Below are 288,358 nucleotides of genomic sequence, written 5' to 3'. Positions count from 1 at the left end.
CTGCGCTCCACCCTCTCTGCAGCTATCGATCACGACCCCGATTGGGTCAGCGAACTCCCAGCAAAGTGCTCCGCCAGCACTTTAAGGTTTAGTAAAACCTTAGTCTATGGTCAATTTCGGACAGAGTGCTCCGCAGTACTCTGTATCTTCAGTCACCTATTGAGTGTGTTGGGTCAGTGACAGGTCAGCTAAACCAGACAAGTCGGACAATTTCCCTAGCTGAACCCAGGGTAGATATACTGTTTTGGGACGGTGTACCACCCCCCAATGTTGCAAAGTGTCAGAATCCCTCAATTTGGATTGGTCCTAAGGTAGGTTTTGGGTAACACACCAATCAGAATGGACTATTTGGAGGCCTAATTTACATCTCTGGGTACCGCCTAGCAAGATTGGGGTTCCCATGGGAAGCTGTACAGCAAACAGTAGCGCAACACACAATGTATCATATAAGGAGCAACTTTCTCCGTTCTCGTAGGGCAGAGGTGGCTTTCCCATGAGCATCTTGACTGTGGCTGCCAGCTGGCTGAGTTCCACTGTCCAATGTTGCCACCTTTCAGTGCACCACGAGTATGCGCAGAAGGGACCTTCAATATGGCTCCCAACCGGTTCGGACCCCCATTTCCCGCAGTACATGAAAAGTAAGCGAGAACAAATTAAAACATAGAAATAAATGAATGCATTACATGTCATAATTTTGTACTTCATTCTTATCACTATAAAAATATACTATGCAATTAGAAATTAGCAAAATATACACTGTCACAAGAGCAACTGCACGAAAAGCACCACGTTATTACCAAAGCTGCGTATTACGCATGCGCACCCTTTCCCACCAAACTTATAACTACGTCAGGTCACGTGAGTGTGACTGACGCATGCGCAGAAGCCATTTACCAAGCGGCGGCCATGTTTAGGAACACGGATTAGTTGTATTAGAAATACACGTACGCAAGCTTCCTCTACTTCGTTCGAATATAAAAATAAAAGATTAGTAAGACGTACAAATTTTATTAATTGATTACACATGGGCGAGGTTCATGACTCGAGCAAGTCGCGATGCGAAGCTTGCTCTATCAGAACCATAAACTCTGAATGTACCAGCACCACTCTTCAAACATTGAAGAACTCATATTAAATATACAGACCGTTCAAGAAGAGAAAAGAAACTGTACTGATTACCCGGGATTAAAAAAAAAGCAGAGGATCATGTAAAGGTAACAGAACCCCAAAAATGGTATAACAGTAGGAAACAACAGCTATTAGCCCACAACAATAGCCCTTAAAAGAGCATATAACGGAGTCCACAAAGGACTAAGCGGTATATCCGAGTGATGTCGAAACAAGGCTGGGTATTCAGAGAAACTATCTTATAGCATACAAATAGACTACGTAAGGAGTCCACATACAAAGCTATAAAATAGCAAACCACTACGCCACGTAGAGTAAAATGTATACCCAAAAAGGGGTATGAACTCGAGACTAAGCTCCTCATCAGAGTAAAATAATAGAACAAACTAACTACGCAGCTGCAAAGACAATTTCGGAGATTAAAATAGTCAAATCTGGAGTCAAACACTCTCATACTAAGAAATAAGTAGTGCTTAATACTTCAACACCACAAAGTGCAACAACAGCAGAGGCAGGATTTAAATCCTTAAACCTAAAGATCCATGAGCATGGCTATATAGAGGCGAAGCAAAAGGCCTGAAAAGGCCATACTACAAGTTGCCAGTCATGAGGTGTTGAATCGCTGAATCTGCATGGCTGTCAAATAAACAAACGCCATCAAAAGTCATAACTTGCATACTCTCCTGAACATTTTCGGGGAATTTCGACTCACACAACAAAGTATGTCTGCGAAGAGCAACTGACCGCACAATGGCTCTACCAATAGAATCTGTGGTGTCCATCGCCGATTTAATATTAAACTTTGCTATCTCATGGCCATCTTGCACTAGCTAAATGAACTCAACCCTGACCCCTTCAGGAAGGGAAGGAAACAGCTGGTGACAGAGTCACATAAAGCATATGAAGCCCTTCCTAGAACACAAGATGTGTTTAACGATCTCAAGACCGAACTAGCTGAAGCAAAGAAATTCCGGACACACAGATCCAAACACCTAGATTCTCTACTTGGTGGAAGTAGAGGATTCAGCAAAGCCATAGCAGCTTGCACGACGAACCCCTTAGCAGTAGGGTGTTGCGAAAGAAAAACAGGGTCGTCCGGAGCAGGACGATTGCGATGGAAATAGCTCGATCAACAAAGACCCGGACACTGACCTCGCCCAAGTTCCCAGAAGAATGAAGGATTCTCCATAGGGCCGTAAAGGTTCAACGCCTGTCGCACCTTGATGAAGCAGATCCAACAAGGGATCGGATGACAAAGTCACCAAAGGAAGCTGCAATTTCAAGACATCAGCCGCTTTCTTTACAACTTCAGCAAAAGTTGCACTACATCTGTCGCCATTCATGGCAGAGAAAGCACATCAGAATTCAGAGAGTGTTGCAGACTGCCATCCTCAACTAATGCAGCCCAAGAACCTTGAATAAGAGGCTGAACAAATGCATTCATGTGGTCAACATCACCTAAGCCACCTTGCAATGCTGGAGGAACAGCAACAGAATCATGTCCAACTCCGGAATGCAAAGAAGTTATGGAAACTGCAGTGGTAATGAGCAGCATCTCCAGCGGCGATCAACATCTGGGCGGCGTTGTATCATTATGCACCATGATTGGCCTCTCTGTTGTCGATCGATGTCGGATGGCATTGTATCCGCCTCCGGTGCTGACTGGCCATGGGGCAGCGATGTATCAGCATCCTGCACAACTTCATCTGATGCAGCTGGCGTCACAACTGGAAGCCGCACCAGTTTTTGCACTGACACCATGATGACCCCAGGCTGGTGCTGAGGGTGATCCCACCAGTGTGTTTCCAGTAGGAGTACCCCCGAAGGCCCTCCAAGGGGAGGCATTGACCCAAAAAAGGCATGCAGAGCTTGATAGTATGCACGCATTTGGTTCATAGTCGCCTCAGCTCCAGGATTAGCAGGGAGGCATGGGGTGAACATCAGTAATAAATGGGAGGAACCAGCAGAGACCACATCGTGACACAGTGAGGCCGAAGGCCGCAGCAACTTTGATCCCTTATGATGGGATTTTCATGACTTAAGTGAGCGACACTGATGGGAACGGCTCCTTGGACGGACCAGAGTGGGAACCTCAGAGCGGGAAGGAGACGAACGTCACCTGGACTCTAACTTGGAGGGTTGCGTCGTCAATAGCTTTATTCGCCTTTTCCCGCAAGGCCTTAGGCCTCAGCCGTTTACAGGCTTCGGACTCTTTGGAGTCGTGGTGCTCTGCTAGGCACCACATTCAGATGGAATGGGGATCCGTAGCCGACATTTGTTGAGTATAGGACTCACACGGCTTGAAACCGGAAGGCATAGGCACACTGTATCCTGATGCAAAAAGGTGTCGAAGTAGGCCAAAAAATAAAATGGATTGAGAAACTGCTTCTCTGGACCAACATTGCACACAGAGGTACTACTGAAAAGTTTCCGGATCCCGTCTGGCACCTGGGGAGAATTCAAAAGTTAAGGAATCTGCAGGTAGATGTCTCTATCAGTTGTGGGAATTTTTGGTGTATTTAAATCCTTCATCTTGGCGAGGCCGAGGCAGAACGTTTGCTGCACAGTTTTATTCAGGAAAATCAGTTGGGGTGGAACAAGGCATGCTCTATATAAAGACGTGTTCCATCTGAAGCAGCCAATCTTTTGACCCCCAAACATATTGTAAAGCAGTAGTGTCTCTCCAAAAGTCATACCCATGTGTAGACAACCGGGAAATAAAATTTTTAGAATAAATCAGTATTGAGTTAGTGAGAATTCATTTCTTTGCTGGAGAAGGTGTTAATGTATAATAATACGACTGAGTCTGCTGAATCATGACCAGAAAAATATACAAACTTCTGTAAAAATGTTTTTGAGCTACCCCGTGGCGGTGTAGGCTAGTGTTCCCATTGTATGCAATTAAAAACTCACCGAGGAGTACTTGCTTTATGTAAATAATGGTGACCATAATAATGAAAACAGAAAATTTCACCGTAAAATAGATGTAGCATCATACATTGCCTCACTATTGAAAACAGTATAATGCTGTAGGTCAGCAAGCATTTCATGTACTCTGCGAATGTACCAATCATCAGAGATAGTTACAGGGGTAATAACATTGCTCAAAGAAATACAGAATACATAAGGTATTTGCAAAATTTTAGTCAGTCCAAATATATCATATGATACCTTATCCCAAACAAAACCAGCGGGAACTGGAACAGCTGAAATGCTCACCAGGGAAAGGTCTCTTCGCATTTTGTGTGATGAAGAATGGGGTTTCAAATCCTCATTTACCAGTTCAACAGCAGAGCATTAAATTGCTTAACTCAACGCTCAGAAACACCCAGACCTGGCTGGCTGAAAACCATCTCAAACTGAACGCTCTAAAAACCGAATTCCTCATTATAGCACCACCCGCCGAAGTCCCCATAATGCAAGACTTGATCAAACATCTTACTGCACTCAATGTTCAACCAACCATTGTGGAGTCAACTAAATCACTGGGAATAACTCTTGACAGCAACCTCACGATGCAGAAACACATTAGCAACACCACAAAAGGAGCACACTTCCAGATAAACACACTGAGGAAGCTGAAACTGAGGTTCTGTAATTCTCGAGTCTGACTCCATTTTGTTCTGTGCCACTATTTTGTGTTGCCCTCACGTAGGCCTGTAAAGGTAGCCTGGCGAACAAAGTGATCTGGCCTTCTTAGTTCATGTATACATTAACTAGGTTTCTTTTTGACTCCGAAATGAACTGTAAGAAACTGACCTCTTCACCTGAAACTGACCTCGCAAAGCCAATTTCCCTGATCGATCTTTATTTGAGATTGCCAATCAATGTTCAGGACATCGTTAACTTTTTAGTTTCCTTGCACATGCTTTATCTTGTTCAGCATCTGTTACTGTTTCTTTTTTTATGTTTCTTCATTACATGGGTTATGCTTTCAATTATAGGTTTGTCCGGCTTGTGGAGATTGAATTTGGGACATTCCTAATAATTAGCTTTTGGGTTGGGATACTGAAAATTGAGTTTTTGCTATGTGATACTTTGTTTGAAAATGTATCTTATTGGTTAGAATTTTGTGCAGTGGGTGTACATTTATAATGTGAATATTGGGTATAAAAGGAGACGTCTCGCCTTAGTAAAATGAGCAGTCTCCTGAGAATTTACACCGTGATGTATTTCTAGGATCACTGTTACTAGCTGCAGCTAATAAACTTGGTCTCTGACGCCATCCAGAAGTATTCCGTGTCTTTGAATACCAAGACAGGTGAACTCGAAGATCTTAGGCGTGTCCCTGACGCTGCTGGGTTAAACCCCGGTTCTTCAACTGGCCCCCAACGTGGGGCGACTTCAGCGGTACTGGTCCAAGCCCGAAGATTGTGAGGAGCCCCGTGAGGAAAATCTGGAGGACGGCCGCCACTTCATTGACCCCTGCATGTCGACGTGGACCGAAGGTTTTTTTTCTGCGAGGCTTCCCCTTTCCGACGGCTGCGAAGGACTGCTGCCCTGACTGTCGCCCTGTCTTGGACCCTCTTGTGATGATTTGTAAGGCGAGACGTTAACGGTCTTCTGGTGGCGTGACAGACATTTTGGTTAAGTATAAGTGGGTCGCTCCCACGACTTTGTTTTGTTTCTTGGTTTTGATTCGGCCATTGCAATAGTCGAAGCCGAGGGGTTCGTATATTTACGAGTGTATCATTTTTGATAACCCCTTGAAGTTTGAAGCAAGACTAGTGAGCTAAAGATGCCTGGTTTTGGCAAAATTAGGAAATGGTTTTGTTGTAGTTGTAATAAGGATTCCCGATTGGAGGACTCGTGTCCGATACCTCCGGTTGGAACACCAACCTATGAGCTCTATTCAAAGCATGATGTGGGTCCCATTACCTTTAATGAAGTTTGGGTCCGTTATACAAGGAAAGATGGTGTTTTACGATGGCCCCAACATGGTAGTTTTGAGTCAGATGTTTTACATAACCTAGTAGTTGAGCTATTTAAGAAGAAAGCCCGGCCGGCGATGTTTGACTCTTTCCGCCTTTGGCGTAAGGAAGCCAAACAGCGAGAAATTAAGCAAGCTAAGAGAGATTGGAAGGAAAGGAATATGTCGGTAATGCAAGCTGCTAGGCAGTTTAAGGAAGATGAAGAAGATCGTGCGATTGAAGTGTCAGATAGACAACATTGCATGGCCATTGACAAATGTTACCCGGCTTTGCCACCTCCCCTTTCAGATGTGACTGAAGACCCTGAAAAGGATCCTTTGATGTCACATTTACTGAGATTACCACCCCCTTATGTGCAGGGTGCTACTGCACCTCCGTTATCTCCAGTTGTTGCACCCCTTATTGTCGTTCAACCCCCTGTTGGTGTTCCTCCACCTGTTGCTTCACAGGTGGTTCTTCCTTCCGCGGTGCAGCCCCCTCCAGGGCTTTGTCACCAGCCTTGCCTCAAACTCCTTTGCCTTACACTCCTTTATCATCGACTTCTCTTATTTCTGTCCCTACGTCTCTCTTGCCTCAAAACACTTTGTCTCCTGTCCTCATGTCAACTTCTTCTCCTTCTGCTCGGCAACGAATGACTGAGACTGTCACTATTCTTTTGTCTCCTTTCTTTGGGTCACTGAATATGACCCCTGTTTCTGAACGTAAGCAGAGACGTAGTCAGCTTCCTGGTCTCAAAGAGCGGGCAGTGTTAGATCTCCTTGCTCGTAGATGGGTTTTGAATGCCTCCAAGTACGGTCCACAAGTGGTTATGGATATCTTCCTACAGTGGGAGGCACCAAAACAAAGGTATGTTTTTGATGTCATGTGTTCCCTCCTTCGTCAGGAGTGGGAAGATAATGAGTTGGGTTCAATTCCACTGGAATTGATTAATGTTCAGTCTGAATTTGCTAAAGGAACGATAGTGGGTTCCGATGTTGAGGAAGCGGTAGAGACACCACTCACTTTTAGGTCTAAACTTCCACCTCAGCCATTGTTCGAACCTGACCCTTCTGTTAGGAGAAAAGTGAAGCAGTATCCTATGAGAGAGGTTCCCCCTGTATGGAGAGAGGCAGTTGTGGCTGATGCCACTCATGGTATTGCGGCTGCACCCGCTCATTTTCAGCGAGTGTGGGTGAATGTCCCTTGGAAGGGAGCTGAGGTCCTGGCTCTTAAGCAGACCTTGCCTGACCCCCGTAAAAATCCTGCCAGTTATTACAAGGAATTGTCTCAGACAGTTGATGCGTGTGTTATGAATTTAAATGACATAGATATGTTGATGGGTAATGTAGTTCCTCAACCCTTGTGGGCGAAGATCCGTCCCGAGGATCACGTGCCAGAGTTAGGAGATACGTGGGTTAATATTACTGCTGCAGAAGGTCGGCAGGTAGGAGGTGCCAAACCTGAACCCTTAGTTGCAGAACTACCTGGTAGAATTATTAATTTAATGAAAACTATGATGCCTCCTTTGCGGGTGAATTGGGACAAGTTAGCAGCATGCAAACAAAAGAAAGATGAGAGTGTGTCTGATTTCTTCACTAGGTTTGAGGAAACATTCATTGATCATAGTGGTCAGGACATGAGTACAGAAGGTGGTCAGAGGTTGTTTGTAGAGAAGTTTGTTTTTAATTTACTTCCTGAACTTTCTAATAAGTTAAAGGACTCTGAGAGTTCATGGGCTGTTTCTTCTTCGGCCCAGATATTGGCTACTGTACAATACTATGAGAATAGAGATAAAGATGAGAAGGATAAAGTAGAGAAGAAGACTAGAGAATTAAAAACAAAAGTTCTTTTGCAGCAGGCTTATCTGCCTCGCCCAAATCAGCGTCAGTTTCAGCAACCCCCACAGTTTCAGAAACTGTTGCAGAAGCCTGAGTCTTCTGCTTCGCGACTCCCGCTAGGCCCTAATCAGTGTGCTTTTTGTAAAGAGGAAGGTCACTTCAAGAATAGTTGCCCGATCTTGCTACAGCGTGCGAATGGTATGTCTGGTTTGAGAGGTCGTGGTGGTTACCAACAAGTACCTAGGGGTAGGGAACGTAGTACGTTTCCCCAGAATGAACGTTCCTTTTCCCCTCAGAATTCTATAAATTATTTTGACCAACAGAATGTTCCGCCCGTCCAGTCCACTCAGTACTACACTGATGATTATTATGTTGGAAGTGAGAGTGCTGGTTTTAATGATAGTTAGGACAGCCATGGACAAAGGGAGGGAGTAGTGTCAATTCCAGTAGACCAGAGTGGACCTTATGTTGAAGTGATTACATCAGGTGTGGCAGAACCTTTTCTTTTGAATACTGGTGCAGCAAAGAGTTCTATCATGCACTCTAAACTCCCTGGCGCACCCTTGTCTGGCTTGACTAATGTTTCGGTAGGATTTTCTGGCGCCCTAGTTCGTAACCCGGTTTCTTGTCCTTTGACCCTTTCTATTGGTCCTTGTGAATTGGAGGCTCCCTTTATTCTAACGACTGGCTGTGGCGAGAATTTGTTGGGTTTGGACTTGTTGAAAAGATTGCATGCGACATTACATTGTTCTCCTTTGGGAGTACATCTTACGGTGGGTAAGAAAGTGATTTCCCCGATGTATCTGTCTAAGGATCGCCTTCCACTGGAACTGCGTTCTCTCCCTGATACACTTTGGGCTACAGGTCCTAATGATGTTGGTCTTTTGCAGATTCCACCCTACATTGTTACCCTTAAGTCGAATGCTAAATTACCTCGCATTCCTCAGTACAAAATTTCCAGTGATGGCGAAAGAGCTCTTTTAGCGATTATCTATGATTTGGTTGAGAAAGGTGTGGTTGAAGAAGCGAGAGGCAATGTGTGTAATAGTCCTGTTCTACCTGTCCTTAAGCGTACTGACTACTCTCAGCCACCTGTGTATCGGTTTGTGATTGACCTTCAAGAGGTCAATAAGATTGTTGTGCCACAGTTTCCTGTTGTCCCAGACATTACTGCTTTATGGACTATGATCCCTGCCTCAGCTGCTTGGTTTTTTGTTATTGATCTGAAGAACGCTTTCTTCAGTATTCAGATTGATGAGGAAAGTAGGGATATTTTTGGCTTCTCTTTAGGAGGCCGCAGTTTCCGGTTTAAACGCGCTCCTCAAGGTTATTGTGAGAGTCCATCCATTTATAGTCAGGCTTTGAAAACTCAGCTTGATACTTTTGCATTGCCTTCTGGTGCTACTCTTATCCAGAGTGTTGATGATCTGTTGGTTGCTGCTGATGATGAAGAGATTTGTAAAGAGGTTACTCTTTCTTTGTTGCGACACCTGTCTGACCTTCATCATAAAGTGTCACCTTTGAAGTTGCAATATTGCTGACAAGAAGTGACCTACTTAGGTCATCTCTTGTCAAAGGAGGGAAGACGATTGACCCCAGAGCGTATTCAAGCGATTGCCCAAATGACTGCGCCATGCACACAGAGAGAGGTGCGTGCCTTCTTAGGTATCACCTTGTATTGTAGACAGTGGATTCCGAATTTTTCTTTGCTAGCGAAACCTTTGTTGGCACTTACTCTTAAGGACACACCACACCCTCTTCCTTGGTCTGACGAATGTCAGAAGAGTTTTTCTGAATTGCGTGATGCATTGTGTTCTGCTCCGGTGTTGGGTACCCCCGACTATAGTAAACCTTTTACACTTCATGTACACGAGAGAGAAGGTTGTGCGTTGTCAGTGTTGACGCAACAATTTGGATACAAGCAGCGCCCATGTGCGTATTTTTCAGCCACTTTAGATCCGGTAGCTAGGGCATTGCCTAGTTGTCTAAGAGCTACAGCGGCAGAGGCTGTTTCTATCCGACAGTCTGTGGTTTGGTATTGGATAATACATTGATTGTGATGGTCCCACATGCAGTGGATACCCTATTAAATAGAACAAAGACTCAACATCTTACCAGTGCACGTTTGTCAGGTTATGAGTTGACGCTTTTGGCTAGCCATGTGCACATCAAGCGGTGCAACACATTGAATCCAGCTACATTGTTGCCAATTTTTGTAGAGACAGATGTTCAGGAACAGCATGACTGTTTTCTCCGGACAGAGGAGAAAACGAAGGGTAGAGTTGATCTGAAAGATACTCCTCTTTCGAATCCTGATGGTACCCTATGGGTAGATGGTTCGTGCTTTAAGCTTCCGAATGGCGAGACGACTGCAGCATATGCTGTCACAACTTTGCACATGATTGTTGAAACAGCACGTATTGCACAGAATTCAGCGCAGGCAGCGGAGTTGATAGCATTGACTAGAGCGTGTGTGTTGTCAAAAAGAAAGAGAGTGAATGTTTTTACTGATAGCCAATATGCATTTGGCGTGGCTCACAGTTTTGGTCGTTTGTGGAAAGAGAGAGGATTTCTTACTTCCCATGGTACGAAAATTCAGCATGGACAATTAGTGAGTGAACTTCTTGAATCACTTACTTTGCTGACCCAAATTGCGATAGTAAAGTGTAGTGCGCATAAGAAGGTTACGGATGATGTGGGTCGAGGGAATGCGTTTGCAGATATAGTAGCGAGAGAAACAGCGAAAGATGTGACGAGTCGGATGTATGTTGCAGGTCCTGCCAGATGGGTTGTGGAAGGAGGAATGTGTAAAGATACAACAGAAAGTATGAAGATGATTCAGGCATAAGCTACTGAGAAAGAATTGAGTATGTGGAGAGAGAGTACGGGAATGCTGGATTCAACAGGCTGTTGGGTTGAGTTGTCAGAGCACCGGCGATGGTTGTTGCCGGATGCATATGTGCTTCCGGTGGTTACTATGGCTCATGGGCTGGCTCACATTAGTTCAAAAGGGATATGTAAGTTATTGGCTCTGGTATGGCAGAATGGTGGAATTCCTAAATGTGCTGAGAATTTGGTTAAAAATTGCATGATTTGCTTGATGCATAATCCTGGAAAGGGAACCCCAACTCCAGCGGGTCATTTTGCTCCTCCAACGTATCCGTTCGAGGTGCTGCAGATAGACTACATTCATATGCCTTTCCCAGATGGATAGAGGCCTACCCCTTAAAGGATAATACTGTCATGTATACAGCCAAGGTTTTGCTCAAAGAATTCTTTCCCAGATATGGTTTGCCGAGGATGGTATGGAGTGATAATGGAAGTGAATTTGTGGGTCAGATTATGAAGAAAGTATGTGCGGGTCTGGGTATCAAACAGAAATTTCACGCTGCGAATCATCCCCAGTCAGCAGGCCTGGTCGAATGCTATAATGGCACTCTGAAGCTGAAGTTGGCCAAGGTGCAAGCGAGCTCTGGTCTTACATGGCCCTAGGCCTTACCATTGGCACTTTTGTCCACGAGAATGACAGTACATTCTCGCGTGGGACTTAGCCCATACGAGATTGTTTTTGGACGCCCGGCGAATGTCTGGGGTGTGCCGAGGCCTAAGAAGTACAGTGATATCGAGTACCCTATGTTGGTTAACTACTTACATGATTTGACTGCTAAATTGCGTGTTCTTCACCAACAGGTCCATGACACTTTGCCTTCAGTTTCTGTAGACGCAGGCCACACGATTCAACCTGGCGACTGGATTCTAACCAGGAATTTCCAGAGGTCAAAGAACTTGGAACCAAGATGGACCGGTCCATACCAAGTCCTGTTATCAACTCGGACTGCTATTAAGGTGTTCGCCAAGAAAAACTGGGTACATGGTACCCATTGCAAGAAGATACCTTTGCCCTTAGCGTACGATAAGTGGGTCCGGTAAGGTGTTGCCGATTCCGAGAGTGAAAAGGTTCCAAGATTTGTACCTTTTAGCGATGCACATCTGGAATGGACTCAGTCAGAACGTGCGTATAATGAAGTCTTGCAAGAAGCTGTGCCGCCGTGTTTGAGATTTAATACTACGTATCCAGAGACACTTTTTCAGGATCAGACTGGGCCTGGTAAAGAACGCTACAACTTAAGGTCTAAAAAGGACAAATAAAATCAGATTTTTTGTGTGAATTACACTCTTTCAGACAAGAGACTATTTTTCTTTTTCTTTTTTGAGCCACCATCCGAGTTCAGCTGCAGGGTCGCTGTATTTTTCTTAAATGAAATGTGTTTACCCAATGACATCATAAGAACATATTAAGTGTAGAGGGTGGCAGGAATCCACTTGTATAGTGAGAGCGATTAGATTGCTTTTTTGATGATTTTAACTTAATCTCCTGACATTTGTACACTATTTTGATAAAATAAATACTTGACATTTTTGCACATACTTGGGTTCAGTGTTATATGACAGGAGAGTGTGGATGTATAAATGAGGTTTAGAAATTGGTCTGTAGGGAATAATTGGTTATACTATTGTGCACCCTGTCCCCTACATTGGTAAGGGTTCCTCTCAATATTTGGTAAGAATCTGAGAAAATAGCCATTCTGAACAATATTCAGAAACCAGGCATCTTTTGTGATTTTTAGCCACTCTGCCAGAAAGTGAGATGCTTCCCCCTACCGAAGTAGGTAACAAGAGGGGGGGAAGGGAAGATTCAAGGTTTGGTACTTGTCGTGGGCTTACCCCCTTGGTCGGGCTGTTGGGAAGAATGCCCTCTAGACTGCCATCACTGTTGGTATGGCCACTTCTTTTGTGGCTGCTGGTGACCCTGGTACCAATGAGAGGTTTGAACCCTCTGAGGGTAAAACCAGAGTTGTTAAGGCCTGCAGGAATGCAGTTGCTCTTTTGGTCTTTCTACGCCGACAGCGGTCAGGGTCTCCATCTCAGACTTCATGCAAGCCATCTCATTGTCTGTGTGGCTGACTAAGATGGTAGACCCCAAAAAAAGAAGATTTAAAATCCTTTGCTGGAACTATGACATAAGAGACATGAGGCGGAGCCAAGAATGCCACCTTAAGGCAATCTTATGACAGTAAGAATGTGCTGCTAACAAGGAGTAATCTGCTGAGGACTTGGTTTTACACCATAAGGCCTTCATTTACACTCTACAGGAAGTCTTCCCTTCTGTACCTGGGAAGATCATCCGTAAATTGCTTGATAAGAGTCCCAGAGTGCTCTATGATATCTACCCAGGAGGGCAGTAGCACCGACTGCTTTCATGGCAGTTGCGACTGTGTTACAAACCTTGTGACCCACAAAGTCCAATTTCTTGCTCTCCTTATCAGGAGGAACGGAAGAAGCAGGGGTAGTAGCATTATGCTTCTTGGTCGCCAAAATGACCAAAGAGTCAGGAGGTGGAAGCAATCGGAGGAAAAGAGGATCTTGCTCAGGAGGCCTTTATTTATTTTGTAGCCTTGAATTAGCTGTTTTGGTTGAGACTGGGGTCAGAAAGAGTTCCATTGCTGGCACCAATGGAAGCAGAGATCTTGCACATGACCGCTGGTGTAGTCTCTCAAACAAACAGATGTGGTAGGTGTAGGGACCGACATCTGAATATTACGTTCTGCCACACTTCTCACCAGAACCTCCTCGAAGGTGGTGATGCTGTCCAATGGAGAGATGCCAGGTGGTGAAGAATCAGATTATATCAGCGACTATCGTCCTGTTGATGTAGAATAGGACATTGTGTGTCTTGATCGACGCTTGAACATTGATCGATGGGTGCAATGGTGAGACCGCCTAGAAAAGGATGAATGACTTGAATGACGGCTGGGATGGCGTGACCGATGGCGCGCTCTGGAACGCAAACTAGCCCATGGCGGTGCTACAGGCGAGCATTGGCACTCAAAGAGTAGGTGCAGGAGGTGGAGGATTTGGTGGTGATATAGGAGGGGGTGGAGAGTCCGATAGGACTATTGGGGAAGATGGGTAGTAGGCCCTCAAGTATTCTGAATCAGGTGACTAATACATGTGCATCTTTTTTTCCCTCTTCTCTTGTGTCCTCGACGTTGAAGTGGATTTTGACATCGACCACCATCGACCTTCGACTGTGATCTCAGATATCTCAACGTCAATCTGCTCGATGTCGATCTGAAAGAGCCAGTTGACGGCGCATAAAGTCTACCTTGCCTCAACATCAACCTGTGTCTTTTCCTCGACTGCGAGCACGTAGGTGCCGTACCTGGTCTTGACATCAACTCCCTGGTCAGCCAGAAAAAATGTCATTTTATGGCTGGGCCCCCTCTTTTTGGACCTTCCACATTTCTCAGAGGCAGATGTAAGAACCCTGGGGAACAAGTATTAGGCAGAGCGCCATGGAGATCTTCTTAATACTCTGTAACTGATAAAACACAAGACTGAAATACACAATTTGATACTAAGCCTAGCCCTGGACTGCCTTTTCTTCCTTTTTTTTCCCTAAAAACCTTGATTTTTCATTTTGCAATAACAACACGGTGCGTGCATAGATGCGAGCAGACAGCCCACAGAGATTTGAGCACAAGACATAATTCAAATCATAGAAACAGAGGGGTCAGATCATTTCGGGTGCCAAAAATCGTATACCAAGGGACTTGACACAGTTGCATCATGAGCTCCCGCACTCCTCCACATCTGACCCATCATCACTCGCAACCGACACAAGTTGATCGCCCTCTACTACCTTAGTGGTTAAGAGGTCTCTGCAGAGTTCCCTACACGTTTCAAGATCTTCAGCTAATTTATCATCCTTTCTGCAAACTTTCATTTGGACCTCCTCCGCAAGCGACCACTCACGCATGTCCTGCAACCAAACCCCCACAGAGGGAGAGCGCTTACCCATCCATACTATGGCAATCCTTCATCTTGCTAGTACCAGGAGTAATTGTAAAAATGTATATGCCATCTTGCATTTCCTAGGCCTCAGGACTTGCCCTAGTAGGAAGAGTAGAGGGGTTACCTCCACCCGCAGGCCGGTTCCCACCCTTGCTAGCTCAACCACTCATGTCCAGAAATGGTGTACCTCTGGGCACCCCCAGGCTAAATGCAGAAAGTATGCCAGACCTGTGCGATCTGTTTGCCCATGTGCAGCAGGCCTGCAGGTGCACCCGCCCACTCCATCAGGGCTACAGGAAGACCACCCAGGTGTACTCGCCCTCTGTGCAGACGTTTTTCCCAGTTATCTCCCTCATCAAACCACCGAGCTGCATGTTGCAGGTGCACCATGAAGTAATAAAGATCCAGCCTGGATGCCTCTAGACCCCCTTCCTCATACCGCCTCGTTAAGACATGCTGGGCTACCCTACTGCGCCTGCCCACCCAGTATAATGAGAACAACACTGAGTTTAGCTGCCTAAAGAACGCCATGGGTACACTACACAATGAGTTCTGAAGTACACATAGGCAACGTGGCAGAACAACCATCTTGGCCACCGCGATTCTGTGCTGTGCTCTGTGCATGCCATGCCATAAGCGCTCTATATTCATGCGTGTATTGCGGTCAGGAATGAACCTGCACTGGTCCTCATGGAAATGGTGGGACATGTGCGGGGCCAGACGCCTCGCCAGTACCTTGCACAATATTTTGACAGAGTGTATCATAGTTAGCGGGTGGTACGCCACCGGGTCCCGATCATCTCCCCCCTGCTTCAACAGCATACACATTTACCCCTCCCACAGGGAAGGAGGAAAGAGTCCCAAGTCGAACACTTTGTTAAACATTTGCAATTAAGGGTGCACCAACTGATCTAGGTAGGCCTGGTGGAACTCAAACAGGAAGCCACCCAACCATGCCCCCCCCACAACCCCTCCCTGGTGCCTTAGCTCTTGGTATCTCCATCAGCGCCTCGAGTATCTCCCCGGGCGTTAGTCACGCTTCCAACTCCTTCCGGGCCGCCAGCAGTAGACAAAACAATTGCAGTCCCCCCAGGAACGGGATGTAACGGTCTGTCCGAAAAGTTAGGTCTGCAGAGTATACCTTTTGCAGATGCCATTGGAACACTTCTAGTATACCCAATCTGGAGTGTACTGTGTCTCCACTGAATTGCGCAGGAAGTGGTCACCGGGGGAGCCCCCTCTCTGCGCAGAATCCAGGCCAATAGGCGCCCAGACTTATAGCCTTCAGCATAGAGCTGCTGGCGGTAGCGAGTCGGCGTGTATTTGTCCAATCTGTCCCAGGTGTCGCTAATTTATTCACGCAGCGTGCGTTCTAGGGCATAGGTGGTAGGGAGCCCCTGAGGATCTGCCTGGATCCCCGCTAGTGCATCCTCCCTGTCCCTCAACTCTCACTGTAATTGACGCCGGACTCCACAGGTTAAGTCCCATACCCACTCACTCCCGTATCACTGCCTTCATCTCCTCCCACTCCATGCCTCTATTAGCTTTGGCATTCCAGTTAAAGGTCATATAGTCAGAGAGCGCCCATGAGAACGTCACTCTTCCCTCCTGATCCTCCAGGATCTCAGGGGGCATAGTGCCCACACAGTCATCCGGTCCCCCAACATAATACACATTTTTCTCATATAATGATTACACTGGACACATTGTTTATGGGTAAAGAACTGCTGCAGGTTTATTTTCATACAACAAGTATGCTGTTCGTGGGTTATCTTACGGGCTATCCAGGGCAGGCAGCCCCTCGCTGCCCCGCCCGCCTAATGAGCCAGCCAGCACGGTGGGTCGACGCCCGGACAGTGCAACACCTTTGTAGATCCTTATTTTATACTCCCGCCCCTTTCAGGGCGGAGCGGTATGGCACAACCCCGGTTGGTTCAGGCCCCCCAACCGCCCGAAGGACTAACGGGGCGCCGTCGCAGTTTTCCCGGAACCTCCTGCGGCTCCAGGTCTTTGGCTCAGGCACCCTTACTGTACCAGGCAGAGGTACCCTTACTGTACCAGTCTGCCGCAGAGGTACCCTTGATGGAGCATATTTCATCTGCAGTCATGCATTGTTTTATTTTTTGTGCTTCAGACAGGCTGCATTTAAATTGCCACGCACATTTTGGTGCAGGTTAAAAACATGGCACATGAAAAACATGAAAAGTGAGGCCTATTCACTTCAGACTGAAAATGCTTTTGCTGAATTAAATTAACATGTGTTTTTTTTGCAATGTAGAGAAAAAGTGGCCTTTTTACCTTTGAAGATTTTTAATAGAATGTGTTTCTCTCTTCCCAGCACATCCATGTAAACTAAATGTATTATTCCTGTCTTAATAGACTTTGACTTGTTGCACATTTTGATAAAGATTTTCAGTTAATAACACCTCTTTTTATAATGTGTGTGAATTAATAATGCACTTGGGACACATAATGGACTGATTTACATGAAATTAATATTATCTTTGTGTTTGTTTTATTTTTGGGGCCTACACAAAACATGGCTGCCTGTGAATCCATCAAGACTATGGCTTGAAATTTAATGAGAAGGGAGCATGCGCAGACTGTGGCAGCTTTCCTCATGACAAAAAGTCAAGGACAACCTGAATTCTTGTCATTCTGCCAATGTACCAGTTAGTTAAAAGTGTCCATCTACTGCGCTGAGAAGGAAGGAAAAGATGAATTAGATTGAAACATTTTTCCTAGTAAATGTTGCAATGTTTATAAATGTAGTTATTCATGTATGCTTCTTTTGTTAAGACTAGTGAAGTCAGGTTTTTAGAATGAGTCAGGGAAGTGTGACCTCATGCCTTTATGACTGACCAATCACGTAAGGTTCTCCTGAAAAATGTTACATCTTTGTGTACTCTGCCAATAATTATGGTTTAAATACTGTCCTCTCTGGATGGGAGCCACCACTTCTTCTTTTTTCTCAGCTCAGCTGGCTTCTATGGGTTAGGTACGAGAAACGTCTCGGGAGATTGCTGAAGGGCAGGTTTGCGTCCGAGGAGATTCAGGGGGAGGTTTTTTGCTTCCACGTCATATCTTGGCACTTCATGCCGCATTCCTTTGAGGTCTGGTGAAGGAGGGGCTGCTTTCCTCTTTAGACATAGACAGACAGAGAGTGCAGTGGATCAGGATAGATGCTAAACTTTAAGTTCACGTTTTGACTAATTAATTAGGTCTAAAAGATTTATTTGTCTTATGCATTTATTTCTCTTAATGGGAGATTTTTTGCCAACTATTTAATTATTGATTAGCTTTGCAAGACTATTTTTCTTAGAAACTCTTTAAGAATTGTGACTGAAATTTTGCGTCACATTTTCATAACTACATGTAATGCTTATATGCAGACTGTAATGTGTTCTGTATTATTGATATTTTTCCTGTTTTCCAAATTCTGTAACCTGATTGATATTTTACTAATGAATAAAGGGTCAGAGAAAAATTAACTTTTTGGCTAGAAAATAAAACCCTTTAAAATACTCAACAACTCTCTTTTTTGGCTTACAATAATAAATTGCATTTTTGACTGTTCATCTTTATTTAAATTTCTCCTGATGGTAATACATGGTGTGAAGGGCCCAACACCTTTTGAGCGGTAAAATAGAGGTAGCATGAGGGTTTTGCATTGAGAAACTACCAGAAGAAATTACCGCTCTCCATCAGTTTTTGGTAAGCAGAGGATGGTCATTATTGATTAGTTTGGTGATTAGTAATTTTTGATTTCACCATCAACTACTCAACTAATGGATCATTGACCTTAAGAGGGAAATAAAATAATTGCCCAAGTTAGATAAATGTCCAAGTCCTGATTCCTGACTCCAATGCTCAGAACCTGAAGACTGGCAAAGCAGTACTGGCAGGTGATGCAAGAAGAGGTGTGAGTATCAATAGGGTTGTGAAATGTTGTTAATATGCTAGCATGTTTTTTGAAGTGTTGAAAATAGTAAGGATTTTTTACTGTTGGTGATATTTTGCTCATTTTGAATTGATGGTGTTATTGATTATATTGGTAATTTCATAGGACATAATTTTTTGGTTATTGATTACATGTTTTAACTCTTCATGTTAAGTTAGTGTATTGTTCTATGTTGTCTGGAACACGCAGGTATGCACACCTGTGGAATCCCGGGAAGGAATAGCTGGTGGTAAATGGAAGCCACACTGCACTGAGGTTACTCGTCTGTTGGAATAACACTGAGAAGCTAAGGAGGGCTGGCAGTGTTAAATTAGGGACTATTTTCTGTGTGAGTGATTAATAGCAAAGAGTTCGCTGGTGAAACTTTGGTCTGATATCACCTAGAAAGGGTCACACCAAAGGAGTAGCAGGTTCTTCTGAGCTTGAATTGATAGCAAAAGGGTTCGCTGGTGAAACTTTGGCCTAAGATATATCCTGAAGGATAAGTCCAAAGGAGTAGCAGGTTCTTCTGAGCTTGATTGACAGCAAAAGGGCTCGCTGGTGAAACTTTGGACTAAGATATATCCTGAAGGATAAGTCCAAAGGAGTAGCAGGTTCTTCTGAGCTTGAGTGAAAGGTAAGCGGAAGGGATTTACCTGTAGTGTTTGAAGAGTAAACGGAAAGTCTTACTTTGTGAAGGGTAAGCGGAATGTGTTACTCGCAGTGAATATAAATCTATCCTTTATTTAGCACAACAGACAGAGTAGCGAATGTATTTATGTTGTTACTAACAGAGTTATTGATTAAGAGAAATATTGCAGTAAGATTTTGTGGAGGGTCAGTGGTAGGAGTAAAACTGACTGAAATTTAGATTGACAGCTTTGGAGAAAAGAAATTGCATTGAACTATTGCAAAAATGAAACTGTTTGAAGGTTTAAAGAAGCTGTTAGGAGGTAAAGTGAAAAATTCGTTTTTTATTGGTGATGCTCCTGAAGGAACCCCTGTGCATTTTATGTCTACCAGTTTGGGACAAAACACATGTATGTGGGTTCAACAATGGTGCAAGATTACCGAAAAAGAGGGTGCTTTGAGGTTTCCAAAAGATGGTACTTTTGAATTGCAAATTATTGACAAATTAAGGGAAGTGTTATGTGAAATAAAGACACCATCTAAAGCTGGACAATTTGAGGCCTTAAGCCTGTGGGAAAAAGCAGCAAGAGAGAAAGCAAGTGAGGATGAAAAGGTAAAGCACCATATACAGGAGAAGGGAATTAATGCTGAAAAAGAGCTTCAAATAAATAATAATTCAGGGGATGAAATAATGGATGCATTGTTAACTGAGTGTCCACCACTTTATGTGGTTCCCATGAAAAATACTGAAAATAGTGCACCAGTAAATACTACAGGGGCTACTGCTTCTGTTGAACAGAGAGAAATACAGACTGAGAAAACTGTGCAGACATTTTATATTGAACCATTACCTGTTGATTCAGTACTGACAGTGATACCTCCAGGTGTTACTGCTTTAAATGTGCCTGATTTAGTCCAAGAATTGCAAACTGCAGATGCACAGATAATGCCTAGAAAAATTATGACTGTCCCAATTAATATGGGCCCTACTGAAAAGGTGCAAAGGGCTGTAGAAGGAGTGATTTTGCCAGAGTTTATTTCAGAAACTCAGAATACACAGATTATTGAACAGAAATTACCCCAAGCACTGAAAGGCGAGGGAAAAATGGTATTTACAACATCTGCAGCCCAGGATAAAATGAATGTAATTGAAAATGGGATTTTTCAAACCTGCTTTGAGGAAGCAGCAGTGATTAAAAAGATAGAAAACATGGGGGAACATATTAACACAGGCCCTGAAAAAGAGAAACAGCTTAGTGTTTTAAATTCAACATGTGAACATGAAGAAATTAACTGTCCCTGCTGTTTAAATAATGAAAATGTGAACCAGTGTCAAGAAAAAGAATTAATTTCCCTGAGTAAGGAAACAGCTACATGTTCATTAATTACTCATAATGGACTGACAGATTTGGCTCAAAAATATAAAACTGATGTTTCAGGAAGTTTTCCATTTCAGAAAAGTTTCAGGGTACACATGGATGATGAAGCAAATGAGAAAATGTATTCTTCAGAAATGCAATTGCACCTTGCAGAAATAAAATATATTTTCAAATGCAATGGGTTTGAGAAATTAGGAGACAAATGGGCACGAAAACATGAGAAGAAAAAGAAACGACCAGACCTAGCAAGGAAACTGGATAAGGAAAAGAAGCCACCAGATTTAGTTGAGAAAAATAATAAACAGAATGAGGGAGAGGCTTTTGCTTACTCATTGAGAGAAAAGGTGGGGGAAATGTATGTGCATATGCCACAGAATAAAAGTGAACTTGCAGCATTTCTGAACACATTCCCACAATTGAGAGACAAATTTATGCTGTGGTACCCACAAGTTGATGGATTTGATGAATTTTTAAAAGAGTTGTGCATTCATTTGGAAATGTTCTTTTACATTGCCATGCAAACGGAATTGTGGTTTGAATCTAAAGTTGTGGAAAGGCCAAGTGAAGAGACAATGAAAAGGGTTTGCATGAATGCACCATCATTTTCTGTTGTTATGGAGGAAAATATAGCAGTGATTTATTTCCTACAGGGCAGAGTGCTAGCAAAGGATGTTGATTGGGTACAGATTAAAAGAACACAGGATGGAAGTAAAGGTGTTTTGGTTTGTGCAAATTCAGGTATGGATGTTGTACTGCTGGAAAATGTGTCCTTTTGCCATCTTTATAACAGATTTGAGCATTGGAAGAAGAAAACTAAATTTAAACATGATGCACAAAAACATGGAGAAATGCAGGTGCAAAATATGCCAGTTAAGCAAATGCAAATGTCAGTTCAGAAACAGGTACCTATGGCAGAAATTTTTCAAGCACAGATGGTCCCACAAAATATGGAAAATGCTAAAATTAATTTAAATGAGTTGCCCAGAGTAAATGTGAATTGTTTCCAGAGACAAAAACAGAACCCAGTCCAACAGGTTGCTCTTTTTGCAAATGAGAGTTTTAACACTCACAATTCTGAATTTACCAATTCCATTGTGAGGGCAGTGGAAAGTCCAGATTTAGTTGCAGGAGTTTTAAAGAAAGAAATTACAAACCAAGTATTAGAAAATTGTGCACCAAAATTAGGCCCATTTGAGGAAGATTGCAAAACTGTTGTCTGTGACTCAGGCCTAGCAGGAAAACAATTATTTTGCAAATTAAGCAGCACAGATTACTGTACACCAGATAATGCTATTTTTCAGATTCCTGATGAGGATGTACATTTTAAAATGGCCCATCAAGAGACAGTTGTAGCATTATTTTCAGAAAAGACAGTTGAAAAATTACCTTCTGCATTGGAAAAATATTAAATACAGAAATAAGGGAGTTCACAGAGAAGGATGCCAGGTTAATAACATGTGCAGAACATGTCTTATTAAATTTTGAACCAGATGACATGTATTCAGGAACACAATCAGTTGCAGGAATTTTACCAATAAAAGGATTTTTGATGGAATTGATTAGAAGTTTGTGTAACTTTCTGATCATAGGTTCACAGAAAATAAATGAAAAGAACAGAACAGTGCAGGAGATTAAAAGCATATTTTTTCCATGTTGTCCTGTGGTACCGAATCCAGCCAATATATTTTTTCACATTCCATGTGGTGAAGAATGGCTTATTTTTATTGATTTTTGCCAAGTTCATGTCACAGTGCCATTGCATGAGAATAGTCAGGAGTACTGTCAAAAAGAAGATGAATGTCTGGGACACAAAATTGGAAAGGGAGGTAGAAAGGTGTCACCAGAGAAGGTGGAAATAATTTCCAAGATGAATCCACCTCAAATTCAGAAAGAAGTCAGGACATTTTTGGGAATGGTTAGCTGCTGTAGAGAGTGGTTAATAAACAGTTCCCTAGTGGCTAAGCCTTTACTGAGGCTGACACACGCAGGTGTGTCTGATCCGCTTCCATTGGACAACAATTGCACAAAAGCATTCCTAGAGTTGAAAGAGAAAAAATGGCGCGCCCCAGCACTAGGCATGAAAGTTTATTTGAAAGAAAATACACTAATTTGCAGTGAGAGGGAGGGCTGCGCTCTCTCATTGCTTATTCAAAAAGATGAATGTTTTCAAAGGTCTGTGATGTATTGCCCAATGGCCTTTGACCCTAACTTCACAGAAATGTCAGCAAATGGATTGGATTGTGATGAAACTGAAAATGAGTGTCTAAATATCATGAAAATATGCATAAAGCCAAATTCAGACTTGAAGGATGAACATCTGAGTCAGCCCAACAATGTCCATTTTGTAGATGGCCCATGTTTGAAAGGTGACACATTAAAAGCAGCACATGCTGTGCTCCTTGTACATGATGTTGTCAAAGCTTTATGGCTTTTAGTAATTACCTCAGCCCAAAATTCGAAATTGATTGCCCTTACCATAACATGCAGTATATCTGCTCAATTGGGAGTCACTGTTGTCATGGGAGAGAGAAATGCTAATTCAGTTGCACAAAATTGTGTTCTGTTAGCATATACATTCTATGGAATCTTCACAGTTAAGTTTAAAGAGGCTCAAGAAAATGTTTTTGAAGCAGCACAACAGGGTTGTATCAGAACTGTTTTTGAGAAAAATGACAACTGCAAAGTGGCAAATGTGTTATTGCAAAGACTGATGCCCAGGTATAAATTGCCAGTTTCTCTGAAATCAGATCATAATGTGGTCTCAAAGATAATGAGTGCAGAACAACAGATTGGACAAGAAATGGATTGTAGCTATCTGCCTGAAGTGTCACGCATAATAAAGCAAAACAATGGCAGCACAGAGTTACCTTTTGCAAAAGACTGTTTTTCAGCATTACCAAAGTGGCTTGAAAATGCATATGCAAATGCACTTGTGGAAAACACTGAGGAGAACACTAGCCATTGCTGTGTAGGTCTGGCTGATGTACAGTGTGCAGTTTCTCACCAGATTGCAGCTGCTACACAAGATCTGCATAATGGATGGTGCAACGGTTTTGATCTGAGAGATGTTGTGGTGAAACATCTGAATCTGATCAAAGTGAAAATAAGAGTGAAAGGCCTTGGTTGAAAAAGTGCAAAGGATTGATGGTGCTCTGTCAGAATTTCTCAGCACCTAAGTAGTCCAATTTGCATGGAAAGTATGAGCCATACTGATGACAAGCTGATGACAATGAGTAAAGAAATGCTGAAACTGTCCTGTTGAATTCCTTTTTTATTATTTTAGTTACTTATTTTAAAGAGGACTAACTGTTCCAAGAAGCTACTTACAGATCTCTGCACTAAAACATTTGAGCTTGGCTATATATGATCTGATTACAGACCAAACTTGTGTTTGCCTTAGAAATAGAAGTAACATTCTTATATGCTCAGCTTTTGCAATAAAAAAAAAAAAAAAAAAAAGAATTGTCACTTATGAAATGAAATATGTGTGATGAATTATAAATCATTTTATTATGATTTGAATTATCAAGAGGGTGGATTGATGGAGCAGATTTCATCTGCAGTCATGCATTGTTTTATTTTTTGTGCTTCAGACAGGCTGCATTTAAATTGCCACGCACATTTTGGTGCAGGTTAAAAACATGGCACATGAAAAACATGAAAAGTGAGGCCTATTCACTTCAGACTGAAAATGCTTTTGCTGAATTAAATTAACATGTGTTTTTTTTGCAATGTAGAGAAAAAGTGGCCTTTTTACCTTTGAAGATTTTTAATAGAATGTGTTTCTCTCTTCCCAGAACATCCATGTAAACTAAATGTATTATTCCTGTCTTAATAGACTTTGACTTGTTGCACATTTTGATAAACATTTTCAGTTAATAACACCTCTTTTTATAATGTGTGTGAATTAATAATGCACTTGGGACACATAATGGACTGATTTACATGAAATTAATATTATCTTTGTGTTTGTTTTATTTTTGGGGCCTACACAAAACATGGCTGCCTGTGAATCCATCAAGACTATGGCTTGAAATTTAATGAGAAGGGAGCATGCGCAGACTGTGGCAGCTTTCCTCATGACAAAAAGTCAAGGACAACCTGAATTCTTGTCATTCTGCCAATGTACCAGTTAGTTAAAAGTGTCCATCTACTGCGCTGAGAAGGAAGGAAAAGATGAATTAGATTGAAACATTTTTCCTAGTAAATGTTGCAATGTTTATAAATGTAGTTATTCATGTATGCTTCTTTTGTTAAGACTAGTGAAGTCAGGTTTTTAGAATGAGTCAGGGAAGTGTGACCTCATGCCTTTATGACTGACCAATCACGTAAGGTTCTCCTGAAAAATGTTACATCTTTGTGTACTCTGCCAATAATTATGGTATAAATACTGTCCTCTCTGGATGGGAGCCACCACTTCTTCTTTTTTCTCAGCTCAGCTGGCTTCTATGGGTTAGGTACGAGAAACGTCTCGGGAGATTGCTGAAGGGCAGGTTTGCGTCCGAGGAGATTCAGGGGGAGGTTTTTTGCTTCCACGTCATATCTTGGCACTTCATGCCGCATTCCTTTGAGGTCTGGTGAAGGAGGGGCTGCTTTCCTCTTTAGACACAGACAGACAGAGAGTGCAGTGGATCAGGATAGATGCTAAACTTTACCACATCGGTGCTCGATGAGTTCCGCCCCTGTGCTGGAATATGCAAAAACCCATTATACATGACGAGCTGGGCTCGTCATGAGTGTGCTGGGAGGCTACTGCATGACGAGCCCAGCTCGTCATGAGCGTCGAAGGGGTTAAGTTCATGTTTTGACTAATTAATTAGGTCTAAAAGATTTATTTGTCTTATGCATTTATTTCTCTTAATGGGAGATTTTTTGCCAACTATTTAATTATTGATTAGCTTTGCAAGACTATTTTTCTTAGAAACTCTTTAAGAATTGTGACTGAAATTTTGCGCCACATTTTCATAACTACATGTAATGCTTATATGCAGACTGTAATGTGTTCTGTATTATTGATATTTTTCCTGTTTTCCAAATTCTGTAACCTGATTGATATTTTACTAATGAATAAAGGGTCAGAGAAAAATTAACTTTTTGGCTAGAAAATAAAACCCTTTAAAATACTCAACAACTCTCTTTTTTGGCTTACAATAATAAATTGCATTTTTGACTGTTCATCTTTATTTAAATTTCTCCTGATGGTAATACATGGTGTGAAGGGCCCAACACCTTTTGAGCGGTAAAATAGAGGTAGCATGAGGGTTTTGCATTGAGAAACTACCAGAAGAAATTACCGCTCTCCATCACCCTTACTGTACCCGTCTGCCTCCAGATCGCCCTGTAACTCCGCCACAGCTCTGGAGGAGGCTACCGTCGATGACAGAGCCCCTCACCTCAGAGTTCCCTACTTGCGTCCTGCAGCTTCAAGTGCCTCCTGTACATCAGGAGAAAAATATCCATCCTAACTATGGACAAGTGCACGGCATCTTTTTCGTAATAACCTTCAACTCTTGCCTGTAACAGTGCATGCCTAATGAACACCAAGCCTCTCCGTTCCATGCACCCCTGCATGGCCCTGTTGGCCCTCTGCGGGAATGCTCTACAGCAGCAAAGGACCGGGCCCCCCGCCACAGGAATATACTTTAGCCTTGGCAGGCATTCTGCTTTTTAATTTATGCCGCACCTGGTTGTCCATCACTGCGAGTATGTGCCAAAGAGCAAGGGGTCGCCAACTCAGCTCCCTCTGTGGTGAATCCCCCTGGGCCTACCGACTCACAGGATGTCTGGATTCTCCCGTGTCCCCTACCTGTCATATGGTGCCTGCCTTTAAGGACTGACTAAGTCCTGCTTACTCCGTCCCTAGCATACTCACGAATAGGGAGACGGGGAGGCTTCCCCTGTCCACACTGGCAGCCCCAGGGGCGGAATATAACCTGCCCTGCTGCTATCTATTATTGTAACACACTGAAGGTGCCACATGCTATATTACCTAGTCTTTCGTGCTTGGCACTTTGTAATCCCGGTTTCTTGTGACGGAAGCACTGGATGACCTTGGACAGTCCGCTTGGTGTGCCACAATAAACCTCAATTGTCATCGGGATCCAGAAAGCACTCCATTCCACCTGCGCGTACCTCATCTTGAGGATGACTTCACCCAGCTGTAAGGCCATAGAGCTACATCTTACCTATTAACTGGTTTTTGCCACCTGGCACTTATCCAGTTGCAGCACTGTGCTTAGTGAAGCGCGCAAGCCCTCGGGGCCCTCTGTCGCTGAATATACAGTATATGTTACCCATTCGCTCGTTGTTGCCACTTGGCACTTGTCCGGTTGCAGCATTGTGTGTTTAGTGAAGCGCGCAAGCCCCTATTCAGTTCAATGTGTGGTGGCCGCACCCAGCTTTCCCAGGCAGCTTGCTGGCAATGAGAGCTGTTGTTGGCCTTGATGGTATCTATGCGTGCGTCTCGTGCCTACCGCGAATTTTAAATTACATGAACTGGGTACCGGAAATAAATATGCACAGGTAATAGCTCCCACATGTGCGGGTGTAAACAACCAGCGGATGAACAGGATGAGTGTGGGGGGGGGGGGGGGGGGCTCCTCCTGCCAGTCAGCTGTAGTTTGAGGCGTAGGCTGACCTGTTTCTATGGGGCCTCAAGCAAGAGCTTGAAGAGCAATGGCGCTTATCGGGGATCTGGAACGTCCGACAAATGGAGGACCCCTAGTGCCCGAACTATGCCCCTACAGGCCAGTGTGTGTGTTCTATCGGGTACCTAAAGCTTTATTCTATCTCAAGCAAGGAATGGCCACCCGCTGCTCTCAAACACTCCAGATTAGCCTGGTCTTCCTGGCAAGTGGAGCAAGGCGAACTTATTACTTGGTGTAAGGTATCATTCCTTCCCCAACCTTGATTGACACTGTTGCTTCCTTGGTGTGGGTGATGCAGCCGGCCTACTTTACGCTAAGGGATCCTGCTCTGGGGACCCGTGGCTGCTTACCTGGCCGTCCTTTATGCCCAAGGATAACTCAGGCCACGCTTAATTCCAAATTGGTGGGACTGAACGGGCAGAGACCAGGAAAAAAGAGGCAGATCAGGAGGCGGCCAGGGCTTAAGTACCTGGCACGCCCCCAACAGGTGAGCCCTCCCACGGCAGTGTGTCATAGGTGACCCCGGGGAGGGGCTGCTGAGGCTCACCGGGCCTCCCCTCTTCACCCTGGAAGGGGGGGGGGCTCCGACTAGTGGCCACTAAGGTGGCTGCCCTGCTGATGTCCCTCTGCGTGGGACGCGGGCATCGGCATTCGCCAGCGGCGGGGGCACTGCACAGTGGCATTTCACTGTATTGTACAGCACACAGGGGAATGATCCAATAAATATCCAGCCAAGTGGGTCCCCTCAGTGGCCAGAAAGGCAGGCGTCTCTGTCACTAAGACCCGGTCGAGTCTGCTATGCGTGTTGTGTGTAGGTGAGAAGCATGTATAGAGCCTCTGAGTCAGGCGACATACCCACCAAGCGTCTTGCAGTCCTACTTCCCTCATCGTTGACTGCAATTGTTTTGCCATACGAGTCTACATTCCAGCTCGGGGGCGGAGGGGAGGGTATCTGTCCAGAGCGGGGTCAAGAACACAGTTAAAGTCCCCCAGCCATATGAGCGGCACACCCAGCTCTGCGGCTATGAGATCCTCTATTGTTTGGTAAAAGGCTGGTTCGTCTGTATTCAGGGCTTAAGTGTTTAAGATAGCGATGTCACGGCCATCTAGCCGGCCACGCAGGAGCACACAGCAGCCCCCCACGTCTGCTTCCATGTACTGGAGAGTTAACTGAGTTCCCGGGGCCACACAGATCAGAATGCCCATAGCATATGTAGAGTAGGAGGAGTGGAATACCTGGCCCAGCCACTTTTTAGCTACCTGTGCAGCCTCATTATCGTCCAGATGTGCTTCCTACTAACAGGCAAACGTAACATTGTGTCTTTTCAGGAAGGAGAGCACCTTATGTCGCTTTGTGCAAGTGAAGAGTCTCCTGACATTCCAACTAAGAAACCTAACCCCCAGGGTCATGGAAACGCTGCTCGTCTTTTACCCTGCTGAAACTGCAGTAACCGCTACCCTGCCCCCTCACCCACCGTGCACCCACATAGCTTACAACCAACATTAAATGGAAAACAAAAACTCCCCATCCCGGCCCACAGACAATTCATGCACATCACAGTCGAGATTGCCCACCCCATGCTCGTGCCAGGATGTACACAGCATTCCAATAGCCCATCAGGGGCAAGCACATAACAGGTTACCCCAGCTGCCTGCCTAGACACAGACCAGAAGATTCACAGCAAGCTTTAGTTCCTGCATATTCCCTCTGTATAGAAGTGTTTATTTGTACTATAGATATGTACCTATACATGTGTATTGCTTTGTATAAATGTGGAGAATACTTATGTTTAAAACTATTATATATAGATATTTATTAGTGCTACTCAACAAATGTACATATTACTGATCGTTACATTATTCGATATTTTTATTTACTGCATAACTAAGTACATCTTTTTATAATAACTATTTATCTACAATTGCTTCACTATTGATCTACAAAAACACACATATATATAAAAATAAATACAAATAATTTAAACTACAACACTTGATAGCCAGAGTTTATTTAATGCATCTTTAATCTACATATACTACCTTCCTCCATGATTCTATATACCTTTCATGTACTTATGGATCTATATCTTTATTACTTTTGGATATGTACATTTATTAATTTGACTGATTTATTACTTTTCTTCCAGTTCAGCATATCAAATACACTACCCTATTTTCACCCTATACCGCTCTCAATATATCCTCTAGCTAACTCTGACTCATCTCAAACCTCCTTCTACTACTCTTGCCAATTCACTAGCCTACTTCTCACCCTATACCTCTATCAATATATCCCTTACCTCCACTCTCTCATTCATCCCAAACCCGATACCACTACTACGATTCCCAAAATAACCCTATCGAGACTCTTCCCTACCCTACCCTTCCCCACCCCTCCTTGCATCATCTCATACCTCTTTTTACTAGTCTGATTCGCCAAAACTAGCCGTTCTAAACCCTCCCTATGACTCTTCCCCCCTCCACCTCCCTTTTACTCAACCCCCTCCACCTCCGTTTTACTCATCCCAAGCCTCCTCCTACTGCTATGAGTTCAAAATAAAATTCTAAATCCTTCCCTTCAATCCTTCAACTGTCCATTTCAATCCAAATAACAGACTAGCATGTCCACCACTCAAATTACTTTCATATTACACTATACTAATTCACCACTAACATTGTATGGGTTCCAGAGTAGTGCGCTCGCTGAAAAAAAGCACTTCAACCCCCCCCCCCCCCCCCCCACCCCCCATTCAGGGGTAGCAAGCGCTGTATAAATGTAAACCTTTTCCCCTTCTGTATCCATCGCAATCCAAATAACTGACTAACATATCCACCACTCAGATTACTTTCATATTTTCAGCATACTAATTCACCACTCACCCTTTCTGGGTTCTGAAGTAGCGTGCTACTCACCGAAAAGGCGCTTCAGCACCCCATCAAGCGTAGTAAGCTCTATGTAAATGCAATTACAATACAAGCTTGCAAAGGAAGGGTTAACTCATTTGGCCTATGCTGACGATTTGGTAATATTGCCACAAACACCTAAATGGCTTCCATATCTTTGAAACTGATTAAACAATTTTAACTCGGAGAATGGTTTACTCGCTGACCTATCAAAAATCAAAATCATAATATTTGGCAAGAAAATAAAGACTGAATCCTGAGAATTAGGTGATACCTCAATTTAAATAGTCAATTAATATGAAGGGGAGTGCAGCGGGAAGCTCCACCTTAAAATCCTTAATTTACTCAGAACTGAAAAGAACTTCATACAAAGACATGGATCTGAATACTGAATTATCAGCAAGGTCCTAGAAATCCTCTATCTACCTGATTTGGAGTCGTTAGCAAAGTTAAGTTGAGTGACTCATAAATGTATCTTTAAACGGTCTGTACTCAGCAGGCAGTGGGAGAATGACCTGGCAACGTTAAAGAAATACAAAGATATGGATCTAGTTACAGAAATCTTTGCTCTTTTGGATCAAGATTACATCAGAACGACTTTGTTAGGTCACCTTAATTTGGAATATTTAAGATTCAGACTGTTTTATATTCCTATTTATGAATCTGAGGGAACTTGGAATCGAGTGTTCAAATGAAAGACTGTGTGCAGGCTCTCGTGGATATAACATGGAAACCCTCCTGCATATACTGTATACTTGCCCAAAACATTTGTCTTTACGAAAACTAAATTTACTTCCGATTTTTAAAGATGAAAAAATAAGATGTACTCCTGCTGCTGTCAAGTACTGTTTAATACTTCAAGAACATTTTTTATTATAAAATTACTGAACCTTTTAGACCATGCTTATAAAAAATAGAGTCTTGCACCATCTATTCTTAACCATATTGCCTACCATATATTTATGACCCATATACCATATTTTATCTAGTTGTATAGCGTATATTTCGGATGATAGTAAAATATATTTTCTTTCTTGTTTGTTATTGTAATCCATGTGATTAATACAATAGCATTGATTAATATAATGTTTTACAGACTTCAACCATTTCAAATTAAGCCACACAGCTGCATGAACCGTTGGAAGTAATGTGTTTTGGATGTACAAGTATGATGGTTAATCTTCAAAAAAGGTGCTTTTAAAAAACTCCATTATAGAATATCAGAATGTGGGTTTATAGGCAGCTGGTATGTCAAATCAGAGAAAGCAGTCACCAAGGGTACAGGCTTAAGATGCTGGCTGTCACTGAGAAAGGAGTTGGTGTCTATCTTTTGGAAAGGGTATGGCAACCCTGACAATGAGCTGAAACAGTCTGGTGGGTTCGGAACTGTAATAGATCAGAGATCAATAGTGAAGAGGGAAGGTCATGTCAGACGTCGGTGAAGGAGCTGCCAATGCATTACAGTCTTACAAAAAGCCCCCCCATCTCTAATGGACTTCAGGAAGAAGGAAACCATACAAGGGAAGAGGTTTCACATTTTTTAAATACTAGAAAAGTTTCTTCTTAGTGTGACGAATAAGGATAAGTGGGTGTTGGGAGCAGATCAGTAGTGCAGATCAAAGCCAGAGTCCAACCTGTGCATACACTCTCCTCCTCAGGGATGCGGGCTTCTCCGACGATTAGATGAGCCACTGGTAGCTCTCCAGCTACCCATAAGTAGCTCTCCTGTGTGCAGTCCATCTTACCAAATTAGAAACGTTTGTCCGGTTGAATTATTATATGTATATCAAAATCGAAAAGTGGTTATTCAAGGCTAAATGTGTGTATTTTTATAATTCATACGCTGGTGTTTGGGGAGACTAATAGTAACTTGGTGCCAGGGGCATTGCTGCTATGGGTGTTATGTTTTACCAATCTAGTCATTCCACATTGACAAAGCATTTTTTTACATTACTGCTGGGAACCGTGCCTGATGTACACTGCAGGTAATCTCGCCTATGGGGGCCACTGATGTAAACTTGGTGTGGTCAGTATTAAAACTCTAATCATATTAGTAGTTTGGGATGATTTTGATTGAACATAGGTAGCTCTTACTACAAAAAAATGCTGGAAACTCCTGATAGAGCATGATATCTAACCTTATACTTCCTGTAGGAGGGACAAACAAAACTCTGCTTCATGCCCATGGATGGGCAGTGCGTGCATATGGACACACACATTAGAAGCCCCTCCAGTTGCGGCCACACACCATCACATGCAGTGGGCACTTGGATCTGTTTCACCTAGATTAGAGAGTTAGGCCCAAGGGCAGTTACCTGACAAAAAACTGAAAAAAAGTATTTGCGAGGCAAATAGGCCTCGCCTATGTGAAATCTGTTTACTTTGCAATGTTTTTTCAAGCCATGTTGTATAGCAGAGGAAAGTTTGAAAAGAAAGCGCTATGATGCAGCCAATGCGGACTGTCATCTACATTTTTTTTTACCTACAACCATGCTATGCTGCTGTACAATATGGCTTAAAAAGCGGAGGAGGTGGAGAACTTCTCAGGATCAAAAATGGAAGTTGGGCTTTGAAACCAGAAGCTGTGAATGCTCTTAGGCTTCCAGTTCCTTAAGGTCTTATGTGATCCCCAAGGATACACAGTGCTTGGTGACATCACAGGGAGGAGTCAAGGAGAACTGAGTACCAGAGAAGGTATGATGCACACTAGATAACATCTTCACAAGCAAGGGAAATAGTTATAAAAGCCCTAAAGAAAAATAAGCCTGTCCTTGCAACAGACTGTAACTGACCGCAGTAAACAAGCATTGGCAAAGCCAATAGGTCTCGGCTATGCAAGACCTATTGGCTTTGCCAATGTGTTTTACCCATGTTGTACACCAGTGTGGCTCAGTTCGGCATGACTAAACGTTAGTGGCGTAGAGGAGAGTGGACTGTCATGGTGGGGCGCAGAGTGGAGGGGCGCAGAGTGGAGGGGCGCAGAGTGGAGGGGCGCAGAGAGGAGGGGCGCAGAGAGGAGGGGCGCAGAGAGGAGGGGCACAAAGTGGAGGGGCGCAGAGAGGTGGGGCGCAGAGAGGTGGGGCGCAGAGAGGTGGGGCGCAGAGAGGTGGGGCGCAGAGAGGAGGGGCGCAGAGAGGAGGGGCGCAGAGAGGAGGGGCGCAGAGAGGAGGGGCGCAGAGAGGAGGGGCGCAGAGAGGAGGGGCATAGAGAGGAATCAAAGGGCATAGAGAAGAACAGTGTTGTGGAGCGGAACAGAGTGCCGTGGAGCGCAAACAGAGTGCCGTGGAGTGCAAACAGAGTGCAGTGGAGCGCAAACAGAGTGCCGTGGAGCGCAAACAGTGTGCCGTGGAGCGCAAACAGAGTGCTGTGGAGCGCAAACAGAGTGCCGTGGAGCGCAAACAGAGTGCCGTGGAGCGCAAACAGAGTGCCGTGGAGCGCAAACAGAGTGCCGTGGAGCGCAAACACAGTGCCGTGGAGCGCAACAGAGTGCCGTGGAGCGCAACAGAGTGTCACGGAGCGGAGTGGAACAGAGTGTCGCGAAGCAGAAGAGTGTCGCGGAGCGGAACAGAGTGCTGTGGAGCAGAAGAGAGTGCAGGGGAGCGAAACAGGATCGGGGAGTGGTGTAGATTGCAGTGACACAGAGTAGAGGGGTGTGGAGTAAAGCGTTGTGGAGTTGAGTAAAGTGTCATACAGTGGGGTAAGTGTTGTTCAGTGGGGCAAAGTGTTGTAGGTTGGAGTCGAACGAAGTGTCGGAGTGGAGTGGTAAAGTGTCCTGAAGTGTCAGAGTAAAGTGTTGTAGAGTGGAGTGAAGTGGTGTGAAGGGGAGTGGAGTGGAGTAGAGTACAGTAGAGTAAAATGGAGTGCATAGAGTGGACTGGTGTAGACAGGAGTAGGGAGTCTAGAGTGTAATAGAGTAGAATATTGTGGAGTAGAGTGAGATCAGGTGGAGAGTGATGAAGTGGAGTAGGTTAGAGTGGAGTGCTATAGAGTGGCGTGGAGTGGGATAGAGTGGCCTAGAGTGGGATAGAGTGCCTAGAGTGGCGAGCAGTAGAGTGGCACAGTGGAACACAGTTTTGTGAAGTGGCACAGAGTGGAGTACAGCATTGTGGAGTAGAGTAGTGTAGGCTGAGTGAGGTGTTGTGGAGTGACATGGAGTGGTGTAGGGTGGAGAGCGGTGCAGAATGAAGAAGACTAGAGCGGCACATGGTGGAGTGGAGCACAGTGTTGTAGAGTAGAATGGAGGGGCGTAGAGTGGAGTATGCATGGTGCGGTAGAGCACTTTCATTAGAGTCAACACATTTCAAAATAAAATGACTATTACATTTGCACAGACGTACAGTTTTACTGATAAAACTATACAGAATACAAAACGATGAGGGGAAAAGGCATCACCTAGTGTATTGATTTGCTTTGATCGTATTAACCTGTTTACTGCGGCGGCAATTCCGCCACGGTGCGGGCGTTCTATTGCACGGGCGGTACCGCGTCTGCCAACAGACGTGCGCAGCAGTACCTCAAGTGCTTAAGTGCTCACAACGGCCGTTGGCCGACAGGCGCACTTAAGGGGTTAAAATGTTTGTTTGCAGTACACTTCAGGATTACAATAAAATGTGCTTCATTTGTGCTTTCATAATTCTGATATATGCTAAAATAACTGCACAATGAATTTACAGACATTGACATTTTGGTGTGTGCTAGAAAAAAAAATCCTTTCCCTTCCCACCCCCAGATAGTCAGATAAATCTCACGTTGAAGTCAGAGAAAGAAAAGTAAACGCCAAGCTCACTCGGAAAACAGAGCCTGACATTTCACCTCTGTTTTGGAATGCACAGCAACTGTGACAAGATAAGAACAACATTTAAGGCACTGTTTACAGAAAGTGAGCACCGATGGAACAATATAGTGAACAAGCTATACTCCATGAAAGGGACGGAGACATGCTGGGCAGCCTAAAAGAAATAAAATCACCAAATAGAAAGCAATCATGGACGGAATGCATTCTTAGGTCAGCTTTCAGAATGTCCACAAGAAGTCTTGGACCTAAAAAAGAGTTACCCATGTTAATTTTCTATTCAGAACCCTTCCCAACTCCCCAAAAACAAAAAACTACAGAATGTTTTGTAATGAAGCGTAAGGCTGTATATACTCTAAAAGGAAGATCGGTAAACTGAGTAAAAACAAGCTGGGTACAAGTAAAGACCAAGTTACTTACCTTCCGTAACAATATATATCTGTAAGAGACATATATTAGTTATGGATTCCTTACCATAGAATTACCCTCAGGCATCAGACTGGATCTGGAGAATTTTTCTTCAGCAGTACCCCTGCACGTCATTAGGTGGCGTCAGTCGACTCTGCGTTCGTTGTTGGCGTTGTGATCGCCGGATTGACGTTGCGGAATCTACTTAGACGCCGCCCCTGTGTGCTGAGTTCTTTCTTTTTCCGCGCCAGCCAGCGCAGTTCTGGAAAGCGGTACCTCTAGTCACTTTTTGACTGTCTTTTTTCGACTTCATTCGACATCAGGTCAAGTAAAAGCTGTTGTTTACAGCGCTCAGAAAACAGGTGGAGTGAGTTATGATAAAACACTGTCCATTAAATCAAGATATAATTTCCAAAGAAAGCAATTCTTCTGTGCCTCCGAATTAAGCACAATAACAGCTTCCTTGGAATCACGGCAGGGCTCTTAAAATCATATTTTTTTTTACTAGACCTAAAGGTCTAGTAACTTGAAAAATCTACTCGACTGAACTGTAATGCACTTGACCCCTGTCTCTGAAAGCAGAACAAATGTGAAAGATTTAAAGGCAACTTTATTGTTCATTCACTTTTAAAGCTATTAAGATGCCTTTAAATCTTGACTTTGCTCTGCATTCAGAGACAGTGGTCAAAAGTCAATTTGTCTTACTACTCTCCAGAAAGGTCGAGTAGGCCCTAAAAATAGCTCGTCCTGATCAAATCTGGCTGCCATAAAGAGCAGGCGAGTGAATTTTTCGATCCCTGCAAGGGTCTGTTAGTTTCACAAAGGAAATGTGGCTAGATGCCACTGTGACCCGAAAAAACCCAGCTCTCAGCATCATTTATCAGCCTAATGCATCATGGGAGTTTTTAGTCATCCTTCATCAACTTAACAACTGGCCTAAGGGAGCAGATGTGACTGTCCGGCACTGATAATACACATCCAGTAACAATGCGTGGAACTGGTAGCCTAACTAACAGTTCTGGTAGCCTAATAGTCTTGCGGGAACGTCAGTGCATAACATGAATTTGTCGTATATGTCAAAAATAGATCTGTTTCAATCTTGAATAAAACTACTTCGGGGAAGGAGGAGATGGTTATTGCAACTACTTTGTAATACTGAAATATGATGTATTCAAATAGAGCCAATTCACACTACAAGCTATTCCAAACCCAGAATCAAACTTATTTGGATATCTGCTAATGTAACACAAACAATCCCCTGCAGGTAAGAGAGGTATACAGAGTTATGGACAGTGTGTGCAAAAAGATACTGCTGTGAAAGCTTCATTTATCTTGCTTCACTTGTCGGGGCCTTGAGGCAACCCAAATCAATGTATTTTACTGAATGTATTTTTAGAGCACCTACGTTGACCCTTGCGGAGGGGTAGTGGGTGGGATTAGACAGCACTGCAAATTGTTTAAAGGTACCCTCGTCAATGCTTGCTAATCACTAGAGGTGGGCGAGCCATTAAAAGCTCGAACCAGGCTCCGGCACAGCTTGCGGTCCAGTTGGATGGAACCTTGAGCCCACAAAGAACCAGGATGTGGCATTACGGCTAGAGCTACTGGCCAGGTTAGAGTTGGTGTCGGCTCTGCATCCTGTGTTTCTGGCCAAATCACTTAACCTACCCCACTATAAACAAAGAATGTGACCTTGCATGATGTAACGAACACTCATGTAAAGTGCTCCAATGCCTGTGGGTTGTAAACATGCTTTTTAAAAACTGCAGAAAAGTGCACAAATGGGTACAAATAAAACCTTAACATATGTAAAGACAAACAGATAGCCATTTCCTGGCTGATTTGTAAAAAGTGAAACCAGATTCCCAGCTTAACTTGTGTGACCACAGGCAGATATTTTTTAGCACCAACATTCCTTTTTTTCTTCATTATTGCATATGAAAGTACTTTCAAATGTGTGCTTTCAGAATACCAATTGTACAAAAAGGTATTGTGCTTGATTTAATTGACTAATATTGCGCTATAATAACATGGGTCACTTACAGTGTTTACATGAGAATTGTTTTGCCTGTTCGTAAACTAATTGGTTAATGCATAGATATTCGTTTTTAAGAACTACTTCTCGGTGCAGTGCCTTAAAGTGATTTTTGTCAAAGCTTCACATGTTAAGGAAATATTCTTTTTTGAAGTTTGAAGCAGCTTTATCAGATTTTACGTGATCTTTGTTGTGTGATGTACATAGGGTGACCAAATGGCATGGGGGCAAATTCAGGACGGTGAGTGTAAAAATTCAGGACAAAGGGTCAAAATTCAGGACAAAAATTCAGACAGAAGGTCAAAATTCAGGACAAAAATTTGCAACAAAATGTACGTTTTACAGACATCAGAGGAGGTCGCGCACTAGTATATAAGTAAATAGACAATCAACATAAGTACAAGTCAAAATAAGTTTATATTAGTTTGAGACACTTTTGTGTTAATGTGGACTCACCAGGAGTAGCAGCGGGGATACGACTAGGTGGAGAACCACGCTTCTCCAATTCCAAGCGGCATCTTTGGATTACATCTTGCGTTTTCCGCTTCGCTGGAAACGCTCGCAGCGGGTGGCTCCAGTGTTGGGCAGGGAGGCGAACTACAGCGCCCACAAGCCATCTGGGCAGAGAGACACCCTCCTGCCACGCCTCCCACAGGTGAAGAAAATCGGCCTCATCATCCCGCATCGCGTGACGCGCGCGGGACGAGCCGGGCGAAACCCGGGTCAAGGGCGGGCCCGTTTAAGCCCGTTCAAGACCGGACAAGGACGGGACGGGCAACCCCTCTAACATCGGTCCCAGCCACCCAAGGTTAGTGCACATAGTTGTGGTGTGATATATCCAGCAAGTTAAAAGTGTAAAGTAGCAACCCCTTTCTAAGTTAGTATGGCCACCTCACCGAACGCAGGTATTAATGGCAGGAAGTCCACTGGAGGTACATTACTGGGTTCATTGGATAACTTTCTTATCAGGGTATCAACAGCCTTGGCCAAGGATATTGAACTTACTGAAAACAGACTATCCCTGGACACTCCCTTTGATAAGAGATCTTCTCTGGGAAATCTAGCAAGGGCTAGATCGCCACTAAATGAACAGGCTGATTCCCTGGGTACGCTTCCTCCTTCAGGGGTGGAAGAGAGAAGTCTATCACCACAACCAGCGATTACGCTCGATTCTAGTGCAAAATCCCCTAGGGGCACGGCTATTCATAGTGTTCCAAGAAGAGTCCCCTCCCCCAACATTAAGACTCACTCAGCCTGTCATGCAAAATCTGGATCTGCCCAGCAGGAGGTGGGGGGGGGGGGGGGGGTGCAGCAAAAAGGAAACGCCCTGGGGCACCAATGCAAGCTGGGGGGAGAAAAGCGAAAATCGCCAAAAACGTTGCATCCATTGAGGACCCAGTGGTACGTCACTTAACAGCCCCACTCGAACTGTACCACCTGTCAAAGAAGGTCATAGTGGCCATCAAGTTCCTGTGGGGGAGGAAGCACACTTTGATTTGGGTCCATTGGGTCCATTGTTTTGGAAAAAACTGGAGGGCACTTTCAAGAGGTTATGTCATCCAATATATGATCGGCTGGACCCTATTGAAAATAGACTGGTATGTCTTGAACTTTCGCTTGCATCAGTTCAGAAGCAGGTGGGATCCCGGTCTAGTGCACTAATCGGCCAACAAAAATCTACTACAGTCCAAAATCCAATCGCACCTAGGAATGTTGGTGACGTAATGGGGGGGATAGTTCTACTCAGTCAGCCACCATGATGTCTACTGTTGTACTCCCGCATCCTACTTTGGCAGAGGCAGGAAGTACAGCTCTGGGCAATAGGATGCACCAGGTAGCTGCGAGTAGACCAGTTGCCACACAGCAAAGATTGTCTTCAATGCCTATCCCATGCAGTGTAGCCACCCTACCCAACACTGATCTCCCTCCTGAATCAGCCCCCTTTGTGGTAGTCTTGGTGGGGGTCCCCTCATTGGCTCTGGAGAAACGGGAGTCATATGCTGATCTTAAAAATAAGTGCACCTTCTGGCTAAATAAGTATCGTCCACTGCCGACTAATATACATGCCGAAATTTTGTTTGCCAGGAGGGTGAATTGGTTAGGAAGGAGCTGTAAGTCGGTGGCGGGGGACTGTGTCATTATTAACTTTAGAGACCAGAGGTGTGTTAATCACATCTGCAACTGGCCTCAAAATGACCGGTCCCCTGGGATACAAGCAGTCCCTCTATCATATTTTTATGGCCCCCCCCCGCTCCCATAGAGAGGGATACTTTTTCACTGGGAGAGGTACCTAATCATTGCCCCTTGGGGAACATAAGGCTGTTCAATAGATTTGAGGCTCTGTCGGGGCTATGGGAATGCGACTGATGGTATGTGTCCCAAAGCCCCATCTTGAATAGTATAGTCTCTGGAAATGGGGAAGATGTAGAAAGGAGAGCCGGGAAAGTGTCTGCCATGGGAAGTAGGCATGAAGGGAGTGGTGGCAGCAGGCAAAACAACACATGTCTAGGCACTGTAGAAGTGGCTAAAAGCGAGTGCCCATTAGTAAAGCAGAACAGTGCATACCAAGCCCCTAGCATATCTCTTGTTCCGGGAGGATTAGCTTTTAGATCGGATGGGCCAGCATGCCAGAGAACTTTCATTTCATGGAATGTGGCGGGTTTGGGGTCTAAACTTAACTCACCAGCTTGGATGGAATTTATTGACAAATTTGATATTTGTCTTTTACAGGAGACCTGGGCGGTTGAACCTGTGTTTAAAGCGGGTTATTTGAATTTTTTTGTCCCTGCGGTCAAAAAACAACTAGGTCGCCCTATGGGTGGACTAGTGGTGTGGGTTAGGCAGAGCCTTAAATGTCATACCCAACTACTCCCTGTGGCAAGTAGTGACATTCTTGCTGTTAGGTTTAGCTTTCCATCAAACTTAAAAATCGATATTTTTAATGTTTATGCCAGGGGCCTACCAGGTGGTAGGAAATCTGATGTTGTATCAGATCTGGAAATATTGCTACAGGCTACCCCCACTAATGTTCTGCCATTAATAGCAGGAGATTTTAATTCCACTTTCGAGCCACTTGGGCTCGATGATATGCACTTAACAGAGGATGAGGATTCTAGGTGGGGAGTCCCTCAACTGGATAGTAAACCTATAAGAAAATGGACAGAGGCCGCAATTCAGCTAAAGGGACTCTGTATGGGGAACCAGCTGAGGGCTGCTAATGGGCGAACATTATCGGATAGGGTGGGTAAGGCAACTTTCAATAATGGTGTTAGGTCAAGTAATATCGATTACTTACTTGTTCCCCTTAAGTTATGGTACTCTTCTCGATATGGAAGTAATGGCCCGCATCGAGAGTGACCACAACCCCCTGACCGCGGCGTTCAACCTGGGACTACATCAAGTGGACGAAATGACCATGGGATCTATTCCGCCTGACCTAGTAATAACAAATGATGAGCGCCACCTTAAGTGGTGTCAGGTTGTAGAGCACCAGAATATTATGTCTGATATTGAGTCAGGTTTGGAAGGTGTCCTAGCAACTATGGAGGAGGTTATAACGCACGGGCCTTTGTACAAACCTTTTATCGATGCCCATGATAATTTTTTCACCAAATTGAAAACTTACTTCTGTAAATCTAGTCAAGGTAACAGAGCCCCAACCCGGAAAGTGGATAATTGGTATGATGGCTCCTGCCGTCAAGCTAGGGGGGAGCTGGGTCAAGCATTAAAAACCAAAGATTTTAGGGAAATAAAGGTGGCTCGAGCAAACTATAGGCACAAACAGCTCGTTGCTAAAAAAATATGGGAAGAGAGTAGGTGGAAGGACCTTAAGGCGGCATGTGAGTCCAAGAATCCAAAAATCTTTTGGAATCTTTTTAAATGGGACAAATAATGTTGCCCAAAGCGCATGGGTAGACTTCTTCAAGCGTTTCAGGTGACTGATGTGGATCCAGTGCTTGCGTCCATGCTAGTAGTGAAGCTGGCAATAGTGAGGGGACTCATGTCCACAACTTTTATAATGAGGCCGCCTTCACTGTAAGAGAAGTAGATAGGGCGCTATATCTAGTGACCGAGGGACGCGCTCCAGGAATGGATTGTGTCCCGGCCGACCTATTTTTATATGATAAAATAGATGGCGGCTTTACATTACGTACCTGGCAAATGCAATAGCTCAAGGGATGGAAATTCCACATTCGTGTAAAGGTGCTGAAATAGTGCCTGTCTACAAAAAAGGGGATAAATCGTCAGCAGGCAATTATAGACCAATCAGCCTGATTGACTCCATCCAAAAAATCATGGGACGGCTGGTTTTGGGGGAAATCCAGACCTGGATGGATGAAGGCAACATCTTGAGCCCCCTCCAGGCTGGCTTGAGACCCAAGACCAGTACCATAGACCAGGTCTTTCGGTTTATTATCTTATACTGGCGCACTGTGATTTTGGAGAAAGGTACTCTATACGCCGTTTTTGTTGATCTAAGGGCGGCCTTTGACCTGGTTCCCCGTAATAAATTGTGGTGAGTCCTGGAGGACCTAGGGATGGCCCCTCAGTTGTTGAGTTTGATCGTCCGCTTACATAATGATACATTCGCTCGGGTTCGGTGGGGACGCCAGGGAGAGGTTACGGAACCCTTCCCTGTTGAGCGGGGAGTCAGGCAAGGTTGCGTTATGGTGCCAACCTTGTTCTCGCTCTTCGTGAACGGGGTTGCGGGTTCCTCTCCTCGGTTCCTACCGATGCCCCTGCAATGTCTGGTGAGCGAGTCCCGATCCTCATGTTCGCGGACGACACATTGATAATCTCAAAAATGCCAAGTGGGCTTCAATGTGCCTTAAGGCGCTTTGAGGCTTTTTGCTTGGATCGGGGCCTCGAAATAAATACAAAGAAAACAAAGTTTATGGTCCTTACTGACCGTTACCCCCTTGGGTCTGCCAAACCCTTTAGAGGGAAGATATACTTAAATAATTCCCGCTAGAGCGGGTTGACGCCTTTACTTATCTGGGTGTTACCCTCCAGAGAAATTTGGGATGGTCTAGCCAAATAGATCTAGCAATCCTAAAACATCATCAGCAGGCAGGTATTCTTCTCAAAAGGTTTAACTCCTCAATATCAAAACCCATTAGCCCATTACTAGAGATATATGGATTAAAGGTGTTAAGTTCTGTACTTTATGGAGCAGAACTTTGGGGGTTCGAAAATTTAAGAAATTTGACGCTAGCAGAAAATGAATTTTTGAGAAAAGCTACTAACGTCCGTCAAGTACCCCGTTGACACCATTAATGTGGGACCTTGGAAAAAAATCTGTCCAAGATCTTGCTTTCCTACGTCCGCTACTTTATTGGCGTAGGATATGGACCACAGAAGAATTACAGCATTATGCGGGGGGTCTAAAGGAAACAATTGCCAAAGATTCTTCCCACAAAATACACTGGCTGAAGGCCATTAGGGCCTTGTTGTTCAGCCTGGGAATGGGAGAACTTTGGGACGACCCTGCAAATGCCGTCTTCCCCTCCCAAAAAATTCTGAAGGCAAAGTATTGGGAGATGGTTAATCTGAAAGTATGTACAAAGGGTCTTTCTTTACACCTAACAGGTCGTTTTCAGGAATTTAAGGCCCAACCGAAGGTGGAATTGTATTGGGATGCCATAGAGAAGCAGCATGACCGCAAACTCTATTTCCAACTTAGAGTAGGCACCCTTCCAACAAGGTCATTCACAGCTAAATGGGCAGGAGAAAACGACAATGGTAAATGCCCTTGGTGCACGGACGATCAAGAGACAATAAGCCATCTTCTCTTTTTTGTCCTCTTTATGTTGCTCCTAGATCGAAGTGGGTGAAACCTATTTGTAAAATAATTGGTACCCGCAGACATGAAGAAGCATTAAGAATTTTGTGTACAGACCCCACCCCCCCAATTGCTATAGCTGTGGCCAAGTTTTTCAAATGGGCTTGGGTAATTTGGGCAAAACAATTACGGCGATGAAATGAGAATCTAATATTTATCTATCTAATATAGATGTAAATATTGGGGACGTATTAGTTAATACAGCTTTGTGTAATATTACCCTGGACTGTATATATGATAAGTTTTATGGATTTTATGAATTTAGATATATCCGATATTCGACAAGAGTCTATGTAGTTTAATCATTTTTTAAAATATTTATTGTACAAATTTTAATGGTATTTTATATATTCGGAATTGTGTATTTTATGTGTTGCTTTTATGACTTAAATTGTCGAATAAAGTTTATTAAAAAATTGGACAATCATGCACTTCACGTTTTTTCGGTATGCGCGCAGTTTTGAGCAACTCTGCAGGTCTTTTTGTATTATTTCATATGATCATAATCTATTTATATGGTTACTGCACAGGGTTGTTCAGTCTAATATTTTGTTTGCTGCTCATGGTCCTGAGCAAGCATGTGTGGTGAGAGAAGTGGTCGGGAAGATTTCTTCAGATGGACTTTATTACTAACATCTCATATCTGAGTGCCACTGTGAGATATAAAGTAGCACGCATAGGATGTAGCTAAATGGGTTTTGCACTGCTGACTAGAGTGCAATTCTCCGACAAGCTTTGTGTCGGATGCCACTGGATTCAAGCTAGGCTGGCTGATGAGGGGTGTTACCCCGAAACCGGTACCAGGAAGGTTGTTTCCGGTCCAGTGAGGACCTGGCTTGGCAGTTCAGGCTGGACTGTTCCCATGAGGCACAGGGTCAAGACTGATTTGCATATGGCTGGGTCTGACCTGGGGTGGCGAAGTGAGCTAAAGAAGGATGATGGATTCAACCCAGATCTGTGACTGGGGGCGAGTGTCTGAAAAGTTTCAGCGCTACGTCCATCATCTCCTCGTGTTTGCTTTGTTCGCCCTAAGTTGGCAGGGTATGCCCAGACGTGGGTCCCCTGTTCACTTTGCCAGTGGATTCACGCTAGCCTGGCTGATGAGGTGTGTTACCCAGAAACTGGTCCCTGGATGCTGGTTTCCAGTCCAGTGAGGGCCTGGCTTGGCGGTTCGGGCTGGACTGTTCCCATGAGGCACAGGGACAAGACTGATTTTCATATGGCTGGGTTTGAACTGGGGTGGCGAAGTCAGCTAAAGAATGATGATGGATTCAACCCAGATCTGTGACTGGGGTGAGTGTCTGAACAGTTTCAGCACTCTGTCCATCATCTCCTTGTGATTGCACTGTGAGATGTAAAGCAGCACACACAGGATGTAGCTAAATTACTTCTGCCCTGCTGGACCAGAGTGCAATCCTCCGAGTGGCCAGCTTTGTGTCAGTTGAATATATTATACATATAATTTTAGCAAAATCTAAAGGTCTTGGCTAATGTGAGACCTAATCTATTGTGCCAATGTCCATGGGCAAGTACATTTGCTGTTAATGATGATGACATTGCACCCCAGTCTGAAATATGAAAATTGCACCAAGTCACTGAACTGCTGTTGTTCGCATGTACAGCAGAAGAGAGCACAAGGATAGTACCACATCTCGCCTGCCATGTGTGTTCCTATTTCCAGAGCATTGAAAGTATGCTTTGTTAAGTCAATAAACTTTATTCGACTATATTTCATAGCCATAAAAGTGCATAAAATCACATTACAGATTAGACAGGAGTAAAACAATTATAAACACAGATAGGGGATGTGCATACATCATAGAAAGTAGAACGTAAATGGAAATCACAGTAACATTGTTTTGCGCAAATAATATACACTTTTCAGATAAGTCACAATAGAAGAAACAGTAAAAATATCCTCTAGAGTCAAAATAGCCAAAAAGGCTGGGCGACAGAATCTCACATCCATAACTTTTAAGATGGGCACAATCCATCTCTTTCTGGATAACGAATAAAATCTACAGAAAAATAAAATGTGTATATCTGATTGATCAGAAATACTGTCACAGGGATATTTAGGCAAGACCCTTGCCCAGTCATTCATAACGGGGAAACTTAGAGATCTGAAAAGAATTCCAAATCTAAATCTAATTAATAAAAATCTTTCCTGTTCTTTCATGTGTAATTTAAGGTAGGGTTGAATGGAGTTAACATTAGTACCCAACTTGTGAGAGATCACAGTTTTTTTCGTTAATTCACCTGCTTGTCTTTGGTCGAGGAAAAAAGCTAAACACAAAGTTTTTAGGTTCTTTCTGGAGATCCCTAACAGAGTTTCAGGGTCATCAAAAAACTCTGGATGTTTAATATTCTTACAGACTGATTTAATATAACAAAACCATTTTATCCCTTTTGCCCCATCAAGTTTTAGCACATCTTTTAGTATAAGTCTGTTTAGATGACATTTCTCATTACACCAGACACGATGCCATAATAAAATGGGTTGAACTCTGATTAAGTCTTCTAGAGATGGTATTCCCAGTTCAGTATGGCAATTATAATTGGACATGCTCCTAGGGAGAGACAATAAGTAATGTAAAAAGTCATTTTCAGTCACTTGTAATTTATAAACATCTGAGTATCCCCATAAGCCAGCCCCATAAAGTGCTACTGGGACACAGCTAGACTTATATATATAAATAAGTTCTTTGACCGGTTTTTCCCCCAGTTTTTTACTAAAAGATTTGACTGCCATAATCGATTTAGAGAAAAGTAGGTTTCTTGCCTGTATTGCATTCGTCCAGTTTCCAGTTTGATCAAACAAGAAGCCTAAGTATGGAAAACTAGGGGTATGGTGTATAGGAGTACCTTTGATGAACATGGTTTTTTTCTTCAAGCGGATGTTCCCACCACAGTTCATGGCAAATGTCTTTGTGCAGTTAATCTGTAGATCCAATTTCTCCATGAAAGCACTAAAGGATGAAATAATGGTCTGCATTGCTAACGGGGTTCTAGCCATGAGCACCGTGTCGTCAGCATAGATAAGTGCAGGTAGCCGACGAGCTGCGGCGGTTGGCATATCAATGCATTCCTGCAAGAGTGTGGCCTCCAGGTTATTAATATAAATAGAAAATAAAAAGGGGGCAAGGACACACCCCTGCCTCACACCCCTGCTGATACTAAATTCCCTTGTGCATTCACCCCTCATACCATATCTGACCATTGCACTAGCTTTACTATATAGTTGTCTTAAGAAGCAAATAATGTTTGGTTCTACTCGCAGGTTAGTTAGAATAGTCCACAGTTTGCTGTGATTAACAAAATCGAAGGCTGAGGTAAGATCTAGAAAAGTTAAGTATAATCTACCTTTCTTAGCTGTTGTGTACTTTTCTGTTAAGATTGAAAGATTTAGGGCTTGCTCGATGGTGCCAACCCCTTCTCGGAACCCATATTGAAGATCGGTGATTATATGGGATTCCTCAGCCCATTTCTGGAGTCTATCTAGGATAACTCTACCGATAATTTTTATGTTAGAATCCAGCAAAGAAATAGGCCGGTAGCAGGCACAGCTGGATCTATCTCCTTTTTTAAAAATAGGGATAATGATTGATTTAAACCATGCATCAAGAAGGCCCTGAGAGATAGCAGCATTATAAGATCTAGTAAGTAACGGGGCCCAGAGGGTAGTATCCTTCTTGTAAATATCTACTGGAACCCCATCGGGTCCTGGTGCCTTACCCCCAAGGCTCGACTTAATGCCCTTTGTTACTTCCTCGAGAGTGAAGTCAAGTTGTGATCCTACTGGATGTTTGATCATGTCCTGGGACACTAAAGGGGAGTCTGAGCTAACCGATACAGGGTTATATAATTTTTCAAAATGCTTGACCCATTCCCTTTCATCAATGGCAATCTCTATACGAGCTTTAGTACTATCATTAAAAAAGGGAGCATTGATAGCTTTCCAGAAAGAAGTCATATCCTTTGATTCTACGGCCGTCAAAATGTCAGACCATGCTTTATTTTTTAGCTGAAGTTTTTGATTTTTAAGTGCCATCTTATAATCTTTACGAAGGGTCTTTATAAGTGGTTGGTTTCTAGTTGTCTGTTGCAGTGCTATTTTAAGTTTTTTATATGCCTTGCTACAGGCCGGTGAAAACCATCCTCTAACTTTGGTTTGTTTATTATTTGACTTAAAATTTACCCAAAGCCCCTTTTTGATGTTTGATATTATTACTTTAAAGTTAGTTATAATTTTGGCATCCTCAGAGTCATGATCCAGACAAACATCAAAGTTTGGACCACAGGTACTAACAAGAGCACTCAAAAAGACAACGGGAACAACCCTGGTCCATTTAAGAGCATATCCATTTTGCCTGTGGATGTCTATGCCCATAGGAAAAACATCAGCTCTAATTTGCACAGCTACCCTTGCATCCATAAGTACTAGCCTGATCGGAAAGTGGTCACTCAGAGGAGAATTCAAAACATTACATTTAATTACCCGATCCCTGTAACAAGATGAAACAAGTATGAAATCTATAATAGACATTGAGCCTCTGCCATTGAAGGTTGGATAGAAATTGGTCTTATTTTGGCATATTTCGTTAGCAAACCCTAAGTCATATTTAAATAAAACCTCATTTAGGGCATTCCCCAACAATGAATGTTCAAAGTGGGATGAGTTGTCGTTGCTAGCCATAGAAAGTCCACAAATTCCAGTACCAGATCTGTCACAAAGTGTACAGTTAAAATCCCCACCCCAAATTATCGTATACAGTCTATTTGAAGCATTTAAGATACTATCTAGTTCAAAGATCATGGTTTTGAGAACTATCCCTAGATCGGCTGTTGGGATGTTATTATAAAAATTAACCAATAATATAAAAGCCGTGTCCCCAAAATAAACCCCCACAATATGAAAAAAAGAATTTTGATAGAGCATTTGTATTTTACAAGATAAACGATTCGAGATGTACGTACATATCCCCCCTTTTGCTCGCCCGTGTATGGAGCCAAAAGCAGGGGTAGACACAGTTTTGAAACCACATAAGTGATGATCTCTCTCAACCCAGGTCTCTTGTAAGCAAATTACATCACTATTATCCATGAATGACTTCCATTCAGGGTTCTCTAATTTTGACAGAAGACCAGCTATATTCCAAAAATTAATGGACCATTTTTTATCAGGTTTCTCAATAGAACCACCAATAGTGCTCTGGACGCTATGTTGAATAATGGCCTCGAAACTGGTTCCCGTGTCCTCCTTACCTATAGAATCTTCTAGGGATAGAGAAGGGCCGCTATTTTCCTCCAGTAAATTGTCCTTGGTTACGTTACAAAAATCGCCCCCAGTTTGTTCCTGCCTCCCTACCAAGTGTTTATCCCTTTTCAAAATGCTACTTCTATAGTCGGTGTTACCCTTCCCCTGCTCAGAATTAGATGCCTTGATATTAGAATGAAAGACATAAAGTCATTCATTTTCATCCAAACTGGACAAGGGATAAAAGAAGTTTGCTAATGGTATGTCCCAGTAATCCCTAGGATTAATGTTATTGGGGTGTATATTGGGAGCCACATATTGTTGCCGGCTAACACCCCTATACTGGGGCAGAAGGTTGTCATACTGGGTATCATAACAATGGGCACGCCGGTCGGAGACAGGATATTGTCTCGGTGCGTAGTTACGCCTCATTGATGAATGAATACTAGGCATATGTTGGTACGCGGTTATGTCGTGTGTATCATGAAAACTTGAGACTGGCTGGTTCCAGAATGGATCAGGTATAGGTGGTGCATTTGGTCTTTTAATAATTATAGGATGGCGCACAGATCTCAGTGAAGGTATGCTGGATTGCGTCATCAGGGTTTCAGGGTAAAAATAGCTAAGGTTCCGTGTGGATATACCTCCCTCACATTTCCCAGGGAACCAGTCGCTAATATATGTTACCAATCTGTGATCTTTAAAATTAACTATGATCACATCCCCTTCTGTCTCTTTTGGTCGAATGCCCACCCAATTACAACGTCTCACAGAGACGATGTCACCATTCAGATGGGATGGAAGGGGTCTATTTTTGCTCAGCCAGTGAATCACCTTGTTCCTGAGACTAAAATTATGTTCGGTAGTTCCACCTGATAAGGTTGGAACACCGGTGAGTATGATAACATAATTTGCAGACTTAGGGGGTAATTCCGCCACGTTTGTAACTTTGGATTTAAATGTTCGAGCGGCCCTAAGTGGGGGATCAGTTTTCTTGTGTTGAAATTTTGGATCACCATGATGTGACTTATCTTTATCTGTAATCACTGTAGTTGTAGCAGAGTTACTAGTCACTCGGCTTGTCCGTGTATTAGCTACTATGGTTTTGTTCTTAGAGCTGGTATCGATCTGTGGACCTGGATGATTAGTGATCTGTGGTTTGCTAAGATTTTTAGGTGACTGTTGGGGTGCTGTATTTTTCCCTTCCCTGATCTGTTCCATAACCTCCCCCAACCTTTTTATCCTTTCAATAAGGGGAATTACTAATGATTTTTAAAGATTTTCGATGCCCTCGAGCAACCCTTCATAGTTGGGGGCAGAGTTTAAATCGACCTTCTCTACCTCAGTAATTCTCTTATGAGATGGATACATATTACTAGTAATAAAAGGTGGAAATCTACCCCCCTTGTTTGCCCATCCCTTTCTTCTCCGTTTTCTAGGCGGAGAACGATTAACGCTACTGGTTACTGTTAGGAAAGATTTTTTTCGGTTTTTGCCCAAAATCTTGGTAGAGTGGGCATCAGGAACCAGGGGAGTGAATAACGGGGACGGTACGTTTATGTTATGTAAAGGAGCTGGTTCGCTCGGCAGAGGAGTACTTAAGTCCACCAAAGAGTTCGATATTTGGATTTTCTCCAAGGTATTTGAATCGAAAGGGGTTAGAGTGTCATCTTCCAAGACACTCATATAGTAATAGATAAGGGGAATGTTGTCCGTACTAAATAAATAAGCGTCTGAATCATTTCTAGTAGGTGAATCTGTAATGGTATTGGTCTCAGAAATCTGAGGTAAGGTAGGAGGTCGCTTCTTAAGTAGTTAAATTGAAAGTCTGCGTTCAGCACGCCTTTCCGCGAGACTAATCTCTCTATCTACCTCAATTTTTGCTCTGGCAAAATACTTGTCTAGTGGGCCGAGAATGGACACCCCTACAGAACTAGGTAGAGTGTTAGAGACTGGGGTGGACATGATTGCTATATAGCAATGTCAGTTAACCACAACTAATCAGAATATCCCTTAAGCATAATACAACTAGGGGGCACACACAATAAGATACAAAGTTATGTGGAATATGAAAGTTAGTCAGAGTTTACAATAACACAACAACCAAGAACACGTATAAAAGAGGTGTGGTATATAAATAAATAATACCGGGACTATTTTTGAATTACATTAACAATAACAGATAGCCCAATAAATAAGAGGCAGGATCCGATGTGTCCGAGTTGAACAGGTTTTATTCAGGCAAAAGGGAAGGGACTGGAACGGGACAGCCTGAAATAAAATAGGAAGGAAGGCAGCTGCACCATTTCATCGACAGTGCAGCATATATATAGTAAGACATTTCAAATACATTACATACAGTAGGCGTAACTTGTGACAAGCGTAAGATAAGAACACATAGGCGTGAAAAGAAGGCGTGAAAAGAAGGCGTGCACAGGGCGTGCACGTAGACATGTGATGAGAAACGTCACAGAAGTGTCATGGATGGGCGGAAACATGGAGGGGGCTACCTGAGCAGCTGAGACCTTTAACCTAGTGGTGCGCGCAAACGGGCAATGACGTGTTACCAGGGAGAACTGGGGGCTATGACTTCTACACTAGAAGAGGAGACTAAAGTCTGCGGTGTCAGGACGACATGTACCTATAGCATATCTGGTATCTGGTGTTTGGAGTACATGTTGATAGAATCTAAAAGTTATCAGGGCAAAGGCTACTTGACACTAAGACTGGTGCATGCATTTATTCTACATGTATTGCGTGTGCTATGAATATTCTATGAATATTAATACAGTATCTCTCTTACATGGAGACAGAAAGACTAGACCATAGCTGAAACTGTTGATGCGGTTCAGTAGCTTAGGAATGTGAAGAAGGAAAGCTGGACTGATAACTAGAAGCATAACATACTCTTGGCAGACAGGCAGGCAGAGCCAGGCTGGGCACCGCGCTGCGCAGCAGGAAGTAAGTGAAGGGTCAGGGATGCAGGTGGGGGCTGCATCGCTCCTCGAGAGGGTTCAGGAGACTGGAGCTTGAATCTGGTGTCCGGGCCCTTTTGAGGCCTAGGAAACGGGGACAATGCGGTGAATTAACGTGCATACTGTGAAACGTGGCAACATAGGCCTAATACTCGTTGCTTTCACGAGAACTGGATACTGACATACTAGAGTCGGACACAACTATAATTGCGTCTTTAATCGATCATAGGGGGATACATGCATATCGATCATGCACATATGGCATAGGATGGGGAACACGTAGGCACATATGGCAAGGCAAAATTTACTTTTCCACATTCCCTCCTTGTGCCCTACGTTTCCATCAGGAAACATCAATATTCATGATACCATCTATCTGTTCATATAGCATCATTTGCTCGTCTCGAATTGTCTTGGAACGGGATTTAGGACTAGGAATACAAGAGGTAGCACACATGCCGCAAATCGCAGGGCCACATTGTAAACAGAGACAGCAACTGAATATGATCATTACTGCTATACCTAGGAATGACAATACTTTCCATCCCCAGGCAGATATGATACTCCAGAGCCAACCGGACCATGTCCAGGTGCCTGGATTCTGGTGTAACTGATGGGCAATTTTATGAAGTCTGGTTATAGCTGAATAAACAGACGGCGCGTTATTAGGAATGAAAATGCAGCAACTAGATCCGATCACTCTACAGGCTCCTCCTCTATCGGCCAGTATGACGTCAAGGACGAGACGATTTTGGAGCACAACAAAACGCATAGCAGATTGTTCTTCAGTTAAGTTACCTAGAGCGGAAGTAGTCTCATTCACTACTGCTTCAAGGGTCCTGGTTAACCTACGTATTAACTTACTATTCTGGACAGGACCTATAAAGAAAAAGAAACCTTTATTGAAGTCTTGATATTGTTCAAGAGCAGTTTCAGTTTGATCGACAATTGGGGACTCGGTCTCCCTTCTATGTCTAACGTGTACTAGATGTGTGTTTCTGTGATAATCAGATGGGGCTAGGAAAACTGGTGGCAGTAGGAAGGCAATGTAACAGGTTCCATCCCAATCGAGGGGCAGACGAACATATGCGGTCTGACCACAAACAAAATAAGAATGACGTGAGGCTTTGAAAATAGATTTCCCACTGTCACTATACTCGACCACAGTAGTACAATCACTATGTCCTACATGTGCGGATCCATTCTTTCTGACACATAATTCGCCTTTGACTGGTAGTACTGAAATAGCGGGCAAATCTGGAGTAGTATCGGACTGAACATTCAAAACCATGAAATTCGAGGAATAATTACCTAAATCATATACTTCATTTTCTAGATCTAACCCTGTTCTATGGGAAAGACCTTGCTTGTCTGGGAAACATGTTCGATTCAAAAGGGACATATCAGTCGAGGAAGACGTTAACGTGGACCATGCTCCACACGAACCATTATGTGAAAACGGATAGGGAAAGAGTGGCAGAACTCCCTTCGGTGTCTGGAAAGGGGGGAGTCGACCACACACACCCAACAATTAGTGGCATTGCTGGTCTGGTGTGAATAGTGCAGCATTCGGATGAAAGTATTATTACGCATAGCAAGACGATAGGATAACTCGTGAGGAGGCAGATCACTAAATGTGTGCTCTACTGTTACATTAGAAAACATATGTACATGTGAAATAGGAAAACATAAATGTAAAGCATAACTTATGCATGTAACCATAAGACTCAGGAACAATAAAAAGAATAGAGTAACAATACATCTCTTAGAGTTTTGACTAACTCTCTCACTGTGTGGGTCTATCTCATACATGTCAGGAACCTGTCTAACCGTTTCACCCGAGAGGGACTTCGACAATTAAACTGGCTGACTTACTAGACCTCAACTTGGATTTATACTCCTGCTGCGGAGTTTTCTCTAACAGGGGAAGTTTAGATTCATTGTCTGGGCAGTCCTTGAGAACGGGGCAGTCCTTGAGAAAAGTTTTAGCTTTGAGTCCATGGAATTTCTTGACGTGGCTCGCGTGTAGCCACCCTTTTCGGTTTTCCACTTTCACCGCAGTCCGGGTGGTGAGAAGAACGAGACGGGGCTCCTTCCAGCGGGGCTCCAGCGGACTTGAACGATCAAAATTCCTTATAAACACAAAATCACCCGGGACGACTTCATGCGGTTTCACTTCGGTGTTGTCTGGAAATGCAGCGGCAACCTGTGAACGACAAGATTGTAGTGCAGACATCAAGGAGGCAAGGTAATCTGTCAGCATATTACTGTCAACATCGGTAATGGTACGGGGTCTAGGTGTACCCCACATGTTAGGGGGACGACCAAACACTATCTCATAGGGAGATAGACCTGAACGGGAGTGAGCGACCATTCTCATATAAAAAAGGGCAACTGGCAGTGCTACCATCCAATCTACGCCTTTCTCTGCACACACTTTAGCAATGCGGATTTTCAGGGTCTGGTTATGTCTCTCTACGAGACCGGCTGCTTCAGGATGGCGTACACAATGGAACTTCCACTGGTACCCTAACAGAAGGGATACTTGTTTCATGAGCTCGGATGAGAATGGCTGGCCGTTATCTGAATACACGACCCTAGGTAATCCATAGCGGGGAAAGAACTCACGAACCAACTGCCTGGCAGTGGTCGCAGCTGTGTAATCTGGAACTGGATATGCTTCTGTCCACCTGGACAAAGCGCATACAACTACGAGGACATACTTGAAACCTCGACATCGCTCCATCTGAATGTAATCCATCTGGAGGACTTCAAAAGGGTGGTCAGGAGGATGGAATCCACCTTGTTCCACCGGGACACTTTTACCTGGATTGAACTGACAACAGATCATGCAGGTACGTACTTTCTGTTTGGCGGCTGCTCGTAAATGCTTGTTGGACCAGAGGTTCTGAATGCTGTCTAACATGGCTTTTTCTCCTAGATGTGCTGGACTATGTGCGGTGTTAATAATGACTTGAACCATAGAGTCGGGGAGAAACCATGTGGCTTTTCCCTTCGTTAACCATCCTTGATCTGTCTGGACCCCTCCTTGTTCGGACCATTTCTTGATTTCATCGGGAGTAGCATGTAACTGTATGTCTATGACATCTTGTGTAGGGTCCTTAACTGTCATACAAGTAGTCTGTTCTGGAATGTCTGTCGGTGTCGTGTTAACTGGAATGTCTGGAGTCTGAGCTGTAAGCTTGGCTGTTCGATCTGCTAGATCGTTACCCTGGGAAATGATATCAGTGACTTTCGTATGTGCTTTGCACTTCATGATGGCGATGGCTGTCGGCAAATGTATTGCATCTAACAGCGCTTGAATGAGGAGACCATGCTGAATCTTGGTTCCATGAGAAGTCATAAAACCTCTTTCCTGCCAGAGCACTCCAAAGTCGTGTACGACTCTGAATGCATAACGTGAATCTGTGTATATGTTAACTTTCAGGTTCTTGGCACGTATGCAGGCTTGGGTCAGAGCGACAAGCTCTGCTGCTTGAGCAGACAGGGTGTCAGTACGATGTGTTTCTATAACTTCGGTTTCAGTAGTCACTGCATACGCGGCTACTAGTTCTCCTGTACTTGTTCTCATACATGAACCATCCACATAAAGTGTCCGGTCGGGATCAGGTAATGCAATGTCTGTCAAGTCTTGTCTTGGCTTTGTCATAGTGTTAACAACTTCCACACAGTCATGTGTGGCAGGATTTGAAGTAACTGACGGTAACAGTGTAGCTGGATTTAAAATGTTGCAGCGTCTGATTTCTATGTGTGGCTGAAGCAATGTCAGTTCATAACCTGTTAAACGTGCAATTGTCAAGTGCTGAGTCTGTGTTCGGTTTAAAAGAACTTCCACGGAGTGTGGAACTTGTACTGTCAGGGAGTGTCCTAACACTATGGAATCACTTTGTCTGATAGCTAGAGCTGTGGCTGCAATTGACTTGAGGCACGCAGGCAGAGCCTGGGCCACTGGATCTAATGTGCTAGAAAAATAAGCACAGGGCTTGTATTGTCTTGCTTGATCTTGTGTAAGAACAGATAATGCAGTACCATCACGTTCTGTCACAAAAAGTGTAAAAGGCTTACTGTAGTTCGGTGTTGCTAGAACAGGTGCATTACATAAAGCTTTCTTTAACTCATTAAAAACAAGTGTATGTTCCTGGGTCCAAGGGAGGACAGTCGATACGGCTGCCTCCTGTGTCGTTAACTGTATCAGTGGCTTGGCTAGAAATGCATACTGAGGAATCCATTGTCTGCAGTAAGAAGTGAGGCCGATAAAAGCTCGTACCTCCTTCTGTGTCTTGGGCTGTGGAAGACGTGCTATTAACTGGATACGGTCAGGTGTCAACTGCCTACCCCTCTTGGACAGTAAGTGTCCCAAGTAGACCACTTGCTGGACACAGAATTGCAATTTGGAAGGGGACACCTTGTGCCCCATCTCGGCCAGAAAATACAGAACTGTAAGTGACGCACGCTCGCAGTCACGTTCAAAACGGGCTGTGATCAGTAGATCATCGACATACTGGAGTAGGGCAGTGTCAGTTGGCATGTGAATATTGTCTAGTTGTCTTTTAAGTGCTTGACTGTAAATACTAGGACTTTCTGTGAAACCTTGAGGGGCTCGTGTGAATTTATAGCTTCTTCCATTTAAACAGAATCCGAAAAGGAACTGGCTGTCTGGATGAATGGGGACACTGCAAAATGCGTTCTTGAGATCGATAACTGTAAAGAATGTGGCTTCAGAATCAATGGCTGTTAATAGTGAGGAAATATCTGGGACTACTGGGTACTGGGGTATGATACACTTATTAAGTTCTCGAAGGTCAATCACTAATCGATAAACTGGAGGTGCATTTGGATCAGTACGTTTCAGGACTGGAATGATAGGAGAATTACATACATTGGAGTCAGTTTCTACAACCACTCCTTGAACAATAAGTTCGTCAATAATTTTGGATAAGGCTGCTACAGCCTCAGGTGGCAATCTGTACTGTCTGATTCGTGGTAAAACAACACCTTGCTTCAGGGTCACACAATGGGGTGTGATATGCATACAACCTACATCAGTTGGACCTTGCGCCCATAAATGCTGTGGTACATTCAATAATCTTGGATCAAAATCACGTAATACATAATGACCTTTGAAATCACGCAGGAACAAACGGACCCCTTCTGGGGAGCAGCATATGACTGCTCCTAATTCTTTCAGTGTTTTAATGCCTAACAGATTCTCTGGGCAAGATTTCGTGAGTAACAAGTCTGTTGTTCGAGACAATGGACCAACTTCTAGAGTAACTGGTTTCGATATTTCATTAACAATGGGCTTTCCTGAAAATCCAATGGAAACATTTCTAGAGCCTGAGAGTGGAGCCCCTGGAACCTCGTCATGACTGATGGTAGTCCTACTTGCCCCTGTATCAATCAGAAACTTTCTGTCTTTCCCTAATACTTGACTATGTACATAGGGACCCTCTTGATCTACAGGAATCTCGATGAGAGGCAAGCCTACCTCCCTCTCTAGGCTGTTTCATGAATATGGCTGATAATCTGGATACTCTGACTGTGCGTACTGGTACATCTGCTGTGTAACGTGTTGTGTTGCAGCTATAGGCTGCGGTACTGTAACTGACTGTGGTGCATTCTGTGGTGGCTGGGAAGTCTGTGAAACTTGTTCTTGTCTAGGCGGACGTGGTCTTTCTTTAGTCTTACCTGTAGCTATGTTGTGTTTCAGAACTGCACATTCATTTATAAAATGACCTGGCTGTTTACAGTAATTGCATGTCCCTTTAACGGGAGCTGCAGAATGACTGGCTTGATTCGGACCCCTCTTCTGACTGTCTTGTGGAACAGACTGCGCAACTAGTACTTTCATTTTCGTGTCTTTCATACGTCTCCTTTCGTGTTCCTGTTCTTCCCTGATTCTGTTCTGGTGATACTGGAGCATTTGGAGCATCTGTGACGGAGTATTAGCTTGCCAGGTACTTTCGACTTTCAGGACTCGATTTTTAACTTGTGGACTTGAATTCTCGACTAGTTTGGTAACAAAAAGATGAGGGTACGATTCACTACTTGTTTTCAGACCACTATTAATAATAAAACATTTCTCAAATCTAGAATAAAAATCACTAGTATCTTCGTCTTGTTTCTGTTTACAGGCTGAGATGGCATCCCAATCTTCCTTTTTCGTGGCTAGTAATCTTGGCAAAACTTGTTTCAATAACTCGGGCAATTCTTTAGCTTTATCCCCAAGACCGGTACCTGGTACTCGTGAATTATCTTCAGCTTCTAGAGCTGTCCAATCTATCTTTTTCTCTCCCACCTCCCATTCTTTTTCTTTGAGTTTTTCATATATGCCCGCAGGCAACAGGACCTTTAGCATTTTAATGATATCAGGATACGTGTATTCTCCCATACGGAGCATGTCCTTTAATTCACGGTGAAACCCTGCTGGATCTTTATCATGACAGGGAATTAACTTTTTCATTTCTAAGAGTTCTATTTTCGTGATAGGGGTGTAAACAAATACTCGTTCTAGACCACCCCCCTCTTTCTTGACTGGATGCACTTCTCGTAACGGATTCTGTCTGTCTATGTAGAATGATTTTCCTTCTGGGGGTGAGACATGAACAAAATGTGGATTCAGAAACGTTCGGTATTTGTGGCGCTGTTCTAGAATGACACTAATTAAATCGGTACCTAGACCTTTCCATCTGTACTGGAGTAACTCGTTTAATACATCATGCAGAGGACCTGGATCAGAATGTTGTTCCTCATACAGTATAATGAGGTGCTGGATCATATACATACCCCCCAGACGTTGCTCGGCTGGGGGCAGTTTCAGAAACGTTTGTGCCACTATTTCATCTGGAAACGTGGTAGAATCAGTAGTCCATCGGACTGCTGATCGGGCTAGTTCTTGTTCATGCATTGTACTAAGCTCGCTATAACCTATTCGTGATTTCAGAATGTGATCGGTAGCTTGGAATACTTGCTCAAGAGAACACTGTTCTGGTACTGGAGGAGGAAAAGCTTTCTTGTAATCTAGGCGTGAATGTCGGTCGGAAAGTCTAGTTCTACCTACATACGCTATTCTGTCGGGGTTCTCGCTGTCTACCTCTTCAGTAGAAGAGTCATACTCTTTCTCGGTTGCTTGTTTTGCTTCTCGTTTCTCGTGTATAGTTATGATTTCCCTACGAATTTTCTTGTCCATACTCTCTATACAACCTTGTGTCTTGTGTTTTCCATCGGCTATATTGTCACTCCACCTAGTCAGGACTTTCAGTTCTTCTTGATCTTTATCTGGACAATCTTGCTCTCTTATTAAACAGTTAATCAGGAACTTTAAAATCATGAGCTGAGTCTCGACTTTTCTTTGAACCATGGCTTCGTGAATACTTCCTGGATTCACTCCTGTACGGATAAAACAGTATATTCTGTCTAGATGTTCTCCCATATCGGGCAGGGTGTCCAAATAGCCGGCAACCCGTCTTAAACGTAATGAATATATGACCATGTGATCCTCGCCTGGAACTGGATCATAACGACATTCAGTAAGACCTCGCATGATATCTACGTATGTAGACACTTTTGGCGTACGCTGTAACGCTAGTTCATGTAGTGTCAGACGTCTTGGTTGAGGCGGGGTATGAGGAGAACCTCCCCCCGCGGCTCCTAAACTAGAATCGTCGGTGAATACTGTACGGGCTGGTAGAGTGACTGGCAAAGCGGGTACATGTACTGTGGGCTGGGCCGGGGGTGCTGTAACAGGTACTGTAACATTAACTGGACCCACGGGACCAGCGGCTGGAGGAGCAGGAATTACATTATTAACGGGAGCAGGCGGGATAGGATTTGCATATTCTGGGACTGTATCGTCCAAATAGGACGAAAGAAAAATATCAGCAGTAGCTTAATCGGGACCAATGGTGGCGGGAAATTACAGGGTACTTCCGGGGTTGCTTTTGGCAAGCCCTCGGCCAGAAGAGGATACATACCTTTAATAAGGGCATTTCTCTGTCTGTCTGACTGTTCTGCTCTAACTCGTTCACCTTCTTCGATTAATTCCCTTTCTTGGGCTTTTTCTGCGGACTCCCTACTTAATTCTGTTTTTCTGAATTCTTTTTCGGTTCTTTTATGAGATTCTTTGCGCCATAACTCGATGGCATCTTTCTGAGACTGTCTGGCTTTCTTTTTCCATAATGCTTCTTCTACTCGCATGATGCACTCGGCATCCCATGTACCTGATACGGGCCATCTATATTTCTCTTCTAGTTCCTTAGTATAGTCCGCCCATAAGTCTAGATATATTATGGCATCTATGCCATGCTTGTGATACATAAAATGTCCTGGACTGTCCCTAGGAGGGACAGGAACTGCTTCTTCGAGTAACCCTTTTCTGGTCTTTAACTGACGTAATTTCGAGAACAGAGGCATTTCGGTAATACACTTGGAACACAATACACAATAATCACAGTAATAATATAGCAAACAAATCTCTCATACCACGACATAAAAATACATTAATAACAGTTCGAACAGAATACTACCTGATACACTGAAAACAGAACACATGAATTTCTCGAGAACGAAACTTACTAGAATTTCTGGATGCACTGCTAAAACAGTACAGAACATACCGGTCCCATAAAGAGACACGTCAGGACCCGTATCCACCTAGGTGAATACTTCGGACTGGATCTGCGTACCCAAACCCAACGGACCAGGAACAAACTAATGATCCTGTCCTAGATACTTCCCCCGCGACGGTACTCACCGGGAAGCAGAAACTGGAAGGCCTCGGACTGGACTGGACTTCTACGACGTCGGACTACGAACTTCGGAAACTTCGGTTACAGGTGGGCCTCCGGATACTTCGGACCTTGCTCTCTCGGCTTGGGCTCTGGTCGGGACGAACCGCATTCCACACCGCTTCGTCTGGTTGTCGGACCGCAGTCTCCGTCTCCTCTGTGGGCCTGAGGGAGACTTGAAGCAGAAATATCTGCCGGTGCGCAGTAGAATTCCGTCACGGCTGCAGAGGGTCAGGGGGCCTGCGTAGCATCGCCAGCGCGTGAGGAAGGGGCTCGTCCCTGTTCGGGCGCCATTATGTGGTATATAAATAAATAATACCGGGACTATTTTTGAATTACATTAACAATAACAGATAGCTCAATAAATAAGAGGCAGGATCCGATGTGTCCGAGTTGAACAGGTTTTATTCAGGCAAAAGGGAAGGGACTGGAACGGGACAGCCTGAAATAAAATAGGAAGGAAGGCAGCTGCACCATTTCATCGACAGTGCAGCATATATATAGTAAGACATTTCAAATACATTACATACAGTAGGCGTAACTTGTGACAAGCGTAAGATAAGGGAATTGCCTGATCAATGCTAACCTTGAGATATTGAAATGTCCACAGTATAAAAAAATCCAGCTCAAAAAGATGCCAGCAAGATATACACTAGTAAATAGGAGCGGTAAGCAAGAAGAGAGGATGAAAGCAAGGTAAAGGTAGGAGAGCAGTATAGTTATACCAAGAGGATGAGGATCACAGGTGGGATAGTATAACCTAAAGTGTCATGCCCCCTCACGTGTAGCTAGTGTTATGTCTCAGCAGATGTACTGAGGTGATATGTACTTTTTAAGATGTACATGATCGAAATAAAGTTTCTATTATGATGATGATGATAAATGTTCACCAGGGAAAGGTGTCTTTGCATTTTGTGTGATGAAGAATGGGGTTTCAAAACCTCATTTACCAGTTCAACAGCAGAGCATTACACTCAACGTTCAACCAACCATTCTGGACTTAACTAAATCACTGGGAATAACTCTTGACAGCAACCTCACGATGCAGAAACACATTAGCAATGCCACAAAGGGAGCACACTTCCAGATAAACACACTGAGGAAGCTGAAACCCTTCTTGCCGGCCAATGACTTCAAGCTGGCAGTACAAGCTCTAGTTATTTCTCGGGTGGAGTATGGAAGTGTGGCCTTCCAAAAGCTTCAACAGCTCCCCTAAGAGCCTCAATAAATGCTGCAGCGAGACTCATCACCGGCTTGACAAGAAGTTTCCACATTTCGGTAGACTTAAAATCCCTGAACTGGCTACCTCTTGAAGCCAGAATTCATCTAAAAATAGCGTGCATGACGCATAAGGCCTTGCATCAAAATGCACCCAGCTACTTCGAACAGAAACTGACGATCTCCAGGGGTTTAAGATCCTCAAGGAGTTCGGAAAAACTACTACTGAAACCTCAAAGGTTAAAAAAGAAGAAAACATACCAACCTTCTTGGGGATGGCGCACAGGATATGGAATACACTTCCCCAGAAACCAGACTCAATGCCTCTACCGCATCTTTCAAAAAGGAAAGTAAAAGCGATTCTACTGGCAAAATTCACCTGATCATAGACTAAATAAGTTTGGAGATCAATTATACCCTTACTAGTAATCCTTACTATGATAAAGGTCCATCGAAACATCCTAGTCACTCTATTTGCCCTTGACTTGATTCAATCGTATGCTCCTGTTATGTACCTTACTGCTTTTTCTTTTTTTTGGCACGAGATGTTATGTATAACTGATTTACCTGCATTTATTTGTCTGTATATTTAGCATTGCTTAATGTAAAGCGCTCTGATATCTGCAAGGATCTTCTTTGCGCTTTATAAAACCTTCAAATAAATAATGCAAACCCCTAAGGTTTACGCCTCCACTGACTGTAGCTTGCAGGACACAAATTACCTCAAATTGAGTTTCTGCTGACTGCTGTAGTAAAATGATGATGAAGAGCTACAGGACAGCCATATGTACACTACCTAGTACAGGTACTTAAGTTGGATGAAAAAACTGGGGAGGCTGGCAAAGGGGCTTGGCCGATGTAACTAAGAGCAAGGCTTAAAAACCCGTAAGCTAAAAATCTGTGCTTAGTATATTTTGCCGCCCGACTGGTAAATTTGCTGTTTATGTCAGTGCATTCAGATAAATAACACAATAAGTAACAATCCACCTAGAACAAGTCAGGACTTTTGGCTTTGTCAATGGTTGTTAGTTGCATAAGATAAATAAGCAGCAACTTCGGCTTCGTTGTAAATAATATTGAAAATGCTTCAGTTCTAAAATTATGAGACTGTGAAAGAACTGTAACCAGTCTCTTTGGAGTTACCTTAAAGGCAGTGAATGGTGGAACTGCAGCAGAGTTAAGATTTTGTTTCCACCCCGAGGATTAGGGCAAAAATGGAGAGCCCAATAGGGAGCCATCTCAGCACCTGCTTTTAAGAACTGCACCCGGCACTGAGCACAGGCAGGACCCAGCCCTCTTAAAGCCCTGACCTAGTTAAGCATCCTGTTTCATGAAGCACCGGATTACATCCCATCTGTGATTTATGTTGATGTTAGTTGCAAGGTGACATTGATATATGTATATTTACTGCAGGTCATATACTACCACAGTGCAGAGCCTGCATTTCCACAGTGAAAAAAGCGCAATAGGAAAAAAAATCCTGTTTAAAGCAAGAAGAATATCGACAGGTCAATCCACCAGGGGCCGCATGTCAAAGGTTTTTAGGTCGAGCCTGTCCCATTCCGCAGGAATGGATAGGATCGAATTCAAGTGCTCGATCGTCTAGTGAAATCACTGGCGTTTCTTCACAGTGCATGTGAGGTCACGTGGCCACAAAGCGGGTCACGTGACCACACAAGCACGAGCATCTCCGTAATCCGCCTGCCCCCACCAGGCTCGCATTCCCGCCCCCTCACCAGGCCGCACATCTGCCTGCCACACTTCTCCTCCCCTAATTATGTGGCCGGCCGTACTTAGTTTCCTGGCCGCTTCCCGGCCGCTCTTGTTTTTCTTTGTTGGCCTCCCTCTGCTAAGTGTTGTTTACTTAGCTTCTGCAGCTTTATTTGCGTGTTTTGTGTAATCACCTTGTGCCGTCACTCCCCACCCACTCATCCCTCCCTCCACACTACTTGCCTGTCCGAACCACCTCTACAAGATCGCCGAGATTGCAGTTTTTTTAATGTATATTTGCACGCTTCTGCAGCTTTATTTGCGTGTTTTGTGTAATCACCTTGTGCCGTCACTCCCCACCCACTCATCCCTCCCTCCACACTACTTGCCTGTCCGAACCACCTCTACAAGATCGCCGAGATTGCAGTTTTTTTTTAATGTATATTTGCACGAGCATCTCCGTAATCCGCCTGCCCCCACCAGGCTCGCATTCCCGCCCCCTCACCAGGCCGCACATCTGCCTGCCACACTTCTCCTCCCCTAATTATGTGGCCGGCCGTACTTAGTTTCCTGGCCGCTTCCCGGCCGCTCTTGTTTTTTTCTTTGTTGGCCTCCCTCTGCTAAGTGTTCTGTTTACTTAGCTTCTGCAGCTTTATTTGCGTGTTTTGTGTAATCACCTTGTGCCGTCACTCCCCACCCACTCATCCCTCCCTCCACACTACTTGCCTGTCCGAACCACCTCTACAAGATCGCCGAGATTGCCGTTTTTTTTTAATGTATATTTTTACATTTATATAGAGCAGGCAGGGGGCAAAAATAAGTGATTTGCCAAAATTTACAACATACTGAGCCGACGCCAAAGCTCGAACAGGATCACCAGCTCCCGACTCAGCTGGAATGGAGGTTACAGTCCCAAAGGCCTCATTAATTAGCCGTGCCCCTCTCTCCGTGCCCCTCTCTCCCCACCCCTCATCCGTCCCACACCATTATTTGCCTGTGCCACCACCCCTACAAGATCTCTGCTTTTTTGTTTTAATTTTCAAATGGACATTTATATAACTTGGACAGGCAGGAGAATAAGTGCTATGCCAAAATGTTCAACATATCGAGCCGAGGCTCGAACATGGAACCACAGCTCTCAAGTCAGCAGCTAGCAGGACGGTTACAGTGCAAAAGGCCTCCCTGATTGGCTATATCCTCTCTCCCCACCCCCTCATCCCTCCCACAACACTAATTGACTACCCCTACAAGAATGCTGCATTTTGTTTCTCATGTACATTTTTACTTTTATACAGAACGGGCAAGGGGCAGACTAAGTGATTTGGCAACATTTAAAACATATTTAGGCAAGGCTGAGGCTCGAACACGGAAGGCTTCACTGATTGGCTGTGCTCCCCCCATCCCGCCCATATCACTACTTATTTTCTTTTCTTATTTACTGAATGCTTTCATTCATGTGAAATTTGCTCACCACCTTAGATAGGAACTGGGGATTAGTTCTCAGAACTATTTTATCCTTGTGGATTTGCATGTATGGTTCCCTGATAGTTAAAGCTAGTAGTTCACAAACTCTCAGTAGTGATTTTATCGCTATCAAGAAGGCAGTTTTTATTGTGACATGCCGAAATTCTGCTTTTTGCATTAAATCGAAAGGCTCAGTCATAAGCTGTGTCAGTACAGTGTTTCTCTGCGTTAAGGTCGTTCATTTCTTCCTCGAATCACCCGCCCGATTGCCGCTGGAAGCAGTCTCATCCACCGTGCTGGGAAGCGCTCGCTCGGCTGCTCCTCACCGCACTTGCTGGCAGAGACAGAATCGACGAGCGTGGAGCCAGGCTTGAGTTGCTAAGCGACCAGAACGCCAAACAGATGGAAGCGAGTACAATGGCAGCCGCTCGAGGCAGAGCACGGAACAAAACTCGCTCCACAGCTCCCATTCCAACGGCACCGTCAAGGTCAGAGACAAAGACCAATACCAAGGGAGATGCAGGGAAACAGAAAAACACAGCTAACTCCGGTAAGAACAGTAAGAATCCCATGAGTAATGACCTACCGGCAGTTGGAGGTAAAAAATAAACGGCAATTACTAAACTGTTCGCCAAGAAACACCACACTGATTCTAGCACAGATTGCGCAGCAGAGGTGAATACGAGCAGCTTGGTTGCAAGAGGGCAAAAACAAGGATTGACCCCTGAAGACTGTTTTGGGAATGATGAGACACGAGTATCATGGGGCTCAAGCAGCGAGCACACAGTTCTGCTATTTAATGACACTTTAGCAATAGCTTCTTCGCTGCAGGGGGGACAGGAGAATTGCGGTAACGGGCAACAAACTATCACTGCAGCCGATATTGAACCAGATAAGGAGACAAGGGACATTAATGCATCAAAAAGAGAGGAACTACCGTCCGGAAACCAATTAAAAGACACGCAGGGAGCCCTCCTAGAGCACACTGCACAGGGATATCTGTCTCCAGATCCTACCGAAAACTTTTTTTCCTTAAATGAAGAATCCGGTGGGTCTGAGTCTTGGGACCTCCATAGCTGCAGTAGTGACTAGGGATGTGTGGAGACCTCCACAAGTAATGGCAGCAACGTGAAGGCAAAAAGACACAAAGGAATTTTAAAAAAGCCTCGGAAGGGAGGAACTCCGCCCAGAAGGTGGACACTGAGGAGGAGCACGAGTCAGATCTCTGTTGGGATTACTGTGACACACAACCGCTCTCCTTAACCGCGAGGCATGGAGCAATGGGCACAGTCAAGAGCTCTAAAGAGGGGGCAGTCATACAGAAGGAGTCATCACAAACAGCAGAGCCCACACTAACAATGATTTTGCAATCACTAAATGCATTTCAGAGCGAGGTCAAATCAGAGAACCGGCTTGCCCGTGTCGCGGCGAAAAAGCTACATGGTTCCGTGCGTAAAATAGACAAAACATGCACCGAAATCGCCGAAAGAATGACAATGGTGGAGAGCTGAACGGAGATACTGGAAAATATAGTGGATAATCTGAAAACCCAGGTTACATCACAAGGGAAGGCGGTAACCGATATCATGTGGAAACTCGAAGAGGCAGAAAAGCGCCAATGCCGGAATAATCTGCGCATTCTTGGGATTCCTGAAAACAGTGAAGGGAGTGACATCCGGGCATTTCTCATTAACTTGTTTAAGAATGCATTTCCCAAACTAACGCAGTGGGACTGGCACAAGGAAATCCAACGGGTGCACAGATTCCCACTATCACCTCCTAAACGCCCACGCACGGATCAGACCTTCCCCAGAGTTATCCTGATATTTTTTGGCAACTTCTTATTGCAACAGGCAGTATATGATCTCGCCCGGCCGAATAAAAAAAGGAACTGGGAGAGCTTCTCATTCTTTGCGAAACCGGACTTCCCACATGCTAAAGTGGAGAGACGATGGAGATTACGAGAGTTGATCACTCCCTTCCAGAAAGCAGGGGCCCTTGCATTTCTCCAGAATCCAGCCAAACTGAAAGTAGTATCACAAGGACAGACATTGTTCTTTACCTCAGAAATCCAGGCAGAACAAACCCTGAAAGACATCATTGCAGGGAAAACTGGGGGATCAGGGAACAATCACTGACTGTGTTGAAAAGTGATTAGACAATGGTTTATCGCCTTTTTACACTAATATATATGTGTATTCTGTGTCACAAACTCTGCATCTATTATATAGTGAATTTATTTATCACCAATTTTTTCGGGGGGCGGTTGGTTTGTTTTGCTTTGTTAGTTTTTGCATGGGTTCCGGTATCTTTAAGATGTGTGGTGGGGAGAGGAAATGAGGGCAATATGCCAGGGCATTGCCTGTTCGTTTAGGCAGGAGGAAAGGAGAGGCCCGGAGAGTGGGTGAGGTTGGTTAGACGCTATCACACAGGCTCAGGATTGAGCCTGGCTGCTTGCAAAGTGGTGGAGGGTGGGGAGGGAGAGGGTGGGGAGGGAGAGGGGGCAGGGAAGACCAAGGGGTCCCAAGTACAAGATGGGTAGAAAGGGTGCGGGGTGGAGGGGTCAATACATTAGAAAAATGGCAAAAAAGATGTTCATGTGGCAGAAAATCTATGAGGGCAATCAATTGTTGATTACTCAAACAATAACATGGCTAAGTTAGAAATTATCTCGATAAACATATGTGGTCTTAATGACAAAGAAACTACAGAAAGTGGCTATGGGGCTGCAAACAATGGATGCTAGCATCATATGCTTACAAGAGACGCATATCGAGGGGTCACAACAATATCCGTTGAAAACTCTAGGGTATCGACTCATCATCGCCTCAACACAGGGGGTCCGAACCAGAGGGGTGGCTATTCTAGCAAAGGGGGGGGCTCCAATTCATAAGATCAGTGTCCGACAAATTCAGGCAATGGGCCATCACCGAATGTCATAACAATGGGGTAAATAAGATGACACTGTACTATCTATGGTAGCGTTAGTGATGACCCAGATGTCCTGCTTAGCATTTCTAATGAATTAGCACACTGGCCTCTTCCCCTGATTATATGTGGGGAACTTAATGTTCATATGCCAGGAGATTGGTCGGTGGGTTCCGAGTTTAAATATCAAGGTAGGAAACCAAATGTTTTTAGGGCTCTTAGAGAACTCTATGTATTACATGGACTGATCGATAGTTGGCAAGTAAAATACCCTGGGGACCCTGTTTTTACATTTTATTCATATCCACATTCCCGACATGCACAACTTGATTATATCTTGATTTCCGAATCCCTGAATTCCTCCTGCATAGTAAGGAATCTCCCGAGGGTACTATCGGACCATAATCCGCTTGAATTAAGCTTAGCGTGCAGTAAAAACAATTCTATATTAAGGACCTGGACATTTGAAAGGGCATTTCTAAGGAATGAGAAATATTGCCAACATTTAAGAGAATGGATTCCGAGCTTTTTAACGGATAATATGGGTAGTGCACCTATTGAGGTGGTTTGGGATACCTAGAAGGCAGGCATAAGAGGAGAAACTCTTCAGTTCTCAGTTAGGGCCAATAAAGAAGGGAAACTTCACATGGCTACATTATAACAGAATCTGGCCAGGGCAGAGGAAGATCTCATAAGAGCCACTCAAGGGGGACGGGCTACGGATAATGAAGTGGCCCGGATAGCTATTGCTAGGAACCTGATATCAGAGATCCTAACAGAAAAAGCCATAGATAAAGCTACCATCTATAGAGAGAAAACATACGAGTTAAGTGAACAAGTTGGCCATCAGTAAGCGGTTCGCACCCGTAAAGAGACCTCAGCTAATGTAGTGAAGGAAATTAAGGATTTAGACGGTGGTGTGAGATCAGAATCATCTGAAATAAGAGCGTCATTTCAGAAATGTTATCAAAAACTATATAAAGAACCAATAAGAGGGGAGGAGGATCCTGAAACATATCTAGATCCAATTGATAGAAGACCAAGATAGTCCAGATAACCCTCTCCTCTGGGATGAAATATTGCTTTCTGTGAATATGTTAGCCATGGGGAAGGCAGCAGGTATGGATGGGATCCCAACTGAGTTTTATGTGAAGTTCGCAGATCAACTCAAAGTAATTAGGTCAGAATTATTTGATTCTATGTTTCAGGGGGAGGGGGGGATCTTACCATCCCCATAACATTAATAAACGAGGATTCGAGAATTTACTCTAAACTTTTGGCCGTTAGACTGTCAGTTCGACAGCACGGGTTTATCCCAGGAAGGTCAACGATAGACCATGTCCAAAGAGTGATTTCCCTATTTGACTATTCAGAGACAACAGGAGACCCTATGGCGCTTATTCTGCTAGATGCGGAGAAAGCGTTCAATAGGGTCTCCTGGAAATTTCTGTGGACAGCCATGTCCCACTGTGGAATTACCGAGGGATTCATAAGGGCCATACAAAGGCTTTATATTAATCCAGGGGCCAGCGTTATGATTAATGGGATCCTATCTGAAAGGTTTAATATCACCAGGGGGACTAGACAGGGGTGCCCCTGCTCACCCCTCTTATTCTCAATTTATATTGACTCATTCATCTGTCGGCTTGAGAATCACGTCTTAATCCCATCTATTCATGTACACAATCATGACACAAAAACCCTAGCTTATGCCGACGACATTGTGCTGGTCACTAGCGATCCTAACAGAGCTATCAATGTGATAGAGGAGGAAGCACAACGATTCGGAACTGTTTCTGGGTATAAACCTAATTCTGGTAAAACCCAGATTGTCCTTAATGATAAGATCAGGATGAGTGATAGAAGAGTGACAGACCACGCAGTGTATCTTGGTGTCAATGTAACCGCGAAAATTTAAAATAGTTAGTATTAATATTGACCCACTGATCTGTCGTACAAAAAAAGAACTGGCTCGATTGAATAATCTGCATCTAACCATAGGTGGTAGGTGCAATGTAGTTAAAATGCTTTTTTTTGCCCAGATTTTTGCATTTCTTTCGGGCAATATGTCTGGAGTTCTCTCCCCAGTTATTTAAAACTACCGAAGCAATGTTCTCAAGATTCATTTGGAATTGTAAGAGACCCCGTAGAGCTCTTAGATGGCTCACGTTACCAAAGGATAGAGGGGGGACTAGCAATGCCCAACTTCAAATTTTATTGTTGGGCAACCGTGTTGACATATTGTGTGCCACTTATTTCTAATGGACTTAATAATCAGGGCATCCCGTCACCACAAGAACTTATCCTGGGGGATGCTTATGGCGACATAGCCATGACGGCTACTTTAAGAAGGTTAAATTCAAGACCATATCTAGTATTTACAAAGTGTGGAGAAATGTGCGGAAAGTACTGGGGCTGGGTCGCTACTCGTGTTACACCCCTCTGAGTCGCAATAATGACCTCCCCGAGATCTTCCAGGATGGGTGCATCCCTGTATTATACCCATTATAAAATAGCAAAATGGGGAATGGTCGCATCCTGCATTACACTCTCTAATATAAGAACAGAAATCTCTGATTTTTTATCAGAAGTATTCCAAGTTAGAATTAATATTTCAACAGAAGAGATTATGTTGTGGGTATCAAACTATAATCGACCAAAATATATGCAGGGATTGATTTTTATAGCTATGGCTGTATTCCGACATTGTGTGGCTTCATCATGGGTAGATCAGAATCCACCTGCGTTCTCACAGTGGAGGGCTAGGCTGCTCGCGACTTGTAGTCTTGAGGTAGCCATTTATAAAAATAAAGGGCTTAGTAAAAAGATAAGGGGGATGGCGATATGGGAACCTCTGCTCTGGTGGATTCAAAGTCATGCTTAGGGCTGGTCCATGTAAATATTTGTATATGTCAAAGAGAACTGTAGTCTAGCAGTATTGAATCTGCTTGCTGCAATGAATTGTATTACTATTAACTTTTTTTGATCAGCTATATTTTATGTATATAAGGATTTTTTACCCCTACGATTTGTATGTAATAATTTGGCGTTGGTATTTTTTTCTTCTGCCTTTTGGCTTCTGATCTTGGTCTTCTGGGAGGGGGGGGGTGGGGGGTTGTGTTGTAAAATGGAGAAAACTGTGAATAAAGAAGTTTACAAAAAAATGAATCCTTTCCTGGATTCACATGCTGTGCCATTACATTTTGCAGTGGTTTCCCCTTCCTTAGGATGGCAGAGGTGAGATGTGGAAGAGTTTGTGAACAGTTGTTGAAGTACTTCTGTCCCACCTGTGCTTCCTTTGTCATTTGTATATCCACACAATAATGCTTGGTGAAGCTATGTGGGGAAGCTCATGAAGTGGCTGCACATATAGTGTCTATTGGCACATTTGCCATAAAGGATAGGGTTGCACCCTTTTACCTTGTCGAATGCGCTCTTGGGCGTGAGCTTAAAGTTTTCACCGCTGAGTCGCATATTTGAATAGCCTCAACATCTAGCGTACAATTGTTCTTTTTGTAACAGGTGAACATTTGCTGGACTTTGCACGAGAGACGAACAATTGATTCCCCTTACAGAATTGTTTTGTCTCCTGTAGATAATAAGGTAACGCCCTTCTTACATCTATGGTATTTAGGCTTCTTTCCAGCCTTGTTTGAGGGTTCTTAAAGAAAACTGGTAACTGAAGGCTTTCATTCATGTGAAATTTGCTCACCACCTAGTTCTCAGAACTATTTTATCCTTGTGGATTTGCATGTATGGTTCCGATAGTTAAAGCTTGCAGTTGACGAACTCTCCATAGTGATTTTATCGCTATCAAGAAGGCAGTTTTTATTGTGACATGCCGAAATTCTGCTTTTTGCATTAAATCGAAAGGCTCAGTCATAAGCTGTGTCAGTACAGTGTTTCTCTGCGTCAAGGTCGTTCAATTCTTCCTCGAAACTCCCCGTTGCCTCTTCTTCGGATGAGAAGTCAAGTTACTCTTCGACTTACTCCTCATAAGGTTCAGGGCTTGCCGGTGCTTCGAGGACATTCTCTTCCTCTTTGGCATCCAAAGTTGTGGGAGGTCTTGTAAGGATCCTGTATTCCTTTAGTGTCCCGTCAAATTCCTTTTTTTCATTGAAGGAGCGCAGTCATTTCTACCTCTAACCTTCCTCTCTTCTTTTCCACCTTGAGGGCCTTTGCGACATCTTTCTTCAGGGATGCCCTCTTACCTAGTATGGTGGATTCTGGCTCAGAAGGTTTGGTGTTTTCCATCGGGGCTTCTTGACCTGAGGTGGTCTTTGTCGATGTTGAAGTTTTTCCCTCGCCGGTATCCCTGGTATGGGATCTGTGAGAATCTTTGGGTCGCGGCTGACCCTCGGTCGTTGTTTTCTTCGATGCCTGGGCTGCCCTGTGCACTTTCTTTTCGAGGCCCTTGGTATCCGAAGGGGGTTTTCTTACCTTTTCTGGTCTCTTTTCGACATTCTTCATAGTCTTCTTTGCAGGACATCTTTTCATGGCGTCCGACTAGGATTTCCATGTCCTAGCCTCTGTGTGCTGACTTTGCAGCCGCAACCTGTTCATCTTCGTCACTTAAGAGGCCCAAGTCCTTAAGTGATGCCTGACTACTGTATATTGCTGCGTGATGTTCCTCTCTCTGCCTTCGTCAGGCCTTGAGAGCCTTTGACAGAAACACAGCGCAGGCCTTTCAGTCATTGTTCCTGTGGTCCCTTTGTAAGCAGAGATTACAGGTCTCGTGCAGATTGCGTTGTCAGAACTTGTGGTGGCAATTTCGAGAAAACGCAAGTCCCTCCAACCATGACTACCTCGCCCTATTCTTGGTCAACGTGCATTGTGAGCTATTGGGACGGGGTCTCCCGATGTGCTATATCCACTGAGGTCCCTTTACTTCTCCGGTAGCACCTTCTTCGTCGTTATTCTTTTTTTGGCCCAAAAATCCAAACTTTTCAGGAATCTTCTCTAACACTACAGAGCTTCATCTTTTGCTTCCACTACCAATGGCGGAAAAAAGATTTTGAAGTTGGCTACCACACACAGGAACCTTCAGGGCACCTTCTAACGTCACACAAGGGATGGCGCCCACGAAAATAAAAACAAAAAAATGTAAACAGACAATTCCATACCCAAACACTAGATGGCAGTATAATGCACAGCATGTGAATCCAGAAAAGGATTCATGCTGCAAAACTCTGCCCTCCGTTCTTTCAGAGTCAGCAAACTGATTACAGTAAAGATGGGACACTAGTAATATCTATGTGCAGAGCTTAAAGACAGCAGAAGTATTATATAAAACATGTTATTACACATCTTCCCAGGCGTCCGCAGAAATTTTTCCAGGGGGGGGGCAAAATGTTAATGTCATCACCATCCTCCAACATGATGTGTGCCAGGTGGGGCACAAGAAACGCTGGGGCGCAGGAGAAGCCATGGGGGGCAGGAAGCAGGCCGCATATGATCTCATACACCATAGGGTTGTTGTGCCACAGCCATCTCTTTCTTTTGTGGCACTCCAAAATCCATACCTGCCCTGGTCCCTAAAATTACCCACTAGCACCCCAAAACCCATATCCATCCTGAACCCTAAAATTATCCCACCCCCCAAAAACTCATACCCTCCCTGAACCCTAAAATTATGCCCCTGGAACCCCAAAACCCATACCCAACATGAACCCTAAAATTACCCTCTAGCACCCCAAAACCCATACCCACCATGAACCCTAAAATTACCCCTGCCCCCTCAAAACTCATACCCGCCCTGAACCCTAAATTACCCCCCTGGCACCCATAACCCATACCCAACCTGACTCATAAAATTGTCCCCCTGGCACCCTAAAACCCATACCCACCCTGAACCCTAAAATTACCCCGCTGGCACCCCAAATCCAATACCCGCCCTGAACCCTAAAATTTCCCCCTTGCACCCCAAAACCCGTACCCGCACTGAACCCTAAATTACCCCCCTGGCACCCATAACCCATACCCAACCTGACTCATAAAATTGTCCCCCTGGTACCCTAAAACCCATACCCACCCTGAACCCTAAAATTATCCCCCTGGCACCCCAATCCCTAACCCACCGTGAACCTTAAAATGACTCCCTGGCACCTTAAAACCCACACCCACCCTGATCCCTAAAGTTACCCCCTGGAGCCCCAAAGCTGAACACTACATTCTGATTGTGTATCGTGCCACCTCCCTGTTCAGGGTGGATCTCCTGGTCCGGATCGGTTCGCCATGTTCCGGTTCTCCTCGACCTTCTCTGGAGCTGTTCTGCCTTCCCTGTCCCTCTTCTGGACCCACCGAGCCTGCCTCCGTGCACACTACCTGGACCTACTCTGTCTGGCCTGGTTCTTTCTCCTTTGGACCCGCTGTTTTCACTGGCGGAGTTAGGACACAGGTCTCACTTCTCTGAAGTTGCTGTTACCCTCAATGAGAAAGACTCGGAAGGGCTGTATGATCATTTCTACTCATGGATAAATCTTACATATGCCTGCTCGTTGTGCCTCCTCCCTGCTCTGGACTACAGTGGTGACTACACATGGACTCAGCCCCTCTACTCTTAGCATCCACGCTTCCTAGCCCATCTGGATATCCCCCTCTGTACTGACTTATGTCTAAGACTTCATTTACATTCGTTTTCTGTTTGTGTTATCTTTCTTGATAAATGCAGCTTATTAAATCAAAAATCATCCATTGATGTCCACCATTTTATGTCAGAGCGGTGTCTCCCTTAAAATATACTCTTTTATTCAAATGTGACTTTTCTTTCTGCTTAGTAATTTACTTAACAGCAACTGTTCTAGGCAGTCCATCACTATAATCCAATAATTATTTGAAAAGACTTTGCCTCAATCTTGTTATTGTGTCAGAGCGCGCTATGAAGTCCGAGGTCTCCTGGCGCTTCTGACTAAATTATAAGATGGAGGGGGGCAGAGGGTACTCAGAAGGATCTAGAAAACAGCAGAGTCTCCAGGTGTTGTCTAGATGTGACGTGCGATGAGATGCACAGGAGTTCACCTAGAAGAGAGTGCCAAAGGGACGGTGCAGGAATATGAAGCACGGGTCTTGTCCTACTGAGCCCTGAGACACAGAGGAGCTTCAGACTAGAACAGAGAGTGCGAGCTGGAGAGGAACAGTGGCTGGAGCACCATGTGTAATGCATAGTGGCATGGGCGCCCACAGGGGGCAGGGCAGGCTTTAGCGCTAGTGGCACCCAGTGTGACAATGTTATTTCGCGCTCCCAATGACCACCTCCACCACGGATTCTCTCACTAGCACCCTTTAACAGTGACCAAGTCTACATAACCACTCTCTCTCAGATGCATTGAATTAGTTATATAGCGCTACTCATACCATTAAAGTATGTCAGAGCACTTTGCATCACAAACACATTACACAGACAATCAATCATACATGTGTAAATCAGTGTGTAGGAAATGTTACATAAGCCACAGGACTAAAAGTGTAGGAGTCATATGTCATCCATACTGGTAGGCAGTATAGTTTAGGAGTGCTTGGTGTGGAGAAGCACAAGCTCAGAGTCGAAAAAGAAGCAGCATAGTTCGGAGTTTTCATTAATAATAAGAATCAATTTCTACCCAAATTAAACATTTTTGCAATATTAATCAATGTTCTGTACTTAGCAGAGTGTATGCACTTCTATGATGAAAGTTAATACCTCACTATTCTATATTAGCACTTTATGTTATAAATTGCAAGTAACAAAAGGATGGCTCTTTTAAAAGCAGTAACCTGCGGATCTATTTACATTAAATGCACTCTAATCTACTTGGTACACCTTCTTTGCAGTAGGCATATTAACCCTCTAAGCTACCTTAACATAAGTCGAAATTAAACCTCAACTACACAAAACTCTGATCTTTGGCCGGGAAGAACATTAATCACAGGAGTTATCTTGACATTTTTGTGAGGCCCTGCAATTGTAGGAGGAAAGGAACGCTCAGTAGGTGCTTTAAAATCATAATTAATTTGTAAACACGGCGCCCCCAGGAAGCCAGCATCACACGACCTAGAGCCAGCCCTGGCAGGGGGCAAGGAGGGGTGCTCCAGGGGGGGGCAAGCGCCCCTCCTTGCCCCCCCTGCGGACGCCCATGCATCTTCCTCAATGGGTTCCCACCCCGTCCTGAACTCTTTTCCGCTTTTACACCCAACAAGATACCCAAAACTGAATGTTAACAACATGGCCGCGCCCGAAGGGACTTGCACCTCCCAGGTCTATGCAAGTCGATTTGATAAATAGTTGTATACAAAAATATTGCTTTCTTATATATTCTAAACAACGAAAACTGTCTTAAGTGTAAATAATCTCAAATGAACATACATACATAAAATATTAAATATATGAGTGTTCTCCATCTGAAAAAACCAGAGCGAGTTTGAGATCTCACACACTTTTCCCATTGATTAAAATAAAAAAGCTTGTAAGGTATTATCATAAGTTGGGGAATTTTATTATATAATTAGACATTTCTGATATTAAAAATAAAATGTCATCGCCACTGAGATTCTACCCATAGAGTTGTTTATTCCCTCTTGTCCTATAAAAATTAAATATTATTCTACCTTCTGCTGCTTGTTAAACAAGTTACATTCTGGTTTTCAGACATGAAATGTTTCTCTTTGGGGGTATGTAAATATATTATTCTAGTTCCAACTGCCACGCATGGGCATATAATGATCATAGAGTTTAACTTCACATTATAGTTACTTTATTTGAGAAAAAGAAGTCAACCGGCGCATCATGGATAATACACTTTTCATATATTTGCCTATAACTAACTTGTACCATTTTTCAATGGTGGGTGGCTTACCTTGGTAGATGAGAGGTTCTGGTCCTAGGTCCCTCAGTTTTTAACAGGCTGAAGGGCGATGCCCTTGTCTCATCTGCCCTTAGCTTGGGCAGGTGCTTCGGGCAGGTCTATCAATGGTGCATAGGGTGGGATAATGCATTGATATCACTTTCTGATTAGATATGAGGAGATGGATTCAGGAAAATGAAACCTACTTGCCTTCATCGAGGATTTTGTGGAATCCAGAACTCAAATTAGCAGGTGACTATGTGGAGCTGACAAGTCTCTCTATGTAGTTCTGTGGCAAAAGCTATGGAGACACCCACGTTTTAAGACATCCTGTCTAGCAGTTGTGTGAAACTGCTATATAATCTTTTGGGAAAAGATGCCATACTGAAAGTACATACATTAATACAATTCAAATACCATTTGAATTACTAACCTGCACAGAGTACACTGACATTGTTAAAAACAAAGCGTTTGATTAGGCTCAATGATAACACTGACATTTTGTTTCCTTTCTGAGCAAGATTTAACATTGTTTTTTATTTTAATAACAGATCGGACATTGTATACATTTACAATACTTGTACACTAAGGAAACATTGGAGGCACAGATATTCATTGATATTCATTGATCATTACTGGTTGTCCACCATGTCGAAAACTCTATAAATGCAAAGAATCTGAGCCGCCGTTTTCCACTTCGTACTAGAAGCGCCCTACTAAATCAGTTTTTCTATGGATTTAGCACTAGTGTCAGTCATGGGATTTAGCATCAATTCTCAAAATTGAGTACATTTTTTGTAAATGATAGATTTTTCCACCCGATCCTAGCATCTCTCATGAAGTGAATCTTCTCTCACCTCAAGACCTTTGGGTCCCTTCAGCAAATGAAGGCATTCTATAACATTGACCTATTACAAATCAAGGGAATCAAAGTCTTCTGTGTACATCTCAGTCACTGAACTCCAAAGCAATACCATTACATTCTCTTTCATGTTTCCTCCGCAATTCAAGTATTCAGCTATTGCCTGTATCTTTTATTTAAGTAATCAAAACACCCTCCTACAGCACAAAGCCTCATGATGAATACAGGGCACTCTTTTTAGGCTTTCTGCCCAGTACAGAAAATTAGCACTTCACCATTCTTTTGCCCTACATGGACAGATTGTCGAACTTTAAAGGGTCAACTACTGCTCCATTAGCTAACAGCACTTATAACATCTTGTTATCTGTTAATATCGCTGAGTCAAACCAACTATCATCCAAACAATGCCAGTAAAGCAAGAGTGCTCAGAAATGCTAGCCTCCAACCTCAACAATGAACTGGCTATCTCCAGCAGTGCAGAATAGAGCAGGGTGCCGCTGGAGAGCAAGAAAACAGCTAGAAGGGCAGACATTAGATGAAACAGCATCAGAGCAACACAAATCTGGGCAAATTAAGTCCGGTCTGGCAATGCAAAAGGGAACAGCACAATACAATCCCAACAACGCATGTGGCAAACCAATGTGTTAACCGGGAACACATATTGACACTTTGGCGTACTAATATCAACCGAACAACACAAAAGAACAATATGGAACAATAAAGTCATCTCAGCAGTACCAATGGTGGCATGCTGCCAAGCCATAGCAGGGAATTCATATCAGAAGAACAAGACTTCAGAGACTCCACAAAGAGAAAGATAAGAAACATATCACCCAATCAACTCTCAAAACACACTGCCACTAGGGGAAAGAATACCATTTCAGCAGTGGTAACAGTGAAAGAGTGACAATAAATCATATCAGCAAAGTTAAGTGACAGAACATGAGGCAAAATATCAATCATACACCACCAAAACAATACATAGCTAGGAATAGCTCACCTGCGTGATGCTGTTTTAGGCGGAAGTCAACCATGTTTGCAACCCGTGCCAAAAACCTCCGAAGTTACCAGAGTGCATGAATACACCGTAAAAAAACAGGAGCTTAGGAACTGGTTTAATTTAAGGACTGCCCAGATGATCTTGTAAGGATCAAACAGTTATATTCCTTTTATGCTCAAATGCAAAAGAACTGGAGCCAATACTACGATAAGCAGAACGTGCCTTAGTGAATGCACCTCAAACACTGAACTGGAATTGCAATAGGGTTGGTTTGGCTGCCTTATCGACTCAACTTACTATTTAACTTCTCTTTATTTTGGTTACCAACTGTAGAGCGAAGGATTACATCAAAATACATTACCCCCAAGATAGCCTGAACCGAGTGAAGCTGAACTATATTAGGGCCTTCAAAGAACTGCAAATCCCCACTTGATGCAGATCAAATGTAAAGGAAATCCATAGAGTAATTTTACCTAACTTTCTTTGCCACTTATCAGTGTCCATTGACAATGCCACCACTTGGCACTGTACCCAGTTATGTACTACCACTGACAACCCACTTCCAGGAGGGCTGCAACGTGGTGATGTGTCTGAAAGACATCGCAACTCAACGAAGGTCAGAATCCAGATAGCCAAGACACATCATGTTTAGCTTCAAAACCTCTGCTTGGGGCGCCTACGCATGGCGGCAGCAGGACTTCTCTTGCAGAAATTGTCCACGCCTAGACAAAATACCCACTTGCCCATGGCCAAATTCTTCACAGGGTCACCTTTCGTTGAGCTGAACGAGCGATCACTGCTGTGTCAGAAGCATGTGAACCTCTGCAAACCTCTCGGCATCCTTACAGCTGTGCTGGAAGATTGTGGAACTCCTGCGGTTTACTGGCGCTTCGCTTTGTAAGGACGGGAACGTTTACGACGATCTGGTTTTCGTTGTTTATGAAGCCGACCAATGCTAACTCCCTGACGCCTTCGTACAGAGATGTTCTGTTCCACAAGACTTGCCAACATTCCTGGAAGGGGGAAGACACATCATTTGAATAGAGAACACAGACATGAACTAAAGAAATAGGAAAGAGGAAAGGAAACCGGGAACAATCATAAAGGGAATGAAAGATGCAGAATAGAAAGAACAAGAAGTGAACTGACAAGGGAGGGACAAACTAACCATGAATGAGGAAAATACTACAAAAATACAAAGCAAATTAAACAGAAAAAATGGAAAGTTTAGAACAGAAGCAGATGGAGAGAATGATACATGGCCAAAGGAATACAGAGATGCGAACAAAAGTGAGGTCGAAAGATTATCATTAATGTACAAAATAGCTACTGAGGTCCTTGACTGGCACTGCCACCAAAATAAGTAACTTATGTTTGGCAATAGTCAGCCACCACCACGTCACTTGCAAGCATATAGGTGGTAATCCTTAATAATTTATTTTTATTACAAACTCCAAATATTTTCTACTGCACTCATTAATTCCATACATGTCAGGTCTCACCTTCCTGTGCCAGCATAGAGATGAATGCACAGATGAATTCATCATAGTTGTGTGTTCTTCTTTGATCATCAATCTGCAGAGGAGAAAGAACATGAAATGAAAATAAGATGCTTTTCCAACAAGCATTCAAGGCTAGGAAGTCTTAGGAACGAGCGAAGGAAAGCAAATAACACACTTTAACTCTTGATCTATAATTTCAATACATCCATCAATAGACTCACGGAACCATTGTGAACAGAGAAAGGTATTAAGAACCCACCACGAAATAAGATACCTATAGGTCTTCATTCCTAGGTTTTTCTTTGATGCTTTTTTTCAACATTCTGAAAGCAATAATGAAAGGTGTGGAAGATCGAAATGAAAATAAAAGGGGGCTGAAATTAAGAAATTCAGTGTCTACTGTGATATCACAGGGACTGTGCAATGCTATGCCCTAAGAGATTCCAACTACTAAGAAATTAGAACTAACTTAGGCAGTTAGCTTATTAACAGGATTAATTATTCAACATGGTTCAGAAGGTTGAACTCCTGGTTATATACAGTGACTATCATTTTGAACGAGCCTACCTGGCACGAGTGGGAATCATGGAAATCTGATAATCACAAGCAACAATAAGTCAAAGCTACCTATGGTGTCAAACGTTGTAAGATTTCCACCAGGCCTGCCATCTTAGATTTCTTCATGATGACACATGAAAAGAAAGGGCAGTCATGGCTACCATGACAGAAGGAAAGTTACTTTTGGCAAGAAGATTTCTGACTGATACACAGCTGTTAGACATGGGGGTCTCTAGATCGCAATGGCTGGCCACTGTCCAAGTAGGGACCCTTCTTCCTAAGTCAGAATAAGGGGGCTACACCCTTTGATAACCCCTGCTCAACCCTGTGGTAACGTAGCACGAGCAGCTAGGCTTATCTCAGAGACAGTGTGTAAAGCATTTATGATCATACACAGTAATACAGTGAGGAACACTACAAAGGGACACCACACAAGTAGTTATAAAAAATAAGTATCTTTATAGATAGACTTAACACAAGATCAATAACATTAAAAAGCCACAATACTGTAAAATAGGATTATTCTTGAAATGCTGAAAGAAATAGTTCAGAGTGTGCTAATAGAAGTTCAGTTCAAGGCAGTGGTCTCTGCGACCCTTTTACTTACAAAGTACCTGGATTTTGTAGCAAAACCAACAAAATGTCGCAAACTAGGTGTTGCGATGATTTTCCTCATGTGAGGCCGGCGATGCGTTGCATCCTTGCCGCAAGGGAGGATGATACGCCGGTCTGCAGATGCGTGCGGGACAAAGCGACAAACTTCTTCACGCTAGGCCAGCAATGCGTTGAATCCTTGCCGCAAGAGGAGATGATGCGCTGAGACTGTTGTGTGTGCGATACTGTTGCGATGAAAGAAAATGGCGCTCCGCGAGGGAGCGACGATCCGGGCGTGATGCGAGGAAAATGTCAAACGCACGGCGCCCGCACTGCGATGAGACGATCTCGATGCGATGATCCGGGGTTAGCGGGCACTCGGCGGCACGCATGCGTGCGATGCGATGATCTTTGGGAGTAGCAAGCACTTTGGGGCCCGCAAGCGTGCAATGCGATGGTTCTTGGTTTTCGAGCACTCGGCGGCAGCAGCACGGTAATTGGTCAGTCAGCTGAGACGGCTCGCAAACGGGCGTTATCAACGATTTCAGCACTCTCTTCTCTGGAGAAGAACTAGAGGCCCTGGAACTCACAGGGGCCTCACCTTCAGATAGGAATCCTCACAGGGAGGAATCAGGAGGCTGGTGGGGGAGTCAGATGGGCCTGTGACTCCAGCAGGAGGCTAGCACTCTTCTAGCCCTTGGGTGATTGCTCCTGGGTGTTATTTTTGTTTTTGCTAAAGCAATTACAAAATCAGGGGTTTGGGCACAAATATTTATACCCCAAAAGTCTTTGTTCTCAAAAGTCTCTAGTCACTGAACCCAGCCAGAACCAGTTCTGCTCAGGAGCACTTTGTTTACCAGGCTGCATCCTTCCTTTCAGAAAGAGGGGGGTCTGCCATCAGACGCACAGTAGGAGGTGGAGCCAGTATTCACCTTACCAGGCACAGCCCTATTCAGGTCAAGGAGCCCCTCCCCAGTACTCAATGCAGATCTCTCTGTTCAATCCAGGTCTGACTCAGCCTGCCATGCCCCTCTAAGCCCAGTCAATACACAACAGCAGAGCACACTGGAAGGCTTAGGCAAGAAAATACCTACTTTCTAAAAGTGGTATTTTCAAACACAGAATATTAAAACCAACTTTGCTAAAAGATGTATTTAATTATTCTGAGCTCAGGCATACTAAACTCGAATTTCTACCATGTTCCCTGAGGCAGTAATTGGGAAAATGTTGTTGATTCAAAAATCGGAATTCTAAAGACAAAGTCCAACAAATGCAAAGTTGTATATCCCACCAATGTAGGAAGCTGGCTCTGTACATACTATACCAAAATGAGGTATAGTATGCACAGAGTCCAGTGAACCCCAAATGTAGGCAGAGGTAAAAGTAGATAGCCCTTACTCTATAATTGTGGTCATGTGGGTGAGCTGTAAGGCTTTATCAGAGGGTAGTCTTAAGCATTTGTTGTACGCAATCAGCAAATGATGTCACACACTCAAAGACTTGACTCAGACAAATTTCGTTTGTATAAAAAATAATATTATGATATTTTATTTCTAGAACCAAGTCAAGCCTGGCACAGGTAAGTGTAACAAATGATTTGCAAAATCTTATGCAAAGTTTTACAATTGAATGCAAGTTCAAATGCAGTGGATTCAAATACAGGTAAGTCAATATGTTGAAATGACTGTTCGGATTACTTTTTGAGTTATGTTTTCTACTCAGTGTGATATCACTAGATATCACACTGGGACCTAGAGAAAATGTAAGTCAAATCAGTTTTGCACAGTTGTAGTTTTTCAAGTTTTTCATACAAATCAACTCCACACTTAAAACATTTTTCAAGGGAAAAACAGTCAATGTATTCCTAAGGAGAGAAATGAAGTTATCGGTTAACAGGTAAGTACTCGGTCTTTGGGGTTGAGTTTCTGTGGTTAGAACAAGGGTTCCCCCAGGATCAAGGATACACTCTCGAAACATCCTCAGCGGCACTAGGGCGTCCTGGTGCAAAGTGCTGAGGTCCAATGTTATCCAATGGGGCATAGGGGGCCTCCGGTTGGTGGCTGCTCATGAGGAGGCCACAGGGTTGGGGGAGGAAAGCTCCTGGTGTTAGACTCAGGGCAAAAGGGGATCCGAGTTACCACCTAAAGTACACACACAGGGGCGGCTGGGTGCAGAGTGCTGTTTTGGCGACGGCTGCTGCCAGAGGTTTCAGTTGAACAAATCCGGTGTTCACGGGAAAAGCAGTCTTTGGAAGTGAAGGCAGGCATGCCCTCCAGGGCTTTTGAGGATGCTGGCTGCAGGACACACTGGGATTTCGCAGGAGCAGGTTCGAGGGGGAGACAGGCCGGTGGGGCTGGGGACAAGTCAATGGGCGTCTTCCTCTTGTTAGCTGCTGCACGGCTGTTCAGTCCTTCTTTTTGTTTCTTGTCTGGATCTGAGGAAGCAAGGTTCAGGGGTTCCCCTAAGTACTAGATTTAGGGGCGTTACAGGTAGGTAAAAGGCAGGGACCAATGGGTCCCATCCCTGGGGTGGGTACACCCCTTAATATTCCTCCCTCCAGTGGGAGGGGGGGCATGTGCCTGTCCCTGGTTGGCTCTCTTCCTCACTTGTTTTTTCTGGTGGTTCTCCCGCCCAAAGTGGGGGTCAGAAACAGTGGGGACCAGTTGTGGAAAGCTGCAATTGGCCTGGGGAAGCTCACTAAGCTTCCCCTTCGGGAACCCTGCCCATCCTGGGGGAGGAGGCTTGGCACCTCGCCTCAGGATGTGCATTGTTTCAGGCCCCGAGAGCAGCAGGCTCTCGACCCAGGGGTCCAGAAACATATCTGGTGGTGGCAGCTGAAAGCAGTCACTCATGCTGGACACTAGTTGTAGGTTAGTTTTCAGGGGGCATCTCTAAGATGCAGTCTGTGTGCATTTTTCATTAAAACCCATATTGGCCTCAGTGTAGGTTTAATGTGCTGAGAGGTTTATACCAAACGTCCCAGTTTTCAGCCATTATGCTGCTGTGGAGTTCATAATGACAAATTCCCAGCACCATATATTCTTAATGGCAGCACTGCACTTACATTGTCTAAGAATGGACTTTGACACTCTAGGGGTACAGGGCTCATGCACCTGTACCCTCACCACTGGTACAGTGCACCCAGCAAGAGGGGTGACTGTTCTATGCCAGGGCAGTGGTTTGTAGGCATGGCACACAGAGATGTGTGCAATATCGACTCTTCACTTTGTTCTGCACCAAGACACGCAGCCTGCAGTATGTGTGTCTCAGTGTACAGGGCCTCTAAGGGTGGCACAATAAGTGCTGCAGCCCTTAGAGGCCTTCTACGGTCTCAGCGCCCTGGGTACCTGTGGTACTAGTTACCAGGGGCTGACCTGTGGCCAGGGATGCCAATTGGGTTCAGGCTTCAATGCAGTTTTAGGGAAAGAACGTAGGCCCTGGGTACCTGATTAGCAGGAGCCCAGGGCACACTCAGTCAAAGTACATCAGCAATTCAGCAACAAGTGGGGGCAACCATGCAGAAAGAGGGAACTTTCTCACAGTTGGGACGAATGGGCCCCTTCCTTGGGGTGGGTACACCCCCTAATATGCCACCCTCCAGTAAGGGGGGGGGGGGTATATGCCTCACTCTGGTTCACTGGATCCCCTGCACCTGCAAGATGGCAGGTACTGAGAGTGTGCCTCACCTCACCCCCAACCCCTCAACTGAGGGGTGGGGTTGGCATAGGTGGGCACACCTCCCTTTCTCACTTAGTTTTCCCGCCGATTCTCCCGCCCAAAGTGGGGGTCAGAACTGGGCCACTTGCTGGAAGTAGCAAAGGGCCTGGGGAAGCTCACAAAGGCATCAAGCCTTTGACGCTTCCCCTTCGTGGACCCTGCCCATCCTGGGGGAGGAGGCTAGGCACCTCGTCACAGGATGTGCATTGTTTCAGACCCTGAGAGCAGCATGCTCTCGACACAGGGGTCCAGAAACCTGTCTGGTGGTGGCAGCTGGTGAGCAGCCACTCAGCCTGGACACTAGTGTTAGGTCGTTTCTACATGGGGCATCTCTAAAATGACCTCTGTGTGCATTTTTCATTAAATTCCACACTGACATCAGTGTGGGTTTAATGTGCGGAGAAGTTTTATACCAAACTTCTCAGTTTTCAGTAAAGTCATTATGGTGCTGTGGAGTTCGTAATGATAAACTCCCAGTACCGTATACATTTAATGGCATTACTGCACTTGCAATGTCTAAGAATTGTTTTCGCACTGTAGAGGTACGGGGCTCATGCAACCGTACCCTCACCACTGGTATAGTGCAACCATCTAGAGGGGTGGATGACCTATGCCAGGGCAGTGGGTTGTAGGCATGGCACACAGGGATGTGTGTTGTGTCGTCTCTTCACTTTTTTTCTGCAGCAAAACACGCAGCCTGCACAAGCAGTGGGTGTGTGTGAAGGTACGGTGCCTCTAAGGTGGCACAATAAGTGCTGCAGCCCTTAGAGGCCTTCCCTGGCCACAGTGCCCTTGGTACATGTGGTACCATTTACAAGAGACTGACATGTGACCAAAGAGTGCCAATTGGGTTTTGTTTGCAATGGAGTTTAGGGAAAAAACATAGGCCCTGGGCATCTGTTTGGCAGGAACCCAGGGCACACTCAGTCAAAGCACATCAGCAGTTCAGCAAAAAGTGGAGGTAACCATGCAAAAAGAGGGCACTTTCGTATACTTACTCTCTAGTAATGGTAGTGTGGGCGAGCAGTAAGGCTTTATCAGAGGGTAGTTTTAAGCATTTGTTGTACACACTCGGGCAAGAAATGATGTCACACACTCAAAGACTGAACTCAAACCAATTTTGTTTGTACAAAAAATATTATTTAGTTATTTTATTTCTAGAACAAAGCCAACCCTAGTGCAGGTAAGTGAAATAATACTTTGCAAAATCTTATGCAGTGATTTACAGTTGAATGCAGGTTCAAATGCAGTTGGCTGAATTATAGGCAAGTCAACAGTTCAAAATTACTTTTTAGTACTTTACAGATTACTATGTACATTACTTTTCAGATTACTTTTGCCAATCAGCGTGAAATGCCTAGATATTATTTCTAGAACAAAGCCAACCCTAGTGCAGGTAAGTGAAATAATACTTTGCAAAATCTTATGCAGTGATTTACAGTTGAATGCAGGTTCAAATGCAGTTGGCTGAATTATAGGCAAGTCAACAGTTCAAAATTACTTTTTAGTACTTTACAGATTACTATGTACATTACTTTTCAGATTACTTTTGCCAATCAGCGTGAAATGCCTAGATATCACAATGAGACATCTCCTAGCCAAAAGGTAAGTAATTCACTTTTAGCACTTATGCAGTTGTTTACTGTTCCATACATACCAACTCAACACTTAGAACAATTTTCAAGAAAAATAGTCAATGCAATCCTTTGGGAGAAAATTAATAACCCTGGACAAAGCGCTACGCTCGCGTAGTTTGCGATACTTCGCATTACGCGAACTGCACATAGCACAGTGCAAAAACGTGTAGCGTAGCGTAGTGCAGCGGTCATTTTTTGCTTGCTCGCGGTTCTCAACGTCAAGTTGGCGACCGTGAGAAAGCTAAATGACATCCCGGCGAGACTTTTTCCTCGTTGGCATCAGCAACATCAACTTGCCGATCGCGAGCGTGGAAAATAATACTCCCGGCGAGATTCTCAGCACGGGGAGGTCAGGTTTCTCATTGCGAGTGGTCGCGTATGCTCGCGACCGCTCGCGATGAGAAACTACCAGTCCGAGCTGAGAAAGCTGCAGCTTGAGTAAAAATCTACTCGAGCGGCAGAAAACTACAGCTCGCACTGTGCAAGATGCAGTTTTCAATGATTGCACAGTGCGGACAAGCATCTGGCACTGTGCAATCATTGAAAACGGCATCTTGCACAGTGCGAACAGGGTACTATGCAGTTCGCGTAGTGCTACGCGTAGCTCGCGAAGTGCACTTTGCGTAGCTTCGCGTAGCGCTACTTCGCAAACTACGCCCAGTCCTAGAAATCAAGGTAACAGTTTGCAGCGAAGTACTGATTTGTGGGAGTTGGTATTCTGGGATTAGAACCAGGGTTCCCCCAGGGTCAAAGATGCACTCTTGAAAACCCTCAGCGGCACTAGGGTGGCCGGGTGCAGAGTGCTGAGGACCAATGGTATCCAATGGGGGATAGGGGGTCTCCGGTTGGTGGCTGCTCACGAGCAGGCCACAAGGTTGTGGGAGCAAAGCTCCTGGTGTTAGGCTCAGGGTAAAGGGGGATCAGAGTTAGCACCCAAAATACACCTGCAGAGGCGGCTGGGTGCAGGGCGCTGTTTTGGCATCGGGTGCCCTGTTGATTTCAATGGGGACTCTACGGTTGCAAAGGCTACAGGCTTGGGGACGAAGATCTTCTGGAGGTGACCACCGGTTGGAGAGGTAAGTTGGAATGCCTGGGGATGCTGGGACACCGTCCTTGGGCCACCCAAGGCTGTGTGACATCGGGTGCAGGGGTGTCTTTAGGCGTCAGGTTTTCTTACCAGCTCCGGTCGCGGGGATCCTCCAGAAAAGGGCTGCATGCATCGATTGGAGATTCGTGGCAGGTCAGAGGTCACCACATCTCTGGTCAAGATCGTCGGGAGGCATCCTTGTGGTGTTGGGCCACTTGTACTCGGGCCGTGGGCATCGGGTGCAGACAATTTTGGTCAGAGTCTGAGGGTGAGCAAATCCGGTGCACACGAGAAACAAAGTCTTGTGTTTGGAAAGGCAGGGCAGGTCCCTCAGGTTCTTGAGGGCCACTGGCTTAAGGACACACCGGTATTTCGCTGGAGCAGGTTTGAGGTGCAGGCAGGCCAGTAGAGCCAGGTCCAAGTCAGTGGGCGTCATCCTCTTCTTAGTTCAGTACAGCTTCTTCTGTCCTTCTCTTCTTCTGGTTGGTTCTTGTCTGATGAGCCAAGGTTTATGGTTGCCCCTAAATACTAGATTTAGGGGTGTTACAGGTCAGTAAAGGTTGGGACCAATGGGACCCTTCTTTGGGGTGGTTACACCTCCTATTATATCACCCTTCAGTGGGACGAGGGCATATGCCTCTCTCTGGTTGGCTGGGTCCCCCCATTTGCAAGATGGCGGGACTGAGATTTGCGTTTCACCTCGCCTACCCCACCTGAGGGGTGAGGTTGGCACACCTCCTTTCCTCACTTGGTTTTCCCACCTATTATCCCATCCAAAGTGAGAGTCAGAACCGATGAGAGACAGTTGCTGGAAGCAACAAAGGGCTGGGGTAGCTCACAAAGGTGGCAAGCCTTTGAAGCATTACCTCATGAACCATGCTCATCCTGAGGGAGGAGGCTTGGCACATGGTCCAAGCATATGCATTGTTTCAGACCTCGAGAGCAGCAGGCTCTCAACCCAGGGGTCCAGAAACAGGTCTGGTGGTGGCAGCTGGCAAGCAGTCTCAGCCATGACAATAGAGTTTTTCAGGGGGTATCTCTAAGATGCTCTGTGAGTGCATTTTTCAATAAATCCCATACTGACATGAGTTTGCGTTTAATGTGTTGAAAACTTGGATTTCAAACTTCCCAGATTTCAGTAAAGCCATTATGATGCTGTGGAGTTCGTAATGACAAACTCCCAGCACCATATACTCTTAATGACAGTACTTCACTTACTATTTCCAAGAAAGGGCTTAGACACTGTAGGGGTACAGGGCTCATACACCTGTACCCTCACCACCGGTATAGTGCATCCAGCTAGAGGGGTGGCTGACCTATGCAAGGGCAGTGAGTTGTAGGAATGGCACACAGAGATGTGTGCAATGTCGACTCTTCACTTTGTTCTGCACCAAAACACGCAGCCTGCAAGGGCAGGGTATGTGTAAAGGTACATGGCCTCTAAGGGTGGCACAATAAGTGCTGAAGCCCTTAGAGGCCTTCCCTTGCCACAACGCCCTTGGTACCTACGTTACCAAGTGACTAACATGTGGCCAAAGAGTCCATTTAGTTTTTGCCTCAATACAGTTTTGTGGAAAAACATAGGCCCTGGGTACCTGATTGGCAGGAACCCAGGGCACACTCCAAGTACATCAACAGTTTGGCAAAAAGTGGGGGCAACCATGCAAAAAGAGGGCACTTTCTTACAGTAACAAACACTCCTAGGTTCAGTGAAGCCACCATGGTTCTGGGGAACTTGAGCTGTCAAGTTTCTAGCCCATAAACTCTCTATGGCTTCCCTGGCACTTACAATATTAAGAATAGACAAATATAGTAGGGGCGACAGAGGAGTGAGGGAAATGCCGGCCAGAAGGGCATGGGAGTAGAATTTAGGAGGCCCCTTCAAAGACACTGAATGGAGCGCGGCATGTGAGCTGGTTCGGACGGTGTCCAGTAACACACGATTTAGGTTGACGCACTTTAATTACATGCACCGAACATATATAACACTGATCAAACTTAGCAGAATATGTATGTGGGAAGGGGGCAGGTTGCACCAGATGTGGGGTGGATGGGGCCTCGTTCTTCCATAGGGCATGGGAATGCCAGGTAGTTGTTCTACAGTATTGGCAGGAGGTGACGGAGCAAATTTTGGAGGTGACTGGACTAACTCGGGAGGCAGTTCTGAGGATATGTCTGTTAGGAATGGTTAAGAAACCCAGGGAGGAAAAAAATAGACTGGAAATTTCTGCAGTTAACGTTGGTGCTGGCAAAAAGGAGGGTGGCCTTAGGATAGATGAGTGATAGGAGGCCTTCCATAGATCTATGGCGGAAGGATGTATTAGAATGGGCGCTAGCGGCGGAAATATATATGAAAAGGACACGTAGAGATGAAAAGCTGGAGGAGAACGTAATCGAATAGGTAGCGTTCATGGGGAGCATGACGAGGGATGAAGGAGAGAGTGATGAAGACAGGGAAGGAGGGGAGAATACACGACGATGAGACACAACTAAGTCAGGGCTAGTATGGGCGAGGTATAACAGAGGCAATCCCCAATGCATCACCCTCAGGATCACGGGAGGACGGGTAATACAGGTAATGAGCAGTACATGGTGGGGTTCAGTTCGAAGAATGAGCCACTCCAGAAGACATTGGAGAAAAGCCAGTGGGAGGAGGGCGACCGCACTGTAATGTGTGTGTGTGTGTGTGTGTGGGGGGGGGGGGGGGTGAAGGGGGGGGGATTGTTAATATATAGTCCTCCGATTGAGGGGGGGGGGAGGAAGAGGGTGGGGGGATTGTGAATATATAGTCCTCCGATTGAGGCTATTATACAAATGTATATGTGTATAAATGAGTTACACAGATGTAAATATACTTCACAATATAGCATTAACAATTGGATGAATCTGTGTGGAAGGAGGTTCAACAAAAAGATTTAACAAAACAATTAAAAAAATATGGTACAGGCATATCTGCTCCTGCAGATATGCCCACACCTGAGGTATAGTGCACCCTCCTTTCGGGCTTGTAAGGCCTGCTTGAGGGGTAACTTAACCATACCGTAGGTAGGTCTGCTTTCACATGGCACACTCTAGACGAGAGGAAATAGTATCTTATGGGAATTAATTATTACAAATGTAATTTTCACCATGAAAATGTATTCAATGTGTCACTGGGGAGGTATTTGATTATAGGAAGGATCATGCATTCTGATTTTTTAACAAGCATGGTAATCTTCACTCCGGGTACAGGTACATGAAGTGTGCATAGTAAACCACTCCTGACAAACAGGTATACATATATCACACAAGATGAAAGAACAACAAAATGTTCTGTGCTGTACAAATTCTAAATTAATTTGTGGGGCAACTAGAAGCTTTCTTTAGTCCTCCAGTTGTTTTAACAGGCTATGGCTGTGATTCTTAATTATTGCAACGTCCATACAGGAGGTAGTCTACAATGGAAACACACATGGGGGACAAATTTGCCTTTTGTCGACAATGCCGGTTGGAGGAGTCTCCTTTTTTCAATCTATAAACCTTTCAAAATATAACTTGTGGACACACACTAGGAAAGAGAGGGCTACTTTGTCCTCCGTAGATGTTCCCATTATAGACTATTCCCTCTAAGGACTGTGCAATAATTAGGAAGCACAGCCATCATATGTAAGAACAACTGGAAGAAAGTTTCTAGTTGCTACACAAATTGAAAATGCAGAACTTGTACAGAACAGTATTTTTTTCTTGGTTTTTTTCGCTTTCGTTTTGTGTGATATATGTATGACTGTTTGTCAAGAGTGTTTCACTATGCACACTTCAGGTATCGGTACGCTGAGTGAAGATTACCATGCTCGTTAAAAAATCCGAATAACTACTGCTTTGTAGAAGCAAATACATTACCAGTGACTAATTTAAATTTTCACAGTGGTAATGACATTTGTAATAATTAATTCCTATAAGATACTATTTCCTCCCGTCTAGATTGTGCCTTGCCCAGGTATTGTGGGATCATTTGGGCAAACCCCTGTATGTGAATACAGGTCGACATGTTGACTTTGTCGTTTTTGCCTGCACCAAAGCATTCAGGCTGCAGTGGCAGTTTGCATGGCCTTGGTGAATAGGACCCTTTTCAGTCCCAGTGGTAGCATTTACTAGGAACTTGCAGAGGGATCTGAAGTTGCTGGGAACCTGGTTAGCAGGGACACAGTCAAAGTTGCATCAAAAGCGAGGCAAAAAGTGGGGATGTACGGCAACAGAAACCCACTTTCCTACAGGAGGGGTAGATCTGATTGGGTTGGATTGGGTTGGGATAGATTGGGGTGGATGGGGGTAGACTGGAGTGGTTTAGATTAGGGTAGATTAGAGAGGAGTGGGGTAGACTGGTGAAGTGGGATAGACTGTGGTACATTGAAGTGGTTTATATTGGGGTAGATTGGAGTGGAGTAGATTGGAGAGGAGTGTGGTAGATTGGAGTGGGGTGGGATTGAGTGGGAGAGATGGTAGTGGAGATTGGAGGGGAGTGGGGTGGATTGAGTGAGTGTGGTAGATCTGAGTGCAGTTGGGTGGAGTGGAGTTGGGTAGATTGCAGTGGGGTCGATTGGAACACAGGTAGATTTGAGTTGGGTGAGGTAGACGGTTAGAGTGAGTGTAGTGAGGTAGACTTGAGTCGATTACATTGTAGTGTAGTGGGGTAGATTAGATCAGAGAGGGGTATGGTTGATTGGAATGGAGTGAAGTAGATCGGAGTAGGGTATAGGGGAGTGGGGCAGATAGGAGAGGGGTGGACTGATGTAGATTGGGGCGCAGTGGGGTAGATTGAGGTAGAGTGAAGTTGAGGGTGGTAAATTGGGGTAGACAAGAGTGGGGTGTGGTAGAATACAGTGGGTTGTGGTACATTGGGGTGGGGTAGAGTGGAGTGGGGTAGATTGGGGTGGAGCGGAGTAGGGGAGATTGGAGTGTTGAAGATTAGGGTAGGATGGAGTGAGGTAGATTGTAGTGTAGAGGAGATGGGTAGATTGGAATTGTGTAGATTGGAGTGGGGTAGGTTGGAGTGGGGGTGAGGTAGACTGAAGTGGAGTAGATATGAGTGGGGTAGGTTGGGCTGGGGTTAAGTAGATTGCAATGGGGTGGAGAGGAGTGTGGTAGATTTGAGTGGAGTAGATTAAAGTGGAGTGGGGTAGATGGCCTGGGTCAGACTTGAGTGAAGAGGGGTAGATTGGGGTGGTGTGGAGAAGTATAGACTGTAGTGGAGTGAAGGTGGTAGATTACATCAGAGTGGAGTGGGGTAGACTGGAGTAGGGCACAGTGGGGCGGGGTAGACATGTAGATCAGGGTAGATTGGGGTGCAGTGGGGTATACTGAGTGGGGTAGAGTGGAATTGAAGGTGGTAGATTGGGGTAGACAGGAGTGAGGTGGGGTAGACTGGAGTGAGGTGGGGTTGAGTGGTGCGAGGTAGAGTGGGGAGAGGTGTGCGGTAGAGGGGGATGGGTGGAGTGCAGTGAGTGGACTAAATTGGGGTAGACTGGAGTGTAGTGGGGTAGATTGGAGTGGGGTAGAATGGAGTTGGGCATAGTGGGGTGGGGTAGATTGGAGTGGGGTGGATTGGTGTAGACTGGAATGGGGTAGAGTGGAGTTGGGAGGGGTAGATTGGGAGTGGACAGGAGTGAGATGGCGTAGACATGAGTGACGTGGGGTAGACTGGAGTGACATGGTGTACACTGGGGTGGGGTATACTGGAGTAGAGTGCAGTAGGGTAGATTGGAGTGGGGTAGATTGGAGTGGGGCAAATTGGAGTGAGGTAGATTGGAGTGGGGTGGTAGATTGGAGTGGGGTATAATGGGGTGGGGTAGATTGGATTGATGTAGATGGTTGTAGATTGGGGTGCAGTGGAGTAAACTGGGTCGGAGTAAGGTAGATTGGGGCGGAGTGAGGTAGATTGGGGCTGAGTGGAGGGGGATAGTTAGGGACAGACTAGAGCCGAGTGCAGTAGATTGGAATGGAGTAGACTGGTGTAGAGTTGAATGCAGTAGATAGTGGTAGAGTGGGGTAAACTGTGGTAAATTGGGGTATTATAGATTGGGTGGAGTAAAGATAGAGTGGAGTGCACATTGGAGTGGGATAGATTGTAGTTGACTGGAATGGGTTAGAATGGGGTGGAGTGAAGTAGATTGGAGTGGACTGGGGTAGGTTGGAGTGGGGTGGGTAGACTGGAGTGGAGTAGGTTAAGTGGTGTGGAGTGGAAGGGCGTAGAGTGGAGTAACACGGGTGTGTCAGTGTGGCTTACAGTGGAGGGTCGTGGAGTGGCATTTAGTGGAGTGGCATCTCGTAGACTGGCATGGCATTTCGTGGCGTGGCGTGTCAGAATGTCATGGAATGAGTGGTGTGGAGTGGTGTAAAGTGGAGGGGCATAGTGTAGAGTATGTATGGTGTGGTGTGGTAGTGCAATGTCATTACAGACAACACATTTTCAATTGAAATGGCCATTACATTTGCACAGACATACAGTTGTACTGCACGAAAACTATTAAATGTTATCACCTAGAGTACTAATGTGTTTTGACTGTTCTCACATATTGGCTTCCACCACACTTCATAATTACAAAAAATGTGCTTAATTTGTAATCATCAATTCTAATATAGTCTGAAATATCAGCACAGTTCATTTTGTCATGTGCTAGAAAAAATAACATCCTACAGACTCTTCTCTCGCATGGGCACCCAGAAGGATTAACAGACAAATTCTCTCACTTTGAAGTCAGAGAAAGAAAAGTAAACACCAAGCTCTCCTGGAAGACAGTGTCTTGACATTTGCCCTGTCTTTGAATGCACAGCAAATGCGACAAAATAAGAAGAAGATTTAAAGGCTTGTTTAAGAAAGTGAGTACACAGAAGGGTACAGTAAACAGGCAATGGTCCACAGGAGTGTTTTACTTAGGAAATAAATAAAGCCTAGCAAATAGAAGGCAAGCAACCGTGAGTTACAAACCACAAAGCCAATAGGAAGCAATGGGCGAAATACATTTCCAACAAAGTTTTCAGAATGCCTACAAGAAGTCATTAGCAAACCAAACAGCTGTGCGGTTTGGTAGACTTTGGCCTAAAAACAGGCACCTAAGACAAAAACCCACCTTAAACTTCTTCCTCTTCTCCACCTCCTCCTTTAGACATGCCTCGTAGTTTGCTATTTCAGCTTCCACACATTTCAGTAATGCCAACAGTTCCTATAGGAAAAAAAGCATGTTGTGTATTGTTTATTATGCGTTAACAGTTCTTTTCTGCTTTCCCTCCCATCTTCACAGCACTTTTTCATTGTTCTTTTCCTTGTCCCACAACATCAAAACATCTGCTTCTTAGTGGAGACTTTATTGTCGCTCATTCCACCTACTTCCCTCTTCCAACTGTGAACTATATCTGTTTGCTCTCTATTTAAAAAAAAAAAAAAAAGGTTTTTATTTGCGCAAAATTAGTTACTTTGGCAACAGGATTAATAACAAGTGCCCAAAGCATTCAAAGTTATGGGGAGCAGTAAATAAACCAGTGTGCATTTTATTATACAGCCTCATTTCTATGTCAACTCGAAGGTACCCTCCCACCTATCCACAAGTCAAGGAAAAAACTAAGATCCTTTAGAAAGGTATTTGCATGGTTCCACCCCTTCACTACTCTTATCTACTGTGGCTTTCCATATAGTTTGCCAAACTTTTAGAAATAACTATAGAGAGCTGTATAGATCAAGGCCCATACAACAACTCAAACTGCAATAAACAAATTCTATTACAACCAGGATTTCCGGAGCACCTCGGAAGGGGGGGGGGGGATCATAATTATTCTTGTAGGACTTCAAGGATTCTAACATGATATCTCATGATTGAGCAATTAATATTTTGGGTACGCCAACACGCTCCTCCCCAAGTAGGTGTATGCTCTCCACTTCAAGCCATATGATGGATGCAGCATATGCCATTTCTCTTACATAGTGGGGGCAGCCATTTTCCAATTCATTGTACAGTGCTCAGTACATTCCCCATTGGGGCCCGACCAAACCTAACGTTGGTGGACAGGCCATTGTGCAAATCACGCAGGAAGTTTATTAAAACTATATCAACATCCAACTGTTCCATCACTAACCAGAGCTTAGAGCGATTGACCCTATCAAAGGCCGAGCTAAGGTCCATGAAGGCCAGATGGATGGCCCCCTTCCTGGCCTCGGCATACTTGCAGGTTAAAAGATAGAGATTCAAGGTATGTTCTATTGTTCCCCGTCCAAGAGGAAACCTGTACTGGAGGTCAGGCAGAAAGCCTTGCTCCTCAGCGCAGACGCTGAGGCGATTTATTAGGATCCTACCAATAATTTTCAGCTTGAAGTCTATGAGGAAAACGGTCTAAAACAGGCCGGGTCTGATAGGTTACCCTTTTTAAAACCAGGTACTAATATCGACTGGGACCATGTTGAGGGAAGATGGTTAGATACAGCAGAGTATAAGTGCAGTGTCAGTAATGGGGCCCACAAACAAATCTATTCAATCTTTGTATAGATCACCAGGAACCCCATTGGGCCCTTGTACCTTATTTATGGGCAGCTGCTGAGAAATAGCAACCTTGACCTCCGTCAGGCTGAAGGTTAAATTACAGTCTGTCCAGAGACCTTCTGCAGGCTCAGGCCCTAAAATTATCCAGCCAGGCCTGAGATGGAATGGTACATGCCTGCATGGTGAGATGATCTTCAAGAAAAATGGGTGAGTTGATGACACTCCAGAAGGCAGAGCTGTTGCGCTGTTGACTAGCCATCATCAACTTGTCCCAGGTCTCGTCTTTGATTTGGGCTTCACAATCTTTACAGGCTTTCATAAAGGACGCCCTAGCCCTTGACTTTTTCTTGACAGCGGGGCTGGGCAAGCAAGAGAATCCATTGGCCCTAATGGGCTCTAGAGCATTGTCTACCAAACCATCTAATTACACAGGCGGCCGGCGAAGCAACAGAGTTAAGGAGTGCTGACTTAATAAACCTGCAGATGTTAGTAAATGACGCCAGGATCCTCTGTGGTGGCTCAGCATCTGACAGACAAGTTTGAAAATCATCATGACAAGAGCCAACCAAGTTTTGAACAAATGTCGATGGGACGATATTAGCCCACTTTATTCTTCAGCCCTGATCAGCTAGTGTGGTAGGCGCCTGGTAAGTGGGTTTAGAGCTCACTGCCTAATTATCCCAATACAATGAAGCTGTTAACGGGATATGATCGCTCAGATGTTGTTGTAAAACCTCAAAGTCTAAAAGTGTGGGGAGCAGACAACCAGAGACAAAGATATAGTCAATTAAACTATAGTGCCCTCCTACCTTAAAGGTGGGCATGTAAGCCTACACAGGGTCATCTTTGGTCACCAACAAGTTCACCAGATTAAAATCTGAAATCAGACTGTTTGCTGCTTCCACTTGGCATGTGTGTTTAAAATGTGACTGGGTTACAAAAGGCCCTTCAAAATCGGATTCCTTTTTATTAAATCAGGAGCGGCATGGATGCAGGTTAAAATCTCCCACCAACATAAATTGGCATGTGTGTTTAAAATGTGCCTGGGTTACAAAAGGCCCTTCAAAATAGGATTCCTTTTTATTAAATCAGGAGCGGCATGGATGCAGGTTAAAATCTCCCACCAACATAAATTGGCATGTGTGTTTAAAATGTGCCTGGGTTACAAAAGGCCCTTCAAAATAGGATTCCTTTTTATTAAATCACGAGCGGCATAGATGCAGGTTAAAATCTCCCACCAACATAAGTTGGCATGTGTGTTTAAAATGTGCCTGGGTTACAAAAGGCCCTTCAAAATCGGATTCCTTTTTTATTAAATCAGGAGCGGCATGGATGCAGGTTAAAATCTCCCACCAACATAATTAGAGTAAAGGGGGTCTCTGACAGAAAAAAAGTCAGCCATAAAACATTTAAGACTAGCCATAGCTTCCATTCCATCTTTCGGGAAACTGCATTATAGAAATTGATAAGGAGCAGTCTATGTTTGTTAGGAAATATTAAAAGGGTGCCCAGGATAGTTTTACATTTAGAATTTATCACCTGAACTTTACAGTTATATTCTATTCAATTAGAGTTGTAAGGCCACCACTAGCATGCCCACTAGAAGAGCGGGTAGCTAAAACTGAGTGGGAGGAATAAGGATTAGTCCTGTAATCCTAGTTCTCATCCAGGGCTATACTCACCAAAGTCATACTCTATGAATAATCCCCGCCCATATGCGGGATTCCGAGCAGATAGAAAATACATTTATATACCTATATATGCATAAGTGAAAACATATATATATGCAGCCTAAAACATTTCCACAATGGCCAAAATGCTGAAATTACATAGGTTTGCATTGTAGCACCTATACTCTCCCAACCCCTAAGAAAAAAAGAGAGCAATAAACATTTGTCATACAACAATGCTTTATTGCCATAGAGAAAACCTGTAATTGCAGGTATTTGCCAGTAGGCTGCAGTAGAGTATAAAGAAAGAAAGAAAAACGGACACCTTGCCTTTAAGGCGTTAGAGTAGGGGTACCGTGCCTTTAATACCTGCAGGAGACCCCTTGCTCCCATGATGCACCACAGGTGGCAGTTAGGTCAGTTCTTTTTGGAGATGCATAAGAACCTGAGTAGACCCACAATCATCATACAATAACTTTCCAGTAATGCTCCGCGTCCGGGAAGGTGGGTGGGTCGCTTATGAATTTGATGAGTATACCCCTGGATGAGAACTAGGATTACAGGTAAGTAACTAATCCTTCTCATCCAGGGGATACTCATCAATAGTCATAATCTATGAATAGAGTAACAAGCACATACCCAAAGTTTCGCGAACGAGCAACAAATATATACAACATGAATAAGCATCACATTCAAATTGCAAACAAATTCCTCAAAGAGGCCTCCCCCACCTGGGCATCGGCCTGGGCATCGGCCTGGGCATCTGAATCTAGGCAGTAATGGCGGGTAACGAATAGTTTTCTTACCTGTCGGTGTAGTTTTGCAGCTTGAAGATCTTTCTGGATTCAAAACTATGCTGTGCATTATTCCGCGGTCTTGTGGTTGGGTCCGGATTCGTAGTCTTTTCTTTTTTCTTTTTTTTTTTTTTTCTTAGCCCAGGTGGGCGTCGGCGTCACACCCCCTTGGGTGTACTTCCGGTGACGTCGGCATGCTTCCTGCGGAAGCTCCCACTCTTGGGCGCCATCTTCGGGTTCTTTTTTTCCGTGTTTCTTTCGTTTCCGAAGTAATGGCAATGTTCTATTTAGTTTGTATTTACCGCTTTGTACTTTCAACGTCCTTTCTTTAGTTAACCACCTCTTCTCTCTCCAGCCTCATCTTTCTGGCGGAGGTGGGTGGGTTCGCTAGTGAATCCAGAAAGATCTTCAAGCTGCAAAACCACACTGACAGGTAAGAAAACTATTCGTTTTGCAGCGTGAATCTTTCTGGATTCACTATGCTGTGCAAAGATTTTGTAGCGGTTTCTCATCTCTGTGGTGGCTGGGTGGAAGATGAGCGTTGGGTGTTGAATATGTGCTGTAGCACCTTCTGTCCCACTTGAGCTTCCTTGTTCATTTGTATGTCCACACAGTATACGGTGACCAGACGTCCGGGTTTTCCCCGGACAGTCCCCGTTTTTTGAAAAGTGTCCCGGTGTCCCGACACTTTTCTCTAAAGTAGAGAAATGTCCGGGTTTTGCAACAGCGTCCGGGTAAAACATTCAAATGTCCCGGTTTTAGCATACCCCCGCTGCGGGCCTTCCAGCAACAGGCAGAGTGGCGCTGCAGAGGCTTTGATAAGGGGTGAATAACAACAAAGCCTCATTAGCACTAAAATGGTATTTTAAAGAGCTCTTAAGTGCTCGGGTGCGGCTGTGTGTGTGTGTGTCCCCTGGAAGCTGTCACCCCCAGGCACACACAGACGACGGAGGGGGGGCGGGATTCAGAGGGTCTTCTATGTGAGAAAAAAATATAACCCAGTGTTATTATCAGCGTTGTGCATCCCCAAACCACTACAATATCACAATTATACACCATTAAAGATTTTCTTTAAAAAAAATCGTGGTGCTCGGCAGCCGTCAAAGGTAAACCAAAATAACAAAACATTTCCCAGAAGAACTTGTGGTCTGGTTTATGCATGATTAAAGGAAACAGTGGGTTTAGAAACGTAAAATGTTTAACATCACGCAAATTGGTTTGGTCTGTCAGAAAATCCATAAATTCAATGAGCAGTAATTTACACACAGCAAGAATATAGAGGTCAGATCCATTTAACTCAGACACTACCCAGCTTTGCTGCACCCTGTGCATTTGTGGATAGTCCTTTTGGCAAGGGGCCCTTCAATAGGTGAATACGGTGGGTTATTGGGTCCAGTGTGTTGGCCTTGGGTTTGCAGCAGCCCCGGGATCACGGTGCATTGGAAAGAAAAGCTGCCAAGAAGCCCTATAGAAGCTTTCACATTTACATCATTCTGCACACTGTGGCTTGTAACCTCTACGAAAACAAAACCTAAACAATTCAGTTCAATGGAAAATGCCCTTGTGAGCCATGGGCATGGAGGAGTGCGGGGGAGGGAGTGGAGAGGGGCATTGCGCACCTGGGCACCACCAATACAGGAAAATATTAAAACGATTTAAGAATGAAAGCAACATTTTTTCTTCTTTGTCACAGACCCTTATGGAACCCACAGAATGTTGGTCGGGGGAGAGGGAGACAGAGGGAGGGAGACGGAGACAGAGGGAGGGAGACAGTCGGATGGAGGGAGTGAGACAGGGAGGGAGTGAGACAGAGAGGGAGGAAGACAGAGACAGAGGGAGACAGACAGGGAGGGAGACAGAGAGAGGGAGTGAGACAGGGAGACAGACAGGGAGGGAGACAGAGAGTAAGACAGAGGAAGGGAGACTGAGGCGGTCGGAGGGAGGCAGTCGGACGGAGGCAGTCGGAGGGAGGCAGTTGGAGAGGGAGACATTCAGAGAGAGACAGATGGAGGGAGAGGCCACCTCCGCCACGGATTCCCTCACTAGTACCCTTTAACAGTGCCCCTCAAGTCTCTATAACCACTGTCTCTCAGATTTCTATGTCTGACAGCTGTCACATAGTCCTACTTTTACGTCGATGGTTACTGCAAACTGTAGTCCTACTTCTATGTCTATGACCTGTCCCCGTTTTTTGTTTTGAGAATCTGGTCACCCTAACACAGTAGTGCTTCGTGAACGTGTGCACCGAAGCCCATGTTGCCGCCAGGCATATGTCCTCTATGGGTGTGTTAGCCAGGAAGGCTATTGTAGCGCCCTTCTTCCTGGTGGAGTGGGCACGTGTCCCCCTCAGCCAGTTCTTGTCCTGCACGTTTGTGGCAGAGTTGAATTGTCTGTGCGATCCATCGTGCAATGGTCTTTTTGGTTACTGCTTTCCCCATGAAGCTGTTTGCGAATGACACAAAAAACTGTTTTGTTTTCCTGTGTCCCTTTGTCCTTTCAATGTAGTGCATGACTGCCCTTCTGGCGTCCAGGGTGTGCAGAGCTCGCTCTGCGCTAGTTGTTGGTTTTTGGAAAAAACTCGGTATCTGTATAGACTGGTTCATGTGAAATTTGGATACCACCTTCGGCATGAAGTGTGGGTCAGTCCTCATCACAACTCTATCGTTGTGTATTTGTATGTAGGGTTCTTGTAGCGTCAGCGCTTGAAGCTCGCTTACTCTGCGTAAGGACGTTATTGCAACCAGGAAGGCTGTTTTCATAGTTAGCATCTTTAGGGAGACCTTGTGAAGTGGTTCAAAGGGCTCTTTCATGAGTTCCGTTAGGACTGTGTTCAAGTTCCATGCAGGTGGCGGCACCCGCTTGGGTGGTGCGATCCTTTTAGCTCCTTCTAGGAATCTCTTCACCACTTGTGATGTGAAGAAGCTCCTGCACGTTTCTCCCCTTGTGTAGGCGACTATCGCTGCCAAGTGAACTCTTAAAGAGGATGAGCTAAGGTTCTTCTCCAGCAAGTGCGTCAGGTACCTTAGTACTGTGGAGTCCCTCTGCATTCTATTGTGGAGTCTTTCCTGTCTGCACCATACTGTGAATCTTTTCCATTTCGCAACGTAGCACTTTCGAGTGCTGGGCCTTCGTGCCTCCCGAAGTACCCTCAGGGTGTTTTCTGGTAGTCTCAAATGTGCGAACTCTATGTCCTCAGGAGCCATGCCACTAGGCTCATGCTCTCTGGCTCTGGATGTTGTACCTCTCCGTTCTGCATGGAGAGTAGGTCTTTCCTCCTGCTGAATCTGTGGGGTGCACACTGTGTCATCTCCATGATCTGCGAGTACCATGTCTGCCTCGCCCACTGTGGTGCGACCAGTATCAGTGTCATGTTGCTCGCTCTGCACTTGCTCAGCACTCTGTGCATCAGTGGTATCGGGGGAAAGGCGTAAGCAAATGTCCTTGACCAATCTATCCATAGGGCATTCCCCAGTGACCCCTCCTCGGCCTGCCTGGATGCAAAGTTTTGGCATTTTGCATTCTGCCGTGTGGCAAACAGGTCCACCGATGGTGTCCCCCACCTGTCGAACAGGTACCTTGTCTCCTGAGCATTGAGCTCCCACTCGTGGGATGCCGATGTCTGCCTGCTGAGCCAATCGGCTTGTATGTTGTCCTTCCCTGGTAGGTGTATGGCTAGCAGGTCTATCTTGAGAGGGATGGCCCATCTCCATATCTCCTACGCCAGCGTTGAAAGCGGTGCTGACTGTGTGCCCCCCTGCTTGTTGATGTAGAACATCGCAGTGGTGTTGTCTGTTTGTATCAATACCTTGTGTTTGTACAGCCTTGTTTGAAAGGCTTTCAGTGCCAGGAAGATTGTCTTCAGTTCTAGGTAATTGATGTGCTTTGCCGCATCTGTTGTCGTCCACAGTCCCCTCACCTTGAGCTCCTCCATGTGAGCGCCCCATCCCTTCAGGGATGCGTCTGTGGTGATGGTCACTGTTGGCGTTGGGGGCGTTAGAGGCTTTCCCCTTGTTATGTTTTCCATGGTCCACCATGCCATCTCCTTCTGCACTGCGTGCGTTACAACCATTAGATCCTCCCAACCGCCTGTAGCTTGTGACCATTGCTCCTGCAACCATTCTTGAATGGGTCTCATGTGGAGTCGTACATTTGGTACCAGGTGTATGCATGATGCCATCATGCCCATGATCTTGCTCGCAGTCCTCACTGTCCGAGCTTGCCCCTTCCGGTAGAGGCGAGTTTCCTTCACCAGCGCCCTCGCCCTCTTCTCGCTGGGGAACACCTTGCCCTGTAAGGTGTTGATCTGTGCTCCCAGGAAGATTTTGACCTGTTCCGGCTCCATTGATGATTTTTTCCAATGGATGGAGAACCCCAGGTTTATGAGCGTGCTCGTCACTGTATGTGCGTTCTGCTTGCATTTCTGGTATGAGTTTGCTTTCACCAGCCAGTCGTCCAGGTAAGGGTATACGTGTATACCTTGCCTTCGTAGGTGCGCTGCGACTGCTGCGAGGCACTTTGTGAAAACTCTTGGTGCTGATTTTAGTCCGAAGGCCAGTGTCGTGAACTGGTAGTGGCTTTCTCCAATGGTGAACCTGAGCATGTGTTTGTGCTTTCTGTTCATTGGGATGTGCAGATAGGCGTCTTTGAGGTCTATTGTGACCATGAAGTCCCCGGTCTGCAACTGTGGGAGCACCTCTTGCAGGGAGGTCATTTTGAATTTTTGCGTTCTTATGAATTTGTTCAGGAACCGTAAGTCTAGAATGGGTCTCATTGTCTCGTCTACCTTTGGTACCAGGAAGTACGTTGAGTATATTCCTGTGTTTCTTTCCTTGAAGGGTACCCGTTCTATGGCCTGCTTCCGCAGGAGTTCCTTTGCCTCCTCCTGAAGACACTGCAGCTGCTTGCTCGCTAGTGTTTTTCTTTTTGGTTTTCTGCTTGTTGGTCTCCCCTCCAATTCTATGCAGTATCCGAATTGGATAATGTTGAGGATCCATTTGTCTGATGTGATTTCTCTCCACTCTCGGAGGTAAAATCTTAATCTTCCTCCCACTGGTGTCATGTGGTCGTAGGTGTCTAGTTTGTCTTGACCCATCTGTACGTGCTGCCCCCTGGGATCTTTTTTGTGGGCGGGCACACGGAGTTTTTTGAAGTCACTTAGAGGTGGGCTGCTGCCCTCCTCTCCTATTTTGCCCCCGTCCATTTCTCCCTCGAAAGGACTGGCCTCTTTGTTGGTACTGCCAGGACTGCTTCTGCTGACCATGCTGAGCTTGCGAGTCTGCCTGGTGCGTTTGCTGGAAAGCCTGGTGTGATGTACCTGGCTGGTTTCCGCCTCTCCCGCCGGGCCTCCGTGACGGGGTGCCCCTCTTGTTCCCTCTGAACTGTAATGCTCCCATGGATCTTGCTGTTTCGTTATCTTTTTTCAGTTGGCTGAGCGTTTCATCAACTGTTGTCCCGAAAAGCGTGTTGCCGTTGAACGGTGTGTTCAGGATGCTGTGTTGCACCTCCGGTTTGAAACCTGAAATCCTGAGCCAGGCGTGCCTCCTTTCCGTGACACCCATCATCATGAGCCTGCTGGCTGTGTCTGCCCCATCCAGGGCCGTCTTAAGGCAAGAATTAGCTGCGTTCTTTCCCTCTTCAACCAGCTTTTCGGCCTTCTGCCTCGCATCCTGGGGCAGGTCCTTCACCAACTGCCCCAGCCCCTCCATGATCTGGTACATGTGCCTATTTATCAGGGCGTTGGAATTAGCCATGCGCCAGTGGGTCGCGGCATTCCGTTCGATCCTTCTGCCCACCAGATCCATCCTTTTGCTCTCCTTATCCGGTGGCGGGCCCGAGGTAGTGGGTACGTTAGCCCTCCTCCTTGCTGTGGCCGTGATAATGGAGTCTGCGGAGACCGTGCCCTGAATGTAGGCCGGGTCCTTTGCGGCATGTTTGTACTTTTTCTCAGTTCTGGGAGTTACTGCTTTGCATGTTGCGGGCTCCCTGAATGCTTCCTTCCCCTGAGCCAAGACGCTTTCGAGCATTGGAAGGAATTGGCTCCTCGTTTGTGTTGGGAGCAATGTTTCTAGAAGGAAGTCTGCTTTCTGCTTCTCTTCGTCGAGCTTGAGCTTGAAAGCTGCTGCGGCAGATTGTATCACCGAGTTGTAGGCCCCGATGTCGTCTGGCGGCGAGGGCCTCGAGGGGTAAGTGTCGACCACCTCCTCCGGGCTGTCGGTGTCGACATCGATGTAATCTACCTCCTGAAGGTCAGAGGGTGCAGACTCTGTCCGTCCTGCCATCCTCTTCCTCCCCATAGTTGTAACTATCGTAGGGATTCTCGTACTCCTCCTGGTCGTCGATCACCTCGACGTCCTGGTCTTGTTCCTCGGCGACTTCGGCGACCTCCTCTTCCTCCTCGACCGCCTCCACCACCGGTGGCTTGGTCTTGTGAGGGATCGTGAAGGCTTTCATCTTTGCGTCGAAATCTTTCTTCCGCTGCATGATGTTCTCCATTTCTGCCTCGAGGCGCCTTCTCTTCTTCTCCATCTCGGCCGCGTGTTCCGCGTCGGATGGGTCGGCCGCTCTTTTCGGCGGATGGCTCGTCGCCGTGCCTTTCGGTGTCGAAGTTTGACGTCGACCCGGATTTTGGGTCTCTGGTCGTCGTCGTCAGTTTTGGGTCTTTCTCCCTCGGCGTCGATCGGTCCTTTTCGGGGACGATTTTCGACGTTTTCTGCTGATCAGCAGCTCTCGGTGCCGGGGACTCCTTCTCGGAGGATCCGCTGGGCCTGGGAGTATTCGCGGACGACGCCTTTTTTGGCGTCGGCGCTTTCGGGGTCTTGCCCTCGATTTTTCTAGACTCAGAGTCTCTCGGGTTCTTGGGGGCCGAAGAGTCTCCTACCTTGCCAGAAGTCTTCGTGTAATCAGTCTCTACGACCGTGTAGCTGTCGTCTTCGGCGGCAGCGTTGTCTTCTTCCTCGGAGGACATCCCCAGCTCGTAGAGTGACGGAGTCGGGGCCTTCCCCTGCAGGGCGGCGTGTGCTACCCTCTGCCTCTCTCTGACACGAAGGGTCTTCGGGGCGAAGGCGGAACAGGCGTTGCAGTCTCCGCTTTCGTGGTCCACCGGTAGGCAAAGGTTGCATACCGGGTGCTGGTCCTTCTGCGCGTACTTGTGGTGGCAGTTACGGCAGAACTTGAACAGCGTGTTGTCCATCATCGAGCGTCCAGGGCCTCTCTGGTCGCGTGTTCGTCGACGGTCGTAGAGGATCTCGATGGAAAACGCCTTATCCTTGCTGACTTTTCGTCGATGAAGTCCCCTGGAGTCTTCAGATGACTTCTCCTCGTATTTTCTGTATTTTCTTTCTTCTTTCTCCAAAAATGTCTGGAGCCCAAACGGGAACGAACCAGACCCGACCGCGGAAAAAAAGAATCTGAAGATGGCGCCCAAGAGTGGGAGCTTCCGCAGGAAGCATGCCGACGTCACCGGAAATACACCCAAGGGGGTGTGACGCCGACGCCCACCTGGGCTAAGAAAAAAAAAGAAAAAAACAAAGAAAAGACTACGAATCCGGACCCAACCACAAGACCGCGGAATAATGCACAGCATAGTGAATCCAGAAAGATTCACGCTGCAAAAAGGTATGTACGGAGCGCCATGTAGCCGCCTTGCAAATCTCAGATATTGGAATGTTGAAAAGGAGAGCTGTGGTAGAAGCTTTCCCTCTGGTGGAATGTGCACGTGGTCTGCCCTGCAAAGCCTTGTTAGCTAGCTAATATGACAAAGCTATACATGAGACGATCCATCTAGAGATAGACATTTTTGAAGCTGCCAGACCGGTATTAGTTGAACCATATTTGACAAAGAGACGGTCAGACTTTCTAAGTGGAAGAGCCTTAGCCAGGTAACATTTCAAAACCCTCAGGAGATCTAGGGAATGTAAAGATCTCTCCAGGGGAGTGGTTGGTTGAGGGAAGAAAGTAGGCAGTGTGATGGTCTGATTGATGTGGAAATCCAAGACCACCTTGGGCAGGAAGCCTGGATGAGTTCGTAGCACCACTCTATTGGCATGAAAAACAGTGTAAGGCTCCTTTGCAGCACAGGGCCTGAATTTCACTCACCCTGCGGGCTGAGGTGATGGCTACCAAGAAGGCAGCTTTCCAGATCAAGTGCTGCAAAGACGCCTTATGAATAGGCTCGAAAGGAGCACCCATCAATATGGTAAGTACAATGTTAAGCTCCCAGGGAGGAGAAGGGGACCTCACTGGTGGAAACATCTTCTTAAGCCCCTCTAGGAAATCTTTGACCACAGGCATAAGGAAGAATGGGGTCTGGGAAGGAGACTTCCTGTACGCTGTGATAGCAGCTAAGTGAACCCTGATGGAGGGGTACTTCAGGCCTGACCTTGCCAAGTGTAACAAGTATGGGAGAATCACCTGCTCCTGACATTGAATTGGATCGAGAGCATTGTCCTTACACCAAATGTAAAACCTCGTCCACTTGAAAGCATAAGACTTTCTGGTGGAGGGTCTCTTCTCTAAGTATGTTCATACAGTCAGCCGAAAGGTCTAGGTGGTCATACTGGATGACCTCAGGAGCCATGCCGTCAATGGAAGGGAGGGAAGGTTGGGATGAAACACCCTCCCCTCGTCCTTGGTCAGTAAGTCCGGGCGGCATGGTAGCCTCCAGTGAGGAACCTCTGACAATTCGAGGAGCTCCGGGTACCACCACTGGCGTGGCCACTCCGGTGCTATCAGGATCATTCTGGTGTTGGTCCTGTAGAACTTCTGCATCACCACCGGGATCAGAGGAAGTGGAGGAAAAGCGTACAGCAATGTCTGCGACCAGCTGATCAAAAGTGCATTCCCCCATGTTCCCTGCTGGGGGAATCTGGACGCAAAGACTGGGCATTTCACGTTTGCCGCTTCTGCGAACAGATCGATGTCTGGCACTCCCCATTGTCTAAACACCTCCTGGGCAACATCTTCGTTGAGCAACCAGTCATGCGCTTCTACAAAGTCTCTGTTTAGACCGCCTGCCTGAACATTCAGGGTCCCTGGAAGGTGAACTGCAATAATGGAGAGACCTCTCGCCAGAAGCCACCGCCAAATGGATTGAGCTTCCAGAGAAAGAACTTGTGACCTGGTGCCTCCTTGTTTGTTCAGATAGAACATTGTTGTTGTGTTGTCTGTCTGAACTTGAATGTGGCTGGACTGAAGAAACGGGTACAGGGACATTAACGCCTGATAGACCGCCCGCAGCTCCAAGAAGTTGATAGGATAGCTTCTTTCTGTCTCGGACCAGAGACCTTGTACCTGAAGCTGGTCCATATGAGCTCCCCAGCCTTGCATTGAGGCATCTGTGACCTGTCTGCGTTGAAGGCGGCTGATGAAACGGAACCCCTTGCAGCAGGTGAGAGCTTTTCATCCACCATCTGATGGAGTCTCTGGCAAGTTGGTGGAGAGAGACACGATCTTCCCAGTTACCTAACCTCTGAGACCATTGATCCTCGAGTGCCTGCTGCAGAGGTCGCATGTGAAGGCGTGGATTGGGTACAATGTAAATGCAAGAGGCCATCAATCCCAGTAGTGACGACACTTGTCTGGCAGTAGGACTTTGGGTGTCAAGAAGGGTGCTGCACTTCAGAAGCATCAATGACAACCTCTCCTCCGAAGGACACAAGCTTGCCTCCGCGGAGTCCAGGGAGGCACCCAGGTAGTGTATTCGTTTGGTGGGGTTGAGGACCGGCTTTTTGTAGTTGACTTGCAACCCCAAGGAGTGCATCAGGTTGAGGCATTAAGTGAGATGGCTCTGAAGTAGAGTAGGTGCAGAGCTTTTCAGGAGCCTGCCGTCTAGGCATGGGTAGACTAATATCTTCCGTCTGCGGAGGAAGGCAGCCACCACCGCCATGCACTTGGAGAATGTCCGCGGGGTGGATTTGAGGCCGAACGGAAGCACTCGATACTGATGGTGGTGACAAGAGATCTTGAACCTGAGAAATTTGCGAAACTTCACTGAGACAGGAATATGAAAATAGACGTCCTGCAGGTCGATGACCCACATCCAGCCTCCCTGGTGAAGGTGAGGAAAGATCCGATGAAGGGCTAGCATACGAAATTTCTCCTTTCTGATAAACGTGTTCAGCAGGCGCAGGTCAAGGATAGGTCTGTACTCTTTGGCTACTCCTCGCTTTTGGACTAGGAAGTAGCGGGAATACACTCCCTGATTTCTTTGTAGGGGCGGGACCTCCTCTATGGCCTTCTTTGCCAGAAGGATAGATACTTCGTCCTTTAACAGCTGACTTTGAATATGAGAAAGGCGCTTGAATTGGGGGGGGGGGGGGGGGGGGCACTTGCGGAGGAGGAGACTTGAACCTCAGCAAGTAACCATGCTGCACAATATTCAGCACCCATTTGTCTCTTGTTATGGTTTCCCACTCTTCCAGGTGAAAAGCTACACTCCCTCCCACCGGAGTGGCGAACGGTTGCAGAGGAAGCAACGACTCAAGGCTTGGGAGGCTGCTTAGAGGTGGACTGCTGTTTGTTATTGCCTCTTCCTCTTCCAGGGCGCCTTTGTTGGACTGGGATCTTTGTTGGTTCTTGGAGGACCATTGTGGGGTTTGAAACCTCTGTTGAAAAGAACGTTTGTCGCCCTGACGGAAACGTTTCTTGAACTCTGCGCTTTTCCAGGCCAACAGCCTTGACAGTGTCCATCTCTGCCTTCATTTTGTTCATCTCGTCGTCAGCGTGAGCCCCAAACACGAGCCATTAAATGGAAGGTTCAGAATTTTTTTTTTCTGGGCATCAGGCTTGAGGCCTGTGAGGCACAGCCAAGCTGAGCGTCATGAACAGACTCCATGGAAGAAGCCATGAGCGGCGAGATCTGAAGCGTCCACTGCAGCACTTATCACCCGATTGGCTACTAGCCCCCCTTCTTGCAGAATTTCTGTGAAATCCTGCCGGTCTTCTTTGGGAAGCTTCTCGCTGAATCGTGACAGGGAGTTTCAAAGAGATCAGTCATATCTCCCGAGAAGGGCAGAGGCACTCGCAACCTTCATTGATGACGCTGAAGTATTGCACATCTTCCTCCCGTAGGAGTCCATCTGTTTACTATCCTTCTCAGAGGGGAAAGAGGAGGACGTAGAAGCCGAGTGGGACTTCATGGCTGCAGCCACATTGACAGAGTCCGCTGGTGGGTCAGCCCTGAGAAACAAGGGGTCCTCTGCTGGAGCCTTGTATTTTTTGTCAATTCTGGATGGAACGGAACCCACCGTCGCAGGAGTGAGAAAGGTGGCCATAGCCGGTTCCAAAAATCCTGGCACCAGTGGTAGCAGCGGTCTAGGAGCTGTACGGCGATGTAAGGTATCAAAGATGACAGACGTGGGAACCACCGGGGTATGCAAAGTGATGCTGAGTTTCTTTGCACCCCTACCCAGAACATCTGTGAAAGTCGAGATGTCATTGATGGGCGACACCTGTGATGGAGGAGTTGAGGAGAAGGTCGGGGAGTAGTCCGGGACCGAAGATCTTGTAGAGGAAGACCATGTGGGTGATCTTGTGCGCCTTCTCTTACGGGGTCGGTCGTGATTACGGCAGTGACAACCCCTGGACCTAGACTGACGTGTAGATGGGGGATCTTGGTCTGGAAGGCGATCTTGGTCTCCTAGGGGGATACTTCGAGGGTCCAGCCGGAGTGCTTCTCCGAGGAGTGGTCCTGGATCTTGAATACGTGTGGGAGTAATCCGAGCCCGGACTACTGCAGCCACCTGACCCGGCACCTTGCGGACGGCGTGGCGACAGACCGTGGGCCCTATCCTCTGCAGGTCTGGGGGATACCTCGGGTGATATCTCCACAATATGCAGTCCTGAAGACGATGACCGGTCTCCAGATGACGATCTGGACCTTGGAACTGACTCCCGCCGGGACTCCGCCGTGATTCCTGTAATCTTTTCTCTCGACGTCGAGTGCCTCGACGGCGATGAGGTCTGAGTCACCATTGGCGTTGAATGAGGTTTCGATGGTGGTCTTGACGTCGATCGCCTACGGCGATGAGCTGACCTCGACATTCGGCATCGATTCGGAGATCTCGACGTCGATCTGCCATGGCATCGAGTCGTCAGTGATCTTTCACGACGTCGTGTCGATTTTCCATGCCGTCATGTGAACGTGGATCTTCTTGACGTCGAGTGGTGGGACCTCGACGACCCTCTCGACGATGGCAAGCCCACTGGTGGCGAGATGTTTGCCGTCGCGACTCAACGCTGACCCCCTCTAGGGCGGCGAAGAGTGTCTCGACGTCGACAGAGACTTAGGTTTCTCAGCACCCACAGCCTTCGAGCCCGAAGTGTGGTGCCTTGACGCCGACTTTCTTGCACGCGGCGGAGACTCTCGACGTCGAGATGGTGTTCCTGAAGAGTACCTGGGCCTCTTCGACGGCGACTTCGACGTCAACTGTGAATCTCTTGTTCCGTTCCTCTTTCTGGGGTCAGGAGAGGCGGAATGTCGCCGCTTTTGAGGTTGTTTGCTGGAAGATGGTGATCTGGGGCCTCCATGCCCACCACCCTGATGACTCTTGTCCTTTCCCAGCAGTGCATGGAGTTTTATGCGTTCCCTGTCGCGCAGGGTCCGCCTGGAGAACTTCTGGCAATGGTGGCACTGGTCAGGATTGTGTGAGGATGGAAGACACACAATACACACCAAGTGTGGATCTGCCAGTGCCATCTTCTTGTCACAGGAAAGACATTTCCTGAATAAGGCTGGCATTCTGACTGAAAAAAATGTATGGAAGTTCACAAAACCAGCAGAAGAAGCCTTTAGAGTACAGAAAACATCAAATTTTCTGAAAAAATCTCTTCAAAAGTCACAAAAACTGAAGAGCTCAAGCTCCAGGATCCTCTCAGAAGGAGCCGGAAAAAAGAACAGACCTAACTGCCACCTGTGGTGCATCATGGGAGCAAGGGATCTCCTGCAGGTCTTAAAGGCACGGTACCCCTACTCTAATGCCTTAAAGGCAAGGTGTCAGTTTTTCTTTCTTTCTTTATACTCTACTGCAGCCTACTGGCAAATGCCTGCAATTACAGGTTTTCTCTATGGCAATAAAGCATTGTTGTATGACAAATGTTTACTGCTCGTTTTAGGATAGAAAAAAAAAATATATATATATATATATATTCTATATGCTCCGGGATCCCGTACAGGGACAGGGATTATTCATAGATTATGACTATTGATGAGTATCCCCTGGATGAGAACCATCAAGTTACAAGCAACCCTTAGTGTCCCATGTTTCCTGTCGACAGATTAGACCAAAGTTCTTCAGCATGCCCAGCCAGTCACGATCAAACAGTTTGCTCTGGACCCCGGCTATAGTCCAACAGATGACCTTAATAAAGTCTTGGGTCCCAATCATGGGATCCTCGGTTAGGGAGGCATGAGTCTGAAGGTCTGTGTTGGGAGAAGAGTCCAGGCAATCGGGGTAATCTAATTCGCTCAATGGGAGGAAACGATTGCTCAGTAACAGGGGAGTGGTGTTAAAGGAGTCCTGTGCATTTGCCAGGCGATCCCGCACGTTCCCTATTGTAAAGTCAAATGGCTCAAGCCCCCAATGTTGAGGTTGGGGGGTAAAATAAAAAGCCCAGTGGGAGAGCTGCAATACAGTCTGAAGGTGTGCCCATCAAGCCTAAGGCGCGAAAAATTAAACCCACCTCCAGGGGGTTATTAAAATTCACTATGACGCAATCTCCCTTCACCGTTTTCCGGGTTTGGCCTATCCAACTCACCATACGGACCATTATAATTTTCTCTGCCAGCATCTGCGTGGGGGATATGAAGCATTAGTCCTAGTTGCCAGTCAGAGAACAGTCTTATTTTTAGGTTGATTGAAGTTTTCCTCTGCCGCCCTCCACAAAGGGGGCACTCCCCCCAGTACAATGACGTAGGGCAGTGGTTCCCAAACTGTGGTCCGCAGACACCTAGGGGTCCGTGACACATTCCCAGGGGGTCCGCAGGCAGCAGTTGTAAAAGCACTGCAAAGTTAATTGTATAATCAGCATATTTATTGCAACAATAAAAGTGTCAAGATAACTCCGGTGATTAATGTACTTTCTAGAGTGAGATGGCAGTTTTGTCCAGTGGCAGCTTTGAGTCATCTAAGGTAGCGCAGAGGGTGAATTTGCCTGCTGCAAAGAACGTGTATCATGCATTTCAAAAACATTATTTTATGTGCATAGCTCAGTGGTTAACTGCTTTTGTCATTGAGATTCTGTTGGCACTGTGAAGCTAATAAATTACAATCGTAATCTAGCATAGTGTGCTATGAACTGGCATCAAAGAGCTGCATGCAAATTGTATGGTACAAGTTAGCAAGTTATGTTTTTTTCCCAGTTTTTCATTATCCTGATGCTGCTAAAAAAGGTTTGTTGGGGTATAAATACATTCTTATTATTAAAGTCAATGTAAAACAATGTGTTCTGTCCGAATACTGAGTTTGTGCTCCTCCAGACCAAGCACTCTTAACCGCTTCAGCGCGGCGCAGATTCCTGCGCTGTGCTGAACGTTCCATTGGGCTTATGGAACCATGACGGAACGGTTCCGTCATGAGCACAGCTCAACCGACGCTCATGACGGAACCGTTCCGTCATGAGCATGGAAGGGGTTAAGGAAAGCCTACCAGTATGTATGACATGTGAATCCTACACCTTGAAGTCCTCTTTATCTTATGTAATATTCTCTATACACTGATTACACATGTATGATTCATTGTTCCTTTATGTATGTGGTGAAAAGTGCTATGACACCCTACACTGGAGTGAGAGATGATATGAAACAAATGAAGTACATTTGACAGAGGGGCTATGAAGAGATAATAGCCACCGTTGGAGGGTGATAGTGAGAGAATCATTGAAGAGCCGCCAACAAATATTGTCATATCCTGGTGCACAGTAGGTAATACAAAGCAATATATAATGTCAAAGGTGTTGTAGAATGCACCTTTTTTCCCTAATGTTCTTGGGGGAGAGGCCTCCAAAGCCCCCTTTGTAATGGTCAGGCTCACTCACTGCACTTGGTGTTCGCCGTACGGGGACTGGTCTGACAACATTTACCAGGCTTGCTTTGGGTTTCCGGTCCAGCCATGGCAGGAGTAGGAGACTCATACCGCGAAATAAAACCAAACATTGAAAAGTCAGTCGCCAAGATGTAGCATCAACCTTCCCAATAAAAATGTTCGTTTTTGCAAACATTTTCAATATAAAAATATAACATCTTTAGGAATTCAAGTATTTGGTTGGTGTGCACTTCTTTGTATATTTTTTTGCGAATGAGTGTGTAAATGTTTGAAATGTATATAGTACAAATTGCTTGGGGGTCCCCGGCTTCCAGTAGTGACTCAATAAGGGTCCTCAGGAGTCAAAAGTTTGGGAACCACTGACGTAGGGAGTATCCGCCGAGGGCTGCTGGATGGTGGTATTGGAGGGGCAGTATGTCGGCTCTGAGTGTTGCGATGTTGCAGCAGCAGAAAAATCTGAGCTGCTCAAGCTTCCCTGCTGTGTCACCATGCCAAGTACTTGCCACCCAGAGTTAGCCACCGTGATAAAGCTGCGATGAGGCCTATGCTTGAGCCGAAGATGTTGCTCCCCTCCAGCTGCTGGCAATGGGGTCACAGGCGAGAGTACTCGGACCTGCATTTGGAATGGTATGCTGGGGATCAGAGAGCCGGCAACTTATACTTGAATATAGGGTATCCACTGATGCCTACAAAAAACAACAATTTGCTCAAGTTCAGTGATTCGAGTATCAAATGCATTTAGGGCTGAAATAATCTTCCTTTCAAAGTCTTTTGAAAGAAGCCAAAAGACTGTCCCCTGGGGTGTCCTTCCTCATAGCTTCAGGATAGACCGTTGTAGGTGTAGATGGAAACGCTGTGGGATAATCTGCCTGCTCGATTTGTTGACAGCAGGCCACCCCGGTGTGGAAATTTTGCATATGGTTCCCATCACATCCCTTTTTACTTATCCCAATTCTCCTCCTACTGCTATGACCCCCCCCCCCAATAACATTCAAAATCCTTCAGTCCTATGCCTCCACCCCTCCACTATCTTTTTCAATCAAAATAACAGACTAACATGTCCGCTTCTCAAATTTCATATTTCACAATACTAATTCACCACTTATTCTTGGTTTCCAGAGTAGTGTGCTACTCGCTGAAAAAAATCGCTTCAAAATCTCATCAGAGGTAGCAAGCACTATATAAATGCAAACCTTGTTTACCTCTTCTATCACTCCGCTACCCTTCTCTATCCACATACCTGAATAACAGCCACCACTCAAATTACTTTCATATTTCACTATACTAATCCAACACTAATCTTTCATGGGTTCTGGAGTAGCGTGCTACTCGCCAAAAAAAGCGTTTTGACGCCTCATCAGGGGTAGTAAGCGCTATATAAATGCAATTACAATACAATACAAATACTATTACATCTTGCTAGAAGTAATGCAAGGACTACCAATTTCCCAGGTGCTTTGTCGGCCTTGCAGTGTGAAAAGAGGCCCAGCTGCCAAGTTTTTAATGTATCTGATAACCAGTATTGATATAACCCCAATAGTGAGTCAGTGAAACAAAAGACCACAGAATATGGGTTAGATCTACTTCAACTACATGGAAACGGGTACAGATAGAATCAATCCGAATGTAAACTTTTATTTAGCATGTCAAATTGAATATACTTAAATACTGCAAAACATTATTGGGGTACAATAGTATTTTGAGCCACCCAGAATCATTCGAAAAATCTGTCAACATTAGAGCTAGACAGACCCATATGGTGTACATGTGCTCTGTAAACCGATCTGAATAATTTGTTACCTTCTCCATTGTATTTTTTATTTTAATTTTCACGTAGTTCTATATAACGCGAACTTGACCTGGTATCTGGTATCAGAGCGCTTTACGTAGCACCAGTTGCGTTACATGAGGACACATTCATGTTTTTGTTAGGCACGGGGAGATCAAGTGATTTTCCCAGAATCACAGAATGTTTAGAGTCATTGCCGAGACTCGAACCTGTTTCCCCAGGTTGGAGGTCGACCGCCCTAGCCCTTAGGCCAAGTCCTCTCCCCAAGTAACTTTGTGTATAGGAGGTACAGTACATTTTATGGGAATTAGATCCTTTATTATGTAGTCGGACAATATGTCAGAACTTGTCCATCTGGGATGTTATAGTTCATTACTACATCAAATAAATTCAACAAAGCTCTGTTAGAGAATACCCATTCTTAGTTAGCCCTTACTCAATCCAATCACATGTGGCCTGTGTTCACTGGGAGGCCTAGCAAAGGAACAGTTAGGGCCTAGGGAAGTACAGTTATGGGAACTGAGCAACTATGTCTCCGACAAAATAGAGGCCTGTTTCGCTCAGGGAGTGCTCAGATATCAATCTAGATACCCACCATCTTTGGGCAGCCAACTCTGTATGTAATTTTACGGTGGATATAGCGACCCAGCAATGGTCAGATGCCCATATTCACATGCTAAGTAATCGATCCAAATCCTTAAAAGACCAGCATGGTAAAGTAAGGGTAGATTAAGGAAGAAATAGAACAATCTTGGGAACGCCACCATTTTAATAAGAGCTATCGGGCCCATCATAGAAAGCGGCAAAGATGTTCAAAACGTTAAATGTGAACAAATGCCGCACACTGCTCCACATTCTTATCTTAGAGGTTCCCAAAAATCTAGGAAGCTGGCTCTTATGTGCTATATCAAAAATCAGCTATACCGTGTAAAGAGTCCAGGGGTTTCCTTAAGAGTGGGCAGGGGCTTACTATGCAATCCCACAGTACTCCATTAGGTGGTAGTGCGGTTGAGCAGTCTTCGGCTTAACACAGAGGAGTGCAAAACATTTGAAAAATTCACACAATGATTAATAAATGACATCAAGAAGGAGATCTGCACCTTTACTAATGACTTGGAATCAGAAAAATCGTTCAGGTATGTACAATTTTAAAAATAAATTCTTTTCACTTTAAAAAGTGGACACTTCAATTTCGGAGTTCTGTAATGTTATCCTATGGAAGGAAGAACATGTTCAGTAAACAGGCACAGTACATCGACTTACATGCCAATCTCCAGGAGTTAAGGTGAGTGGTGGGCAAGGAGCAAGGTAGCACCAACAGTACACCCCTAGCGACATGAGGGTGGCCAAGAGCAGGGTGCAAATCAGCATCGGGATCTCAATACGTTTCAATGGGGATCAGTCACTGTAAAAAGACGCTGCAGGCTCTGGTTACAAAGCCAGTTCGGCAGAACCAGCAAGTGGGCTCAGGCCTCGCATGCTCGGGGACACCTTTGGTCCTCTTCTTCAAGGCCACGGGTGACGGTTCCAGGGGTGTCCCTAGGAGTCAGATATTTCCTTACTGGAGCAGTTGCAGTTGAGGGGCCTGCTTGCCGAGGCTGCAGGAGACGTAAGGGAGTCCAGGAGGGGTGAAAACACACTGGACTTGAGCTCTTGGGAGTCGGGCACACTTGTTGACAAAGGTGGTCCACTTCAACTGGGGCCGGAGGCGATGGGTGCAGTGGTGGCTTTGAATGCCAGGTTTTGGCAGTTCCGGAGGCCTCAGTCTTCTCTTTTGGAGATTTACTTAGAACAGGTCCCATGTTTATGGGCGGTGTTGAGTCTTTTTCAAAGACAGGCAGTCCACCCAAGTTTTTAGAGTCTCAAGACAAGTCGACTTTGGCGCAGTTTGCAATGAGGGATGCAGACAGGCCGGCAGGGTTGGTAGCAGGTCAGCTGCTTCTCTCTTCTCTGCGTTTGTGGCTCCTTGGTCTCTTCCTCTTCTTTGGTCATCAGGACCTTCTTCTCTGGTGCCAGGGATTCCCCTAAACACTAAATTTAGGGGTGTTTAGGGAGTGTAGGGTAGTCGCCAATGGGCTACTGACCCTTGGGGTCACTACACACCCTATATGACCACTTCCTGTGGGAAGTGGGCATAACACTTTCCCAGAATTCCTAAGCATGCCATCACAAAGATGGCTACTTCTGAAAAATCGTGTCTACTTCACAGTAGCTCACCTTAGCGGTGGCACTAGCCTGGAGGTGGCACGCCTACCCACCTGTCCAGGTGCCAGGGGGCTCCGGACAGAGGGGTGGCATCCTCTCCTGCAGGGGGAGCCAGATTTGCATTCCAAAGAAGGCAGCTTCTTTGAAGCTAGCCGGCCCAAGGTGGCTAATCAGCAGGTCACCCTGTGGGAGGGGGTGTTACATCCTCTTCCTGGAATGGCTTTTGTTCTGGGTCTCCTAAGATCAAAGGCTCTCACCCTAGGAGGTGAGAACAGCGTCTCAGGTGGCAGGAACCAGAGGCTGGTAGGTTTTCAGGGGGCACCTCCAAGGTGCCCCCTGAAAACCTACCAAGGATAAATCCAACACTGGCATCAGTGTGGGTTTACCAATACAAGATGTTTGGTACCAAACATCTCTATTTTCAGTGAAGCGATCATGTAGCAGGGGAACTCGTTTTCACCAGTGTCCAACACATGTTTTAAAATAGCTTCCTGGGTCACTTGTACTGGTAGAAATAGGACTGACCAGCACAGGGGCATATCTGCTCATGCAGAAATTCCCTCACATGTCATATTCAGTACCCTGCTGTAGGGCTGTTAGGCCTGCTGCAGGGGTGACATACAGATATTCCATGCAGGGGCAAGGGACATGACACAGGGATGTGTGACATGTTGTGTTTTCACTTTTGTCTGCACCAAGACACGCAGCCTGCATGTGCTTTGTGTGGGGCCCCTTAGGGTGGCACAATTCATGCGGCTGCCCTTACGGACCTTCTTTAGCACCTCAGGCCCCAACTACCTGGGGTACTATTTACTAGGAACTTACAGACGGTGCTAAGTTTTTGACAATTTGGTAAATGATTGTACAGTTTTGGGGAACAACACTGGTACTGGGAACCTGGTTAGCAGGAACCCAGTACACTTCAGTCAAAGGTGTATCAAATACCAGGCAAAACGTGTGTGTGTAGAAGTGAGGGGGGGGGGGTACTGCAACAAGTACCCAGCTTCCTACAGACAGGATGATAAATATTTATAAACTAAATATAAGAATGTAGCAGGTTACGAAGTCAGCCTATTTACTAAATCTTGTTGTGAAGTTAAAATATAACCAGGCTTGATTGTGAAAATAAAGGATTTTGACCAATTCACACTTTTGCTCTGTAATCCATGTCCTATCAATCAATCAATCAATCAATCATGCCATTTGTATAGCGCACTACTCACCCAGGAGGGTCTCAAGGCGCATATCCACAAGAGTCTATTACTTCAACATACAAGGCCCTTAGGCACTCAAAACAAGATCATCCCCAAGTGCTATGTTCACTCTTCTGTTTAAACTCATTCGCAAAATCGATTTCTCATTCATCAATTCTTTCAAACAGGTTCTAAATCCCTACTTCCTCTCCAAGTTATGCTTCACTCCTTTTCAAATTGCTACACACCTCATTATGCCCTCCCTTTACACTCACCTTCGGTGAATACTTATCACCCACAGCTAGTTCGCTTATTCGGCTACCATGCCCACTCTTCTCTCCCCGGTTAGCTGCCTCAGAAACACATTTGTCTTCCATCTTAATAGCTGGATGGGAGCCTTCACTCTGCTTCAAAGGAAAGGAAGTAGTTCTTCCCCCATCTGGAATCCATGGGTATAATAAGAAAAGAAAAGTTTAAAATTTGTGTGCGAACTGTAACAGGTTAACTGAAGTAAGAGAAATAGGAGAGTTAGAGGAAGGAAAGGAAGAGAACAGAATATCAAGCATTAACAGTGAGCTTTAAGATTTTTTATTCCTCCAGTTACAGAGAGAACACATTTAAACGGAGTAAAAAAAAAAAACACGTTACCCACCGTGCATAACTCTATTTAGCAGCAGATTCCTCCGCTTCTAAATAGGTGCCATATTGGATGCAGAGAATGTTCTTCAGCAATTCCCTCACATGTCATCAGTTTGTGCCACTGTGCAGATCTCCAAAAGGAATCTTGTGATGAAATGGGGTTCTTTTGCAATACACCCCCCCACACTTTTTGTCTGTTTTTTGATGGAACTTTGACTGAAGTGTACTGGGACCCTGCGGTCTACGTTCCCAGTACCACTGTTCTTTCCCTAAAACGGTTCCACAATTGGCCCATCAGGGTCTCTGTACATCCCTAGGAAATGATCCCAGGGCACCCATTGCATTAGGACAGAGGAGGGTCCCCTGGGGACCCCTCACCTAGACCCTGCAGGCTGCCACTGCAGTATGCATGGCCTGGTGCAGACAAAATGACAAAGTAGACATGGCACAATACCATGCCAGCCAACACAGCATAAGATACAGGTAAGTCACCCCTCTAGTAGGCCTTACCAGGCCTAAGACAGGGTGCACTAGATCTGAGGCGTGAGCATATCTGCATGAGCAGATATGCCTGTACAATATTAGGGTCTATTCTTTAATATTATTGTAAGTGCCAGGGATGCCATTGAGAGTAAATAGGCTGAAAACTCGATAACTCGAGTTCCACAGCCCCATGATGGCTTCAGTGAATACTGAGGTGTTTGGTACCAAACCACTCTTCTCAATCAAACCCACACTAATGCTAGTGTGGGATTTATTGAACCATGTACCGGAGGGCACCTTAGAGGTGCCCCCTGAAAACCTACTAACCCTGATGTGGTCACAGACTGGCTGTAGGTAGCCTGCCACTGCCACACAGGTTTCTGGACCCCTGGGTCGAGTGCCTCTGCTCTCTAGGACCAGAAACAATGCACATCCTGGGGCGGGGGTGTCACACCCCATACCCCAGGATGGCCAGGGTGCTCGAGAGTTAAGCTTCAAAGACCTGTTGGCTTTGTAATGAGATCCCCCCCACACCCTCTGCTGCTGCTAGCAGCAGAAGACAGCCCGCGGTTTACAACTCCACTTTGGGCGGTAAAGCCCACCTCTGCCAACTCCACCCCTAAGGTGGGGGAGGCGAGGTGAAGCACATCTTTCAGTCTGCCATTTTGAAGATAGGGAGGCCTCTCCAACCAGGGCAAGGTCTATGCCCTCTCCCATTGGAGGGTGGCAAAACTGGGGGTGTAATGACCCCTGGTAAGTGTTACATTGGGCCTACCTGCTACTCCCCTAAAACACCCCTACTTTTTAGGTCGAGCGACCTATCTCAATGCGCATGCGCATTGAGCGGGAGCTCGATATATTGTGGCTTAAACAGAGCTTACCGAGATCAGGCGATTCCCAGGCGATTTCTTCCAGTGCACGTGAAAGCGCGTGCACAATGCCACCAGCCGCTTGCCTCGCATTACCACATCAAAGGCAAGGCGGCCTCGTCTCAGGCCCTTGCTGCTTCACACCCTCATGCCGCTCTCCCCGCTCCGCCCCCTCCCCTGCCCGCCGTGTCGCATTTCTCCTCCGCCGGCCGTACCTTCACTTTGACGGCCGCAGGCCGTCTCTCGTGTTTCTCCTTGTTGAGAAAAAATGTCCCACCATCTGTTTGTCTGCCTTGTGTGTGAGAAGCATTATGGTGTTAGCTGATCACCGGAGTGTCTGTAGAAATGTGCCAGCAACACCCAACCACATCTTGTTGTTTCCGAATTTCTCTTGCCTGCCCCTGCCTCCTGCCTGTGTATGCACTCTGTCCGGCACCGTACTTGTTTGTCTTTACGCCCGCACCCGTCCGTTGTCCATATTGTCTTTACTCCTGCCCCCGCTCCTGCAACACCCAACCACATCTTGTTGTTTCCGAATTTCTCTTGCCTGCCCCTGCCTCCTGCCTGTGTATGCACTCTGTCCGGCACCGTACTAGTTTGTCTTTACGCCCGCACCCGTCCGTTGTCCATATTGTCTTTACTCCTGCCCCCGCTCCTGCAACACCCAACCACATCTTGTTGTTTCCGAATTTCTCTTGCCTGCCCCTGCCTCCTGCCTGTGTATGCACTCTGTCCGGCACCGTACATGTTTGTCTTTACGCCCGCACCCGTCCGTTGTCCATATTGTCTTTACTCCTGCCCCCGCTCCTGCAACACCCAACCACATCTTGTTGTTTCCGAATTTCTCTTGCCTGCCCCTGCCTCCTGCCTATGTATGCACTCTGTCCGGCACCGTACTTGTTTGTCTTTACGCCCGCACCCGTCCGTTGTCCATATTGTCTTTACTCCTGCCCCCGCTCCTGCAACACCCAACCACATCTTGTTGTTTCCGAATTTCTCTTGCCTGCCCCTGCCTCCTGCCTGTGTATGCACTCTGTCCGGCACCGTACTTATTTGTCTTTACGCCCGCACCCGTCCGTTGTCCATATTGTCTTTACTCCTGCCCCCGCTCCTGTCGTTTGTGTGGTCTTTACTCCTGTGTCCTCCCGATCTCTGTTATTTTTACTCCTGGTGTAAAAATGCTTGTTAAGCATAGTTTTCAATCCACTAATGTTTCATAGGCAGTCTGCCTTTTTTTGTACGATATGTCTGGCGAAAGTTGGGTACGATTGTCTTCCTTTTGTACCTCGAATCTTACAAATAAACTGGTGCTCATGTACAGTGTTCCGATATGTTTGGGTCTGCTTCACACGATATAAAACTGTAAAATGTATAGCGTCATTAATAAGCTCCGTGACTTTCATGGGGGGTGGTTTTGCCTTGCATATGTGCAGTCTAAACTTCACCTTCGGCGTTGCCAAGTGTTTCCCGTCTGTTGCAGCCGGAGGCAGGGCCGGAAGATTCGCTAGGACTAGCATTATCAGGCTATTGTAGTAATTTATACACAAGGATCTCCTGATTGAAATAGAAGTGGCAGGCTTGACTGGCAGCGGGAGGACAGTGCGCGTGCAAGATCGGAACAAAAGGCAACAGAGCGCAACAATAAAACTATATAAAAGAACATAAGCCATGCCCTGCATGATGTGATATACCAAAGTAAACAGCAAAAGCAGTGCACTCAGCGATTTTAGTTTTAATAAGCAACATGTTATGTGCCTTAGATGTGGCGCATAGAATCAACAATATAACAAGCATTGGCATAGCCAATAGGTCTAGCCTTTGGGACCTTATAACTATTTAGATATGCAGCACAATATCCTTGGTGCAACAACATAAAGTGTTACATGGGTAAACACTTATAAGGTCCCAAAGGCGAGACTTATTGGCTATGCCAATGCTTGTTGTATTTAGGTGGCTCCTCAAGACCTGGAAACGAGTTACCTGCAACCTAAGAAGTCGAAGCCAAGCCAGAAGATGACTACCGACTTGGCCCCAGCCCTACAGGCCAGTCTCCAGCTTCAAAAACCCTGCGAGAAGACGATGCCTGTCCTGCAGCCAGCGACTTTCAGAAACCAGAGTAAGACTGCCTGAACTTGCCAGAATTCCAGAGGACAGTGGTTTTGTCCCCAAGAATCCAACACAAATACTCCAGTGCCCCGCGGTTCCACAAGTCTTTCCCACTCTGCACCAGACACCTCAGGCTTGTGTCCAGGTGGACCGCCAATCCATAACCGGTTCTCCAGCGATCCAGACCTCAAGGCCATGACGACGCCTGCAGCCTGAATCCAGAGCCTCCCCCTGATCGCGACCGGCTCCGGTAAAAAGACTCCAACGTCTAAAGGCAGCCCGGTAGCCTAAGTCCCCGGGACTTTGTAAGCTGAATCAATGGTGCCCCTCCATCCTGCAGCCTCCAGTGCGACGCCAGCAGCCTGTTTGTCCGAAGCTAGTACTCCACTGGAAAGCATTGGGCGCCCAATGCTGAATTTGCACCCTGCACCCGGCTGCCCCTGTGCTACAGGTGGTGTATGTTTGGTGCTGCTTTGTGTCCCCACTCGTGCTTGCTCTGACCCCTAAAGCTTTGCCCCTGCAACTGATTTACCCACCTGCAAGCAAGGTGGCTTTGCGCCCCTGCTCCCAGACTCCATTGAAACGCATTAGACCAAACTCCGATTTTGACCTCTGCACCCGACCACGCCTGTGCTGCTGGTGGAGCAGTTTTGGTACTCACCTGACCCTTGCCCGTTGCAGATCTTTGACCCCGAAGTCTGGAACTGTAAGTTCTATACTTAACTATATAACCACACTATTGTTCTCCTCCATAGGATAACAATGAACTGTTTGAAAATGTCAGTGTTGACTTTTGAAAGTGAAAATAATTTTTTCTGGAAAACATACTTACCTTATTGCAAAGTTATTGGTCTTAAAATAAAACTTGAACAAAGCTTATTTTTATAAAATTTGTGTTGATCTCCTTTTTAGGTCTCGCCTGCGTTGCAGCGCATGCGCTGCTTCACCTTGGTGAGAACTATTGTCGTTGCTTTTGTGTCCAGCTTCTCTGGAAGTTGGTTGGTGTCCTCCGTCTCGCCTTTAGGCCCGCCCCCCCCCCCCCCGGACTGGAGATTTAGCTCATGTACGCTCGCGCACGGCGTCTCTTCAGACATGTGTTTATTTAAGCGGCAGACACGTGCAAAGATGGGCAAGCGCACGGCGTCTCTTCCATCTTGTTTTTTCTACTGCCCATTTTTTTTTCACAACAGATTTTATTGAATATTCAAGCAAGACAATGAGTGTGGTACCCCACAGTCAGGAGAAACCACCAAGCATTTGAATACATTACATAGAGCAGGATCGGAATCTGAATTAAACATACTTCAAATTGCATTTATTCAAAACTACCCCCCACCCGTTCCCATGCCCAACACCCAACCACCCTCAACCTATCCCACCCCACAGTCCCTCCCTAACCCCGTGCACATGCAAAGAAGGAACAGCCTGAAGTGAGTATAAAGTGGTCGGTCTGGCGCTAGACACAAGCCCACGTCATGGGGGAGGCCTAAGGTTCTTCCTCGGGTTCAACTGGGGGGTCTAATGGCAAGTCCCTATACTCGGCCCATCGTTTCCATATCCTAAAGTGTTTACGGGGGCACCCTCGTGCTTCAAAGATCGGGCGTTCCAGGCCCATACAAAAGTCCAATCCAGCCTTCCAAACACACAGAGGGGGAGCCCGTTCGTCCTTCCAAGCCCGCGCCAGATCTCTCTTGGCTAGTACCAACCCCAACAGCAGCAGGTGGCGCTTATAGCTATTCCCTCCCACCCCCTCGAGAATATGAAGCAAACCTAACCGATGTGTGCGGGGCAGGTCCCATCCCAGCACTTCAGACAAGCAACACCACACACCGCGCCAAAAGCCAGCAATCCTAGGACACAGCCACAGGGTATGTAGCAGCGAGCCTACCTCTACACCACAACGCAAGCATTCCGGCGATTCAATCAGTCAATCAGTCAATCAGTCCAGCTTTCCAGAGGCGCTCACGCGTAAAATAGGCCCTGTGGAGAATTTTAAATTGAATGAACCTGAACCTCATCGCGATAGCAGTCCCTCGCGGGGATTCCAGGGCCTCCCGCCAGTCGTCTTCGTCTAGGGAACCGACATCCGCCTCCCATGCCGTCCGCAGGGGAAGAAGGTCGGAGGCGCAGTGGGTGACCATCGTTTGGTATATTCGGGACACTTTTTTGTCCCCGAGCTCCCCCATGAACAGCTTCGCTTCAATAGGGCTAAATTCGGGGAGCGATTCCAAGTCGGCAATATACGGTGTGAGCGCATGCCGCATCTGCAGATAACGGAAAAACTGAGTCCGCGGCAAGTGGAACTCCTCACTAAGGTCCTGGAACGGCTTAAGAGCGGCCCCCGACAGCACATCACCCAGCGACGAGATCCCGATCGCATCCCAGCCACCGAAACCCGGCAAGGAGGCCAGCGCAGGCAATCTGCCATTACGCCACAGCGGCGTTTCCGCAGTCAGCTTACCCCACCAGCCCATGCGTCTCAACGCCTGACGCCAAACAAGGAAGACCGTCTTCGTGACACTAGGCAAGCCCCGTCGCAGCCGGGCAGAGTAGAGGAGCGTGTGGAGAGTGTTATCGCCCATCAGTGCGCGCTCTAATGCATATGCCGGGTCGCCTCTATCACCGTACCACCAGTCATTAAGGACGAGTAGGTGCGCTGCTTGATAGTAGGACAGAAGGTCCGAGGTGGCGAGCCCTCCACAGTAGGTAGAGAGGAAGCACGTGCGTAGCGCCACCCTGGCAGGACCCCCAGCCCACAGGAACTGCCCCAAGACCGAATTCACTCGGCGAAACCATGATGCTGGAACCGAATGGGGATAGTTTTGCAATTGGTATAGAAGGCGTGGAAGCGCCACCATCTTAAAGATGGCGGACCGGCCAAAGATATTAAGAGGCATCCGGGACCACGTTTTAACGTCGGTCCGCACCCGTTCCCAAACCGGCAGTACAGAACGCTCCCACGCGAGGGTCGCGGACTCAGACAGGAACTCACCCAGGTATTGTAGGCCATCAGTCGCCACTCGCAGGTCTAGTGTCCAGGGGTCCGACACTGCACCACCTCCCAGGACCCACAAGGTGGATTTACTGAGGTTTAGGTATAAGCCCGAAACGTCGCCAAAGACCCGCATTATTTCCAATACCCGTGGCCCGGAGCGACGCAGGTCCGTCAGGAAGAAAAGGACGTCATCCGCGTACAGCGCGATCCTATCCGATAGGCCCTGGGGCCATACAAATCCTCGGAGTTGCGCATCTATACGCACCCAGGCGGCCAACGGCTCTATAGCAAGGGCAAAAAGATAGGGTACCCCGGCCAACGCGGAAGGTCTCCGACACAGCCCCGGCAACACGCACAGCGGCCGTAATATCAGTATATAGTAGCTTAACATAGGATATAAAAACAGGGTCTAGGTTGAGACGGGGCAGGAGCGCAAACAGGTATGTCCAGCTCACTGAGTCGAACGCTTTATTGATGTCGGAAAGCAACAGAGCAGCCCGCTTGCCCGTGGCCCCCACAGCCCCGGTACGCAGAATATTGTGGCGTGTAGCCCTGCCAGGCATAAAGCCCGATTGGTCGGGGTGTACCAGTTCCGCTATGTATGGAAGCAACCGATTCGCCAGGGCCGTAGCCAATATTTTGGCTTCTATATTAAGTAACGAGATGGGGCGATATGAGTCGTGCCTATCAGGGGGCTTACCTGGCTTCGGAAAAACCACAATTTCAGCATGACGCCAATCAGGCGGCAGCCTGCCCTGAGTACGCGCCGCTTCCAGTGCACACCGAAAGTGAGGTCCCAATTGATTGTAGAATTTTTTATAAAATTCACAGGGATAACCGCTCGATCCGGGGGCCTTACCCGCATTGAGCTGTCCCAGGGCTTCCCCAAGTTCCTCTGCCGTGAGAGGAGCATCCAGAGATTTCCTGGCTTCATCAGACACCATTTTAGGGGGCAGGTCATCGATGAACTTGGCGACTTCCTCACCCGTCAGGTTATCACACGGGGCGTATTGCGTTCCAAAGTAGGCGGCAAAGCTCGCCGCTAGGCTGACAGGGTCAGTAATCGCCGCGCCATCCTCCGCCAGAAGACCGGGCAGCGTGTCGGGTTTGATGCTATACTGGCATAGTCTATAGAGCATAGAGCTCGATTTGTCACCCCACTGGCAAATCCTGCTCCGCGTGGCCAGCCACGCCTGTCTGGCCTCGTCCAGCAGGACCGACACGTAGGACTGCTGCGCCTGGAGGAGCAGTCGCACACTAAGTTCATCTCCTCCCCCCCGACTCTGCCGCTCCAGTGTCTCCACTAGTGCCGCAGCTGCCACGATCGCCTCACGGCGTCCACGGCGAGCCGCAGCGGCCCAAGCGATATCCACCCCTCTTACCGTGGGCTTCAAAGCCTCCCACACCACGACCGCGTCGATGTCCTCAACAAGGTTCTCCCGCCAGTAATGATCAATGGCCTCCCGGAGGTGCTTAACATAGCCAGGTTGCTGAAGATGCCACGAGGACATCCTCCATCGAAAGGGCTGGCGTCTCTTAAGAAGCCCTATGGCGATCAAAACCGGGGAATGATCAGACAGCCCCCTAGGCAAAATCTCCACCGCGCGCACTCTGCACATGCACACTCGGGGAACAAACATGTAGTCCAAGCGAGAAAAGGAACCATGTACAGCAGACACAAACGTATATTCATGTGAAGTAGGGTGCATATGTCGCCAAGCATCAATCCAGCCCAGTCCATCACACATCGCTCGCAGCCTAGTAGAGGGAGGGGAGGGGGGAAAAGGGGGGGGTCAGCCCACCCGGCTCTCGGCGCCCCCTGCGGTCCATACAAACATCCATCACCTCGTTCCAGTCTCCCCCAACCACCGCTAGGGACTCCGGGACATCCCACCACACCTGAAAAATCCTCTCAGCTAGGGCCCATTGCAAGGGGGGGGGGGGGCATAGACACTCCCAAGAACCACGGGCTCCGTACCCACCTTGCCCCTGACAAACAAATAACGACCCTGTGGGTCAGCCCACGTCTTCTCGTGTACGAATTGCACCCTACGGTGGATTAGCACAGCCACCCCCCTGGACCCCCTGGTAAAGCCAGCATGGTACACTTGTTGATAGCCCAAGCGCTGCAGGCTGAGTGCCTTCGACCCCATCATATGTGTCTCCTGAAGCAGAAGCACATCGGCAGCGGCCCTTTTCCCCCAGCGCAAGACCGCCCCACGTTTCACTTTATCTAGCATCCCCTGACATTCCACGTGACTACTCGTAGGGACTCCATCGGGAGCCGGTGCGTAGTATCAGCCATGGTCAGATGGAGTCCGCCAGGAAGGCCCCTTGTGTCCACACCACCCACCACTCAACAACATCCGCATCCTCATAGAAAGCATGTGCATCTCACCCTTACCACCCCAACGCCCAAAAACTGCAGGGACCGCAACTGCCAGTCCCCTTTCAACTGCCCAGTCCCCCAACCCCCCTCCCCTACACCTCACAGAACCATGAAGCATCTGTCGCGGCATGGGCGACCCCAAGCCCAAAACAGAGGGCCCAGGACCTACCATGCCAATGGATCCCAACCCCCTTAGGCCCATCCTTACAACCCCCCCCCCAAAAAAAAAGGAAACTCCTACAAAGGTAGGAGAGGGACAGCCCCCAATCGGCTGTACCCGAGCCTGTACCCACCACCCCACTCAACTTCTACAAACGTTGTTTCGAGAAGATATCAATGCATCAGGAAGGCGTCCAAGTCGCCGGGCCACCGCCCCTACTCCACTCATTCCCGGTAGCCATGTTACCCAGCCAGGAGCACAGAGTACCTGAAAGTAGCAATGTCACTTCCCGGACAGGTCAGAGTCTTCGGTCCTGTGGCCTCCCGGCGCACTAGCGGCAGAGGCCGAACGCTTCCGCGATCTAGATCTCCGGTGTCTTCTACTCTTGGTCGGGTGATCTCCGCGTTCCGGTGAGGAACCCCTCGAGGACCCTGGATTCAATCCCGGCTGGGCATGTGGCCGGAGCGCCACCGTTTCATCCGTCCAACGAAACAAATCCTCCGGAGTATCAAAAAACAATGTCTTGGACTGGAAGATCACTCTCAGACGAGCAGGGTACAGCAGGGAGTATTGGAGACCCAGACCACGGAGCTTCGCCTTGGCATTCATGAAGGATTGTCGCCTCTGCTGCACGATTTTGGTATAGTCAGGGAACACCATGATCTTGTGGTTCTCATAGAGGATGGCATCTTTGGACCTTGCTTCCCTCAGGATAACGTCGCGATCATGGTAGTTCAATAGCCGAGCGATCACCGCCCTGGGCCGTTCCCCCTCCGGCGGCCTCTGGGTCAAGGCGCGATGAGCGCGTTCAATGATTAAGCACGAGGACAGGCTCTCCGGAGGCATCCAGCTCAGCAGCCACTGGGTAAGGAATTGTTCCATGTTCCCCTTCTCACAGCGTTCCGGAAAACCAACAAATCGGAGGTTGTTGCGGCGGGCGCGACCTTCGGCATCCTCAGCCCGAAGCGCCAGATTCTTCTGCACCGATTCCACCACCGCCAGCCGTTTCTTCAAGGACCCAACATCGTCCTCCACTACAGAGATTCTGGACTCCGCCTCAGTAATCCGCGCTACCGCATTCCGCAGGTCTTGGCGGATCAGGGTAACATCTGCACCCACTGCGCCGATTTTAGCGTCCAGCATATCCCTAGATTGGGTGATGGCGGCCATAAGCGCGGTATTATCCGGGGGGGGGTGGTTGATGCTGACCCCCACCCGACGGGCCCGGACCCCCAGTTGGCCCTGTGAATTTGTCTATGGTCGGTTGCTTGGATTGGCTGCCGCCTCCACCTCGGGTCATGATCGTCACCTGCCCACGGGCCACCAACAATCAACACCGGCGTGGCAAAAGGGGGTCCCCCACGCCCTTCGTCGAACCCAGTGGGGACTCCGCTTGCCGAGCACGATCCTCCACCAGAAGTGGGCAGCCGGACTCTCCCCTCTCGTCACAGTCTAGGGAAGGCAGGGCAGGCCCTGGGAATCACCCCCACACCACTCGTGGCCCTCAAAGCTATCGATCGAGCTTGTCCACCTTCTGCTCACCCGTGGGCCTACCGTCTCTGCCAGCGGTGTCTGGGGGTCCAGGAGGGGGCATCCACGACTAGCTGCCCGCCGACTGACACACTGCTGTGTATTGGGCCTCAAGTGTAGAGAGGCAGCAGCCAGGCATCCTCCAGGCTCGGGAGCGGCAACTGCTCACAGCCGACCTCGGGCGGGAGTTGCGAAAATTGAGGCCCCGGCTCCGCCGGTTCCGCTAGGCCCTCCGCAGCCTGTGGGGCGATCCTCGCCCCCTTGATGTAGTGGTGCCGCAGCCGGGTCCCCGGGGGGGGGGGGACTGATTCCGCCCCCAGCTGTCTCGCTGGGTCCAGGTAGCTCAGGGAAGGCGGCGAGGCAGCCGCGCCACTCGGGTGTCTCCCGGACGGGGAGCGCCAAAATTTAGGTCCCGGCTGCAGCCACGCACCAGGCCGCACTCTGTTCCCAATCTCCCCGCAGCGACCAAGGTGTCAAAGTCTCTGTTGGCCGCACCGGAAGATGTCCGGTGCTCTCCGCAGCAATCGCCTCGCTCTGGGAGTGTGGTAGAGCTCGGGAGCGGCAACTGCTCACAGCCCACCCCGGGCGGGAGTCGCTAAAATTGAGGCCCCGGCTCCGCCGGTCCCGCTAGGCCCCCCGCAGCCTGTGGGGCGATCCTCGCCCCCTCGATGTAGTGGTGCCGCAGCCGGGTCCCCGGGGGGGACCGATTCCGCCCCCAACTGTCTCGCTGGGTCCAGGTGGCTCAGGGAAGGCGGCGAGGCAGCCGCGCCACTCGAGTGTCTCCCGGACGGGGAGCGCCAAAATGTAGGTCCCGGCTTCAGCCCCGCACCAGGCCGCACTCTGCTCCCAATCTCCCCGCAGCGACCAAGGCGGCAAAGTCTCAGTTGGCCGCACCGGAAGATGTCCGGTGCTCTCCGCAGCAATCGCCTCGCTCTGGGAGTGTGGTAGAGGCTCGGGGACAGGATATCCGGGCGGATAAATCTCGGGCAAGCGGGAGCTCTAGGAAGCTGCGACCGCCATTGCCGCGCTCGTAGCCACGCCCCCTTCTGCTGGCCATTTTGAACGCGCTTCTATTGTCCAGCTGTTTGCATGCCCATGTCCGCAGACGCCGGGGGAGCAGTGCACTCCGTTAAAAGGTTTCTTTCATGACACTGCCGCCATGCAGGAGCCAGGGGACAAGAGTGCGCTGAACTCACCTGAGCTGGGCCGGCCAGCTCGCTAACTTCTCCCCCTGCTAACTCCGGAGCAGCAGCGGGTCAGGTCGGTCAGGTGCGCCAAGGAAATAATGTCTCCAATTACAGGAATGGAGCTCTGGCCCAACCGACGCGGTGAGCCGTTAACCCTTGGTGCGCCGCAGGGGTCACTGCATCATGCAGTACTGTACCTTTCAGGACGGGAGCCTGGTCCAGCAAAGCTGGCAGGCGCCCAAGAAGAAGGCTTCTCACAGATTAGGCAGCAACGCTTCCCGGCATCAGTCTCCCTGGGAAACCCTTGTCTTGCATCTTCTTATGGAGCTAGCTTAGTTCCTCACAAAATATGCTGTAAACGCTGTAGGAGTGACACCTGTCTCAAATGAGCAAAGCGGCCGGCTTCTTAATTTGCATGCTACAGGGCGGCAAAGGGGATAATTAAAACAGTTCAATGCCTCATTAGGTGAAGTAAACACTATATAAATATGATTAGAATTGCAAATAAACGTAATGTTGCCCACTCACGCTGTTGTTCAGGAGAGTCCTGTGAGCCACGTAGGCCAGTGGATGCCCTCTGTACTGTCAAAGTTGTTGTTTACCATCGATTCCCGAGCGCTTAGAGGCCTGTAGGTGATTGAGCGCGCTACAAATCTAAAATAACAATAACAATAACAATCATGGCCACTCCCAGATGGTAACAACCCTGTCCGTGTGGGTTCTTGAATTTAGGCTGCTCAGCCTCTACAACAAGACCCAAGCAAGATTACACTGGCAACGAAGTGGTGTTTGATCACGCAGAGCATACACCCACTGCCTTGTGCTGGCCGTGCCTGCTCCCTGCCCTGAAGGGTGCAGTTTTTGCACCAGAGTCACCACCCACCTCCCAGCTGTGGCTGCACTTTTCCCACCCGTCTCCTGACCTGCGGTGCAGCGCATCCTGTGCCCGGCCTGGAGACAGAAGGGCCTCCGTTGGTTATCTGTGCACCTCACCTTTGGAAGGGTGAGGGGAGCGTTTCTCTTCCCAACATGCAACAGCCTGGGGAGAGGCCTAAGATCTTGTGTGTGCCAGAAGCGCCATCTAGTGACTGAAGTTGGTGCTGCACTTGTGTGGACTGCAGCAGGCTTGGGAAGTTGGTGGCCAGGAGTGCATCCCCCACGCGGCGCCAACGACGTAGCCACCACTGCTATATGAGATCAGGCGAACGGCGCCCCAGGGGCAGCCACCGACAACAGATGGGGCCGGGATGTCAGCGGGCAATCGCCCCCACACCACTCTCATCTTCTGAGTTTCAGTGGCCGTAAGGAGAAGAGGCACCCAATTGCACCCACGGTGCCCCGCCACTGGCACCCGGTCTGACAGCCGCCGCACTGACCTAAAACAGCCAGGGGCTGCCGGCGGCCCAGACCTAGCAGTCTCTACTCTGCGATCGCTACAGGCACCCGCAGCACCGCAGCAAGACCTTCACCCCAGTGCTCACCCAGCTGCAGCATTCCTGTAGGCAGTCTCCGGCGGTCTCATTGGCCGTGACGCAACACACTAATCTCAGAGACCCGTCTCCGACCCTCGAGCATTTGCAATGCAATGCAATAGGTCTCGCATTTAAGCAAGTTTAAGCTATTGGCATTGTGAATTACAATGCCTTTAATTTTGATTTTAAAAGGCAACAAAAAAAAGGCATTGTCGTTTACAAGGCCAATACCTCAAACTTGCCTAGTTGCGAGATCTATTGCATTGCAAATGCTTGTTGAGTTATGTGTCGGTTATTGGCCTTTTGTGTACAATAAAAAATAAATCTCTTGCACTCCTCTGTGTAAGGCCCAAGGCTGCTCGCCCCCACTGCTACTAATAGAGCACTTTGGGTTTAAATTGAGCCCTCTACACTGCTGGGATTTTCTCTGGACTCTGTGTAAGGTATAACCACGTAGTGGTATACCATATACAGAGCCAGCTTCCTACAAATCTCATTAGCATAGTCCATTCTACAGAACAAGGAAGATGATGAGTCCGGGATGAATCTGCGGTTAGATAGAATGTCCACCTGAAGGAACATTGCTGACTTTAAGCAACTTATTCTTCTAATGGGATGCTTCTAACCGCTGATTCCTCACCTAGTGAAGGGCAAAAATAGTACCTCCATGGTGGCTCTGAGGAACGGCGCACACTAGGAAAACCTGCGGGACAGATCGGGCAAAATGCCCTTTCGGTCAGATCTGACTATCCAGTTAGTAATGATTTATGAACATGTGAACTAAGGCCAAATAGCAGCCTGGCAGGTCTCCAAGACAGGCACAGAGTATGCCAGCGCAGTGGTAGCCTTCTTTGCTCTGGTAGAATGAGTGCATAGGCTTTCCGTAAACTGGTTCTTGATTAATCCATGGTAGATTTTTGATACACAGCAAAGCCCATCTAGAGATGGTTCTCTTCAGCACAGCTTATGATTCTTTGCCCCCAGACAAACCCCCAAAAAGCGGATTTTCAACCAATATTCCTTGGTACGATCAATGTAAAAACTTAGAGCTCCATTTGGATTTAAGCGATGAAGTTGGTCTTCCTCTTAAGAAGGATGGAGCAGAGCGAAGAAAGCTGGTATGGTAATGGACTGTCCTATGTGGAAAAGCATGACAGCTTTCAGGAGAAATACTGCTTCAGTCCTGAGCAACCACTCATGCGATGAGCTGGAGTTATTAATATGAGAAACTTCACCTTTAAGATGAGCAATCCGAGACTGCAGCTGTGCATTGACACAAATGGAGATTATGAAAAAAGTGAGAACTAGGCTGAGGTCGGGGGGCGTGGCTTGCAGGCCATGAGCATGGACGTGCTCTGCTAAGGCTCCGGCGCTGATCGGGGCATAATCCAAAGAATATTACCCCGGGAACTCCCGGAGTACATGCTTGGAGCGGGGGATAGCGAGGACTAGACCCGACTGCCTTCTGAACCTGGTGAGGCCGGTGGCGACCTACAACGCAGCCGTGCACGCTGCAGGCGGGTCCCACAGTAGGAGGCGCGGCCGCCTGACTCGCGGCTGCGGCTCTCGGAAGTGCCGGTGACTGGAGGTCAAGGGCCCAGAACCCACGGCCGGAGGACGCGGCCGATGCCTGATCATCCCCGGAGAGCGGCTCTGACTACCAGGACGCACAGGGCAGGCAAGACGATCACCGGAGGTGCTACGACGCCTTCCCGGGAGCAGTGGAGTTCGGCGGAGGCGGCAGCGCCTGCGGCCTACATGCGAGTGGAGTGACCCCCCGGGGATCGGCATGGACATAACACTGACAGCGAGGGGACTCTGGTTGGTCCGTTTTTTCTTCCCCCCCCCCCCGGTCCTGAATAGCCTCTCCTCCCCCTTTCCCCCCCGCCGACCCACTCGAACTCCGGTGGCGGTTAGGAGGGCGGGACGCCGCCAGACTCGAGAGCGGGGCCGCCCATAGGGCCCCCCGCTAAGCGTCAATTTTGTTTCTACCCTGGATGGAGGGGTGTTGAGGCGCGACGGGTCCCCGGAGGGATCGGGAGACATTGTGGAGGAGCTGCGGCGCTTGGGCAACTGGAGCCCCCTGTGAGGATACACTACTGGAGGGGCGGTGGACTCCCCACGACCAGGCAAGAGAAGGTACCGTGAAGCGCCGTGGGAGCACCCGCAGCCCTTCTTGCCCCCCCCTCCCCCACTGAGAGACACACGGCGAGCAGTTGCGTATGGGCGGCGGGGGGTTCCACCGGAGTGGGACACGAGCCTCCTTGGGTGCATTGGACATCAGACTAGTGACGCAGGTGTAGGGGGAGTCACCGTGAGGGCTCCCCATAATCCCTCTCACCCTTCTCCTTGACCAAACTGCCGGACACGGACCACTGGGAGCAGTGCACCTACACTACCGCGCGGACGGCCACGAGAGGGGGTACACGAGGACACTGGAGCTACTCCGCAGCTACGACGCCCTACGGGAGATCGGACGCTAAACCCACGGTTGGATTCCACCGGGCGGGGTGACGCCGGGTGAGGTCCCGCAGCAGGTGCCTGGTGCCAAGAGACCTGCCGGGCCGAGTGCTAAGGACTGAGATCATCGGACATAATGGTCCGCAAAGGTGGAAGGACGGTGGAGAGCTCTGGAGGCCTGACGTCGGTACCTGAGATGTCATCTAATGCTGGAGAGGGGGCACTATCGCTGCCTGTCACGCAACAACAACCGGAAGGTCCACAGATTGATAAATTGGACATCATCCTGCAGGAAATCAGAGACTCTAGAGCGGTGTTGGAACAACAGATGGGCACACTGACGACCGCAGTCTCCCTGCTGAAAGCGGATCACGGGAAACTGGTGGACAGAGTGAAGGAGCACGGCCTGACCATCAGCGAGATCAAGCCTACTGTGTTAGAACACTCAACCTCTATCCAACAGCTCCAAACTCAGGTTGCCACCCTTATGGACCGGGTGGAAGACGCGGAAGGCCGTAATCTCCGAAATAACATCCGCGTTATAGGCCTTCCGGAACGCTGTGAAGGGACCAAAGCCGCGGACTTTATGGAACAATGGTTCCGGGACCATGTGGCAGACGAGGGCCTTTCACCACATTTCCGCGTGGAGAGGGCACATAGGATCCCGACAGGCAGACCTACTTCTGGAAGGCCCCCGCGCCCACTTATTGTGCAAATTTTTAACTACCAGGACAGGGACGTCCTGTTGCAAAAGGCAAGGGAGAAGTCCCTTATTCAATACGACAACCAGAAGATCTCCCTTTACCCGGACTACACCAACATGGTCCAAAAACAACACTCGTCCTACCTAGAGGTAAAACGGAGGTTGCAAAAGGCCAACCTCAAGTATGCACTGTTGTTCCCGGCCCGCCTAAAAATCGTGCACGATGGGAAAGCCCACTTGCTCGAGAGCCCTGCGGACGCCGGGGACTGGCTGGAAGTGATGGGCATAGAAGAGAGTCGGGGACCCTCACAGGACCCGACTACCGACGGATCAAGGGCCAGCCAGAACGCGAGGGAGACGGAGCACCCCAAGCCAAGGCGAGAAGGAAGAGGACGTGGACCCTCACAGGCACAACAAAAGGAGAAACAGCTGGACGCTTTGGTGGTGGCAGGTACCTTTCGGGAGGATCCTGAGAAGATCACAACGGACTCAGAAGATAGTACGGTTCACTCAGACTCGGACCATAGTGTACTCCTGTTCCCCACTGTAACGCCCCGCTCAGCTGATGAAGTGTTGGACGATTGCAAGAATGCAGACCTGACCGGAAGTAGCTGAACTGCATACAAACCGTATCGTATAGTCTATAATTTGCTTATATGGTGTTAAATGTTTTCTATTGGGTCCGGGGAGGGAGTTGGACCGGTCATAGGTGGCTGCCACTACTGTTAATGAATACACTCTGTCACTCCCCTTGATTGGGCACGGCTACTGTTTGATACGGGTGGAGGACACGAGCGACTAGGGCTATGTTTTTCCCCCTCTTTTAATCATTGGTAACATTGCCCCAAAGGCAGTTTGCCGTAGAGCTGGCAGAGCCCGTGGGGCTGCAAGCAGAGACTGACATGGTGCTCGGCCACCCCCCCGATGGCGAACGCACTGGTTTTTCAGTCCTTTTGCGACTTGTTCAATTGTTGGGCCCAGCCTGGTTTTTTGGCTGCGCCGTTATGGTTCTGTTTTGTGTAAAGGGTGGGCGATCTACTGGCGGTTGATATGTAGGGCTCAGGCTGGAGGACGTTGGTGGTTACAGTGTAGACACACATTTGAGTATGGCTAACACAGCGAGGAAGTATAGAATCACAACATGGAATGTGAGAGGACTGGGGGCGGTACAAAAGAGGCACAGAATTCATGCCTTCCTGTTGAGACATCACACACAGATTGCTTTTCTCCAGGAATCCCACCTCACTGCATCGGAAGCTCTCAAAATGAGGAAAAAAATGGAGGGGCACGATCTTATCTACGACATACTCCACTTTCTCTAGAGGGGCGACAATATGGGTTCGGCATGGCACACCGTTCTTGGAAGTGGAAAGGAGGGTAGACGACCAGGGACGTTACATATTTGTGAGGGGTACGTTGGATGGTGCGCCAGAGATACTGGGCTGTGTCTATGCTCCGAGCTTTGACCAAGACAAATTCCTACAGAGGGTAAGACTGGTGATAGCGGATTGGTCCACTACCCCCTGGATACTAGGGGGGGGACTGGAACATGATCATGGATCTAGACCGAGACAGGGCACATCCTCCCCTACAGGTGGCGGGTGTTTCCCAGCTGACGGAGATATTTTGCTCATGGGCGGCGGGTCGGGGCCTGCAGGATGCTTGGCGCTCCCTTTATCCTGAGAGCAGGGAATACTCTCATTACTCACACATTCACAGGCTCCACACTAGAATCGACCGGTTCCTTTGTTACGCACCTCTGATTTCCAGGGTTGAAAATCCGGAATACTTAGCACAGACCTTCTCAGATCACAGGCCCCTTACATTCAGCCTACTCTGGGGCAGGGTTCATACCCCGGTCCCCACGTAACGCCTAGACCCACTCCTACTGGAAGAAGGCCCCTTCCGGGCGTCCCTGTCCCAGACATTGGGCAAATATTTTGTGGAGAACTGGGATACAGCCTCCACGAACTTAGTGGTTTGGGATGCCATGAAGGTGGTGGTGCGAGTAGCGGCGATTGGACAACTGGTGGGCGCCCGACAGGAAATACACCGAAAACTAATAGGCATAGAGGACAGGCTCAAACAGTTAGAGCGAGAGGTAGCGGTTGATCCCACTAAGCGTGAAGAGCTGCAGTTAGAGAACATAGAACACGCAGATACCCTTGAAACATTACGGATCATTGACCACAAAGACTATATCCGTCGACAACACACAGAGGCGGATAGGTCGGGAGCATTGCTGGCCCGCCTAGTTCGGGAGCACCCGGACATCCCGGTGATAACCAGGATTCGGACGCGAGACGGACACCTGGTGGATACGCAAACTGAGATCAACAGGGTGTTCCATGACCACTTGACTACATTATATGCCCAGCTTGCAGGCGTTGATCCGGGTCAAATTACTGCCTTTTTGTCTGACCTCCCATTCCCAGTCCTGGATGCCGGAGCCCAAAAAGACCTCGAGGGCCCCATTACACAACACGAGATCAGGGTGGCCATCAAGTCTCTGAACCGTAAAAAGACGCGGGGATGGACGGACTCCCAGTGGAGTTTTATGCGACCTACTCAGATACCTTGGTACCAATCCTGGAGAAAGTATACCGAACAGCGTTGGTGGAAGGCCGTTTGCCTGACTCCACGATGCAGGCGTTGGTTGTTTTGCTCCCTAAACCCGGGAGGGATAGTCTAGACATGGTAAATTATAGGCCGTTATCAATGCTCTCCACGGAATATAAAATACTCAGTAAAGCGATAGCTCTGAGATTGCAGGCACACCGCCCTGCCCTGATCCATAGAGACCAATGTGGATTTCTCCCCGGTAGAAGCACCTTCATGAACACACGACGCTTACATGCGCTCATGGCGTCCATTCCACCGACCCTCCCTAGAGCGGGTTGTATAGCCTTGGATCTCAGACAGGCTTTCGACTCCCTGGCCTGGCCGTATATGTTCCAGAGTCTGGAGAAGTTTGGCCTCCCTGCCTCCCTTTTAGCATGGATCAGGCTACTTTATACTGCTCCAACGGCACGGGCACACACGGGACGACATATCTCTGGCGCATACGAGGTCCATCGTGGCACTAGACAGGGATGTCCCCTGTCCCCGCTGCTTTTCGTGCTGGCCCTGGAACCCCTGGCCATAGCCCGGAGGACCAGGATGGCACGGAGTGGCATTCCTGACGGTGCTGACCTACACCTGATACCTATCTATGCGGACGATATACTGCTGTTTTTCTGTGACCTTAAGACCGACCACGCCGCCACATATGAGACTTTCAAGAGGTTCTCTGCAATCTCGGGACTGGCCATAAATCCGGAGAAGTCAAGCGGCTTCTACTTCCGGGACACTCCGAACCCTGGTTCCATACCCTTTGGGGCCCACCTCATCCCGGTAGCTCCCACCACATTTAAATACTTGGGGATCCACGTTTACAGACAGCAGGAGGACCAGATAGAGGGGAATGTTAAAAAAGCTATATCACGTCTCCGTGCCTCGGTGGGGTTCTGGACGACGTTACCATTATCGGTCATGGGCAGAATCGCAATCTCTAAAATGGTAATGCTCCCTCGTATGCTTTACTTCTTTGTTAACCTCCCGGTCCTTTTGCCACAGTCTATCTTTGACACTCTTAATTCGCTCCTAACCACTCGGATTTGGGGGGTGGGGAGACGACGGATAGGGCTTCGTAAACTACAGCTGGGGACCAGAGCCGGTGGAATGGGAGCCCCGGACTTCAGGAGCTATTACTACGCCAGCCAACTTCAATGGCTCTCCTACTGGACGGCGGGACGGAACCTACACGAAATAGGCTACACGACTGACAGACTGGGACGGGGAGAACTACATGTTCTGTTGCTCCCGAAGAGCCGCATACCTGCGGATTGCCATCCTCTCCTCCGTATTGCTTTAACATGCTGGCAGAAAGCTCTGATATATGCGTCCTCGGTTAAGGCGTACGCGGCTAACACTCCCCTGTTAGGTATCCCGGCGCCACAGGGCAGGCTCACGGACAGAGCGCTTCGACCTTGGAGGGAGGCGGGTGTGGAGAGTGTAGGAGACTTTTTCGGTGATTACCACCTTCTTAATCACGAGGCCTTCTTACAAGCCACTGGTGCCCCCCCCCTAGATTGTACTTCCTGCATGCCGCAGTCACACACTACATACAACACCGATGGGCGCCTCAACGCCTACAACCTCCACAGCATGAACTAGTACACCTACTGTATCTCATGGGATCAGGAGGAAACCTGGTCAGATGGCTGTATACAGGGGTCAGGGCACACGCTGCAGTCTCACTCACCTCGCTTATGCACACTTGGGTGCAGGACACAGGCCAGGAGCTGTCGGACAAGGACTGGGCCACGATATTGGAACACCCTAGGCGGGTTTCACGTAATGTCCGGTTCAGATTTATTATGGTGATGGTTCTACACAGGGCATACCTGACCCCTATGCGAATACATAAAATGTTTCCGGACTCTCCCCACGATTGCCTGCGATGCAGTGAGGTGCAAGCTGGGTTCCTTCATATGCTGTGGTTATGCCCGCGACTTCGAGAGTATTGGGTCGGGGTATGCCGAATACTGCGAAAGGTCACGACCCTGCCAGTGCCGGAGGAGGCGCTGTACTGTTTGCTGGGGCTGCGCAGACGACCTAAGACACTGAAAGCCCAAGTGAAACTCCTAGACCTGGCATTGTTGTTGGCCCTCAGGACAATAACAATGAGATGGAAGTCCCCTAGGCCACCCGGGATACACGCATGGCAGGCAGAAGTGCTCAGGTGGGGGAGGGCGGAGGGGACAACACTTAGGAGTGAGGAAATGCGTGGTCTCTGAAGATTCCCCATATCCCTAGAATGAAAGACTATGCTCATCACACTGGAGAGCGAGGACCTCACCCAGACAGCTGGTACCGGACCAGGAGACTAGTCAGGAGAGACCACAAGCATGGCAGAGAGAGACGATGCACCCCAGACATTCTCACGACATAACCGATATCACCCCAAGATGTAGCACATGCTGACGCCTACAATAGCCGGAATAGCCCAATTCACATCTAGATAGTTGGAATGATTGAACCGCCATTGGAGGGGAAGTTCAAGACAGCAAGTGGGTGGGGGGTGGAGGGTGGGTTACGGAAAGTTTGGACAATTTCATGTATGTTCTCACGATGCTGATGCTTTGGGGCCTAGTAGAACGAATTGTGTTAATATTACTGTTATCGTCCCTCAAAAGTCTCACTGTAACAAGATAAGGGGAAATGCGCGGGGTGAAAATACAATACACCAGCTGGTGGATCGACATGGTTAAATGCGATGTACAATTTTGAATAATACAGCTGTGAATAAAGTTTGGGGAAAAAAAACTAGGCTGAGGTCCCAGTGAGGCATCACAAATGGTGTTAACAGGAACATACGATCATACCCTGAATGTCCTGGACTCATTTAGGTGGAGTGAAAGCTTTGAAAAGCACCATATCTAGAATGGCTCCAACGAAGGGGAGCCTCTGTGAAGGAGTCCGCTGTGACTTTGATGTGTTGATATAAAAGCCCCAGAGAAAAGCCTCAGTGATGTCAACGGGTTGGCCTTCGCCTTTTGGTATTCCCAACCGCTGAAGGTGGGCACCGGCCACCACCATCAGTTTAGTTCCAAGGTGCAATGGAGAGGTTGGAGGGGAGCACTGAAAACTGAAATTGCCTGTGGCCTACCTAAAACCACAGGTAATGCCTGTCGGACTGCATAGCATGGATATGGAAATAGGCATCTTGTAAATCCAACACCACCATTCAGTCTCCTGGATCCAGGGCAGACAGGACTTGGACCTGGGTGAACATCCTGAAATTGACATTCCTGTGAAAGAAGTTCTCTGGGCAAAGATCAAGGATAGGGTGGAGGCCTCAGCCCTTCTACAGCACCAGAAAGTAAAGGGAATAACAACCAGTTCAGACTTCAGATTCGGGCACCCTCATCCAAGAGGGCCTGAACCACCTCTCGCAGAATGGAGAAGTGGTGCTCTATGAGGCATTGTAGTGCAACAGGCATGTCCGGAAGGGTGAAGAGGAAAGGGAAGGTGTATCAATTTTGGATGATGTGGAGCACTCCTCGGTCTGATGTAATGTTCGACCACCCATGGAGGTAAAACCTCCTACAGACAACAGTACTCTGGGAAGGCAAATTAAAGTGCTTTTGGGGTGGTTGCTGGGGGAGAGACTGGGGATTGGATAGTTTGTCGCTCCTGGAAGCCTAGACGGTGGTGGTTGGATTACTTACCTCGGTCTCCAAAGGTCTGAGAGGTCTGCTGCTGCGGCGACAAGATTTGATGCGGCTTCTGCTGGAAACCTTGAAAGGGGAAAAATTGTTGGAAGAACTACCGTTTAGGCGGAGCCAATCCAGGGGAGCAAGCTGTTGCCTTGCCCTCTTTGAAGTGGTCCAGGGGTAAGGGGTATTTGTTTGGTGCCAGCCATGAAGCTGGGGCTGACCCTGAAACAGGGTCAAAGGGCATAGCGGGTGTCAGGGACGGGCCTTCAGACAGTGTACCCACTGGAGGTCCACTTGGATCCTTGGGGACAAAAGATGATCCAGTACGGTATCAAACAACTAAGGTATGACATACATAAAGGGCTGTATTTGCGGCTGCGGTATCAATAGCATTAAGGCCGAGATTGAATACAGGGTTTGGTGCTGTGTAGTACCCTAGGGGTCAGCAATTCCCCATAGTGGGATTAGTGAGACAAAGGAAATCCGTGTTGCGATGTCTTATTTTTTTTCTTTTTTTGATTTACCGGAAAACCTCAATCTGGAGGAAGAGCCCTTGTGAGAATGACCTGGACAACGCATCCTTGACTTTAAGTGGGATCATGCATTTCAGCAATGTTCCATGAGGTAGCTTAACCTCGTGGTTCAGGAATGCTTTCAGAATCATCAAGAGCATTTGCCGCACAACAGTCATGTGAGAAGCTTAAGCACCAGAGACAGGCCTCAAGGTGTTTGCCACCGACATTTGTTTGTGGCAATTCTTACACACAGTTTGAAACCTGTTGATGTGGGGGTGTGGTGGGGGGCAGGCTGTACACAACACAATAGAAAAAATATTTTAAAATATTGTATCATATAAGGATGAAATCAATCAAAGTTGGTGAATTGTAATATTTTTCTTTTTCGTTTGAGTTTTTTTTCAAAATTGTATGGCTGTCACAAGAGAATATTCGTAGTTGAAAAAGAATATGTGATTTAAGTGACAAGGTGAAGATAACTTTGATTTCATCTTCGTGTGTTTCTTTTTGATTTCTGTACATTTATTGATGGAATTATAAGACATTTTTCTTTTGACAGAACCAGCTGTAGCATAATTTCTAGAGGCCCAGGATCTGAGGCACACTGGGTCACCTCATATTTTATGAAAATATTGTAGGGCAGCCTGACAAACTGCGAAGGAGCGAGCTTCAGATTAGTGTCAGAAAGACACAGAAAGATCGGAACTAACGTCATTGTGCTGAGGTGGTGACTATGTAGGGCCACTGCGTCCCATCTAGCGGAGGATGGATGCGATGTGCAGCTGCACAATGCTAACTATTGACATGCAAGGGAACTGCTGAAGAAAATTGCTCATATCCAATTTGGAGCCTGGAGGTACTGACAAGGTGAGTAACCTGATGTCAGAAGTATCCATCAGAAATAGCTTGACTAGGTGAAGGATAAGTGCTGAGGACTCAAAGATATGTGGTTGAGGATTTATGAAGGGACTAGAGTTAAGGATAAGGGGCTCAGGGATTGCAGTTTGTGTGACAACAGTAAATGGTGGTGTATACCTACTAAAAACCACTGGTAAGATTTACAAGTATGTTCTGGAAATGGGTTGATAAGGGGTAACGGTCACAATCTGTAAGAAAGAGGAATTATTGATTAGATTTGAAGTGAGGGGTCATGCAAGTGAGTAAGGTGGGTTCACTTGTTAGGGTCAAACATTAGGGAGATTGAGGATTATGAAGCAAGGGTGGGAGAACCCACAAATTAAAATGTTCTTGGTTTGTGTTCAAATCTTATGATTCCTAATGTACAAATATGAACTCCAGGTTATTGTAGTTCAAGTCTGACTTTTTTCCCATCTTATTATTAGTCAAGACTTCCAAGGCCACTTGCACGTATGAGAACATATGTGTCTGACTGTAGGAAGCTGTTTAAAAAAAAAAAAAATCAAAATGCGATATATCGTGCTAAGAGTCCAGGGACTCCCTTATAAGTGGACAGGGGCTTTCTCTAGCAATCGCAAGGTGCTCTTCTAGGGGGGTAGTGTAGTCAGGAAGCCTTAGGCTTATGAGAGGGGAGTGTTAGACATTCACAAATGCACACAATAGTCAATCAGTGAGACGCAAAACTCAAACCGGAGATCCAAATCAATTTATAAAAATAACATGAATCTTTATGTATATTGAGGCAACAGGAGCAATTCGTTCAGGTATGTATGTTTTTCAAAAGAAATACTTATGTTTTTTAAAAGTTGTCACTAAGTGCAATTTTCAGAAGCTCAAATTATATCCTCTGGGAGAAAAAACAAGTGCGGCATTAAGGTACAGTACAGTGACTTTCGGGCCCAGTTTTCAGGGGTTAAGGTGAGTGGTGGACATCACTAGCGGCACTAGGGCGGCAGGGTGTAGCGGTGCAAAACAGCATCAGGTGCCCAATGTTACTCTATGGGGATTGGTCTTCGCTGCAGGTTTGACTAGAGAGCCAGTCAGGATAAACCAAAAGGGGGGCTTACACCTTACTATGCTCGGAGACGTAGGGAACCTTTGGTCTTCTTCTCCACAGCCCATGGGTGACTGTTGCCGAGGTATCTTTAGGGGTCGGGTGTTCCTTACTAGGAGCAGCAGTGATAGAGGGGGCTACAGGCGATGTCGGAGAGTTCGCTGGGGGCGAAACCACAAGTGGACTCAACCACTGGAGGGGGGAACAACCTTTACAACGAAACCCTAACAACGCGGTACCATTACAACACAGGTTTTAGAACGAAAGTCGTTACGACTTTCGCTGGAGGGCGCTCTAGGATAGGGAATAGTTTAATTTACTATCCAACACCTTCCCTACTATCCACGGGGACTGGAGTTGGAATAGTACATTAAACTATTCACTATCCAGCGCCCCCCAACGCAAGTCGGTGTAACGACTTGCGTTGAAAAACCTGCGTTGTAACGGTAAAAGTCCACTAGACACCAGGGATTTTTTTAGGCAATTTTTTTTTAGGGTGGGGGCATTGGCATGCTTGTCTTGGGCAGACCCCACCCTAATCAAAATTTGCCCCACAAACTCCCTGCCGTCTAGTGGACTTTCTGACCCCCCCTGGGGGTAGATTGGGGCATTACCACCCAATCTGCCCTGCCGGGGGTGCAAAAAGCCCACTAGACGCCAGGGATTTTTTTTGGGGGGGGGGGGGCACATTTGAAATACGGTGGGGCTGCCCAAAACTGGCATGCCCATGCCCACCCCCTCCCCCGCTAAAATTACAGCCTTCCTGCCCCTCCCGGGGACAGATAGGGCAGTAGCCCCAATCCCCCCCCCCCCCCGGGGGGGGGCAAAAAACCCACCAGACACACGGTATTTTTGGGCAGATTTGTCTTAGGTTGGAGGCTGCCCAAAATGGGCATACCAATGACCCCACCCGCAACAATGACAGCCTTTCTACCCCCCCTGAAAGGAGGATGGGGGCAGTAGCCCCGAATCTGCCCCCCCGAGGGAGCAAAAAGCCACTTGACGCCAACGATTACGCTGGCTTTTTAATGTGTGGGGGTGGGGGCTGACCAGAATGGGCATACCAATGCCCCCTCCCCCAAAAAATATAGCCACAATATTTCTGCCCCCCTTAGGGGCATATCGGGGCAACCCCAGCCCCGAAATCTTCCCCCCAGGGCAGCAGAAAGCCGACTAGGCACGGATTTGTTTTTAGCAATATGCCTACCAGTGGATTGTGGGCCCTAGCGCAGCTGCCACATAGGGAAACCTTGCAAACCTGTACATTTTTGAAAACTAGACACCCAGGGGAATTCAGGATGGGGGACACGCCTGCCTCCCACCAGGTTCTGTTACCCAGAATCCCTTGCAAACCTTAAAAATTGACAAAAAAATGAATGTTCCTCACATTTCTGTGGTGGAAAGTTCTGGAATCTGCGAGGATCAACTAATTTCCACCAACCCCGCGTTCCCCCAGGTCTCCCGGAAAAAATGGTACCTCACTTGCGTGGGTAGGCATAGTGGCTGCAACAAGAAAAGGCCCAAATCGTACGGTGGAGAATTTAAAATAACCTATAGCAAAACTACCTTCTTTTTTGGGGGGGGGGGGGGACCGGAGTTTTTGGCCCGGGGCTCGGCGGCAAACTTGTGAAACTACCAAACCCAAACAGTTCTGAAAACTAGACACCCGGGGGAGTCCAGGGAGGTATGGCATGCGTGGGTCCCCCAATGTTTTCCTACCCAGAATTCCTTGCAAACCTTAAATTTAGGTAACAAAATCAGTTTTCCAAACTCTTTTGCGTGGGATCTCCATGCCGGCACAAATGACCTACCACCCCGCGTTCCCCTTGTTCTCCCGGGTAAAATGATACCTCATTTGTGTGGGTGGGCCAAAGGCCTGTGACTAAGGTGAGGTGCTTAGTTTGTGAATCCCAAACACTACAATTTTTAAAAATTCATTTTTAGCCTGTTCTGCTTTGGAGCACCCACACAAGTGAGGTATCATTTTATTTGGGTGAACAAGGGGAACACTGGGCTGTAGGGCATTTGTGATGGCACGGAGATCCCACGCAAAAATGTATGAAAAAGTGTTTTTTTAACCTAATTTTAAGGTTTGCTAGGAATTCTGGGTAGGCAAACCTTGGGGGACCCATGCATGCCATACCTCGCTGGACTCCCCCGGGTGTCTAGTTTCCAGAAATGCGTGGGTTAGGTAGGTTTCCCTACATGGCCGCCGAGCCCCGGGCCAAAAATACATGGGAACCCCCTTTTCAAAAACAGGTTGGTTAGTGTTTGGTTATTTTGATGTCGCCTCCTTAGGTTTGGGGCCCTTGCCTGTCGCGGGTCCTTGAGCCACCCACGCAAGTGAGGTACCATTTTTATTGGGAGACCTGGGGGGGAACACTGGGTGGGAGGAAATTGCATCATCTACCAGGTGAAAAGTAGGGGTGACCATGTCAAAAAGGGGCACTTTCCTACACTGATAGCTCCAATAATACGAGTGTCAAAGTACTTGAATTCTTACAGTCATAAAACACTGTTCAGAAATCATGGCTCTGGAATTTTCTGCTACTCGACCATAACCTTTACTTCCAGTACTGTGGTTTAAAAACGCGTGGTGCAATTAGTAAAGACAGAATCTCCTTTATTCCCTATCATACAGTAGGTATTTCTTTAGCACACCAGGTCCCAAGAGAAGATACCTATGTGCTTCAGCATTCACAAAGCAGAAGGACAGATGGTCAACCAAAGGAGAGATACTCAGTAAAAATTAAAAAACAAAGTGTAGTATTGAAAACAAATTTAAATACTAACTTCCAAAACAGAAGAAAGGCATGAAAAATTAAAAACAAAATAAAGTATTATGTTTGATGTTTTAAACAAATTAGTTCAACTTTGTGTCAGGTGACAGCTCTCAGGGGTTTATACTACTACTGTCTGGGCTATAGGTAGGGAGGATTCTGTTTTCCAAAGTGTTGTTCCATTCAACTCTTAGGAGTACTACAAGTCATTCAAAAATATATATTTGAAAGAAAATCACTCCGAATTCTTTTGATACTATTTCAGTGCAGCAAACATTACGGTTGGTTATTACAGTCAATGGTTACAGATTTGAGTATTAGCACAGCCTACTTTATTCCACTCCCCTACAAACAGTGCACCAACCTGTGGCCGCTTGAGGGTATAGGACTCCTTCTTCTGATAAGTGCAGCGTGCCTAAACTGATGAGAGGTCCAAGATCTCGGACAGCTCTGTTGTATCGCATACAGTCCACACGTAGAAGGCTCTCCTCTTCACCAAACAGCACTTTGGAAATGTGTGAAGCTACTGGGCTGGATGGACGGGTTGGGTTAGCTGACCTAATGGGGGACCGTAAGGGGGAGTTGAAAGCACTGCCAATCTCAGAGGCTGTGTCCGTGCTTTCATTGCTTGGTGTTGGGGAAGGGTGGGAATGAGCAGGGGTAACCACAGTAGTGGTCCCAACCCCTGTTTTGATACAAAGAGGGATGGACAAGTCCTTCTGAGTCTCTTTGAGTTTTTCAGCCAACATAGTAATTGTGTTAGGTAGAAGAACAGAGTGCTTGCCACTCTCAGCTCCAGTCAGAAGGCTCTGCTTCCCCAAAGTCCTCTTCTTATACCTGTTTAAGAGAATGTGGGTTTCAGTAAGGTTACACACGAGCAAACATCAGAAATGAGAGCACGCACTGCTCCCTACATTACCATAAGTAAATAACAGCAAGTCTAAAACTAAATTAGGGAAGTTATAGACTGCAAATAAAAGCGATGACTGAAATGCTTGAATTAATTTTCAGCCAAGAGTGTTCAACCTGGGCTATATTCCTGCCCAGCTTTCCTTAGCTCATCTGTGCCATTTCAGACAGGGGCGAACAATATCCAAATTAGTTTGGCTATGCCTCAAAAGTGACAGCCCAGACAGAACTGCAACACCAGGAAGTTCTGAATTTGGACACAAACAATATCAGAATGGTATGGCCTTGTTTGGCCATATCAGTGAGGCACAGCTTGATGTTTACCATGCAAATCTAGGTTTACCCTTTCCAATTTAGGAAGACTCGCTTTTGTACAGCACAAAAAGTAACAGATTGAACGCCTGAACTAATCTTAAACCACTGGTAATTACTCTGGGTTGTATTAGAGTACACCGATATGTAGATCATTTGTGCCATTACAGAAACAGATTAGCAATATGATTATCACTCTTGGCCTGGCATTTCATATTGGGGATGGAGCTAGGTTGGTTTGCATAGGGTTGGTCCCAGCCTAAGGTAGCACAGTGGGCAGCAGTTGAGATTAAATCAAGCATTTCGACCATCACTTTTTTTTATATCTTTAAGTGGGACCCATATAGACATCTTCACAACCCAACCACAGAAAGCGCAGCACTACCAGTGCAGACCAATGAATCATGACACTGCACGGGAATTATAAAATGCAGTTTTAGTCTGATGTACACAGGAAGATATACACCAAAGTCTTGATTCTGGAATAATTCTGTCTGCAGCAGGTCAGGAGTGTGGTGTACAGGCATGGGAGAATAGTATAGCAGGATTGTGGCTAACCAAGACTGCTCTGTTTAGGGAAACAAACATTTGAAAATGTCTGGGTTGATTAAGAAAACTGCAAAACAAGAGTCTTTATTAGACAGACCCAGTAACAGAATGAAAGGAGGACATGTGGGCCTAGAGTACATACAATATTGAAAGAAAACACTCCAGTCAACCTTTTACTTTAACATTTAAGTTAGTTACAACAACTCAGGCTAAGCTTTAAATTCAAGAAGACTATTATGCAATGTTGTTCTGTGAAGTTTTAAAGAATGGAACATTCATCCAAGCTTTGCAGTCTCACAAAAAACAATTGAAAAACATTTATTAAGACTACCTCATCATGGGGCTTCTATGAAACTAACAATACACACACATTTACCTTAGGAGGGGTAGCATTATAAAAACAAGAAGCAATTTAGTAAACACCATTTATTTTCCGGAGTTCACATTCGTACCCAATTACATAGTCATATAGGATCATATGGTCATGTAACCGGACTCAATATTTAGGTCACAAGAACCAAATAACTGTTAACCAATTTTGTTGGAGATTTTACCTCATAGTGGAGCTGCGGTTATGAACATCGTCGTCATCTTCATCATCGTAATCATCTTCATCATCGGAGTATTGCTGTGTGGATAGAGAAACCCTAGACCGGCCCACTCCTGCTGCAAGGTCTTCCTCCTCCTGCCAAAACCAAACTTGATTTTAGCTGGTGACTACTGGGTCAAATAAAATAGCAAAACATTTTAAAGGAAGGAGAACAGGAATACTGGTTACAAGCCCTGAATGATTTGCGGCAGCACCGTCTTAGCTGGATAAAAGTGCAGTTCATTAAAAAAAAGAAAAAGAATCTTGAGAGAATTATACCAATATCCTAATTGCGCATCAATACAGTTCTTACTAGCTTAAAATGGTTTTACATTATTCTAAAGATTTCACCAGCTTCTTCCAAGTCTAATCTAACTGTAAAATTACTTATGGCCAAAAGCTCACTAGTACCCCAAGTGCCCATTTCATGGCAGACCTTTCGTTTTTCAATACTGGTAAAACAATGGTGCAAGTCTTAGGTTATAACCATTTCTTATTTTGGCATTCATTTCCACATGCTTCGGAATACCTTTCAGACCGTACCCACTCTTATCCTCTCCCCAGCTGCTCCAGCCTCAGCCATCTCCCAAATACACTTTCTCGCCTTCTATATTATCTAGCCATCACTTCTCTTATTCCATCTCCACTCCATCTACTCTTCATCATCCTACTTTGTCACCAAAGTCATTCAACTCCTTCACTACTCAATGACCCATACCTACATTTTCTACCCATCAATTTCTACTCCTCCACCCACACTTTTGTTTCTCATTTTCGTTCTGAGTCCTACATCTCTCCCACCCATTCTATCAGCAGCTCTTTTTTACCAACACCTACATTGCTGCCAATACCCTCCTCCCCAACTTTCTCTACTCACTATACTCTGATCAGAAGCATCGTCTCCCTGCCACCATCAAACCACCTAGTCATCTCAGCATGTCTCTTACCAAACATTGGTTACCTAGCCGTTAAAAAGGGTAACCCTTCGCTCCACTGAATGGAGCAGCCACCATAGAACAACTTTAGCACTCTTTCCAAAGATCCTCTGAGTCCTCCTCAATGACTATAATCATTCTGTCGTTTTTACAAGATCCTAAAAACTTTCAGACGCTCCCTATTGAATAGGCTACAAACTTATCCTCCAATGTCCATCTAGCAATCCAAAAGAGCAAGCTCCTCAACTGTCAACCTGCCCCATTCATGTTGTCTTAACACACAGACCCTCCTTGGAAAGTTAGTAGCCAACGAGAAAGGCAGAACATTTGACTTATTTGAAAAATATGCTAACCACAAACCTCTGATCACTGAGTCAAATTTCACTCCTCACAACTTCTGCAAAAAGATCAAAGTACAAACACTGCACTCTGCGTTCTTAATCCTTCCCCTCTCTAGATCTACTATTGCTAACTGAAACCTGATTAAGGACTATTTGTAAGCCACCTTTGACTATTCCATGACTATTGGACTATTCCATAACTCGCCTAGTTTTTTAAAATAAGATTGGAGTGATGCTGCAGTGATACATAAAATATCCATTAGCTGGAAACACCGTTAATCGGCTTTTTATCCACCTTCCAGTGCCTTGTGCTAGAACTCAAGTCCACTGACCCCACTTAGGTCCCTGGTGACAATCCTGGGTGACTGTAACCTCCACCTAGAAGATCTCAGCAACACTGCCTATTCTGCCTTCGTACTCATTAATGACCTTTGTAAGATGCCTATGCATCAAAAAGGCACATTTACCAATGCCATTATTTACAAGCAGGGGTTTCGATCACTTTATAACCAAAGTATAGTAAACTGATTGAATCATTTGCAGATGAAGAAATTAATTCTGAGGACCAAACAGGTAGTGAGCTAACATGGGGCATAAAGCACGCAATATGATTCCATTCAAAATAGATTTAAAAATCTCTTGATATTTCCACAAACAACATGTGTTCCTCCATTACTGCTCAGCTGGGCATGAACGGTCATAAACTTGCCCTTTGAACTCCAAAAATCAAAATCATTGATCTCAAACCCCTTCCCTGGACCAGCAGTCCAGGGAAGAGGCTCTTTGCCAAAAATCCTCTTTGCCAAAAATCTAGATCTTAAACAATTTCAAGAAAACCTCTCAATCTAAACCGTCTCTTATATGAATGATCGCAATCCTGTGTCCTGGGTCTCAAAAACCATACCCACCTCAAATATGGTTAATGTCACATCTACCTCAGCGGCCCCCTTCGATCTAAACAAATGTTTACTCATTACTGGCTTACCATTGTGAGAAGCTGGGTTTCTGTTGCAGTACCCCCCTCCACACACACACACACTTTTTGTCAGACTAGGGATGCACTTTGACTTGATGTGCCCTGTGTCTTTGCCAACCAGATTGTGTGCCATGTCGACTCTTCACTCTGTTCTGCACCTAAACTCGCAGCCTGCAAAGGCAGTGTATGTGTGTGTGTAAGGGGACAGGGCCTCTAAGGGTGGCACAATAAGTGCTGCAGCATTTAGAGGTCTTCCCTGGTCACAGTGCCCTGGGTACCTGTGGTATTATTTACCACCCAGCGTGCTTTTAACCAATACAAATCTACCATTGGTGTCCAGCTTGGTTCGTACCATTTTAAAAGAGACCCCTGGTGCCATCAACACCAAAGCACGCCTGGAGAACCCAGAGTAGGACATCGCGTATATTTGACCCCTCCATCGTCTTTGAACATACTTGAGACGGTCACCCCTGAGATGAGTTTCTTGCAAAAAAGCTATTGAGATCCATAACGTTTCATGTAGGCAAATATACGGTTGCTCCCAACAAAATTATTCAAAACCCGGACATTCAATGTAATAAACGTGTAGGTACCTCCTTTATCCCTCATATCACTGAATTGTCCCAGGGCATCCAGTTAACTCTCACAGAAGGCTCTCGATTATCACAACTCCAATTATTAACAGCCCTACATTTCTTGCTCCGCTTGCCTGAGCTCCTGATTTGTCTGCTGGTTTTTAACGTACCTCTACCACAACAACTGCCCCAACGTATCCCCGCCGACCCAACTAAATCAGTGTGAAAAGCCCCAACTCAAAGTTACTATAGTCTGCTTAATTAACTTAATGTGGCCTGGCCACCAGGCCCCGTGATACAGCGCTGGACCATTCAGCCCCGCCGAGCCCCTCACGTGGGGAGGCGGCTGGGAAGTCCTAATGAGTGATAGTGGCAGAGCCGCCCAGCATGGCGTCCTGATAGGTGCACATTGAAAAATATACCTAACAGCTTCCCCCATTTGAGACTTACTTCGCCCCAGGCACCATTATAGTGTCCTTCCACTGCCATGCTCCAGTCCCCCAGCCTTTTCCCTTACTCACAATACTTGACTCTCTCTCGAACTTCTTCTTGAACTGTCATCTATTCACGAAAAGGACACACCTGTCCCGGTCTTTTATCCTTCCAGGTTTCCCTCTGTTTGTGATTGAGTTTTTTGCACCAGGCAGAGAGGGGAGAACTGAGTTTGGAGTTGTATGACAGCCAATTCTGTCTGCAGAGTACCATCTGCATCAACCAGGATTTGCCCCGTCTCTGGTGCCTCTTGCTGGGAGAGTCTCTGTTCCGCGCCATCCCGGCGCTGCCCTCGTTGCCGCCGAAGGTGCAACCGTTGTTCTCGCCATTCCAGTTTTTGGACTGGCCCACGTCTCCATCCAGTCCACTACCTCTTGTGGCGTCTCATAGAAATGGACCTTGTCTTTCTACTGTACTCTTAGTTTAGCAGTGTATAGCAGGCTTTATTTGATGTTATATTCCTCGAGGCATCTTTTAATCCCCAAAAAACCATTGCGAAGCTCCTGAACTTTCCTAGTGTAATCGGGAAATGTATTGATTGCCCGGTCTTTGTACTTCGGCGGGTCAAGGACATGAATACGCTGGAGAATCACGTCTCTATCTCTGTAGTTAAACAGGCGTGCTATTAGCGCTCTAGGAGGGGAGCCTGGGCTCATCGGAGGGCCAATGGTACGGTGGGCTCTCTCGATGGTGAAAAAGTTAGGGAGTCTGATGTTATCTAGGGCTGTGGTGATCCACTCTTCCAAGAAGAGGTCCGCTGCCGGTCCTTCGGCTTTTTCGGGGAAGCCCACGAACCTTAAGTTGTTCTGTCTCGAACGCCCTTCCGCGTCTTCCACTCTGTCTTCCATACGGTTGGACTGAGTTTGCAGTGTAGAGACCATAGTGCAGAACCGATGGACCTCCTCACGCAGTGTGGCCACTTCTTCCTCTGTGTTAGTGACTCTGTCCGCCACTTTCCGAAGATCAAGGTGCAGGTGATTCATTGTATATTCGATCCAAGAATAGACAGATCTCAGGGCCCGCCAAGACATCCAGTGGCTGCTGCAGCAGCCATCCATGATATAATGCATTCAGATGACCTCATAGATATCTGGAGAAATAGATTCCCCAATGTGAGAGGTTATACCCATTATTCCTCCGTGCACGACACTCACACCCGAATTGACTTTTGATTGTTGTCCAGGGGATTGAGTTCCAGAGTTGTGAAGTGTGCGGATTTGCCACGGACGTACTCCTATTACTCCCCTGTCCACCTTGCCTTGAGGTATGGGGCACCACGTATCCCTGCATTCACATGGCGTTTCCTACCAACCAGAAGGGTTAGCCACAGCCATAGAGAACGTCTTCTCTGATAATATCGGGTCAGTGACCTCATTTACCACGTTATTGAAAACATGATCTCTACTCATGCAGGAGGTGTTACGTTCTATCCGAGGTAGACTAGAGACACTGGAACGGGAAATATGTCATTTGGAACAGGACTTGATTGAGGGAGGATCTGCCCGGACCACTGCAGACCTCCAACAGAAACTGGCAGAGCACCTAGATACAGCCAACGACAAAATCAAACACATGGGAAAATACACTTCGGCACGATGCTATGGTGAGCGGGAGAGACCAGGCGCTACTCTAGCAGGAATATTGAGACCTAAGAGAGAATTATAGCATAAAATGGCGCTATGGGGGGGGGGGGGATCTCTCAGTAAACAAGACACTGCGCCCGTTGTTAGCTATTGGACTCTTACTTGCAAAAAGGCGAGTGGCATTGCGATGGATTATGTTGTACTGTAATACTCAAGCCGATACATACAGTGAATTGCTACCCACCAGAAATCTTCCCAGAAGCTACTGGGAACCATACCAAACCTATCTGTGAAGTAAGGCTGGCGAGGAAATCTCTGAACCACAGATTACTGCTGGGGAGGTATTGTCGCCAGAGGCAGGAACATAGTTGATTGAGGGTCCTGTGGGTGGAAGTTGGATCACACTAATTGCGTCATTATGCGACGATCTGTAACCATAGGAGATACTGCTCTTACCGTTGATATGATTGTATACGTGATATTCCCCGTTTGCCGGATTTATGCCTTTGAGTATTAATGTACTTATATGCTGTTGTGATCGGATACGTTAAAATGCCTTCCTATGCCGCGATTGTATTTTGTTTAATACTGAATTCAATAAACATTTAATACATTAAAAAATTTACTGTTGGTGCATAATCAGTAAACACAGATGAAAAACCCATCAGGCGTTGATATCCTCCTCAGTGTAATAACCTAATCAAGCATGATTTCAAAAGATAACTCACTAACCTGCATTGGGGATTTGGCATAGTTGTGATTATCAAGAAAGGGAGGCAGTCGCAGCACAACTGTACTTGGGGTTCCTGGAGCTCCATTGACACAATTCAGTCCCGACTTCCCAGGCGCTTTGGACTTGTTAGGAGTTCTGGCCGTAGTTATGGGGTGCAATTGACCTGCATGCTCTTCATTGACATCTAAGAAGCACACACAAGAGCACAGAGGAAATTGTGAGCATGATATCATGCGTCATGAGAAGTGCAGAATAATCAGCTTCTTCACATTAGCTGTTTTATGTAAAAGTGGCCAGGGCAGACATATGCCTTATAGCCTGCCAAAAAGTAGTGGTTACCCATGAGAAGGGCCCCTCCCTTGTACCAGTATGTGTAGTTTCTGGTCCAGTCTGGCTCTTGTTATTCTCCACTGTCAAAGAGGCCTTGTGAAGGGAGGACTTTGAGTCCTCCGGAGCCTGGGGATCCTGGGCCTTGATCAGCTCGGGCTGTGTGAGTCGAATCAGCTGCAAAAGAAAGGACAGCAATGAGAAGGAACCAAAGAGTTCAAAGATGATACAGCAGGAGAGAAGAATATTGTCAGATCACAAGCTGTGTCTAAAAGTCCCAAACATTCAAAGGTGGAAAGATGTGCCAGAAGATCTATATTGGCTGTGTAAAGCTGAGGGGTGGAGGGAAATTCTTAATTGTCAGGACTTGTTCAAAGAATAGAATCATGTCCTGTTTTTAGGGTACTAACAAAAGTATACATTTATATCATTTCTCTGTGGATACATAATACATTTTATTTGCTGTACTAATTTGCTATGCTGCAACACAAGCACATGCCTCAATATTATTCCCGCTTTCACTTAACAGCATTAAAAAATTCTGGGTTTATACCAAGCTCTAATGCAGGAAAATGGAGCTTGATTTATTATGTAGAGGATTTGTGAAGCACCCACACTGCTCTAAGGCATTATCAGAGTTCTAAGGTTGAAAGGTGTACTGAAGACATGAACTTATCAGACAAGTAGCCAGCACAGAAATCTTCCGGACATCAAGCCCACCGGTTATACAGAAAAGATGGGTTATGTAATGGTTATAAACTTCAGTTTCCATTAAAGAGTTTGCCCAAGGGAGTTCCAGAGACAATTACCTTCAGTGGGTAGGATCGCCCCCCAGATTGTTTGTAGTTTGTTTTCAGAAGGACAGGAGCATCAAGGAAACCAAGAATAGGGGGTTGTTTATTCAAAACTAATAATACTTCATAAATGACCAGGGTAAAGTAAGAATACAGTCACTGCTGTGTCCCCACTCTTGAAATCGAAGCTTGTTGAAGACACTAGTGTTACCAGTAGCAGGTAGAATAGACATACTTTCCCCACAATCCAACTCTACCCTTTTTCCCCCCAATTAGCCTACCGCTATAAAATAGTATCACATTTAAGGGACCTGCACTTACAGCCATCATTTGGTTGCCATAGTTTTTAAGTCATAAAACACCAACACATCTCAGTTTACCTGCTGCAGGGCCTCTAGTACAGTTTGTCGGTTCATTTTCAGGACATTCAGTTTACATTCATATTTCAGCCTCCGGTCTGGGACTACTGCCATAAGGTTAAATCGAATATCATGATAAGGCTCTCTGGAAAAGAAGAACATAAATCACAAAACTTTCATATGGCTCAGGGACCTCATGCCTAGGTGAGGCTACAAAAATCTGACAAATTAACAGCGAGCAACCAGATGTCGGTGGTCATACACAACCAGCCAGGTGTTTTATGGTCACAAGAATACACATGAGCAAATGCAGCCTGTAAGCGACCCAACTTGGGTGTCAGAACCTACAGCATCAGCACACCCTGCTGGCCGAAACAAGGAGCCTCAGTTCACAGATCTGACGCAAAGGACCACCAAAGGAGCCATTAGGCTACCAGGAGCTGTAGGAAAGTGCCCCTTTTTGACATGGTTACCACAACTTTTTGCCTGGTAAAGGATGTAATTTTGACTGAAAGTGCTCTGGGTTCCTGTTAAACAGGTCCCCAGTGCCAGAGTGCTTTAACAAAAATATACAATTGTTCCCCAATTGTCAAAACCTTTAGCACCCTCTGTAAGTTCCTAATAATTGATTCCCCTGGTACCCAGGGTCTGAGGTACTAAAGAGGGCCCCTAAGGGCTGCAGCACAAAATCTGCCACCCTAAGGGATGCTTCAATAAGCACATGCACAACTGCCATTGCGGGATGCGTGCCTTGGTGCAACAAAAGTGAAAACACAACATGTCACACATCCCTGTGTGCTATGTCTCCTATCACTGCATGTGATACTTGAAAGTCACCCCTATAGCAGGCCTGACAGACTTATGGCAGGGTGCTTAGTATTACATGTGAGAGCATACCTGCATGAGCAGATATGTCCCTGTGCTGATCAGTTCCATTTCTGCCAGTACAAGTGAGCAGTGAAGCCATTTTAGAACATGTGCTGGACACTAATGAAAACGAGTTCCCCAGCTACATGATGGCTTCACTGAAAATAGGGATGTATGGAATCAAATGTAGGAAACTGTCTCTGTATATGGTATACAACTAGGTGGCTATGCCTTGCACAGAGTCCAGAGATTCCCCAAGAAGTGTACGGGGCTCAATGTAAATCTAAAGTGCTCTTTTTGTGATAGTGTGGACGAGCAGGCTTAGGCCTAGCACAGAGGAGTGCAAGACATTTATTGAACACACTGACCAATAACTGACACATGACTCAAAAAGGAGATCCACAACAACTTTAGAAAAATAAGCTTTGTTTCAATTTTATTTTAAGATCAAGATCTTCATAAAAAGGTAAGTATATTTTCAGGAAAAAATATTTTAGTCTATAGAAAGTCAACAGTGCAATTTTCAAACAGTTCAATGTTATCCTATGGAGGAAAACAACAATGCAGTTTCACGGGTAAGTACCCAACTTACAGTTCCAGTCTTTGGGGTTTAAGAACAGCAGAGGAAGCGGAGTGTGGTGTTGAAATGTATACGACGTTTATCTCCTGATATTGTTTTCCTGCAGGAGACTCATTTGGTAGGCAATGTTTGTCATGCGATGAATAGGTGGGGCTATCGCCTCGCAGCACATTCGGGGTTTACCTCGGGTTCTAGGGGTGTGGGTATCCTTGTTCGGGCTTCCCTCCCCCTAGCTATTGATGATGTGATTCAGGATGATCGGGGGCGATATGCTGTCCTTGTGGGTCGCTATGAGGGTCGTGCCCTCTCCCTATTTACTGTTTACGTGCCCCCCGGCTTGCAGACTTCTACCTTTTCTGATTTGGGCCGTGTGTTGTTGGACCTCCCTGATAGTACTCTCTTTCTGGCTGGGGATTTTAATTCGGTGTTCTCCGGTCTCCACGATCGCCACCCCCCTAGAGATACTCCTGCGGCCCAACAGTGGTTGGGTGGGTTTTTGGATACCTTTGGCTTGGTGGATTGCTGGAGGCTTTTGCATCCTACTCAGCTTCAATACACCTTTCACTCTGGGGCCCATGGGAGTCTGTCTAGACTGGATTATTTCCTGATGCCTGCGGCTCAGTCGCCAGCGGTGCGTGAGATTGTACACCTACCCAGGGGTATCTCTGACCACTCTCCGCTCTGGCTCAGTTTTGAGGTTGGAGTGGAGGCAGCGGGCCGGGTGGCTCCCATCAATCCGTGGTACCTTACCTCCCCCGAGACCCGCAGCCTTTTGCTTCAGTCTTTGGACGCTTATTTTCTGGATAACGAGGGGTCGGTTTCCTCAGCTGTGTCCCTGTGGGAGGCCTTTAAGACGGTGATTCGTGGGCAGGCCCTCTCCCTTATTGTTGAAGCTAAGAGGGCGAGGAATAGGGAGGTGGTGGACCTTGAGGGGGAGATTTCTGCATTGGAGGATGCTTTGGAATCGGGTGTCACGTCTGCGAAACTCCACGCCCTGGGTCTGAAACAATTTGCCTATAAATCTATGGTCATGGATGCTGCTAAAGTGATGTTTCGGGAGCAACAGGGTCGTTTGTATGATGTGGGGGACAAAGCGGGTAAATTGCTGGCATGGCTGGATAAGAAGGAGAGAGCTAATCGTGTGGTGCCCGTGATTCAGTCTTCGAGTGGTGAGAGTGTGACGGACCCGATTGGAATAGTTGACTGTTTTGCTGAGTACTTCCGTGTCGTATATACCCCTGTGTCTGTGAGGGATGTGGCTGACTCTCGCCTTCTATTGCGTGATATAGCTCTGCCCAGTGTCTCCGATTTGGATCGTGTAGCGTTGGATTCCCCCTTTACTGTTGATGAGATAGCTACTGCCATCCGTTCGCTCCGTTCGGGCAAAGCATTGGGCCCGAACGGGTTGCCAATTGAACTGTACAAGTTGCGTCCCGACAGAGTGGCGCCGTATCTTCGCGCCATGTTTCTGGAGTCCCGGGAACGGGGTATTCTCCCATATGATCAGCGACTGGCCACGATAGTGGTCATCCCCAAGGATGGTAAACCGCGGGACCTTTGTTCCTCCTATAGGCCCATATCCCTGCTGAATGTTGAGCCCAAGGTACTGGCGAAACTCCTGGCGTCCCGCCTCCTGACGGTCATTAGTGGCTTGGTCCATCCAGATCAATCCGGATTTATCCCGCATCGCAACACGGCTCTTAACCTACGTCGTCTCCACGGTGCGATTGCGAGGGCGGGGCTTCTGACGGAGCCGGCCATTTTGGCATCGTTGGATGCCTCGATGGCTTTTGATACTGTGGAATGGCCTTATCTTTGGGCGGCTCTTGAGAAATTTGGTTTCGGGCCTGAGTTTATTGGTTGGATCCAGTTATTATATGCTGAACCTCTGGCGCAAGTAGTGGTAAATGGTAGAGTTTCGGCCCCTTTCACCCTTGGCAGGGGTACCCGTCAGGGCTGCCCCTTGTCTCCGTTGCTTTTTGCACTCGCCTTGGAACCATTAGCTGCATGGCTTCGGTGGGAGCCTTCGCTCAAGGGGATTCGCTGGTCACCGGACTTTGAGGACCGCGTCTCGCTTTACGCGGATGACATTCTTTTATATCTCACCTCCCCGCGTAAATCTCTGACTGTTTTATTTGATGTTCTCACTTCATTTGGTGCCAACTCAGGCCTCGTTATTAACTGGGCCAAGTCCTGCGTGTATGTTCTTTCGGGTGTTTTACCCCCATTGCCGAGCAGACTTCCTATCCAGGTGGTCCAGTCTGGCTTCAAATATTTAGGGATTTTCATTACGCTGGACCCCTCGCTCCGATTTGAGCGTAATCTCCTCCCCCCGTTGCTTAGATTGCGACTGGACGTGGCCCGTTGGCGTAAACTTCCTTTGTCTCCTCTGGGCAGGGCGGCTTTGTTTAAAATGATGTCCTTGCCGCGGTTCCTCTATGCGCTCCAGAATTCCTATGACGACATCCCCAAGACCTATTTCCGAGAGATCGAGAGTCTTCAAAGGCAATTGATTTGGGACGGGCGTCCACGTATTGCCCTCGCGAAACTCACCATCCCTTGGTACGACGGGGGCATGGCGCTCCCCGATATCAAGCGATATTATTGGGCTTCCCAGTTGTCTGCTATTAATCACGTGATGTTTTCACCGGGTCGAAATCCTGCATTCGAGATGGATAGACTCCAGCTGCCGGGTGGGGACTTTAATAGAGCGCTTTATTCTCGATCAGCCGGGCGCCATCTTGTGGGCCCGTCCAGGATTGCAGTAACTGTGTGGCGAGCCGCGAATGTGAGTTTGGGATGGGAGGATCGAATGACACTGGCGACGCCGCTTTATGCCTCGGAACGTTTGGGGTGTCTCTGGTCTACTAAGGGCTTCGACCGCTGGGATATGATTGGGATATGTAAGGTGGGTGATGTCTGTTCGAAAGGTAGTGTGAAGTCGTTCCAGGCCCTCCAGGCGGAATACGGTTTGAATGGTAGGGAATTTTATCGTTATCTACAGGTCCGACACGCCCTCGCCTCAGTCTTGACTCCTGATGAGGCCCTGCCCGAGTCTTCCCCCCTCGAAGATCGTGTCCTTGATGGGCACCTGCCTGATAGCACTATTTCCCTGATCTATAAGAAGCTGATCAATAATCGGGCGGACTTAATGGTCCGACTTCGGGAGGTTTGGGTCGGCGATGGGTTGGAACTGGACGACGAGGATTGGCAATCGGCACTCTCTTCTCCCAAGGAGGTAGCCATTCCTGGCCGTCTCCGTTTGGTTCAACTTAAAATCCTTCATCGAGTGTATGTCACTGGTCCGCGTCTGGTGAGAATGGGCTTTTCCCTGGATGGGTTATGTAAGCGTGGTTGTGGGTCGAGTGCTACTTTTTTACACATTCTTTGGGAGTGCCCAGTTGTGGCGGCCTACTGGACTGCTGTGCTTGAGGTGATGACTGCTGTGACTGGTGTTGCCCTGCGGCCGGAGCCACGACGGTGTCTGTTGAATGTGTGGGAGCCCACTGACTACTCTGTAGCCCAGACTAGATGGGCTACCTTGGGTTACATGATTGCGAAACGGGATATTGCGCAACTCTGGGGCGCATCCAGGCCCCCTGAGGTCTCGAAATGGGAGGACAACATGGACTGGTCCATGTTTCGTGAGAAGACTGTATATGTGGCCAGGGGCAGACCCAGGGCGTGGACGAAGATTTGGGGCCAGTGGAATGAATATCGTGGGGATATCTGTACCCCTCCCCTTGTAGGCACTACTGATGTTGTCCTATCTCCCTAGGCGAGCGTTCCCGGAACCTTTTCATACTGTTTTGTGAATTTCCGATTCTCCCCGCTGCTCCCCCCCCCGACCTTGTTAGAGCCTCAGGGCTCTTGGTATGTTCTCCTGATTGTTGACCATCCCCTCCGTTCTTTGGGCTGACCTTGATTATTGTGCATTCGCCTTTTTAGTGTTTGTTTTTCTTTTTGTATAAAACAAAATTCAATATGCTCTGTGATATGTTGGGAGGAATGCTGGGTACTTGATTTGTGCCTGACCACGGGAGTACATTTCTGATTTATTCCTTGTGCCTTATTATTAGCGGCCAGCCCGTGAGGTTGTAGGCCCATTCTTGTATTCTTCTATGCTTGCTCAAATAAAGGTTTTTGAACAAAAAAAAAAAAAAAAAGAGAACAGCAGAGGGCAAATTCAGGCAAGCACAAAGTCTGCACCACCTGCGACACAGGGTGCAAATACAGCATTGGGCACCCAGTGCTTTTTAATGGAGAAACTCGCTTTGACAAACAGGCTGCAGACGTTGAACCAGAGCAGCACAGAGAAAACCAGTAACAGCAGAGGTAAGCTGGGGTGCTGAGGGTTGTGGGGACACCGTCAATTCAGCTCATCAAGGCCCAGGGGCTTCGGGTGCAGGGGTGTTGGATTTTTGTCACCTGAGGCGGATGTGGTCAGGGGGAGCCTCTGGATTCAGTCTGCAGGCGTCGTTGTGGAGTCCAGGAGGGGTCAGCCAACACTGGACTTGAGGTCAGGATCACTGGGGAACCTGTTCTGGATCGGTGAACCACCGGCACACGGGACAGAGGCATTGAGTGCAGAGTGGACAGGACTCACAGTTACGGATGGCACCAGAGTAGTTTGTGTAGATGTCTTGGGTGGCAGATCCGCTGCCTTCAGGAGTTCTGATCTTTATCAAAGACCAGGCAATCTTCCTTGGGTTCTGGAAGTGGCTGGATGCAGGACAGGCGTTGTCTTCTTTAGCAGGGTCTTTGAAGCTGGAGAAAGGGCGGTAGGGCTGGGGCCAAGTCAGTATGCGTCTTCAGGCTTCGCTGCACGGCGTCTTCTTCGTCCTTATTAGGTTGGCAAGAACTGATTTTCAGGTCTGGGGAGCCACCTAAATACTAAATTTAGGGGTGCTTTTAAGAGAGTGTCAGGTAGGGTCAATGAGCTCCATATCTGGGGTGACTTCACCCTAAATTATGCCATGCTCCTGTGGGAGGGGACATAGTCATATTGTATTGTGGTTTATGGGGCTCTTTTTGCGTGCATGTTAAGTTAGCATGGCTTATTAGAAGTTTAAACACCATTTTCCTTGTTGCTGCTTTTTGCACACGACACTGCTTAGCTGTTTTTGCTGAGTTCGCTTTCACAAAGGTCTATATATGAGAAAAGGGTTGTTTTTCGACATCTCTAGACATACATTGTGTCCCCAGTCTGCACAGTGAGTACTGAGCCGCCAAGGTTATCATAACATGAGAGCATGTTTATCGGCGTGTCCGTGTCACACATTCTAGACACAACAATTTGGCAGCTGCAAGCCGAGTAGGATTCTGGCGCCTTCATCATAGCACACTTGCCAGAATTGGACACACTTGGAAGATTCCAGGCATGCAGAGAGACTAACCGATCCTGATGTAATTTACAATTAGTGAGCGGACAGGTAAATGGGGTCCCCCTAAGAAAACTCCAGAGAACTTCTATAGTTTTATAATACATAGTTCATAGATAGGGAGGGTGCTTTAAAAAGGCGCTTTTATCACCTGTTTGCACGGTCATTGTAACATGATTCCTCCTTTTGTATTTTATGGAATTATAACCATGCTGTCCGTATTATTCTTATCCATATGTATGCTTATGTTGATTAAAATACTGCGCTTGAGATCACGTCGTTAAAATAAACATTTTAACCTTACCGCGTCTCTATTTTACTCCTGTTGTGGACTGGTATGAACGCATAACAAAAGAGTGTTCTCACTTCCCACCATTCCTGAGATGGTCCTAAGTCGCATGTTCTTCCAATTTCCTAGGAATGGGAGGCTATGCTCATTACAGTAGAGAGTGAGGACCTCAACCAGAGTGTGGGGAACGGGCCAGAGACCTAGACAGGAAAAGTCACACGGAATATAATGAGTGAGGGAGTGCCCCAGCCATTCTTATTCTTAGTATTATTACCTGTAATGCCCCACGAGGCAACATACATTACCGCCTACATCAGCCAGACACGTCCGAGCACACTTTAGATGGGAAAATTGATCTACCGCCGGGAGATGGGAAGTTCATGTACACAACAGGGTGAGGGGAGGTGGGAGGGTGAAGGGATGTTGAGACAATACCTTTGTATCATATTAAGATGTTGAAATGAGACAGAATTGTATATTACTAATGCTCAAGGTCTCCTGTTTAGTATCACTGTTGAGTAACAATAAGTTGGGGACATCCACGGGGTGAAAATAGAAAACACCGGCTGATGTGTTGAAACTGTGTACTGTAATGCGAAAATATATGATACTGCAGCTGTGAATAAAGTTTTTCAAATAAAAAGTCGCATGTTCTAGGTTGTCTAATCATTGGTTTCTTTGCTATAGGACGAAGAGCTAATGTGAGACTGATTGCTAGTCTGGTAGGGGATTTTGGGTACTGAGGTGAGTTTTGGCACACCCTAATTCACTGATGTCCTAAGTCTCGTTGCACAGTTCTGTGTTTACGCAGAATCCCTATTGCATGGCGCCGCCAACAAGTGTGGTCTTATTGTGAGAAACTTGAGTAGTGCTTTTATCAGTCTACAACCCCCTCACTATCGTTTCTGGTTGACGGTAGTGAGGGATAAAATACCTACCTATAATTACATAGGTTGTTTCAAGCTTGTTCATTCTCAAAGGTTTCTTCTTTGGATTACAACCCAGTTGTGGGTACTAGTATTGCCTTGTACTTCGCTCTTACTGTTTCGATATGGCTGCGGTTGATATCCCGGCTCACAGTCGTGTAGCTGTGCGTAATCATTTGCAGGAATACCTCGTTTCTCTTGAGGGACAGGCAGTGGTTTTTGTGGTCTCTGCTGACGTGGCGTACCCGTTTGAGTTGTATTACTCATGGGTCACATTTACCACAGTGGATGCTGTTTCTAGTGTTTTTCACTAGTATACGCCCGCTGATGCTCCTGCAGTGTACGCTCCATATCGGACGATAGAAATTCCGATTACTGTTTGGCAGCATGCCGTTTAGTTTAATGGCGCACTCCCACACGTTGTTACAGCGGTCAGACAAGGACCGTTGTCCATTCCAGGCGCTACTTAGCGCTACTTGGCCTGTGTTGGCTGCTTACACTCCGCATCCCCAGGCGGGTGTTTTGACAGCCGTCCAATTGCGACCCCTGTATGCTTCTTCGGTAGCAGTTATCAGGGGTCTGGTTCACTACATTACTCGCAATCTCCCGGGTGGGGTCCCGGCTGGGGCAGCGCATCCAGTTGGCGGTGGCGGACTCAAACTTAGTCCCGTCATGGTTAATGCGGTCATGGGCAAGCGTCCCCAGGATAAGAAAAATGCCTTTTTGGCTTGCCGAGAAATTTGACCAACTGGAGGAAGTGTTCCCGAATACTAGTCCTGTTGAGAAAACAGGATTCTCACCGTGAGTTTGCAGAAAGACTTAGTGCCTGACGTAACTGAGTGTACAACTTGGGGGGTGATTTTTGCAGCAGTCTACACTCGGTGCTTTGGCACCCCGTCAATTACTGTTTTGCCTACTGTGTTCAGGATGAGCACGGACCAGAGGCAGAAGTGGAGTTGGGAATGCGCCAAGTGGGAGTGTTTGATATGGTACGTGATCTCGTCCTTGCTAATGTAAAGGGGGATGCTGTAAGTTTCCAGGTCTCTAATGCTCTGCGCGTGGTGCCCGACGCCGACAAACCCCGTCAGTTGCCGAAAATTATTACGGAGGCTTATAAGACCGTGGGCCGTAATAGTTTAGGTGTGAAAACGTTCGCAAAGAAAGAAAAGCAACAGCAAGCTCAGCAAGGGTCATCTGATAAGGATGACCGCCCGAAAGTTCAGAAACAAAATTGGAGTAAGAACAAAAAACAGGGGAAGCAGCAGCAGCAGAAACAGGGTTCCTGTCCCGCTTCACCTACACCTGCCCTTCTTGAGCGTAAATATGATTTGCGCGACTGCAGTACTATTAAGTCGCCTGATAGGTTTCAGGTTCCTGAACAACGTTCTCCTCGCTCTTTGCAGGAAACTTCGGTAACAGCCACCGGTGGAGGAGGCGGTGGCAGAGGTCAAGGTGTCCAACAGGGCCGTGATCAGCCGCGTAAGACTGACGGAAAAGGCAAGAAGGACGAGTCACCGTGGCAGAGACCCCAGTTTCAAAAGAAGAAAGTTGCTGCTTTGACAGTGAGATATGCCACAGATAGTGAGAACGCAGCTTCGGAATCTGACATGGGCTCTGACCCTGCTGGACAGCGCGGCGAAGATTACCATCATTCGAGAGGCGCTGCGTCCACTACTGAAGGTGACAGCGACTGACATCTTTGTTGTTGTTGAAACAGCAGACACCAGAGTGGCTCACCCTGACAGACTTCATGAAATAGTCCTTGTGATTGAAGGCGACATTGAACGTACCATAAAAGGGGTATTTTGGGAAAATCTAACAACTACTTATGACATTTTGTTAGCGGAGGTCAACTGGCCCCCATAGTTTGTCTTGGCCGCTCCGCAAGGGGAGGAGTATATCCTCCCAGCTTTCGCGCACACAGTGCCAAAGGAGCAGGCACTGCAGTTTGCAGAAGATTAGGCCTAGGCGCTTGTGTTGTACCGTACTCATTGTGGATGGGACAAATGATCCCCTCGACACGAGATCCCTTTGCGATCGATGCCACAGTCACAACCCAAATACCCCATACGGCGTGAGGCCTAAAGCCTCTGTAGGCGAAATCCTTGAACAATTGGAATATCAAGGTGTAATTGAAACGTCTGTGTCTCCAATGAATAACCCGCTTTTTACTGTGACCAAGCCAGATGGCTTGTACCGTTTGGTTTTGGATAACCGCCACTTAAACTCACATTGGCGTACGTGTGCAGTGCAGAATACTCACAGCTCTGCTCTAGTGGATAGTCTTGTGCGTAAGAGTTTCAAAACCACACTTGACATTTCCAATGGCTTCTTTGCCCATAACTTGTACCCTTTTAGTAGTGAGTGGACAAGTTTTACCTGTGGCGGCAAACAACGCCAGTTTCTTCATTTACCCATGGGCTACAAGAACAGTCCAGGGGTTTTTGCTGCCCGTGTAGTCTCTCTGCTTGAAAGACTCGACGCAGATGCATGTTCATATGTAGATGACATTTATCTCACGGATGACGAGTTATGGCCGCATCTGTGCCGTGTTGACCGCATAATTTGCCGTTTTGGGTACTGTGGCTATAAATTTAACTTTGCGAAATCTCACATTGGAGAATACACAGAGTGGTTCCTGGGCTGCGAGCACAACAATGAAGGTAGAGGCTTGGCTCCTCACTTCTTGGAGAAATGCGTACTTTTGCGTGCTCCCACAACGCTGAAAAAGTTGCAGTCTTTACTGGGCTTTCTAAATTTTGGACGTACATACATTCCTGAATATGCCCAGCGTATCAAGCCGCTTTATGCATTGATACAACCTACTTTTTCCAAATCGTGCTGGCTGCCTGACCATTCAGCCGTCTTGCAATCTTTGCATATTTGACCTTCTTGAATCTAATTTCTTGTCGACTCGTGATAACCACACTAACCTGGTGATAAGAATCGTGCCTGGGCGGTGGTTTTCACGTACCTCACTTTTAATGAGGAAGACACAGTTCCTATTGCTTACAAGTCACACCTGTACACTGCGGCCGAGTTGCGGTTTTCCACTGTGGAAAAAGTTTTGACAGCAGTGCAAATGGGGATTCTTAAGGAACGTGCACTGTCACAGGGAAAACGCATTGTGGTTGTTACTCCGTATCCTGCCTTGGAGGCAGTGATGAAGGCCAGTGTACCAAATTCCAAGGCTTTGCACCCTCGGTGGATACAATGGGCTACATCCTTGACATCCCTGATGTAACGTTCATTTTTGATTCCTCTTTGCAGACTCAGGAGTTTTTGCAGTATGAGTTTGTTCATCCTGCTCTTCTGACTATGCGCCCACTGGAGGATTTTCGTTGTACCATTTACACTGATGGAAGTGCTCAAATGGCTACGGGTTCTAGACACGCCTTTTCCGCGGCCTGTGCAATTGTGGTTGGTACAATGGTGGATGGTGAATTCAAGTCCGATGTCGTGCATACACAGACATTAGGGAACTGTACCGCCCAATTAGCAGAACTATGTGCTCTGATGCTTGCATTGGAGTACGCGGACCCCAGTGTGACTACTCTTATTGTGAGTGATTCCTACTACTGTGTACAGTCTTTCAATGACAATCTACCCTTTTGGGCTCAAAATGATCATCGTGACTCCAAAGGTCGCACAATAAAACATAAAATGATGTGGGTTTGAGTGGTGGAACTTAAAGACCGTCTCCCACTCATTTTTGTAATTCATACTCTGGGTCATCAGCGCGTAGGAGTTCACGCTGTTGGCAACTGTCTCGCAGATGAAGCTGCAAAGACAGCAGTAGCAACATTTGCAGTGGTTACACGTTCCAAAAGTAAGATTGATGATGACATCTTGGCAGATATTGCCGCGACTGAGAAGGGAGGTAATTATCCTAAGGGTTTCCTTTCAAAGTACAATTATCACTTAAGTCCTGATAAAGTTACTTATGTGAGAATTAACAACGTTGGTGACAGACTGATTCCCAACGCGGACCGCAGACAGGCTTTGATTACAGCGGTCCATGCGGGGATAGCTTCGGCGCATGCCGGGGTGTCGGCTACTGTATCTCTCCTCCAGCAACGGTATTGGTGGCGGGGTTTGTACAAACAGACGCGTGATTTTGTCCTTCAATGTGGCATTTGTGAGTAAATTAAGCCTTCTTCTGCTGCACGCCGGCCCCAAACTCAGTTGTACACATCTAATAAGCCACTTCTGTGTTTATTTGGATCACTGCAGTCCTTTCTCCTCTAATACTGCATGTTAGACCTGTCTGCTTCTGAGAGTCCCCTCACACTATGATTTATTTTGTTCCCCCGTGCCTCCTAAAATTTGTCGCTTTTTCTTTGTCTACCAGGACCTTTTTGTGTGTTGTCCCATGGGGCTAGATGCTCTTTGATGCCCAGTTGCTCACCAAGTTCCTGGCACCTATGTACAAGGCGCCCGACGGAACCGGTGGCATAACCAACTGGGGTTGTCAACCCTAAAATGGTGGACACCATTGTCCCCTATGAGAGTGACTCCCATTGGAGCCCCTCTGACCTCTGACCCTTTCAAGGTTTTGGCGCACTTTGTGTAACCTGCAAACCTGACAGGAATCCCCTCAGGAGTTACAAGTACACAAAATGGCTGCCTTAGGAAGCCCAGTACGGTGGCTCCTAATGACCAAGAAGATACCTTGAAAGGGCCATGTCATTGATATAGCCAGGGAAGGTTCTAGAACCTTCTGGCTCGTGCTGGCATCTTAGGGCATGGGCTATAAAAGGCCCAGTCCCTGGCGGCCATGAGGAGAATGATCAAAGAACACCAGAAGAAGAGGACTTGACCCCAGATCGACACCTGCCCGGTTAACCCCCTGAGGCAGCTGATAGCGCAGGCAGAAGAGCAGCAGAGGTTGCTGGCGTGGACCCTGACTGGCGTTCCAGTCAGAAGCGTGAGCAGTGACCTCTAGCCTTCAGCGCCTGGTCAGCGAGTGCCCAATTGCCCCTCAGAGACTTTGGCCATAGTTAGAGCCTCCCCGCCCCCCAGTGGTGAGATCGCAACTGCAACTCTCAAAAGTGCCACCTTCAACTTAAGTGCCTCCTGGCGGGCGTTCGGACGTCTCCGAACCCACCGCCGTCGACGCGCTGTTTGTGGATAGAAGGTGAGGTGCTGCGCTGGGGCGGGGAAAGGCTGGCCTTCATTTGGGCGATATTACTGTCTCTGCCCTGCCCGAGTGACTTAGGAGCTGGTGTGTGGGCGGGAACCCCCCCCCGTGAGTGAGCTCGGAGGGAGGATCGCGGAGCCCCTGGAACCCCCCTTCGCCCTTGGGAGAAGTGCCATACTGACTGGAGCGCTTACCGGCGCCGCCGAAGTGAGGTGGGCCGTCTCTACCCCTGAAGTTGCCGCGTTGTTGTGGAACTGTGATGCGGTCTCATTTTGAACTGTGCGCGCAGGTGTTTTGGCCCCTCCGGCAGCCCGTTCGACGGTCCCAAGACTCGTGAACTGGAGCCGCCTTCGGAAACCCCGCCTGCGCTGACAGAAGCGCACAGACTCCTCCGGCAGCAGTAGCATTGAACCGGCCAGCCGCGGAGTGTAATTGCCGTAGTCATTTTATGCCTTTATCTTCCAGATATACGCGCAATGAGTTGTGAGTGCAACTAAGGGATTATCACGCGTATCTTGTGCCAGAGAGCCCGAACCCGTGAACACTTCAAAAACTGTACGAGCACGCATTCCGCATTGAATGACAAACGTAATGTGTTTACCCTGAAAGTGATTAATTGGTGGCAGCGATACCAGAATGACCCTGTGATATTTATGTGAAACGATCAGTATCTAACCTGCTAGGAAACTGTCCAGGCATTGCTGATATTTATTCCAGTCATTGCTGATATTTATTCCAGTCATTGCTGATATTTATTCCAGTCATTGCTGATATTTATTCCAGTCATTGCTGATATTTATTCTAATGTATTGAATCCTGATATTTATCCAGTATATTTATTAGAGTCCAACTATTTATTCCTGAGAAACCAGTACACAGCTAATCAAACCCATGTAAGAAATGTGAATGTGATTACCTAAGTGAACTTCCTTCAAACCCAGAGAACTTTTACATAAACGAAACGTATTTTTCTATAACAGTGGTGTGGTGTCCTTCTTTTTGTGTGGTGTGCAGGGAGTTATTATTTGGTCATAGCCGGCTAACACAACAGCCTTCTACCGCCTCGTCACTCAAGCCAAGCTACCCCCCTTTGTGCTGGGCTTGCCTATCGCAGGTCCAACACTGCGTATAAGTAAATTTTAGTAGCAGTTGACTCTTGCACGCACTTTGTGTGGTTGTGGCCTCAAAGAAGCACTGATGCCAGAACTGTCATAAGAGATTTGCGTGTCTTTGTGGGAATTTTTGCATGTGGCACCTTCCATTCGGACCAGGGTCCAGCGTTCGCCTCTAAGGCGTACAAGGATGCCATGGCTTCATAGGGGGTCCAGGTCAAATTTTCGTCTCCATACAGGCCTGAGGGTAATAGTGTTGTGGAGCGGATGAATCGTGACTTAAAGCAATCATTGACAGCGAAGGTGTTAGGTGCTGGCAGGGAATGGCTCACCCACTTGCATAGCGTACAACGTGCACTTAATAATCTCCCTAGAAGGTCTCTTGGTGGGCGGACCCCATACGAAATGCTCTTTCGAATCAAAATGTTTGATCCGGACCTTGACGGTCTAGACATGGAGGCGGGAGCCGCATCCTTCGACATAGATGAACATTCTAATGTTTTGCAGAATCTACAAAAGACCCGAGACAGTCTTGCAAAGGAACACTTGCCCTCCACGTCAGAAGCTGCATTGCAGATTCCGGTAGTCGGCTGGCTACCCCGAGTTGGAGAACTGGTCCGAGAGAAGATCGACAACAAAAAAGAATTTGGTCCTTCCTATCGAGCTCCAGTTGCCGTGCTTGGTGTGCAGGGTACAAGAACAGTCATTTTACCTACTCTTCCTTGGCGGAAGGGGAACAGGTACATTTCAATTAACCATGTCAAACCACACAGGGTGGCCGATGCTGTATAGTATGACGCCTGCGATTTCGTGTCCAGCGATGGTGCGACACTCTGTTTTGGCCCCGGATCTTGCCATCGGGCCGGATGTTGCTATTGAAATGAGTCCACTTGCGAATCCTATGTTGAATCTACCTGCTGGTGATCCTCTTAATGACACTGAATATACTTACCCGACTGATTTATCTATGCCTGATTTGGAGACCCGTCTGGCTAATCAATCCAGTTCTTCATTTGACACTGGCTCATCCACGTCAGGGACCCCTTCAAAAGTTTCAATTTTTGTTACCTGGTTTAAAAAACATTTTTTGATCCCGCCTTGAATTTACATTTGGCTGGTGCTGATAGCAATTTTTATGTTCATGTCCATAGGATTTGTGGTATATTTTTTCCGTTTTCAATGGGCACTATGTTGAAGAAAGAACATCAATTCGAGCAATTGATGGAACTTTGGCTCCCCACTCCTCTTCGCACATCATGAAGAGGGACCAGACATTTGTTAATATAACTGCTTGGCCTGGTTTCGATGGGATTGTATGGGATGCTGTAAAGTTCCAGATTCATGGTCCCACAGAGGTTATTAATGTTCCCAATGTACTCCGTGTTTCTATGGGAGATATGGTTAAACAAAATATTCGCTCTGATGATTGGGATGTAAAAGCGGTTGAAGCTTTATTTACTGATTTGAAATATTATGCTGCCTTTGGTGCTGAAGATTTATAATTAGAGTCCGCAAATTATGGTGATTTGTACTGTTACCAACATTTTGGCAATCACTTTCTGCATAAGACTGGCTCGTTCAGAAGCATAGTTAACTTCACACAGTGGGAACATTGTCCCGCACCAGCGGAAGGCAGCTCCAAAGCGTTTCTGAAAAAGTTTTCCTATTTCACGGATTTTGATCAATCCAACCCTAATGCATTTTATTTTAAATTGACTGGAGAGTCATTTTCCAAAGTTAGACTTGCCCACACCAAATTACTTCATACGAAGTCCTTTATTGACCAGTTGGCTTTTGGGGGATATGAACAGTGGAGATATACTATTGATCTTAAATCTGTTTGGGGTTCTAAGAGTTGGCAAGAACAAGGCACTGAGGCTTTGCATCGTGCCTGTCTCGTCCCAAACCATATGTTGTTTCTGAATGATACTATTTCACAGACCACATGCTTTGGATTGGCTACTTCTAAAAAATTAAATGCTCCTTCATTTCCCGATTTGGGTAAATTCCCTAATTGGAGTAATTGTACCAGTACACCCCTGAGTGAAATACAGGCACTGTTTAGTAATTCCTCTTTTAATGTTTCCAGCATTAATCCTGAAGGCTGGTTGCTATGGCAAAAAAGTGCAGATTCCTGCCAGCACCGCTTTCTAGGTCTGACCCCTGGCTATACGGAGGTTAGAGTTGATCCCCGTTTTCAGACTCACCATTCAGTTACCACCTATTCTGTAGGCAAATTGTGCCAGAGTTGGCTCAGACATTCATCCTTAGTGTCTGTTATATCGTATTTATCCAGACTCACTGAGACTGTTGATTTAAATGTTTTTGTGAAAGGCCCTGCGGGTGGCAGATCGAAAAGATGGATATATGCTGCTTACAATGAAGTTTGGAAACTGTCTCAAATTGAAGCTGCTTCTAGGCTTCGAGCTATAGATCAGGCCAATTTAGAAAAAGTGCTTGCTGTTGTGGATAATAGCATCGACACCCTTTCTTCCCGAATTTACACTTTAGATAATATTGCGTCATCTGTGGTTGATATTGTACAAGAAGATGTTGCAGAGTTATAACAAGGGCAAAATCAATTGCGTTCTGTTATGCAGTTTGCCTGGACATTGCAGACACTTAAGAATGGTCGCGTTCCATGGGATTACATTAACACAAGTTTGTTATTTCTTCCTTTTAATTTGACTTTGAAACAGCAATTTATGTCAGTGAAAGATGCCATGTTTTCCCTGTTGCATATTGAAAAATTAGAACCATTGCCTTTTTCAGTAGCAGAGGCGAATTCGGCTGTTTGGCTCATCCATGGGTTAATAACCTTACCTTTCATTTCAGACTATATTCGGTGTGATCCCTGCATTTTTTCATTCGATTTTTTCGAGTGCATTTGGAGGTTTTCCCTTGCTCCTGACTTTGGGCGCCGGCATTCTGCTTTTATTTTGTTTATTGCAAATTGGATGCATGATATGTGCCCCTCAACGTACAGTCCCGGCTGCTCCACCTGCGTGACCGGATGCTAGAATACTATGGTGCGCTGCCTTTGGCGACTCTAAGTGTGGCATATGGTTTTTCCTTCCGGTTCTCTTTCTTCTCTTGGTGCAGCCTGTTTTCCATTGCCTGGATTGTGATTTCAAATGGGCCCTGGATTTGTGTTTCTGCAACACGGTGTCTCCTGATCTGTATTTTAATCTAATATGGAGTCTCTTAGTTGCTCATGAAATAGACTGTTCTAGTTCCGGGATTATGGCCTGCGCAGCGGCACATGGGGTTCTAGGCAATTGGAACATTTGGACTGCGGCCAATGACTTTCAGGATCACAGTTATCTTGAAGTAAGCCAAAGCTGTCTTCTGATGGTGCTAGAGGCTTCGGCAATCGAGGAACATGTATGTTCTTTTCCTTTGCTTAATTGGATGGCTGAAATGTTCATGGATGACAACAACGACTTCTTGTTGGAAGCAGTTGCAACGTTTGATGCTTACACGTTGCTGGACTGAAGTATTAATTTTTTTGCTTCATAGACACATGCTGGACTCGTGAATATTTTTAATTTTGGTCTTGCTTTTTATTACATATCTGAGGTATTTTCACACACCATAGCATCGTGTGTTTGTATACACTGATTTCCCCCCAAAAAAGTTGGGCTTTTCAATCCTAAATTTCAATTTTGGCAGAAAAATTTCTGAACTTGGTTCTGTCTCACTCGAACTCTGCGTTCTATAATGTTTGCCTTGCTTGTTGTGTGTTCCCCGAACATGGGGGGGTGTAGTGTGGTTTATGGGCCTCTTTTTGCGTGCATGTTAAGTTAGCATGGCTTATTAGAAGTTTAACCGCCATTTTCCTTTTTGCTGCTTTTTGCACACAACACTGCTTAGCTGTTTTTGCTGAGGTAGCTTTCACAAAGGTCTATACATGAGAAAAGGGTTGTTTTTCGATATCTTTAGACATACATTGTGTCCCCAGTCTGCACAGTGAGTGCTGAGCCACCAAGGTTATCATAACGTGCAAGCATGTTTATCGGCGTGTCCGTGTAACACATTCTAGACACAACAATTTGGCAGCTGCAAGCCGAGTAGTATTCTGGCGCCTTTATCATAGCACACTTGCCAGAACTGGACACACTTGGAAAATTCCAGGCATGCAGAGAGACTAACCGATCCTGATGTAATTTATAATTACTGAGCGGACAGGTAAATGGGGTCCCCCTAAGAAAACTCCAGAGACCTTCTATAGTTTTATAATACATAGTTCCTAGATAGGGAGGGTGCTTTAAATAGGCGCTTTTATCACCTGTTTGCACTGTCATTGTAACATGATTCCTCCTTTTGTATGTTATGGAATTGTAACCATGCTGTCCGTATTATTCTTATCCATATGCATACTTATGTTGATTAAAATACTGCGCTTGAGATCACGTCGTTCAAATAAACATTTTAACCTTACTGTGTCTCTATTTTACTCCTGTTGTGGACTGGTATGAACGTATAACAAAAGAGTGTTCTCACTTCCCACCATTCCTGAGAAGGTCCTAAGTCGCATGTTCTAGGTTGTCTAATCATTGGTTTCTTTGCTATAGGACAAAGAGCTAATGTGACACTGATTGCTAGTCTGGTAGGGGATTTTGGTTACTGAGGTGAGTTTTGGCACACCCTAATTCACTGATGTCCTAAGTCTCTGTGCACAGTTCTGTGTTTGCGCAGAATCCCTGTTACACTATCCCTGATTGGAGCGGTCTCCCCATCTTCAAGATGGCGGGACTGAAAGATGTGCTGCACCTCACCTCCCCCACCTTAGGTGTGGAGTAGGCAGACTCCTACTATTCTCCCTAGGTTTTTCCGCCCAAAGTGGGGGTGTAAACTGGAGGCTGACATCTGGGAGGTCGCATTACAAAGGCGGCAGGCCTTTGGAGCCTTCCTCTCGAGCACTGTGCCCATCCTGGGGGAGGAGGTACAACACCTCCACCCAGGATGTGCTTTATCTCTCATCCCAGAGAGCAGAGGGTCTTGACCCAGGGGTTCAGAAACATGCCTGGTTTTGGCAGGCTGCCTAAAGTCAGTGTGAGACCACCCCAGGGTTTGTAGTATTTCAGGGGGCACCTCTGAGGTGCCCTCTGAGTACATATTTCAATAAATCCCACACTGGCATCGTGTGGGTTTATTGAGAGGGGTAGTTTGGTACCAAACACTCCTGGGTTTAGACAACCCATCACGGTGCTGAGAAACTAGACTGGTCGAGTTTCACACCTGTAGTGTAGTACACCCTGCCTTAGGGCTGTAGGGCCTGCTAGAGGGGTAACTTACATATACCTTCAGCAGTGCTAGTTGGATTGCATACAGGCAGTGTGTCATGTCGACTGTCGTTTTGTCTGCACCAGGCCAGGCATATTGCAGTGGCAGTCTGCACAGCCTAGGCGGGGGTCCCTAGGGGACCCTCTTCAGCACCCTTTTGACATGGTTAGCCTCCACTTTTTGCCTGGACATTGATGTGGTTTTGATTACAGTGTATGGTAGAGTATAGTGCGCATGGTCCCAGCCAATTAGGTTCCATCAAAAACAAGTCCCTAATGGTCCCTTCAGGTCCATAGTAAGTCCCTAGTAAATGGTACCTGGGTTACAAGGGCAAGGGGACTGATGAGGGTCCCCTAGGGATGCCTCACCTGGGCCATGCAGACTGTCACTGCAGAATGCCTGGCCTGATGCAGACAAAATGACATTGTCGACATGGCACACTACCTGTGAGTCATGCTAGCTAGCACTGCCTGAGAAATAGGTAAGTCACTCCTCTAGCAGGCCTTACAAGTCTTAAGGCAGGGTTATTGGGCGAAACTGCAGAGAACAGTTTTTTCAAATTCTCAGAGTTTAGCTATTATAAAAGAACAAAATTTAAGACGCTGATTACTGCTTTTAAGATCTGAGGGGCGTTAAAAAAGAAGATTGGATTGGGGAGACTCAATCATTATATTGAGTATACAAAAACCCCACATTTCCCGAAATCTTCTTTGAAGAGATCATGGCAGGATGGGATATTAAGGGTGTTCGAAAGGCTGGGGATCTAATCAACAATGAAGTGTTTCGCGAATTTAGCGATATACAGACGGAGTTTGGGCTGGAAAGAGGTAATTTTTTTAAATATTTACAACTGTGCAGTTTTTTCAGCAAAAAAACTGGGGGGGGGTAGTGGGTTTGTAAGCAATGTAATTATCGACACTATGAAAGGTCGGATTAAGGGGGCTATTAAGCTGATATACAGAGAATTGATAAGTCTAAAACAGGATGATTTAACTAAACATGAGGTTAAATGGACTGAGCGGGTGGGGGACGCTCCTGATTTACTTTCCAAATCTTTAGAGCTGGGTCAGTCGGTTTTATGCTCTGTTGATCTTCAGGCACAACACTTTAGAACTGTTTTTTCTTTATACTACACTTTGGCCAGAATAGCACAGTGGGGCGGGATATCAGGGACTACATGTCCCAGATGTGGGGGGCTGGAAGCAGATCTGGTGCATATGTTTGCATCTTGCCCTTGTCTTCAGGGGCTGTTGGACTCAATTATGGAATACTTAGACCGCTCACTCGGGGTAAAAACTAGATTAACCCCGGGAACTAATTATATTAGGAATGAGCAGCACGAGTCAGAATGAAATAGCCTATCAATTCCTTTTTGTGGCTATGGTGGTCTTAAGGATTAACATTGCCTCTGCTTGGTTAGACCCTCTCCCCCCTACCTTCCAGCAATGGTTGGTTCGCCTGCTTTCTACGTTTATACTGGAGAGAGCGATATAAGAAAGGAAGGGTAAGAAATCGCAGTCGTTGGGGTCGGCAGATCTGGGCTCCTCTAATTAAATGGAAGGAATCAGAATAATTAAAATTAACCAGGGAGGAAACTTAATTTGATGTTGGTATAAACTGGTCAAGGCAGTTTAAAAATGTCTGTTATATGTAACATGGTTTCTGACAATTGCTCAGACTGGATTCCCTGTATTTAATTGATGACTTTTTCTATACTGTTCAATTATTCGTTTGCTTTTTTGTGCATTTGTTGCTCTCTCAATAATTGCAAATCGGTGTATTTTTTTTCTTCTTTTGTTGTTATTTATCTGTGCTGATACCCTTGAAGGAAAATGTGAAAATCTTAATAAAGAAATTTAATTTTAAGGAAAAAGGCAGGGTGCACTCTATTCCCGGTGTGGGCAATTCTGCATGAGCAAATATGTCCCTACAATATTGGAGACTATTCCTTTATACTGTAAGTGCCAGTGACGCCATAGAGAATACATGGGCTGGAAACTCGGCAACTCGAGTTCCACAGAAATATGATGGCTTCACTGAACACAGGAGTGTTTGGTACCAAACTTATCCTTACAATAAACCAACACTGATTCCAGTGTGGGATTTACTGTGACATGTACTCAGAGGGCACCTCAGAGGTGTCCCCATAAAACCTATTGACCCTGGTGTGGGCACCGATAGGCTTTAGGCAGCCTGCCACACAGACATGTTTCTGGACTCCTGGAGGAGAGCCTCTGCTCTCTGGGACCAGAAACAATGCACATCCTGGGCAGGGGTGTCACGCTTCCTCCCCAGGATGGATCACTGCTCGAAGGGGAAGCTTCAAAGGTCTGCCGCCTTTGTAATGCAACCCCCAGCCTCTGCTGCTACCAGCAGTTAGCAGCCCCCGGTTTATACCCCCATGTTGAGTGGAAAAACCAGCTGGAAATCTAGAAAGGCTAGGTGGTGTGCCCACCTTTGCCAACTTCACCCCCCCAGGTGGAGGAGGCGATTTTAAGCCACTTTTCTGTCCCCTTCATCTTGAAGATGAGGGAACTCCTCCAATCAGGACTAGGTCCATGCCCCCTCCCATAGAAGGGTGGCCTAATAGTGGGTGTAGTCACCCCATGTATGGTACCCATTGGCCCTGCCTTGTAGTACCCTAAAACGCCCCATAAATTTAGTATTTAGGTGGCTCCCCCAAATCTAGAAACTAGTTGCCTGCGGCATAAGAAAAAGGAGGATGAAAAAGACGCCGTTCAATGAAGCCTGAAGACTACTACTGACTTGGTCGTAGCCCTAGTGACTGGTCTGCAGCTTCCAAGAAGACGACACCAGTCCTGTAGCCAGTGACTTCCAGAAACCTTAGAAAGTTTGCCTGAACTTTGAAAAAGACCAGAACTCCAGAGGACAGAGGTTCTCTCCCCAAGAATCCAACACAAAGGAACCCTGTGCCCTGTGAGTCCAGCCCACTCTTCACCCGACAGCATCAGTCCATAACCAGGAGGACCACCAATCCAGAACAGGATGCCCAGCAATCCTGACCTCAAGTCCAGCATTGGCTGGCCCCTCCTGGACTCCATGATGACGCCAGCAGCCTGAATCCAGAGGGCCCCCCCGGACTAAGACCAGCTCTAAAAATGAGATTCCGACTTCCAAAGGCACCTTTGCACCCTAAGCCCCTGGGCCTTGGTAAGCCGAATCAATGGTGCCCCTAAAACTCCCTACATCCTTACTTACCTCTGCTGTCATTGGTCTCCCTCCTGCAACCACCGGTCCGATGCTTGCAGCCTGTTTGTCAACAAAAAAAAGTCTCCAATGACCAGCATTGGGCGCCCAATGTCGAATTTGCACCATGCCACCCATGTGCAGCTGATGGTGTATGTTTGGTGCCGCTTTGAGCCCCCCTGTGCTTCCTTTAACCCCCAAAGCTTGGCCCCTCAACCGATTTACCTACCTGCAAGCAGTGTGGTCCTGAACTCCCCAGTCTAAACTGAAACACATTGCCTGATATCCGATTTCGACCTCTGCACCCAACAGCCCCTTTGCAGCTGGTGGTATAGTTTTGGTACTCACCTGACCCTTGCCCCTTACTGAACTTTGGTCCTGAAGACTGGAACTGTAAGTGTAACACCTACCCATATAACTGCATTATTGTTTTCCTCCATAGGATGACATTGCACTGCTCAGAAATTGTTCTGTCAACTTTTGAAAGTGAAAAGTATTTTTATTTTAAAACTTACCTTATTGCGAAGATCTTGGTCTTAAAATAAAGTACAAACAAAGCTTATTTTTCTAAAATTGGTGGGGATCTCCTTTTAGTGTTGTGTGTCCATTATTGGTCAATGATGTGCAATAAATGTCTAACACTCCTCTGTGTGAGGCCGAAGGCTGCTCACCCACACTACCACTAACAGAACACTTTGGGTTTTTCTTTGAGCCCTGTACACTTCTGGGGAACACTTGGACTACCTAGTGACATATCATATACAGAGCCAGCTTCCTACACTCAGCATAAGAGCAAACAAAAATATCTATATAAAAATTGCCATGGATGAAAAATAATCACCAGGTCCAAAGGTTTGGCACAAGCAGAATTTTCTTCCTAAAGAGGCTGAAACGGAGTATGCTACTGTTGGATGGTCGACAACAAACCCTTGAGTCGTTCATCCATGGAGTCAGAGGGATCAGATTTTTTAGGGCGTTGCAACCTGTCAAGGGCTAGAAATAAGGGATCAGTCCTTCACTGTTTTTTAGAAGCTCTAAAAAAAGTATGACACCCAACCTTCCGGAAGCCACACTATCTCTCCGAAGTGTAACACAGGATACAGGCAGCATTGCCCTTTAAAAGGTAGTGCCCTACAGACTCAGAGGAAAAACCAGAGGACACAAAAAACGTCCACACTGCCAGGCTCAAATTGTAGGACATTTCTTGCAAAGATAATGGTCTGAATCTGGTAAGACCAGAACTAGAGAACTGTGGGAACTGGTATGAAGGAAGCAGGGCCTGTTGGGCAGAGGCAGAGTGGGGCAGGGCATGGCAGAGCAGGACAAGGGCACAGTGGAGGCTGGCAGGGCAAGGACAGAGCGGGGCTTGGCGGGGCAAGAGCGTGGCAAGGGCAGAGTGGGGCAAGAGCGGGGCAAGGGCAGAGCGGGACAAGGGAGAGCGGGGCAAGGGCAGAGCGGGGCAAGGGCAGAGCGGGGCAAGGGCAGAGCGGGGCAAGGGCAGAGCGGGGCCTGACGGGGCAAGGGCAGAGCGGGAGAAGGGCAGAGTGGAGCCTGGCGAGGCAGAGAGAAGCATGGCAGGGCACAGGCAGAGTGGGGCAGAGATAGAGTGGGTCCCGGTGGGGCAAGGGCAGAGCGAGGCCTGGCAGACTGCAGCAGGAGTAAAATCCAACTCCAGTATCCAAATGAAGGCGTTGCAATGCACTTTTGAGAATACGAAGCCGCCCATCAACAGGCCAAATGGGGCCACCAATCTGTTTCAAGCAGCAACTGCTATTATTGGCCAGTTACCTAAATAAGTCCAAGATCTGCAGAACCAGAGCACATGATTAAATACTACCAATATTCTACAAAAAAAAACACCCTGAACCAGGCCACAAGCAAAGATTCCCTAATCTTAATTAAACCACTATCTCCCGTCACTGTGCCACAAAGTTTGTTAAAACTTATTTTTCTCACCCAGCTGTGGCCAGTCCAATCCTTTCCATGATGACCCTGCGAGCTTTGTCTGTCCACTCTTCATCTTCAGCCCATGGACCTACAGAAGTGGGAATACAGAGTCTGATTTCAGATAAAGTATATTTTTCTAATTTCTCATTTAACCATGTATTCGCCAACTGATCTACCAAAATGACTCCTATACCAATTCAACCTGCAGTACTGAAAGCTAGGGTGAAATATCAAATCTTCTTTACAGATTAAAATTTACTTTATAAACTGTAAATCCAGGCACTAGACTCCAGCCGGAGCAGAGTGGCTTCAGGTTAAATTGTTTCTAAACATTCACAAGGAGGTTTGTGCAGTCATTTTATTGAGGTCATCACAAACATTACTTCGGAATTGATCATTTGAAATCTTGACAGATAATTGGCAAGACCCACTGAATCTCAAGAAAACGGTGTCCACTGATGATGGAAAGTGGGCAATATGGCATTTACTGAGGTAGAATGCCCCATTGCTTTGTCCACTGACGTAGCAGGACTCTATGACGAGCAACAACTGGTGGTTTATCGATTTAGATTGTCCAGTTGTTTTCACTAGGACGTCCTTTGCCAAGATTTGTCTAGTAACCCGATGCACCTGCTGAAGTTTTGCATTCTCCCATCCAAATTAACAGCAGCCTTGATCATTTTTTTTTATGTGGTTACTGAGTGTGCAAGAGGCTAGCTGGAAATACTGGTAATTGGCTGATTTTAAAAACTTTACAAATAGGGAATTCCTAAAATAGATTTATTGTACTGCAACTTTCACCAATCCGTTTTGGAGTACGTAAAGTGGTAATCCTGTACTATTCTCTTATGAACTCGTACATGCCTTTGTGAATTAACTCCAAAACATCTAAAATTGCAACAAAGCGAGAATTTTCAGGAAATACTCATTTAAAATTAGTACAAATAGAAATAATTGTACCATATTTGCACTTTTACTAATAGTGAGCTGGATGTTTCAGAGCTGTGCCACAAAAGGCATGTAACGGTATTTCCCATGCTCATAAATGCGATTGTCAATCAGCCCCATAATCTGTGTCTAGGGATTTCTCATGTCCCTCATTCAATCCAAAATCGGAGATCGACTCAGTCTGATTTAACCTCCTCTTAACAACAGCTTTCTTTTTAATTATCCATGTGTCTCCCCTCCAATATCATGAAATTTTCCTCACTCTATCAAGCATCTTATAGCTTTTCAAAGGATTGTTTTACTGCTTTTCAGAATCACCATCAATGCAAGGTTAGGTATGTGATTTATCAGACACATCAAATCCTCAACTAAAAAAAACACAGTTTTTCTTGGTAACAGGACTAATTTTGTTTGGAAGAGTAACTTTGGGGGCAAGTACTTTTTTTAAGTGTGCCTGAAAGCAATTCTCACCGTGATCTATAGGATACACCTTAAGTCCATCAAGCTCAAATAGTCTTCCCTTGATAGGCACATAGCTGACAAAATGAAATGCCTCCATTGTTCGCACTGCACTAATGCCATTCTGCTTCTCTGGTAGATGGCGAGGCTCTGGCCTGCAAAGAACATAGATAGCAAAAGTTCATTGTAAATCCAACAAACAATGCATGGTAGTTACTGGTAGCACAAAGAATTTAGAACATACAATCATGCTGCTAGTATTACTCTCTGTCTAGGGCATGGCTTCAAACCTTCAAGATGTGCATATGTTCCATTATATCAACCAACCTCTCATTAGAAGAAATTGTACTTTCCTATTAACAGTGATTAGAAAAGTTAATCTATTGCACCGTCTGGCAGCTGAGAAAAACCAGAAGAAAATGAATGGGTGTAAAAGGAAGAGACATGTAATAGAATGGTAAGTCTTAACTTCTTTAAAAGGGACAGGTCAAGTGTAAGGCCTACTGGCCTTATATTCCATTGAATGGTTTGTAGTTTTTTTGTTGTTTTTTTAAGCTCATTAAGAAAGGAAATGTACCTTTTTATGTGCACTTGCCAGTGGTTTTGCTTTTATAAAACTACATTGCTAGCATTTGGGACTTCTAGGTAGTGTGAAGATGGAAAATAGACTAGCTACCAAAACAGCCTACACTAGATAAACTGTTTCCTTTAAAACATGGTAACATGAGAATATTTGACATTGGGAAAGTCTGTTGAAGGGTGCACACTAGCCAGGGCCAGTGGCATAAAATTAACAGAAACAAAGACATGCTATTCTCTGGCATAGAATGGCAAAATTAACTATTTTGACATTCAAATACTAAACCTGACATTAGGCAAGTCACCTGTAAAAGAACCTTGAAGCACCAAGGACCAGCTGCATAATGCTCAGGTATAACATGATTCAGGAGAAAAGGGGTGATCTTAGAGAGTCATTGTTTCAGTTAACTTGCCTACGACTACAGAGTAAGTATATGCAGACTATGTACCATGAGTCTTGCTAAGAAACGTCCCAAAACATTTTTTTCACATTTGACTAATTAATGAAACGCGGTAATGTTACCATATGAGAGATACATACACTACATATTCGAGTTACAGGGTATTTCTTGAGGACTTAAGGTAAGCAGGAGTCAAGGTCCTTAGAACCACCAGCAGTTTTGGATTACCTGTCCCTGTGTGTCTGGGTGCAGAGGAGCTGGTTGCAAGGGTAACCTCGAACGCTACCACTGAAGTTTATGGAGAAAACCTGTAAGCAGAAAAATGCTGCAAGTGGGGACACATGGCTCGTCTAATATGAAGATAAAGAAGGAGGACAAGACTCCTCAATAAAAAGCCCTGTTTCAGAAAAAGAACGTAGCCTCTTTGACTGCTAAATATGCAACAGACCGTGTGTGAGAAGTTGGCCTGGTATATGATGCTCACTAGTTCTAGTGATCACCTTGTACCATGCCAAGCAACCCTTATGATGATTGGTTGTAAAGTCAACCTTATAGACAAGCTATCCTAGGGGTAGCATGGACTAAGCAGTCTTAGGCTAAACTCTGTAAAGGCATGTGAAGCAAGCTGTTTTACCATACACAATCCCCTAGAATACCAAATGAAAGGACACCACACAGATATATATTGAAAATATATATAGATTTATTTCTACAAATATCCCCTATACTCTTTAAGAGCACAGAAGCAAATGCGTTAAAACAAAACACAGTTTAAATATACAAAGTTGCACGAATATGGATGAGCCCTAGGGGCCACCTAAACCATATACTAAAATAGTGGTATAAGAACCACTATGGGGAAAGGAAAGGGGCCTAGGGCATCGCTGGAGCTGTTCGGGACTAGCAGTGATGAAGTCGGGAAAGGCCCGCGGGACTCGGGTGCAGCGCTTAAAGCGCACACATGCACCAATGCAATGTCAATGGTGCGTAAAAGTTACAAAGTTAGTGTTTAAGGAACCTTCCGATGGACCTACAAGGACAAAACTTTAGACACAGGCACTAGAGGTGTATACCAGTGTGGGAACACCGGCGTTGCTGAGTTACCTCACCCACAGGAAGCGGGTGCACAGGTGCGAAGTAGTGTCGGGTTTCGTCACGCAGGTCGATGGTGCTTGGAGCCGAAGATGCTGCAGGCGGGTCGTCGAGGAGAGTTCCGGTGGATCCAAGGGTGGATGTGAAGAGGTGAAGACCTGAAAACAGAGGGGACCATGTTCAAAGTCACTAGCCAGTGACTACCATGGAACCAGGATGGAACCAGGCGATGTCGGGTGCAAACAGGTGAAGATTGTCTCTGCAGCCACGTGGACACGAAGAGGTCAAGGTCAGAGCGGGTGCTCCTTTTCAGGAGAGCAAGGGCCAGTCTGGAGCAACCAGACCAGCGGTGTAAGTCGTAGTTTTCGTCGCCAAGATGGCCGCTAGCCACGTGGCAAGTGGCCGGGATGGCGCGTCGAGTGGCAAAGTGCAAAAGGGCCCCACGCAGATCGTGGAGATGCTGGGGGGCTGATCTTCGGTGCAAATGCTGCTCGGTGTTGGGCTTCTCAAACCCCAAAGCACTGCGTCGAGGGTGCCTCGGGTGCTGCGCAGTCAGCTTCTCGGGGGTCTTCCAAGATGTCCGGTCCCACGTCTCTCGGTGCCTCCACGGGTCTCTTCTTTTCAGGGACTGTGGATCGGGCTCTGAGATGTCTGGGAGTCTGGGTCTTGTCAGGCTCTGGGCTTGGGCTCCGGCAGGAGGCGGCGGCAAAGCAGACGTCGAGTTGCTGGTTGGTGCCTGTATTCACAGGGTGGTCACTCCTTGGCCACAAGGGAGATTCTCTTCAGTCTTCTGTGCAGCAGAATGTCGAAGTCCAGTTTTCTTCTGTATTTCAAGTCGAGTTCAGGATGATCTGATGTGCATTGGCACTGCTCCCACCTATATTCCAAATCTGGTGGCTGGATTACCTGCTAGGTCCCTCCTATGGGTGGGACCCAGGAAGGGGGTGGTTACACCCCTTTGCTTTGTCCAGTTTGCCGCCAAGACTGGGGCTGGGGTGCCCCAGAACCGGTTTGACTGGAATCTGTCCAGTGACACCTTGTGTGCCCCAGGCAGTGTCTAGTTTCTTTCAACCCTCCCTGCTACAATCCACTATCTTCTGTCTGGGGTGGTGTGACACCTCCCTGTGACAGGAGATCCTCTGATCAAGCCTCCTCTGTCGAGTTTCGGTCAGCAGAAGGAGGTCAGACCTGTGTCTGTGGCAGCAGCATCCATTTTGTGATGCTGGGGCTCTGGTTAGGATTAACCGCATTTGCAGTAAGTAACATGTCTTCTCCCTCTAGAAGGGTGGAATGCTACCCCCGTTGCCAGAACTGGTGAGGGGAGAGTATTCCAAAGTGTATGACATCAAACACGACATGTTTTGATAAAGCCAAACCAAAGTTAGCATTAACCGCGAGGATTATAATGCACTTAAGAGTATATGGTATGGCGGTATCACTGGAACAGCAGTAAGGAAAAGGTTCCGAACACTGCAAACAGGCTCAGCTCATGCTAGAGAACCATCTCACATAAAACCAAGCACTCTGCCTCCAGGATTGTAAAGGCCTGCCATAGGAGTGACTGATAGGCATATATGTGTCCAGATATAGGTTTAGATATAGGTATACTATATCTAAGCAAGGGGTGATTACACCACCTTGCCCCAGCTGAGTGATCAGCCACTTGTGTCAATTTAAGAACCAGCCAGGGGTGGCAAAAGCTATGCTTCAGCCCCTGGTAGGCCTTGGATGCCCCTATGCCCTGGGCACCTATAGTGCACTGTACAGGGGCTGACAAGGAGTCCAGTGCCAATTTGGTTATGCACCTAGGGTGCATGGAGTCCATTTTAAGAGAGAGCAGATAGCCTGGGGCCCTGGTTAGCAGGATCCCAGGCCAACTAAGTCGAAAACCAGCTAAACACTAGGCAAAAAATCTGGGGTAACCATAGTCAGGTATCCACCTTCCTACACCGTGAGAACGCTCCTCCTGAATAGGAGTTGGGCAGTGACGCTCCTCAATGCCGTGGCAGAAGTCACCATAGTATGCCAGAATCTCCAGGAGTTTCTGGTAGTGGAAGCATTAAGGGCACCATTAAATCAATAGTCTGGGAAAATGTTACTTTGTCCTCTCTGCAGAGGTCGATTGGCCCCCAATATTTGTATTGCTCACTCCCTCTCCCCTCACAAGGAGAGGCTATGGTTCTTCCTTCCTTCCTTCCTTTTCTGCCCTTGTCCCGGATGAGGTCAAACAAGCTTATTCCGCCGAATAGGCCCTTGCATTGACCACTGCACTTTTTCACAATCATGTTGGCTTCCCCTTATCGTATCATACCTACATGGTTCACCCCACAGATAAATGAACCATGTGTCTCTCAAATGAATAATCCTCTTTCTCCTGTTTTAAAACCGGATTATTCCTATTGTATTGTCTAACATTATAGACATCTAAACAATCATACACGCACATTTGCAGTGCAAAATATACACAGTACTGCATTCATCAACAATGTAGTCTGTAAAAAATATAAAACATTGGATAGTTCCAATGGTTTTTTTCAGTCACAATTTGGCTCCTGAGAGCTGAGACTAGACTGCTTTTAGCAACATGAACTGTGTCCATTTGTCATGATATTGACCCTAATGCCCTGTCCTACGCAGATGATATCTACTTAACAGAAGCTTAATTAAATCCCCACTTGGCCAGAGTAGATCAGAAAACACTGGGATTTTCTGAACTTAGCTACAAGTTCAACTTTAAAAAGGCTAAAATAGCTTTCTAAGTGTCGTCCTAGGGTATGAACTTACGCATGAGGGGAAGAGACTTGCTCCTCATTTGTTTTGAGAAATATGCGCTATTGCAAACTCCAAACACTCTCAAAAAGTTGCAGTCCCTGCTAGGATTTCAAAATGTTGGCAGGACATGCATACCTGAATATGCACAACACATCAAACCCCTCTATGCATTAATATGCCCTGATTTTTCCGCTGCATGCTGGAAATTGGAACAGCCAGATACCCCTAGATTTTTACAATCTGATTTACTTGAAACATGCCACTTGCATACATGTGTCAATACACAAACTTGGTCATCCGTATTTTACCAGGAGCAACTAGATTTACATAAATCACCTTTAACGAAGGTGAAATAGTGCCTATAGCACATATATATTCAGGAGCAGAAATGCCTTTTGCTTCCACTAAACTAATAGTGACTGCTGTGCAGATGGCTATCCTTAACCCCTTCCATGCTCATGACGAGCTCAGCTCGTCATGCAGCACAGTGCTCGTGTGCTTATGACGAGCTGAGCTCGTCATGACCACACACGTTTTTATTGCTGTCCAGCACAGCATGGGAAACTCTCAAGCAGCGATGAGGCTAGAGGAAGGCCACTTGCTCAAGGTAAACGTATTATTGTCGTTACTCCTGTGCCAGCCTTAGTGGCGTCAACAAATCTAGCATCCACAAAGCTAAGGCCCTCCATCCCAGATGGATACAATGGGCTACATCCTTAAAAGATGCTGATGTGGACTTCGTCTTTGACAATTCTTTGCCGACACAAGAATGCCTACAGTATGAGCATGTTTACCCTTTGCCATCTACTGTTCTGTCTCTTGATTAGTATACATATAGTATTTACACCAACAGTTCAGCCCAACCTGCTATTGGTTCTAAGCAGCAATATTCATTAACATGCACCATTGTTTTTGGTGTTATGTTGGATAGCATTTTCCAACCTCAAACAACTCACACGCAGTCTTTAGGAGACTGCACTGCGCAGTTGGCTGAACTAAAGGATAGGATAGGATAAGGATTTATAAAGCGCACTAATACCTGTAGTTGCCAAGGCACTGGATGGTCAAGGAGAGAAAGAAGAACACAGAACTGCCGACTATGTTGAGAAAAGCCACGTCTTCAGTACCTTTCTTAACACCGGGAGCGAATCCGCATGAGAGATAGAGGGGGCAGGCTATTTGAAAGTTTTGCAGCCGCCACAGAGAAGGAACGTCCGCCCCTTTTGACCTTGCAGAATTTCAGAGAGATCCATTTTCTCTGGCAGGAGGATCTCAAGGTCCTCCAGGAGTGTACCATTGAAACATGGTTTTCAGCTGCTGCGAGCTTTTGCTGTGCAAGGCCTTATAGACCCTGCTCAGGACTTTAAAAGAGATGCGCTTCTTGATAGGGAGCCAATGCAGAGTTGGAGCCCCTCCCGCGCTGACTGATGCTTAGAGATATTAAGGATCAGCCGGGCTGCAGCGTTCTGGATGACCTGAAGTCTGTTCAGGGAGGCCATGCTGATATTAAGGTAAAAAGCATTGCTGTAGTCAAGCCGGGAAGTGACTAGTGCGATGATGGTGGGCCTGTGAAGTTCTGCTGGAATATACGGGAGCACCTTTGAGGGTTTTCAGAATATAGGGGCAGGTGCTCACCGTACGACTGACCTGAGAATCAAAGGTCAGACCCTCGTGAAAAATGACCCCCAGGTTTTTAACGGTCCTAGCCGAAACATACCCTAGATCTGACCTTCTCTACGACCCCTATAGAGATGCTGGCTCCTATCCAGGTGCTTTGGTCTGACCATAGGCTGGTGAAATTTTATTTCTCGGAAGTTAGGAAGCCTTCCGGTGCCCCCCGGCAGACTTCCGTGGGATTCAGGGCACTTCACCGGATTACTCCGGAACTGTTGGCACAGGCTTGTGTGGACCACCCCTGTGTGTTAACGGGGAACTTAGAGGAGGATGTGGAGCGATTGCAGGTCTGGCTATCAGAAAGACTTAATGATCTTGCTCCTCTGAGACCCCTCCGCAAACCTGGAAAAGGTGCATCTGCCCCTTGGTTTACGGAAGCATTGGCGGCCTCACGGCGGCAATGCAAGGTAGCGGAAAGAGCATGGCGCGTGAAATACGACGCGACGGCGAAACTCGCCTACAGGTCTGTGGCGAAAGCTTATCATCGGAACATCCTCGCGGAGAAGAAGGCTTATTTCGCGAGAAAAATTGAAGCTGCCTCCAATTCCTGTAAGGAGCTGTTCGCCATTGTGCGGGAGTTTACAACGTCTCGCGCAGCACCAACCCAGACCTCCCCTCCTGCGCCTTGGGTCAGGGCGATTGCGGACTTTTTTACCTCTAAGATCCAGCGGATCCAGGACTCCTTCCATGTGCTGGAGCCTGTGATGCCAGGTTGGGCGGAGGATGCCGCTGTTACCCGACCTAACGCGGGTGTGGCCCTGGCAGCTTTCCCTCCTCTCTCGCTGACCGCTTCACTTGACCTGATGGCTGGGCTTAAATCAGGTTCCCCCCGGGACGCCTGCCCCGCAAAATTTCTGCCTAAAATGGCAGCTGTCATTAATCCACTCGTGAACCCCCTGTTGAACTGCTCTCTTGCACAGGGTGTGGTTCCCCAGTCCTGGAAGCAGGCAATGATTATTCCCCTGCTAAAAAAGCCTGGCCTGGATGGGGAGGTGTTGGCGAATTATAGACCTATTTCGCTTCTGCCGGCTTTTGCGAAGGTCATTGAAAAGCATGTCCATAAGGTGCTTGCCAATTACCTGGAGTCCCATGACCTACTGCACCCCACCCAGTCGGGTTTTCGCGCCAATCTTAGCACCGAAACAGCTCTCCTGGAAGTCTCGGAGGCGATAAAGGAGGTGCTGGATTCGGGCGGGAGAGCGATGCTGGTGATGTTAGATCTGTCGGCGGCCTTTGACACCGTCCCTCGTGAGGGTCTTCTTGCAAGACTCTCAGAGATTGGTCTCCGAGGGACGGTGCTCCAGTGGTTTCGATCATTCCTGGCAGGCCGTCGACAAACGGTCTGGGCTTCTGCTTGCTCCGCCGAGATGTCGCCATTGGGGGTCGGAGTTCCTCAGGGCTCTGTCCTGAGCCCAACTTTATTTAACATCTTCATGACCCCTCTGGCGGCACTGGCGGAGTCTTTCGGGGCCCAGATCGTTTCTTACGCCGATGACACCCAGCTCCTCTTCACCTGTGAGAGGGGTGCGGACTTCGATGGAGGTAGGATCCAGGGTTGCCTTGAGGCTGTGTTTCAATGGTTCCATCATAACAGCCTCAAGTGCAACTCGGATAAATCCGAGGTCCTCTTTTTTGGGTGCAGTTCGGATCCGGACTGGAAAGTGTGGTGGCCTGAGAACATGTTTCCACCAGAAAGTTCGTCCCAGGTAGCTAAAAACCTTGGGATTAAGATCGACAATGGCCTCACACTACGCTCACAGGTAATCGGTCTCACTGGCACCTGCTTTGGCCTACTTCGGATGCTACGCAAGTTCCTTCCCCTGCTATCGGAGGAACATAGGAAGATCACGGTGCAGGCGATTATTGGCTCGAGAATTGACTATTCCAACGTCCTCTATCTCGGCCTGCCAGAATACCTGCTCCAACGGCTACAGGTTGTCCAGAATTCGGCAGCACGTGCCATCTTTGGACTTTCTCGCCGTGCTAGAGCCTCGGGCCTCCTGGAGGCTCTGCACTGGCTCCCTGTCCGGAAGCGGATAATTTTTAAGACTCTCACCCTGGCACACAAAGCCTTGCACGCCTCCGGAGCAAAATACCTTCAGAAAAGGTTGACTTTTTACCTTCCTGCCAGGTCGCTCAGGTCTGAAACCCTGTCTCTTGCGGCGGTTCCTCGTGTGAAGAGAGCTCGCATCGGTGGCCGCTCTTTTAAACTACTAGCGCCACAGTTGTGGAATAAACTGCCTGTGTCCCTGCGCAGCATTCCTAATTTGTTGGCCTTTAGGAAAGGGCTCAAAACCTGGCTTTTTACTTCTTAGTTCTGGCCCCTATTAGGTTTTTTCTTTTTCTGGTTTTTCTTTTATTTACTTTCCCTGTTGTGTTATGAGATTAGTGTGCAATTCAAAGCGTCGGGACACTCCTTCGAGTAGCCGCACGCTATATATAACCCTTGTATAACATAACATAACATAACATAACGGGGAAGAGGGGACCACATTCTGCCGGCCATTAGGCGTTCAACCAGATTGAGTTCTACGGTCCAAAAACTAGGACCTCAGTTTTCTCAGCATTGATCTTACGGGAGTTGTTCTGCATCCAGCCAATAGTGCTAGCCAAGCAGAGGTCAACTTTTTCTGCGACCAGTTGCAAATCATTGGGAATGGAAACAATGATCTGTGTGTCATCCGCATAGGCGATCACCTGGAACCCAAAAGATTTTATCAGCTTAGCCAGAGGGGTCACATACAGATTAAAGATGATGGGGCTCAGAGATGAGCCCTGCGGAACCTCACAGGGTAGGCTGAAGGCCTTAGATCTGAAACCCCCGCAGCTGACTATGTTCGTTCTCCCTGTCAGAAAGCAGTGGAGAATCTGCAAGGCCTTTCCAGAGAGTCTCCTCTCCCGCAGTAGTTGGACCATAAGTGTAGGGGAAACGGTGTTGAAGGCATCCGACAGATTGAGCATAATCAGCACTGCCCAGCCTCCCCTGTCTACCTGCATGCGGATGTGATCAGTGGCAGCAATGAGGGCGGACGCGGTGCTGTGATCGGCGCGGAATCCATTTTGAGACTGATCTAAGATATCATGGGATTCAAAATAATTAATCAACTGTCTTGATGAATTTCTCTAGGATTTTTGCGGGGACAGGGAGAAGTGAGATGGGGCGAAAGTTCTTCAAATCAGATGGATCACCATTGGGTTTCTTTAGAAGTGGTGTGACAATGGCCTCTTCCAAGTGTCTGGATAGCTGCCAGATAGGAGAATGTTGAAGTCTGCAATCGGATTATGGACCAACTTAAGAGTGAGGGGCTTACAGGGGTCTGAGGGAGAGCCGGATTTGAGGTCCATGAGGAGAGCCAGGGTTTGTTGGGACGAGATCTGTGGAAAAGCTGCAAGAGTGAGAGGAGAACACTTTCTTTGGTTCTGAGTGACCTCCTCGACCTCAGGTTCTTCCGTTTCCATATGGTCAAGCTCCTGAAAGATTTTAAGGACCTGGTCATGAAAATAGGCAGCTATTCTGTCAGAGGTCTTGTGAGGGGAACAACAACAGGGTCCCTGGAGGTTCGGAGATCTCCTTGATCACCTAGAATAGCATGCTAGAAGAGTTGTCTGCTGTGAGGATCTTATTGGTGAAGAAGTGGTATTTGGCTTGAAATATGGTGAGTTTGTACTTCTGTAGCATAACTTTCTGCTTGACTTTTTCCCTAGCACAAAGGTCCAAACGCCATCTGCATTCTTGTCTGCGACACTCCCTTCTGAGTGATCTAAGTTCTTCAGAGAACCAAGGCGCAATTGGTTTAACTCTTTTAAAAATGCAGTTTTTATGGGGGGCAAAAGTATCGAGGGCCTCGGTGATCCAGTTGCAGAAACCCACCGCTGTAGGGGTAAATGGGCTGTGCCTCCTGGCATTGCTTCTTGCACTTAAGCATATGGATCCCGAATTCCCCACTATTATTGTGTGTGATTCGTATTACTGTATATAGTCCTGTAATGGTAATCTACATTATTGGCAAGAAAATTGACTCAGAGATTCAAAGGGTATCACAATCACACCTAAAATGCTTTTGGTTAAAGTAGTGGACCTAAAGGACAGGTTGCCACAAACACATGTAATACACACATGAAGTCTTCCACGTGTGGGAGCACATGCTGTAGGGAATTATTTGGCTGATAAAGTACAACCGGTATGCCCAGACGTGAGTTCCTTGCTAACTCTGCCACTGGTATTACGTCACACCTGACTAAAGAGCCCAATCTGGGTGAAACAGGCCCTGGGTTGCTTGTGTTCCAGTACATGGAGGACGTGGCCTGGCAGTTCGGGCTGGACTGTTCCTATTGGAGCAAGTCAAGACTAATTTGGACATGGCTAGGTTGAAACTGAGGTAGCATGGTGGGCGAAAAACGATGTACTGGAGTGTGGCCCACAGCGGCTGAAATTAATTCAAGAACTCCATCCATCACCTTGTTGTTGTTACAGCAGTAAAAATCAGGGCTGAGGCCTATCTCCTAGTTATCAATTCAGTTTCCTATAGGTGCAGATCATAGTTTTTTTTTATGCTTAATAAAACTACGTAGGTTTCAAAAAGGGCTGCATGATGAATAAATAAAATAGTCTTCATTCAACTCAGACCAACAAAACATAGAATGTACATAGCAGCAAAGTGCCATTGTTAATTACAAAGGCATTAACAAAAATAAAATAGTAGCGAAACATGAATCGACACTTACCTAGCATGACTGTTATGGGCTTTTGCCAGCTCCGGGGCATTTCCAATTGCATATCCTTTGCTCTTAAAAAGAAAACTGACAGGTTACTAATTGCCTCCAGTTGCAGAACATGAAATCAACAAGGTTCAGAGCACTATCAGGCTTATCTATCCTACTACCTTTTACATATGCTGACATAATTCACAATCATATTATCCAATGAAGTCAAAGCCATATTAAAAAAAAGAGCCCACACTAATTATAAAAAAGAGGAAGAAGAAGAAAAATTTTAAAAAATCAGGGCTTGTATTTTATCTGAATTATAGGAGAATGGCTCAATCTACTCACCCACTCACTGTGGCGAATCAGATTTTATCAGGGTAAGGCTATTATTAGGGCCTACTGGCCAGGTCTGACAAGAGACTTGAGCGAACATAGGTGTTCTGTTCATTCAGAAAGTGAATAAGCAATAAAGATGCATTCAATCTTGTTTTTGTTTTGTCACATTTGCTATGCGTTCAAAGTGACTGGGAGGTCAAATTGAGCTCATGTCTTCATACATATTGCTGTTTATTTTATCCTGGAGATTGCGATTTAAAAAATCCTCTACCCTTGTAGTCAGAGAAAGAAAAGTAAAGTGAACTTTCAGACAATCGTGCTGGGGTAAAGGCATTGTGAAATGAAAGACATGTCAGTTTTTCCAAACATTTAAGTAGCTTATAAATGAATTGTAGAAATATTTTAAAATACATTTCAGTACTGATGAAACCACTTTCTACATTCTTTTTTTTTTTTTTTTTTTTATAAAGACCTTTATTAGAGGATCACATCAAACATTTCTCGCCTACAACCCGTCGGGCCGGCAAACAGTAAAAAACACCTAGTCAGTGACATAGAACAAAGACACAGCCCAGTGCCGTCAACCCGGGGGTACGGCGGCGTTGCTGAGTGCGAATTTATAAGATCCCGAAGGATAGTGCCGGATTAGACAGGTCACATTTTGCATTTTAGCACATATGATAAGGTCAAAGTGTATAAAATTTCAAAAGGAAAACAAACAGAGAACATACCCCCCTGTAACTTGGTCGACAAGTGACATGACTGTAAGGTGCAGAGCATTTATGGTGCGTGCTTAGTGTCCAATGCATTTAAGAGCATGGAGTCAGGTAGCAATGGTCTGCCTTATACTTCCAGTGAGCTAGATTGCGCGGCCAGGGGAGGCTCACAGATGTTCCCCCTGTACTCGTTCCACCTGGACTACAATTCCACCCATTTACGGGGACAGCCTCCTGAGACATACACCGTCTTCTCCTGCAGCATGCACCAGTCCATGTCGCATTTCCAGTCTCTCAGTTTCGGCGGGCTGGGATCACCCCACAGCCTAGCAATGTTCCTTTTCGCTACCATCAGCCCAAGTGTTACCCAGATCCTTCCTTTGTGTGGTAAATCAGTAGGTTCCCAAATGTTGAGCAGACATCTTTTAGCCTCAGGGCGAATTTCCACCTCCCACACCTCCTGCATGCAACACACCACCCTCCCCCAGTACCTTTGTACGTGTTGGCAACCCCAAAGGATATGAAAGAAGGTACCCTCTACACCACATCGCCTTCTGCAGAGTCCGTCCCCACCTCTTCCCATCCTCTGCAGCCTCGTACATGAAATATAAATTCTGTGTAGTATTTTCAGTTGGATTAGGCGCAGTCGGGCTGATATTGCCACCTCACGGGGAGAGGCAAGAGCATAAGACCATTCCTCCTTATCAATTTCCAAACCATCAGCAGTCCATTTCTCTTTTAAGGGAAGGAGTAGGTCGGGGGAGTTATTTAGCAATTTTTTGTACGTTAGAGATATAGCATGTTCAGGCATAAGGCCATCTAACAGTCTGTCTTCAAGAGGGGAGCATTGAGGTAGTGTGGTGCCAGGTTGAATGTGTGTCTGAAGTGAGTGACGCACCTGTAGATATCGGAAGTATTCTGTGTGCGCCAATTCGTACGTTTCTTGCATGTGAGCGAATGTGTGCACACCTTGAGGGCCCCAGACGTCTTTAATTTGGGAGATCCCAATCAGGTCCCAATTACGGAATCCTTTCGTACGACCCAGGTTGCCTAACGTGTCCGAAGCCCAGAGTGGTGTAGCCATGGTGAGGACCCCGGACCAGCCTAGTTTTTTCTGGGCTATGTGCCATATCTGTATCGAGTGTTGTGTGGGTCCAGTGAATTGATGTTTACCCTTTTTAGAGTAGAGTGCAATTTCATAGTTTCCCCCGGGGAGTTGCCATCTGTCCATCCCGTAGGCCGGGTCGTTGCCATCCCCGTAGGTCCCCTGGTTAATCGCTGAGAGATGGGCCGCCCAGTAGTACTTACGGATGTCGGGGAGGGCTATGCCTCCGTCATACCATCCCAGTGTGAGTTTCGACAAGGCAATACGAGGGGCGCCCGCCCAAAGGAGAGTACGCTGAGCCGCCTCAATAGCCGTGAAGTAGGCGTTAGGCACCAGGTCTGGGTAATTTTGGAGGGCGTATAGGAACCTAAGCAGCGCCATCATTTTGAATAAGGCAGCTCGGCCTAGCAGTGACAATGGCAGGTCCTGCCAGGACTTGGCCTCTCGCTGGAGACGTCGGAGGGGAGGTTGACGGTTACGCTCGTAGGTCAGGGCCTTGTCCATGGAGATGAACACTCCCAGGTATTTGAAGCCGTCCTCAGCGACTGTGATGGGACACGTGTCGGGAAGCCTCGGGGGACTTCCTCTGAGGACGTAGAGATACGATTTGCTCCAGTTGACTCTGAAGCCGGAGTTACGACCAAAGCTAGCAAAGATGTCGAGCGCTGCGAGGATCGACCGCCGTGGCTTGGAGAGGTACTGAAGAATATAGTCAGCGTACAGGGATATTTTATCCTCCCATCCCTCCGCCCACTGTATTCTGCGAAGGTATACGTCGTGTCTGATCCAGGCAGCCAACGGTTTAAGGGAGAGGGCGAACAGGAGGGGGGAAATGGGACAGCCCTGTCTAGTTCCTCGCTCTAAAGTGAAGACCTCCGAGACTTTGTTATTCACTAGGACCTGTGCCAGTGGTTCCGAATAAAGGAGACGGACCCACTACATAAACTTGGGTCCGAAGCCCAGCTTTCGTAGGACAGCGAACATGTACGGCCATTCTAGGGTGTCAAACGCCATAGTGGCGTCCAGGGAAACCACCACCGCGTCTTCTTTGAGTTTATGGCGTTGCCCAAGCACTCCGTGTAAGCGTCGGATATTGAGGGCCGTATTTCGATGTGGCATAAAGCCTGACTGGTCAGGATGCACCAGCGTTCCAAGTACTGGTTTGAGTCTGTTGGCGAGTGTTTTCGCCAGTATCTTTGGCTCGGCGTTGAGGAGGGAGATTGGCCTGTATGAGGCACAGGATTCAGCGGGTTTCCCCTCCTTCGGGATTGCCACTATGGTGGCAATGCGCTGGTCGCGTGGCAGTATTCCTTCCTTCCTACTGGCCTCAAACATGGCTTTAAGATGCTTACATACAGTGTCAGGTTTAATCTTGTACAATTCGATCGGGAGGACGTTGGGACCCAACGCTTTCCCTGGCCGGAGTTCCATGAGCGCGCGCTGTATTTCGGCCTCTGAGTGGGCTGTCTATGGTCTCTCGGTCCTCATCAGTTAGAGACAGCAGTCGAATATAAGCGAGGAGGGCTATAGAGTCCTCCTCTGGACGGTCAGATACCTTCGTATAGACCTGCTTGTAGTGTCTAGCAAACTCATCCACTATGTCTCTAGGCTCTGTGAGGATCACTCCGGATTGCGTACGGATTAACGGGACTATTTTCCTGGCCTGCTGCTTTTTATCTAACCAGGCGATGAGCTTTCCGGCCTTGTCTCCCTGGTCGTACAGCCTACCCATCCTATGTCTAGCCACCGTCTGGGCCTCTTGGGAGACCAGCCCTCTGTATTCTGCCAGCTTGACCTGCCATTTTTGTCGGACCTCCCTGGCCCCTTTTTCAAGTGCTTCAGCCTCCAGTTCCGCCAGGTCCGCCTCAACTGTAGTGACCTGACAGCGCTGCTCCCGCCGTTTACCCGAAATGGCAGACAACGCCTCCCCCCTTACCACTGTTTTAAATGCCTCCCAAACTGTGACAGGGGAGTACACCGATCCCAAATTCTCATCAAAATAATGGGCGATAGAGGTATCAATTTTCCCCCGCGTGTCTTCGTTTTTTAGGTGCCTGGGGTTTATGGGCGCTACACACCCCTCCCTTCTGGATCCGAACGTGATGTGTGAAGTTACTGGCGAATGGTCCGAAATACCCCGGGTTAGTAGTGTGGCCTCTCGTACTGTAGTGTGGTGCTGCAGGATGGTGAGGATGTAGTCTATGCGTGAGAAGGTGTGATGCGGCCCAGAGAAGAACGTGAATTGGCCATCAGCGGGATGCAGGGGACGCCAAACGTCAGTGAGTCCAAAGGCCTCAAGAAAGTCAGCTAACCACTGTTGCCCTTGGGGTAGGTCTCTGGGGGGCTGTCTATCCAGGATGCCTGACACTACAGAATTGAAGTCTCCACCCAGGACTAACTGACCTCCGGGAAGGGAGAGCAGCAATTTGCCCAGGTCCGCAAAGGCTTGAGCCTGCAGGCCCGGCGGGATGTAGGCCGAAAGCAAGTTCAGCGTGTATCCCTCCCATCGTCCTGTGACCACCATGAAGCGGCCCTGCGGTTCTGATTTAATGCTATCAATGTGGAGGGGAAAGGAGCGGCGCAAAAGGATCCCCACCCCTCTGGAGCCTGAGGTGAAGCCGGAGTGTGAAGCGAGAGTGTATCCCCATCTGTTGAGGGCGTGGCACGTGTTACCCAGTAGGTGAGTTTCTTGCAGCATTACTATGTCCGGTTGGTGCCGTTTAATAAGTTGGAGGACTATAGTGCGCTTAAGTCTGTCCCCTAGCCCATTTACATTCCAGCTCATTATTTTTAAGCTCTTTTCCCATTGTCTAGCCATAACCATTGCTTTGTAAGCCATTTCTACTTAGCACCACTGAACCATTAAGGACATCATAGGCAGTCACTCTGTACGACCATAACAAACCCCCAACTCCCGTCCCTCCCCGGATCCCCCCCAGCGGCCATCGCCCACCCTGGTCCCCCCCCCCAAATGCTCTAACAGTGCAAACGGTAACATGTACATCCTACAGGTCCATTGTTCTCCTTTCTGCATGGACCCCAACCACCCCGCCCACCTCTGCAAAAGCAAAAAAAAACCCTCCCTGCCCCCTGCTCCGTGGGTTTCAAACTACCCACCACCCCAATTAGCAGAGCGCCTGTCGCCCAACCCAACCCCGGTGAAACACCGAGGAACTTCTAACTCGGGATATACGTGGCCAGCTCCGTCCCGGCCGCCCTCCCGCAGCGTCCCAGGTCATTTAGTCCCTCAGGCCTTAGGTGTGCTAGTACTGTAGGGAAACCCAGCCCTTAATCAGTGGGCAGGCCCCGTCTCACCCTCCCAGAGCGATCAGGCACACAAACAGGCACACTTTATACATTACAGTCCGGCTTCTTCCAAGTTCTGTGTGCGTCGTTTCAGCGCGCTGTGTTTTCTCCGGGCGAGTCCCAACGGGGACTGTTTGACCTCGAGCGCCAGGATCGTTGACTCTGCCCACCAGCCTCGGCTCCCCCCGTCGCCGATCCAGGAGAGGGGTGCCCATTGTCTCTCCACTGTCCGCCAGTTTGAAGGGGTTGGGCCGTCGCCAACGTTGCGTCAATCCACTCCTGTACCGTTGTCGGTGAGGTGAAGAAGTGGGACTTGCCATCATGTATAATCTTCAGTTTTGCGGGAAAAAACATCATGTACCGAACTCCATGTTCACGGAGTGTCGCCTTGACTACCTGGAAAGAGCGCCGTTCCTGTTGCACTTGTAGCGTAAAGTCAGGGAAGAAGCGTACAGTGGACCCTTCATAGTGCAGGTCCCCGTGTTGTCTGGCAGCCTGCAGTATCGCATCCCGGTCTCGGTAGTTAAGAATTTTGGAGATAATTGTTCGCGGCGGGGCTCCAGGCTTGGGTTTAGGAATTGGAGCCCGGTGTGCCCGCTCAACGGTAAAGATCTTGGAAAGCTTCTTGGATTTAAGGTGGCGGAGTATCAGGTCCTCAAGAAATAGCTCCGTGCTGTCAGCTTCCAGTCCTTCCTCCACGCCCACCACGCGTATGTTGCTCCTCCGAGCCCTACCTTCCTGGTCATCGAGCCGCAGTGCCATCTGTCTGTGCTGGTGGATAAGCTCGTTGACCCTGCTTTCGAGCTTCTTCTCCGACTCCTGGAGGGCCTTAATGTCCACCTCGTTGGTTTTCGAGCGGTCCGTGGTCTTCCCCAAGTCGGCGCGGAGCAGGTTCACTTCGATGGTGATCTTGTCCATCTTCGTTTCAAGACTAGTGCCGAGTGACTGGATTGCCGCCATGATGGACGTTAGAGAGGGTTTCGCCTTGCCCGTGACTTCCCTCCCCTCCCCTCCGGACTGCGTCTGAGACTTAGGCACTGTGTATTGGTCCAGTTTATTCGTTTGGGACACAACACCCCCTTTAGGTCTCATGGTCGATTTGGCGCCCCTGGGGTCGGACGGTCCGTCACCCACCTTCTTCTGGGCCGCCGCCAGTGCAAATCCACTCCCCGGCACAACCAACCCTAACCAGGGCCAAAGACTCTGTTGTAATGCAACTATCGTCCAGGCGCTATAATAGCGTGGGGCCTGCTGTCATTGGTGTGCCCCGAGACTATACGTCGCAATCCGGTGCTTCCCAGGTCTTCTGCAGCTCCCAGCCGGCCTCACTGTCGACAATGACCCAGGACCAGCCTCTTCCACAGCCGTGGGTATGTTTCCGGTCTTTAGGGGGTGTCTGTATGTATCAGCCAAGGGCAGCTGCTCCCTGGGAGGCTGTGAGTAGCAAAGGCCCTTCGGTTTCCCCTCACTCTGCGTGATTGAAGCACTGTGCTTGGCAGCCCCCCTTACCGCTTGGGTAGGAGTGTGCTCGAGTTTTCGGGTCCCCTTAGTCCTGGCGTTAGTCTCTGTCCGCCATTCAGACGTTCCTGGCACCGCGGTGTGTGCGCGCCGGTGCGGAGGCCACGCCCCCCGCCTCTCTGCCGCGCACCGCAGCAGGCCGAAAGCCGGGACCTCAGGTGACGGAGGGCCGCCTCCGGGCTCCAGGGGTGGGACGCAGGGTCGCCGCCGGCAGCCGCGGCCGTTTTGCGGAGCCTTCCGAGGGTCCGTCAAGCCCGGAATTAAGACCGAGGCGTCGCCTGACCTGAGGGAACTGGGGGCTGGCTTCAGAAAGCCTCCCAGCCAGGATTTCACTCGGATTTAGAAGGGGACGCTGACGGTCCCGGCGGAGCTAGGGATTCAAGCGGCCATTTCCTTCAGCGCCTGGCCACGCCCCCCCCACTTTCTACATTCTTAAATGTGATGGAATACTTTACTTGGAGATCGTGCAAAATATATATATTTTCTGACACTATATCCACCCATTATTTCTTGTATGCTGCCTACTTGGTCGTCAAAACTGAATGTCAGAGAGAGAGTTTGTGGCCATTTCAATGGAAATGTGCTGTCTGTAAATGAAAGTGCACTCACATCATGCATTGGTAATTATTTATTAAAAGTGAGAGTTTTCAAATATGAACTGAGAAATATTACTGACCCCACCCTGATGACATTGCTATTTGTGAACTAAGAGGCAAGTCAGGGGTCATGGTGTGCCCTTTATTTTTTTAACACTTTATTTTTCGATCATTTAAACATCGTGTACATGTCATCACAAACAAGCAGTATACCAATTCAAAATCTCACACCTTTTAGTTCAATGGCAGTCGTAATCATGGCAGCATTAATACCAGTCACCTACTACAATTATCCCGTAATATAAAACTTGTGCTTAGCCCAACTCCACACCCCTGCTGCGTAGTTTTCATCACCACACCTCTCCCAACCCAACATCCCAATCTCCCACATGGGCACTTCTTATCGAACCGTGGGCCTTTCCGGCTGTATATATAACATCCACCCGATCATCCCACTCCCTGCGGTTCAAAGCCTTTTTCTATCTGCATGTCTGAAGCCTGTTTATGAGCTGCAACAAAGTCCCTGAATGGACCCCATATGTCTCTGGGGTGGGATATCAATGGCATCAAGCTGGCATAACATTCGGCATGAATATTGCAATATGTGAGACTTTGTAAGCAGTCCTGTAATATGGGAGCAGTTTTCCGGCCCCAATGTATGGCAACCTCTCTTTTGGCCAAAAGTAGTCCCAGGGAGGCCAATGTCCTTACTTTTTTGGGGATCTGTACAGTGTATCCTAACAGCGCAATCTGAGGGGCGGGATTCAGAGGGATGCTGATTATTTTCCCCATGGTCGTGTGTACGCCCGTCCAATAAGCCTGCAATCGAGGCCAAGACCAATATAAGTGTATGAAATAGGCATGTGGTGCAGCGCATTTCAAACATGAATGAGACCTGTTGGCGTCTATTCTGTGTGCCATAGCAGGAGCCACCATTTTGTAATCCAGGTTGAGTAAGGATAAAGGGCGATACGAGCCGCATTGTATATGGTCTTTGCCGGGCTTGGGGAGGAGAATTATTACTGCCTTCCGGAAGGTGTATCCGCTTAAACTTCGATGAGCTGCGGGGCCAAAAGATCGTTGAACTCCTTACAAAAATCTCCTGTGAAACCGTCCAACCCTGGGGTGGTGGAGCCCCAGATGGTATCGATGGGGAGTGTTACATCATCAACTGATATTGGTTCCGCCATGAAGTCTTGCATATACTTGCATATACTTCTCCAAATACACCAATGCGATTGCTTTGAGATAATCTGTCCGGGCAGTGTTGTCAGGTCCCGTCCTAGATGTATAGAGGATTGTGTAATAGTCTAAGAATTCATCCCGGATGATGGATGTAGTGTCAAGCGTGTCACCTGTAGCACATTGTAGCTCAGTAACTTACGATTTACAATACGGTGGCCTCAGCATTTGTGCTAGCACCCTCCCCGGTCTTTCTCCCTCCCCATAACGCCAAGCTGTGTGATATTTCCCCAGATACAATATTTCCCGGTCCGCATTGTCTCTGTACTCAGACAGAAGAGAGAGCCTTGTTGCCAGATAGTCAGGGGGTTGGGGACACCAATGATTGGGAATGTAACTCGGCGATGTCCTGTTCAATGCGGGTCATCGTGTTGGAGATCTTTGAGCACACTGGCGTGCTTAGAGATGCAGACTCCTCTAATAACAGCTTTAAAGCCCTCCCATAATACGGCCCTAGTGTCCACCGAACCAGTATTAAGCTAAAATAGTCTATCGCTTCGCGCAACTCTGCTTTGAATACTTCGTCCTGGAGTGCTCTGCCGGGAAGCGCCACTGCTGCTCGTAGAAGTTTCATGTGTAGTACTATCGGGGAGTGATCAGAGTATGTTCGAGGGAGTGTCCTGTGGAAAGCAAACCAGTCAATAACGTCGGGGGATAGCAGCCAATAGTCAATCCTGGTCCAGGTGTTATGTTGGACAGAATAGAGAGTGTACTCTGTCAACGTGGGATTGCGGATCCGCCAAATATCAACCAGGGCGTAATGTTCACAGAGGTCATTCAGAGCTTGCCCCACTTGAGGCTTGGAGTCTGGGGCACAGGAAGTACTGTCAAGCACTGGGTCAAGTAATAATTAGGTCTCCACACAATAGCATCTTCTGAGGTGCATATTTTGCAAGCTTAGCACCCATTGCGTGGAAAAATTCGGGTGCATCTACATTCGGGGCGTAGATGATAATCAGTGCAGTTCTGTGGCCCCACACAGAACTAACAACTATAATGTATCTACCTTCTGGGTCTCGAAGGACATCACTGAGGCTAAAGGGGACTCTTTTGAGGACCAGGATAGCGGTGCCCCTGGCGTAGTTGCTATAATTGGCAAAGAATCTATGGGCGCCCCAACTAGTGCCAAAGCGCTGTGCGTCGGAGGGGGGCAAATGCGTCTTCTGTAGGTATGCTATATCTATGTTGTATGGTGTGCCGTTTATCTGGGTTAGATTTTTATTATACATGGAACAAACGTTTAGTCTATTAAATAAAACAAAATAGTTTTTGTACAACAGACATGATGAACGCACATATTTGAAGATCCTCTCATATAGGATAATGAAGGAAATGGCGGCCTAGTGAAATAAAACATTTGGCTAGGATCAAACAATTTGAGATCAGTAAACTGGTCAAATTGTTTGATCCTAGACAAATATTTAATTTCACCAAGTCGCCATTTTCTTCATTATCATAACAGTTAGGTCAAAAAAATTATTCACGTCACTAGACGAGCAGGTCTGGTAACATTTTTATATTTTTTTCCAAGGCCTGTGGATCGCTTAACTCTTTTGCACACCTCCATCACAAAATCAAAAGGCAATTTTTTTAACTTCTCTTTTGTTTTTTTAAATACCCTTACTTAGGTTTTCACAACAGGTACATGAGCTGCTTAAGACATTATAATTTTACCAGAAAGAAAAATAAATTGGGGGGGGGGGGTAGGAGATAAAGTTAAGTATTTACATTGCCTGAGAGGGTACTTGTTCATCTCATGGGGGATAGATACATGTCACACAAAGTCGATTGGTGCATCAAGTTCTACATGGCAGCCAGATCTTTTCAAATGTATGCATCTTGTCATTAAGTAGTGCTGAGAACTTTTCTATAGGATAATTCCATACTTTACACCACCACAAGTGCAAATGGGAAGAGTGACTGTGTGGAACCCATCTTTTATTAGTGATACCAAATGTTTAAGGCTCCAAGCCCTGCTAAGTTGACATAGGAAAATTATGTAGATGCATGTTATTTCTATGACTTACAAGTAAAGCTGCTTTTTTAACGCAAGGCTTACCCAAGAAAGATACAAGAACAGAGCAGGATGCTGGCTTAGCCGCAAGTATTTCAGCAGATCACATTTAGAAATATTTCTGGTACGTGCTATGATATTGCAAATTAATACATGGAAAAGTACCAAGGCTAATACATTACATTACAGTGGAAAGTCCCAAGACTGCCAAGTACTCTAGACACGTGGTCAACAACAGAACATCTCGGACCATAAATGGTATACCGCAGTCTAGGTCAATCTTGATTGGACAAATATTTATATGCTTAATTTCTGCTACGTGCATTATGACGCAGTTTCCTTTGTGGTTTTTGTCAATAAAAGCTGTCAGAAATATCACATCTTCGGACACTCAGCGGCTATGCCGACGGTCTCCGTGCGTATTTGCATTGTCTTGTTGGTCTCAAATAAATTCTGTTCATCTTATGTGCTGACAGAGTTGGATTTGTGGTATGATTTCTATATTCTTTATTTCAGCTCTCAGCTCCCACATTTGGGGTGAGAATGCGGCCCTAAGATCACGAACTTCTACCGCCACCGGGCCGCTGGACTTCAGCTTCGTTCGGAGGCCTGAGGTTTGATTACTTTTATCTCTGTCTCTCTTCCTTTCTCCATAGCTGAGGGACTCTGCCTGCCCTGAGATGGTTTTTGTAATATATAAAACAAGTGGTTCTGTTGGGTGGTGCAATTGCTTTGATCCGTGTGCAATTGCACCATCCAACAAAACCACTTGCTTCCTATATTACAAATACGCAGGTTCTGAGGGACACAGGGTCACCCCATTAACGCTAATGGCGAGACGGTTTTTGTCATATCTCTGGCTCCTGCCTTTCTCCCTCTCAGCACATTTGCATGGACATTTTCTAGTGCATTTCTTTTATCCCTACTCTCTTCTTTTACTCCGTGCCGGTGATGCCGGTGTGCTTTTGTCCCAGAGATATATTTCTCTCTTGCGATTCAACTAACTACATGACTATCATAGCAGCTATTTGGATCACTTTCTTCTGCTTCCTCTTTGTGGCTTTAATAATATATTTCTCAGTCTGTCATCACTCGGCTGCAGACTGTACCTCTGTTTAAGGTTAGCACTAGCTTCGTGCTGCTGACAGTGCTTTGCTTCCTGCACCGTCCACGGTATTTGACCTCTGATACTGCTGCCGACCTCTATCCATCTCTCTAATGTGCATTTTTGCTCTCAAAGTTTAGTTTCTGCGCCAAATCCTCACCCCGCATGGCCGGCGACTGCGTCCCTCCGCACTTTTCTACACGCAGTGTCTCCCTAGTGCTAAGCAGCACTTGGCTGGCTATGTACCAAGGAGGGCGAACATCTGCACTTCCGACTTGCCTGCTGAGAGTCCCCGGCCTAGGGGGGTGGAGGAACTTTACGGCTACTTCCCATTGACTGGAGCGGAGGTCGGTAGGCATTGCCAGAATCAACGTAAGTTTTGGTTGAGGATCTCCATCCTCCGGGTTAGGTTGTAGCAGGTAGCGCCTCGTTTTAGAGTTGCGGCAGTTTTTGCTCCCCAGGTACAAGTGGCAGCAGTATTGGCTCCCCTGGGTGTGCAAAGAGTTGATGTTCGGAAGAGATATCGTGGGAGTGGTAGCCAGGCGGGCTACTCTTTTCGTTGCAACAGGTTTTTAAGATTGTAAAAAAGGATTTTTTTTTCATTGTTTGGTGTAGCAAAAAAGAATTTGATCTTTGTTCAACATTGGTTTTGTATTGTTTTTACGTATTCATACCGTATATTGTAAAAGTGTAGTATAAGTGTTACTCATTGTGATGGATACGTTCGCGGTTGTATGTATAAATGTAATAGTGTGTTATGTATAAATGTATGTTTCATATGTCTTTAAATGGGTTGTGTAATTGTGTGAAGGCCAGAATCCATGCTTAAAAATTATGATGATCTTCAAAAAAACAGGGTAATTAAAAAAACCTAATCACAAAAGGAATATAGCGTGGTTTATGCAGAAATAGAAGCAGTACAAGTGACAAGGAAACCAGGTCCATTCTTGTGTATACTATACATACCACAGCAGCATCACAATCATTTCCACCATGGGCAACCCTCTGAGTAAAAATAATTTCAATAGCAGCAAGCCAGTTCTACTTAAAGACTCCCCAGCATACCACGTGGCCCTACGCCAAGGACTGGGTTCCATACTCTTTATACATAAATGGCATAACCTGGCAGCGAAGAGACTGGATTTGCAATTTCCGTGTAATGGAACTTACGACTTAAATAAATTGTCATATTTGAGACAAACGTTAAAGCTAAAAGGAAAGATGATAAGGCCCATACATACAGTGGGAGTAGTTTTATGCGAGGGATTTGGTTCTGTGTGCTATGCGTGCAAAAAGCAATGTGAAAAGTAAGGTGCACAAGGAATTGTTAGAAGTTAAAAACAAACTGCTGAATGAGATGGCAAAGAAAAATACAAGTGAATATTGGAGAAAGAGTTAGATGTCGTAGGAGTGTATCCATGCATTCCAGTTGACAATGAACAAGAATTCAAAAAGAGGAGGAGGGAGAAGAGGATACAGTCCTTGAAGACCTACTAATGGGGAGGGTGACGGGTACAAGACAGCCTCCCATTACAAACGAAGACAACACCGTCACTCCCGCAGCACAACAAACTGAACTGTCTGCTGTGGATCAAGCAGCTTGCACAGCTCTAACACACAAACTTCTGAGCGAACAAGTTACAAAAATATACTTGCAGCCATCCCACAAGTCGCCTCATTAGAAGTAATGAGGCAGGAAGCTGTACACGCACCTTCAAAATACAATGATAAGAAACACCAGTTGCTAGAAAAATGCACAGAAAGACAAATCACAGTTCCACGTTTAATAAATAATCAATGGAAACAACTATTTGATGACAACAATTGATGAATCGTTTTCGATTGAACAGTGGCGGGATCTAATATGGGACATATGTACGCATGTACACCAGACTGCTCATGACATCACCACAATAGAGAAGGCTATGGAAGGAACACAGCAAGGTCCATTCCAGGCCAGACTAAACAGTCTTAGTAGCACACATAGTGCAGCCCCGTGCCAACATGCATCACCTGTAATGGACAGGAAAATGCTGAAACCAGACCACCAAATGCCAGAATTTCTTACACCAGATGGTGGAAGGGACACTCCAAGTAGACACATTTACAGCAAAACAGTGTAGACAATATCAGGAAAAAGTGTTGTCATTGGCATAAGCTGGCCTGATAGATAAGGGTCCACAAGCACACAAGGCATATGTACAGCAAGCCAAGAAACAATGCCCAGGCACCGCAAACGATCCCCCACCACTACCTCCACAGTACTGCTGGGACGTAGCAAAATTTAGTTTCACAGACTCAGATCTGCAAACATGGGATGAGGCCAGAACAAAAAAAAACACTGAAATATGCAGTGAAGAAATTAGAACAGTGGAAGAAACTAATACACATATTCACAGTGATAGAAGTAGCTCAGAACCTTACCCCTCGCACTAGGGATTTAGCCCCTGCAACTGTTTCACCAACATTGATTATGCCCCTGCGAGAGGTGCCCCCTCCACCAGGAAGTAAAGATGACAAACTAGCATATGTCCATGTCCCATGGTCCAGGCAAGACATTATGTGCTTCAGTAAAGATTTCCCTAAATTAAGAGAAGAAGCAAGGAGGTGGTACACAGAGTTCGACAGAATGGCAGTTCTGGGGGACTGTTATGGAGGGAGTTTGATGACCTATTCAATATAATTGTGCCAAAGGATCTATGGGAAGACTGCAAAAGAAAAGTAGATTGGCCAAGGAGGGAGCCAGACAGGGGAAAATTAGGAATTCCAGGAGCAGAGGTAGACGAGAAATACCAGGAAGAAGTGAAATATTTGAAGGAAAAAGTCCAAGAAGATAAGGTAGACTGGAACAAAATAACACATACAAAACAAGAACAAGATGAGAGTGTGAACTCATATTTTGACCGCCTTCTGCAAGTCTACCAGCAGAACAGTGGATTAAAGAATCCAATGGGAGATGCATTGTCTGCATTTGTTACTATTTTTGTTCAAGGGCTGAGGCCACCTATTAGGGCACACCTGCAAACATTATTTATTTGATGGCAACAAGAACCAAATGAAAAGCTATTGGGAGCAGCAAGATAGTGCTCTGATTACCAGTTCCATGCACAGACAAGGGAGGCAGAGAAAATAAAGAAAGACGGTCTGATTGATGGTACCCCGGGAGAGGTTTTACACCAGCCAGCACAGTAGGGGAAGAGGAAGGGGCACAGACCGACAACAGAATGACAGAACAAAGTCCAAGGAACAGCATGTTTCTACTGTAAAGACCCCAACCACTGGAAGGCAGACTGCCCAATACTAAAAAATAGAAATCAGGAAAATAGGCCAACACTGAATAGAGTACAGGGCCAACAACAATACCAATATAACACCCAGCGTACCGACTACAGGAATAATGCTCAGAAAGGGTACCCATCAAATGACATGCCCCCACCCCCGGCCCAGCAACAGAATAGAAGGAACATGGGTGATTGGACGGGAAGGGGCAAGTGGGTGCAAGAGGACCGTGCTTTACCACCACCGCCTCAAGGCACATTCTAAGAATGCCCGAGAGTGGAAGACTGCCTAATAGCTCCAGCAATAGCAGTGGTCCAACCTGGCCCATATGTGGAAGGAACGGTTTTGGGCAAAACTGTTCCATTCCTAGTAGACACAGGAGCTCAAAGATCAATGCTGAAGGCATCTCAAATGCCCAAGGCACCACTTTCGGGAATAACGGCAGTCGGAATAACAGGACAACCAATAGATGAATATCTCACAAAGCCAATAAAACTAGAAGTAGGCACCATCACAGTCAACCACCAGTTCATCCTCAGCAGTGTAAGAAAGTGGCTCTGTATATACTGCACCAAAGTAAGATACAGTGTGCACAGAGTCCACAGTCCCCAGAGGTTTGGCAGAGGTTAAAGTTAGATATAACCGTACTTTCTAAAGTGGTAGCTTGGTCGAGCAGTAAGGCAGTATCAGAGGACAGTGTAAAAGTATTTGCTGTACACACTCAGTCAGCAAATGGTCTTGCACACTCAAGAACTGAACTCTAGGCCAAATGTTTTGTATATAAAAATATATAGTTGTGTTTATTTTAGAACCACAAGTAGGTATCAAATACTTTTTCAGAATGAGTTCTTGCAATTGAATACTTTCAAATAGCAATAGACTTTAGAATGCAATAGATACAGTTGTTGCAATATGCAACACAAGTTAAACACAATTTATCATTGAGCTCAATGGGTAGTTTTAAGTAAATGCAATAAAATCACTTGACAAATGTTTTTCTTACTCAGGGCTGGATTCAGCTCTGGTGCACTTCCTGCAAACAGTTGAAAGAAATTGTTTTTGTTACACAGGCGATTTTTAAGGAATATTTGTAAATTTTGAAAATCGACGCTTAGAAGAAATTCTGGAAAAAACCAGGCAATGGTATCCTATGAGAGGAAATTGTGTTATCGGTAAATCACATTTGTAATTACTTTTGAAGGTCAGTGCTGGGCACAAAGATCCAGCAGTAGGATCTCTCATGGTCACAGGCGAGTAATCTCGTTTTCGTAGATCGGATGATTTTTAACCGCATGCGCGCTAGCGGGTTTTCCCGCTGCGCGCTGGATTTTTAAAAAACCTGCGTTACGTGACAAAGCCAGCTCGTCATGCGCGTAGCGCAGGTAACGCCCGTGACGAGCTGGCATTGTCATCCGCGCTGAAGGGGTTAAGGAATAGTTTCAAAACTCAACACTTAGAAGAATTTCCAAGTGAAAACCAGCCAATGTTACCCTATGGGGAAATCAAGTTATCGGTCTTTGGGTAAGTACTCGACTGGCAGGGTTACGGTGCTGGGGGTAGACGCGGGGGTCTCTCAGGGTCAGCTAATTACAGTTGTTACACCCTCAGTGGCACAGGGGCAGGTAGGTGCAGAGAGGGGAGGCCCAATGTTAGCCTATGGCGGGCAGGGGGCCTTTGGTTGGTGGCTGCTAGCAGGCAGGCCACGCGGCTGTGGGAGCTATGCTCCTGGTCACTTACACAGGGCAAGTGGGGAAGTAAGATAGGATAGATGCTGCACCCCCAGTGGCACTCGGGATGCAGGGTGCTTTTGGGCCCTTGGAAGCCCAATGTATTTCAATGGGAAAGCTGGAAGTTGAACAAACGCTGCAGGCTCGTGGACGGAGATTCTTCAGGTGCGACCACCACTTTGAGGGGTAAGTTGGGAAGCTGTATGTTAGGTAGGCACCCCAGAGGAGGTCACAGGGGGCCGCAGGGTGCAGGGGTGTCTTTTGGTGTTGGAAATCTTGCACTCAGCTGGTCGCGGTTGGAGGGATCCCTGTTTGTCAGGCTGCAGGTGGCGTCAAGAGCGTCGAGGAGGGTCCTTGGGTGCTGGATTCTGGGTCACAGTTGACGGAGGGACGTCCTCGTGGTCTTTGTTCATTCAGGCACAGGCCGGACTTGGCGGGTGCAGAATGTCCTGGATTTGCGGTTTCTGGCTGGCACCAGGGGTTGTTGCTGTTTGTGCAGAACCACTGCTCGTGGGAGTCCCAGTCTTTAGATGAACAGGGCAGCCAGGTCCTACGGGGTTTTCGAGGTTTCTGACCACTGGAGACGCCAAGGTTTAGCAGGAGCAGGTTCAAGGATCGACAGGCCTGTAGGGCCGGGGCCAAGTCAGTTGTTGTCGTCCTCTTGTTAGCATCTGCACGGCAGGTCTTCTTTCTTCTTGTTTCAAAATCGGGATCTGAGGAAGGAAGGTTCAGGGTGCCCCTAAATACTAGATTTTAGGGGTGTTACAGGTAGGGAAAGGTCAGGGACCAATGGGTCCCTTTCCTGGGGTGCGTACACCCCCTATCCTGCCACTCTCCAGCGGGGGGGGGGGGGGGGGAGGGGGCAGGAGGCTAGTTCGGATTGGGTAGGGCTCCCCATCCTCAAGATGGCGGCAGCCCGGAGTTGTGCTTCAGCTCGCCTCCCCCACTGGAGGGGTGGGGTTGGCAGAGGCTGGCACACTCCCTTCTGTTCTGCCATGAGAAGGCGGGGTGCTCACTTGGGGTCCTGACACAAAAGCATGGATCATTCTACCGCCCAGTGGTATACTACTTTGCCACCTTAGACCCAGTAGCTTCAGCGTTTCCGGATTGCCTCAAGGAAGTCGCGGCGGCAGCACTGGCAGTAGAGCAATCAGAAAATATAGTTCTGGCACACACCATGGTCTTGCATATTCTCCACGCAGTGAACACACTTGTTACATCCGCCATGATCCAGCATTTGACAAACTCACGTCTTACCAGATATGAATTGGCACCACTAGCGCCACACATTGTAATCAAAAGGTGCACCACTTCAAATCCAGCATGCCTTTTGCCAACGGAACATGACCTAGATGATCTGACCTCAAATGTTGCATTTCATGATTGTGCACTGGCTAATGACAGGCATACCAAGGTGCGCCCAGACCTGAAAGACACAACACTGTCAGATGCTCAAGGGGACCTGTTTGCGGATGGGTCAGGTCTCCGGGATGACCATGGAACACTGTAGGCCTCCTATACAGTGGGCACGGCTTACAAATTGTTGGAAGGGGAAGGTTAACAGCTGCCAAAAGTGCACAAGCAGCTGAACCCGTGGCACTTACAAGGGCATGCGGATTGGCTACGAGAAAAAAGAGTAAAGGTATATACAGATAGCCAAATATGCCTTCAGGGTGGTACATGATTTCGGCCAGCTCTGGTCAATGAGGGGATTCCTCACGTCAGCAGGCCAGCAAATACAGCATGCAGAACTGATACGTGACCTTCTCCAGGCATTGTTACTACTGCTAAAAATAGCCATCATCAAATGTGCAGCACACACCTCATAAAAAGATTACGTGTCGAAAGGCAACGCTTTTATCGATGGTGAAGCTAAGAGAATAGCACTAACAGGCTGCCAGTTAACAATGGTACAAATGATAAACAAGAACAAAGAGATTCACGTGAAGAATGACACTACATTTTGATTCTATGCACAGTCAGGAAATGGTTGAGGAACATGAAAAGGAGGAGTGGGCCAAGTGAGGATGTGTGCAAATAAAGGAGGGGTTATGGACAGGACCAAATGGAAAGATATGTTTACCTTCATCAATACTTTTTTCTATGGCATGTCTCTTTCATGGTCCCTCAAATGTTGGCCACGATGGCATGATCAGACTGTTCTCACAATGTTGCTACAAATGCAAGTTCCATCAAATAGCAGAGAGACTTTGTAAGCAATGTACGGTTTGTGCGCAATATAATACTGGGAAGGGTACACCAACTGCACCTGGCCACTTTCCATCACCCCACGGACCTTTTGAAAGCCTCCAACTAGACTTCATTGACATGCCCCCAACCCAAAAGTACAAACATCTGTTGGTAATTGTATGCATGTTCAGCAAATGTATGGCGGCTTACCCAACAAAGAACTGTGATGCACACACTGTTGCAAGAGGGGAACATCCTTTACACCGCAGTAATGACATCGCAGTGCCATTACAACGCGGGTTTCACAACGCAAGTCGTTACCACGACTTGCGCTGGAGGGCGCTCTAGGACAAGGAATAGTATAATTTACTATCCAACACCTTCCCTACTGTATGTAGACTGGAGTTGGAATAGTAAATTATACTACTCCAAAGTCCAGCGCCCTCCAACGCAAGTCGTTGTAACGACTTGCGTTGTAAAACCTGCATTGTGATGGTCTGCGGTGTTTTATACCGCGTTGTACCGTCATACATCCGTTGCAAGAACTCATCCCAAGAATTGGAATTCCGGCCCTTTTGAGCTCAGACATTGGACCTACATTCGTTTCCCATGTGATAGAGGTAATATGCAAGTGCCTCAGGGTCACCCAAAAATTGTACTGTGCCTGTCACCCACTGGCAGCAGGTGCTGTGGAGAGGAAGAATGGGGTGTTGGAAAATAAAATTGGCAAAACTTGTGCATCAACTGAACCATGATGGGTAAACGTGCTGCCACTAGCCATGTTGGCAATGAGAAGCACACCAGATAGGGTGACCAAGGTAAGCCCTCACGGAATTCTGTTTGGTCGCTCCATGAACATTGCAGGCCACACGTCTACCGCTCCACTGTCAATAGCAGACGATTTGCTTGTGTCCTATTGTAAAAAACTAACAGACACATTGCGTTATCTTCATCGCCAGGTCCTGCAGGCTCTTCCAGAAGCAGCAGCTCCACTGTCACACAACCTGCAGCCAGGAGACTTGCGTCTGGGTCAAAGCTCACACCAGGTGACACTACCTCCAGCCAAGGTGAAAAGGACCGTAACAGGTTCTGCTGATGACCGCAACAGCCATCAAGCGTGAAGGGCTGACATCCTGGATTCACAGTTCCCACACAAAGAGAGCAGCAGAGCCGGACCAAGGAGGGCTAGCTTCACCTGCACCACCACCTGCATCTGAGGCACCCCGTAGGCACAATCTTTGCTCCAACAGACCAGCAACAGCGAAGGCGGATTAAAGAAGAGGCAGATCTCTGCGCGCTGCAGGCCAGGCATCCAACAGAAAACACAACTTCACAGAGGCGGTACCCTGCTGCTTATAGCAGGCCAGCATCCGGATATCATCTTTCCAAGGACCCCTACATTTTCTTCAAGTGCTAAGGTGACGTCATGTGCTGGTTAACCTCTGACAGTACACAATAGGAGCACCAACGGTTTTGCATCAAGGTACCCGGAGGCATTCTTGTAGCATGAGTGCGAGAGCCGTACTCGGCTCACGCTGGGAGTGTGCCCCTGGCAATCAGAGGAGGCAGCCCAGCTAGGTCTTGGTGCGGCCTGCAGACTGCACGGCATGCCCCACTCGTGTCGCAGAACTGGTATTTAAGGTCGCACTGTTGGTTCCTGGTGTAGAAATAAATGGAGTATTGACAGTGTCAAACCCTCCACTATTGAGTGGCCTGCGAAGCCTAATTCTGAAAGCTCTCTCATTCCCAACAGTCGGCTATCAGCCACCAACTCCACACATTCCGGAACTTCGCCTTGAAATACTAGTGTGTCATTCACGGAATTGGCACTCATCTCATAAAGGATGTCAACTGAACTAGGAGTTGCATTTACACAGATGAAAGGGGGAAAACATATACCCTATTGGAAGAACAATACATTTTCGGATTTTTCCAGCAAGAGAGGAGAAAAAGGTTAGGGAAATGACTTTGGACATAAAGAACATTTGCTTAAACACTTAGGAAGATGCCAAGAACAAAGAAAGTAGCCAGCCATGCTGATGGCAATATTATCTCCAGGTCCAGGAATAATAGTGACTGCATTGATAACATATGCAAAAGATCTTGAAATACCCTTCCTTAATGGACAGGTGGGGGATAGGAGTGATTCAAATGTAACTTATGGCGAGAGAAAAATGAACATGACCGAACAAGACATTTTGGGGGAGGTTGACATTACAGGAGGAGGGGGAACGGGAATTATGGGATGAATACCAAGGAAATCAATACGTTGAAATGTTAAAAATGTATGTGTGCATTATGAACATATCTGGATGTTATGTTTGCACACACTTGCCAACAGACACTGAACAGAGCATGAGTTACCATGTGATACCCTTTTCTAAAATATGTGGGTTGTGTCCTAATGCGAGATATGCTCTTCAGGCAGCATAACATGTCCATAGCTGTTGCACCTCCTAGGAAGGGCTAGATAGTTACAGGGCAGGCAACAGCAAGCCCTAAGACACAGAGTGCCACCTAAAAAACCATGCACAATATCACAACTAGTCAAAGGAAAGGAAAAAATGCAGCTTCGGGTGTACCATTGCAGAATTAGCAAAGGGTGAGCAAGGATTATGGGAATGTGAGAAAAGAACAGCTGAAGCCCTAGGACTTTCAGATGAAGGAGGGAATTCAGAAATTACACCAATTTTTGTAGGTTAAAGTAACTGCACACACATTACAAGACTATCCTGCATTAGGAAAAGTGACCAGCGGTCCTCACCTGCACTAGTGGGTTACAAGGCACTATTCTTTGTCTGTGGCCAATGGGCATACTTCTATTTGCCACCGGAATGGTATGGCAGTTGCTACCTTGCCTCCATCTTGCCCCGAATGACACATTTCACTGACCTAGTACAGAATGAGCACCAAGGGCATTGGGCAGGAAGAGTTAGGAGGACAGCAGAATGGGAGAATGACCTAATAACAGGATTCGGGGTAATGGTGCCTAGTACAGGAATAATATACACCACAATAAGGATACACACGCTAGCAAGGATGATTGAGGATCTAGCAGATTCAACAGCAGCAGCCCTAGGAAACATCACTGAAGAACTTATGGCCAGGAGGGCTGTATTGATACAGAACAGGGTTGCGTTGGACATCATCCTGGCCAAGGAGGGTGGAGTATGCCACGTCATCCACCAGGTGTGCTGTTCGTACATACCTGACAACAGCCGCAATATAGACAATGCGATGCATACAATAAATAAAATTAAAGACGAAGCACACGACATACACACAGGAAGCATGTGGGAAAACGTAATACTATGGCTAGGAACCTGGGGATCATGGATTTTGGAGGTGATCATTATAGTTATTATGGCATTGATTACCATGTGCATAATGATCCAGGTTTGTCCTGCTTGCCGCGCAGTTTTTGCTGCCAGCTGTGCCTAATGTGTGCCAAAATGTAGGAGGGATGAAAATTACGAACATGGGGATGATCCAAGCTATGAAGGACAAGAGATGATACTAAGACAGCATGCAAATTATTAATTTGGTATCAGGTGGGGTAGTGTGGAAACCATCTTTTATAAGTGATACCAAATGCTTAAGGCTCCAGGCCCTGTTAAGTTCACATGGAAAACATTATATATATTCTTGTTATTTTCTATGACTTACAAGTAAAGCTGCTTTTGTAACGCAAGGCTTGCCCAAGAAGATAGAAGAACAGAGCAGGATGCTAGTTTAGCCGCAAGTATTTCAGCAGATCACATTTAGAAATATTTCTGGTACGTGCTATGATACTGCAAATTAATACATGGAAAAGATCCAAGGCTAATACACTGCATTACAGTGGAAAGTCCCAAGACTGCCACGTACTCAAGACATGTGGTCAACTACAGTATATCTCGGACCATAAATGGTATAACGCAGTCTAGGCTTTTCTTGATTGGAAAAATACTCATATGCTTAATTTGTGCTATGTGCATTATGACGCCGTTTCCTTTGTGGTTTTTGTCAATAAAAGCTGGTAGAAGCGTCACATCTTCAGACACTCAGCAGCTATGCTGACTATCTACGTGCTGCACGTATTTGCATTATCTTATTGGTCTCAAATAAATTCTGCTCTTCTTATGTGCTGACAGAGAGTTGGATTTGTGGTATTATTTCTATATTCTTTATTTCAGCTCCCACAACTGGAGCCTACTGGACTGTGCAATTGCTAACCTAGCTGCAAGCAGCAAAAGTGGGAGTACTCGTCCTTTTGGTGTAGCAAAATTGTAAGTAAGAGCTTCCCTATCGCCCCCTTGCAACAAGGCTGTAAGGTGCAGGGGCAGGGTCACCACAGAGATTACCTTTATATGGGATGGAATTTCCTTCCAATATGACTGGAGGCATGTACTGTCAGTACCACACATGGGCACCAGGGTGCATCTCTCACCATAAACCCTCCAGCATGAGTCTGAACTCCCTAACATGGCTTTCAATCGGGATAGGGGTCAAGTACCACCTCGTCACTTTTAGGTTTCAGCCTACCAGAACTCTTACAGTGAGCCTAAAGCACGACCAATGCTTACCATTGGTTGGCATTACTGTCACTCATTTGTTTGATTCTTATTCAACAGCTTGCCATGTCCACCTTGCATATCCTCTTTACTTGTATCCTTCCACTATTCACTTTTAGAGAACTACTTTCTTCAATTTGCTTGAGTACTCTGTAGGAAGGTAGATACCCGACTATGGTCAGGGCCCCAGGCTATCTGCTCTCTCTGTAAAATGGACTCCATGTACCTTAGGTACATAACTAATTGGATATTGGGTCACTCTTGTGAGTCCCTGTACAGTGTACCATAGGTGCACCCAAGGTCTACCAAGGGCTGCAGCATATCTTTTGCCACCCCTGGCTGGCCATCCAAACTGACACACCTGGCTGATCACTCAGCTGGGGGCAAGGTTGTGTAATCACCCTTTGCTTAGATATAGTATACCTATATCTAACCTTATATCTAGACACATATACACCTATAAGTCACTCCTATGGCAGGCCTTAACAATCCTGGAGGCAGAGTGCTTGGTTTGATGTGAGATGGTGCTCTAGCATGAGCTGAGCATGTCTGCAGCTTTCGGAACCATGTCCTTATAACTGTTCTAGGATACTGCCATACCATATACTCTTAAGTGCATTATGAACCTCACGGTTAAATGCTAACTTTGGTTTGGCTTTATCAAAACATGTTGTGTAAGGTGTCATACGCTTTGGAATACTACACCCTCGCCAGTTCTGGCGACGGGGGTAGCATTCCACCCTTCTAGAGGGAGAAGACATGTTACTTCCACTAATCCTGGTTAAAGTTAACCAGAGCCTCAGCTACACAAAATGGATGCTGCTGCCACAGACAAAAGTCTGACCTCCTGCTGCTGGGAGTCCTTCCAGCGAGGGAGGCTTGGACAATAGGTTTCCTGTCTTGGGAGGTGCTAGCACCACCCCAGACAGGCTATAGTGTATTGGGGCAGGGAGGGCTGAATGAAATGAGACACTGCCTGGGGCACACAAGGTGTCACATGCATAGTCCAGTTCAAACCGGTGCTGGGGCACTCCAGCCCCAGCTCTGGCGCGAAACTGGACAAAGGGAAAGGGGTGTAACCACCCCCTTCCTGGGTCCCACTCATAGGAGGGACCTAGCAGGTAATCCAGCCCCTAAATTTGGTATAGAGGTAGGAGCTGAGTCCCAAGACTTTAGATTTATCCTGACTGAAACTCTGATATGAAACTCTGGACCTTCGACATCCTACTCGACGTAGAAGACTGAAGAATCTCCCTTGTGGTCAAGGAGTGACCACCCTGCACAAGCAGGCACCATCAAGCGATCAACGGTTTGCTTTGTCGACGCTCCTGCCGGAGCCCGAGCACAGAGCATGACAAGACCCGGGCTTCCAGACTTCCTTCACCCCGATCCACAGCCACAGCAAAGCCAGTGGAGGTGACGCGAGACGTGGGACCGGCCATCTTGGAAAGCCAGCGAAGTTGTGCATTGGGGATTGAGAAGCCCCAGCCCGGAGCACCAACTGCACCGAAGATCAGACCTCCACACTCCACGAGTTCTGCCTGGGGCCCTTCTGCATTTTCCTGCTCGACGCGTCTGTCCAGTCACTTGCTCGTTGGCTAGTGGCCTCTGTGACAACGAAACCTTTGATTTACAACGCTGGTCTGGTTGCTCCAGACTGGCCCTTGCTCCCCTGAAAAGGAGCAGCCCATCAGACCTTGCTGGTCTGATTAGGAAGCCATCTTCCTTTTCTGCGTGGGTTGCCTTTGCCAAGGCTTGTTGACTCCAATCCAGAAGCCGACACCGCCGACAGCGAGATCCTTCGTGGGACAGTCCGTACCCAGCTCCTGGTCGTCGTCGACACCTCCTGGTCCACGTGGCTGCAGAGACAAGCTTCACGACATCACCCGATTGCTTCTCGACATCGCCTGGTTCCTTCCTGGTTCCATCCTGGTTCCATCCTGGTCACTGGCTAGTGACCCAGACTCTGTCCCCTCTGCTTTCAGGTACTCTTCATCCTCGATCCGCCCTTGGATCCACCCGGACACTTCTCTCCTGGTCGCCTGCAGCATCTTTCTCCAAGGCTCCATAGGAATCAGCGACGAAACCCGACACACTTTGACACCTATGCACCCGCTTCCTGTGGGTGAGGTAAAGCGAGTATTTCGGTACTCCTGTGGGTATTGACTATCCTAGTGTCCTAGTTTCAAGTAGCTTTTCCCTAGTCCATCCGGAAGTGTCCTAAAAGAACTAGTTTCCATTTCTTTCATTCGTTCGTTCCCATTCTTACTCTATGGTAACTCGCGTGCGTGTAAAGACACTGCACGCGCATCCCATGGGCCTCCTGCTCCCTATCCTTTGGTAGTACAGTGTAGCCCCAGCGATTCTCCAGGCCCTAGGCCTTTCCTTTGTTCGTGACGTGGTCCTTATACCACTATTTTAGAATATGGTTCGAAGTAAACATTGACATACTTTTCCATGTTCATTTACCAGTCCAGCAACTTCGTAATCGGCCCACAAATGGGTTAGTTTCAAAATGTAGCTGGAAACTGGGATACGACCCTGCTGCCAAACGTTTTAGATGGGTGAGGGGGCTACTCACTGTCATGATTCCAGAGGAGTATTGGGGGTTTGGTTACTCACTGAAATTGCTGGCACCAACAGAGAATAAAGAGGCAACCTAGTTTATGGTCACGATTTATTGACCTTTCAACAGCGATAACTCAGGAAATAAAAGAATCATGATTGTACTGAGTACTACATAACCGGCCCACAGAAAACATCCCTGATATATCCTTCGAATTGAAGGTGAGAGAAGGAAATTCATAAAGTTTTACCAAAGTTCAAAAACTGTCAATACAGCATAAGGCAAAATAAAAGGTTTAAGAACTTCAGTACACACTTCATGTCCAACATTGTGTCCAACATTGTGTTACAGTCACAAGGGCAGACTACCAGACTGTAGGGTAGGTTCAAAGATCTGCGCAAACTCACCAGGAAGCCTATTTGTTTTATACAGTAGACAGAACCTTTTCCCTCCCTAAATATAGATTCAGATTTGACTTCACTGATTTTGTCACAACCAGCCATGCTAAAGTTCCTCATGGATCCTAGGGCAGGTTCTCTTGTTTTGTTATTGTCCACTCAGGTATGTCAACAGAACCATTTGGTCTGAGCAGCCCCTCTCCTGTATGGGCAGTCCAGCTACTAGTATTACAAAAAGAGAACAGCATCAGGGCTTCTTTGTGCTCCCATACTTCTTACTAGCTTCAGAGATGAGGGGTAGAAGAGGCCTTGGTAGGTAACTACCATCCAAGCTGGTTCTTCAGAATATCAAGGTTACTACAAGGTACTGGATAGGTACTTAATCACTTCCATGCTAATGACAAGGTCAGCTCGTCATGCAGTACACTGGAGCTGTGCTTATGACGAGCTGACCTTGTCATGAACAATGGGAAAATCAATCAATCAGCACAGGACGGGAAAAGCCTTAGCAGGCAAGTTGTTAACTAGAGCTGGGCCTCCGACATAAATCTAAAGTACAACCAAGTTGCATGCCACCTTCACATGTTGTAACCCTATCGGATTACAAGACAGATCATCTTCCAGGGTATGTGTACTGGCTGTCCAAACTGAAGAGAGGGGGAGCAACAAATACTCAAATGAATATGAACTAGTACATCATCACAGGTAATGCCTCCTAAGTGGAGTATTGTTGTAGGATGCATACCAGAAACTGTTGCTGAACAGGAAGTACTGGTTTCATTCAGTTATTGCAGGGTAGCTATTTGGGTTGAATGTGAATTAAAGATCAGAATTTTGACATGGACGAAACTACTAATGGTCTCCGAAGCCTTGCTGAAAGACTACTCAGAGGAGAGAGTCCTTCCGTGTTGCAGGAAACCACCATTGTGTGTGACATGCAATGATTTGTCACACAAGGCATCACCATCATAGCACGATATATACGTGCAAACCAATTGTAAGCACCAACACAGGAAGAAGTCGCAGGGAGCTGTAATAGGGAGCCTCTCAGATTTTCACAACATGCCAGTTTCTCAACCCTGGGAGGGACATCAACAGAAACAGCTGATCAGACAGGATGCACAGCTGTCCACACAGTCTACCGACTTCTTCATGCTGCTTCTTCACAGCGTGTGAGCGATCATACCCACCCCCCTGTACACAGATTTTAACATCCAGCCATAGTATGTAGTAGGAAGTGTATCTTAATGTAACTTGGAAAAATCTAACCTTTGCAGTGACCTTACCCATTAAGACCTTACCTCTGGACTGAATCCCTTGGTGAACTCCTTCATTCGGGCCAAAGTATAACCAAGGTCCACACCACCACAGTTCAAAAGCACACTCAAAAGTGCATGTGTAGCACAAGAGTTTGGAATTAACTGGAAAAGGAGAAAACATGAGTTTATTATGTCTCAAAACATGTAAATACATGTAAATTAAGTGACAAAATCATATAAAGACACAGATGGGGTGAGAATTAATTATCAACCATTCCAAGAAGAGGATGGAACCATGCATCTTCTCCGCATCAAACATCATGAAAAGATATAAGGTCCTTGTTCATCCATGTGTAGCTGATGCTAAAAGACCCTTTCCTACATAATGTGAACAAAATGATTTTTCTCAGCCAGCACACATGCATCTCCATGAATCTCACAACTAAAATCCTACCAAAACTGAACACAGACTTACAACAATATCCACAGGAACAAATGCGCTCCAGCACAACTGCAGAACAAAAATTGGTTTCACAATCTGCATAAACCTGGTAACACAAAACTATTGTACATCTGATAAATTAACACTTGTTTCATACCTGGAGCACTCCACCCTCCTACCCCCAAGTCACATAGAATGTGCGACGACAGAGCTTCGCTTTTGACCAATGTATATAATGTACCATTGTGAAACTTAAGTGTGCTATTGTTAATTAATAGTGTTTTGCAGAGGAAGAATATGTTTATTGTTTACAAAACAATGATGAGAATTATGCATTTTGGGTTTAATAGACTAAGTCACAGCAAAATACCGGTAGACAATATTAACATATGCCTGTCAGTATGTCTTTAGAATAGCAATTACAACAACCAAGAATAATAGGGAACTTGATAAGAATGAACAACAAGTAGCTCATAATGAATACAGAGTTTCCCTGACAGGTACTGGAACATCAAACTGCTCTACACCACGAAAGTCATGCAAGAGATGTGGTAACTAGATTGAATCTTGCCTACATAATTGGCAGCACTATCAAAAGATATTCATTTTACCAAAATCCCAGTTTCATGCATAAGTGCAGCCAGAAAAATGGCACTGAGGTGGAGGGGCATGGCTTGCCGAGCAGCGTAATGGCCGCTTGTTGAGAGGACTCCGCCAGCCGCAACAACATCCTGCCTTTAAGGGCGGTTGAAGTCGCCTGTATACTGCAAGCTGAAAGAGGCGAGAGGTGGAGGCTACCAAAGGTGGTAAATATATACATGCCTAGAAGCCCCCTGAGCCGTAAAATTCACAGGTTTAAGTGGAAAAGCGGCGGGCCCGGACGCGAGGCCTGCGGTAGCTGCTGATTTGCATGAGGCGTTCTACGCGGCGTAGATCTCTGCCCGCGGCTGATACAGCGAAGTGGGTCTGCCTGGTGCGGCGGAGCTGCCTGCGCACTGCTAAAACATGACATTTGGCTGCGGGCGGCGTCAAACTTTGGGCACATATCGTGCAAGGTAGTCCGGCATGAAGATGATGAAGTGGGCACGGATAATGAAACTAGCACTAGAGAATGCGTTCAGGGGGGTAGTCAGGACTTCCGCGCCCTGCTACTTGATATGAAAGCCAGCCTAAAGACTTTTGATCATAAATTGGACATGCTGAATAAGAGGCTGGACCAGGTTAAGAGGCAAGTGGACTCCCATGAGGAGCGCCTGGATGCACAAGATAACCGCGCTTCCGAGCATCACGAATTTCAGGTACAAAACAAAGGAATAATTGCTTAATATGGGCAGAGTGCTTAACATTATCAAGGCCAAAAATTCAGATTTAGATGCCTGCTCTCGCCGAAATAACCTACGTATCACGGGTATACCAGAAACAACAGCGATTGTGAAGATGGAAACATACGTGGAAGACCTGAAGCACAAACTATTCGATCCTGACCTATCAGCACTCTTTATAGTTCAGAGAGCCCACCGCACACTGGGGCCCAAACCCCCGGTGGGATCCACGCGGAGCCCAATTTTAGCATGTATACTGAAGTATCCTGACCGCGATGCCATCCTCAGGCTGGCCAGAGTGAGAGGAAACATCAACCATAAGGCCAACAACATTTCCATCTACCCTGACTTTACCCCAGCAGTCCAGGCAGCCAGACGTGAATTTGTGCCAGTTAAAAGGTTGCTTTGTGATACACAAATACCATATGCTCTACTATACCCGGCCAAATTAAAGATTATTCATGAGGTGTCTGTCCACCACGTCACAGACACCAAATCTGCGTATCGGAAAGTCCATAAATGCAGCAAAATCACCATCCATAGACACTCTTGTAGCTGGTCTCAGCGATAATGACAGATTGTTATGGGTCGTACTGCCAGGTATTCTTTATCTTAACTGTGTTGCAGAGGCCAGCGTCATAATCGATCTTAAAGTAATATTGTTGTTGTTTCCGACCTCCTTCTCTTTAACAATCTATTAGAAGGACGTTCTCACCTGTTAAATGCGGCCACCGTGCAGGGATAAATCATGTTTAAACCATGTCCCTAGGGAGATCTCCAAGTACTAGTAGCCTGGCACAAGTACGGGACTCGATCTACAGCTTGTATTTTGGGGTTGGGTACAATTCTCAACCTAATTGGGGGAATGGAATGGCTGGGGGGAGGAAATGAGAAGTTAATAAGGTTAGACAGGACAGCTCTGCTGCAGGTCATTTAAATGGTAGAAACAGCAGACTGCGACATAGCCAAAGCCATCAACATCTAGCCAGGTCAAAATCACACCAGGGTGTAGCAGGCTCACACAATGGCAGATACCCAGAGAAAGTCTCAAACCAAGCCACTGCTCTAATATTGGTAAAATTAACAACAATTTGAGATGACAGAATACAAGTTCCTCACATGGAACATCAGGGGGGTAAATAACTTTCAGAAAGCTCAACTTTTTTCAATCATATTAGGGTAGGCACAACATTGATATTTGTTTCATGCAAGAAATGCATCAGCACAACACTTCACACACCAAGTTACACAACAGATGCTGGGGTGCCATTAATTTCTCTATTTATTCTAATAATGCCAGAGGGGTATTCATACTGATCAGGCGTGGTGTGAATTGGAAGAAGACTAGGTCACAGGTCGACCTGGTAGGAAGATACGTGATCTTAGGAGGGAAACTTGGCAAAGGTGTATGTCACGCTGGCAGCGATATATGGTCCAAATGTGGACAAGCCTGGGTTCTTCCAAGACGTCTGGGCAAAAATACAAACAGTAGGCTATGACACCACAATGCGGGGGGAGACTTCAACACAGTAGTAGACAAAACCTTAGATAGGAAGGGAGGATCCAGCAAACTGCATCAAAGATCCAGTGCAGCTATAAATGACATCATCATTGAGGCTGGGTTGACTGATATATGAAGGAAGTGGTATCCTACATTTTATGAAGGAACTTGCATCACAGCTCAATATAACTCATGGTCTCGACTAGACTTCTGGCTGATCTCCCCAGACGCAGCTGCTTTGACCACAACCATACAACATCTACCTAGGACACTTTCGGACCATGCCCCAGTCCAGCCAACACCGACTATTCCAGACGGCCCGTCAAAATCTGCCTGTTGGAAGCTACCACCACACGCCTTTACAGACACCCTATTTAGAGAGATCAGCGGCGACATAACAGACTATTTCTCCATTAACGCTGGCTCTCTACAGACACAGGCTACGCTACGGGAAGCTTTTAAAGCCGTGATCAGGGGGAAATGCATTTTGAGGCAGGCAGGGGTACTAAGATCCATCAGACAAACACTTAGCAAGCTAGAGACAAACATTAGAGAACTGGGGAGCCCTAGCTCTTGCATCTATAGGAGGAGGCACAGAAGTTGGGGATTATTCCGACCACAATGAGAGAAACTATGATATTGTCCCTGCTAAAACCTGGGAAATCTCCCAAAGACAGAGATTCATATCGTCCCCTCTCATTGTTAAATATGGACACAAAATTTAGGCTAAACTGCTAGCCAACCGGTTACAACCGGTGTTGCCCTTGATCGCCAGGCCAGACCAATCCGGCTTTATTCCGGTCAGGTCTACATGACATAACCTACGTACATTCTTCACAATACTTCATTATTAAAACCCTCAACTCTCAGCATTAGCGGCCCTCCTGGATGTCACGAAGGCCTTCTATTCACTCGAATGGAAATATTTATTCACAATACTTACCAGACTGGGATTAAGCACAACTTTCATATGTCAGTTAAAATTACTTTATGCCTCACCTACTGCAAGACTTAGGTTAAACGGTCTGATTTTGCCACCATTGTCCATTACCCGGGGCACGAGCCAGGGCTGTCCCCCAACTCCACTGCTTTTTACAATCGCCATGGAACTGCTAGCGGCTGTGCTTCAACAGCACCATGCTACAAGAGGTCTAGGATTTACCGTTTGCGGCATATTTGTCTCGCTGTATGCGGATGACATCACCCTTTAGATCAACAAGCCTGCGGCAAACCTCAATCCAGTAATACGCGAGATCCTAAAATGTGGGTGGCAGTCTGGCATTCGGATCAATTGGTCTGTATCAGTTCTTTTTCCACTAGCTTCTAGCACCTTGCTCTATCCATTAGATTATCCTCTCCAATGGACTACCGGTCCAGTCCGCTACCGAGGGATTTGGATTTGCTAAACTACACAGGAACTCTGGAACGAAAACTACGGCAGGGCAGTGACTTGGCTAGAAAACAAAAACAAGATCTGGACCGGTCTCCCGCTCTCTCTGGCTGGGCGCATAGCTATTGCTAACATGATTGTCCTCCCAAGTTTCTAAATTAATTCATAAATCTCCCCCTTCCGCTCACGATGGCCTTCTTTAAAACTATGGGACCCATTACGATGGCAAGCGGACCATTGTCTACCCTCCACTGTAACGGTAAACGGGACCGACCGCAAGAGGTGCGGTGGTCCCGCTCTGCCAATTAGGATGCGCCCGCCACCCTGGTGGTCGCATCCTGCATATTATGCATTGTGGCGGGTGATGCGATCAGCAGCACCCACCACAATGCACAAAATGCATGTTGTGCATTGGCATGCACAACGTGACAGGCAACGTGCAGTGCCTGCCACCTTGTGTATGCCAATGAAGGGGGGTACCATAGGTACCACCCCCCCCCCAAAAGTGCAACCCCACAACATCCTGGGGGCCCGCAATGGGCCCCCCATATATCAAAGACCGCATGCCTTTCCATTGCAGCATCGCCATGGAAAGGACTATTTCCGAATGCATCATAATTAGGGCTCCCGGTTTTATGGTATTTTTTATTTTTTTGCCATTTCAGTCTGTATTTATCCATATTTATTTTTGGGGCATTTTTTCTGTATTTATCCACATCTATTTTTGCCACAAGCAAAAGATGACACTACAGCTAGTATTTTTCCACATTTATTTAAATGACCAATGCCAGTGTCCACCTGAACTCATCTAGAGCAGGTAGCAAGAGCACTTTCAGTGAACATGACCTAAAGCCCTCAGTGTGACCGAAGCTTGTCTAGAGTAGACAACAGAGAGCACATTCAGTGTCCAATACACGCCACTGCCACGGTGCACTTGAGCTCATAGGAACAATGATGTTACCTAAGCTCTTCGGGTGAAGGCAGCAGCCAGTACATTTATTGACCAATGTCCACCACCTCCAGTGTCCATCTGAGGATATCTAGAACTTTTTCAGTGACCAAGGCACAACAATGTTAGTGCTTTCCTAAGCTTTTCTACAGCAGGAAACAGGGAGCACATTCAGTGACCAATACCAGTGTCCATCTGAACTCACTTAGAGCAGGAAGTAAGAGCACTTTCAGTGAACAAGACCTAAAACCCTCAGTGTCTACTGAAGCTTGTCTAGAGTAGACCATAGAGAGCACATTCAGTATCCAATGCCCACCTGAGCTTATATAGAGCAATCTCACTGACCAAGTAACAATGCTGTCAATGATTACACAAGCTCTTCGGGAGCAGGCGACAGCAAGTACATTCACTGGCCAAAGGCCACCACTACCAGTGTCTACCTCAGCTCATCTGGAGCACTTTCAGTGACCACGGCAGAATGCGGTCAGTGACTGCCTAAACTCGCCTACAGCAGGCTGCAGAGAGTACTTTCAGTGAGTACAACCCTAGCAGAAAGGTGTGCTTCCCATCCCTTTCCAGACAGCAAAAGACACATTCAGTGATTACAACTCCTCAACAGACAGATGTGCTTCCCACCAGCCGGAGACAGCAGAGAACACATACAGTGAGTACAACTCCTTAGCAGCCATAGATGCTACTCACTCACCCGCATGCAGCAGAGAGCGCATTCAGCGAGTGCACGTAACCAGCAGAGGGGTGTGCTTCCCACCAACCCAGGCAGCAGAAGGCACATTCAGTGACTACAACTCCCCAACAAACAGATGTGCTTCCCACCATCCGGAGACAGCAGAGAACACATACAGGGAGTACAACTCCCAAGCAGTCAAAGATGCTACACACTCACACGCATGCAGCAGTGAGCGCACTCGGCCGAAGTCCGGTGCGGAGGGGGGCCCCTGGAGCTTGGAGGCCCCTCCACCCCACGGGGGCTGTGAGGGCCTGTGTTACACCCTGATTTTTTTGTAGGAATCAATAAATAGCACGTTGGGAAATGGTCCATTTGTAACGTGCTCTGACACCTTCGGGTAAAGTTCACACTGTATAAAATTCCATTACATAAATAAATAGCAGCCGGGAACCCGGGAAGGGCATGCAGCAGGCATCTTCTGAAGCCGTGTGGGTGCACAAGTGCAGGATTATCCTTCAATCACAGAGATTAGTTGGAGAATGGGGGGGTACGGCGGATTTCATTGGTGTGTGGCAGCCCGGGCAGAGACAGCTTCCCGGGCACACACACAGCCGCACCAGAGTATTTCACAGGTCTTTAAAAGACCATTTGCTTGTTAAACAACCTTCCCAAAGTCAAAAGAAAACCACAAGACCCCCCGCCCACATGAAGGAGGACAGAGGATTCGATTTCGGACTCTGGTGCTGCCAGTTCGAACCCGAGGGGAGAGGAGCTAAAGGCTGCAGCGGGACAGACTTTGTCAAAAGAAGCTTTCTCGGGGACTTTTATCTCTCTTCTATTTGTAGGGACACTGTGAAGCCGTCATTTATCTGTCCCCTGAGGGCACATAAACAGGGGAAATACACAATCCTTTCTGGTTGCACGCGGCATAATTTGCTAGTATTTTGCTGTTTTTACATATAAATACAGACAAAGGAAATATAGATTTCCATCTGTTTTTATATGTAAAAATCTGTTTAAAAGGAAAACCGGGAGCCCTAATCATAATATGGATGGCGTTGCCTGCAAGGCACCACCACCATATTATCTGCCTTTTCCGCCTGTCCGGCAATCCGACCGGCGGAAAAGCGGCAGACGGTCTTTCTGTCCGCTGCAGTGCCCCTCGCCATACTAATGTGGAGGGGGGTGTCACAGCGACATTTGGCGGTTGGATCACCACAGCCGGCCCAGCGGTGGCGATTCGCCCGTGATCGTAATAGGCCGATATGTGTTCATTGACGATATCCCATAGTGTGGGGAGGAAAACAAGCCAGGGTATCATAGGAACTCTTGACTCTCCCTGTGGCTCAGGGCAGATTGGGTGCACTAGATATCCCGCTCTATGCATATTGTGCACAAGCCCAATTACTACATCACTGGATCATCCCACACACTTTAAGAAACACATGGCGGTTGAGACAGACAGAACAGCTCCAATTCAAGTTCAGGTTGCGCTGTTTCAGCCATACAAACATCTTCGGGATGAAAGCGAACCGGTTGAGAAGCTAAGGTGGAGTTGGGAAGGGCTGCGCAAAAGAGCAGGTTTGGAGGTTCTATATGCCCCTTCGATCTTGCTGGCGCAGAACCCCATATGCCGCCACTGGAGGTTACATGAAATGTAAAGTTGGCCGCCACGTTGGGGATGAATACATTTGCAGACCTCTATCCAGAGGGCACATTCAGACCACCCCTGACGCAGAACAAGACACGGCATTCACATTCTCCGGGTTGTTCTTGTACTACCGAATAAGGGCTAACACTCCTGGAAACCTTCGGAAATTACATGCCATGCTTTTGTTACTTGCTAAACACAGAGTAGCCATTCACTGGAGGAAAACGTATGCCCACTCAGTACAGGAATGGCTATGTGAGGTTGCATATAGTCAAACTCAGCTCTCATTTTAAGAACTCATGCCCACAGCATCTAGACCCAAAGACATTTGGAGCCCTATGTTGGAATGGGTACAAATGCACAAATCAGATGATACAGATACAGTCTCACTTGCAAAGATCAATACAAGCCACCCAATTGTATAAACAAATTATTGGCATGTTATGCTGTGACAAATGTATTTTGAATTGTGGGAAGCTACAAGCTTGAGAGGTTTGCAAGGCGGAGCCTGCTATTATAGTTATAAAATGCATATCACTGTTTCTTTTTAATGATAACAAAACTTTAGGACAGTCATATGGTAACTGTTAAGTTTATGAAAGCAAAGATGCTATGAACACTAGGCATATATGTGCTATCTTGTGAGTACCATATTTTGTGAAAATGCAAATAAATATAAAAAAAAGTATTTATTTTTCCTTTTTCTAAAGGACACTGAATCAATTTGAGAGTCTACTTATTGAAGCACTCCCCATTTGCGTTGTAACATCATATTTGGCATTGGGACAATCAGTTTAAAAAAAAATTGCACTCACAGACAATACAGCTCTCTTGAAGGTCTGCTTTCGATTCACTTTTGGACGTGCAATATCTCTGTATGTTTGTGAAGTAATGGGCCTACGTATTGATGTATTCGCTCCCAATTATTATTTTAGGAAAAAAGTGGGAAAGGGGTCGCCACTAGCAGGATGAACCTTCTTTCACAGGGAGCCATGGGAAGGGCACATAGGTCCTCATTACAAATATCCACTTAATTCCTATCAAAATTATATGATCTGCAGGAATAACATTGTTCTGTATACCTTCCACCCAGGATTTCCAAGGCAAAGTGACTGATTGCCAAGCACATCAAACCCCCAGTAACTAATTTCCCTGCCAATTCGTCACTGCTCAGTGGATCATCAGGGTCCAACTCATATTGAGGCGGTTGACCATCACCCCTGAATTAGCAGGACCTGTGGTGTTGTTAACTCCAGTGGTAGGGAAAACATCAGTCCATTTCCAGAGCATGGTATTTCACAGCGAATCTTGCCAACAGTGTATGCTAGTGAGTCTATTATTGCGGAAGGAGGAAGAGGGTCACCTGAATATAACATATGGCAAATTTGAATTACACCGACAGCTGGTAAGGACTGTTGGGGAATACTAAAGAGGTGATCCCACTGCCCAATTAGAGTTGTGTCCACTTCACACTTTAGGCTTCTTGTATGTGGAGCTCTGAAATAGGTACATTGTTTCAGGAGCTGTGACTCAACTCTTCTAGAGTGAATCTGTAACAACAGGCTTCTAGGAGAGCTTACCCACCAAGCACAGGCACATGGATACTTCCTTGCAAGACATCCTTCCTTCCTTCACCAAGGATGTGCCTCCCCCTACCAGGAGGGTGTAAGTGTGCCTATTGTGACCAACACTCGAAGGTTGTGGCAGGGTACTTCATCGGACCGGTCTAATTTCCAGATTTGTAGCCCCAGTGAGTTCTCAAACTGACAAGTATATAGTGTTTCCCTTCAATGTCTCCGTTAGACCTTATTAAATCCCCACCCCATTTCCCAGAATCTGTCAAGATTGGAACTCCTTCAAAACCCACTGACCGATCTATCTTTAAAGTTGGCTCTCTGAAACAAAAAAAACAACAAAAAAAACAGGGAAGATTCAACCAAATAGCTATCCCAAATCTTGACCACAGTGGTTTCATAGTGAAAAACATGTGCATGAAAATATTGGACAGTGACTTTCACAGTTTCAAGTGTATCAGTTGAAAATGTGGTTTCTGGAAAAGAAATTGGAACACTCGTTTGTCATGTGTTTCCACCCTGCTTTAATCGAGTAAGATCTTTGAATGGATTGCAACTTATACTGCTAATGGTTGAAAGTGGAGCAGTCGACATGTAATTCTGGGAGGCTGAACATGGCTTGTTAGTGTATACTTGTGAACTAGCTTAGAAGCCCTTGTCGAGGCAATTCATTGTTGTTATAATTGCTGTTGAAGTTCAACCATTTTAATAAAAGTACTGTTATTGTTAATTCTTGGGCTAGTTAATTAATCACTTAAAACATAAAACAGAGAAACCATCAAGCAAGACTGGGTAGCTGAAAAGTGTTTTGCAGGAGCATGAGAATCATTGCTACGGAGTCTTGAGACACTTTCATTCATAGCAAACACTGAACAAAACTAATGCCAGAGATGAGAGCGCAAGATACAGCTTTCAGAAAAAGAAAGCCAAGCCACAGAATAAAAGTCCCCTAAAGACAGCTAGCAAAATACCTAGGGGCCCATTATGATGGCGGGCGGATTGCCCCTGCCAGGCTGGCGGTGGCCACCGCCAGCCTGGCGGGCGCAATCCGCCCGCCATCATCTCTAGTTTCCCCCCCGCCATATTAGGGGGGACTTCACTCTGGGGGCCCCCTGCGGGCCCCCAGAGTGAAGGACAGTAGGGGGGTGCACACGGGGGGGTACCTGTGGTACCCCCCTGCATTTGCATTTGCATAATCAAAGCGGCAGGCACCGCGCAGTGCCTGCGCTTTGATTATGCAAATGCATCACAAGCATTAATAGCATTGCGGCGGGTGCTGGTGTGAATACCGCCCGCCGCAATGTTATTAAAGCATGATGCGCCCGCCACTGTGGCGGGCGCATCCTAATGCCCACATCGGGACCCCCGCCCTTTAGGCGGGCGGTACCGTTTACCGCAATAATGGGCCCCCATAGTGCATTAAGAAACCATAGAAAAGCCTACAGGAAAGCATCAAAGCTAGAGGAAACAAAAACATAAGACGGCACATCTCATGGACTTCTGAATAAAAACAGATATTTTTGTTATTTCCGTAAATGGAGATCTAAAATAGAACTAATCGCATTGGGCAGCCAAAGCTCTTACAACAAACACAACTTGAGACTTGTGAAATACTGCGTGGTCAGTCCACAAACTTCGAAGATCTTTTCCCCATTCAGCATACCTGGTGAGCAAAGAACATGTTATTGACAATCTCATCATCCATCACAGATGTCTCGTCCACAAGTGTGGATACTTTCCGGCGGGAACGTCGTTCCTCGATCCATTTGAACAGGAAGATGAAACCATACACTGGACTGCGTAAAAAAAAAAGAAAAAAAAAAAAGTAAGTGCTAACCAGGAGGACAAAATCCTGTGAAAATAAACTAAAAGGCTAAAGTACATCTGTGAATATTTCTGGGTAAATGGCTAACAGAAAACATTTTATATTACTTTCGGTATTTCATATAGAGTAGACCTTGCTGTAAAACATTAGGCCAGTACTTGACAGAAACAAAACTTTAATTGCAGCAGAGGCATCTCAAACACAGGTCGTGTATATAGAAAAGCATACTGTGTGGGACTGTACAGCCCAGAATGCAGAAACCAGAATAAAATGGTGAGGAGGGAGGGAACGTTCAAATAGCATAGACTATCAACTGATATTTACCTACGTACAATTTAAGGCGCCAGGAGATCACAATTATAAATACATAACTTGATTTATTTGTCATGTGTTGTAATGTAGACTACAAACCATTGTCTCCTGGCTCTAAGGTTAGCAACTTAGTTGCCAGACCCTATCTTTAAGTTGTGAATTCAAGTATGGCCCCAATGCGGGTGATGCTGTTGAAGCAGAGGACATTACTAGGCACAGAGGCTCAAATGTACTTTACACTAATGAAAGGTTTTGCTCTAAACATCCTCAAAGCCTAGGTTTATAATAGCTTAACCCTTCAAACATAATCCTGCAAGGAGGACAGTTATTCCTTGAACTGCCGACTTGAACAGTCGGCAGGGGTTATATGAACTGGAATACTAAAACAATTCTCAACAAAAGATTAAGAATCCTAATGCTTCCAAACAGCTAAACGCAAGATATAAAATGTAGCACAGAATTGCATTTTGAAAATAAGGGGTGCATGCCAGTATATCACTAACAAAAATATTATGCAACATAAATATTATGGCCTAAATATTGCTCAGGAAAATATCACTCTGCTGGGAGAAGATGTTTTGCATTATTATCACCAATGGACTATATTTTTGTAAACAATATGTTTTTTCGACAATATTTACCCAACAATATTCTTGCACCATACCACTATCAGAGATGTAATGAAGAGGTACAATTTACGCAAATTATTAGACTTAATAAAAGACACAGAATATGGTCTGAAACTGAACCCAATTTGCAGTGATTCTGTGTCCAAATAAGACTATTTTAAAATCAGCATACCATCCCATAATAGTCAACAGGAATACATTTGAATCCTCGTCTCTCAGTAAATGGCCTGGGAGTGAAAAAGGTTAGCTTACCCCTGACATTTGCTCTGAAGATCATAAATCTCTTCCACTTGTACCCCTTTCACCCCTGAAGAAAAAAAATCCAGTCTTAATACAATGAGCAACGGTAGAGTAGGAAGCATTGCAGCAGCCTACACAGGAGTCAAGACCATTGCTCAAGTGTCTATGGGTAGTGAGCCAAAGGAGAAACATTTTTAGAGCATCAAGACACACATATAGCATCACAGTGGTAAACATTAAACATGTTACAGGATGTATATAATTGACCCTACAAAATAAAGAGGCAGTTTTGTAAACCTGGTCTTCATAATAGCTGAAATGTAGATCAGACTAGATAAAAATATAATTACAAAGACCCTAAAAGGTCCATTGATTATCAACAGAAAAGGTTCCATAAACATCACTGCAGTACACAAGACTAAGTGAGTGGATACATTCTGATTTCATTACATTTTCGAATTGTTTGAAGACAGATCAACCGAATTCCAAAGACAAACTCTACACCAGCAAAGAGTCCAATCACCACAGTCATCTTCACAGAAAGATTATCTCAACTCGTCAACCAACTTTACAGGACATATGTTTGTCATCAAAGGGCTTGCCAAGTGAACACGTATCGGGGTCCAAATGGCACGGAGCAGGAAGGTAAGAAGTTGTCATGAGCGCCACCAGGCAATCCTAGTGGAGGTTTTACAGACCCTCGGTTTACTGCATCTAGAGCTACTTTAGATGATTGAAATCATTATTTTTTATCCAAGAAGGATTAATTTACCTCAGTCATAGAACCCCATTAGGATATCTATCCATGGGTATTTGAATTTGTCTAATCAATAGTGAACACAAAAGTGGTCCTCTGATTTGTAGTACCATACCTACGCCTCCTGATTCTATGAATATATTATATATTGTCCTTTACGACATCTTTTGGTTTTAACGATTTGTATTCCGACCAACTTTGGGAGACACTATTTTATATTTAATTTACAAATAGTGAGACTGAGGCAAAAGATATCGCTACAGTCACATATAGTGAATTTGGTCAGGCTTATGTGGTGCCCAAGATCTAGAAGGACAACCTCCTAATATTCCTCACAGGAGTACTACTCCATAATACTATTGCTTAAAATTGATCAGCACACACAATTTTCCATTTATAAACATATAATGTATACTGATTGAATCATGGAAAGCACAGAATTCATTCACGGGTATTTCTTTTTCAAATGAATTACTTTATTCATTTACTTTCTCAATGTAGTCAACGCGCTTCGTCTCTTTAAGAGAGACTTCTTCAGGGCTACAAAATACAGATGACACACAATTAAAATCAATTACCAAAAACAGTAAGTTACAAAGAAAACCACAGTTTCACACATACTACCTTTATGTATGTTACTTCTTGCTTAATCAATTTTATAATCATTTTTCAAACCTTGATCAAGCTCTTTCTGAATAAATCATCCATTATATACCTCCACCTGTTAATTCTTTTTTATGCAACAACATCCGATCATAGTGCCCAAGGCTCATTTTTTCATTCTTTTTCTGATTGTCCTGGATCAGATTTGAACAAGCGGTACTGGATTCTCAGGGGGATTCTACATGATTTAGACATTAGATTCAAACAAACGGTATTTGATTCTCGGGGGGATTCAACATGATTTAGACACTTAATTTAATCAATATAAAAAGGATATACCCTGGAAAACATATATAATTCATAGTTATACTATGGCTTGCATTCTTGATTTATTTTTTAGAACATTTCATTATCACACATTTATTTTTAATTTTTTTATACATCACAACAAATCACGTTTTTTCACAGTGTTTTAAAATAACAACTGACATACTTTCACGGTTTATAGACATCCCACAATTTAAGTACCACAGTGTGTTGCAAATGCCTAAGGACCATAGACGCCTTGTTTGTTTATTTGTTTCCCAAAAACTGTGTCCAATTAGGAAGTGCTATCAATCCAAGACATACATGTTTATTTGCCATACACCGAATAATTGTTGTCGCTCAGTTAATAAGGTCTAAAAAATTATTATAGGACTGTTAATTAAACTGTTCTGGTATCATCTAAAATAACATCTGTGATTCTTCAAATCAAATATTAAGTAATGTACCTCATATGGCTTTGTCATAAACTCTCTCGTCTGGGTAGAAATGAATGTCTCAAAATGCGTGTTTCCAGGACTATGTCAGCATTATGATCTTTTAAGGTTGTGGATAAAATAGTACAATTATATTACTAATTTGCCCTCACTCCAGTACATATCATAGTTCCAATAGTTGCCATTATACTTCAAAGATAGATTAACATTCTATTTGAAGGTTCCGAAGAAACTCTCCAAATGAAATCGCACATAAACTACCATCCAATGATGCCCCACAGTACACATCTTTCTATGCGCTTCTCACTCCCAATCCAATGCCCAAAAGGTCAGTGTGTTTCAAAAATTCAATTGGTCTAGTTAGTTTCTCCACGTCAATTATGACCGGAACAATAATTTGTCCTGCGCGCGATAATTACCATATATGAGGAAAAATTTCACAAGCCACACCCTCATGGCTGCTTATGTAAGTTCCTCATACGAAGCCCTTATTACCGGACTATCGTACCGCCCTTCATGACATATCAGAGCATATAAGATAAATGCTACAAGGCACGCCCACCTTGCTTATATGTGGGTATGATGATGGTTAGAGCCCCTCCCACATGGCTGCAAGTGGGTATGGCAACTCCGCCATCAAAAATAAAGTCATCATATACGTGTTTGTGGCTACCAACAGAAGTTTAAATCGGAGAGCAATATTCCCGGTCCAACCAGATCATTCCCCAAGTAGCTATCATGTTATCTAGAGTCCTGCCCACAATGCGGTTACCTAGCAAGAGGTACCGCGTAATTCCTTTATTTTGGCCACCACAAAGACGCAGCATGAATTATAACCGGTATGAACCCCATTTTTGCCACATATGTTAGGAAAACAAAATTGTTAATATTAAAGAGGTATTGTGAATTATGAAATCCATCGCTCATCATATAGTCATGCGCTTCATAAGGTTTGTTAAGAGAAAAACGGAAACTTGATACAATCACCATTACTACAAATATTCTGTAGAACCAACATTATGACTTTTAAATAAGGGGTCTGCCAATAATTCTGCTAAGTAGCCAGTTAATTTCCCAGCATATAGTTATGCATGTAAGGATCTCCCTCTGCCATATTCTTATAGTTCACATACTAAGCAGCAAAATATATAACCTGAACTATTCAAAGAATCACGCTCAGATCCCATCTGCATTTAAAACACAGTCAGTCACATGTGCATTTGTGTTACGTAAAGAGGAGAGTCCTCGCACCACTGGGCCACCATCATTAATGTGTGATTGTGCCAGCACGTTCCAGTTTGTGTTAAAATCAATAGAAACAATGATTGTCCCCTTACTTGCGAGCTAATATTCGTGAGTATAAAAAAGCGCTCATGAATATTACTAATGATAACCATTAAGTCACAATGGCCCATACGTTATGGAAAAATTAAACCTGGTCTATGGTCGCCATCTTGCACAGAAGAGACGTCACATAATACATCAATGGACGCCATAATGTGATGTGTGAAACAATCGCATATATTATTTTTTAGTCTAGAGGATTGCGCCAGCACATTTCAGCTATATTAAAAGCCAAGAAAGTTGAGATAATCTCCTTGCTTGTGAGCTGAAAATGAAGATCTTGAAGAAACACACTCAAATATCACAGATGTTCAATCTCATGTTTATGTTTAGTTGTTCCAAGTGATTTATAATGCTATCTACCAACATGGTCACAGTAAACAGCCCACGCTTAGAGGACATTGATGTTCAAAACATTGTTTATTTAAGCACCTATGAACGTCCCACCATGGGTTGTATTGTATTATTAGTCACTATTCTCAAAGAGTTATGTCGCTTGGCCCTTATATCTAGCCAGGATGCTTATATTACAGAATCCCTTTTTGTGAAAATACTGGCGAGCAGTGTGAAGTAATCATGATTATTGGACTATTCTAAATATGCCCGCATGGATTCCGTATTCATTTAATTCCAGCACCTTATGCAATATTGACCTGATACCTATATAGGAATAAGATCATATTAATAGCCGCCATGTTGGTTAATGTGGTGGGAGGACCTGTCCTTTTTATATGTCAATTACCAATATGGTAATTGTTATGTCAAATGTGAAACTACATCAAAATCTATGAAAGTGATATGATCATATAAACAATACATTCATCAGAGTGGGCTAGAAAAAAATTCGATTTAGAATTCACAACAAAGATGCATATATATTGTGCCCGGAAAATTCACATAATGAGCCCCTATTCCCTAAATGTAGGTGCTTCTATAAACATCGGGCACATAATGAGGATAAAAATCGGCGCAACAATAGCTCCTTATGTATGTTTTTCCTCATATAATTTTAAAAATAGGGGAGGTCCGGCCTTAAGATATTCGTCCAAACTCTCATAGTGAACATTAAATATGGACAGGTTGGTTTATAAGAAATGATGGAATTCATGATTAGTATTCAAACCCAGAGTGACTGTTCTTAGCCGGCATATCCATTTAGCTTCCATCTGTCTTAAAATGTGTTCCTGATTTCCTCCCATTTCATTAAAAGTGACTTGCTCTACTCAATGGAACCAGATTTGTGTACTGGTTGATTGGTCCTGTGGTATGTGCATTGCCATCGGATCTCTTTCATTCCGATGTTCGATTGCCCGACATGCTCCTGTCGATGTAGATCTTCCCACATTCACACCAAATGATGCGAATAGTGAAAGTTGTGTTACAATTAAAAAATTATCTTACTATGTAATTTGTTTCTGTGTTCCATCGGAATTTGGTGGTTCTATTCTGTCCCAGATGAGACACTGAGCAGTTCACACATGTGAAACAAGCATTGGCATAGCCAATAGGCCTCGCTTTTGGGACCTTATAAGTATTTAGTTTTGCAGCACAATATCCTTGGTGTAACAACATCAACTGTTGCAGGGCTAAACCTTGTACCTTATAAGTCTTTAGCCATGCAACAGTTGTTGATGTTGCACCTAACATATTGTGCTGCATAACTAAATACTTATAAGGTCCCAAAAGCGAGACCTATTCGAATATAATGCTCTCCTAAGGAATGTCCAATCTGCCAAACCGGCCAGAATCTGAATCCGAAGACAAAGTCCATTCTGCACAGCTCCCCAGCTTTTGAAATACTCAGCACGTTTTCTACCTGCTTGATAAAGCCTCTGAAGAGGTATAAGGCGGCTGTTAAATATTTCTTATACTCGAAAAAGGAGCTAGTTAAGTTGACTTTGTGGTTAGGGTAGAAAAACTAAAAACCATTGAAATTCCCAAGTGATGGTATACTGCACAAACTGCTCTGCATGAGCTGCTCATGACATCTCTGATGATATCTGAAAAGACATCATCATTTCAACATAATGACTATGTGTTGTGCAGTGGGACCACAAAAAGAGCACAAGTGATGGAGGAACACAATCTGCCTTCAAGAAATTCAACAATACCCAATGCTGAGTGCAGGATACAGGGAAATGGAATTTGCGGAGCCATTGACAATGGTACAGATTGATGCGTCCTTTCACTGCAGTGTGTTGGCCCTGGAATACAGCATCTTTCCTTGGCACATTTTGGGCATTTAATGAGTCAGAATGGCACTCCTTGCCATACTGTAGAAATCTTAAACATAATAGTGGCCATTACTGAAGGATGCCCTTTAGGCATAAGGGCCATGTACGCATTATGGAGGCTTCGTCATAAGGAAATCTTTTGGGGAATTTTACCGGAATTCAATACAGGATACTGTAAGGTGGCCCTTTCAGGTATATTTTCAACATCTTTATCACAATGAATGATATCTAAGGCATAATGGTGGCCATGTCTTGCATTTGACGTACATCCACAATTTCTGACAAGTATGATACCCTAAAGGGGAGTCTACTGGATTTTAGTAGCTACCACTAGTAGATGATGCGCGTCCTTGGCATGTGCTTACGAAATATGACAATGATCGAGCTTCTATCTACATAGACCATATGAGCTTTCGGACAAAATGACAAGCTGGTATCCGGGAACCAAATTTGTGCATTTACTGACAAAATACTACTATTTAGGTAATTGTACAAAAAATGTGCACACTTTTAGTTGGGGAATTGCATTTATTTACCGACAATAAAAAAAATCTGGCATGTGGAAAAAAAAGATAGAATAAAATAGATAAACAAATAGGAAAAAACATCTATTTCTTTACTTTTGCTATAATCGCGGCACCCGCGATTTACTTTTTAACATTAAAAGTGAAGCGCGAGTACCACGATTATAGCAAAAGTAAAGAAATAGACAAAAACATCTATTTCTTTACTTTTACTATAATCGCGGCACCAGCGCTTCACTTTTAATGTTAAAAATAAAGCGTGGTGCCGCGATTATAGTAAAAGTAAAGAAAGAGACAAAACCATCTATTTCTTTACTTCTGCTATAATCGTGGCACCCGCGCTTTAATTTTTAACATTGAAAGTGAATCGCGGGTGCCGCGATTATAGCAAAAGTAAAGAAATAGGTGTTTTTTTCAATTTTTTTACTCTTTTTTGGTCCTTAGGCATTGGCAACACACTATGGTACATGAATTGTGGGACGTCCCTAAAGAATGAAAGTATGTCAATTGTGTTTCTAAAACATGTGAAATAACGTGATTTGTTGTGATGTACAAAAAAAAGAAAAAATTAATGTGTGATAAGGAACTGTTCTCGGAAATAAAATCGACAAGAATGCAAGCCATAGTATAACTATGAATTATTGATACATTAATCACGTAGAATCCCATTGAGAATCAAATACCGTTTGTTCAAATCTAATCCGGGACAAACAGAAAAAGAATTAGAATTTAGCCTCGGACACCATGAAAGGATGCTGTTGCATAAAATGAATTAACTGATGGGATGTATATAATGGATGATCTATTGAGAAAGAGATGGATCAAGGTTTGAAAAATGATTACAGAATTGGTATGGTGGTATGTGGGAAATTGTGGTTTTATTTCTAACTTCAAATTTTTGGCAATTGATTTTAATTGTGTGTGTATTGTATGTATTGTGTACTAAATCTGTTCAATATTGAAATAAAACGGATTATTACTATTCTGAAACATCATGCATCTTGCTTAAATTATAACAGATTAGTATCATAGGAATAGACATACGTGTGTTATCTTACTTGTTTCTCTCCTCCGATTTCTTTCAACTGTTCACTTTTTAATTTTATTTCCATTGTGCCATAATGTGGGGATATATATATATTGTTATGTTTTGATGTAGATCTTCCCACATGCACACCAAATTCTCTAAATAGTGAACGTTGTGTTACAGTTAAAAAATTATCTTACTATGTATTTTGTTTGTGTGTTATATCGGAATTTGGTGGTTCTATTCTGTCCCAGATGAGACACTGAGCAGTTCACACATGTGAAAAAACCATTCGGTTTTGCCAATAGCCGAGTGGCAGAACTACTCTCATCCTTGTTAGACTTCACATAACTTGAGTATAAGGTTTCTTTGATCGTGGTGCCCCTACAATAAACCACACATGACTTGTGTGGTACAATACCCTTTGGTAACACAGAGTCCAGGATATGGCAATGTCTACGTAAGATGTCATAAATATGATTGATGTACATGTTATGTTGAGTGATAAAGATGGTTTCACTATTTTTTGGGGATATTTTGCTTTTACATTCCCTATTGACCACAAGTGTGTCCTTCCAGTTTAGTTGTTTCATTGCTCTTGCCTCAGGGATTGTTCTAACCTCATTCTCTAAAGTCATGTTTGATATTATGTAAACTTTTATGGAAATCCTGTTCCTGACTATAATTTTGTCGAGCTCGAACCATTTTGTCATATGGTATGGCATGGCATCCACGGTGGACTTAGGGAGAGCACTTGTGGCATAAAGCACACTATTGCATGTGGTCTGTTTTTTAAAGCTGTCACTATGGATAGCTCCATTGTTCACATATAGTCTTAGGTCCAAAAAATCTACTTCAGATCTATTTTGTTTCAAAGTGAGTTTTACATTAAATCTATTGTTGTTTGGATAAGTATGGTATGATTGAAGATTTTCTACAGTCCGATTCAAAATCATTAGGTCGTCGATCAATATATGGCCCATAGAATAGTATATTGTTAGTCTAGTTATATGCACCAGGATCCCAGGCATGCTCATCCTCTTACAAAACCATGAACAGATTTGCATAAGATGGAGCAAACATGGACCACATGGGTGTTCCCTGTTCTGAAGATCCCAATCCCCCATCATGAAGATATTCTTTGTTAATATGATCTCTGCCATCTCTAGAAGCTTACAAGTATGTTCCAGATGACTTGCATTCCGCTTGAATAAATAAAACGTTAGTACTTCTAAACTACAGTCCATTCTTATACATGTATATAGACTTTCCACGTCCATTGTTACAAATAGGAATTCATCAATGTCCCATTTAAAGTCCTCCAGTTTACATAAAACATCATAATTACAAAATTGTTATGGTAGTATGCGGGAAATTGTGGTTTTATATGTAACTACATTTTTCGTAATTGATTTTAATTATGTGTGTATTGTATGTATTGTGTACTAAATCCGCTCAATATTGAAATACAAAGGATGATTACTATTCTGAAACATCATGGATCTTGCTTAAATTATAACAAATTAGTATCATTGGAATAGACATACGTGTGTTATCTTACTTGTTTCTCTCCTCTTATTTCTTTCAACTGCTCACTTTTTAATTTTATTTCCATTGTGCCATAATGTGGGGGATATATAGTATTAAGTTTGAATCAATGTGAAGTCTAATGTTTTTAATTTTCTTTGTCAATAGGATTACCAATTAAATGTTGACATTTTTGTGTGTGATATATAAACTGGATACAGTACTGATGAACAAGTCATTAAAGCTCCCTCCATTTTGACACTTATGTGGCACTGGTTTTAATTGTAGCTGCCTTTTTAGATGCCAAGCTTGATGGCAGCCAGAGCAAGTGATGGAGGAACATATAAGTATGGACTACTGACTTCCCAAAGGGAGACTTCTTTTTCAAGTCATCATAATTCCTCAAAGTGATCCTGCTTTGAGTAACATCACTTGGAGGAATTTTATGCTGTGCTCACAATCATAAGAAGATCCTGCTCAATATTAACAGTCCAAAGAGACATTCTTATACAAAACGGTCAAACTCCAATGTTGTGCTCTTCGTCAGCCCTCGCTTTCTCCAACTATCCTATTTGTGCCTCCCCTAGACTTATTTTTTTCTAAGAGTTTTAATGCCTTAACAGAACATACACAAAGATGTGTCAACAGTCCCACCCTTCATCAATAAGACTAATAATAGGATTGCCCGTGTCAGGCGTTCAAGTTCCTTAATGCCATCAAACAATGCATCACCTTTCTGGTTATTCCCAAAAAGTTTCCTTCGTTTAATACACTCACTCAGTTGGTAAGAGCAAAGGAGATGTAATGCTCTTTTGCCATTGTTTTTTTTTTTTTTTACACACAAGACTTTCCAATGATGGGTGCATGTCAATTTTGAGATTGGGTCAAATAAAAGTCCACTATCATTATCACACCATTCTTCTTGCACTGTGACTTTGCTTAGTACCTTCACTGAATCTCAGCAGATGTGCATACAGAGAGAGCATTCTGAGGCAAACTCATATGGGCTGCCTCTGGGATGGTGACCTGCAAGTAAGATTTGTTAATCTGAATGCCTTTGACTGTACCCACATTTTCAAACAAAGCTAGAAAAAAGAACTGCATTTATTCCTCTAGTCACCTATCCCAATCCACTCTGTAAGGCTCTACATAAAAAGATTAAAGTGATTCTTTAAGGTCAACCACACTTCCTGGATTATGTACGAATGACTCTCAGATAGGTCCTCTAGCTATCAGTTTGGCTTCAATTGCTCTGCCTCAAAGCTTGTCGATGTCCCATCTAAGGTATGGCAGAGATGTAAAGCATCTCCTTTTTTCTATACCTTTTTGTCATCCAGTATCAGAAGTGCTGTTGAAGAGCCAACACAGAAAAACTCTCTGATGAATCTACAGAGCCTGTGTCAGCCAAAACGCGGTTCTCATAAGTTTTTCTACTTTTGCTAAATTATCAACAATGCGTACATGGCATACTTGGCTGCCACCCTTGCCTTTTTGCTAGCCATCCACAACAGCTGGATGGCCAAAGAATTGTGGTATGAGTGTATATACATCAATGTGCAACATGTAGCTCCCTGAGGTTCCCCCAAAGATTTGTGCCCTCTCCAGACCAACTTTGCATACCTCGAAGGAGACAACTGCCATATCCTGTGTAAGTGCTATGGTCTCAAAGCAGTTTTTCTGATCCTGCAAGATGGCCACCACAACCCCTCCTCCATAGTGAGCAAAACAAATATGAAACTTCAGAGGCATTACAGATGATGTCAGACCTGGCTGCAAAGGTTCACCAGGCAAATAGGCAAGTGAGCTTCCATCACCCGAGATATGGAGTGTCAGGAATTACCACGGGCTTCCCCTTCGTTTAAAATGCATTCTACTAACAAGCAGTCATACAGTGAACCTGTTCGCTACCATGCTCCTGTCTGATGAGAAAACCTGCTCCAAACTTAAAGGGATCCTGATAAGCATTACCAATACATTTGGGAAACTCATACTTACCAAAGTCTTCAACTAAAAGTGTGAACAGACCTAAATGGACAAACAAAAAGGTTAATAAGTATCTGAAATTAAACAGTTACCTGTTAACACACCGGCATCTTAAAGGCTACCAGTACTTGTACTTTGTGCCATAGGCGCACTAATGCACATGCCAAAAAGGATACTGAGAATGAAAAAAGGGTATTGGGAACGAAAACACATTTACATGGGATAAAAAGCACATAAGGCCAAGCAAAATAGGCACAGAAATGATACAGGGACATAAAGAGCATGAGTGGTAGAAGGAGTGACCTACACCATAAGGAATATATTGATGGACAAACAGAGGGTGTAAGCCAATATCAAGCAAGAAAGTGTATGTGGAGGACAAAGGTATGATGGACATCTAGCAGCACAGAATCCGAACCAGTGATAGCTGGAAGACCAAACAAAAATATTAGGTATGGGTAAGAGGCAGAGGTTCATGAAATTTGGGCAAGTGACAGAAAGAATGTGCAAGCAATGGCTAGGCAGAGAGGGCAGATAGACAATCGGGGTAGGGCAGTGTAGAAAGAGTGCAAGGAAAGGCTCGGAAAACAGAGACGTTGCAAGTTAAGACTAGGTGCTGAAGAAAGTACAAGACATTTTTAGGACGGATGGAGGGAACAAAAGGAGGGCCAGCAGAGAAAGATGAACTGAAACAAGATGCAACAGATTGCTAAGTGAACAAAACAAGTAACATAGGTGTGTCAAATATATCCCAAAGAAGAGAGATGTGGGTAAGAGACAATAAAAAGAAAATGTGGTTTAGTTGGCAAGAAAAAAACGTACATAAGCAAGCAGGATAAGGGTAGGCAGATCAGTTCAGAGGATAGAACAGAAGGAAAGATGCATAAAACATGGCAACTGAGAATCTAAAGTGTTCATGGGTGGGAAAGAAGGATAAAAAATGATGCAAGGAGGCATCTCTTTAAAAATGTAAAAGAACAGAAAGTAGGCATAGGGTAAACAAGCATTGGAAAAGAAGAAAGGACTCGCCTTAGCAACAGCTATTGGCTTTGCCATTGTGTTTTAGCCATGTTGTACACCAGCATGGCTACTGTTGAGTATGGTTTAAAGTTAGTGGCATACAGGAGAGTGCCATGGAGTGGCCTAGAGTGTTGTGGAGTGTCATGGATAGAGTAGAGGGGTGTGTCCTAGAGTGCCTTCGCATAGAGTGGAGTCGTGTACAGTGGAGTGGAGAGGTGTACAGTTGAGTAAAGAGGCAATGTGTGACGTAGAGGGAGTTGAGTACAGTGGACTAGAGAGTTGAGTTGTTTAGTGCACCAGGGAGTTGAGGTGTAGATTGGAGTAGACGGTCGTGGAGTTGCATGGAATGTTGTAGAGAAGACTACAGTGTTGTGGAGTTTCGTAGAGTGGAGTTTTTTACAGTAGAGTGTCAAAGAGTGAGTTGAACAGAGTGGAGTAGAGTGTTGTGGCAAAGAGTGGAGTAGACTGTTGTACAGTGGAACGGTATAGAGTGGAGTAGTCACAAAATGATGTCACAGAGTGTCATGGAAGGAATAGAGTGTCTTCTCCTCAATGAGTTTTTCGATTCCGGCTTCACTCACTGATTTTCAGCATGCAAAACAAGCTCAGTGTCGCTGGGGCTGCTGGCACGTCTTGGTTTGCTCCTGTGTGGGTGCTGCAGTGCAACACAGCAACCAAAGACCTTCCCACTTACCAGGTGACACCAGGTAACTGCATCAACAATAAACATCCAATGGACAAAGACCTAACTTCACCCATCCCTAACATATCAAAAATAGAGATATGCGCCCAAGGTCATGATTGATGATACTCAAATGTATGAGGAGTTAAATTTGAATAACTGTCATTGGTCACATAACCTACTTGTGCATTATGAATGTAAACAACCTGTGATTTATGCCGATGTTTTGAATGAAAACAATAAAAACAGTTAAAAAAATAGAGCTATGCATAGACACCAAAATCCTTATCTAAATCCTACACCTATTGCCACGCCATCCTGCCTTCTCAGATATTGCCCCCCTTCTAACAAGCTTTCTGTCCAAGACACCTATTTATATTGATAAAGGCATACACTTCCATTCAAATTCAGCAGTCCTGCAAATTCAATTCCCTCCCATGCATGTCCTCTTGGGATCCTCTTACATAAGGGTTATCTTTCCTCAAGAGGTGCCTCACAGACCAGGACACTGGCACTGAATGCAGGTCCTTAAGCATTTTTTTTGTATTAAATATTTTATTGAATGTCATCAAATCAGGACAATAATACAGTTATGACATCTTAAGGTGCAAACTTGGAGTTACAAATAGCGTACAGAGAGAAGATACAGTACATCTACATCCCTAAAGGATAGATTCATATTGACAATTCAACATGAGTTCACCTTACAGATGAGTCAGATGTACCAATTGCTCTTCTATCTTTTAACCCAACAACTTCAACTTGTCCCTCCCCACCCTCCTCCCTCCCTTGACTCACACGCTCTACATAACACTGCTTATTCTGTATCTATAGCACTGTGTACACCGTAGGCTTTAGCACGTACTGCAACTAACAAGTGTAGCCGGCCTATTCCCCTCAGCTGTTCCACCACTGCCATCTTGGGTTTTCACAGTCACTTGTGAGCTGGGGGTTTCAACACCAGTAATTTCTGAGATCATGAGATACCATGACCTCGCGTCTTCCTCCAATCTTTCATCTCTTCGAATTAGATCTGCTGTTGCCCACTCTCAAATCCTTTGCCCAGTTGCTTATCGTAGGTGGTCGGGAGCTCAACCAGCTCATCGCAATTCGTCATTTGGCCAGGACTAACCCCAGCTGGATGAATCTATGGGTGAGCTTCTTACCCTTGGGATTGGGAAGAAGTCCCAGAAGTATTTCCCTGATGGAGTGAGACAACGACCACCCCGAGACCTGCGTCAGGCGTTCCAGGATTGACCCCCAGAACAATCTCAGTTCTTAACATTCCCATATCATATGCAGGAACTGAGCATCTAAATGACTGCACCTGGGGCAAGAAGCTGGGCGATCCGGGTACATTTTATGCAGCACATGTGGAGTTAGGCATGTTTGATTAACAATATTAAATTGGGTAAGTTTAAATCGCACACTCTCTTCCATTCTAAATCCGTCAAAGAACCCTCCAATAGCCTGTCCCATCTGGCCTGAACCGGGAATGAATGAATGAATATATATATATATATATATATATATATATATATATATATATATATATATATATATATATATATATATGAGGGTTCTTTGACGGATTTAGAATGGAAGAGAGTGTGCGCTTTAAACTTACCCAATTTAATATTGTTAATCAAACATGTTTAACTCCACATGTGCTGCATAAATATATATATATATATATATATAGTTCAGCTACAAACCCTCCTAGGATCAATCATCCAAAAAGAAAGTAGCACTCACAGGGGGTGTTCCTCTTAGTAATTTATTTCGGGGAACAAACAGCAACGGTGTTGCTGTTTGTTCCCCGAAATAAATTACTAAGAGGAACACCCCCTGTGAGTGCTACTTTCTTTTTGGATGATTGATCCTAGGATGGTTTGTAGCTGAATTTAATTACGGGTACACCCCCGTCGCGTGTGCACCCGCTCACGAGTGCATTCGGTTGGTGTTTGGAAGCTGGATATAAGATAGATATATATATATATCCTCCGCCAGCGACACAAGGGCTTGCAGAGGGGCATTACTGGGCGGTTCTTCCGGAAACATCGTCCACACCTCTTGCACCATCGCCGAGATCTCTGCATACTGGAGGTACTGCCCCCTGCCCAAGCCGAACGTCAGATTCCCAAACAGCCGCCACATGCCTGATAATATAGGGGATTCGCTGTGGCACCCTCACTCCCATCATATACAGGTCAGATAATGAGAACCCCGGATATGTACCATCGAAAAGCCATTTCTCCCAATTGTCGCCCTCGTGCAACCACTGTTTTGCATGTTGAAGCTGCGTGGCTATATAGTAAAAACTCAGTCGAGGGACCTCTAACCCTCCCCACTCCCACGTCCTCTGTAATGTGTCCAATTTCACCCTTTTCTTTTTGAATCCTCATACGAGGTCAACTAACAGACGGTCCAATTCGCGGAAGTACACTAGTGGAACGAGATAGAGGGAATTCTGTAGAGCATATAAGCATCTTGGAAGGATTACCATTTTTATGAGGGCTACCAGTCCCATCAAAGATAGAAGGAGCTTCTGCCAAAAGTCAATTGAATTAGCAACACCGTCCACACATCTCCCGATATTGTGTTCTAGATAGGCCTCCCGTGTGTGCACCAGCTGGACTCCCAGATATTGAACCATATCCGTGACCCAGCTCATCCCCACTCCAGGTAGATCACTCTCTGGCACACCCCTCAGGAACAGCTTTGATTTCCCTGGGTTGAGGCAGAGGCCCTATACTACATCAAAACTATTTAGCTCCCGAAGGAGCTCCGGGACTGCCGACCTGGGGCGCTGAAGATAGACCTTTGTATCGTCTGCGTACATGGACACCACATGTATCATGGTCCCTATCTGGATACCCCAACCCTCCATCCGGCTTCGGAGAGTGATCGCCAGAGGCTCCATCGTAAGGGCAAAAATTAATGGCGGCAGAGGGCATCCCTGTCAGGTACCCCGTTGGAGCTCTTGACTTTCCGATACTTGATTTTGGAGGCAGATGCAAGCCGTTGGTTTACAATAAAGCAGTTTCAACCATTTTATATAATCGTCACCCAACTGCATCAGAGCTAGTTCCGTCCACATATATTCCCACTCGACAGAGTCAAAGGCCTGCCGTATGTCTAAAAGAAGGTCCTTAGGCATTTTGATAACTTGGAGGTGCCATTAAGCCAAGTAAGTTTTTTTTTTATTACAGTGTTTTATATAGCGCAATCTTGACCCGAATCGGGTATCAGAGTGCTTTACATAGCACCAGTTGCAGTACATGAGGACAGGTACATTTTTGTTGTTGTTAGGCACAGGGAGATTAAGTGATTTGCCCAGAATCACAGGATGTTCAGCGTCATTGCCGAGACTCGAACCCAGTTCCCTCCCTTGCATGTTGATGGGTGGTGTGTATTTAGGCACTTAAGAATGACAACTTGATGCTACTGTCCTCTGTTCCACGAGAAACCATAGAGTGAAATATCCAATTATGTGCTTCCATCCTCAACCACACCCTAGCACACTTGCAAAACAGTGCAACTCTCATAAGGTGTAAGCAATGGATGCCTTACCAAAACCGTCACATCAGCAGCACAGGGTCAACTCATGTGTACTGACAGTCTACAGAAGACTGCCATAGGTCTGAGAGAGAGAGTGCATGATCCGTAGCTCCCTGACGAAAACTTTCCCTCAGACCCTGACTTGCCCAAGCTATTAATAAAATGATCAGTGTTTTAGATCCAGGCCCCTTCACCTCCAGGCTCTGCAAATACATTTAGCAATTAGGGTGAGGTAGCAGAAAGGGTATGTATGTGTATGTATCCTTCGCAAGCAAGGTTCTGGGAAAACAACAAACACAGACAGGGAATGGAGTGACACTGAAATGGTGTAACTTACCCCAGCAACTAATCTAAATTGCGACAAGTAACGGATTAAGTCTGCAACAAAGAAATGACGCAGTCTCTGGGGTAACAAGATTTTGCAATGCAATAGGTCTCACATTAGTGACTGCTTGAGCTATTGGCATTACAAATGAAACAAGAAAAAGTAAACCAGCAGGAGAGAGACTGTGGCGTAACCTTCACAACTGCTGACTTTGGACCAGGGGAACCGGGTTTGACTCTCGGTATAACTGTCCAAACTAAAAATACAATGTAAATACACAATTCTTGTTGTGGTCACTAAAACAATGGCAGGAATGCCGATTAACTAAAAAAAAAACACAATCCAGCAGTAGTAGCTGAGAGTTGTGCCGTCGGGATGGCCAGGAGAAACCCTGAATGGAAGGGGGAGTGACGACAGGAGAAGCACTAAAAACAAACCTTGTGCGAAGCCTGTAAAAGTTTAAATAAACAAAAAATAACATCCTGCGAAGTGCAGAACGTGCATCAGGAGCGAAGCAGAAGCACTGGTTAATGATTCCGCCGGGATCCTTTCAGCCTACGCAAGTAAAGATACACTCACGAGCAGAGGTAGCCCAACAAAGAAAAGAGTGCTCGCCAAGTCCGATAAATTAACATGAAGCATAACAGCACACAGAACAGGTGCAGTCCTAGAGGGAGGTTACAAAAGTAGAAGAGGAGGGACTAGTACGCACATTAACCAATAAAAAGCAGACATTTAGGAAGGACAGCAAGAGGAACCAATGAAAAAGATGGTCCTTGTTTCAAGCCCATATAAATACAGCATGTCTCAAAGAGACAGCACAATCTCTGCCTAAGCGAGACCTAAAAATGGGACGAGTGATTGCCACTGGAGGACTGATACTGGTAGACGTAATAAAATGAAAAGGACACATTACTCTCAACAGCCAGTTTATGTGGAAGTCAAAGGACACCCTACCAGAAAACACAGAGGAAAAATGTATGGGATTACAAAAGAAAACAACAAGACTCTGAATGTCTGCATGTCTTTACTTTTCTGACTCTAAGCAAAGAGGCGGAATTCTGGTTGTATAATAACAGGCTCTCAGGGCATGGCCATGATCAACGCAATGCGGTCGCTAGTGACACATGGATAACCCATTTAACCACACTATACTGTGGTGCCTCTAACCAGCCATCATCGGGCACGCAAAGGTCCCCCACTACCATGGGATGGCCTGACACTTCTCTTGCACCCATAGAAGACACATCTGGACTCTCCGTGGCAGGGATATTGCCAACCATTGAAGAAACATCTGAAGCATTGACTCCAGGGAATCTTTTAGCTCTCGCCTCCCTAATAGAACAGTCCGTGCCAAAAAAGTCGGCTCCTCTCTTCGCATGTTTCGTGGATTACTTTGGGGCCTTTGATGGAGTCAATCAGAGTCTGTTGTGGCGGAAACTGCAAGACTGGGAGATACCAGCGAGCCTGTTGAAAGCTATAAATCAGTCTCTACACAGGAGCTACAAACTCAGCAACTAAAAAGATACCAACAGACAGAAGGTTAAAGCAAGGTTGTGTATTGGCTCCTCTGCTTTTTCATTTATATACGGCAGACCTCGGAAATATTACATCCAACGCTAACCTTTTACCCCTAAAATCGGCCCAAATAGATTATCTTTAATGCAGTACGCAGAAGATATGGACCATACAAAAGAAGGCATGCAAAGAATACTGGATTCATTAAACATTTACAACAATAACGAATTACGAGCGAATGCAGGAAAGACAAAGGTAGTGATATTTGGAAAATATACCAACAAACTCAAACAACAATGGAGTCATGGGTAATTTAAAAATAGCAACAGCGACCAAATAGAACTAATTGTGGATGTGGCTGATGAGCAACGGGAAGCCCACAGCACATGTTGCTTCCGTTGAAACAAAAGCCAAAGCAGTGATGTTTGCCCTGTGCAAACTATACTCCAAGTTAAGAAGCCCGTCGACCAAACTAATCAGAAAGGTTATAAATGCCAATCTGCTTCTGTCAATCACATATGGTCAGGTAGCATTCCCAGCGGCTTTCATTAATATTATGGAACATGTCAATTGTCGACCATTTAAGCCAATCTTTCAGATTCCCACTTGCGCCCGAAATGCTCTGGTGCGATTGGAATTTGGGCAGAACAAAACAGAGCTACGGGCATTGGGCCTCAATGGAGCGGTTCCATTGCGGGGTTTGTGCAGCCCCTCCGCAATGAAGTCAACTTTAAAGATAATTTTTATGAGAGAAAATAATTTGTGGAGTGAAGGCCTGCACATCACCTGCAATGAGTTGCAACTCAACACAACCAAACTGCAGGATCTTATCCATCAGCCTGGCATCCTAAAGTCTATACTGAAAAAACAAGTTAGATAATAGTCAAAGGAAGAGGACATGAAGGAACTGAATTGTTTGGGATACTTGCAAGTTCCTTTGAAAACTGACTACGGCAGCCATATCTTGATACTGCGTTAAATAAGTCGATTTTAAAGCACATTTTTATAGTGAGACTTATGGTTTTGCCAATCAAAGATAACAACAGGTGCTGGGAAGCCTTAGCGGCTATAACACCTTGTAGACTTTGCCACCAATACGAGGAATCTTTGGCCCATCTGGTTTGTATAGGTCATTGTTTGTTATACGCACGATGCACTTTATTGAAACCTCTGTTCTTAAAAATGGGGTGCGGACCTGTACTGAAGCCATGGAACTTATTTTTAATCTGGAGACTCCAATGGAATTAGCAAGGTTTGCAAAGTTTGCATATAAGGCTAAAGAACTCTTAAGCAAAGCCGCGCACATTGCACCTTTTTTTAAATGAAATTACTTGGCATGAAGAATCCATGCTTCGTTTAGGATTGTACATCTTGCACTTAATTGAACTGGAAGCGCCTAGTATACTTAGTAATCGGTTTATACATGCCATTGTCGGACTCATACACATTACAATAACATTGAATCCATTACTTAAATATGGTTTGAACATTTTTAAGACTGTTATGAATGCACTTTATAACTCGGAGACTCCAACCCTCTCCGTAAGATTTGCAAAGTTTGCACACACTGGGAAGGATCCTTCAGTATTTAATTAATTTATTGGTTTAATACCAGTTCTTCATTGATTTTATCTGTATTTATGCGCCGTTTGTAAAAATAATTTTCTTTTGTTTTAGTATATACAAAACATCAAATTCGCTAGGCACGTACCAACTGTAACGAAGTAAGTAAGTTATGGGGAGATTTTATTTGAATCCTTTGTAACAATTTTTGTTAATTGACACAATAAACGTTTGATTCATTCACCCTACCAGAAGGAGGGTAATCACCCTGCTTAGCCACTTTCAGGGTACCTACAACTGCCAATATCGTCTAGCATTTCACACTATAAAGAGGTCTGAACAGGGAGTCGAGGACGTAAGCAGAAGAGAAAAACAATGCCACTTACTTCAACTACAACAAGCAAGCAAGCAACAGGTTAAACATGTCTAGGTACCACACAGGGGCAACACGCCACAGTAATCAAACAAACAGAAAGTAAGAGGGTGCACCAAAGAGAGGAATGTGGGGGTGGATAAGCACACACCCGGGGACCATGCTGCTATTTACCAGCTTATGATATTTAATATGTTTGGCCTACATCTAGAGCTGCTCAAGCCAAATTGTAATAAAATGGAAACAAATTGTGGTTTCCAGCTTAGGAAACTTATATATATTCGCCAAATCGTAGTAAAAAAAAGTGCAGCATTGATAGGCATGACAATAAATTCGAGGCTGCACTCATGCAATTCGCTCTATATAACTGTTGCCATAAAACGACTCTAAGAATTCTGTATGTAGCAGTACGAGTATCTTCGCAGTTGGGTAAAGAAATTGTGTGTCATCACCTTGAGGAGCACTGCACCCGTTTCCGGTGGCAGAACATATTTAACCGCATGCGTGCGGCGGCTTTTTTCGCGCTGTGCGGCGTTTTTAAAAAAACGCGTTACACGAGCGGCGCAACTCATGACGAGCTCAGCTCGTCATGAGCATGGAAGGGGTTAAGGACGAGCATTACTTTCAAGAGCTGACATCAAACGGCTCCCAGCCATTTACTTTCTTATGTTAATTAGCATGCTCAGACCAGGGACTTGAGCCGTAAATATAACTCTTGCTTTAATGTCATTAAATTCCATCTGAAAGGGAGGAGGTCGTCCTTTTGCAGAGTAGTACTTTATCATCTATAAAAAAAAAACACTACCCTTGGACGCCTGAGTCTCAACCTCATTCATAAACTTCAGACAAAAACTGAAGACTTGTTAAAATAGATAGGCAGTTTTAAAACCAGAACCAGACGACCACTGGGATGGTAGGCACTTTAAAAAAGCTCCCAGTCAAATAGGACACAAGAGATAACAAAAGTCGATACTCTAAGCTAAGGGGGAGAAGAGAGGATGGTCGAGAAGTGGTATGAAGGGATAGGGACCAAAAGAGGGTAGGATGCCAGAGTGTGCAACGGCGAGAAAGTGGTAGCACTATTGGAAGTTAATGTGTTGAGAATGAGGCAGAGTGTATTGTACCAAGGCTTAGTTTCACGACTGTGGGAGAACTGTTAAAACTGCGGTACTCTTCTTATGGATAATAGCACCTGTCAAGAAGTGGAAATAAATGTGTGCAGTGTTGAAAGCCAGCAACAATCTATCCCCTGTTCCATTTCCTCTCCCAGCTCACCAGGGTCGCTCTCCAGCTCCAGCCAGCCTTTATTCATCTTCCTGCTGAGGGCTCCGCGCCATCTCCAACCCGCGCGCCACCCTCCCCACCCCGGTTTTTCTCTCTCCCGGGTTGTAGTTCTTTCACTGGGGACAGTGTTTCGGTAAAATTAAGAGAGCTGGACAACGGCCTTGCGTCATCAAACGGGGACACAAACAGAGCGACGTGAACTTCCGTATGAAAGGGGAGATGTGGCCGCCATTTTGAAAGATGCAGCTTCCTAATTTGCACAGCCGCTTTTAAGGCGAAACAAAATAGGCAGATCGTTATTTCTTACATTTGTATTTGCATATGTGATACGTACATTTTTTATAAATTAAATAATATTCCTAGCGGTATGTTTTATTAAGTTTATCTTTGTACTTCATAATGTTTATTACGATTAGTAATTATCATGAAAAGTAGCAAAACATGTCAATTAATTAAATTGTTTTCACACATTTTGTTGAAGTTAACCTGAAAGGCCCGTTTCCGACGATGAGCCAGCATGGTAAGAATGATTTAGTAATTTTGAATAATAGTCTATATTTGTCCTCTTTTCCTTTCTATGGATGGTTCAACACCGTTTCATTTTCCTATGTTCTATTGCTTGGCGCCGCTTCCGGATGTAAAAACGTCACTTGACTATACAGGGTGAAAAGAGGTTTGGATTCGATAATAACAATTTTACGCACAGCTGATAGTCAGTTCGGTGAGCTGGTCAAACAGGATGACTTTTGAAGCCTTCCCAGAGTCATTGGATTCAACTACTTTAAAAGCCATTTTCTTGACATCTGACATCATCTAATCTTAATTTGAAAACCAAGATGTGATTGTTCCTGATGATTTCAGGATGACTTAAATGAGTGTGTAAAGACTGCGCGTAGACAACAGGTAAGTAGAACAGTCTTTATTGTAGAAATGCCACTGACACCAGGGAGGGCGTCCTCTCAGAATAGAAGCTTGGCCAACTGTCCCGCCAATCGCCAGCCACCCATGCCCAAGGTTCTATCACGGAACGGGTAGACGTCAAAGGACACTTGAGCATGGGCTCGCGGCAGGAGAGGCAGCGCGAGGCAGGTCGCGAGACCGGAGCGGTGAATATAATACAGGTAATACAATTGCGTAAGTACAATAAACATAACACATCTCCTTTTCATCAGAACACAAAGATAGGGGGGGGGAGGGAGAGGAGAACAGAGTCCCAAGATTGTGAACAGAGCAGGGAGGAAGCAGGAACCAAAAGCATTAGTCACACACAAAATCGTGTAACTTAGTAGATGGTTTGACCACACTACCATGTCTGCTCACAGCTGGTTCCCTGACAGTTGCACCTCTTAAAAGGGAATCATTGTAAACAACATTGTCGTTTTGAATGTGGTCGTCTCTATTAGCGACATGGTTTCGTGGAATGTCCTGAAGGGATTCCCCATTAGAAGAATACCACTATTGTCATACAGAAAGGTATAACCACTTGGAACTTCCATTATCCGCAAGGAGAAGAAACTTCGGTCTCTTGTGGGTAGGAATTCCCATTGGTGTCATCATCCAGAAGCCAATCATAATCTGGGGAAATAGAAGGAATGAGGGTCTCAGAGTAGGCGTGTAGAAGAGTAGTGATCTCCCCCCCCTGCACATAGATAAGGAAGGAAAATGCCAAATCTTACCATCACTTAAGAGAGCTGAGTTACAGAAGATTTAAAATTTTGCAAACATTCGTGACAAGAATTTTCAATTTTATTAAGGACTAGGAGGCGAGGATTATTGCTAGTCTCATTTGTTTATTTAGAAATGCCCAGCAGCCATGTAAAACTACATTACCCAGAAACACTTGGGTCAAAACCATAGAGTCTGTACTATAAATAGCCATGTAGACAATCCCACTTCCTCTTTCTTTGGTGAGAAGGAATTCCAGGAGTGCAGAAAACAGTACATGAAAGTCAATGCAAAAAGCAAACCCAATCCAGGGCAACGAAGGAAAGTTCAGCACAGCAACTGCCGAAGGGAGAAACAGGGAAAACCATCTTCAAAGAAGCAAACAGGAACATCCACGCCGCACCGAAGGGACATCATTTGGGATCAGATCCTGAAAAGAGACACAAAGCCGTAATACACGTCCATAATATAAAGGAACATGTGAAAAAGGGTGGGCAGAGAAAAACAAGTCAATGGTAACATTTGAACACAGAGTAATACTGGTACATTCATGATAAAGTACAACGTACAAATAATGGGTGGGATAATCCTCGCCTCCTAGTCCTTAATAGAATTGAAAATTCTTGTCACGAATGTTTGCAAATTTTTAATTCTATGACAGGACAGGAGGCTCCGATTATTGCTTGTTCAAAGCTGGTCCACTACAACAGAAGCAACATTTGGAATAGGCTTAAAGTAAAAGGTCTTGAAAACAGAATCCGTTGACCAGTCAGCAGCCTTCATAATGTCCCACAAGGTGACTCCCAAAGAGAAGGCTTTAGACGCCATGGCCCCACGTGCAGAATGAGCACCAAACACAGAAACATCAATGCCAGCCTCCCCCATAAGCCATCGTACCCAACGAGCCAAGGTGGCCGGGGTAACGGGGCGAAAGGGCTTCTGCAATGCAATCAATAACTGGCCTTGCATATCAGAGCGAAGTAAAGAAGTACTCACCTCATAATCCTTAAGGCATTGAACCACACAAAGTTGAGGACGAGCAGGAAAAGAAGGGTAAGAAATTACCTCAGTATTGGTCTTAGTGCGCCTGGAGAGGCGAAATGTAACCCCCTCAGGAGTGAAGCAACGTCCAGCTAAATCCAAAGCACGGACATCCGACACCCGTTTGCAGGAAAGCAAACACAACAACATAGTAAGTTTGGCCGAAAGTTGTTTCCGAGACAACAAAGAATTGATCGGACAGGCTTCCAAGAAGCGTAAGACAACCGAGACGTCCCACAAAGAAACATATTTAGGACGTGGAGGAGTAGCCAGATGAATACCTTTGAGAACCTTAGCCACTAGAGGATGTTCTCCAACAGGTTTTCCATCCACTGGAAGATGACCCGCAGAAATAGCGGAATGGAAATTGTTGACCGTGCGGTACGCCAAACCAGAAGAAGATAGAGAAGCCAAAAAAATGACCATCAAAGAGACATCTGCTGATGTTGGATCAGCTTGCCGTTGAGCACACCAATCACTCCAACGTTTCCATGACCCTCTGTAACGTTTGTGGGTACCTGGAGCCCAGGCGTTGCTGAGAAATCTGGTAGCGTCCGCAGAAAGGCCTGAGACCGCCTAACATTCCCCGAAATCCGCCACGCCAGGAGAAGGAGGGAGCCTGACTGGACCAGGGGATGCGGATTCTGAAGCGGATCTAACAGGAGATTCCACTTCTGAGGAAGAAGAAATGGCAACGCACATGCCATCTCCAGGAGAACTGGGAACCACGGCTGAGCCCTCCACAGAGGAGCAATCAGAATCAATTCCGCCCGAAAGCGTGTCGCATAAGCCAGAACCCTGGGGATCATCATGAATGGGGGAAACGCATAACAAAGGGACGTCGGCCACGGTTGAAGAAAAGCATCCGTGGCAAGAGCCTCCGGATCCGGTCTCCAACTGAAGAATTGGGGAAGTTGGGTGTTGAGACGGGATGCAAAGAGATCGATCAGACAAGGGCCCCAAGTCCGAAGAAGCTGGCGGAACACACGAGGATGGAGCCTCCAGTCGCTGAAGTCCTTCAGATACCTGGAGTTCCAATCCGCCACAAGATTGCGACAACCCGGAAGGTACTCCGCAATAACTGTGATCTTGTGCTGAAGACAATAATGCCAAAACTCCTTGGCAATCTCCGCCAACAATTTCGACCGAGTCCCTCCCAGTTTGCTGATGTAACGTACTGCTGATAGATTGTCCATCCGGAGAAGAATGCAGCAGTGGGACTGAAGAGGCGACAGACATTTGATCGCGAATGACCCCGCTAGCAACTCCAAACAGTTTATGTGGAGAGAAAGTTCCTGGGGAGACCATCGTCCCCCCGTCGAGACTGGGCCGCAGCGGGCCCCCCAGCCCCAACGACTGGCATCCGACTCGATCACAATTTCCGGAGAGGATCCGAAAAGAGCCCGACCGTTCCAGGCTTCCATATGATCCAGCCACCATTGCATTTCCGTTCTCGCCTCCTCCGAAAGAGGAATCTGATCGGAATAACGGAGACCCCGTTGAAGATGCTGAATCTTGAGACGCTGCAACGCACGGTAGTGCAGCGGAGCCGGGAAGATCGCTTGCAGGGAAGACGCTAAAAGACCTACAACTCGTGCTAACGATCTCAATGACACCGTCGTCCTCGAAATAACGGAAGTCAATTCCCGTTTGATGTAACGAATCTTCTGATGGGGCAACAGAAGCTGACAAGTGAGGGAGTTGACCCTGAACCCCAAGAAATCTATCACTTGAGTAGGACGTAGCACAGACTTGGGAACATTCACTAGAAAACCGAGGGACTGCAGAAGGTCGACAGTCCACTCCAGATGGGACATGAGCTTGACAGGACAGTCCGCCAGAAGGAGGATGTCGTCCAAATAGATGATCAAGCGAACCCCGCGAGAGCGGAGAGACTCCACAACCGGACATAACAGTTTCGTGAAGCACCAACGTGCTGACGAAAGGCCGAAGGGTAGAACCTGATACTGATACCAAGTCCCCAGCCACTGGAATTGCAGAAAGCGGCGATGGGGACTGAAGATTGGAACAGAGAGGTAAGCGTCCTTGAGGTCCAGACGAACCATCCAATCCCGTTCTCGCAGGAGATCCCTCAACAGATGGATGCCCTCCATCTTGAAGTGGCGGTAAACCACTCCCACATTGAACTCCTTGAGGTTGAGAACCAACCTCGATCCCCCTCCCTTCTTCTCCACCAGGAAGACCGAGCTGGCAAATCCCTGAGGGTGGCGCACGGTCGGCACAATTGCCCCTTTCAACTCCAGAGACTTGAGTTCCCCTGTGATGAACTCTTGATTTTGCTTTGAGAAATGAAGGGGAAAAAGAGGATGGGACTGACGCACGGGATGATAGAACTCGATTTTGTATCCCAGAACCGTCTGCAGCACCCATGCATCGCTGGAGATTGCGCGCCAATTGTGAAGAAAAAGGCGAATCCTGCCCCCCAGAACAACATTGCAAGCAGGAAGAAGTCTCACCTGAAGTGGCGGAATCCTGATATCCTCCGGAGGTGCCACCTGAACGTCCTTTTTAGGGCTCGGACTCCTCCCCACTGAAAGTGGGAGGAGTTTCGAGATCCTAATGTTAAAGAAGAGAAAAAAGAAGTATCTCCTAGGGCTTTGGCGAGACAAATTCCACACATTCCTTAGCGTGTTCTGTCATCTGGCCAGTGATTCGTCTTCGTTGTGTTGTCGTTTTAATAGGCTTGAAGTGATAGGGTAAATGTAGTTTTGTTCCGCCATCTTGGGCATTTTTCGTTCGTGCTCGCGCAAAGAAGTACATTAATTATAATTAGGAACTGTCAGGGTGCCTCCGTAAGTGAATCCAGATGGCCGGGCGCGTTCACCATTCAGCAGCGCTCAGCGCGCAGCTCCCTTGAGCTGCTGCGTCGGTGATCTTCCTCAGCTCACAATCTTCTGCCTGTGTTCTACCTGTTCTGGGTGTTGTTTCTAATTGAGGGGCGCTTGCTGAATAACAATCTTTTCACTATACAAAAGCCAAAATGACGGGCTTTGTCAATGTTTTCATTACCCTGCAGCCTATGGCTCTCGGCCTATTGTGCTTGTCACACCCGCTTGTTGTATCAATAAAAAGGCGCTGTCTGTGTGGTCCTCAGCCTGACAGTTGCAGAGAGCAGGGCAGGGGCCACCGTGTTTACACAGCTTGCACAATTAGGCAGCGCGGAGTTTTTAGCGCAATCAGAAACTGTCTATTTATTCTCGCGTTTTCAAACAGGTGCTTAGCAGGCTGCGGGGAGGAATGCTGTCCTTGGGGTGCGGGAAACTGTGAGGCAGATGCTGGGACGCAGAACGCGGCACCGCACTCCCAGGCCAGGCTGCTGGCGATGGGCAGGCCATTGACGTCATTTCACTGTCATCAAACGAGCTGCAGGCAGTTCCTGGGTCAATGAGAGAACTTTAGGGAAGGATTTGGGAAAAATCAAGTGCGACGGACACTTACTTGCCTTATGCAGCATAATTAGGGCTGCGCACGTGTCCCTCTTAAATGGTCAGCCTCTTGTGTGTTGCAGTCGCGCCTTGCAAGTGCCTCGGAAACCTTAAGTAAACCGGGGTCATGGATTGCATTACATTGTTTTTTCATTGCCACCGTTTTTCAAAGTTCACTATTCGCTCTCTTAGGTTTGTTTTGGGAGAGGTGTGGCGCCGCGGCCAGGGCGACTGACGCTGGCATTTGGGGACCACGGTTCGATCCCCGGCTCCGGCGGCAGGTTAGCCCAGCACCATGTGACTCTGGGCAATAGCTCGCTTAATCTTCCCGACGGCCCCCAGCGCCTAGAGACCCTTACGGGTGATTGTGCGCTTTACAAATGTGGACTTTTTTTAGGGCACCCTTATTTATCCTTGCCTTTGCCCATGAACACATGCCCTCCTACACTGATTGGCACGATAAACGTCACTTACTCGAACACAGCCAATGAGCCAAGCTGGAAAATGTATGCAGAATCTTTCATTGTATTGAACATTTTGCTGAGTTTTTCTGTGCGTTGTAGCAAAGGCATGCATATTTTTCAGCAATTTTAGGTTTTCTATGCACGCCTCGTGCACGAGATCATTAACTGTTTTCTGTGACGTATATCTTTTGTTAAACCACTTTGGTAGGGCTAAATACAAATATATGGCACAGTAATTGTCGCAAAAGTAATTCTCACAAGGAAATGGCAAATAGATAAAACAAGGAAACTACATGAAGTTCCTTCATGGTGTTTGCAAAACATGCGTGTGGCTTATTTTAAATGACACTTAAAACTAAACTGTGTTTTAGTTTCTGAGCTAAAAAAACACTCTAATAGCTTGATTCCCCAGGTACCTTAGAAAGATTATCTCCATCAAGCAGAAACAACATGTCTGTGGCCTTATTTTATGCAAAGTTTTGGCTTATTTTAAATGATTTCAGGCTTTTTGTACATTACAATTCACTGAAAACTCACAATAACATCATATTAATTAGCACAAAGGCTCATTAAAATACGACAGAATAGATTTACAATAAAGTGGCGAAGCGTGGTGTTAAGCCAAGAAGGCTAACAACAAGCTTTGTCACTTTAGAAACGCAGGGCTGCCCCATATTTACAAGAATGTGGTGTAGCCCTGCGTTTCCCCCTGCGCTGACGCTAAATTTAGCTTCCTAGCGCCATTGCAGGCACCCTTAACACAAAGTGCAAGGGTGCCTGTGTTAAGGGGAAAATTGTTTATGTGCAGGAAGATCCTGCTTCCTGCACATAAACAACCTTTAAATGCAGTTTTGTAACTTGTATGTGTGCTGCTTAATGCAGCACACATAGAAGTTGCAAGACAGCATTTAAAAAAAAAGGGGGACCTTCCTGCACATAAATAATCATTAGCGTTTTGCTGTTTCTGTGTGTGCTGCACAAAACAGCACACAGGGAAACAGCAAAAACGATTTCACCTGTTTAAGACCAGGTTTTCCCTCGTCTTAATTTTGGTGCTGTCTCCTATTTACGCTGCTCTTGTAAATAGGGGGCAGCGTCAAAATCAATGGGTGTTGCGGTGGACCGTCCACCACAAAACCCATTGCCCGCCCCTTTCATGCTTAAGTGTAGCATGAAAGGGGGCCTTATTTATAAGGCAGCGTTAAGCTACATTAAGTGGCTTAGCGCTGCCTTGTAAATAAGGCGACGCTCCTATCGCCACCACAACGTCACTAAAAGTTACATTGTGGTGATGATAGGGGCTTGTAAATATGCCCCCACGTTTTTGTTGTTAAGTTTAATGGCACCGCTGTGTTCTTTGGTAAGGTCAATTTACCTAAAAGGTTTTGTGAAAGAGGATTACAGACCACTAAATAACTTGCACCATGAGCACCACTGAAATTCACAACAGACATAACAAACAACACAATTTTAAAAAGTACCCGTATGACCCATTATGTACCAGCAGATATGGCCACCATCAACCCAGTGCAAGAGGAATCTCTGCCCTTCTTAACTAAAGTGACACACAATTTTATCATCCTCAGACTTACTGCCCAAGGGAAATCCATCCGTAGACTTAGACGAAATTCAAAGGTTTTTTTACAAGCCTTTTGAGCCGCATGTTCGTCACTTTTAATATAGGAAAAACTGATGCAGCGGTGGCGCAAGGGTCTTGTAAATAAGCCCCTCAATTTTTTTTATCCAGAGACAATGGATTACATTAACAGACTGCAATTTTTGGAAACTGATCGATGATCAGCAGTTGCACACAAGCATTTGCAAAGCAAATAGGTCTCACCCATTCTTGGCTTTGCCAACGTGTTTTAGCAATGTTGTACTCCAGAATGGCTGCTGTTCAGCATGGCTAAAAGTTAGTGGGGTAAAGTAGAGTGGCATGCAGTGGAGTGTCATAAAGTGGAGTAGAGTGGAGTGTTCACTGTTGTGGAGTGTCGTGAAGGGAGTAGAGTGTTGTAGAGTAGAAGGGTATTGAATTGAGTGGTATAGAGTGGAGTACAGGGTCAAAGTTGAGTAGAATGTAGTAACATGGAGTGGCATAGAATGTCATGGAGAGGTGTAAAGCAGAGTAAAATAGTGTAGAGGGTGTTGCATAGAGTGGTGTAGGGTGTTGTAGATTATAGTGGCGAAGAGCGGAGTAGATTGTCATAGAGTGGAGTGGCGTGGAGTACTGTGTTAGAGAATAAAGTAGAGTAATGTGGCATGGAGTGGCATAGAGGGAGTTGTTTGAGAGTGCAGATTGAGAGTGCAGATTGCAGATTGAGAGTTGAGAGTGCACGTTGAGAGTGCACATTGAGAGTTGAGAGTGCAGTTTGAGAGTTGAGAGTGCAGTTTGAGAGTTGAGAGTGCAGTTTGAGAGTGCAGTTTGAGAGTTGAGAGTGCAGTTTGAGAGTTGAGAGTGCAGTTTGAGAGTGCAGTTTGAGAGTGCAGTTTGAAAGTGCAGTATGAGAGTGCAGTATGAGAGTGCAGTATGAGAGTGCAGATTGAGAGTGCAGTTTGAGAGTGCAGTTTGAGAGTGCAGAATCAGAGTGCAGATTGCAGTTTGAGAGTGCAGTTTGAGAGTGCAGTTTGAGAGTGCAGATTGAGAGTGCAGATTGAGAGTGCATTTTTAGAGTGCAGTTTGAGAGTGCAGAGTGGCAGTGAGTGCAGACTGAGTGCAGAGTGACAGCGAGTGCAGACTGAGTGCAGAGTGACAGTGAGTGCAGACTGAGTGCAGAGTGACAGTGAGTGCAGAGTGACAGTGAGTGCAGAGTGAGTGCAGAGTGGCAGTGAGTGCAGAGTGGCAGTGAGTGCAGAGTGGCAGTGAGTGCAGAGTGACAGTGAGTGCAGACTGACAGTGAGTGCAGAGTGACTGTAGAGTGAGTGCAGAGTGAGTGCAGACTGACAGTGAGTGCAGAGTGAGTGCAGAGTGAGTGCAGAGTGAGTGCAGAGTGAGTGCAGAGTGAGTGCAGAGTGAGTGCAGAGTGACAGTGAGTGCAGAGTGGCAGTGAGTGCAGAGTGGCAGTGAGTGCAGACTGACAGTGAGTGCAGACTGACAGTGAGTGCAGACTGACTGTAGAGTGAGTGCAGAGTGAGTGCAGAGTGAGTGCAGAGTGACAGTGAGTGCAGAGTGGCAGTGAGTGCAGAGTGGCAGTGAGTGCAGAGTGGCAGTGAGTGCAGAGTGGCAGTGAGTGCAGACTGACAGTGAGTGCAGACTGACAGTGAGTGCAGACTGACAGTGAGTGCAGACTGACTGTAGAGTGAGTGCAGAGTGACAGTGAGTGCAGAGTGACAGTGAGTGCAGAGTGACAGTGAGTGCAGAGTGACAGTGAGTGCAGTGACAGTGAGTGCAGAGTGACAGTGAGTGCAGAGTGAGTGCAGAGTGACAGTGAGTGCAGAGTGAGTGCAGAGTGACAGTGAGTGCAGAGTGACAGTAAGTGCAGAGTGACAGCAGAGTGACAGTGAGTGCAGAGTGACAGTGAGTGCAGAGTGACAGCAGAGTGGCAGTGACAGCAGAGTGGCAGTGAGTGCAGAGTGGCAGTGAGTGCAGAGTGGCAGTGAGTGCAGAGTGGCAGTGAGTGCAGAGTGACAGTGAGTGCAGAGTGACAGTGAGTGCAGAGTGACAGTGAGTGCAGAGTGACAGTGAGTGCAGAGTGGCAGTGAGTGCAGAGTGGCAGTGAGTGCAGAGTGACAGTGAGTGCAGAGTGACAGTGAGTGCAGAGTGACTGTAGAGTGCAGAGTGACAGTGAGTGCAGAGTTGCAGTGAGTGCAGAGTGGCAGTGAGTGCAGAGTGGCAGTGAGTGCAGAGTGGCAGTGAGTGCAGAGTGGCAGTGAGTGCAGAGTGGCAGTGAGTGCAGAGTGGCAGTGAGTGCAGAGTGGCAGTGAGTGCAGAGTGACAGTGAGTGCAGAGTGACAGTGAGTGCAGAGTGACAGTGAGTGCAGAGTGAGTGCAGAGTGACTGTAGAGTGCAGAGTGACTGTAGAGTGCAGTGTGACTGTAGAGTGCAGTGTGACAGTGATTGCAGAGTGAGTGCAGAGTGACAGTGAGTGCAGAGTGACAGTGAGGGCAGAGTGACTGTAGAGTGAGTGCAGAGTGAGTGCAGAGTGACAATGAGTGCAGAGTGAGTGCAGAGTGACAGTGAGTGCAGAGTGACAGTGAGTGCAGAGTGACAGTGAGTGCAGAGTGACAGTAGAGTGCAGAGTGACAGTAGAGTGCAGAGTGACTGTAGAGTGCAGAGTGACAGTGAGTGCAGAGTGACTGTAGAGTGAGTGCAGAGTGACAGTGAGTGCAGAGTGACAGTGAGTGCAGAGTGACAGCAGAGTGACAGTGAGTGCAGAGTGACAGTGAGTGCAGAGTGACAGTGAGTGCAGAGTGACAGTGAGTGACAGTGAGTGCAGAGTGACAGTGAGTGCAGAGTGACAGTGAGTGCAGAGTGACAGTGAGTGCAGAGTGACTGCAGAGACAGTGTGTCAGAGTGCACATTGTGTGAGTGTGCAGAATGAGTGTGCAGGGTAAACAGTGTGTGACTATGCAGGGTGACATTGGGAGTGTGCGGGTGAGCAGTGTGTGAATGTGTAGGGGCAGTGTGTGAGTGTGCAGAAAGCACCACACACACATACACCACACACACATAACGCACACACAAACCACACACCTCAGTCTCTCAACACCACACACTTGTCACCACTCAACACAACACACTCACCACCACACTCACTCCCCAGGCTCACCCCCACAGACTCACCACCACACACTCACCAGCACACAGAAAACAACACACACAACAACACACCCCCAGCCGTCAATGAATGCTTTCACCATGCACAAACACCAACAACCATCATCCATCTGTGCACGCTTTTACCAAGCACACACCCACCAGCCGTCAGTGCACCCTTCCACCAGGCACACACACCTCCAGCCGGCAGTGCACTTTTCCACCAAGCAATCGCAGTATGGTACACTTTACTTTTAAACATATTCATATAAAGCACAGCATGCCACCATTGGTAAAATTACAATTCAACCAAGATACTTCCACTACACACCACATGCACACACTCCATAACACATGGCAAAAAGACATTGGCATTTACAATGCCATTAGCTCAAACTCAAATAAATCCGAGCCCGATTGCATTTCTAATGCTTGTTTGTATTGGCCACGTCCTTTTCTGGAAGGGTAGAAATTTGAACGTTGGGCGTAGCCCGAATCTTGCTGGCCTCCCCTATGGGACTGATACCCACGTTGACTGGGCGTTTGCTGACCACGGCCGGACGAGCGTCCCCTGTTTCGTCCGTTCCTGTTGAAAACCGGACGCATGGCCCGCTTCAAAGATGCCTGGGCTTTATCAATACTGCTGAAAGTACTGACAAAATGAGTGAGCTCCTTCAAGAATGGTTGGCCGAAAAGGAGGCCCTGAGCCGCAGCTCCTGCCTCAGAAGCCGAAAGTTCGGCCAATTTAGGGTCCAATTTAAGGAGAATGGATCTGCGACGCTCACTAGAGAGCGCACAGTTGGCGTTCCCCAACTGACAAATTGCGCGCTGCGCCCATTCAATCAGCTCATCAGGGTCAACAGTGGAGGAAGATTCCTTGGCCACGAAACCTAGATCCAAGATCTTAGTGAGAGGTCCCAGGAGATCTAAGACCTTGTCCTGACTAGCCCGCCAGGACCGATCCAGACCCTTCTTGGGGTCCTTAGAAAACTTTTTTAAATAGGTCAACATGGTAGGGTCGACCTCAGGCGTGTCCGCTAGGTTGTCCGCCAAATCAGGCCTCGGACACTCTGAGCGGAGACGCGCACGCATATCTCTATCAAAGGGTTGACGGATATGTTGCTGCACATACTCCGCCACAGCCGGGGAAGGGAGCCACGCAGTGGAATGAGGATGCACAATGTCTGCAGGCTCGAAAGTCAAAACAGGAGGATGACTGGGCGCATCAACAAAATGCTCCTTACATTTTTTCTTCTTCGGCGGCGGAGGAAGAACCTCAGAGGAAGACGAGGAAGATTGGTCATCACTGTCCATGCCAACCGGAAGAGTCTTGGATTTGGAGGAAGATAAGGACTGCGCCAGCCTGCGAAAATCTGAAGAATGGGGATTGCCAGGGGATGAAGAGGACTTTTTCGAAGGCACCCAACCCTGTTGTCGCGCATACTGCGTCAAATGGCGCTTCAGGGGCGTGATGGCACGCACAAGCGCCCTATTCATAGAATGCTGAACCCCTTTGTCAAGGGCCTCAACCAGGTCCTGTTCAAGGAACTCCGTCCCCTCTTCCTCGTAGTCACCTTCGTCATCATAGTAATAAGTATCACTCATGGTACACAGGAAATGTACAGTCAAAATGCCCACAAGGTGACTTAAATAATCAGGTATGCCAAAGGCAGAGTCTGAGGGAGTGAAAAACCTCTTCAGCAAGCAAGGAGAAAGGCAGACAGACTGCACAAAAAACGTTAGAGGGTGGAGGGAGGGCTTGCTGACAAAAAGCACAACAAAAATCCCACTCTCGGCAAAGCCTATGCAATAATTTGTCAACCGGGACTCTTTCCTGAGCTCCGGTGTCAAGGGAACAGCTGCGAGGCCGTGGGCGTGTACGTCCTCAGACGAACTATCAAAGCCGGCTTCTCACACGAAAGAATGTCAGACGCGAGGAATTCAAACCGCGCATGCGCGGTAACCGGCTGCTTCACAGCTCAGGAGTTGCTCGCGCAAGACGTGCGCGAGGCAGCTCGTCCACAAAACTCCACTCCACTACAAAACGGGACACAGGCGGCACGCGCCCAGACCCTGGGAGGTGACACACGCTCCCTGCCGCAACGCCGACCGAAGACAGGAAACGCGACGAGAAGGCAACAACAGCGTGATAACGCACAACAAAGCGGCAGACAGCGCGAGCAAAGCGCTAACAAAGAAATGCATAAACAACAAGAAATAAAGGCATATAGAATGAAAGCACTTAACTGGCTGCGGAGCAGCAAAGAAAGAGGAAGTGGGATTGTCTACATGGCTATTTATAGTACAGACTATGGTTTTGACCCAAGTGTTTCTGGGTAATGTAGTTTTACATGGCTGCTGGGCATTTCTAAATAAAGAAATGAGACTAGCAATAATCGGAGCCTCCTGTCCTGTCATAGAATTTCTTGACCACCATGGGCTGTGAAAAGTGACTCTGCCCCTTTTTGACAAAACGACATTTCCTTACTTTGACCATGTCTCCAAGGTGAATGTTTACATGTTTGCATGCAAGTTTAGAGTCGTAATACCTTTTGCTGGTCATTTGAGAGTGTAACATTTTTTCGTTTACCCTTCCTGTAGACCAAACTACTTTCTTAGGTGCAAGCCACCCCACTTTGTCTTTGGTGATAGGGGTTCTATCTCTTAACAACACAAAGGGGCTAGCACCAGTGAGTGGACTCACAAGGAGTGGCACGGAAAGCCCAGTGGCTGTGTACCAATTCTTTCCTCCACAAAAGGTTATTGTGATTGGCAAGTTGTAGGATGCCTTTTATGACACGATTAACCCTTTCAACTGCCCCCTTACCAGCTGAGTGGTACAGTGAAGTGGTTTTGTGAGAAATGCCATTCCCCATTACACATTTTTTGAAAGCATCTGAAATAAATTGTGGACCGTTGTCCGAAACAATGCATTTTGGTAAACCTTCTCTCAGGAACAATTTACGCAAGAAAATAATGACTGGTTTGGGATCTGCATTTTGTACAATCTCTACTTCAGGCCATTTAGAAAAATGATCGACAAGTACAATAAGGAACATTTGTTCACTGTTTTCCAAAATGGGGACACACATGTCTATGCCTAATCTGACCCAAGGCATACTGGGGCCGGAAAGGGGTTGTAGGTGTGGTCTAAAGGTGTTTTGAGATTTGTCATAGTTCTCACAGGCGCAGCAGTTCCTAACCCTCCTTTCAATTTCTAGATCGAACCCAGGCCACCAATATGAGTTATTTACTCTGCTTTTAGTTTTTCCTATACCTAAATGTCCTTCATGGCAGAAGTCAAGGAGCTTGGAACGCTGGGAAACAGGAGGTATGAACTTACCATTTCTTAGTACAAGACCATCTTTGCTAGATAGTTCATGTCTTAGTTCCCAGTAGGATAGACAAAAACAATTCCCAACAGGTGTCAGTAAAAGGCAGTTAAACAATGTATGCAATCAGCATTACATCAACAAGAAACAAGGAGGCTCGAAAAGTTTAGAAGCTTGTTATTCACCAATTAGAAGAAGGGTATTTCACATGGCAATACAGTTAAACAGCACTGTACAGAGCAAATCATGTGACAACCCGAAGGCACTTGGTGAATGGTAGTATATACAATTGGTGAAGGTGAAGGTGCAAGTGCTAAGGTGAACAGCGTGAACGACGCATAGTGACAAAGAATAATACAGTGATGGCTCCACAGGATCAAGTTGCAGTCACTTAAATCATGGTACAAACAAATTTATAGGAGCACAAAACGTAAAATGCGCCATATAATTATGCTGTGATGTCGACGGCGTTTCGATCCCCGTGAGTCGGGATCGTCATCAGGACAGGGTTGTCGATGAGGACAGTGCTGTGGGGAGAAAGGGCGAGTAAGCAAAGGACAGGGAAGAAAAACGCGGGGGCTGGGGGCCGCTCGGTAGGTAGGCAATAGTGCGTGGTGGGACAGGTGAGGTGTAGACAGGGAGGGTGAGGGAGGGAAGTAAGGCGGTGGCTATGGAGGGTGGGAAGTTAAGCGGTGGCTATAGAGGGTTAAAACTAGCGCTAGCGCGGGTGGAAAGACAAGTGATCAAATTGCAATTAATGAAGTGCCAAGGATTAACGGTGGGGTGCAAAAGGGCGGTTATCGCATGAACTATGAAGCAGGCATGTGGATGAGTCACACGGGTGTGGGGGGTCGAGGGGGTGAGGCAGAGCGTGATTAGTGTGTTAAGGGGGGGGCAAGGAAAAGTGAAAGGAAAAGGCAGAACATACTTAATCACGCAACCGATGTGGCGTGAGTGGCTGGAAACCTGGCGGTTCAGAATAGCACCAAGGCCTCTACCGCTTGTGTCAGTAGTGACAATGCTGTGTAAGGAGGGATTAAACTCTTATAGGGGTGGGGCATTGTAAATGTCATTCTTGATCCTATTAATGGCTTCTTCACAAGCAGTGGACCATTAGAATGTACTTTTAAGTTTAATAAGCTGTCTTAGAATGAAGGTTTTGGTAGAGAAATCTTGGACAAACTTTGCGTAGAATTCAGAGAGGCCTAGAAAGGCTTTTACCTTCTATGCGCGCATGCGCTGCACAGGAGGGCTTTAGCCGTCGCGCTGCTTATTTTCAAGCACACACTCGTGCTTGTGGCGGCATCCACCTTGCGGGAGCGAGCAGCGTCGCGCATGCTAATTGGCTGTTGCTCGCTCCCCAAGGCAGATTGTGCCACAAGCACAAGTGTGCTTGAAAACAGCTGCTGCTTCTTAGCGCAATCGCTTTCACATACACGGCCGCGTCGCTTTCATGGTCGCTCGGCCAATCCTTGTTCATTTTGCTGTTTATATAAGCTGTAAGACCGTGAAGGACTTGGTTTGAAAACTGCAGCGTCACACTCTGCATGTGTTGTGTACACAGATATCCAGTCTGCCTGACTGTGGGGCACATAAACAGTGCTCACTCACAAGCACGGGTTGCTTTACCGTGAAAAGAAAGCCGTTCGGCGATAGCGGCCGCACTTCAGTAAACTCTCTTTGTCACAGTGCAGGCTGCATGGGGAGCATAAGAGCACAATTAGACGCAATAAGCAGGCTACCCGGCTCACCTCGCATTTTCTAGACAAAAAACACAATCCTGATGATTTGAAATGGTTAATCTTGGAGCAACCACATATACCCAGTCATGTCACAGACATCCCACTTTTTCTCCTCAGGAAAGAACAAAGATGGGTCTATAAATTACGCAGTGATACGGAAGGTTTGAACGACGACATCCCGTGGATGCAGTTGTGAGCCTAAACTGAGGGCAACATCCAGTATTACCTAGCTGACACGTTATATCATACAGCTGACATTATCGAATATCATATGCCTGTACACACCAGGCAAATTATTGTTGCTCCATATTGTTTGGCTATAGTGCTATATACTGTTGACACATGCCCATGCAGTAGACAAACTATCTGGTTTTGTATACCGTGTTGACCGCTCAGCACTGTCTCATCGCGGGCCATATTTATGCTTTGATGTGTTATTAGTTTTTAGAACAAGCAATAACTTGACTACGCACCGGTAGTAAGCAGTAACCTGTTCTTCTATTGCACATTACCCCCACAATCTACATTGGCCGCGCTGGTCTGTGTATACATCGAAACCACACTGGAACATATGTTTGTCTTATAAGACTGTGTGGATATGTGATTCTGTCTGTGTGTCTATTCGCGCACATTGGGTCTGTCTTGCTCTGCTCTTTTGGCAACAGATAACCTATTCAGGCAAGCTCGCATGATCTATGTTGAACGAAGGACCGATTGTCCTTTGCACTGACATTTCGAACTTCGAGGTAGCTGATTAGCATACAAGCTGATTAGCATACTGCCTTTTTCCAAATGAACTCTGGTTTGGCTGTATTAAACTATTTTCCTGATTGGTCCGCGTCTAACCACTGACGTCACCGTTGCATCGCTTTGGCTTTAATCCAACTGTAGTTTAGAGTCTGTGCGCGAGCCATTGGCCCACATCTTAAAAGCGAACGAATTACAACACTTCTGTTACGAGCCTTCTACATAGTCCGCTACCTCCTCGGACACAACTACAAGAATTTGGCTCTTTCATGATTGGTCTCCACCTAACCAATCATGGAATCCGCGTTGAATTCTGCTCCGAGACTTCCTATGTAGCAAACACCTATTGGCAAGGACAGCGAGCCTATCAGAATACTCCATCTATGAGTTTCCAATAAGGTCCGCTACCTTAACGGACTTAACTTTGTCGTAATGGCCCTCCATTGGTCTCCATTTCATCGCTTCCTACAGCCCGGCGCGGAGGCCTGGACTGCGATCATTGGCTAATGTAATGTGCAGGCAGCGAGCCAATGGTAACGCTTACATTAAGAGTTCCCTCCAAGGTCCGCTACCTATTGATAAAACACCGCTTGTAACTCAGCATTTCACCTCCCCCTCGGCTCAGTTTTCCACCCGAGGCAACGACGGAGAGGTGAGTCATGGCGCTTCACTATGCGGTTGTTTTATGTTCCTGAAAAAGTACTGTAGGTGCTGAATCTTTCACTTAGTACTAATTATTTACCCAAGCACTAAAGGAAAGGCGTCCTGGTTCCCTCATGCAATGGCTAATCGGTTACTTTGAACAATTTTGGAAGTTGGCCTAATGGAGGTTCCTAGTTAGACGCTCTCCTCAGATGCTTATACTCTGAATCTAGTTCTGCCATTTGTCTAATAGTATCACTAATGAAATGTTTTTTGTGACTATAATAGTTGCGCTGAAATTAACTTCAGATCCATGCGCTTATTTACAGTGCGTGGCCTCCTATCACCCTGAGCAGTTGCCAGGTGAGGTGAGGTCCTTTCTCCCTGCAATTAGGGTGAGTTAGAATCACATTTTTTCATATATTCCACTTGTACAGAGTTGTGAGTTTTATGCTACAGATATGCATATTTCTAATACTGTTTTACTTTTGTCTCCCACATTTGTATACACAGGAGAAGACACACCATCTTCCTCTTAATTAATTGGAGAGTGGTTGTAAATCACGTCCTAAATCACTATAAGTAAGTGTTGCAGTAGCAAATCATAGGTCCTGAAGAAAGCCGCTTTAGGCTGAAACATGTCGACCAACTAACATACATGGTGGATAGCAATTCCTTGCATGCTATCAGCATACTGCTTTTAACAATACCACTTTGATGGTCAGACCCAATAAAGTTTTTTATGTCATCGAAGTAGGTATTTTTAAATCACGAGGATTATTTTCCTTTCCTGTTCTTCTTTTGAGCACTGCAACTTCTGCCCCTTCCGCTCACACACTGTCTTCTGTTGGTTGGATGCTTGATCCCAGGGTCCGCTATTAGGCAACCTCAGACTCTCTCTGAGGAGGCGCCTACAGGACACCTTTCTCCAACACTGAACAACCCAGATGACGAGATTCCACTTTTGAGTGGGCTGATGGGTACTTTTTTTAGTCTTTTAGACTTTGTATCTTCTCTGTCTCACTTCTCTGTCATGACACTGTCATTTGTTTAGATCAACTGTGTGGTCTGAATATGAATACGGGACACAATAAGGTTCCAGTAGACTTCTGATTTTCAGACTGTTAGTACCTCTCGTGTTTTTTGCATGGGGAGGGTCCAAGATTGTGATGGTGTGAAATCCGATTCTGGGCAGAATGTCTTTGGCGGGAGGGTTGACTTTATGGAGCGCATTTCTAAAAAGCGGCAGAAACTCACAGCCCTGGCAGAAGCTGCTCCTCTCCTATCCTTCGCTCATTGCACTTCGCTCATGAATTGCGAGCTCTTGTCATCCGAACCCCAACGCAGTGCACTGCACACATAACTTTTATATACACGGGCACCTCGCTTCATGTTTGAGCACGGACCGGTGTCCTATTTTATGTTTCTTGTTGTACTTGCAACGTTTCAGTCCCAGGAGGAGGGGCGGGGCGCTCCAGTGGCGATTGAGTTCCAGTGCACGAGCTGGGTTACAGTAGTTTTAAAACTGCGGGATTTTCAAATAGTTGTTGGTAATTCTCTATTCCTCTCATCCTCCCAGGGAGACTGCTGAAGGCCACGGTACCCTTCTAGACAGCACAGAATGTAGATGCTGATATGTGGTCCTGGGTGCTACAGCCGACATATCGCTAGGCTGTGTTAGGGACTTGTCAGGAACTTAGGAGGAAGGAAATACCACACTGACCAGCTGCATTCCAGAATTTCATGAAAATGCAAATAACCGTTAATTTTTCCAGACGGCATTTATGACGCTCTACATATCCCACTATATTCATACAAGATCTCTCCATGCAATTTCTCACAGAATGAAAACGTTACATCAGCGTAGCCGACTATATAAACAAATTGCTGCGTCACAATAAGACCTTTGTATTCAAATGATATTTCGATTTTCAAGTGGCCTAGTTTTGTAACCCAGCAGTTTGATGCAAAAACTCTTGCTGTGCTTTGTTTACAAATATGTTAAGCATGAGCAAGAACTGGTGGCAAAATGCTTGGGTTGTACAAAAATAGTCATAAGACTTCCAGCCGACAGTTTATGTCACAGGCTCCGTTTTACTCTATGCGCATAACAGTGTGTGCATCGCTGGCTTAGTTGTCAAGCACCGGAGAGGAACCTTACCTTGCCACAGCCAAAGCAAGTTTGAAGATGTTGATATTAACCAAAGAACAAAGTTAATTTTGCCCTTTCACAAGCATCCCTTGGCCAGGTCGGAACAAGCAGGTTCTCGGTTTTTAATACTACTGCCAGCAGAGCAGCCTCCCTCAGCCTTGTGGTAAACCCCAAAACAACGTAAGAACGTTTGAGCTCACCTACTGGCTAAGAATACACCAACCTTGCATCCACTTTTCCGGCTATACAAAAAAAATCATGCCACGAATGCTTTAGAAGTGGAGCACAAAATGTATGGAATTACGTCAGTATAATTTACAGTTCCTCTGGGCCTATTCCAAATAGGCTTCTTCTTTGCTTTCTGGTATGTGTCATGCTGTACATCGGACTACGAGTACCAAAATGCAAAGCAATGCCCTGAATTAACAGAGCATCACAATATGGGTATTATAAAATATATGTTTTATAAGATATCCAGCATGAAATATAAACAGACTTCTGATGGCGTACACTGTCTGCCAAATTCAGGCATTGCCTGATAGTGCTTCTACGCTCAGAAAATGCAGCCATGCAGAATTTTCGTTGGCAAGACTAGCGTTAACAACTACAACAATATATTGTGTTTTAGTGACATGGGTTGTGATGCCTTTTATAGTAGTGAATGATTCAGAGTAAAGACGGATGTATCAATAACAACATCGTGGTGCCGGTTTCATTGTTAAAGCTTTTCGCTGTAAAGCCTTCATTAAACAAGCATTGGCATAGTTTATAGGTCTCGCCTTTGGGACCTTATTAGTGTTTAGTTATCCAGCACAATATCCTTGGTGCAACAACATCAAGTGTTGCATGGCTAAACACTTATAAGGTTCCAAAGACTAGAACTATTGGCTATGCTTGTTATTTTTGGGGAGGGTGCCTCTCTTATAGCAGATAGAAGTTTTTTTTGGTTTGATACCATTCCCATCAATTTCGTGTCGTAAGTATGTGACACTAGTAGCTGCGAATTTGCTTTTGCGAACATCAGCAGTGAAACCATGGTTTTCCAGTATATTTAACACTTTAGTTAATTTAGCGTCATGTTCCTTTCTATTGGTATCCATGACCATAATGTCATTCTGAAAGATAAGGAGATTTGTTTCATTCTTAAAAAGTATTTTTATCAATCTCTGGAACATGGCCGCAGCGGAGGCCAATCCAAAGGGTAGCCTTTTAAATCTAAAGCAACCAAAGGGTGTTACAAAAGTCGTGAGACTTCTTCTGTTGGGGTGTAGTGCAACCTGGTGGTAGGCTGCAGTGAGGTCAGTCGTGGAAAACCACTTGATGCCATTGGTGTAGATAACATCTCGCTGATTTTAGGTAAGGGGTATTGATCAACGAGGATGTTTTTGTTGAGATCACGGAGGTCCACACATAAGCGGAGTTTCCCATTGGATTTCTTAGCAAAAACTAAGGGGGCAACCCAGTCAGCCGATTAAACTGGTTCTATAATACCAGACTCTTGTAACTTAAGGAGTTCAGCTTCAACTTCGCTCATGATGGAGAAAGGAATATTCCTTGATTCATGAACGCATGGGACATCATTTTTTTAAAGTTTAATCTCGTGGTGGAACCCTTTAAGTTTTCCAATGTCCCCAGAGAACACACAAGGATAACTTTTGACAACAAAGTTCTTGTACTCATCTTCAGTTTGTAAGAAAAGCACAGGATCAGGGCTATTAGGGTCAAGAATTATGCCTAATTTTCCTTGATGAATCCACCCGAGTACTGAGGCACTGACAGCAAAAACATACAATTTACCTTACATTTGTCGATCTTTGATTTGGAAAGAGAGTTCCCTATATCCCATATCAGTGGGTTCACGAGTGAATGTTTTAGGTGAAATATCAGGATTGATTAAATGGTTACCTATGACAGGTAAAAATTTCTCTATCCAAACATTCTTATTAACAATTGTATATGGTGAGCCAGAGTCTGCGACTATGGATATTTCCTCACTGCCAATGTGTAGATGAGATATGGGTTTTTTCCCTTTACAAAGCATATTTTCATCAACCTGCAAAACAAAAAGGTCATGTCATCATCATCAGAGGACTATATATCATCTTCTTCATCAGGTACAACAAGTTTAACATTAGAGTTTATTTTTTGTTTCCTTTGACACATTTTAAAGAAATGACCAGCTATGCCACATTTTGTACATTTCTGTTTAAGTGCAGGGCATGTTTTATCATTTGCTAAGTGATACTTGCTACCACACCTAACACATTTCCTGTCTCCAGTTAATTTGGTCTTGGGACTAAAGTCCTTCCCTTGAGGAGTGTACGAAATGGCTTTTTGAGTAGGGCCTTTAAAGCTTTTGACTCTTGCAACAGTAGGTTGATCCTCTGCAATGGTTTTGTTATTTTCATCAGACAAAACTGCTTTGGCACATCTCCCAGTTAATTCTGCTCACTTGACAATGTCAATGACGTTCTGAAGTAAAGATTCACCTTTCGCCCACAATTTTTCTTGGTTGTTATGATTAGCAGCTTGCATGACAATTTGGTCGCGGATGAGTTCGTTATGCAGTGTGCCAAAGCGACAGGAAAGAGCCAAATTCTTTAGAGCAGCAACAAAATCCTCCACTGACTCTACAGGACTCTGTTTACGGTGAAAAAATGTGTATCTGTTTACGGAAACACATACTGTGGGTTTGAAGTACAAGGATAAATGCTCAAGAGCATTAGTATAGACGTCCCCTGATCTAGGTTTCGTATTAATGCGGTTGTAAATTTTCATTGCTTGTGCGCCTAAACAGTGTAGTAGAATTTTCTTCTTTCTTTCTGGAGTAAAATCTTTCACAAATGTAGAGATGTAGTTCTCGAAATATTCGCACCATTCTTCCCATTTAGGAGGAGAATCTACCGTTGTGGGAATAAAAGGTTGTGGAGGTGAAAGTTTCCAAACATTTCCTGAGGCCATAATAAAGAAAATGAAGGCATGTGCAAAGGAAAAGAATAAAAGTAAGAAGGATGAACAAATGTGTGGTGAAGTAGTAGGAGAAGAAGTGTGAGCTGCACAGACAAGTAGGGATGAAGTGAAGATAATAGGTGAAATGTGAAGTGGTGAAAGTAGTGCAGGTAAGGTCACAGAATATAATATTGTCAAAGAATTAAGATGAATGAGTGCTTAGGGTAGAGTTTGTAGAACAGAAAGAAATGAGTATATATTGGCCACACAAAAACATTTTTGCAGGAAGGTAACCGATGGCACAAAACGTTACAAAAATCCCACGATGCACAGGGAGTGTGCGCGTCACTGATGAAGAAACTACAAGTTGCAGGATGTAAACAGTAATGCAAGGCGTTTACAATTCGTAGAATGTGCAGGAAGTGTGCGTGTCACTGATGGTGAAAAAATGGTGTGTTGGTTGAAATATGGAACAAAAGAATCAGGGTGCACAGAGTGTGCACGTTGTAGTAGCAGGAAAAGTACTACCATAAATTACAACTGTAAGTGCTTTGAAATGTGCACATCATTGTTGAGGCGAATGGATGTGCGTTTGTAACAGTTGTGTTGCAATGATACAAATTTAATAGTTACAGTGAATGAAGCAGAGCCGCTTTGTAGTGTGCACTTCACTGAAAAGTAGGAGCGCACGTTGGTAACAACTTGTTACTATAGAGGATTAGATGGACTCTGAAGTGTGTGTGTCACTGCTGAAGAGAGCGCACACGGGGAAATGAAGAGCTCAAAATAGCTACCACGTACAGTCATGTAGCACAATGCAAAATGTTCGCATCAACGTGCGTTTCAGTGACGTCACACACGTTGTGGTAATGTGCAGTAAGGCCTAAAGTAGAATCTTTGAGGAGAAAAGACAATGAGGCCGGGAAGAGGGGGGAAAGTGATTTGCTGACTACGGGACACGTAATGGATTCTGCGCAATTAGCACTGCGGGTGGAGCTTTGAGGAGACATTCCAGTGTGAAAACATTGAAAATAGGGGAACACCCCAATAAAACGATAGAGTAGGAATGTCGGGGAAGCCACTAGGGGTAGCCAAGGTGGGACTGCAAGCAGGCAACGTCTCAGCTGGGCAACAACGTAAATAAGTGGGGAGAATTGAAGGTTGAAGTACAAATCCCCTAGGCTCCTTAAGTCAGGAAGTAAAAGCCCCAACAGCTGCTCAGCAACAACAAAGTCGAGCTGGAATCACCAAGATGACAGCCCTCGCAGAAGCAAAAACAAGGAGGAGAGGTGCAGGAATGTACTCAAGGGTCCGTTGTGGTGTCAGGGCAACTCGTCGCCAAAATTGTAAAGACTGCGCGTAGACAACAGGTAAGTAGAATAGTCTTTGTTGTAGAAATGCCACTGACACCAGGGAGGGCGTCCTCTCGGAACAGAAGCTCGGCCAACTGTCCCACCACCCGCCACCCATGCCCAAGGTTCTATCACGGAATGGGTAGACGTCATAGGACACTTGGGCATGGGCTCGCGGCAGGCGAGACAGCGCGAGGCAAGTCCCGTGACCGGAGCGGTGAATACAATGCAGGTAATACAATTGTGTAAGTACAATAACAGAGTGTTCGGTTACTTCACAAGATGAGTTTGTTCCTGATGTTTTGATGATGATTTGAAAATGAGTACTTATTACTTCACAGGTGCCATTTGCATCCAACAGGAGGACAGGGTTTGTGGTGAGGAAAGCACAGAATGCATGTGAGTAATTTAGAATGGAGCTATGTGGATGGAATGGGGAATGTACAGGAGCCAGGGAGTCTGATCTGTTTTCCCTCTCTGATGTGTACATCCAAAGGCTTCATCTCTGGGGCTGAATAGAGGAACTCAACTTTATATAGAAGTGTCTGTGCATCCTTACACAATTGGCGACGAGTTGGAGACGGACGGGAAGAGTCAAGTAGGAAGGTGCATCGCCCCAGTCGAACTACCTCAGAGTGTTGCATTTTTCTTGAATCCGCCTGGTGCCACTACAAGTATTTTTGATCAAGCACAACATATTTTTTTTGTGTACATCACCTTGGATTTGGCATTGTGGTGGTTGCATCAATTGATCTCTGCAACGGCTGCAGGGCTCTATTCATAACGTCATATATGCAGTGGAGGTCTGTGCGTGTCTGTGACCTTGTAAAGCACACAACGTGGCTGCTTCACATACGCTAATACGTGCCGCCTTCTTGGGAGTACGCAGGCCTGCTTCTCAGCATACAACAATGAAGCTTTTGGATATTAGCAAAGTTTCATTTTAGGCTAGTGTTAGCTGCTCACCGTGATCTGCGCTGAGGTGGAAGAGGAACATTTCTACAATTTTATTATCAAGGTACTTATGCGTTTGTGGATTTTAACACACATCAAGACTTGGCTTATTGATCAGTGGCAAAGTATATTCAGGCGATAAAACCTGGCACTCTGATACTATGGCGACATTCTGGGGGAATTATTTAGGCACGCTTCTACTTACGTGTTTTTCCTCTGCAAGTAGCACGTATTAAGTGACAATTTGCGTCTCAGGTACATGGCGAATTGGGAGGAACAAACTCAACGATTTTGGAAGTTGCTTTTATAGAAGGCTAAATCTACAAGGAAGACGGTCATGGCAAGCACTTTGAATTCATCCACACCTTTTTCCCTGCGAAGAGAGAACCCTCTATACTTTTGCAATTATATAGACACGTTTTAAGAGGAGGAATTTTCACCAGAAATGAAGAAAAAACATTTGTTATGTTGTTTAGGTCCAGGTGGGGTTAAAACATATAATGAAATTGAGAAAAAGGTCAAACAGGATAGAGACCTTGATGCTCACTTTTCCCGAGTAGTGTGTGTGGCTTGTGGACAAGTACAACTTTTTCCAACGCAGGCAGGGCAAAAATGAGAGCGTTGATGAGTATATAGCAGCGCTTAAGCATTTGGCCATAACATGTAGATTTGGAACTTTACTGGAAGAATTGATACATGACCTGATTATGGTGCACGCCAGCAATGCCAATATACAGGACAAATTGTGGGTGAATAGGTAGGCTGCCTTGAAGGATGTGGTGAATGAATGTATAACTTACAGGCAAATGTGCGAAGGCTGTTATAGAGGAGTCTCACGTTGAAAGTAAATTAGTTAGTATTGTGAAACATATAAAAAAAATAAAGGTAAAAGTAGTATGTATTCTACTAAAAAAAATCAAAAAATCAAATTTAGCTTTATTCGATATTTCAAAAAATATCATACAAGCATTCATAACAAATAAAAATATACAGCAATACATTTTAAACAATTCATTATTTCCAAAAATAGATTCAAATTTTTAAAAGTTATAAGAGTTAGGGGAACCAAACTTATCGCAAGTAAAAAAGTGTTATACAAAATTTTTATGGTAAACAGTATCTTTACGCTGGCCCTTATAGCGTTTTCCGAAATTTGATCAACAAGTTTAAATGCTGTGCCATGATATATATAACTTCTCTATCCTCTAACTTTTGTAAGCGCTCAAAAGCGTCCTTACAGGACCTCAAGCCCCATCTCTTTAATAGTGGTCTCACTATTGATTTCTTTAAGTTAAAAAACCAAAAAAGCAACAGAAGGAGATACATACATGTATATAAGACTCAACAGTTATTTAAAACAAACTAAAATCAGTCTGGTGCGGAGTAATAACACATGGTAGACAGAGTCCCCGTTCACCAAGTGTTATTCTTCAATACTCTGGGGCCGGAGTAAAAATCAAACAAGTCCCAAGTAGACATAGGGCCATCTCCAGGTTTTGGCTGAGAAAGTCTTAAATAGGGGACAATGTTCCTGTGTTTGAATCTAAATAATATCAGGTCTCCCGGAATGTCTTTGGGCAACATGCCTAGCCACCCCACCCTCCTGACGCTCAGGATTCCGCCATCTAGGTCAGGTGGCAGCGGTCTGTTGTTGTTAAGCCAGAAGATGGCTTTATTCAGCAGATCCTCGCTTGTTTCGAGTTTGCCCTGACTGAGTTCAGGGACCCCGGAGAGAACAGTCACGTAGGGGGCAGCTTCAGGGGATAAATTAATTTGTTGCCTTCTTTCTTGGGGAAACCTAGGAGCTTTGAACGGGACACGAGTGGGCTTAGCAGTGACATTACGGCCCCTTGGAATGGGTGTGCTCAGAGAGGAATCAATTGTTCGTGCTTTCCTGTGTTCAATGGATTTAGGCTTCTCAAGATTGGTAGAGAGCGTAGAACGTGAAGGAACAGCAGTATTTACAGTTGATGGGTAAATCCTTTTTACTATTTTTTCAACACTGGTCAACCTGTCTCCCAGATCCTTAATTTTTGTGACCAGGGGTGATAGAGCTGCATTCAACAATCGCTCAATTTGGGCCAGTAGGGTCGATTGGAGGGGGAAAACAGAGTCATTTGAAGTAGTCCCCGCCTTATATGGCATTGATACAGTTGGGTTGGCGGGGGAGAATGAGGAGCTACAGCACATTCGATCGACATTTGATGGGATCTCCTCGTTGTTCCTTTTGATGGGTGACTCCTGGGGCAGTGTATTAGCTTGAAACAGGATTATTTCAGGAGTTAAAGGTACATCCTGGGTAGTGCAGTTTATGAGGTCAGTGTCTATCCCCACTGTAGGGGGAGTTAATATATCAGGGGCATAGATTGTGCCACACACGGCATTAAGCTCTTCCCAAATAGACATAGTGATTGGACTACAAAGGCCCGATAACGACACTGGGCAGTTCGAACACAATAATAAGTAGAGTAAAATGTCTCTGTACCTCCTCTTTTGATGGGTCCAAGTGGGGTGGCCCGCCCCGTCCTCCTCAGGTCCTCTGAGGGCCGTAGAGGGCCCGCCCTTTGCCCGGCGACACCCGCGCGCGTCCCGCGACGCGGGAGAAGCCCCCTGCTCTTATGCGCCTCCGTGCGCTGTGGGCTGACGCTGCACCCGGCGTCCTCGGGAAGAAGCAGGGGACGCTGGGAATTGTAGTTTTCAGCCGCTCCTGCGGCGCCCAAAGCGGTAGTAAATACCGCGGGTCCCGTGCCTCTGGACCTTCACGGTGCACAACAGCAATCCCTGGCAGTGTGGTGAGACCCCTGTATTCTACTAAGAAAGTTGGCCAGAATACTCCTTCTGCTAGTAGAATAGACATGAAGAAGAAGAGTGATGCAGACATACATTTTTTTTATAGATGTGGCAGTGCAGAACATTTAGCGTATTTAAAAAAATGTACTCCACGTTATCAAAAATATTCTAAGTGTGGCCTTTTTGGACACTATGCAAAAGTGTTAACAAATAACAGTAAGGTGAAGTTTATTCAGGAAGAAGATGATTCAGAATCAGTTGGACAAGATGAAGGTGGGGAAGTGAATAGTGTACTCTGCATAGAGTACGATGTACATAGTGTGGAAATGAAATAAACCTGTGTGTGAGTTGATAATTGATGGGGTGAGACTGTAATGTTTGTTGCTGATTCAGGGTCTCCGTTTGCTATTATCAACAGAGGTGTGTGGGAACAATTTTTTGGAAGGGTACCAATTCGCACACTAGAGAAGCCTGATGTGAAGGCTAAAATTTACACGGGGGAGAATATTGATTTTATAGGTTATAAGTGTGCGGAATTTAATTTTAAGGAAAGAAAGGCAACCGGAAAAATTTTTGTTTCCAAAAGGGTCCTTCATTACTGAGTTGGTATGACCAGGGTGAGTTGGGGATAATGCTGGATCCCAATAGCGTAGATCCAGTTCTTGCTATTCAGAAGGAAAAGGACATTTGTGAAATTGTTCTAGGAGAAATTCTGGGTGTTTTCTCTGGAAAGGTGCGTTTGTGAAATAATTTTAGCCATAAAACTGAATTACAATCAACAGCTACACCATGCATTCATAAGGTGAGACACATACTTTTGTCCATTAGAGATGAGGTCACACATGAGTTGAAAGAATTAGCCAGGAATGTAATCATTGAACAGGTAGAGTCAGCAAAATGGGTGTCACCCCTGGTGGTTGTCCGAAAATCCAATAGTAAGGTCAGATTATGGTTGGACCCAGAGAACTAAATACAAACATTCTAGTTGACCTCAGATTCAGAAAATGCTTTATTTGATTTTAAGTACTTAATAAAACCATAAAAGCAGAAAATACAAAAAGCAATTCATATAAAATATACATTTTTAAAAATACATTACATTAACAGCTACCCCCATAATGCAGTAATATTACAATTTTAAAACCTAGCAATTTGTACGTTTCCTCTTCTTCAGTATGCTTTTTAAAAAAACATGATTCCAATATCATACACATTATCCAATAGTTGTGTAAGAATAAAAAGGCCGAACGACATTGCCGCCATGCTCCTTGTTTTAGAAAAGGGATAATCCATTTTGCACGTTCATTTACATAAAATTTACAAAAAAGAATCACATGCAATGTGGTTTGGGGAGAAAGATTATCACACGGGCATAGGCAGAGATGCCTAGACCAGTCATTTGTGGCTGGAAAAGAAACCAGGTGGTGGAAACAATCAAACCGGAGCCTGGTCAGGACATATCTGTCGTAACACCCTAGGCACCACACTAGATATGGTTGAATGGTGCTACAGGCCAGAGTCATTTGATGCTGGATCACTGTGGAATTGTTCAATTCCAGCCCTATTCTTAGAGACTCAAAGTGGTTCAAGCATAAAACTTAAGCTTATTTCTGGATATTATGCACATAAAATCTGGGCTACCTTTGAGAGTTTTCTAATATAATTCAACCAGGGAATTTTTCCAGCTTGTTCTAGTCACAAGGAGTCTTTGATAATATCTCGGTTTAAACCTAGATTGGGTGAAGTCCAGACTCTCTGCCAAAGTAACATAGGTTGCATTTTAATCACATCGGCAATATGGGAAATCCCCAGTTCACTGTGGCAATTAAAAACAGATGAGCTCTGAGAGACAGCTAATATAAATCTCAAAAGAGCATTTTCTACCACCTGTATAGATGAAACATCATAAAACCCCCAGACCCCTGCCCCATACGTAGCTATGCTTATACATTTGGCTTGATAGATTTTTAATAGGATCCCCGGGGGCCTTCTACCCATTTTTTCGAGAATATCATCACTGCCGCGGTCGACCTCTTGAATAGGAGGATCCTGTTCTTGACCGCTGATCTCCAAGAACCCGTATCCTCCAGCATGATACCAAGATAAGAGAAAATTTTGGTTGGTTCGATTTTACCATTTCCTGATGTTAGGCTACAATGTTTATTCTTTCACTTGCCGCAATACATTACAAATGTTTTCTTTACATTGAGCTTCAGTCCCCTATTGTCCATGAAGTCAATGTAAGTGGTAAGGACCCTCTGTAAGCCAAGTTGGGTTCTGGCCATTAGAATCGCGTCATCCGCGTAGAGAGGGAGACAATCTGTTTATTATTCACTTATGGAGAATCTCTCGCCCTGGCCACCAGTTCCTCCTCCAGGGCGTTGGTATATCATGAGAAAAGGAACGGGTCCAGTACACAGCCTTGTCTAACACCCCTCTCCACGCGGAAAGACTTGATACACTCACCCTTAAGGCCATACCTCACCTGGCTGAGGCTCCTGCATATAAATGCCTCAGAAATAACACCTAAGAGGACTCAACCTTAAGACCCTCCAAAATTTGCCAAAGCCGACTATGGTCAACACAATCGAAAGCAGCGTTAAGATCGACGAATAATTTCCCTGCCTTTGCTTGGGTATATTTCCCCTGTAATATAGAACATTTTAAAACCTGTTCAACAGTGCCCCTCCCCTCCCTGAAACCGTATTGGACCGGACTTAAGATATTATTGTCTTCGGCCCACAGTTGGAGTCTATTCAAAATGACCCTTCCTGCAACTTTCATATACGAATCTAGGAGGGATATAGGCCAGTAGCAAGCGGGGTTTTCCCTGACCCTTTTTTAAAAATCGGTATTATTACGGACTCCGATCAGGATTTGATAAAACCCTCGGTACAACAAGCTTCGAGAACTCGGGTTAGCAGAGGGAACCAGAGCTCAGTCGTATATTTATACAAATCTAGTCCCTTCAGGGCCCGGGGCCTTTCCACCTTTGCTCTCGTTTATAGCCACCAATACTTCACCACGAGTGAAGTGAATATTGATCGGCGAAAAGAAACTATGAATATCCAGTGGTGATGGATCTTGTTGTATTGTAATATTATTGCCCTCTTTTCAATAAAGCAAGGAAATGAAATCTACAGATGTGTTCTCACTAATTGCAACCTCATCTCTCGCTCCCTCATTATTAGAAAAGAACGGTGCCTTTACTGCCTGCCAGAAATAAGAACAATCCCTACGCAGAGAGGCCTCATAGAGATTGTGCCATGCCTGGTCTTTAATTTCCTTCTTACGTTTGTTCCTGGCACAATTATATGCCTTCCTATACCCCCTAATTTCCTCATAGTCCCTTCCTGTTTATGTAAAGCAGCCTTTAATGAGGAGTATGCCTTAGTGCACATAGTATCAAACCAGCCATTCTTCTTGTTAAGTGGCACCTTATAGGGACGACTCAGCGTTTTTTGTATCACCAATGTAATCTGGGAAAACGCAGTCAGTTTGTCCTTGTGGGAGATCCCTTCTCGTATGCACTCTATAATGGGGTCTATAGCCTTAGACATAATCTTTGAGTTCAGGACCTCGGGATCTTTCCTGCCCCAACGCAGTGAGTAACCGTTCTGCCGGTCCAGTACATTATCTTGTATCCATACCAGACTTTCGACAACAGAGGCAATACTCCTAATAGGAAGCATGATGTTAATGCTCAGCGGGAGATGATCGCTCAACCCGTTGGGGTGAATAATACATTTGTTAATCCAAGTTGCATAACGATTTGGGAGCATAATATAATCTATCATAGAGCTAAGGCCCCGTCCAATAAATGTGGCACCGAACTCTACTGGGGGGGGGGGGGACACCTTATTGGCAAAACCGAGATCATAGGTTGCTATAACTTCATTGTATCTTTCGCCCCTATCCGAATGAGCAAAGTGAGCTGTGTGGGCGTTATCTTCTGCTTCAATGTCCCCAAGCCCGCAGTAAGCCTGAGAACAGATACCAGTGTTGAAGTCCCCTCCCCAGATTGTAATTATATCCTTCCCTTTAGGTACAAACAGGTTACTTAAGTCATTGTTAAGATTTTTTAAATCGATCAACAAAATTATGTTATTATAAAAATTGATGACCACTACCACAACTTGCTTAGAAAAGTGGATGTTGACAATTTGATAATAGGTAGACGACTTAGACAATTTAATCTTCAGAACCCTCAAAGTGTTTGAGATGTAAACACAAATCCCCCCCTTTATTTCTTCTGTGAGCTGACCACAGTGCTGGTATATGGAAAGTTTTAAAACCATCGATATGTAGTTCATTCAACAACCACGTCTCCTGAAGACAAAGAACATCAAAGTTCTTTATAAAATCTGTCCATACTGGATTTTTTACCTTGGATTGGAGCCCAGAAATGTTCCTGAAGTTAACTCTGACAATCCCTTGGGCAGAATCAGTTTGAAGTTTCAGTGCCTGATCACACTAACCCCGTCTTGGGCTCATCCCTGTCTGTATTTCCGCAATCGACTAACGTCAACGGTTACGGCCGTTGTTACTACATTGGGTACCACCTCACCTAATGAAACGTTAAAAACTTCTTTCTGAATGCCATCTGAGGAGGGTTCTTCCGTTCTTTGTAAGCCCATACAAGCGTTTTGATTCATATAATTATAAAATATAGAGGACGGATCAACTGTTGAACCACCCCTACTTGTGATGTTTTGATTGTCAATGACTGGTTCTGCCGGGGATGCCAAAAAATATCCCCTCCCTGAAATTTTAAGGGCCCGATTCGCTGCAGTATATCGATAACCATTTA

The 288,358-nt window shown here is 45.9% G+C and overlaps 1 protein-coding gene across 1 annotated transcript; it reads right to left on the bottom strand.

The window, feature by feature from the left end:
- Window positions 1-76,985: 76,985 nt before the first annotated feature.
- On the bottom strand, window positions 76,986-255,714 carry BAP1 (BRCA1 associated deubiquitinase 1). The gene is made up of 17 exons (XM_078661169.1): window positions 255,511-255,714; window positions 245,206-245,235; window positions 234,446-234,500; window positions 233,091-233,223; window positions 221,953-222,072; window positions 194,019-194,080; window positions 182,788-182,930; window positions 181,378-181,456; window positions 156,655-156,778; window positions 155,519-155,657; window positions 155,153-155,337; window positions 149,484-149,614; window positions 147,524-147,996; window positions 118,915-119,078; window positions 94,550-94,642; window positions 79,851-79,923; window positions 76,986-79,361 (listed from the first exon to the last, which is right to left on the bottom strand). Exons 1-17 carry the CDS (start codon window positions 255,545-255,547, stop codon window positions 79,228-79,230), a joined length of 2,175 nt encoding a protein of 724 aa, XP_078517295.1. The 5' UTR covers window positions 255,548-255,714; the 3' UTR covers window positions 76,986-79,227.
- Between the last annotated feature and the right edge of the window lie 32,644 nt (window positions 255,715-288,358).

This window comes from Lissotriton helveticus, chromosome 9 (genome assembly GCF_964261635.1).
Source record: "Lissotriton helveticus chromosome 9, aLisHel1.1, whole genome shotgun sequence".
NCBI lineage: Eukaryota > Metazoa > Chordata > Amphibia > Caudata > Salamandridae > Lissotriton > Lissotriton helveticus.
Note: the sequence above shows the minus strand (reverse complement) of the source record. Positions and strands in the feature narration are given on the sequence as shown.

Bases quoted from the DNA above. Each gene is read 5' to 3' on its own strand.
- BAP1 (XM_078661169.1), bottom strand. From the start codon at position 255,547: ATGAATAAAGGCTGGCTGGAGCTGGAGAGCGACCCTG. The intron at 233,224-234,445 runs GTAAGCTAACCT...TTTTTTACGCAG, and splicing joins CTTCAGAGCAAATGTCAGGG to TCCAGTGTATGGTTTCATCT. The intron at 149,615-155,152 runs GTTAGTGAGTTA...TGGTTTTGGCAG, and splicing joins ATGCCAAATCCCCAATGCAG to GAGGAGGAAGACCTTGCAGC.